The 288358-nt window shown below is 33.7% G+C and overlaps 4 protein-coding genes and 2 long non-coding RNA genes across 15 annotated transcripts; 3 read left to right on the top strand and 3 right to left on the bottom strand.

The window, feature by feature from the left end:
- Positions 1–28726: 28726 nt before the first annotated feature.
- On the bottom strand, positions 28727–29492 carry LOC127838523 (uncharacterized). The gene is made up of 2 exons (XR_008029842.1): positions 29383–29492; positions 28727–28909 (listed from the first exon to the last, which is right to left on the bottom strand). It is a non-coding gene; the product is annotated as an uncharacterized LOC127838523 (long non-coding RNA).
- Positions 29493–37676: 8184 nt separating this feature from the next.
- LOC127840022 (neuropeptide FF receptor 2-like) lies at positions 37677–39479 on the top strand. The gene is made up of 3 exons (XM_052368410.1): positions 37677–37775; positions 38221–39161; positions 39475–39479. Exons 1-3 carry the CDS (start codon positions 37708–37710, stop codon positions 39477–39479), a joined length of 1014 nt encoding a protein of 337 aa, XP_052224370.1. The 5' UTR covers positions 37677–37707.
- A 45247-nt stretch (positions 39480–84726) lies between these two features.
- LOC127838514 (D(1A) dopamine receptor-like) lies at positions 84727–174363 on the top strand. Of its 10 annotated transcripts, none has more exons than XM_052366302.1 (4): positions 84735–85012; positions 104803–104905; positions 105728–106008; positions 172445–174363. In XM_052366302.1, the coding sequence occupies exons 2-4, from the start codon at positions 104832–104834 to the stop codon at positions 173380–173382; spliced, it is 1293 nt and encodes a 430-aa protein (XP_052222262.1). In that variant the 5' UTR covers positions 84735–85012; positions 104803–104831; the 3' UTR covers positions 173383–174363. The 10 variants fall into 10 exon arrangements, with proteins under 10 accessions (XP_052222266.1, XP_052222265.1, XP_052222262.1 ...); XM_052366313.1 differs by lacking the exon at positions 172445–174363 and adding an exon at positions 106246–107936 and having other exon boundaries at positions 84746–85012; positions 105728–105891; XM_052366306.1 differs by lacking the exons at positions 104803–104905; positions 105728–106008 and adding an exon at positions 171241–171343 and having other exon boundaries at positions 84727–85012; positions 172164–174363.
- Positions 121771–225796, bottom strand: LOC127838521 (uncharacterized). The gene is made up of 3 exons (XR_008029840.1): positions 225450–225796; positions 181112–181213; positions 121771–123130 (listed from the first exon to the last, which is right to left on the bottom strand). It is a non-coding gene; the product is annotated as an uncharacterized LOC127838521 (long non-coding RNA).
- On the top strand, positions 220830–230134 carry LOC127838513 (D(1A) dopamine receptor-like). The gene is made up of 3 exons (XM_052366301.1): positions 220830–221140; positions 227815–227917; positions 228760–230134. Exons 2-3 carry the CDS (start codon positions 227844–227846, stop codon positions 229976–229978), a joined length of 1293 nt encoding a protein of 430 aa, XP_052222261.1. The 5' UTR covers positions 220830–221140; positions 227815–227843; the 3' UTR covers positions 229979–230134.
- A 48483-nt stretch (positions 230135–278617) lies between these two features.
- On the bottom strand, positions 278618–280810 carry LOC127838512 (alpha-2A adrenergic receptor-like). Its single transcript, XM_052366300.1, has one exon. The coding sequence runs from the start codon at positions 280595–280597 to the stop codon at positions 279290–279292; it is 1308 nt and encodes a 435-aa protein (XP_052222260.1). The 5' UTR covers positions 280598–280810; the 3' UTR covers positions 278618–279289.
- Between the last annotated feature and the right edge of the window lie 7548 nt (positions 280811–288358).

Genomic DNA, 288358 nt, shown 5'->3' with positions numbered 1-288358 from the left:
CGTTAAAATACATGTACAAAATAAAGAACATTTGCACGCTTTTAAAACTAACAGTATGGCATGAATTAATTAAAACCACATACTGCTCTTTTTGCTAAATATATTTTTAGTTTTAAATTGCTTTTCTGACAAACAATTATATAATTTATAGAACGTGTGCACGTTCTTATTTTTTGTCGATAACATTTTTTAACTGCAAGTTGGTGCAAATTCTAAACATGCAAAATATGGTACCCGCGTATATAGCTGTCTCGAGTATGTTTTAAGTTACGACATCGTGCAATTTAGTAATAAATTATGCACACCAGAGCTATAATGGATGATTTATATGACAGTTGTGCCGGATTTCAATTGCTTTAACAGATTGTGTATCTGTTGCAGTCGTATTACAAAAGCTATGATAAACCGCTCATGTCTTTTTTTTCAACCCGTATTTGTACATACAAAGTTGACGTCAGCGAAACAATTAATTGCCAAACCTAATGTAGTTACGCCTTTCAACGCCTACAGATAAGGGGACAGCAAAACATAACGTTTTGATATTAAAATGCAAAAATAACATTTATTAGGGTGTACACAACTGGACATGAATTTGCAAAAGATTATGGAGAACAACAATACAATAATAATATGAAGTTAAATACAATAGATGCGTATAAGGATATGAATTTTAATGATCATAGTGAAAATCAAAGCGATTTCCATACTCATTATGACGTTATGTTTGTAAAGAAATGTGAATGATGTTTTTAAAATAGTTCACAAGTGTTTAATATTAGGATTATATCGTAATAAATATGTGTTTGTTCTGAGACGTACGATCTTTGCTTTGACAGTCTTTAGGGCGGTCTGTTTTGTCTGCAGTGTTTATATGAGATCATACAGACTAATCGTTACGCTAATATATTTATTACGGCGTTGTAAGCGTACATCTATATTTCAGTAAACAGACATACAATTACGTATTAGATATACTTCACGAAAAATGTAAATTAAATGTATTCAAATAAACGCTAGCGAAACATGTTTGTATTACCTAAATTAAATCGTTATCTTTTCAAAATGCATCATTTTTCCGACCCAATATCAATACACCAAGGAGTGAAACAAGGTGATACCAGTTTATCGCTGGTCTTGATGATGTTCGTTAATGACATGTTGGAGAACATAAATACAGATTTAGATGGTTTATTCACTGTAGAATAGGTGAAATTATTTCTTATTGTGTATGCGGATGACCAAATTGTATTAGAAACGTCACCAAATTCACTACAACACATGTTAACAGACATAAAAGCATACTGTAATGCATCGAAATTGAAAATAAATACCGCTAAAACAAAAGTGTTAATTTTCGAAAAAGGTTCACATTACACAAACATCGATATCTTTCTGTATGGCAAAAAAAATAGAAGCCGTTACTTCCTTTAAATATCTGGTGGTATACTTATTTAAAGACGGTAACTTTATCAAAACGCAAAAATGCATAGCAGACCATGCGTCAAAATCAATGCACCGACTTTTCACAGTGCTCAACATGTATGAATTCAGCACAAAAAGCAAACTCAAACTCGTTGATATGTTAGTAGCATCAATTTTGAATAACTCGTCTGAAATATGGGGTACTACACTGGCGAAAGATATCACACGAACGTTTTAAGGAAAATATTGTGTGTTAATAAATCAACCAATCTTAGCGCGTTGTATGGAGAATTAGGAAGCATACCCTTTAATAAAATACGAAAAATAAACATTATTAAATACTGATTCAAACTACTATCATCAAATGAGAGTAGCTTGATCAAAATCACATACAATATGCTAAATTACGATACGGACAACGGACAATGGACATACATACAACAAGCAAAACTGGGCATACCATGTAAAATCCAATCTCGACACTATCGGTATGTCTGAATTATTGATAAACCAAAACATACCCGAATCTCAATTTATACAATGCAAACAACGAATATTAAACAATTATACTCAAACAAGGCATGGCGAAATCAACAGCTGTATCCGTCTTTCTACGTACTGTTTATTCAAACGTAGTTTATCGTTAGAAAGGTATTTGGATACAATTAATGAACCAAAATATAAAATTGCCCTTAGCAGATTCCGTATTTCATCGCATAGCCTAGAAATAGAAAGGGGGCGATACAATAATATTGAAAAAAGAAAACAGTATGTTCAAATTATGTAATATGAATACTGTTGAAACTGAGAACCAGTTCTTACTAGTTTGCCCCATATAAACGCACATAAGAAGAAAACTTTTAAAGTCACAGTACTGCAGATGGAACATCAATTTCGAAGTTTCAAAGACTGATGTCCAGTGGAAATAAAACTATACTTATTAGTCTAGCAAAGTTCATAGACGAAGCTGCAAACTGACAGCATCTTCTAGATACGTAATTAATCTTTTCGAACGTAGCAACCCTTTAACAGTATTACATCTTTTATTTCACGCACAACTTCTTTAACTCACATTCAATTTCTCATTCCTTATAAATTTAAATAGCATTACAAACCATGCTTATTTGTTTCTACTCAAATTGTTGTTTCATTTTGCATTTTTCTTAATGACAAAGTTATTAATTATTTATGATAGTTATATCAACTTTCAGAAATTGTATTTTTATAATAACTATAACCATCATTCTCGTATTGAAATAATTTAATTTTTAATTATTTCTTTAACTTGTTGCTGGAGAGTAACATAACTTTCAGTGAATGAATATTGTACTTCTTAACATTACATTGTTGTCAATTATGAATACTTTTTTTCAAACGCATATATTTTTGCACTAACACCATAAGTTCAATTTAACATCTAATCCACATCTGCCATTACTTGTATATCTATAATGTATATGTGTAGGCTAAGAACTTGTATAAGCTTTATTGAATAAATAAATGTTGTTGTTGTTTTTGTTGGTGTTGTAAAAAAAATCCATTTGTAAGATTATTTGATATATAAAACGCGTGTATAATTATTTAAAATCAGTTTAATCATTATTTAAAATCAAAAGCAGTTGTACTTTTTTAACTTTTCAAACAATGTAACAGTGCAAATGAATGGTAAGTAGCAAACTTCTTATTTATTACATCACATTTCGGCTTTTATAAAACTAACCTTTTGGCTCTTGTAAAATATTTTAGGAAGCTTTGCCATAATCTACCTCCATCTGATTAGATAGATTCTAATTACTCTCGAATTATAAATGGGATAAATACGCTGTACAAAAGATGACACTCAGTTGTATAAAAGATGACAATCCGCTGTACAAAAGATGTTATTAGTTATAAATTACCATATTCACACATTGCCCTCGTGCGGGATTATAACCACTTATTTAAATCCGTATTAAAGGTTATGTCAAATTTGCAGATACTGGTATTCACCCGGATGCACTGGTAATTATCGTACAATGACAATGATCCAAATGGACACGATTAGATGTGAACTTACTACGTTATTTACGTAAGTATTTGCTTGTTATAAGGATACGTATCTCCATGTCTGTTTGCTTTACCCTGTTAATTATTTATATCAACATAGGTAATACAAAAATGCTGAGAGCAGTAAACAAGGCCACTGATTTTCTATTTTAAACACTGTTCGACAGTCTCCGATATTCGTACTAACAGTAACACTATCAAAGACTATCATAACATTTAAGTGATATTATTGGCGTGGTTAATTTTTATTAGGTACACTATTACCTTAGGTAAGTGAATTTTCAAATTTAGTTGACACTATTTTTCATTAAATCAGTTCGTTTGAAATGTTTGATATACTATTACAAAAAGTTTAATCATTCTAATATCGAACATAATTTATATTGTTTGCTCTTTCCCCTCCCATTAGACGTGATTTAATGTATCAATCATCAAGATATCGTGTATATTTCGAGGGCTGAACAGAAAACTGTCGTATCTCCACCTTTATTTAATATGAGTTACGACAGTCTTCCGTTCACCCCTCGATTTATCTTTAACGGTATTTTTAAGCGGGCAAAAACCGGTTTTCAATAAAAATTGCAGTCCTTTCTCCCGCTTCCTCATTGGAAACTACTCAACATTAATTTGTGCGTTAAACTTTTTTGTTTTATTTACATTAAAGTGAAAAATTATATAGAGCGATTAGTGGACATTACTAAATGTATGCAGTTTTAAAAATCCTACGAAATAAAACTGTTTTAATAAAACTTAATCAAACGACCCTTAAGATAATATACATTTCAGAATGTATAACTGTATTGATTAATTCATTTTCGTATTGCAATTTTGTTTATTTTGAAGTTCGATTATTTCATTAAAGGAAGGACAGCACACGAACGACGAGCACAACGACCCCAAAGGAGTAATTAAGAGGTAATCGTGATTTCATCAGTTTACAGTGTATTCCTAAGGGACTTACTGCCCGTGGTTTGCTCCAGTCATGAGCTATTTTCAATGATTATTAATGATAGAGTCTGACTTCTTACACACGTGAATATCTCAAATATAAGAAGTCACACAACATACGAGAAAGTAGGACAGAGCTTTTCGGCTTTTGATGTAATGGAAGTTAATAATTGTAGTATTCGTTAAAAAAATGATAACTATGTATTCGCCGTTCCAAAAATAAAAAGCACAAGCACGTTTTCGTTAGTATAAGTTAGGATTGATATAGGTACGAGCAAAAAACATTAATTGTACTTTTCTGTTTATGTCATTGTATTCCTAACCATATGTAAATATATTATTTACAGAATAATTGATTGTAAAAATTAATAAATACACAATACTTAATTTGATATTAAGTACATGTACATATTGAATTGATTGACACCAACTTGAACAAAATTATTTTGAGCATATATGTAGTGAGTCGACATGGAATATGCATTTTTTTCTAAGAAGTGTTTTATTATACGTCTCTCGAAACCAGTTGTTTAGGCGTTTTTCGGCAAAGAATCTTCATTAACAAGCAGTAGGACGTGCATGCTTAATTGTCAAACATACATTATTTGATCAGAAGCATTTTACGACATCCAAACACCATATCAAGATTTTAATTAAAACGCTGCAATTAAATCAAGTGTGCATTTTTAAAAACTGTTAAAAATACTCGTAGAAGCCAGAAAAAGCATTCCTAGATCCGATGGACATGTTATTAATACATTGTATTATTAATTGAAACATACAATATTTACTGGAATGTTCCAAAATGTGTATCGCACGAAATGAAATATAAGCTACATACGTTATACACCTGTCAGTGCTTCTTCAACCATTCCGTTTATATGTCTGAGATTTTGATGAACGATATTCGTTCCACATCTGTTTCCCGCGTGTTTTTGTTCTGATTGTTAAAATATTTTAATAACATAAAAAGAGCGTTAATATCTTTGTGTACCAAAATGTCGACGGTACTTTATGAACTTGTACCTGCTAAATGAAAATAATTGTCAGAGAAACAGTTATGCATGAATCAAAACCGAATTAATAACAAACAATAAAAAACAAATAATTAAATATTATAACTCAAATGTGGTATGTCATGGCTCCGTATTTGCACATATACAAACAACACAAACACACACTATTGTTACACATACCACAAAAACACATTTCAGTGCAATCCTATTATTTGATAAAGTTCAATGCGTTTAGTTGGTGTATTTGGCTATGTTTTTGTCTCTTACATGTCCAATTAAAATTCTTTCTCCATATTTTATGTAAACAATTATTTGGAGGCTGTACTTTTAAATGTTTCGTGCATTTGTTCTCGATTAAATTAAACTTATTCAACTCAAACAAGTCCTAATTACATGGGTTAGACATTCCAGAACTCGTATAACTACGCAGGCAGTCAGAGTTATTTATATGTTTAGACAGAACTATTGGCCATTTTATCTTTCCTATATATATAATGGAGTTATATGGGAGTCGGAATATGAATACGGAGTTGATCTCTTAACAGGTTTTATTTCACCCGTTCCCATACATGTGATGCATATCGTAATGTTACTTAAAGGTGTTAAATACTCGGGATGTATTTTATCCATGCGATTTCTTGTTCTGTTTTCATGAACGTCTTTGAGTCAATTGTATTATATCTGATATGTATTGGGGTAAGTTAATTTACACTTACAGGTGTCAATATTATTTTATTTGAAAGGTCTTCGGGTAAGTTAATTTACACATAAACTTACACAGTTTCTGGAGCAAGTAGTACAATAAACGTCTGTGAATATCATTATAGTTATCTACATGTAATACAGTGTATATTGCTCTGAAATAAACAAAACCCAAAGGCTGTTAATAAATCAATTATCTATTAGACTTATTTACCTAGCTACTTTGGATGTTCATAACACATGTGATTAATAACTTCCAGTATTCCAACGGATATTTTAATTGAGCGGTTCTGTACAATTGTTGCGTATCAGTCATATTCGAGGCTAAAAAAACTGGCTAAGAGAGACGAGGCCTCGGGTTTTATTTATCCCCGTATAATCATAAACACTATAGCATTTATTACTAATATATCAATGTGAAACATATTGTGAAAATTAGTAAAGAAAAAAGCTGTTTTCACTGGATATATCACACAGTTTAGTTTACTGTTTCATCGTTACACTGGTATACGCTATGTATCAAATTATAATATTAAACATTGGTATATACTTATTTATATCATAAATTTTTTAATTATTTGGTTCTTTGCTATATTTTACATTGACTGCACTCAAAGACAGCGTTAAGGCAAGAAAGAAAATTCATTTTAATGTGAGTAATTGGATTTTGTCTTGCTAGAAAAGAACCGAGTTACAAATATTTCCATCAAAGGTGAAATGTTTCCCTTATGAACCTAGGCTTGAGGATGATGTACGTAGAAGTCAGTTATTATTTTCCTCTTATTCCAAGGACGTTGTTATAAGCTCAGCAAACTGAAGGACTGGTCGATTTCCACGACAGGTATTCAAAGTCACTGCAACTTCTTACATAAAAGTTCTGGTACTTGAGATCTTTGGTTTCGTTGAAAACCTGATAATAATTGTCATTTTTATGAAGTGTCCCGCATATAAAAGAAACAGTTGTAAAGAATGATTCTGACGCCGGCTGTGGTAGACCAGGCTACTTGCATGATGCTAATTCCTGTGAAGATGGTAAAAACATGTGTTCTATATGTTTACAAATCCCCTGTACTATGAAATAAAATGCTCCGTAAATGTCGTTGATGCATCTTCGTTGGCTCTTATGCAGATATACAGGTTTTGGATCAGAAGGTTTGACTTTAAGAAATAGTAAAATTTGCACGCGACTGGTATGTTCCTATGAGTCGAACTTATAGTTTCATCCGAGTGATTTATGCATTGTCAATTGTATCCCTTATTCTTCCGATACCTTTAGTCTCGAGATACCGTTACGTCACATATATTACAAGAATAACAGCGCGTGCGAAATTTTCATTGTCCGAAAACTACGCCATTTTTGTTGGACCTCGTATTTCTAAGAAAATACAGAAAAAAGATGCGTCATAAGCAGGTATATTGCTAAAAATCATCATATTTATGCTAAATTATAACAAACAATGTGTAAATCATTACCCTTTGACCCAAATTTACTTAAAAATCCGAGTAAGAATAATGTTTGTCGTTTGTTACAAAGAAGGGAAGTAACTCACAAATCAGGTCAGTATTTGTAGGCGCTTAAAAGTATAGGTCATGTCAAGAAGTTAACGCTAAACCATGTTTACTTATGTGCATAAAATTAATTAAAATCCAATTAAAAAAATTAAACCTTTTAGTCCAGCTAGGTTGCTGAATTATCACTGAAATCCGTTTCCTAAATGAGGTGTTGTCAAATCATTTCCGGGTATTACCGGCACATAGTGCAGATCTATGTAAAATAATATTTACGTGTTATGTCTGAGCCACGAATGGCAATTTAAGTAAAATAGTTTCACATTATTTCAACTGAATTGTGCGCTAGAAAAAACTGTTGAGTCCGTGCAATTAAGCGAACCAGATTGTTGAGTTTATGAGCAGATAAGTATACAATGTAACTTCATTTAGACGGGATCGAACATTGAAGCTATTGATCGAAAGTTCTGCAAACACCGTAAGAGCTTCACATGAAACACATTTAAGAATATAGGTATAATTAAATTTGCCTTTTAGCCCGTCCCCAAAAAGTGCAATGCTGGAAAACGAAAATACAATCCAGAAAGCCTGCTTCTTGCTTACAAGGCAGTTAAAGAAAATGGTATAAAAATTAAAACTGCTGCGCGCAATTTCGGAGTTCCAACTCAAACATTGAGGGATCGCGCTTAGGGTCTTATCTTTTTTATATTGTTATGAAAGCGAATTTATGTAAGAAGTATTTAAAACTAAACAAGTAGATTTGATTCAATGTTTTATATGTAACATTACTAGTAGGTACATTGATGACATACTTAATTTAGATAATCCATTATTTGAATAATATATTCACAAAATCTATCCAAACGAACTAGTCTTAAATAGATCGTCTCAATCCAATACAGACGCTGCGTATTTATACTTACATCTAACTATTAATAATAATATGGTTAAAACTCGTTTATACGACAAACGGGACGACTTAAACTTTGAAATTGTGAATTTTCCGTTACTAGATGGCAACATCCCTAAAGGTCCTTCCTATGGTATTTACATTTCGCAGTTTGTACGTTATGCCAGAGCATTTTCATATATTAAAGATTTTAATGATCGTAATCTTATATTAACAAAGAAATTGCTAAAACAAGGCTTTTTATATCATAACCTAAGGAGTAAATTCGCCAGATTTCACTCAAAGTATGGTGATTTAATTTCAAAATATAATGTTTCTTTAAAATGGCATTTAAATAATGGAATGTCCCATCCATCATTTTATGGAGATGTTTTGAAGCGTGTCCACAAATTAGAATATGTTAAAGAAGATGTTCATATTAAACTTTTCAATTTAATTAACTCGTGTTTATCAAAAGGATATGATGCTGATGTACTTAAAAACACGTGCTTGATGGTTTTTGATTCACTATATCTTTCTTCTCTTAAAATTTGGAATCACTTATGGTATTATGTGTATGGGCATTTTTCACATTTGAGCATAATTGTGTCTTTGTGTCATTTGAACAAATCTGCATGAAAACTACATTTAGACTCACATCTTACATCAAATCATTTCTGTCGTCAGTTGTCAAAACACCTTTATACTATATGATTCCAATAATGTCGCTTAATGGAATTACCATTTTTATACATTTTATTCTTAATATTTAATTACCTAAACTTGTTTTATTAGTAGTTCAATTTTGCAGTACCGCCCATTAATATTTTTATTTTTACTTTACATCACTGCCCCTGGGTTTTGTTCGCGTCATTGTGGCTTCGCTTGCCAATCCTGTCATAACTATTTCACATTGATATTGTGACGTCATACGACCAACTTTCCAAGTTGTAATTTACATGCATAGGTCATTGGGTTTATAATTTTATTTTTATTTTCTCTGCGACAGGCGTTTCTTGTTTGATTTTTTTTTTAGCAGTACATAAACAACCAAGCAATGTAATATGGAACTTTTACACCCATTATTGATGCTTCTTCCTGTATTTGTGCGATGATGATCTAAAATATAAACTTCATGTTGCTATATTTTTTAATCTTTTTCTATAATGAAGGAATGTAGTTGACACTTATTCATAGTTTCATTCCATCGTTCCTCAAAAAGTTGTAACTCTGTTGCTCTGGTATCTTCAAAACCATTGAGTAATTAAATGGTAATTAAATTGAATGCGTTTAAATTCCCTTTTATTATTGTTTAATTTGAGTTACAATGCTATGAGGTTAAGTTTTATTTACACTTAAATGTATTTTGAATATTGCTGGACCAAGTGTCAGGTTGAGCGCTCCAAAGCAGATTTAACCCCCCAATGCTTTGCATTGACCGTTCCAAGGCGATGACCCCAGCTATATTATTATTTGTGATTATGTTGTTTTGTATTGTGCTGTATTGTGCTGTTTTGTACTGTTTGGGCAATCGGTCACTTGTCTTAAATAAAGGACCTACTAATTGTTTATAATACTAATTCAATACTACTCCAGCAGCTGGCGTTTCACTTCTTTATATTGTAAACACAGAGAATCCGAATGAACGATGGAGAGCTATTACCCAAGAAGAAGAAGAAACCCTAATTGAGCGCATCACAACGTTGTCCCGGTTAGTGTATGGTATAACGAATGCCAAACTTAAACAGCTGGCCGGCGAATTGCTTCACGAACTTGGAAGAAAACCGGACAACACACCAATGAGCAACACCCGGCTATACGGATTCAGAAAAAGGTGGGAAGAAAAAATAGTCTCATTAAAGCCGCGAGCATAAGACACCAACCACGCAAAGTCAACAACCCCAGAAGCATTAAAACAGTATTTAAAGAAGTTAGAAATTTCCCTTCTGAAACAATCTCCTTGACAAGCCACATCTTATATTAAACATTGACGAAACTGGAATTCAGCCTGAACACAGAGCACCAAATGTTATTGCCTCTAGTCGGCAGCCAACCACAGGCCATAACATCTCCCAGATCCACAACAACAACCGTTATCGCGTTCGCTAATGCCTCAGGAAACTCACTCCGACCCTATTTTGTTTTCAAAGGCAAAAGGTTTAATCCGGAGTTGATGAAAGGTACGTCTCCGGGGGCCAGGGGGGTCATGTCAGACTCCGGATGGTCTAACGGTGACGTATTTCTGGAGTACCTAAAGACGCACTTCCCTGAACACGTCTCTGCCCGTGGACCGCAGCAGTCAGTTCTTGTCATCTACGACGACCACGCACCTCACGTAAACCAAGAGCTGATTGATTGGGAAAGCAAAAATCGGTTGGTTTTGTTTGTGCAACCACCCCACACATCTCATGTGCTTCAACATTGGATGTTGGTATCCTTGGGTCTTTTAAATCATATTACTACAATGAATGCGCGTCTTTCATGAATGCTTACATGGGGCAGAAAATAACTCGTTTTCACATGGCAAAGTTAGCATGTAAGGGATACCTGAAGGCAATGACGCCGCTCAATATCCAGTCGGCATTCAGGAAAACCGGAATACATCCTCTGTCAAGCAACGAAATATCTGCAGAAAAGCTGATTACTTGTGAGGGATTCCGCGAAGCAAGTCCTGTTCGCAAAGTAGCGGTACTGAAGGGCGGGAAATATGCGGTGCTCGCATTTCCTAATTCAAAAAAATAAAACGACATAGCTTCATCAAATAAATGCAGCATTTGCCACACCGAAATGAAATGCCCTTCGTGCAACAATACAAAACCACGGACGCACAAACCAAAATCAGTAGGAAAAGAAATTACGACGACTCGTATAAAAATGAGCTCGCAACATACACTACCCAGAGAAAGGAGCTCAACGATATCAGCAATATAACGCCCAGCAGTCCACTACTATCCACGAGTGGTCTTCATATAAATCGACCCGATGTTGCCATGGAGACGGACACCGATGATGATGAGCTGGACGACACAGTACCATGCTGCGTTTGCAAGCAGGTTACACCTGCAAACTTAAGTTTCCATCCACATTTGAAGCTCGTCAAGTGGGCACAGTGTGATAAATGCGACAGCTGGGTGCATCTAGCTTTCTGCACAACCGTTCGTGTCGTCAGACGTCAGTTGAAGTTCATGTGCCCAAAATGCGAAGACTAACAAACAAATCAGATTTTTTTTCAAAGTAAAGGTTTATTTATGGTTTAAATCTCCTTATCATATATGTTACTGTTAGTGTTTGAAACCGTTTTGCATTATACATAATAGGTTAACGAAATTTGCAAGTTACATACGTTGATTACATTTGAGTTTGGATTAACTTTTACGAGCCAACCCGTAGCGAGTGAGACATTGTTTGTGACGTCAGCATTTGGCCAATGAAAAGAACGGTATCGGGAGAAGCGCTTGCTGTACGCAGATCGTCACGGTCGAGTACGTTCAGGTAGAGGTCACATATTATAACGTTGATATTTGATGTTATTTTGGTTTTTTAATTAAAGTTGAATGTTTTTCCCATATTTTTTTGCGCTTTAATAACTTGTGAGTTGAAACTATAGCTCACAGCATCCCTTGTAACGTCTAAGAGGAACGGTATCTAAAGAACAGAGCATATGTGATAAACGGTCTCTCACAATAACATACTTATACCATACGTGGGTATAAATCTGTTTTTAATCAGTCGGACACCTGAATGAACCTTAAGCTAATTTCTGAAATTCACTTTATAAACACCTGTAGTCGCCATGTATTCATCTTCAATGTTAATTATCTAATTTTCTTATGTAAAGAACATTTCACACAATTATGGAAACGTTCACAACTCAGACAGAACGTTGTTCATTTGCCACCTTTCTATGCGCATGAAATTTTTGAACTTGGGGTCCGTGTTCAGGTTTCGAAATCTGCGACCGTGATTCAAAAAAATCTCATAACTACTGTGTCCCTTCAGATATTGCTTTCATATTTGGTATGCATGTGTTTCTGTCTAACACGTTTTCATGCGCATACAAAAATTTACCCCTGTAAAGTTAACCTTGAACTTAAGGTCAGCGTTCAGGTTTTGAAATCTGAGACCGCGATTCGAAAAAGGCACATGACTACTGTGTCCCTTTATATATTGCTTTCATATTTGGTATGCATGTGTATCTGGACAACACCTTTCTATGGGCGTACATGTTTGACCCCAGTGACCTTGACCTTGAACTTGAGGTCAGCGTTCAGGTTTCGAAATATGCGACCGTGATTAGAAAAAGACTCATACCTACTTTTCAGATATTGATTTCCCATTTGGTACACATGTGTAGCAAGACAATTCTTTTCAATGCGCATGAAATTTTTGAACTTGGGGTCCGCCTTCAGGTTTCGAAATCTGCGACCGAGATTTTAAAAAAGCTCATAACGTCTGTGTCCCTTCAGATACTGCTTTCATATTTGATACGCATGTGTATCTGGACAATACCATCCCATTTGCATACAATGTTTGACCCCTGTGACCTTGACCTTGAACTTGAGGTCAGCGTTCAGGTTTCGAAATATGCGAACGTGATTAGAAAAAGACTCATACCTACTTTTCAGATATTGATTTCCCATTTGGTACACATGTGTAGCAAGACTAATTCCTTTCGATGCGCATGAAATTTTTGAACTTTGGGTCCGCCTTCAGGTTTCGAAATCTGCGACCGAGATTAAAAAAAAGCTCATAACGTCTGTGTCCCTTCAGATATTGCTTTCATATTTGATACGCATGTGTATCTGGACAAAACCATCCCATTTGCATAAAATGTTTGACCCCTGTGACCTTAACCTTGAACTTGAGGTCAACGTTCAGGTTTCGAAATATGCGACCGTGATTAGAAAAAGACTCATACCTACTTTTCAGATATTGATTTCCCATTTAGTACACATGTGTAGCAAGACAATTCCTTTCAATGCGCATGAAATTTTTGAACTTGGGGTCCGCCTTCAGGTTTCGAAATCTGCGACCGAAATTCAAAAAAAGCTCATAACGTCTGTGTCCCTTCAGATATTGCTTTCATATTTGACACGCATGTGTATCTGGACAATACCATCCCATTTGCATACAATGTTTGACCCCTGTGACCTTGACCTTGCACTTAGGTAATGCGATTAGATTTTGATCCTCCTACAATATTAGCACTAGAACCTTGAAACTAACACACCTCGTAGCTATGAGCATATGTGCGACAGTGCACTGTTTGGAATTTTGATAGACCTCTGGGTCAAAAGTTATGAGAGTTGGATGGGGCTTGGTCAGAGATTGTCACTAATTTTTTAGGTTATTTTACAATAACTTCTTCATGTCTATACCGATTTACTTCAAATTGATACTGAACATCTCTTATGACAATATGGTCAATCGCAACTATGCATGGCCCCATTACAAACCCTGGGGCGCCCCTGGGTCAAACATGCGGCGTGGGGATACGCGTCGGCCTCTGCCGCACCATTTCTAGTTATTGTTTATTTTTAGTATTGAACACCTATTCTACCAATAATACTCGTATGTTTATATTTATAAATAGACCCCTGTTGTTTGTGCTTGCACTTCTAGTTAAACACTATGGCATTAATTCTTTCTTTATTTTGCTATTTGTAGACTTTAACATAACAAAGACGGATCTATATTTGTAATGGTTCATTTTCGACAAAATTGTAAATTTCGATAGTTAACTTAAACATCACTTAGGGATTATTATCAGTTGATTATTATCATTGAAATAGCAAGAGTGAACTTCTCATGATATATTAGTGAAATGGGAAGTATAAACTTGCCACCAAACAACACTAAACGCGGGTTTGCTTATTTAACAAAGATGTTTTGAAGATATTTCAAATCCGTTTTTTATAAATCTAGGAGCAAACAAGACCGAACAGTGTAAGTTGAGACTGAGAGGTAAACAGTGCGTATCAGTTACTCGCCATGTGAACCCAAACCCAGTTTTAAATGGAGCCTACAACTCTGCGTTCATAACTACTTTTATTTCGGATACTTGAACTGTTGATGTGGGAACTTTATATGCTATACTTGGAGTACCGAATTTCTAAAACGGATTACGCCGTTACATTCAAAAAGTACGATGGATTGGCAGTTTATTTGTGATACAGTAACAAATTGATACATACGCCTTCAGAAATAATTGCAGCGCCAACCTTGACTATGGCGTGGAATGCTATTTATTTTGTATTTTTTTAGAATTAATTTCTGCGTATCAAGTTGTATTCGAAATGTACGTTTAATAACGATCGTATTCAAATATTTAAACGTGTATACATATTGACAAGCACATTTGATTTAAATGGAATTGCATGGGACTTATTGTTGATATTCTCTCTCTTAATAGATTTTTTTTTCAGGTTTCAAGAACGCAAATATTCTTGAGAGAAAATTCATTTTTTTCGGTATTAAGGCTTATTTCGTATGCTCTAACTTTTTTTACAGTCGTTAAATGCCTAACTTAAGCTCGATTTTTCAATGTCGATTCGAGTACAACTTAGATATACCCCGGATACTTTTAAATATACATAATTGTACCCCGTGTACGGAAAATATCCTAAAACGTACGCGGCTAATTATGTTACAATCATTAGACTTTTTCAATGGAAAAGAGTCAGTTATACGATGTTATCAGATAAATATGAAGTTGTTGAATGATCCGCTTCATTTAATTTATGTTTTTGTTGCGATTAAATACACAATACTGTTAACTAGGTTTTGTGTCTTTTACTTATATTGACCGTAATTGTGTATACATTGTACGTTAACCACACATCAAACTACACTTCAACACCGTTATTTCGAAGTAGTCGGGACCGTTAAAAAAACTTCGGATTAACGATAATTCGAAATAAACATTTGACAGAAGACTTCTTTGATTCTGTAAAAATAAAACGTTGTGGAATTCGCATGGTTCGGTTTCACGCTACTATTAATAATTGTTTTACTAACAAACGTAAACAAGTCAGATAGCAATAGATTTCTACCTGTAATAAACGGAGGAATAAAACGATTCGTTTTTTCTCTAATTTCATAACATAAACAATATAATGAATAGCACAAATTATCAGAACATATAAAATATAACGAATAGCACATCATACATGTAAATACATATGAATACATTTTCGGAAATGAATTAACATTTTTTTTAAATATGAACACCGGCGTTAGAAGCACTAAACTGGATGCGTTGAACATATTTCTCCAATTTGTCAAGGACATTGAAAAACTCACGTCCGCCCGTGTTTTGCTCGCAGAACTGCCTTACGTCTTTGATGCCTGTGCTTACACATTGATTTGATATCATCTTAATTCTTGTTAAGAATGCAAAATTGCATAAATAGTAATTATCGGCTTGTGAAGATATTAAAAGATTAACACGCTACCCGCAGACGACAAATGTGTAATAATCGGCTTTTGACGCGCTACAAAGGTGTAAAATTACGCGTTTTGCAGTTTTGACTTCGGATTAAAGATTGATAATTAGGTGTGATTTATAGTGTTGGGACCGACAGAATCACTTCGAATTAACGATTTCTTCGGTTTAACGAAGTTCGGATTAACAATGAAATTTTACATTAAACAAAGAAGAACCATAATGGAAAATACTTCGAAATAACGGTGACTTAGGTTTATCGGTGTTCGAAATACATTGTAACGATGTTGAAGTATATGTTAATATATTGTGATGTTTATGGTGTTTCATTATTCCGTTATTAGATGTTTGTTCTATATACGTTTCCATAATAACCTGTTTGATATATTAAGGATGATGGTGGAGCACGATGGTGGATAACGAACTTTCTCCCATGGATAGTCGTATTTCCGACAATTCCTACAATAACTCATCGGTTTTAATGGAGTCACTCGACGACCTTAGCAGCCGATACGCGGATGCTGCGTTCCCGTTGACATTGTAAAATATGAAGTCACCACACTGATCCGACATTTATTTTTCTAACCGTTCAAACAAGCGGTTGCACTTTACTGTAAAAATACAGATTTGTTTAAAAAGATCATGATACCTATAGAAAACTCTTACGAATGAGCGTGCTTTCCACTTTATCCCATTAAAATGATGAAATATTTAAAAAAAAGAGATCCTTAAAAATATTAACTGGGTCGCGCTTTATTCTCCCAACGCAGATCCGAAAAAGTCACGTGGTATAGGCACCGTGCTATAGTTACCATATATACTTGAGTGTTGAAATTGGTTGTTTGTTTGTTGTTGCTATTTGCATTATTTCATCTATATGAAACAAGATAATGGTCGCTTATAATTATAACGTTTTAATGTTTATTTAGATTTCAATGGCTTGAAGGAACCTCTATGTACTATTTTGCATGTAAGTACAAATAGATTCTTAGACTAAATTATAAGTTGAGAACAACGACTTAATTTAAAAGCTGACTGCATATTGGTATGTCTTAACAATTTTTTTTAAACTCATGGCGCTGTAAAAACCAAATTGTATAACTTCATTCACCTTACCAAATCCTCATATCATAAAACATCTGTATGACGAGTTGATCAGGGGCATAGAGAAAAGAGAGAAAACAACAAATTAAGGTTGGAAGTTCTTGGGCTGGCATAAGCAAAGGTGTTCCACAAGGGTCCATTCTAGGGCCTCTTCTTTTCAACGTGTTTATAAACGACATTTTCTTCTTTATTCATAAAAGCTCACTATATAATTATGCTGATGACAACACATTATCTTTTCATTCACCAGATTTTAATAAAGTTATTTAAGTTCTACAAAATGAAAGAAACATCCTTATCAACTGGTCCAGGATTAATAAAATGCAAGCAAATCCAGATAAATATTTCAGGCCATAGCAGTAGGCAACAAACCTTTAATTAAAAAACCCACCTTAAAAACTTGGGACAGCAGCAAAACATGTGATGAAACAGTAAAACTTCTTCGTGTTGATATTGATTATAAACTTAATTTTGAAAGTCATATTGGGAATATTTGTAAAAAAGCTGGTAGGCAATTAAATATCCTTAAAAGAATAGGTAAACATCTAAATAAGCTAAATAAATTGACATTTTTTTCATACTTTTATACTATCAAATTTCAATTTTTGCCCAATGGCCTGGCATTTCTGTTCTAAAAACAATACGACAAGAGATGTGTTCGTCAGAAACACAATGCCCCCTACTGCGCCGCTTTGAAATAAAAAAAAATATTTATCATTTGGCAGGTATAGAAATCATCTCCCTTTAAAGCTTATTACTTCCCTTGGATTTTGTCCAATCAAACCGCGGGGGAGGGGGTCTGTAGACAGTCAAAAATGACCAAGTCAGACATCACCGACAACCAAGGCTTGTGGCTTATCAAAGAAATCATTGCCAGAGTTCATCATGTATCTATGAACATAAGTCCACAGGTATGTAATGAACCCTACTATTCACAAATTCGTACAGGACAGAAATGAAAATTATATTATTAAAAAAAACTTTGACAAATCAATCATTTGAGTTATAAATAATCAAAATAAAAAATCTTAACAGTTACCTCGAAAAGAAATTAAAATTTTGGTAAGGAAATATATAATCTGAGATATATAATTATATAAATTACTTCCCTTGAAAATAATTGTCTCTAACAAATGTCTATTTTAGTAGCAAATAGTTATAAGCCGCTACCGTGAATTTAGATTCACAGGTAACCTTAAAGTACCTAAGATACTTGTATCTTATGGAAGGGAATATCCGCCAGTCCATGCATAATGTTAAATGACATTCTCATTTTAACTACTAGCATATGCTTTCTTATACATGGCAGTTGCATTTCTTTTTCATTTTGCCTTGTTACATTTGCGATGCAAACACTTCATCTCATTGTCACATGTTGATAAGTTTATAATTACTTCATATACATCTTTACTTCGTGTGTGTTATTGGCAACTGCAGTAAAACTTTTGGAATTTGTATAAATGCTTATTCTAACGGCCTTCTTTGTTTAACTGTGTGCATTTGGCTATGTTGCTACTGAATTTAACAAGCTGATAATATCTTTGTGGATCTATATTACTTCTTAAGTCGATTGCTAGTGCGTCTCTGATTTAGAATTAGTCTTCGGTTTTGCATACACCGCCATTATAAATAGTTCACAATGCGGAAATGGAAACCAGTACTAAAAAATTTAATTCTAGCGCAAATTGCAGCGTAAATTACTATTGCCGGGAGATCACTCTAAGCATCAAAATCTCCGGTATCAACCGTGATACATCCACTATCTCTGGAATCCTCCGTAAAAAAGCGGTGATAAGGTAAAACACTTAACCGTCTACATAATGCCTATTGTTTTGCTTGGAGGTCATAACATACTTAAAAGTTTCCCTTTATAATAACAACTTTAAGCGAAAATAAATGCAGCATTTTGCACATAGAGAACCACATAACCATACCTTTTCTTAAAGGCCATTCTAAGCGGAATCGATTTATGTAATAAAAAAGATATGCCATGTTCAAACGAAGACATTAACTTCTTGATTTCTACGAAGATTCACTTCCAATTGATACTGAATATCTCTTATGACAATACGGTCAATCTCAACTATGTATGTCCCCCATTACCAACGCTGGGGTGCCCCCTGGGTCAAACATGCGGCGTGGGGATACGCGTCGGCCTCTGCCGCGCCATTTCTAGTTGTTGTTGAATTCAATATGAATTGCTATGAATGGAATAGTGAGAATTGCCTGTGCTTCTTTAGTATGGTATTGTTTATCATAAATACCAGTTTAATTTATCATCTATTGTGAATAGCTTTTACATGAAATGCCAATTGTGTTGTTGTTTTTGAAAGATAATTGCATCTTGTTGTAAATAATGAATAAATCTTTTTTATTTGAACAATTATGAGATTTTCAATAAATAGCAAACCACTATTTTGTCATTGGAAATATTTCTTAATTTAACAGGCATTGCTTTAACATTTGAGTCTGGCTCTGGAAAAATTGGACCCAATGCATGTGCTCAAAATTTTGTCTCAGATCAGCCTGTACCGTCAGCACAGGCTTATCAGGGACACCACTTTCCGGCAGAGACTTTTTTATCGAAAAATTCCATTTAGAGAAAATTTCATCACTGATTTGCCCTGATTAACACTTGACACACATGCATTAAGACCCATTTTCCCAGACCGAGGCTCAATTATGTTGTTGTTGTGTGTCTTGTAATGACTGTGGTTGAAACCATCCATCATGAAATAGCGTGTCAAAATAATCTAAATACTGAATAACATTTTTTTACAATTTTATTAGAAAATATATGTATTACATGGCATACTGGTTAAATAAATATTGGGATGAAACACACAATACATAAACATCATCTGAAATCAAAATGATCTCTCCGGTCCTGTTGTTGGTGTATCCCACACATACTGCTTATGACTAGACGTATGTAACTTTACCATGATCATACAATTGTTTTCAAAACAATCCATAAACTGGTGCAATATAAGTTAAAAACCTACATATACATGTGAGATTGCACTACTGTCTGGTTATATGTAAATGCCTGGATGCACAATAAATAAACTGATTGTTACCTGTCAGTTTGTTTGCCAAACTCTTTTTACACATGTTAACTTCTTTAATGTAAAAAAATAATATATGGAAAACATTTTTGGTAGCAAATTATATTGTTGCTAGTGTTCACCTTTTACTTATAAAAGACAAAGAATAAGTGCGGAAAATCACATAACCTCATTAAATGCTAGACTTCAGAGCCCTGTCTTAACAAAGATCTTATGACACTTTTTGGTTATGACTGAATATTCAGCTTACAATAAATAGGAATTTAGAATCTGTATGATCCTAAAATAAAGGGGATGTGAATAATAAAAGGTAATAAATACAATTGACCCTTGCTCTGGGAAAATGGGGTTTAATGCATGTTCCTTAAGTGTCGCGCATATTAACTTGTACGGTCCGCACCGGCTAATCAAGGAAGACACTTTCTGGTTTTATGAGATTTTTCGTTGAATGAAAGTATTTGAAAAAAAAATCCAGTCTAGGCCGAAAGTGTTGTCTGGGACGATACTTCACACACATGCATAAAGCCTTTTTTTTTCTAAATCTTAATAAAATACCACTTCAGATATTGGATACAGAGCAGCCAAATTCTTAGCAATAAAACACAAAGCACACTCTATTATCATTATCAGAACATTTAGACTGGTCTCTGAAGGTTTTTCTTGAGCTGCTTGTAGCTCCAGTTAATCTGATTCACCTCTGTATTGGTGTCTCTCCCGGGTCTTATCTAGCTCCTTCAACAGGTGGTCATTAGTTGTAACCAGGGACCTGCATTTATAATAGGGGAGTGAATGCAAAACATGTGTATTGTTTAGGTTGAAATCATTTAATATTTAGCTTTACTTATGCAAGAACTTATGCCTTATTAAGAAACATGAAGTATATGCAATTCTATAACTGATAACTTATTATAGTTATTGGCCTTGGATTTAAGGGTAAAAACATTTTAATTCTATGACTGATACCGTCAGAGTTACCGGTATAACCTTTGCAGTTTGAATCTGACTCAACTCGATACACATGTTTATTTGTATACAGTACTTGTAAGTGCCGTGTTGTGGAATCTGATTTTCTATATTGCAGCAACGAACGGGTACACTTGAGAATTAATTTTTTTAATTCGAAATTGTTTAAAATATCCTAAACTATGGAACTCAAACCATAAACCTTTTTAGAGTCAACTGCTAAAAGCATTTTTCCCTCATCATTTATTATGTAGGGGGGTTCCAGAAAAAAATGAAAGTAGAGGAAGGTCTTGTAAACAATAATTAGGAAGTATTCAATAATAAATGGCTTCTTTAAGTTTACACAGTAGAATAAGATGTATATGCATGAATATTATGAAACAATATACATCTTTACATTAAAAAGGAATTAGTGTGGTATAAACTGTAGTTCCAAAATATCTAGCGCAGGCCAGGGCCTCTTTAGTGATGCCTACCTTATTAAACCTGGGTATAATAGTCCAGTGCTGGCACTGCCACAGTTCCTGTACTTGCTTGTCCGTGCCTCCTTCTTTAATGTCGGGTGCAAAAATTGCCTTTGCAGCACTAGTGCTACTGACAGAGGTTACTGATGCAGATGCTGGTATTGTGTACTCCTGTCACTTGTGTTGACATTCAACAATTCTGCTGCCTGCCTTAAAAGAGCAGCTGCTCTTTGCTGTTAGCTCATATCTGAAAATGTATTCATGTGCATTATTTTGTATTTATAAAAACAAGTAACCATTATGTAGAGTAATGATAGATTCGAGAGATAATAACTGTTACGTAGTCAGATATAACACTTGCTGATCTAAATTTCTACACTTTTTTCACAGAAATATGATCTTATCTGCTTTGATCATCTAAGTACTATCTTTATGGGTAATCTTCACTATTATCCTAAATGTACTAACAACTTTATGTGTTTGTTTGTATGGTGTTGATGCCCGTGTATTTAACTTACATTAATGCAAAGATTCACTTAATTATGCTTACTGGGTTTCACCAGTACTAGACTAGGGCTCTGCAGTCTCGCTAGAGGAAACTCCTATGAAAAAAAATCAACACCGCATGTGAGAATCGAACCCAGGGCCCCTGAATTACAAACCGTAAACATTAACTGAGTCACTGAGCTACACATTTTAGATGCAAAGAAAAACAAGATCGATCTGCCATTTAAGTGTATAAAAGAAATTTTTTCATTAAATGTGTCTGTTTGAAGACACCTGTTAGGTAACTGTTCAACCCGTACTGTGGTCAACTCAAACCCATTTTGGTCAATTTTGGTCAACTTATACCAGTTATTTGGTCAACTGGTACCTATCCAAAGTAATCGCTTACCCAATATTCAGAAATAGGTGTAAGAATGTCAACATATATTGATAATAGTAAAAAACAGTATGAGAAACATACTCATTTTAAATGAAAAAGAGAAACCATTTAATTCAAAAATACATAATTATTTTTGTTCGTTACTGAGGTAACTGTGCATACTTATTTTCTCACTTTGCTTTCCATTTTAATTAGCTCTATATATGAATTTCCATGCCGTATTGGGGATAAACTAGTAAAAAACAATTAAAATGAATAATTTGAATAATATACAATTTTACCAACCTAGGTGCGATTTGATTAGATAAAGACAGTGTTACGAAGATATGCGATGAAAATAGTATGAAATAAATAGTTAAATTCAAACAAGCCAACAGTTAGACGTTTTAATCATCGTAACCCACCTTAGTTACAATGATACTATATGGGACGTTTGACGAGTGATTAAAAACAATAGTACGTCCATTAACTTCAAATAGACCTTAATCACAAACCAAATGACAACTCAACTTTCGAAATGGGAATAATTTGTAATCGTATGCAATTAATCTAATAAAACAGTACAATAAACAAGTACACTTTACCTGAATAAAAACAGTGGAAAATACGTTCGAAACGACGCGGTAGAGTAATTCATCTTGTAGATATATAATACAACACCGTTATAAATATTAACCTTTTACGAAAACTACCGAAAACTACTAAAAACTCTGGTTCTCCGTCGTGTATAAATTCAGTATTACTAATGCACTCGTCTTAATGCATTCGGCATTCGGCTTACTGCATGTGAGCTGCTGCCTTGTGCGTATACATTTCGCTTAGTAGAACTTACAATCAATATGCCATTTTCTACTATTACTAAGTATTGAAATGATAATAGTTCAGCAACAAGAAGATAGCCACATGAACATTTTTACAGAAATAATGCATTTGTCATTTACTCGCAAGAATACGTGATTAACATACATCGAGAAAACATTAAAAAGAAGTATGCAAGCAATATTTCTCTAACTGATAGAAACAAGCATAAAGACGCAGGGAAGACGCAGTTATTTTGTAACAAATAAAATGAAGCAAAATGCAATTGTCATATAGCAGTATGCAATTGTCATTTAGCAATATGTAATTGTCATTTGGCAACATGAATGGACTGGCGGATATTCCCTTCCATATGTATGCCCTTCACCTTTCACCACTCAAAATGTGCAGCTCCATGAGATACACATGCATGCCAAATATCAAGTTGCTATAGATCTTCAATATTGAAAAACTTTATCCATTTACAGCTTATTACTTTCCTTGGATTTGTATTTTTGACCTTAGACTTTGATGGATGACCTTGACCTTTTACCACGATGTGTTTGTCAGAAACACAATGCCGCCTACTGCGCCGCTTTGATTTATTTAACAAAAATATATAATTTGGCAGGTCAGATAATTATGTCCATTTAAAGCTTATTACTTCCCTTCGATTTGTTTTTTCGACCCCGTAACCTAGTTTTTGACCCAGCATGACCCATATTCGAACTTGACCTAGATATTGTCTAGATACAACTTCTGACCATTTTGGTAAAGATCGGATGAAAACTATTTGAATTAGAGAGCGGACACGAAAAGTGTGACAGACTGACAGACGGACAGTGCGAAAACTGTATACCCTCTTTTCTTCGAAAGGGGGCATAAAAATGGAAAGACTGCAAGAAAGGGCATTTAGATTTGTTTACATTGATTTTTCTTCATCTAACCATGATTTGGCACAAAACGTTAAAATTCCATCTCTTTACATTAGAAGAATGCGTACTATTTCTATTGAAACCTACAAAATTCTAAACGGACTTGCGCCTGTGGTTCTTACTAACTTAGTTGTTAAAAGAAATTCATCAATACACTGCAGAAATTCAAATATTTTACATGTTCTTAGAGTAAAAACATCAGCCTATGGTAGGCAGTCATTCAGGTATGCTTCCCCTGTGTTGTGGAATTCCCTCTAAGAAAAATTTAGATCTAACATACATTATAACCAATTCAAAAACGTTATTCAGTCATGGGATGGAAATGTTTGTAAATGTTATTCTTGTTCCTGGGACAGGGCCACAGCAAAGGTACAGCATACAGCAAAATGTGTTTTGTGCTCTTCCTTTCATGCTTTTTGTGCTTATTGTGTTTTGTTTGGTGCTTTTTGCGCTTTTTGAACTTTTTTGTACTTTTGTAATGCATGCCAACATTACCTTGCCGAGCTCTATTGTTTAAATATTTTGTACTGCTTGTTGCTTGTGCTGAAATGCATATATGTTTGTGTTTTTTGTATGTGTCAATGTGTATACATGTTTGCATAAATGTGTATGTATAGAGCTACTTGCATGATGCCAGTCAATGAAACAATTTTATTACTATTTTGTTTGTTATGTAATCTGTTTACCTAAATTCTAGTACTATCCTAAGCTTGCTTTGCTTGTCAGTTTTATTTGCTTGATGGCAGTCCATGAACATTCTTCATAATGATTGTGTTTGTCATGTAATCTGTGTTATACCTTGAATCTATAACTACCTTTTGTTTGCTGTGTAAGTTTTATATGTGCTTATGTGTACATACAACCTTGTATGGTTTGGAAGCTGCTGACCAGTTCACTTCAAATCTGATCCGATCTGACACTTCGCTTTTACCAACTTTCTTAGCGGTCCCACATTGTGTGTTTCTTTTCTTCTTAGTTTTTAAGCTCGCAAATTTTTATGAAGGTTTTTAGATCTACGTATAGATCCAGATCAGCGGCTTCCTGCACAACATTTTTTCATAATATACAAATTAGTAGAATGTAATACTATGAATTTTTTAAGTTTCCGCATGAAAATCATATATATTAACTTAAATTAATGTTGCTATATTTTAGTCTATATGTAGCTGTTGTGTATTTGTTACATTTATACACATGTTTATATAGTCGATTCAAAAGCCTTAATGGCTTATGTTGTCTATTTATGTCTTGCCGACTAAAAATAAATCTTATCTTATCTATCTTATCTAAAGAAAGAACATCAACCCTTTGCTGCCTATGGGAACTTGAATGGACGAACTTTTCATCGGCATTCGGCTGATATTTTCGGTCTCGATGAGTTGTTAATCTGTCATCAGAGCAATTAGTTGACATACATGATACAAAGCAGCCAGGCATACATACGTATTTAGTGCATGCAAGATTGGAATTGAAAGTTTGCTGACTTTCACTGAAAGAACATATTTTTAGATTGTGTCATTGTGTGACTAATATATTTTGAGTGACAGTGCTCGATAAAAACGAATTAACAAAATCGATGATGACATTATATTAAATGTAAATGTAATATTGAACAATAAATTATATGTGCGCAGATTTAGTAGAGCACATTGTGTTAACACCTATTACCTTGATTTATATTTAATTATATAAATATAAATAAATTTCCAGGAGTACAGAACCTAAATGAGCAAGCAACTCGAACCTGAATTATTTTGTTTCTTGTTTTGAAATGCTACCATAATAATATAACTCATAATAACGTCAGTGGAAGAGTTTGATATTGTACATATATTGGTTTATTTAATATTGAAGGTCGCTGTTTTCTTTGATTAGAAGGATTAGTCGTGCCAAAAAGTTTGCATATATGTTCAATACGTATCTTAGTACTTTTTCAACCTAGCGTTCGAAGTACTTTCATGATGTTTGCTTCAAGCAAGACGAAATCACGGAGAGTAATCGATTACCGACCAATACAATTACGTAGAGTATTTTATAAAGTGATATGCGTTGGTTATAGTAAAATGATTAATTAAATACGTGTGCACATATGATTGACTTACAGACATTCAACCCACATTGTACATTAAATAGCAAGGCAGCATATAAGATTTCATATATTTTTTCTCTACAAGCCTTCTATAACAAATAGTTTTTCCCTAAAAACTATTTATCATTTAGTTATTGACATTGTTATCACAACTTTCCTTAATTATTAAGTTGTGGGGCATTGAAAATTTTAAGTTTTCTCATCCAAATATCGTGAAATAAAGTCATTACATACAGTCATTGTCAATTGTTGTTTGTAACTATAAATTGTCTATTGACAAATGGATGATCAAGATGTTTTCTTCTCGGCACCCTTGTATTCGGTAATTTAAATGTGCTTGACTCTCTTGTCCTTTAGTATATTGCATAATCCAGACTTTATCCATAAAGTTGTAACAATAGCTTTCATACAAATGCTTCAAAAATTGAATACTTAAACATCAATTTAGTTTGGTCATGATCTGCAAAAGCGTAAACGTAAGTCTTTCAATTGTTATTAACCGTATTTAACTTACGCCATACGCACACGTCGTATTAGAAAGTAAGCCAAATAAACAAAACGATAAATTGCCTTTGTGGCGCAACTCGTAACCACAACACAATAACTTAGAGCTACGACATAATAATACCATTCAGAACAAAGTATTTTATAAAGTTAATTCAAATTTAATTCTGTTAAAATAAACTATGTGATGCTTTTGAATTTCAATAAAAAGTTTCCAAATAATGTATTTTCAAAATCCTAAACGACAATTGTCAGTTTCAATTTAATGAAGTAAGCAATAAGTCTAATTAAACAAAACACACAACATACTTTGAGGGGTAAAGGGAGCTTTATTCTACAAACTTACTAACAAATTCAAACTAATCAGGGCTCGACATAAACTTTTTAAGCCACTTTTCCGGTAGGACAAGTAGACCAAAATTTCACTTGTCCTGACCAAAAAGCAACTTGTCCTGACCATTATATCTTATTCTGCTATAAAGTACTTTGCAAAATAATGAAATAATACAAAATGCTCAAATAATGAAGACTTTATAGGATTGACAAATAAATCCATATCAATTAAAATTAACAATAAAACATTGTAACTTAAATAAAATTTGAATGGAAACAAATGTGTTTTATCAAATAACTACACAGAACATTATACAACTCAATGCCATAATCAACTTAAAGTTTAGCCCTCATCAGAACTTTCAGCATTGACCAGTACACTTTCGTCATTGAACTTGGGCGTAACGCCTCTGTCCCCCATGAAACCAAAGGGACAGTGCTCGCTCACAGTTGTAATTGGAGACAAGTGGACCACTTATAGGCACTGCCATGAGGCAATCTATTATTTTGGGATCTAGTGTGGCTCTACAATCTTATTTGATTCTTGCCATCGTAGAGAACCCACGTTCACAAATAGCACTAGATGTTGGAATGCATAAAACAGTTTCGACCAACATTCGCACATTCTTGAATTTGTTTTCAAGTTGTTGTGTTTTGAACACTTTTTCATAAATTGTCTCATTGGCAAGATGCCTATGTTTTCTCGTGTATACCTTCAGTGCTGGCCACTTTTGTTCTTTTAGCTGTTTAGTGTTACAACCAAGCCTTTAAAGAGTTGCTTTGAATTATTCACACAGGTGACTCACTTCAGTCTCTCCATATGTTGACAGTTCATCTTCTGTGACAGGGAGGTTTGAAATGAAGAATACCTGCATGGATCGGAATGTGGCTGAAGAATCTAGGTCACTAAGTCTGTTACTGATATGGTCAATGACAACACTTAACAGGGAATTCTTCTTGGATGAAAGTTGGTCAGCAGTTAGCTGGCAGGGACTGAGATTAACTCCTTCAAATGTGTGCCCCTCTCCACAGGCATCTAAAACATCTGCAGGTGGGTTCCAGGTCGTTGTTGTAACGCCACAAGCCGAAGTGATGTCGTCTCAACTGCTTGCAATGCATCTGGCAGGCTGCAGCTATCCTTCTGAAATTCAAGTTACATGTCGCTTAAAACAGCCAAAACATCACTGAGAAAAAACATGTAGTGTAATAATTTCCAACATCTCAGATGTTTGACGATGTTCTTTGCTTTTCCTTGCACATCTGTTGATTCCTTTCTGCCTTCGACTATGTCCTCAAAATGGTTGTAAAAAAACTTGTATCATTTCAATAGCACCTCAAGCGACCTACTCTAATGAGGCATCCACATAGTGCCCTCCAGGTTTGCAGGACGTAGAACTTTGTGCTCCATGGCAGCTGCAAGTTCCTGTAGCTCACGCATTGCCTTGGTAGAGTAATGATAATGTTTATGCAGCTGAATTAATACGGATTTAATATCTGCGAAAATAGCTGCATATTTATCCTTAATGTCATCAAGGACCCCTAATTCCAAACGATGGTTGGCACAATTTACTGGAATAAGTGCAGGAACTTCCTTTTTAAGCAAGGCAGTGACACTATGCTGCCTTCCGAGATTGACAATTGCACCATCGGAACCAGTGGTTATGAGCCTCTCCTTCCAACATTCCACGGATGTCATAGCGGTTTCAATTGCTTCCAGGACACCTTCAGCATGCCCATGTTTCACTGGCTGTGTGTGAACATATACACAACGTGGAACACCACCAGTTGCCTATTAAATAAAACGAAAAATATCAACAAGATCTGTTATAATTCAAACCATTGTTCTGTTTCGCCTTATTAAATATTCTTAATTCGGGTTTGTTTGCAATTTATTTAATTTGTATTCAATAAATTAATAGGTCGCGGTGGTTTAGAGGATGTGGTGACCGCCTAGCGATCGGGAGTTTGTGGGTTCGTTCCCTACTCGGGGAGCGTTCTCATTATCTCCTCCATATACACCAAGTACTGGTTCTTCCCAGGAAACAGACTCGAGAGTGTCTCAATAAGTCTAAGGCTTTCGATGCAATCGCGCTAAAATAAAAAAAATTAAACTCAACTTGAACTCTATTTAAAATCTCTGTTTCAGAAAAACATCACATTAATTACTTGCATAAGCATGTTCCTTTTTGTATAAATAAAATTCATGTTTTTAGTTTAAAAACTCTGTTAAGTTTGTTGTTGTTTTTCTCAAAGTCAACTCACTATTCTAGCGTATACAATTTCGTTTTCACAATCGGAGACATCTGTTGCGCCATCAAACAGGACGGAGAGGACTCTGGCTTGCCGGAGCTGTTGTAATGGTTCACTCATCAGGTCCTGGTATATGTATGGAAGTTATATAACACGTATGCATTACAAAAATCAAAGCGGATTAGTTCTTTTGTCGATTAAAAAGAAGAAATCAAGAAAGCAGCGTCTGTTAAAACTATATCGCAATTGTGTAAATTGTATGAATCCTGCAAATGACAGTCCCTAACATAACAAACAAATATAAAACTCATAATAAACAAATAGATCAATCATATATGTCGTAATTGGATCACGAGCTATCGGTATTGCACTTAGATTCCGCCTTACAGATAATAACGCTGTGAGAATACTTTACATAATGAAAACAACAAAGCCGTTTTCCTGGTATCTTTTTTTTGAAGTGCCAATTAGTAAAATGTACTGATTTGTTTCAGACGAATATCGTTTACCAAGGAATAATTTGCGATGAAAGCAATGTAAAATTGACACGAGGAAATTGATTTTTTTTGTTGTTGTATTGATGATAAACACTAGCATTTCAAAAATACGGAATAAATAAAATACTTTTTAAAACAATATTTCTGCAACTGTATATTTTCACACGAGACCCGAACACAAACTCGGTACATTAACATGTAATGAATATATATTGTCCCACACAAAAGAAAACAATTTGTATCGTGTTAAATCAATGTTACCTGACCACATCTTTCGTTGAACGTTTGGCTAATGCTATAATGAACATTGATTGTTTATGTGTTAACATTATGCGTTAACATTATTTTTCGAAATATAGTACGAAATATTCGTTGATTTTGAGTGTGAATGAGCTTTTAAACGTTTATTTCTCAGTTTCTTTTATAATTGATTAGATATCCATTTTAATTCCTTTAAAGTAACAATACACTCAAGTCGAATATGTTTTGAACATTCTACATAAGTTAACAAATATTTATTTAAAAAAACAACAACAGAGAAACAACTTCATTCTTTTCAAAATCATAAAACCATACGTCAACCAAATTCTTATATCATTTCCTTGACATATTATTAATTTTGAAACTATGTACTATGTTTATATGGAAATGTACTGAGTGTATTCGCTTATAAAATTGTGTTTCTTAAAGTCCATACACACTCAAAATCAAAGAATTTGGAAAGTATGTACAATTTTCTGAGATCAGTCTTTAATCTAGATCGCCTCGTCGAGGGCAACAAAGATACTATATTTGCCACCGTAATGATAAATATTCATTACAGATACGAAGTCACCATTTATAGATTAAGATTGGGGCGTAAATAAAACGATTAAAAAGATCTAAGTACAATTTTAGTGTATATGTTGTTTATGGCTTATAAAGGAGAACGTACTATCTTTATGATCAAACGAAGGCCAATTGTTTCTACCGTAATATTTATTACTAACATACCTTGCAAATATGATAATCAAGTTCTTTATTTACGTGTACTTTCTTTCTTTATTAAATGAACATAATTCTTTCGAACTTATTTATATAGCGACGAATAAAGACAAATTAACATTCGAGGCTAAGCAATCCAATATGTGAGCCCGTATTTTTTATTTATCTTATTGTTGTTGTTTTTTTCCAAAGATTTGGCAGCATATTTACCACATATTATAAACATTCATTCACACGTCTTCAACTATTTAGACTATAAGTTAATACTTAAGTCTTAATTAGTTCATGTGTTTAAACTGTCTGAATATAAGAATAAACGAAACGAATTTTTTATTCTGAACAGCTTTGGCTCAATATACATAGCATCGGTGTATAGTATTAACAAATACACTATTTAAAGGCACATAGATTAATAATTATGTTTAAAAAGAGCACTTAGAATTCCCATGAAATTCATGGTTGTAAATAAATTCAAAACGACCAATATGGTCTACTACAAGTATTTTTATGTTTTTTTGGAAACAATATTTTGTATTGAAATGCAATCTAATACATTATTCTAAAATAGATAATAATAAAATTCGCGTGCGCGAAAATGTCCAAATCACGATCAGCATAAATCAGAAATATACTTAAAGTTTAACGCCGCTGTCGTTGCCGATGTGAAGATGGCATTACATATATGTATACGGTCTTCATCGGTAACTTAAACTTAAACTGTATTTACATTCACATAAAAACACTTCAGTCATGTAACTCGGTTCAAGTGACAACCCCATTTTCTCAACTATGACTCTAAATGTAATTAAGTAACACGAACTTAAGAGGTTGTATTCTGAAAACATAGACAAGATTTTGTTTCAAGAATAATTCAAAGTTATATTTTTTCTAAATATCTTTTAAACATAAAGAACAGTAGTTTACGTGTGTATTCGATGAAAACACAAACATTAACGTCATTCGATATGAAACTTATTTTGACGTAACGTTGTAACTCTGACGTTTATGACGATAAGTCTGAAGATCATTCGTCTTTTTAAAATATGAGTTAACTTCTATACGGAGATAGAAAAGAAAACAAAATAATTACAGTATCACATTCTATTAAGCAATTCACTTTAAACCAGTTACGTTCTCGCTCTTTTGTGCGGGATTGGCTGTTTCTCATAACAGAGAATATTGCTGCGCGTGGCATTGCGTACAATATATTGAGTCAGCGCTCATCCCGCACAACAAAGACGAGAGTTTGATATCCCGATACGTTTTATGTTTGTTATTCGTATCATTATATTTCGAGGAGCATCTGTACAAGCTTTGAACCAGGGATCAATGAGGAGTAGTGAACAGTTTTGCATGAACCAAATGGACCTTTGAAGTAAGTTATATTAATTTGCAGCAATTTTGGACAATACTCTGGTAAAACAATAAAGAATATATCAATTATTTTATTAATGTTCCATTTTGTTGTGAAGAACATTAATTGGTACATGTCAATTAAAATGGTTCAGGTATGCAATTATTCAAGATATGCAGTTATAAATCGTGAACTTGAAATTAGTATCATTAGTTGATTAAATGGTAAAGATAAGCATTGTTCTGGTACGTGCTATGATCATTAGAGAGCTTAAAGCTTTTCGATTATGAAACTGTTTCGTTTTATTTTTGTCAATCGTCTGTTTTAGCTTATTTTAGTGTGTTCAAACGGTGTTTGTTTGTGACACGTTTTTAGTAATGTTCAAGTAATGTCATGATGCTGACTTTCAGAATATCTATTTCAGATTATAGGTAACAATTTAAATGCTTTTATTCATGTATTATATTTAGATAAGGTCTTGAAATTATTTAATCAAGGGTTTTAACAATTCCAAATAGATAATAAATAATTGTTCCCTGAAAAAATACAGATGATTTGAGAAATTTGCCTAACGATAGAGTTAAGGTGAAAAAAGGTCCGTTTGCTTATTTAGAGGTTAATACCTCGTTGCTTGAGGGCGATTATTCACTCCAGGGCCGATTATCACTTCTGGCCCTCAAGAAACGATGGTATTAACGTCTTTAATACTTTATCCCCGTTAACTATAGCTTTCCGTACTTACTTTCCGTAATTTTCATTCAATTGATCACGCATTTTATGACGTGTCTAATGTGACGTAATTTCTGTGACGAAACACAGTATTAGAAGGACTCTCTTGATTTTAGGGACAACAATTCCGCCGTGGAGGATTTCATTTTACAGTTTTATATATGTTTAAGCATCGAACGAATCCAAAACTTATTTCGGATTGTGTGTTTGTCATGCATTATTAGGAATCAATTCTGTTTAATCGCTGCGACAAGTCATTCGATTTCGTAAATCGTGTTTTTGGTGAAAATGGTTAGCATTGGATACAATCGTTTATAAAAGTGTGCTTTATATCAATATTAAATAACGGATGGAATAATAAAAAAGGACGGAATAGCACAACGCTGTTATCTTATTATTATAAACATCGGATATAAGTTGTCGAGGTAAGTGTTTCTTTAACGAAAAATTTTGCTTTTCGTCAGTTGAATCCTATTAAAGCTCAAATAGAGGCATATATCAAATACAACCTCAAATAGAGGTACCTTTTTGACGATTTTTATCTTCATAAAATAGTATTTTATTGATCGACGGTTTTGTGTTTGACTTTTTTGTGAATTCGCGATATCTTTGATAAAATAATGTTTATCGTGTAACCTTTAATAAGTTGCTTTAATAAATATTGGATTCCGTAATTACTAATCATCGACTAAATTGTTGTAACGCCTATCTGATGTCTCCTTTTTTATATACATATTTCACATTTAAAACATTCGATACTTATTGATACTGTTAAAGAAATCAATACGTACATCTCCTGATCACCTTCACCAAATTGCGTTGTGTTTTTTTTTCGAACCCTTGATTTGTGAATTGTTTACTGTGAAGAATACGCTAACATTGTAGTTGCAGTATATGTATCATGTATTTTGTGACCTGTAAACCAAATAAAGATAAGTTCTGTTCTGTTCTGTCCAGCAATAAATCATTCAAATGTGCACACGCTAAAATAAGTGTCCAAACAATTAAAGTCTAATTGTATGTTAAATATGTTTACATCATCGCCTATAGTCAATTAGCAGTAAATATAATGACGTCAGAATTATACTCATTGATAGTTTTTCGCAAGCTGCAGGCACTTGTTCGGTTTTGAGGTCGACTTCAGGTAAAGACCATTACACGCGCAAACAAGGACAGTCGGAAAATGAAAACAAACACGGACCTGTTAAATGTATGTCCGTCGCCGAAAGCAAATCCGACGTTACTACAGCTAGTGGAGATATGAAAAGTGACAAAACACTTCTTTCTAATATACGGCCTCACCAGCTAGACCACTTCCATTAGAGTGCCATTAAAATTCACTTCGTTGGAAAATCTTTTCCATCAATTCTTATTTTGATAATTGAACAAATCATTGAAATATTTATTTCCAAGATCTTGCTGTTCATTACGTAAGTCAAATTCTCTTCATCACGTATATAATCAACAACAGGGAGTTAAATTTCGTTCAATAAATCAATTAATGACTGTTCTTCACAATCGAGGTGAAAAAATAAGTCACAGCAAGAGAAAATATTTCCTATAAATCCGTTACACATACACTATGAATATTGTTTTTCTAACACAGGCATTAAATAAAATAATTATACTATGTTAACGTTTATAAGAGGATATGATTGTATTCAATTTCATGTCACTTCATGTGAAATGTCATCGCTATGTTGTTAAGAAGTGTATTATTACATAAAACGAAACGTTATTTTACACGTTATCATATCGCATAAACGTTATAGACACATTTTATATAAGCATGATAGTGCATGAAAACATTTAGGAAAAAAATTTACTCTGAATTTTTTCACGACGTCTCAAAGCTGACATGATTATCAAATGCATTGTTATATGAAAACATTATTTTTCAACATTTTTTAAACGCACTGTCCCTTCAATTACTTCCACAAAGAGATCCATTACAAACTGTCGTAATCAATTATCAAACAAAGCATTCGCGGAGGAACAGTGTAATCAAACTTTAAGAGCTAATACCGGTGTACCTGAAGTATCTGTTACAGGGTGTGCACGTGATTGTTAACAAATAATACGTGTTTATACACCAGTATTAAGGTCTTTGTTTTTATTATTATTTACGAAATATTTCGCAAGGACTCAAAATTATAAAAACAAATCTTATAACACATAATGTCAATCAATCGCGAATGTGTCTAATCTTTACACACATTTGAAATAAACCACATCTTTTCACACGTCGGTGGTAAATGTGTATCTTTATTAACCACGTGTACTTTACATTTTGTTTGAGATGACAACGAACACATGCCTATTAGAAATTAGAGTCATGATAAGGCAACAGACTTAATTCTTTTGGATACAAAGAGGCGGCGCCAAGTTAACAAATAGTCTAACATGACCAAAAGGTGTTGATCCATCTTAAGTAAATTATTATTGTAATCATGCCTTGATCAGTTAATATCGGCAATCTTATTGTTAATAAGTATTTATAGTTTCTGTGGTAAATTTGAGGTACGGCTATAAAATATCAACATTAATGTACATATAACACAGCGACAAGTGTGTAGTCCCGTCTAGTCGTATGTGTTGTACGTCAATTAAACACGTATTACATGGCAAAATGTTGAAATTGTTTGTGCGACTCTTGTATGTTTTTTTAACTATTAAACGTTTGGTAGAAATGGTTTGATTTTTCGAGCTATACATATTTTTATCACAACGTAATTATTTCATAGCTGACGACTTAAATTTGTATTTGTTCACCCATGTTACAGAGCCCTTTTTGCGACATAGAGCTCATTAATTATATAAAACATTTACATATTAAACATTAAAATTATAATCGTTTTTAACTAAACTGATTTATTGGAAACTCCACTTAAAGTTTCTTTTTGCTATTTCTAACACGAAATCAGGTTACATGCGGATACTTTTTTATATTGTCAAAATACAATTATTACAGATCTGTCATCTTTGTCAGACTTATTTCGTATTTATACATGGGGGTCACATCACAAAAATCGGTAGTGTTGATAAGGTATTTCTTAACCTTGTTCGGAATTATAAAAGACTGCTACTAGTAATCACGTCTGATAAGTAATTGTAACGGATAAAAGTAGATTATATATAGGTTTGTTCTATGTCTCACTTAAATACAAGACGAAACTACGAAAACAACTACTACACACATTATCATGCGGTAACAGATAGTAATATATTGAAAATGAATACTGTCAAGTGTGAATTATTACTTTAAGTGTTTATTTTTTATGTGAATTACGTGACAAATAAGCAGTTTATAGGCAAAAGCATTTACAAAAATGTTCACGTATCATGCAAATGCAATATATTATTATTTGCAGTTTTTTTTATCTCAATGCAAGAGACCATTGTTATAGATATCAGTAAAGTAATTTATAATAGGCGTGCGTTTAAAATGACAATATAAGGTTTAACTATTCTAATCTTCTAATGTTTTATACCATAAAGAGGCTTTTGCAAAAGAGCATTGTGTTAGTGTTTTTGAATACGACGATAACAATTCATATAAGTTTTAATTAGTATTTAACATTCACAACCAGTATATCAATAATACTAAGCAATGATTAAAAAAAATTAATAAGATTTAACAGGGACACGCTTTACATTGTTTGTACAATAGTCGATGAATTGACAACTCCGATGAAGTCTTTCTTAAAATTGTATTCTACTATCAAATAAGTCCATACAATATTATAATTAAAGCCACACATTTTGATATGCAATACATGCTAATCAGTATATATAGATGCAATGTTAAAAGTTTGCAATTTTTTTTTTAAATCTATAGCCTAGTAAGCAAGCAATTTATTATTTTTTTTAATTTTAAAACCAAAAGTAGAATTTCTTTACGTATACGTCCATTTCGACAACGCGATTATTTGTAAGTTTTAAAGCTCAGAAAGATGGATTTATACCTTGTAACCACCAGATATATTCTAATTGGCATAGATAAAATTAAATCTATAGCCTAGTTAGCAAGTAATTTATTATTTTTCAAACGGTTTCGCTTTTAAAACTGAAAGTAAGTTTTCTATACGTATACGTCCATTTCGACAAACTCGATTATTTTTAAGTTTTAAAGCACAAAAAGACGGATTTTTACCTTGTAACAAGCAGATATGTTTTAATTGGCATATATAAAATATTGTGTGTTATTTATACTTAAATTAATTATGCAACATACGTATTGTGGCTTTAATAAGATGAATTTAGTAACATTCGAGATCGTAAATATTAAAGTCCAATAATGAAGAATACAGCGACGACCAGACCCTTACGGGCCTGCCTTGCGATTCACAATTTAAAAGAATAAATATATATAGTATTACATGAAAAATGTCGTCATCTGGATCAATTTTATGATTTTATGAACGAATTACAATGTTTTGTTGGCTTTGACAGGTGGTTGTAACATTATATCAATACTTTTAATTAATCCAAGTCAAAACGCAAACAATCTTGACTTTCTATCATGGCCTACCGATATTATATCTACCATAAAGGCTTATTCATGCAACCTTGACGGTGTGTTCTGTTAAATCTGATACTGTTACATTTTTCATAGATAGCGATCTTGATAGTGTTCTGTTTACTTAAGCATATGTTTACTTTCGTATTTCGATATTGTCTTACTTATTTGATACTTATTCTTAACATCGAAATCGACCCGGTACAACACAGGTGGATATAGGACTGTTTAGTTCAGTCTTAAATAGTGCATTAATGTTTAATCTCAATTCCACCAAGTTATATAGAAAACTACATGTAGAGCAATTTAATCATATTTGCAAGTGAGAGATATTTGTATTATGAGGTTTTTGTTGTAATTGTATTTATATGGTGGTGGGATAATACGAATTTAATATGTTTAAAGGATCCGACAGTGGTTTGGTGTGATGCACTATTTGGTAAACTATATTATGTGTGCATTACATACGCGCAGTTTAGGCAATAGAATAGTCTTGCGCTAAGCTGTCTTTTGTATATCATTATAAAATTGTACTTAAAATGCTATCCTTAAATAATATTAGCATAATGGTGTCACCAGTCATCATGCTGTCTGATTTAATTAGCTCGGCTACGACATATCAAACACTGTGTGTTCTTGCATGTTTAAGAGTTCTACGGTTTTTATTGGCTATTATTGTATAAAATTGAAATACCTATTTAACTTAATAAAATCTTCTATCTTGTCTATGTATACAATCAAAACATAAACTGTTTTATACAATTCAGGATGACGACAATAGTGGATAACAAGCTTTCATCTCTTAACAGTCGTTCGTCCGTCGAAGCCAACTTTAACTCGTCAGTTTTTGTGGAGTCACTTGACGATCTAAATAGTCGATACGCAGATGCCTTGCTTCCGTTGACTATAACATTTGGAGTATTTACGTTTACTGGTTTCTTTGGAAACCTGCTGATATTAGTTGTTTTCTCATTAAGTCGGGAGTACAGAGGAAACAATTTCAAAGCGTTTGTTTTGACGTTGGCTGTTATAGATCTAATTACGTGTGTGACTCTTATACCGGCGGAGATGGTTAAACAAAGAAACTACTTTGCATTCGAACACGTGGTTCCATGCAAACTAAAGTGCTTCTTCAATGTGTTTGGAGCCTCGTCTTCATGTAATGCATTGCTCGTGATTTCAGTGGATCGTTACAGAAAGGTGGTTCAGCCATTCAAGAAACAACTTACGCCTAAATTAGCTGTGAAACTTCTAATTGGAGTTGCAATAGTATTCCCCTTGTTTCTGGCCATTCCCAGTGCAGTAATGTGCGGAATTAACACCACGACGATGGTGAATACGTACGGAACTAACACCACAATCAATATATGTCAAACGGAAGAACTATTTGAAACATCAGTATGGCGAAATATTTACAAATCGATTTTATTAATAATGCTTGGAGGCATATCATTGTCTTATTTAATATTATACGCATTCGTTATGCGCGCTGCTGCCAAACATACTAAAGCCACATCGTTGCAACGCAATAATTCCACATGGAATATTTCACCGTGCTCTGTGGCGTACGATACGAACACTATTGAAAATAAACCGTGTGCAAGTGAAATTAATCGAAAAGAACATTCGGGTAAACGGGGTTTTCAAAATGGGGACCACATTCGAGAATTACTTGACAATAATTGTGTTCATCAGTTAAAAGTTCATAGTATCAAAAGCACTACGCCTATGTTGCAGAGACACGGTTTTCCAACAAAGACATTACTATGGTTTATATTAACGATTGTATTTATAGGCACGTACTTAACGCATATTATTCTATCATTTGGTGTGTCCAAAATTGTAACAATGACGCCAGGTGCTTTTGTGTCATTTTCATTTTTCTACAGAGTATATTTTATTAACCATATAATAAATCCATTTGTGTATGCTATATTTGTAGAGAGGTTTCGCGCATCTTGTAAAAATATATGTCTATTCTCAAAGGCATAATTAATTAATCACTATGATGTTTATTTTAGGGTAAAACGAAAAACTGTGTGTTCATATGTGTTTGTTACAACTGTTTGTCATCTTTATTTACAAATGGAATGGTTTAACACAACTGTAATGATTATAACTCTTACATATATACCAGTTATTTGTGTTTGGATCTCGTCCCTGCTACTGTATTAAACACACATCCTTACTTTTGTTAAAATCAACAACACACTCCAAACTAATTTGAATACAGTTGCAAGGTTCAAATGTACCACTAAGTTTCTTAATATTACTAATAAGGAATAGCATCTGACTCAAAATACAGACATTTCTGGTTACTGGCGTATTGCATTTGTCATATTTTAAACACCAGTTACTTCCATTTGTCTGATTCGAATTATATAATGTTTGAATATCAACAGACATATACAACAAATCCATTAAAACTGTTATTTCCCTTTGGTGTATCCTGGATATTCCTATCTCCATTCTTTTATCATGCAATTATTGTTGCATTTTCAAATTGAATAAATAATTATTATCGCTTAAAAGGTATTGTTAATATAACTAGGGTCCATAACGTTTGATATCCGTTTTGAAAATGTTCAATTTTGATCCTTACATAGGGTTTTTATGTAACGTTGTGCTTTATGCATTTCTTTGACATTTCTACAAAAAAGTCTTCAAATTAATAAAATAATATTCGCTCTTGAAATTTTTACAAAAATGCTTTGATTATCAAGCTGTAAAAAATAAGAGTGTCAATACATATCCAAATCGTATCGTGTATTTAATTATGAAAATAGTATTTCTTAATGTTCAGCCTGTCTTTTTAACGTGTTTGAGGAAATTATCTCGGTTGGCGGTGTCGATCATTTTTGGCTTCTAAATTTGATACATGATTATCAATTTCACAAGACTCACTGGTGCCTCTCAAATGCACGATATTGCCACCTTATCTACCCATTAATTGCATACGATATGTTTTAACATGTTTATTATAGAGTTATACACTTGCTGTTCCAAATGTGTTTTTCACTATTATATAATTATGAAAAGAAACAAAGAAGAACTTTCAGCTGCGACAGCAATATACATCGTTCATTATCTACCGCGTTATTTTAATTTAAAAAACATAGGCACAATATGAGCGGTAATAGAAACGTAGTGGATGATCCATTGTGGTTTAAGAATCAACAAACAGTCTCAAGAATTATTTACCATTTTTTTAATGAAATAAATTCAACCACTTGTCATCGCACATATGATCAATAATCGAATTGTCCATATTTCAACATGTAAACATGCTGACAGATTTGGTTTAAAGCGGGTATATACGATTTTGTCAAATATTTATGAATTTATATAAAATGTGTAAAAAACTAATTATATATATATTTCAATATAAATTAAAATAAAAGTTAAGAAGAACATATGTCGAAAAATGCGAAATAAGCCAGATATTTAATTCTCAAATTGAAAACGGCTGTACAGCCGAATTCGCCAGCATGTATATCATACATGTACAATGTGAATCTAAACTTAGTTTAACGGTTTATTTGAATTTCTGCAACGAATTCTATTCATACGACACACGAACACTTAACTCCAATCCTAATACAAAGACGAATGCTTCGGTTATTGTAGGAAAATATGTTAGTCACAATCGGCTCGGGCCGCTAATTTGTCTTTGCTGCATTTTATGAAATTCGGCTTTAATGTATACTTTTTCTTGTCTATTTGTGTAATTGTAACAAATTTTACCAATATATTACAATTAAACACATATAAAAAATCGTATATACCCGCTTTAAACATTTATCAACCGTGTCGTAAAAAATATCAAAATAAATAGCATCGATATTCCTGACAAGAAGTATTCATATTTTAGTACATGAACGGTTCTTTGAAATCATTTGTATTACTTTTCCATATGATGTTACGTTTCAAATAAAATGTTGTCTACTGTCACAGTTTTAACTTACACCACGCTTCATCCACATTTTACAATACAATTAACGTATTCCAGACAATAATACATGTTTGTGTGTAAACTTTTGGGGGTTTATATCACCAAATATGGTAATTGACAAAAGCACTCATATTAAGTATACCCTAGCAATGTACTCATGCGTGCACATTATTTAGATTAAATGAGTTGGATCTTAATATCCTATTATGCGCATTCGGAACATTTCTGTCAAGTACAGATACACTTGTGGTGTGATAGTTACAAGACGACAGCTTTTATGGACCAGATAATAGGTCAAGTGATTATGTGAAATGAATTATACTTATAGGCATTAGGATTACATTAGTATATGACTAACGTGCTGCTAATTAGGTTTATACACGACCGACGAGATTTCGATCACTGATTTCTATTTCATAATACTTTTAAAGTAAGATGTCATTACACCTTAGTCTAGTCAAAACAAATCAAAATATATTTGGATTGCTGCTGGAGAATAACCCAGATTTTAAGGTTTCTATATCTGTAAGACGACAGTTTGAGTGTGGTGATGTTTAGCAAAAGGCGACGGTCGACACCGATTGTGACTGCAAGTAGACGTGTTAATTCGGCACTTCAACACATATGGTATGGAAGGAAAAGACCGCCAATATTATTTATCACCAGAAATGTTGCACGTGTTGAGTATTCAGCTGATAAATTCCATGTTGCAATTATAGATTATACATGCATTCCGAATAATTCCGTTCAAATAAACAAGGTTTGATATTTCATGCTTTAAATTTCAACAATGTTAATTTTTAAGGTGAAAACATCTCAAATGTGTATCTTGTACATTGTCCAATTAAAACTGCTCCATGAATAAAAAAATTATTGTTAAAATTTAAAATCTACATTTATTGTATTTTTAAATCGCATAAACAACGCTGAAAACTGCTAAAGTATACGAATTTCCAACAGTAACTTCAACGAACTTCCTATTTCCACTGTGAGCATGTAAACACGTCTAGATTGGTCAGCGCGTATCTTTACATCTTGCTATGGCACGCCTGAACCACAAAAAAGAGAAAAACTAAGTTTAAGTAACTTAAACTTAGTTTTTCACTACTTAAACTCAATTTAAGTAACTTAATTCGAATTAACGCTACTAAATGCATTAAGTAGTTAAGAAGAGTTATTTTCTATTTATGTGAGAAAAATGAATTAAGCAGAGAAAAACTTAGTTTAACTCGTTAAGTGCGCCCGAACAACAAAAATTGATTTTAATTACCGTTAAGTTACTTAAATTGCATTTAACGCTGCTTAAAATTAATTTAAGTGCTTTCGCATCGTTAATTGTATTTAATTATTACTTATATGGCACGCCTGAACCACAAAAAAGAGAAAAACTAAGTTTAAGTAACTTAAACTTAGTTTTTCACTACTTAAACTCAATTTAAGTAACTTAATTCGAATTAACGCTACTAAATGCATTAAGTAGTTAAGAAGAGTTATTTTCTATTTATGTGAGAAAAATGAATTAAGCAGAGAAAAACTTAGTTTAACTCGTTAAGTGCGCCCGAACAACAAAAATTGATTTTAATTACCGTTAAGTTACTTAAATTGCATTTAACGCTGCTTAAAATTAATTTAAGTTCTTTCGCATCGTTAATTGTATTTAATTATTACTTAAGTAATAAAATTTTTACTTAAGTTGAATTATTAATTATCGTTAAGTCAAAACTCGCGTCCGAAAATAAGCATATGAAACAAGCGTTTTGATTGGTTGTCAGGTTTGTTAATAAATTCAGGCCCGAGGTCGGAAGAAAAAGATTGCCATGTGGTACGAGCAAAAAATACAGATATTATAAATTTGGATTAGAATCTTAAGTCAGCTAAAATTTGTTTTAGTCTGGAATAACATTCAAAACACCCTTTCATCATCAAATTTTGCTGACAGTCAGTAACTATGCAATAAACATCAAAAACGATCCGCCCGTCTATATATTTCCGGGTCATATCGCATTTACCTGTAGTAATAACTTGTCTTGTATACGAGTAGTCATACCAGCTTGTATGTAGAAACTGGGACTATATTATATGTCCCAGGTAGAAATTAAAGATTATATCGTGTCACCGAATCCAACTTAATTATATTCTATACATGTAAATTTTGGCTTTGATTTTAGTATTTAAATGGAAAAAAAACAGTCTCCAGTATCTCAGTATTGGCAGTGAACTTATAAGTAAACAATCCCAAAAAGTACACATATCAGAAATTACCCAGGTGATATTTTAAGTCTGAGTGCACTATTGTCTTTTAAAATAATTTTAAATGTAAAAAAAGAAAAAAATGTACTGTTAACATATTATTTAGAAACATATCTAACTTAAGTGTTCTGATTTTTCCCCTTTAGAAATAAATAGTTTAGACAGAGACATATATTCAGTATATATTCCCAGTTTAGATATTAATTAAAAGAACTAATGTATGCATTTGTTAAATGTCATTCGTTCTTCCGAAATATTATCCCATATTGTTTGATGAGATTCAAAATAAACCTAATTAAGAATTTAATTGTTGTTTTAGTGCAGCAGTTAACAATTTATATTTTTTTATGAGTGTGTAAATATTGCAATGGTAACAAACGAATCCATAATACAGTATTAAAAATGTCATGAGGATCAGTGATTGCTCGTTAATTGTCTTTCATATCCTGTATTTGTTATTTCAGTTCCCTTTTTAAAAACAACCAACATTTTGTTGTTGTTTTAACAGTATTGGTAATTGTCTAGTTAATTGAAGGGTACCCCTTGATTACACATGGGTTGTTTTCTTAAAAAGAAGGCCATATGACATTCCACAAGCTAAGTCATAGTATGGCTTCATCTTTTTCTTATAAATAAACCACCACTCAATTGCTTGATCATAATTATCCTGAATTCAAGATGTCAGTTGGTAAGTAGCAATTTTATTTTTTGGGTGTTTTAGTTTTGTCAAAATTTAGTCAATAACATCACTTAAGCCATAACGCTTCGATAAAATGATTAAACAGATATATATTATGTTAGTATGCAAGTGGAAAGATATTATATGGGATCAGTTACATAGAGACCACACTCCATCCAAGAGAAAAACAGGGAATTTCAAAAAATAGTGGTCTCCACAAGTCATCCAACAAGTCCTTGTGTGAAAAAAACAGCTAAAAGATGCTGTAATATGGTTATGGGTTAACACTGCTTGTAATTTTCCTGCATGAGAGCTTTTGATAATCATAGTCACATGTTGTTGTTTTTTTTTGTAATGGAATCCTAAAGGAATCCTTTGAATGAAAATAGAATCTTGATCAAAATTGCTTTTATACAGTGAGTTTCATGACCTTTAATAGTTGCCAACAATGTTGAAGAAACTTATTCAAATATTAATGACTTTGAAGTTTCTGACAATCCCTTTAATGAAATAAAATAAATTTAAATAGAAAATTCATATTCGTATTAAAAAAAATAAAAACATTTATGCAAAGACAGTGTTTTAACACCCTCGACTACCATCATATGGTATCAGACTCAATTTATAAATGAATTAGTGAAGAATAAACATGATCAATGATAGTTCCATAAAACTTAAGTCAGGAGTAAAGGTAGGAGAAAATTTTTGAGAAGTTTAAGACCCGGGAAATAGCTTAATTTCATATAAATGATCACACATTGGAAGGTATAAGAATATTCCAGGGGGGGGGACCAATTCAGGAAATTTTGCACATTTTGATAAATTGATGTTAAAATCAAGTTAATACTTGATAGCAAACAAAACTTGAATTTAGGACTAAATCATTTTTTGGAAACGACAATATTGCATCCTTACTTGAGTCAATTTAAAGGTTTCTACAACTCAAATGTATTTTATCTCCAGGATCTCAACTTTTGACAGCAATTTTTTATTTGATTTTTATAGCAATTTATGTTGGAACTGTGATAGGTCCATGCAAGTCCAAAATTTTACAAATATCACAATATTGTAAAATATGTCTTTTATGCTGTACAAGCTGTATGTATTTTTGTACTTCCTTGACCTGTATGGATGTTACTTTGCACTTTTATCTATTAAAGAAAAAACTGGGGAAGGGGGGGGGGAGGGAATAGTTAGATGTTCATGTAAAATTTCTGCCTTGCATATTCTCTCAACGTTTTCAGTGAATATTCCTATTTCAAAAACAACTAAGTTTATACAAGAGAAAATATACCTGTGTTGATTTATGCATTTTGCTTTGAATTTGCCCCTCCATGAAAAATAATTTTGGTATAGGCCTAAAATAAAATTAAGTTTGTTTGCCCTCCTCCGACCTACCCACCAAAATTGCCCCCCTACTCATAAAATTTTATTGCAAAGTTCTTATACAAATTTTATTTCTTTGATTTTTTTCATGTTTTAAACAGTTTTCTTTCAAATTAAAATTAAAAATTGAGACTTTAAAAAAAATATAATAATAAACCTACCTACCTACTCAACTAAAACCTGGTGAGTAGGGGAAGGACAAACAAGGATATTTTTAAGACTGGCCATATATATGTGTCTTTTTTGACAATAAGAATTATAAAATAAACACACAAGTTTCTTGTGAGAATTTAAAAACAGAAAATTTGATGTGAATAAAAACTTAAGATCAGTCCCAGCCAAACTCAATTTATTTTTACTGGACAGGAGGTCCTGTAATATCAAAACTTTTACAGGACCTTAAAAAATTGTACTGGACGGTCCTTTATTTATGTTTTGCATCAGAAAATATTATACTGGTCAGGAGGTCCTGTAAGTGTGGTCACCTTACTGGACCTCCAATTTTTTTACCAGTCATGTCCTGAGGTCCTGTGAGTTTGGCTGGGACTGTAAGATATGCATTGCGGTTTAGATCTATTTAAAACAATTTGCCTAACATTTTTTTAAACCTTTATCTGGAATTTGGGAATGAATTTAATTTAATCCAGGAAATCGGGAAAGGACTCAAAGGAGCAAAATAATAGGTACAGGATTTCGGGATGGGACTCCCTCCTTACCCCCTTTATGCATGACAGGCCAAAAAGTTTGTTATATTTAGCATTCTACTCACCATAACGATCAACTGAATGACTGCTGTGTTGAGCATGTTGAGTCAAATCAGGGAGACTATCTCTGACTAACACTACTGACTGGATGGTGCTCTTCAGTAAATCATCTGGGACGGTGTGGTCATTCTCAAGTCTCTGCAAGTTTGTAAGAAGACTGGCGATCTGGGTGCGAGCTGCAGAAACGTCAAGGTTGCCGTTCTGTTTGCCTCTCTGTACATCTCTGAGTGTTATTGAAACTCTTTCAAGAACACTGTCAGCTGTAGGTAAATGCGTGCGTTGTAACCGATCCATTGCAAAATTGTAAATGGCGGTAGAAGAATATCCTTTCCTGTTTACGTTTGTTACGACGTTTCTGATTGGCTTAGGTCTTCCGGATCATTAACTGACCAATCAAAACAATTCGACTTTACAACTTGAGTAAAATTCCTTACTAAAGTTGAATTCGTGTAACTAAAAACATATTTTAAGTAGAAAAACCTATTTTAACGCAACTTAATTGAAAATAGTACAATTGATAGAGAAAATCCTTGTTAAGTTGAATTAATTCAACTTAAGTAAGAAAATTACCATTAAGCACCGTTAATGCATTTTCGGTGTTTTAATTAGCGTTAACGCCGCGGGAACCACAAAAACTACTTAAATTCATTTTAAGCAGCGTTAATTCGAATTAAGTAACTTAAATTGAATTTAAGTAGAGAAAAACCTAGTTTAAGTAACTTAAACTTAGTTTTTCTCATTTTTGTGGTTCAGGCGTGCCATATACTTAAGTAATAAAATTTTTACTTAAGTTGAATTATTAATTATCGTTAAGTCAAAACTCGCGTCCGAAAATAAGCATATGAAACAAGCGTTTTGATTGGTTGTCAGGTTTGTTAATAAATTCAGGCCCGAGGTCGGAAGAAAAAGATTGCCATGTGGTACGAGCAAAAAATACAGATATTATAAATTTGGATTAGAATCTTAAGTCAGCTAAAATTTGTTTTAGTCTGGAATAACATTCAAAACACCCTTTCATCATCAAATTTTGCTGACAGTCAGTAACTATGCAATAAACATCAAAAACGATCCGCCCGTCTATATATTTCCGGGTCATATCGCATTTACCTGTAGTAATAACTTGTCGTGTATTTGCGCGATGATTATCTGAGATATTAACTCTATGATTCTACATTCTCAAATCTTTTCTATAAAGAAGGAATGTAGTTGACAATTGTTAATAGTTTTATTTGATCGTTCGTCAAAAAGTTGTAATTCTGTTACTCTTGTATCTGCAATGCAATTGAGTAATTAAATAGTAATTAAATTGAATGCGTTTTAATTCCCTTTTATTATTGTTTAATTTGAGTTACAATGCTATGACGTTAAATTTTATTTACACTTAAATGTATTATGAATATTGCTGGGCCAAGTGTGAGGTTGAGCGCTCTATAACCAGGTTTAAACCCCCAGTGCTTTGCATTGACCGTTCCAAGGCGGTGACCCCAGCTTTATTCATATTTTGTGTTTATGTTGGTTTGTGTTGTGCTGTATTGTGCTGTTATGTACTGTTTGGGCAGTCGGTCACTTGCCTTAAATAAAGGACCAACTAATTGTTTTTAATGAAAATTCAATACTGCTCCAGCAGCTGGAGTTTCACTTCTTTATATTGTATACGAGTCATTCTCAAGTCTCTGCAAGTTTGTAAGAAGACTGGCGATCTGGGTGCGAGCTGCAGAAACGTCAAGGTTGCCGTTCTGTTTGCCTCTCTGTACATCTCTGAGTGTTATTGAAACTCTTTCAAGAACACTGTCAGCTGTAGGTAAATGCGTGCGTTGTAACCGATCCATTGCAAAATTGTAAATGGCGGTAGAAGAATATCCTTTCCTGTTTACGTTTGTTACGACGTTTCTGATTGGCTTAGGTCTTCCGGATCATTAACTGACCAATCAAAACAATTCGACTTTACAACTTAAGTAAAATTCCTTACTAAAGTTGAATTCGTGTAACTAAAAACATATTTTAAGTAGAAAAACCTATTTTAACGCAACTTAATTGAAAATAGTACAATTGATAGAGAAAATCCTTGTTAAGTTGAATTAATTCAACTTAAGTAAGAAAATTACCATTAAGCACCGTTAATGCATTTTCGGTGTTTTAATTAGCGTTAACGCCGCGGGAACCACAAAAACTACTTAAATTCATTTTAAGCAGCGTTAATTCGAATTAAGTAACTTAAATTGAATTTAAGTAGAGAAAAACCTAGTTTAAGTAACTTAAACTTAGTTTTTCTCATTTTTGTGGTTCAGGCGTGCCATACATATAAAAAATTGAATGACTTAAATAATTCTGGTTTTAAATGGTTTGCTTGTTGCACAGATAATTAGCAAAAGCATATATATTAAATTAAACTTTGTCAGAAAATATATGATTGTGATATAGATGGACATGTGTAAACAAACATATAGAGAATATGAGTAAGCACCTCATAACAAATATGCTGAGCAGCCTCACGAACTAAACTTTGGAAGGAAAGGCACGGTATTTTCAAGCTTGCTTATCACACCATATAAAATCATGTCCAGCAAAAGATGTTTTCTAGGCTACGCATCTCCTCGGAGTACTTTGACATGTTTATGACAGTTATCAGATTCTTTTAGTCATTCGATTTTCTACACTGTGGTTTGCAAGAGAAGGCCGGTCTGATATATTGAATCTTAAATTTTTAAGGTGTAGAAGCAGTTTGCACTCATTCCATGGCCGATATGGCCTCCAATATTTTAAAATAGACAGTTATCTTATATAAATAAAACATATTTATTATAGTGTAGACTACTCTAGTTTTCAGTGTTCGACACCAATGGGAGTCCGGTAGTCCGAGCCTACCGAGTCCGACTCCTTGTTTTGGGGTCAAGGTTGTCCGTCGGACGTCAATATCATCTTTAATTATATAACAAATTCCTTCGTTTACTTATTCGATTCGCAAAATCAGAATGTCTGCACAAACAGACTTGTACTCAGAATAGTCATAGACCACTGTCCATAACAACTTTTAGTTGCATTTGTCACATTTAAATTGTAATAATTTAATATTCAGCCTCTACATACCGCAGAAGAAAGTTTTTAATACTAAGTCATGATTTCACACTTCAACCACTGCTTGAGAGCTGATAGAGTTCTTCTTGTAGACAGCTGGTCTATTGAGAGTGAGAAGTGTTCAATCAAACCTAAGTGATGTCGGAAGCATATAGAAAACAAGAACAATACCATCATTTAGACAATGCACTTAAATAAGTACTTTCCTTCTTTCCTATGATAACCCCTGTCTGTTCAACAAGTTTATTGTCAGATGATGCATTGTGTATACTTATAATTGTATTATTATGATAAACATACTTTGTCAATTGTATTGTATATGCAAGCAAAAAAAATAAATTCCATTTTAAAAGTTTTAATCAAACGACTTGGAACGCAAAGGACCCTAGTCGATTAACGAAATCATTGAATAAAAACCCTGTTCACAGTGCTCTGTCATAGCTTACACACATGTACCTAAAAAGAGTCCTTATTAGATCAAATGAGCAATATAAAGAAGTGAAACTCCAGCTGCTGGAGCAGTATTGAATTCTCATTAAAAACAATTAGTTGGTCCTTTATTTGAGGCAAGTGACCGATTGCCCAAACAGTACAAAACAGCACAATACAGCACAATACAAACCAACATAAACACAAAATATGAATAAAGCTAGGGTCACCGCCTTGGAACGGTCAATGCAAAGCATTGGGGGTTTAAACCGGTTATAGAGCGCTCAACCTCACACTTGGCCCAGCAATATTCATAATACATTTAAGTGTAAATAAAATTTAACGTCATAGCATTGTAACTCAAATCAAACAATAATAAAAGGGAATTAAAACGCATTCAATTTAATTACAATTTAGTTACAATAATATTGAAGATACCAGAGCAACAGAGTTACAACTTTTTGACGAACGATAAAATGAAACTACAAACAAGTGTCAACTACATTCCTTCTTTATAGAAAAAGATTTAAGAATATAGCGTCATTAAGTTAATATTTCAGATAATCATCGCGCAAATACAGGAAGAAGCAGCAATAATGGGTGTAAAAATTCCATATTACATTGCTTGGTTGTTTATGTGACTGCTAAAAATTAAATTAATAATAATTAAATAAAAAAAGAAACGCCTATCAGAGAGAAAATATAAATAAAATTGAACGTTATAAACCCAATGACCTATACTTGTAGCTTACAACCGGAATGTTGATCGTATGACGTCAAAAAATCCATGTACCCAGGAACAGAGAAAGAGTTATGACGTAACTGACAAGCGAAGACACAATGACGTGAACAAAATCCAGGGGCAGTACTGTAAAGTAATAATAAAACTATAAATGGGGGGCTACTGCAAAATTGTACTACTAATAAAACAAGTTTTGTTGATTAAATATTAAGAATCAAATATATTAAAAAAACTTGCTTACAGTGAGCTTTTGTGATTACATTTTGCCGATTATTAATCATCGTTCCTTCATTGTCTGTCGTCAAAATGACAAAAAATCTGTCTCAATAAAAAAACAAATGTTTTGCCAAATCATAATGAAACTATTTAAACAATTGTACTAATGATATTTCAACTGATTTTGTAATTGCTTCTGACCGTTTCAAAAGACGACTTAAGGTGAAAGTAGTTTAGGGAGGGATTATATAGAAGTCATTCTTGTTTATCGTTCGGTTCGTCCGAAGCTTTCAAAAGTTTTCTGAACTAATCCCCTTGATTATCCAGATTGTATATTGTGCCAACCATCCCGGAGTTTTACAATTTCTTTACATAATGTGTTACTATGTTTCCGTAATGTTGATTACATTTCAAATGATAATTGTAAAACCATGTCATGTGTTTTCGTTTATAATAAAACGAATAAAACGAATCAATGATGCCGATCTTGTGCACATAACACGAGGTATAGTAGATCTCAAATGGAACTCTTTTGTTTGATGAAAATGAGATTTCTGCAAACAATCGGATTGTTTTGGTATATTTTTTATAATCCGACGTTCGTAGTAGGTCCAAGAATACGTATTTCAGTAGGAGTGAATCAAAGACAAAAAAAGAAAACCTGCCATGATGTCTGGTTTCCAAATAATGTGTAATGATAAGCCTTTAAATCAGATTTAATGTGACGGTAGTGAAATTATCAGCCCCATTCAGGATAGTGTTAATCACTCTTTTACAAGAGAAATTGTTATCATAGAAACGTTCCAATTAAATTAATGCAGACATATTCAAGAAAATCTCGCAACGACAAAATTCGTTTATATGCCATAGCTTTGCTATTTCAGTGATTTAAAAACGTTTAAACGGAGATTAATCTAATTCGGAATATATTCAATTCCAATTTAACCATGTGGGTCATATTTAATATGATGTAAAATAAATACGAGAAATTTACCGTTTAATACCAAAAAGAGAATTTTAAATACTAAATGTGACCTAACAAATATGTAACATGATACATGATTTCAAATTACCTTCAAAACGTTTGCTAGATTTGAAAAAATAAATATGCAATTTTTGTTCAATGTCAAATATGAAGTCAATTAAATTACCCTATTTAAAAGAAATTTGACAAAATACTTTATCAGGAAAAGAACTGTCAAGGATATAAGTATGTACCCTGTTTTACACATATGTAACGCATTATTTCGTTTGGTCCGGTTTTGAATGTAGTTCCTATGTAGTACCTTTTTTACACATATTGGTAACGGTTTTTTATTTGGCATTGGTGTAATTTGTGCAATCTGAAAACAAGCGATACATATGCTTAACTTTATACATGCATCTGCGTCTATAATTTGTTTATGTTAAAACGAAAACAGTATGTACTGCATTTTGATAGAGGCACATACGAAACTTGTAGTATCAAACTCATTAAAGCAAATATAGGTTTCTGTATTGTTTGCTCGTGTCAGTTGTATTACAACAGAAAGCAAGAGAATTTGGTGAGGGGATGGTCAGTATTGCTCATTCAGTTGATAACCTTTGGCACACAGGTTAAGACGTTATTACATAGGATAGAAATATAGAAGTCATTTACTGAGCAACAAGATGAGTACACAGCACAGCAATCAATAACGTACTTTGAATAGTTGTGTCGTTGTAATTGGACTTATATTTCTACAAAGGTTTGTAAACGTCTACACAAAAAAGCAAAGCATTCAAAACCGAATTGATAATATGATTTACGAAATAAAACCTTAAGAACAAAAGATAGTAAAGCAATTTGGTCCAGTCCCATAACCTCTGCTTGTCTAACAATTAATGACATAATAAGATGGGACCAGAAGTAACTATAAAGAATATTGTCAATCAAGAATTGGATTATGGCGATTGTACATCCGGCCACTTAATTGTTTAACAGATTGCATATCAATCCTTGTTTTTCGAATGTTACGTGTGGTGTTGTATTCGTTTAGAATAAAAAAATATTTTTCTGCATCGTCGACTATCGAGTGAAATCTGGAAATCTTGTGTCACGTCAAATGCAGATTTATCCCGCTGCAACGATATAGCTTTAATCAATGTTGCTTCGACTCGCATTAAACAGGTATGAAATAGTATGTAGAGAAGTATTATAATGAATGTCCATTTGTAAACAAGGGGGCAGTTTGTAAAACATGCATGCCCCCCATATGGGCTGTCAGTTGTAGTGGAAGCCATTGTGTGAATAGTTTTTTTTTGTCACTGTGACCTTGACCTTTGACCTAGTGACCTGAAAATAAATGGGGGTCATCTGCCAATCATCAATGCACCTATGAAGTTTCATGATCCTAGGCGTAAGCATTCTTGAGTTATCAACCGGAAACCATTTTACTATTTCGAGTCACTGTGACCTTGACCTGGAACTAGTGACCTGAAAATCAATAGGGGTCATCTGCCAGTGATGGTCAATGTTCCTATGATGTTTCATGATCATATGCCTAAGCATTCTTGAGTTATCGTCCGGAAACCATTTTACTATTTCGAGTCACTGTGACCTTGACCTTTGTTATAGTGACCTGAAAATCGACATGGATCATCTGCCAGTCATGATCAATGTACCTATGAAGTTGCATGATCCTAGGCCTAAGCATTCTTGAGTTATCATCCGGAAATCATTTTACTATATCGAGTTACTGTGACCTCGACCTTTGACGTAGTGACCTGAAAATCAATAGGGGTCATCTGCTAGTGATGATCAATGTACCTATGTAGTTTCATGATCCTAGGCCTAATCGTTCTTGAGTTATCTTCCGGAAACAATCTGGTGGACGGACCGACGGTCCGACGGACCGACATGTGCAAAACAATATATACCCCTCTTCTCCCAAGGGGGGCATAATAATAACATTTTTTATAGTTGTGTTTCCGTCCCCATTTGAGAAATACACGCAACCTTCTACAAAACACTTTGATATAATTTCTACTGTACGCACTGGTTAATTAAAATTAAAGTAGCATCAGAAATTAACTAAGAAACGAAAAGAATATTAAGATTGCACATGTAATAGGTATGGAACACAAAGCGTCTGCGTACCGGCTATATAGGTAATCTAAGGTCGTTTTGGTTCAGGTTGATAAATCATCCGTAAGGGAAATGTATGCATTTAGTATATGCATCTCTTTTAAATTGATTGTTGATTACCTGTCAGTAGTCGCCATGTCATAAAATTAATAGCATCTATGAAATAGTATCGACATAACAGTTATTACTTTGTTTATCTTATTATTACTGTAAATGTGCATTGTTCGTTCTACACGCGTATTTAATTTTGCTCTGTCACATACGAAATCATATTCATTATGGGTTTATCACAAAAAGTTGTGAAAAGCGATGTCATTTTAATTAAATAACATTCGATTTATCATATGTATTCAAGCAACATTGTATAATACAATTCCTTTCAAACTGTAAGCAGAGTCTTAGGTAACCCTTCGACACTTTGATATCTAATTCGCAAGTCAACCATTACATACACTAAATGCATACATATATAGAATGTATATACATGTGTTAATACATACATGAAGATTGTGTTTGCATATGCGTTGACCAATGGACCTACTCTTTGTTCCTTGACTCGAATCTCCAGTTCAATAATGGTTAATATAGTTATTGGTTACATTTCCAATAGCGGTTATGCAACTCTAAAATGCCGATAGACAACTTGTGATTTGTAAAGACAAAGAACTTGTTTAGTGATTAAATACACTAATTAAAGGAAAGCAGCACACTTCAAAACTGCATATTTAAAAATTAACAGTGCGATGTAATTCACCCTTTCGTTTCAATGGCTTAGTTCTCCATATGCCTTGGTTATATACGCTGCACACTGGATCCGCGTTCTAGTCTGATAGTAAACGTGGTCACAGAATGAAGCCGTCGTGGAAATACGAGAAGTATTTTGGGAATGTAAACATAACCTTTCAAATACATGTACCAAATAAAGAACACATGCCCGCTTCTATAACTACAGTATGGCATGAATGATTTAAACCGCAAACCGTTCTTTCTGCTAGATATATATTTTATTTTAAATTGCTTTTCTGATGAAAAATTCTATACTTTATAGCACGTGTGAACGTTCTTTTGTTATGTCGAAAACATTCTTTTATAACTGCAAGTTGGTGTGCATTCTAAATATGCACAATATGGAACCTGCGTATATAGCTTTCTCGAGTACGTTTTAAGTTACGACATCGTGCAAATTAGTAATAAATTCTGAACGCAAGAGCTATTATGGATGTTTATATAACATAAGTTCGAGATTGTCAGTGCAGTATTTAAGCTGAATTTTAATTGCTTTATCAGATATGACTTTCTGATTCAGTCTTGTAATAAAAGCTATGATTAAGCGTTTGTTTACCGTTCATGCCTCTTTTTTCAATCCGCCGTTGTACGTAAACAGTTGACGACAGAGAAACAATTAATTGTCGAACGTTATATATGTTTAATACTTCAATGCCTTCAGATAAGAGGACAGCAAAACAGCACGCATTGCTATTTAAATGCAAAAGTTGCGTTCATTAGGGTGTACAAAATTTAACACGAGTTTGCAAAAGAATGATGAAGATAAGCAATACAATGATATTATGAAATTAAATACAATAGATATTTATAAGGATATTATTTTTAATGATCAGTGTGCAATTCAAAGCTAGTTCTATACTCAGCATAAATAATCAAAATCATTTTAATCATTATTTAACACCAACATCAGTTGTTCAAATTTAACTTTTCAAGCAAAAGATTAACTTTAACTTACTTCCTATTTGAGATCATATTTCGGCTTATATATAACTAATATGTATGATTCTGTAAAATACTTTGAGAATCGTTTCCTTAATCTTCTTCCATGTGATCAGATAGATTATCATTACTGTCGGATTATAAATGGGATTACAATTGCTGTACACTCCGCTGCTATTCGTGATAAATTACCACATGCACGCATTGACCCGGTGCGGGATTATAACCACTTAGTTAAATCATATTCAAGGTTATGTCAAATTTGCAGATACTGGTATTCATCCGATGCACTGGTTATTATCCTACAATGAGAATGATCAAAATGACAATATTCAAATGTGAACTCAATACGATATTTACGTGACTTAATTAAACATGTGGCAACAATCCGATATTTAAATCATTCATGTGCTCATTTAATAATTGTGCGTACATATCTCAAATTTTACTTTATAGTCAAAATATAAACGTGCAGCTAAAAATTATGAACGGTGCTATAAATATAAAGAAGTGAAACTCCAGCTGCTGGAGCAGTATTTAATTCGTATTATATACAATTAGTTGGTCCTTTATTTAAGGCAAGTGACCAATTGCCTAAACAGTACAAAACAGCACAAAACAGCACAATACAACACAATACAAAACAACATAAACACATATAAGAATAAAGCTGGGGTCACCGTCTTGGAATTGTCAATGCAAAGCGTTGGGGGTTTAAACCGGTGTTAGAGCGCTCAACCTCACACTTGGCCCAGAAATATTCATGATACATCTAAGTGTAAATAAAATTTAACCTCATAGCATTGTAACTCAAAAAGTCAAACATAACACGTCAAATGCAGTAGGGCGATAAAGATATCATCGATGTTAGTGATATGAACTTTCCCGCAAGGTGCCGCTTTATATCAAGTGACGCGTAGTCATTACTTGTTATAAGGATTACTGTCTCCATGTCTGTTTGCTATACCCTGTTAATGATTCGTATATAATTAGCGAATGCTGAAGACAGGTTACCGAAATTCCTACTAACACTATACAAAACTATGATGAAATTAATGTGATATTATATGCATGGTTTAAAAAAATCGAGGTACACTTATACTTTAAGCAAGTGTATTTTGAAATTTCATGGACACTATTTTTCATTACATCCGTTCGTTTGAAATAGTTGATATCTTATTATAAACGGGTTTTTCATTCTAAGATCTACATCTACATCGTACGTCGCTGCCGTCAAACTTGACAATTATGCGACGGGTGGTGAAGAGATAAAGTAAGAATGGGAAAATAGTACAGTGAGAAGAGTTTGATAGTTAAAAGTCAGAAGGACAGTACAGATGCGTCCCCAGCTACGTTTCATCCCTCTACCTCATGCCTCTCCGGCTACGGTGGCCGCGGAGAGGATTGAACCTCAACCGGCACAGCCATGAGGTGTCATTGGGGTTTACTTTGTAGCTGGCGCTGACGACTTGATTAGAAACTTAAGTTTGCTAGTCCCTGCTTGAAGGATACCAAGTCAGGGGATTCTGCAACAGCGGCTGGTAGGCTGTTCCAGGTCGGTATAATACCGGGGAAAAAGCTATGCCTGTAGTAGGATGTCGATGTGGATATAGGCAGGAACTTGATGTCATGGCTTGATCGGGTTCTGCTTGAGCCTGGGGAGAGGTATTTTGCTGCTGGGATGTCTATGAGATTGTTTGATATCTTGTAGATCATCGTCAGCTGGGCCTTTGTCCTCCGTGACTCCAGGGTTTCCCATTGCAGGTGATCAAGCATGGATGTGACGCTGCTAGTGTTATGGTAGCGGTTCGTCACATACCTGGCTGCCCTTCTCTGGACCATCTCCAGATCGTGAATCTGGTCCTTCTGGTATGGGTTCCAGACCGTGCTGCAGTATTCCAGGTGTGGGCGGACGAGTGAAAAGTAGGCAGCACTTTTTACGTTCTCGTTGCCAATCCTTAGATTTCTGCGGAGGAATCCCAGCGTGCTGTTTCCTTTCCGTGTTACGTTCTGGATGTGAGGTTTCCAGGACATGTCTTTCGTCAGTTCCACTCCGAGGTACTTTGACGTCTCTTCACTGGCGAGTATATGGCCTTTGAGGGTGTAGTTGTGCAGTAATGGGGATCGTTTTCTGTGGACTCGCAGGATGCTGCACTTCTCTGGGTGGAATGACATTCCCCAGAGTTTCCCATTGCCACAACCGATGGAGGTCTTCCTGCAGATGGTCGCAGTCGCTATCTGAGTCTATTTGTCTGTAGACCACGCAGTCATCCGCAAAGAGTCTTGTCTTGGATGAAACTCTAAGGGGGAGGTCGTTTATAAATACCAGGAAGAGGATCGGTCCAAGCACACTCCCCTGAGGCACTCCGCTGACTACTGGGGCAGGGTCTGAGGTAGCACCATCTACAACAACTCGCTGCGTTCTGTCGGTCAGGAAGGCTTTAATCCATTCCAATGTCTGGCCGCGTATACCGTAGTGGTGCAGCTTTGTCAGCAGACGCTTGTGGGGGACCTTGTCGAACGCCTTACTGAAGTCCAGGATGGCTAGGTCGTGTTGTTTACCTTTGTCTAAGGACTTCAGTAGTTCATCTGACAAGGTTAGGAGTTGTGTTTCGCAGCTCCGTCGCCTTCTGAAACCATGTTGGCAGTCGGTTAGGATGTTGTTACTGTCCAGGTGTCCCATGACGTTGCTGACAATGATGTGCTCTAGCATCTTGCAGCATATACAAGTGAGAGATACAGGGCGGTAGTTGCTCGCTTTATACCTGTCCCCCTTCTTGAATATGGCTGAAACTGTTGCTGTCTTCCATATATCTGGAATTGAGCCTGTTGTTAGGCATTTCTGGTATATGTAGCCCAGGTACGGTGCACATTCATTTGCCAGTTCCTTGAGGACCCTTGCTGGAAGCATGTCTGGGCCGGTTGCCTTTTGGGGGTTTAGCTTCTGTAGTAGCTTCAGCACTCCATGGGATGTGATTTCGATATTTGGCATGGTTGGTGCTGGTTCCCCGTCTGGCGTAGGGTTTGTGTCACTCCCCGTGTCGTGGGTGAATACTGACTGGTATTGTTGGTTCAGGATGTTCGCCTTGTCTTGTGGGTCACTATGGAGTCTGCCATTTTCTTTCAAGGGGGCCACCCCGGAGTTGTCCTTCCTAACAGACTTGATAAAGTTCCAGAACCTTTTCTGTTTTGGTTGCTGGGCTTGGTCTGGGTCCCCGACTTCAATCAGGTCTTCGACGTAGTGCCAGTAAGCCTGCCTCTCAAGTCGTTGGGTGGTGGCTTTGGCCTGTCGGTAGCGATGTCTGTCTTTCGGTCGCCCTGTTTCCTTTTGGCGGTTGAAGAGTTTATTCCTCCTTCTATGGTGGGCCTTGATTTCTTTGGTTATCCAAGGTTTATTCACCTTATTCCCGGACAGCATTTTGGATGGAATGTGCTGGTTCATCAGCTGTATGAGGAGCTGTTCAAATGTGGACCATGTATCGTTAACTGACATGTCCTTGGTCTTCTCCAGGAATACGGTGTGTTGTGCTGTCAGCTTAGCACCCATAGACTGGTAGTCTGCTTTCCTATATTGGTAGACCTTGCGTGGCGGTTTCTTCACTTTCCTAGGTCGTAGGCTGGAATCCACAAAGATGGCTTCATGGTCACCTAATCCAGGAATAGTCTCACACTTGTTGATGAGAGTACTGTTGTTAGTAAAGAAAAGGTCAAGCAGGCTACTAGTGTCCTTGGTGATACGTGTAGGTGACTGCACTACTTGGTCAAGGGATGCGTCCTTTATAATTGATAGGAGCTGTCTGCACTGTGTGGCATGAGTGGCTTGAGGTGTCGGGCATTCATTCTTCCAGTCAATGTCGGGTAGGTTAAAATCCCCTCCCAGCCATAGGTGGGCGTTTCTCGGGATTTTAGTGAGGCAGGCGTTGAGCTGTTCCAGATAGTCCGGGTCAGTGGAGGAAGGCGGTTTGTAGCAAGAGCCAATGTAGAGGTCCTGTGCACCTTGTATTTGGACCTTGGTCCAAACTGCCTCTGCGTTTTCTGACTTCAGCTCTTCTGGTTCGTCACTCTTGTATCTTTCTGAAACCAGAATGAATACTCCTCCTCCCCGGGTGTCGCTGCTCCGATCTCTCCGGTAGGCATTGAAGTTGGCTGGGAACACCTCTGCTGATCTCACGGAGTCATCTAGCCATGATTCGGTGCCGATGACTATGTCAGCCTGTGTAGCCTCTATCATATTCTGTAGGATTGCCTTCTTGCCTGGGCTTTTGATGGACTGGCAATTCACGACCAGAGTCCTTAGTCCAGTGTCAACCCTGGTAGTAGAGGGGCATTCACTTGCACTTTGCTGGCGTCGATGGGGTGACGATGTAGCATTTGGTTGGCTGAAGCTAATTTCGCTATCTGTACCAGTGATGTTGCTAAGGGCGGAGTAGCTATTGGTGGAGTCAAACAGCGTTGTGTCGAATATACCTGTTGAGAAGTTTGGCACTCCACACTGTACGCATTCCCATGTTATGTTGGGCAGTGCCTTGAAGACCGCGTCCGGCATCCCCATGCACTCTTGATGGTACCACACTTCGCATGAGTCGCAGCAGACGCAGGGTGTTGTCCATTTGCATGCTTTATTGCATACAGCGCAGGGGAACTTGATCTGTCTAGGGCCAGGGTTTGGTTCTATAGACTCTGCTAATAAGAGGACGCATAAGTAAAGAAGGACCTGCTTATCTCGGCAAATTGGGCCTAGAGCCTTGCTCCTAGTACTTCTCATTGTTACTATAAATTGGGACGAGAGCGACAGGGAGCCTAATCTTGGACGGCAGTAACCTGTAACTGAGTGTGGGATACCCCATTTGGACATCGTATCATTATGTGGCAAAACAGGGAATAGCCTGGTGATAATAAACACTGATGTCAGGACTGAGAAAGATATTTGATGGTCAAACATCGTTAAATCTTACCACCGAAATTCATAGCCGGGAGAAAACCGGAAGTAAACAAATCAGTTTCAAAACGAGGTTGTATAAAGAGGGTCGTTCAAGAAGTCTTTGAACATAATTTATATTGTTTGCTCTCTTCTTCTCTTTCAGACGTGAATGCAATGTATCAGTTAACACGAGATCGTGTATATTTATCTTGAGCGTTATTTTTAAGTGGGCGAATTTAAGTGCACATAATTTAAATAGACCACATACCGAAAATGCCCATCTGGATTCACCAATTTCAGAGTCGGAAATATATCAGGCAATGTTCAAACAAAATAATGGCATTTCAGCTGAAATAATTAAAACAGCAAATAATTCTATTAAACCGTACCTCATAACTATTTTCAATAACATTTTTCATATTGCACAATATCCTGAGAGCTGGGGAATAGGTTACACCACACCAATATTTAAAGGCGGAGACTCGAGCGATGCAAAATTTATCGCGGAAAAACATTAAATAATATCTTATCAAAGATATATTCTCAGATTCTTTGAAACAGACTGACCAAATGTGATGAAAATAAAATCATATCTGACTGCCAATTTGGTTACCAAAAAGGAAAGAGCACAGACGACTGTATCTTTATATTGAACAGTATAGTCAACAAAGTCTTAAACTCAGGTCAAAAATTATTTTGCATTTTTATTGATTATGCTTAATTTTATGACAGTATAAATCGTTCATTACTGTGGCAAAAGCTAATTAACGCACACATAAGCTCTATCATGGTTTCTGCACTCAAAGCTATATATTCCTCAGTAAAATCAGCCGTCAGGCTAAACAATAACATATCCGAATACATCAATTCATACTCTGGTGTTAAACAAGGCGATCCGTGCTCGAGCATTACATGCTATTCATAATATTCGTCAATGACATTATTGAAATTATTAATTCTAATATTGAAGGGATCATTTCGATCAACGATATAAAATTCTTTTTATTATCTCAGGCCGATGATCAATCCCTATTTTCGACTTCAACCCAACTAATGTTAAATGACATTGAAAACTATTGTAATAGATATAAATTGAAAATCAATAACAGCACAACAAAAGTTGTCATTTTCGAAAAAAGTAACCGATAAACAAATTTAAACTTTACTATATATGGTGAAATATTAGAAATCGTCACATCATTCAAATACTTAGGTGAAACATTATTTAAAAACGGAAGATGGTATAAAACGATAAAATCAATAGCAGAACACGGTAATAGAGCGCTTCATCGACTGTTATCTGTTGTAAACCAATATGAGTTCTCAACTTAAGAAAAATTAAATCATTTCGATAAATTGTGTCTTGTTCTGAGAAAACTTGGCTTAATTCATGTTCGTAAAGTGTCGTCCCAGATTAGCATGTGCAGTTCACACTTTCCGCCTAAACTTTATTTTCGGTAAGGAGGGACTTCTTTGAAACTAAAAATACCATTAAAGCGGAAAGTGTCGTCCCTGATTAGCCTGTGCGTACTGCACAGGCTAATCTGGGACGACACTTTACGCACATGAATTAAGCCCAGTTTTCTCAGAACATGACTCAATTAGTGACCACGAGTCTTCACTATTCTGCTTAAATCTGGGGACAAGATTCTGGAAAAGAATTAGAGATATCCTTATTCATACAGAGTTCTTAAGAAAAGTTTTATGTGTCAAGAAATAAACAAATTTATCAGCACTGTATGGCTAATTAGGACGATACCCCTTATCTGTCATTCGAAAATTACATATATTTAAATATTGATTTAAAATAATCTCATGTGCAAATGATAGCTTTATAATAATAGCATATACATTACTGTTTAATGTGTTTAATGACGCAAATCAAAACAGAACGTACAACAAAAGAAATTGGGCTTATCAAATGAAATCAATACTAAAGCAGCTAGGTTTAAGTTATGTTTGAACTGAACAAGAAACCCTGACAAAAAATATGAACAGACATACACTTGCAATCTAAATAAACAACGTTTATTTGATCATTACAAACAGCACTGGTACAGTAAAGTTCAATAATTCGTCAAGACTAAATACATATATTGTCGTTTCAAGAATACGTTTAATACAGAACAATATCTTGACATAATTATAACGAAAAAAATTAGATAGCACTAACTCAATTTCGCCTATCATCACACAGATTAGAAATAGAGCGAGGTCGAAAACACAAAATTGCTCGGGATAACAGAAAATGTAAATTTTGTAATCTTAATGTCGTAGAAAGTGAAAACCATTCCTTATTTATATGCCCAATATACAAAGATATCAGAAACACATATTTGAAGTCATATTATCAAGCATGACCAAAATTAAATACATTCGATATTTGAATGAGAATCCAAAATAAAAAAAAAGAAATAATTAATCTTTCGAAATATATATAGATAGCAAATTGTTTAAGGAACAATTTTGACACAAATTAATTCATCCAAAGTATAGTATTTATCTCAGAATTAGATCTTTAACGGTGTAGTCTTTATCTCATTATTTTTATTTGCAATTGTCGTTATCAATTTTAAATAGAATTATCATATGTTTTAAATCAGTCAAATCTGTGTTATTCTTTATCTCATTATGTATATAAGAAACTGTTATTATTGATGTTTAACTTAAAGAAATATATAATATGTTACGAATCAGTCAAATCTCTGTTAACTTTTACCATTACTTAATTTTCATAATTACTATCATCCATGTCACCACACTTGTGTATTTTTGCAATAGGCTAAGAAGCATTTGTAATTCTTAAAAGCTCATAAATGTTGTTGTTGTTGTTGTTGATAACCAGTTTTCAATTAAAATAACAATCCATTCTTCCGCTTCCTTAGTGGAAACTTCTTAAAATTAATTTGTGCGCTAAACTTTGAGGTATATATATATATATATATTAAACAAACTGACACATTATAGAATGTGATTAGTAGACATTAGTACATTTATTTGGTTTAAAAAAAAATCCTAGTATATAGCACTGTTTGTAACATAACTTAATCAAATGACCCTGAAGGCAATATACATTTCAAAATTGTATAAATGCACTTTATTAATTCGTTTTCTTATGACACGTGCGTGCTATTTTGGAGAACGAGTATTTCATTTACAGGCATGGAAGCACACGTCGACGAGCACAACGATCCCCAAAGAGTTATTTAAAATTCATCATAATTTCATCAGATTACAGTGTTTTCCCAAACGACTCATTGCCCATGGTTTGCTGCAGTCATTATCGATTTACGATGATTATTAAATATAGATTCTGACTAATTACAAACATGATTATCTTACCTGTTAGAAGTCACGAAGCATTTCGAAAATATAGGACAGACCTTTTACGGCATTTGATGTAATGGGATTTAATAAGTGTAGTATTCGTTAAAAAAGATAACTGCGTATTCGCCATTTCCAAAATAAATAGCACAACACGTTAGTATAATTAAGGATTGATATAGGAACGACTCAAGAACATGGATTTATTGACACACATTTGAATAACATTTTGACGAGCGTATCTAAAGTGAGTCGGAATGGAATATGCATAATTTTGTAAATTATAGTTTTATTTCTAAGAAGTGCTTTATTTTAAATCGCTCCGGACAAATATAGTCATAAAGTAGCAGTAGGTTATACATGCTTAATTGTCAAACATACAACATTAAATCAATAGTGTTTTACGACATCCAAACAAAACATCAAGCACTAAATTAAAACGCCGCAATTAAATCAAGTGTGTATTTTTAAAAACTGTTCCATATACTCGTATAAGCCCCACAAAGCATTTCTCGATCCGATGGACTGGTTATTAATTTATATCATAAATTTAAACGTGGAATACTTATTGGACAGTTCCCAAAGGTTTATCGCACGTAATGATATATAAGCAACATATTTTATACACCTGTCAGTGTTTTTCAACTCGTTCAGTTTATATACATGAGATTTTGATTTACGATATTCGCTCCACATCTGTTCCCCGCGTGTCTGTGTTCTGATTGTTAAACTGTTTGATAACATTAAAATAACGTTAATAAGATTGTGTACCAAAATATCGACTGTGCTTTAAGAACACGTTCCTGCTAAATAAAAATAATTGTTAGTGAAACAATTATGAATTCCGAACCGAATGTAATAGAAACAATAAAAACCGAATAATTAAAGATTATTACTAAAATGTGGTATACCATGGGTCCGTATTTGCACATATGTAGACAAAGCATACACATACTCTCTTGTAACACAAACAGACCACAAAAGCACATTTCAGTGCAATCTGATTAGTTGACGAAGTTCAATGCGTTTAGCTGGTGTAATTGACTATGTATCTGTCTCTGACATGTCCAATTGAAATTCTTTCTCCATGTGTTATGCAAACAATTATTTCGAGGCTGTCCTTTTTAAAGTTTCGTGCATTTGTTTTCGGTTAAGTTAAACTTATTCAACTCAAACAAGTCCTAATTGCATGGCAGAAACATGCCAGAAGTCGCATAACCACGCAGGCTTAAGAGTTATGTATATGTTTTGAGAGTATTATTGGCCATTTTATGCAAGGGTCTTTTCCTTTCCTTATATTCCACTTTATATTATCGACAATGATAATATAGTTGTATATAATGGAGTTACATGGGAGTCGGAATATGAATTTTGAGTTGATCTCTTATCGAGTTTTATTACGCCCGTTCCCATACATGTGATGCATATCGTAATGTTACTTAAAGGTGTTAAATACTCGGAGTGTATTTTATCCATATGATTTCTTGTTCCTACGAGCGCCTTAAATTTGTGTACATAGGATAATATCTTACAGGTATTGGGGTTAGTTAACTTACACGTACTGTTTCCAGAGCAAGAATTACGATTCACGTTTGTGAATATCGTTATAGTATTATAATACAGTGTATATTGCTCTGACATAATCAAACCCCGGAGGCTGTTAATACAACAATATTTTTATTAGAATGATTTACAGAGCTACTTTGAATGCTCATTTCACATCTTATAAATTACTTCCAATATTCCAACACATATTTTAATTAAAGCGGGTATATACGATCTTGTAAAATATTTATTTATTAATATACAATGTGTAAAAACTTATTATACATATATTTCAATATAAACTAAAATAAAAGTTAAGAAGAACATGTGTCGAAAAATGCTAAATAAGCCAGATATTAAATTCTGAAATCGAAAAAGGCTGTACAGCCGAATTCGCCAGCATGTATATCATGCATGTACGATGTGAATCTAAATTTAGTTTAACGGTTCATTTGAAATTCCTGCAGCGATATCGATTCATACGACACACGAACACTTACTAAAAAGACGAATGCATCGGTTATTGTAGGAAAATAATTACGAATTATCTTCGTCACAATCGGCTCGGGGCGCTAATTTGTATTTGCTGTATTTTATAAAATTCGTCTTAAATGTATCATTTTTCTTGCATATTGTGTGTTATTATAACATATTTGTATCAATATTTTACAATTCAGCACATATAAAAATCGTATATACCCGCTTTAAGCGGTTCTGTATAATTGATGAATTTCAATCATATTCGAGACTAAAAAACTGGCTTAGAGAGACCAGTCCTCGTGTTTTATTCATCCTCGTATAATCATAAACAAATATAGCATTAATTAAAAAAATATAAATGTAAAACATATTGTGAAAATTAATTAAGAAAAAAACCTGTTTCACTGACATATATCGCACAGTTTAGTTTAGTGTTTCGTGTAAACACTGGTTATACGCTAAGTATCAAATTATAATATTAAACATTAGTATTTTCTTATTTGTATGATCAAATCCGCCGTCGCCCTTCGTGCCACGTTACCGGCATATTTTTACCGTATATGACGCGCGTGTTTCTACTCTATTTCGTATGAGACGGTAGAGTTTAAACGAACATTGCCGATCATTTCCGAGTCGAATTCACGAAATTGGATATTATTATATGATTATAAAACGGGATCATGTGTTTATATACATATATAGTTTTTGAAATAGGTTCAAACTATATAAGGTGCTTAAAATAACAATGGCAGTATACTTTTAGGGTGTTTTTTTCTAAAACACACTAACCGCTCACGTCACACAACGCCATAAAGCTACGCGAACGCTGGCAGTCTTTTGCGGACTTGTCATTGTAATCAATAATTAAAAGTGAATAATTCAAATAACAAATCGAATTTAACATGCCTGTTTTATAAGGGATTGTTTTACAACGTTAAGTAAGCACACAGAGATATGTTTGGACTCCACTGCAATGCTCTCATTTGGCTAGCCTATCGGCTATCCCAGTGTGTAATCACCTAAATATACAATAGTATTCTACACAACCCATTTGAAACCTGATGTCAATTTGACGTTTTTAAATTATGCTTGAAGTAAATGATTAGTTATGCTTATGGCAAATGATCTTTCAAATGAACTACGTATGGATGTTCACCTGGCTAAAAACAATCCAGCAGCGGAATGAATCTGGTGCTAATTTTTGCAATGCTTTCAATATATATGCGTCATTAAATCAACATTAAGGTCAATTAAGTCATTTTCTTCTTGGAACAAATCATTTTGTGGTGCAAACGTACAAACCTTAACCTCACAGAAACCATTATGTAAGCAAATATATCAAACTTCTATATTAAATTCTTGTGTTCATAAGTAGTATGTGTGTGTTCATTAGTAGTGTTTCGTGGTAACACTTGGCTAAAATCGTGGATTTACAATTTATCTCGTTATATTGTTTGTCAAATTACATTCATTTAAAATGAGTAACTAAGTAAACTCAAAAATATCAATATGCATCAACGAAATCTTACTTTAACGTGATACGTTAGAGATACAAGACGTTATTTACAAATAAGTTCTAAAATGTGTAAGAACTGACCAATATGCCACAATTCTCTGATTCTTAATCTTTTATAAACGTTACGGCATTGCATCCCAAAACAATGGTTAAAAATTGATTGGTAATAATTGATAAAGGCGCAATGCGTATTCCGCTGCAACGACATAGCTTAAATCAATGATGAGCCTGCATGTCCATTTGTAAATAATTATCCAAAGTGATTCGTAAATCGTTCTTCGCATGTATATATAGTTGTTTTCCCACCACCATTTGGGCTATAACAGCAAAAGTCTACATAAACACTTTTAATTAAAATTGAATAATTCAAATCCTTTCAAAGTGTAAGCAGAGACTTTAGTAACAATAAGACAACTTTGATATTTGAAGGGAAAACATACATACACTATATGCATACATATTGTAATAAATCTATGTTTCGGACACTTAAAAATAATTTATTTTTTATTGGTGTCCGAAAATTTGCAGACAAAAATTATTCAGAAACTACAGACGTCCAAAAATTAAGTGACAAAAAAGGTTTCCGACCAATATGATTATTTTGAAATAAATGCAATAAATCAAAATACCTTAATTCCCTTGTGATTTACTCTGATTTTTCTGCTTAAAGAAAACAATCAAATTCACAGCCTCGCTAACTCTTGCGTGGAATGATATAGAACACAAAAGTAAAAACAGAAAACATTCTGCTTTTTTAATCAGGGTGCATATTCATGTGACTGTGTGGGGTTTCTAATAAAACATTAATGGAAGTAAACAGGACAGTGAGTGGTAAATGTTTTTTCAAATAACTTTTTAAAACATTTTTTCGTAAGAATTCCAACTAGTGCATAAAATACAGATTTTTATGCTGCTTATGGCAATGTAAAATACATCAGAATTCCTGTATTAAATAAGCCTGTGTTTATGTTCAAAGGGGGGTATCTACTGCATTCAAGTCACACGGTAATGCTTCACGCAACTTGAAATTTTGTCACCAATTTCGGACGTATTCGATGATGTATTCTTATACCTTAAGATATCGGCACAAACTGCATGAAAATCTGTCTGTTACAAAGTAAAGTTACTTGCAAATGTATTTCAATAACTTGATAAAATTGCAAAAATAAAGTTCTTAACGGCGTGGTTACATTCTGTCCCGCCCGTGTGTAAACCCGGTAAACCTCGTTGATTCTGCACCCTGTCATAGGACGACACTGTTTCAAATACTGTCGGGTGAATCCAGTATTTTCTACTGGTATACATGGTTATTTATCCAATTACCGGATGGTATGGTCCATTGCTATCAGGCATGCATGCATCTGCCATGTTTTATGACTTTAATCCGGTTGTAAAAATCCAGGATCGAACTGTCACGAGATATTCGAAAACATGGGCGAAATCTGTACAATAGCGGGGTAAAATATACTGTCCGAAAATTAAGAGACATTAATTATGGACGAAAACCCATATATCCGAAAATTAAGAGTCACGAAAAATAATTGTATTTGCTAAAACGAGGGTGTCCGAAAATTTTGAGTATCCGAAAACTTAGAGTAATAACGGTATATAGATTGTGTGTGCAGGATTTAGTACATCCGTGAAGATATTTTGGAATCTGCGTTGACTCTGTATAACTTGACTCGAATCAGCAGTTGTATGATTTTATATGGTTATTGATTATATTTCCATCATTGGTTTTATAACTCTTCAATGCCGATAACAGATATGATATTTGTAAAGCAAGACAAATAACGTGTTAAATTATTTAATACCCTTATTTAAGAAAGCGAAACCACACTTTACAACTTCATATTTAAAATAAACACTGGATGTGATGCAATTCATCCTTTCGAATCAATGGTTTAGTTCTTCATATTCCTATGTTGTATAAGCTTCACAAAAATCAGTGTTCGTGTTTGCTAGTAAACGTTGTCACACAATTAAACTGTGGATAAACTTTATTGAGCGTAGTATCTTGGAAATGTGAACAAAGCATTCATGTATCCGTACCAAGTTACGGGCACGTGCATGCTTCTAAAACAGTAGTATGGCATGCATTAATAAAAACGCTAACCGTTCTTAGCATTAGACATATATTTTATTTAAAATAGTTTTTGACGAACAATTCTGTAATTTAAAACAATTCAATTCAATTCAATGTTTTATTTAAGTCACATCCATCTCATGTACATAGCACGTGTGTACGTTCTTATGTTTTGTCCATTATTTGATAACTTCAAGTAGGTGTTCATTCTGAACATGCAAAATATGGTACCCGCGTACATAGCTGTCTCGAGTACGTTTTAAGTTACGATATGGTGCAATTAAGTAATATGTTATGCACGCCAAAGCAATTATGGACGATTATATAACATATGGGCCAGATTACCAAGGCGGCTGTTGCCTGATTTGCTATAAATCTGTCAGATGTGAATATCGTTTTCATTATTGTTATAAAAGCTATGATAAAGCGTATGTTTACCGTTCATGTCTCTTTTTTCAACCAACAGTTGTTCATAAACAGTTGACGTCAGAGAAACAATTAATTGCCTATCCTTCTGTGTGTTTAGTAATTCAACGCCTACAGATAACGGGAAAGCAAAACATCACGCATTGTTATTCAAATGCAAAAACAATCTTAATTAGAATGTTTAAAATTGGACATGATTTTGCAAAAGAATGAGAAAGGGCAACAATAAAATAATAATATTAGGTTAAATACAATAGATGCTTATAAGAATAAGATTTTTAATGATCAATTTTGCAAATCAAAGCTATTTCTGTACTCATTGACGACGTAATGTTTTTGTATACAATTTTTTTTCAATAGTTCGCGTGTCTTTAATATTAGCATTGTATCGTAAGAACTATTTATTTGTTCTGAGATGTACGATCTTTGCTTGGGCAGTCTTAAGGAAGGTCTGTTTTGTCTGCAGTGTTTATAAGAGATCATACAGACTAATCGTTACGCTAATATATTTATTACGGCGTTTTGCCAAAACGCATCATACATACAATAACTGATATTTACGTCCTAAACATATGATGTGTAACGTTAAACGGAGAAACACGGTGATAAGCGTTCATCTATATTTCAACAAATATACAATTACGTATAAGATATACTTTACGAATAATCTTAATTAAATGTATTCCAATGAACGCTAGCAAACCAATTTTTTACCTTCAATTAAATAATTATCTTTTTCAAAATGCAACATGTGTTTATACAATTAATTTTGTGAGATTATGGAGTATATAAAAGCTAAAATAACTATTTAAAAATCATTGTAATTTGTATTTAAGACTAACAGTAGCTGTTCAATTTTACTGATTGTACAATGTATCAAATTAACAGTGCAAATAAATGTTTTGTAGCATAACTAGATTAATGGAATTTGACAATGCATACTTTTACTAACTTTCGATTTTTAGATCAAAGTTTGGCTTATATACAACTCACCTGTATGCTCTTTGTAAAATACTTTAAGAAGCTTTGCCTTAATCGTCTTCCATCTGATCAGATAAATTCTCATTACTCTCGGATTTTAAATAGGATTACGCTGTACAAAACATGACATTCAACTTTTATTAGTTATAAAGTACCACATACACCATGTGCGGGATTATAAACACTTGTTATGTCGAATTTGCAGATACTGGTAATCAACAGATGCACTGTTAATTATCTTCCAATTAGAATCGTAAAAATGGACACGTTTTAAATAGGAGCACAATACGTTGTTTACGTAAGTATTAATTTTGTGCTCTGGAAAATATATTTTCTTGAGTTTATACAACATGTGGAAACAGTCCGATATTTAAACCACCCATGTGCTCATTCAACAATTTTGCGTTCATATCTTAAGTTGCACTTTTTAGTTACAAATATAGACGTGCGTCTATAAATTATGAACGGTGCTATAAAGTCAAACACAACACGTCAAACGCAGTAGGGCGATACCGATATCATAGATTTGAGTGTCATGCATTTTCCCGCAAGGTCCCGCTTTATATCAAGTGACGCGTAGCTTTTGCTTGTTATAAGAGTTCGTATCTCCATGTCTGTTTGCTTTACCCAGTTAATGATTCGTATATGAACACAGGTAATAAACTAATGCTTAGAGCAGAAAACAAGGACAACGATTTTCAATTTAAAAAACAAGTTTGAAAGGCTGCCGACATTCGTACAAATACTATCAACGACTATCGTGACATTTAAGTGATTTTATTGGCGTGGTTGAAAAACATAGGTACACTTATACTTAAGGCAAGTGTCTTTTCAAATTTCGTTTACACTATTTGTCATTAATTAAATCCGTTTGTGTGAAATGGTTGCTATCTTATTACAAAGAGTTTAATCATTCTAAGATCGACCATTTCTGGTATAGACATCGTTTGGAGGCATAGTAACTCCATTCTTTATAAACATGTCGTAACCAGCAAACATTATATATTGGACCCATAAGGGCCCCATCTGGGCGTCTATATGGGTCCCAACTGGGCACCCCATATGGGGCCCACGCGGGATTTGCAACCGGGAAAAATGAGGGACCCATGTGGGCTTGCTATATGGGTAAAATATGGGCCCTATATGGGTTCCTTAACTGCCATCTGGGTATAATATGGGCCCTATATGGGTCCCTTGTCTGACATCTGGGTATTATATGGACCCTATATGGGTCCCTTAACTGACATCTAAGTATAATATGGGCCCTATATGGTCCCTTGTCTGTCATTAGAGTATTATATGTGCCCGATATGGGTCCCGTGACTGACATCAGGGTATAATATTGGCCCCATATGGGTCAACTTGTCTGACATCTGGGTATTATATAGGCCCTATATGGGACCCTCGCACGACATCTGGTTGGTAAATGGGCCATATATGACATCCGGTCAATAACCAGGTTCAATATGGGTGTCTACAAAGGACATATTGGTCTCCATTGTTATCCCAACCTAAGAATGAAAATAATGTTGAAATGATAGGGAGTCTATTTAGATACAACAAAAATAATAATTTGTTATGACATTTAATTAGTGAAAAAACATGAACATAACAAATGGTTACAAGCAAATCTGTCAAAGGTGTGATTCAAACATCACAACTATAAGTCACTGCAGCATTTTGTGCACACGGTCTTTGCATATACACTTACAGGTGTATTTACACCACTTACAGTAAGAATGAAGACTTTTTATCAAACATATGTCATAAATTACAATGCAACAAACACAATGGTAATCATACATGCAGACATTACACACTTAAAGATACACAGGGATTTTGACGTATATACATGTATGTTTTAAAAACGCTCACACAAATGAAATTGTTCGAAGCCTTAAATGTACATGTATTTAATTGAGTATATCATGAGATGACTTACTACTAACAGTTCAATTAGATAAATACGATGACCAACTTTGAGGATCAGTGTATAGACAAAGGTTGCCATCTTATATGATAGAATCAAGACTTTTAAATCTAAATTTGCACACAAAAATGTTACAAGTGTTTCCTATATCAGTCTAAACGAAATATTCGAAAAAGTGTGCAAACAATAAAGCCCATAACAGCTATTTATCACTTAAAAATCAAACATTTTTTTTATTTTATGATTAACTAGACATTAAACAAAGTTTATGTAAGATTTTCTATGGTAATCTAGTTTATTTTACCTACATTTAAATTCGCCTTAGATATTGTTATACTATTATTCTGATTACTTTTGCTGCCTTAAAGATATGTGAACTACGCATGTAGCCCACAGAGTCCACTGGAGCTAATGTGTTGAGTCAGTGTCGCATAGGTTAGCTGCAACAATTCCTGTGCACTATATGAACACGCAACAGTTCGGTGGTAGGTTGTAGCGATCAAAACATTTCAAGCGCCGCACCACGCCGTCCATCCGAATGCGCCCCAGTTGTACACAAACTCATGTTGAACCCATATCGATTGCTTGTGAGGATGGTGCCGGCAGCGGCACGCTGAGCATTCTATTACTTGGAATTACCCGAAAAGACTAGGATGATAATCTAAGCATGTAGTCCACTGAGTACATTCGAGAAAATGTGCTGAGTCATTGTCGCTTAAGTAGCGGTAAAAGTTCTGTGCACTATATGAGCACGCTACAGTTCGTTGGTCAGTTGAAGCCACTCAATACATTCCAAGTGCCGCGCCACGCTGTCCGTCGGAATGCGCCCCAGTTCGACAGGACCTAATGTTGGACCCATCTCGATCGGTTGTGAGGACGTTGCCTGGCCCCGGCACAGATATGCGCTTGGAAGTCGGTCATGGGATTTTAGAAGCCCGCCAGGGGCCGGTGTACCTTTACTGGAAATAAAGAACTTTTCGGCAGAATCATATAACAAAAACATTTAAGAAAATGTCATCTCTCTAGCGACAAAGCACATTTAATCTTAAACAAACAAACTCTCTCTCTCTCGAACAAAATCAATATCTACGTCATCATCAATATCACTGTCACTATCTGACAAGTAAGGAGGGTTTTCCGAAAAAGAATCTTCATCAACAGAAGACTGAGAGTCTTGCACTGAAAGGTATTGATGATAGTGATCATCTTGAAGAAAATGTGAAGAACTTTCATTGTCAACTGAAAGCTGTGTTTCTTCACGTTGGTCTGTACAGTCTGTTAATTCGGACAAATAAGAATACAACTCTCCCATTTTTTTTACATAAGTGTGAGGCATCGAATGACTACCTTGGTAGATTGCAGATATATGACCTTCGACATTAGAAAGACCTTTTCTGTACGAATACCAATAAGCAGAAATTTCTGACTTGAATATAAAATTATATCGCGAAAATGTGTGACATATACATTTCAACGCTCTTACAACTGCAAATACAATAGAACAGATCTTTAGATATTTATTTTTCTAAAAAAGAGACATGGTGCCAGAAATTCCTTAGAAAACATATATGTAAATTCGTTCATAAAGCTTACTTTTTTTTCGCAATTTCACTGCCAATTTTCTCCAACAGACATCCAACTTCCAAGAACCGTTAGAAAGAGCGCCCAGACAGAACTTTCGCGCGCAAACATGTTTTTTTTAATAAACTTGTGTGTTTTTAAATGTCGATTTCATTATATAATATTATTATAACAAACCTCTTTTAATGCAATCGAGGCGCCAAAAAAGCTATTTATAATGTTTTTTAAAGACAATCCATCTTTCATTTAGCACATGCTCAAGTACGTCCCTTACAGTACTGTAACGTGTAATATGGGTCCCAAATGGGCACCATATAGACAAACCCATATACATTTGGGTAGTTTAATTGGACATATAAAGTACATGGGTCCCATATGGGTACTGTATGGGCAAACCCATATGGGCTTGCCCGGATTTAGCCCATATGGGACCCATATACGCATGTTTGCTGGGTAATGCATCCGCTGCATAGAAAAGAATAATTATCATTATTTGGTTGAATATATCGTAGGCGTTCGTTGTGGTCACCTATAATTTACGATGTAATAGTGTAAACTAGCACTGAAGATATAACATTATGCGAACAGTAGGTAGTCAATGGATTGTCGATTTAATAATAACTGCGCCTTTCATATCTAAGGAAAGAATAAACATGCATATCAAAATTGAATATCAATAAAAAATATATCCAAAGTAGGCATTGTTACAGTGTCGAGCAAATATACTTAGTTTATAATTTGCAAACTAGTTCCAGATTCGCCTAATTTTTGGTGGCTTGTACAAACGCGTTACTATCACTGTTGCTTAGTAGAGTGGATTTTGTGATGCCTATCGGCAGAAATGATTAAAAACGTTGAACAAACACCATCTATAAATGATACAGATATGTTGTCAGTTTTCAGTTTAAGTCTGTTTCTACAGGGTCTTGGTAACAGTTTAAAAAATGACATATTGCAAACTTTTGTCACAGAATCATAACCAAATATGTAAACATTATATTAAAATCAAGCCAAATCACATATCTGTGATCACAATGCCATAAACGTTCTAACTGTTGAAGTAATATTAGCGTATGAATAAAATGTTGTCCAAGTTAAATATACTGGAAGATTTTTATGTACAATATTAGCGCTTCTTCAATGTAGTTTTGTGTACCACTGTATATATGTTTACGTTCTACTGTTCGCTCTCCTCTGACCTGTTTGACGTGTCGAAATTAATCAGTAAACAAGATATAGTGTTTGTGCTTAAAGTTATTTGTAAGTGGGTGATTATCTGATTTCTAGTACAATATCTGTCCTTTCGCTCGCTTCCTTAGTGGAAACTACTCAAGTCACGCATTAAACATTATTGCATTACTAACATGAAACGGGAAATATAAATAATGTGTTTAGTTGACATAAATATAATATAAATATAGCAATATATGTAGGTGGTTTTAAAATATGTGTCATAATCAATAGCACTGTTTGTTATATTATTTTATAATGTATACACTATACATTAATCCGTTTACCCTTACAGGTATATTCATTTTAAAATTGTATAAATGTATTTATTAATTCGTTGTCTTATGACATGTGTGTGTTATTTTTGAGTACGCGTATTACATTTACAGGCAGGGAACACACGAAGACGAGCACACCGACCCCGAAGGAGTTAATTAGAGGTCATCATAATTTCATCAGGTTACAGTGTTTTCCCAAATGACTTATTGCCCGTAGTTTGCTTCAGCCATGAGCTTTTTACAATAATTATTATTGATGTTAGAAGTCACACAATGCGAACATGTAGGACAGCTTTATCGGCATTTGATGCAATGGGATTTAATATTGCAACATTCGTTAACAAAGGATAACTGTGTATTTGCCGTTCCCAAAATAAATAGAACAACACGATCTCGTTAGTGTTAGTAAGGACTGATAAAAGAAAGTGTCAAGAACATGAATTGTATTTTGTGTTTATGACATTGCTATTCAAAACCATATGTGTCAGTATTCGTTATAGAATAATTGATAGAGAACATAAAAAAACACAACACTAAATGTGATATTAATTACATGTACTTAATTCATTTATTGACACAAATTTTGGCGCGCGTTTCTGTAGTGAGTCGACATGGAATATGCATGCTTTTCTAAGGAGTATTTTATTATAAGTCTCTCGGAAAAAAATATAAAGGCGTTTTTCGGCCAAGTATCTTCATTAAGAAACAGTAAGACATGCATGCTTAGTTGTCCAACAAACAACATTTAATCAGTAGCATTTACGACATCCAAACAACAAATCAAGCCCTAAATTAAAACGCCGCAATTTAATCAAGTGCGTATTGTTTGGACTGTTTAATATACTCTTTAAGCCCGAAAAGCATCCCTCGATCCGATGAACTGGTTATTTATTATTAATTTTATTGTGGAATATTTACTGGAAAGTTCCAAAATGTTTATCACACGCAATGAAATGTAAGCTACATACGTTATACACATGTGAGTGTTTCTATCTGAGCTTTTAATTAAAGATATTCGTTCCACTCCTGTTCCCCGCATGTTTTTTGTTCTGATTGCTAACATGTTTGATAACATTAAAATAACGTTAATAAGATTGTGTACCATAATTTCGACTGTACTATACGAACACGTACCTGCTAAATGAAAATAATTGTAAGAGAAAAAATCATGCATAAATTAAAACCGAATTTATAACGAACAATCACAAACGAATAATTAAAGATTATGACTCAAATGTGGGACGCAAAGGGTGGGTATTTGCACATATATAAACAAAACATTCAAACACTCTCGTGTGACACAAACAAACCACAAAAACCCATTTAAGTGCAGTCTTATTATTTGAAGAAGTTCAATGCGTTTAATTTGTGAATTTTGCTATTTTTCTGTCTCATGCATGTCCATTTGAAAAACTGTTTATGTAAACAATGATTTGGGGGCTGTGCTTTTAAAAGTTTCATGTGTTTATTCACGATACAATTGAACATATTCAATTCAAACAAGTCCTTATTACATTTGAGAAAAATGCCAGAAGTCGTATAACCACGCAGGCGTCAGTTATTTTGTATGTCTGGCAAGTATTATTGGCCATTTTATGCAATGCTTTTGTCCTTATATTTTACTGTATATTATCGACAATAACAATAAAGCTGTATATAATGAAGTCATATGGGAGTCTAAATATGATTAAGGAGTTGATCTCTTAACGGGTTTTATTTCGCCCGTTCCCATACCCGTGACGCATATCGTAATGTTACTTAAAGGAGATAAATACACAGAGTGTATTTTATCCGTGCGATTTCTTGTTCTTCCGAACACATTTGTGTTAAAAGGGTAATATCTGACAGGTATTGGGGTAAGTTAATTTACACTTTTGTTGTGCAATTAGTACAATAAACCTCTGGGAAAAATGTTACACTTATCTTATACAGTGTATATTTCTGTGACATTATCAACACCCAGAGGCTGTTAATACATCATTCTTTACAGAGCGAATTTGGATGCTCATTACACATGTGATTTATTACTTCCAATAATCCTACATATATTTTTAAGCGCTTCTATACAAATGATGCATATGAATCATATTTGAGGCGAAAACACTGGCTTACAGTGGCGAGTCCTCGTGTTTTATTTATCCTCGTATAATAATACACAATATAGCGTTTATTACAAATATATTAATGTAAAACATATAGTGAAAATTAATAAAGAAAAATAGCTGGCATATAGCTCACAGTTTGGTTTGGTGTATGGGGAAAACACTGGGTATACGCGATGTATCAAATTATAAAATTATAATAAGTATATACTTATTTATAAAATCAAATCCGCCAACGCCCTTCGTGCCACTTGACCAGAATATCGTTACCGTATAAGACGCGCGTAATTCTACTTTATTTCGTATAGGACGGTAGTGTTTAAACGAACATTGCCGATCATTTCTTAGTCAAATTCACGCAATTGGATATAATGTATGTGATTATAAAACGGTATCATTTGTTTATATACATAAATAGTTTTTAATACTTCCAAACTATATAAGGTGCTTACAATAACCTTACGCGTATACTTCCAGGGCGTTTTTTCTAAAACATATTAACCGCTAACGTCACACAACGCCATAAAACTAAGCGAACGCTTGCACTCTTTCGCGGACTTTACATTGTAATTAATAATTAAAAGTGAATAATAACAAATCGAATTTAACATGTCTGTTTTAAAAGGATTATTTTACAAGGTTAAGTAAGCACATAGAGAAATGTTTGGACTCCACTGCAATACTTTCATTTGGCAAGCCTATCGGCTCTTCAAGTATGATATGTCAGCTGTGTACAGACTCATAGATACAACTCCAATACTCTCATTTGGCTAGCCTACCGGCTATTCCAGTGTGATATATCAGTTGTGTTCTCGCATGAATATAACATCGTATTCTACAAAACGCATTTGAAGACGTTTCTAAATGATAATTGAAGTAAGCGATTAGTTATGCTTATGACAAATGATCTTTCAAATGCACTGCGCGTGGGTGTTCATCTGGTTCAAATCATATTAACAGCGGAATGAATACGGTGCTAATTTTTGCAACGCTTCTAAAATATTCAGTGGGCGTAATTTAATCATCTTTAAGGTCTATTGAGTCATTTTCTTTTTGGAACAAATCAGTATGTGGCGCAAACGTACAAAACTTAACTCTAACAGAAACCTTATTTAAAAGAAATATATCAAACTGCTTTATTGGATGCCGGTGTTCATAAGTAGTGTTTCGGATTAAAACTTGGCTAAAATCGTGGATTTACAATTCATTTCGTTATATTGTTTGTATAATTACTTTCAGCTAACTTAAGTAACTAACTTAAACTCATAAATATCAATTGCATTAACGAAATCTACATTCTACGTGATTCTTGTGACATACAAGACGTTATTTACAAACAAGTGCAAAAATTTATAAATATTGGCCAATATGTTACAATTCACTGCTTCTTCTGCTTTTATTAACGTTTCCTCATTGCGCCTTTATAAAAACAATGGTAGAATTGATAAATACGCTGATTTTAAAACGTTAATAAAAGGAGTAGAACAAGATAATTGATTATTATTTAATATCTATTAGGATACTTATACTGTGCCAATATGTTACTTATTAAACATATATCGGATCTTCTTTAATCATAGTTAATACTCGCCAAAAATCAAGCTGCTTTGATAAAACTCGAAAGTAGAGACAAAGAAGCCTACCTTTATATACCGCAGATTTAAATGGCTGCATAGCAAACATGTAATATATAAAATATCATGCTTGTTTCAAGTCCTTCTGTAAGACCACCTGTCTATGGTAATCATTGTTCAAGTTATTTTATTTGACGTTAAGCCAAGGTGTGTATCGATTGTAAATTTAATAAAATGTTTCCGTTTTGCATTATCTATATGAGAAACAGAAACACCGCATTGATAGAGTACTGGTCATAAATAACAACATTGACATGTCACAGAATAATAGAACATTAAAGGTTAAAATCTTGATTTATAGGTGCGTGTGCGACCAAAAAATCGATCGTCAAAATAGTAGAATGTCAACACAACTTACGAACGTTTTCATTAACCATTAACTGTGCTTTGTTTTATTCAATAATTGTATGGCGCATTAAATATTAATTTTAACAGGTATAAATAGTACAAAGTAAAACACATATATAGGAATACCGATACTGCAGAGCTATAATAAGAAGTATTATTATTGTGTGGCAGCCTGGTAGTTAAGGCAAATAATAAATGGTACGGGGCATACTTAAACACATACAATTGATAGAAATTATATATCTCAGACCAATACTTTTTGGGTTTAACTGTTCATCACTGAATATTATTCTGATCTGCAGTCTGATTATCGATCCATTCTCATCGCTACAGGAACCATGCGCTGTGGGGTTTAATTATTATATGAACTACTTAAACAATCCGCAGTTAGTTCCTCAAAGTGTTTGTAATGCATATATGATATGTTTAGATGCATGTACTATGTCAATATGTATTAAAGTTCAGTGTAAGACCTATTATTTGCCGGTATTTAACTACTTCTGAAGTCGGAATATGATTTTGGATTTGATCTCTTTAATGGTATTATTTCGCTATTTCCCATACATGTGACGCATATCGTAATGTTAGTTGAAGGTGGTAAATACTCGGAGTGTATTTTATCCATGCGATTAATTGTTCCTACGAACGCCTTGATGGCAAAAGGATTATGTCTGACAGGTATTGGGGTTTTACCGTCCATGATTTTAACGAATTTAGTGATCACGCCCCGTTACATTTTTCATTATTATGTAACAATGTCTCAGCTGAGTACAAGTCTCACACTGATGTCAAGTATAAATGGGACGATGTGTTACGAGGTCAATTTCGCTCAGGTATTATTTCTATGTTACCTGTATTCAATTCTATTGTACAGCATGTAGATTATTCAAGTAGAACGGCAATCAATGATGTTTTGAATAGATTTACTGAAACCATTCGCAGTGTTGCGGACCCGTTATTTAGTAAAACATACGTTTATAACACTAACCCTAGTTTTAATGTAAATAGCTGTATTAAGAATGCAGACTGGTTTGATAACGAGTGCGATACTGCACGAAATGTGTACCACGACGCTCTTAGTATTTTTAACTCAAGTAAAACTGATATAAATAGAGAACTTTTATGTACCTGTAAGAGGATTTATAAGGACTTAATTCGAAAGAAGAAAGCATGTTGTTATAGGCAAAAAATGATTGAGATTGAAAATTTAAGAAAACACAAACCAAGGGACTTTTGGCGTTTTTTCAAATCTAAAAATAGAGTTATTAAAAATAAAATATCTTTAGAAGAATTTACAAAGTTTTTTGAAAACCTAAGTAGTAATATATCAGATGTTTGTAATATTGAAGCAGAGGATTTCTGCTTAAATAATGATTTTAACTTAGAAAATTCTTCATTTCCTGAACTTGACTTGCCTATATCTGTTGAGGAAGTTCGTAATGCGATTAAACATTTAAAACGTAATAAATCATCGGGTAGTGATTGTATGTTGAATGAATATTTTCTTGAATGTAGTGATATTTTATCTGCCCATTTATGCGATGTGTTTAACGGTATTTTTGTATCGGGCTTTTTCCCAGATAAATGGACAGAAGGGGTTATAATCCCTTTGCATAAAAAAGGTTCAGTTAATGATGTAAATAACTATAGAGGGATTACCTTAGTTAACTGTTTCTCAAAATTATTTACCACGATTTTAAATAAACGCATTGAAACTTTTTGCAATGAAAACACTATTATTTCGGATGCGCAGTTCGGATTTAGATTAGGTTATTCAACTGTTGATGCTATTTTTATTCTGATGTCAATTGTTCAAAATTATTTGAATGAAAATAAACGTTTGTATGTTATTTACGTCGATATGTTAAAATGTTTTGATAGTATTTACCGCAATGCATTATGGTTAAAAATGTTTAAGTCTGGTATGCAAGGTAAATTGCTTAGAATAGTGAAGGATATGTATGCGAATGTTAAGTCACGTGTTAAATCATGTTCATCTTATTCAGATTATTTTAGCTATGCGGTTGGACTGAGGCAAGGGGAGGTAATGTCGCCGATCTTGTTTTCTTTATTTGTCGAAGATCTTGAACTTTACTTACAAGATAGCATTAACTCTGGTTTGAGTATAGATGATATTGTGTTGATTTTATTACTTTTTGCCGATAACATGGCTATTTTAGGCAAGTCACCTGCTGAGGTCCAATCACATTTAGATAAATTGTATGTATACTGCAATGCTTGGGGGCTAAATGTTAACACTGCAAAAACTAAAATAATGGTTTTTCGGAAAAGAGGGGGATTAAAAGAAAATGAAAAATGGTCATACAATGGTAATTATATCGAAGTTGTTGATAACTTTAACTATTTAGGCACGGTGTTGAATTATACTGGAAGTTTTAAATTAAACCAAGAACATTTGGTTGGTAAAGCCCTTAAAGCATTGAATACATTATTGTTTAAATGCAATGAATTTGACATAAAACAGAAAATATTTTGCCAGTTATTTGACTCTTTTGTGGGTTCTATGTTAAATTATGCCTCAGAAGTGTGGGGTTTCACAAAGTCAGATGATATAGAACGTATACATTTAAAATTTTGCAAACGCTTGCTGCAGGTGAAAATAAATACATGTAATGTTGCTGTTTATGGAGAATTAGGTAGATATCCATTGTATATAAACAGATTTGTTAAAATTATTAAATATTGGTTTAAAATTTTGAGAAATGAAAATATCATAATGCAAAATGTGTACAAACAAGCCTTGAACGATTGTAATAAAGGTTATACGAACTGGGTCTCAAATGTCAAGAGCATGTTAAATAATTTTGGATTTGGTTATGTATTTGAAAATCCAAACATTGTTCAAGTTAATAGTTTTATTAGCGAGTTTAAATGTAGACTTGTTGACAATTTTAAACAAGAGTGGTACGGTAAAATGAATAATAGTACTGTATTAGATATGTATAAAGTTTTTAAAGCTGTTTGGAATATGAAACATATTTAGACTTACTTCCTAGACGTCTGCGATTATTTTTTGTAAGACTAAGAGTCTCTGCACATCCTTTGAGAATTCAAACTGGCAGATACGCCCAAAATAACATACCACGTAATGAACGTTATTGTTTATGTTGCAATGACTTGGATTTAGAAGATGAGTACCATTTTATTTGTATATGCCGCTGTTATTCTGATTTAAGGAAAAAATTTATAAGCCGTATTTATTATGAAAACCCATCTGTATATAAATTCCACAAGTTATTACTTTCATGTGACAAATCAGTAATTTACAATGTATGTAAATATATAAAAGAAGCGCTTGTTATAAGAAATACGATTCTGAATAAAACTGTTCCATAAGTTTTATTACCGCTTTAATAGTTGATTTGTTTTTGTATTCCTAAATGTATATTTATGTTATGTAATGTTTATTTGTTATACCTAGTTACGTGACAGAAAATAATATGTAAACTTAAGTATGAAGACGATGTACTTGTGTATAAGTCTGAATAAACTGTCTGTCTGTCTGTCTGTCTGGTAATTTAATTAACACTTACAGGTGCTATTATTATATTTTAAAGGTGTTCGTGTAAGTAATATATATGTGTATTGTTATTGTCAATCAATCAATATTGCGTGTTTAGAGCATTTTTTTTGTGTGTACTTATCTGCTCTGCATAAGCATTTCATAACGACATGTCACTATGTTATGTCATATAGAGATACTTTGACATATGTACATAAGAATTGTGTTTTGTCGAAATTTTCTGTTCTTTAACCCACTCCGACATAGACAGATAGTTCCAATAATATTCGTTTCTTATACCGTAAATGTTATGAAAATACTAAACACAACAAAACACAAACAATTTATGTCAGAGCATCTTAATGTGTATACAAATCTCAAATTATTTATCTAGTTTGACTCACATACTATTTTAATTAGTTGGAACTGAAAAAAATATGTCTAGACAAACAACAATATCGTTTTCATAGTTATGTACAATCATAAGCTATGCCATTAACTTGACGGTGGCAAAACGGCTGCATGTGATCAAATTACGAAACACAGAGGTGTGTTTTATTTGTTTATTAAAATCTCCACCAAAGAAACCAAGTACTTGCTCTACTCAGGTCAAATGAAACCTTTTATAGTCGAAAAGCATCGATTCTCCAGAGAAAATCAGTACTTAATTGGAAGAAAAAGAAGATTGGTGACTGATGCGTTTGTATACAATGTTTATCTAAAAGGGCATAACATGTTTTAACCATAAAACGTATTTAAAAGTTAATGAAGCATTTAAATACAACAAAATGACAATAACAATTATAAATATTTGTTCCTGTTTGCATATAATTACGAAAATAGAAGAACCCAAAAACTACAGCTGAATAAATGTGAACAATACTTGTACAATGAAATACCCATGACAATAACATACAAACGAAGAAGAGTTACAACCCTTTAAGTCGCTAAATTCTACTAAAACCCCTTTAAAACTACAATTATCAATACTCGCGCATAACCCAAAAGTGTATTTATCGAGGTCATCGAATCCCTAAACGTTTTAAAAGCGTCTTATCTGAAGTGACTCGCCGTTGAAACGAGAGAAAACCCAGGCTATTGAGCCATTTCAACACACGCTTTACAACCCACTACACACTTGTTGAGAGCAGATTGTGGTTAATTAAAGTGGTTACCATTGTGAATTAGTTTGATATTTAAATTTTTATTATATTTTGCTTTAAAGTACATTAAGACGTGGAGTTCATACAACCGTGTTTATGTGTTAAAGTATTAAATAAGTTGATCTGGGTGTTCTTGAAGGAAAAACTGTTAAACACGTGGAAGAGAGGTATGAATTTCACAATTATGTTTGATATTATTATTCAAGTGAATGTTTATTTTGTATACGTGTGCTGCAGATGCAATTAAACAAATCCGTGTTCTTAATATTCGAGGTAACAAACTGTAACGAATTTTGTATTTTGACCGTGATTTTAAATCCGCATGGTAAGATGCATGTTGGGATTGTTTGTAAATTGCTTCTTTCGTTTTCAATGCTATATTTAGTTTGATTAACTACAAACTGACAATAACATGGATATCATTTTGATTATTGCTTCAAATAAGTATATCAACGGAAAGATAATAACGAACAATTGAAAGACAAACACAAATAAGTGATCAGCAGCTAATGATGTATTTGATATAACGCAAAACAGACAATGTCATTTTATGAGTCAAATATTATGTTGTATAGTAAGTACTTTGAACATTATTTATATTTTTTAGAATTTTCCCAGTGTTATTCACATTAACCTTTTACTTGAATGTTTCACTATTTAACTATCACTATTATTAATACATAATGTAAAAATTTAATGTACTGAATAAAACTAAATATTGTGTTTTATATTATTAACAACTAAATGTATCCGAAATGGATAACATTACCTGTCAAATTATATTGCATATGCGGTAGCGCTTATTTTATTTTGAATAACAATCTATCAGTGAATAGAAGTAACTTGCTCCCTTCCATCTATGTGTACGGTGGTCATTCGAATGGTAGCTATTCTACAATATTGAAATTTCAACAAATATGTAATCATCAAATCCAGCTGTTGAACAGATAAACGCAGGCCTCTTTCCGTCCGTTAGGAAATTGGGTCGATAAGAATGTGTGACGTATAGTTTGGCCCCGAAACCATTTAAAAACAACAAAGTGTCAAGGCGTATGTGGAAAGCAAACCTTACAGAGTCCGACAAACACTTTATAATGGAAAATATGTAAATTGATGATATACTAAACATTAATCCTGAAACATTATAAGAAGAGAAATTATTTCATTCATCACATCAAAATGACTGAACAGAGTAGTTTATTCAGACTTAAGCACATAAAGCCCGTTGTCATTTACATGCATATACCATAACAACATGCGTTTGAAGCAAATGCAAAACAATGCATAATTACGAACACAAATCAATTTACATAAATAATAAATAAGTTTCGTAAGAAGGTTAATACGTAATGACAACATAATGTCAGGCGTAGTTTAATAATTAAAACATTTTTTTAAAACTATTTAACAGTAAACTTGATAAATACCGGCTTGATTGACATGCATATATATCAGGTAAATTACATGTTTTTGGCAGTTGAAACGTATCCAGAATTAATTTATTTCATTTACTCAACTTAATATTTTCTCGAGAAACATATATTTGGGGAAAAAACGCCCAAACAAAGCCTGGTTTGAATGTACGTGTATCATCGAAACATAAGATCGCATTCGTTGTGTTGTTTAATTGTTTTGTTGTTGTTTTTTTTGTCATAAATCACTGACGTCTCTTTCATCTCGGTGGGATTTCTTTCTGATATGAAGATTTAATTACGTCTTTTATTCGTTCATTCATGTGATCGGATTATTTTAAGTGTGCTCTAGGTGTTAAATAAGGCATTTAATCCGATACTGATATGCACAGATTATTTCTATGACAAACACTTATACATCCGTAATACGGATTAAACTACTCTTGCAAATTAAAACTTACCACTGCCAACGGTCAACCTGAATCAAAACATGCAATCGTTGTTAAAACCGTTGTTATTAAAAGGGTTTATTACAGAGTGTTTAAGGAGAATTGATGGGACTATCCGTATATGTTTTCTCAGTTCTCAATTTGAATGAGGGAATCGTTTTAAATAAGATAACAAACGTATTAAATATATCGGATGTAATGCAAAAACGTTTTCGCTTAAAAGTATAACACAATCGCAGAGATTGGTGGATCTATTCATGAAATGTTAAACTGACTTCATTAAAATTTAACAAGGCGAAACAAATTGTACTTATTTGCCATCTGTGTTAATCTGAGTTCGCAAACATCCCTATCACGTTGAAGAGATAGCAACCGCGGTCAGTGTGCATGTTGTCAGAACGCGTTATTTACAACCGTACATGACCATGCAAAAAAGTAAAGCAAACAAACATGGAGAGACCTTAACGTGAACGCAGTGTCAAATTAGATAGCAAGAGGCCACAGTGACGCTGTATTACACTGGTGACAATCATATCTCTTGAATTCTGTTGACATGCTCTCGATACTATTTTATGAATCATTATTTGTGGCATGTTTTTTACACTTTTGTACGATACATTATTTAAGATGTACGTTTACGGGGATAACATATATGACATTTGCAACTTTAGAATGAATGAATGCGTTTTGTCCAACACATACAACACATCGCTTTCTTGTTCGAGATTTTATGGATTTCCTCGTGATTGCTCAACACCATAAGGGATATAAATGTATTACTTATATTGCTAACATGACAGGCAAAGCCGAGTATGTCAAACTTTCACAACTACAATGCAAACCACAATTGGTCATTTGTTATATGGTGTATTAAATCCGAGATTAAAAACAACTCCAATTTTATCAGATAATAGCGTATGTTTGTACCGCTTGAATTAAGTATTGTGTTACATTATAAAGGCGATTTGAATTATAAAAATGATCTTCTACAAATAGAAAATAATATAAATCACAAAAGCCGTAACGCTTTTCCAAACTTTCAGCTGTTTTAAACTGATATATTATTGGGTAGATATAAGAGATTAATATATATTTAAGTCGTGCTCTGAAACGAGGCATTATAATAACGATTAGATATTTATGTAATTATTTGATCTTATAGATAATATCCAAAATAAAAGTGTTTTTACATTCTGCATTTAAATAAGTAAGAAGAATTTAAATAAAAAATACACTCACTATCTACAACGTTATTGGAATATTGTAAATTGTATTCATTCAATAAATATATTTCCAATTGGTATGGTAGGTCACGTTAGAATAAAAGAGAAACGTTACATTGAAATACTTTTATCCTATCCAGATAATAATCGGTAGTATACCAACGATCGTATAAACGTAAGCGTTATACTATCGCTTTTTTAGATCACACTCGGATTTTCCCAAAGAAGTGAGAATCTGTTTTCGATGTTTGATATTTATTAATGGAAAGGGGGAAGATATAATAGGATAAATAGAATATTATGTGAGTTTTTGATAAAGATCAAGTTTATCATGCGAGTCATAGAACTATGGTAGCGCGAGGCTTGATAAACTTGATCTTTATCAAAAACTCACAAAAACTCACATAATATTCCCTATTTATTTTTTATTATATATAGAATATAGAAAATATTAAAAATTATAATATGTTTATCAGGATTTAAATGATTTTAAATATTATAAATGAGCAACAAGTGTCATGGCCGCAGTGATGTAGTGGATCTGGTGTCCGCCTACCGACCTGGTAACGAGTTCGATCCCCAATAAGGGAGTTTTCTTTAGATTTCCCCCAAAGACACCAAGTACTGGTTCTAGGCCCAGGAAACGGAGAGCGTTTATATAAGCCTACGGCTTTCGATGAAATCGAAGTCAAACAAATAGGTTTAAACTGACAAGTGTTACATTACATATGAAGATTGACATAGCAACGTCGAGCTTAATATTTCGCCCGCCATATGCCATCCATGATCAGTGTGTTAAATCTATTTACACATAGGTATATTTGGCAGTACTGAATCCTATATTAATAAAGATCTTACGACAAATATTTCATGCACTGATTTATGATAAAGTAAGAGTAAATACATTTATAATAATGTTTTCTTAAAATAAAGAACACGTGGAGATTTCAAAGGAAATCAAGAAGTTTTAAATAATATACGTAATGCAGAAAACATTGCATAGGTGGTTGCTTAATACTTTAATTACTTTAAGATCAAAAATACGTAGTAACTTATGTATGTCATACTTTGTTTTGAATCAGACTCGTCCCGGGATCATCATGCGCGGCCAGCACGAGCTAATCTGTTACGTGCAGTCAAACACGTTTACACAATATGTCTCATGTAAATGTAGATTGTTTATGTATTAAATCAGCAAGTGATATCTAATGAGATACTCTATCAATAATCCCTCTTCAATGAACTCATCTGTCGATTTATTATGTCTAGATTTAGCGTGCAGTATTATCCAGTGTAAGTCAAATTATCCATATAAAACTATTACCGTGATATAGAAACGAACACATATTAATATCAATTTCTTTATACAAAATATCGCAAAACGCAAAGCTTATATTTTCTATCATCTCGTTTACATCGTAAACAGTACAATGCCACATTTTAATGCGGAAACTTCAATTAGATGTGCAAGTAATATAATACTATAACTTATTGTATTTGTACATTTGCAAAAACCTATCTAATATTTATTTTAAAATCATACTGAACGTTTGTTGGCGTTTCAAAGATGACATTGTTTAAGTAATGTGTACCTTATTGATCTTGTCTGATTCCAATGAATCGAAATAAATGTTTTTTTATTAAGGGCTAGACGGTTGGCAATTAATTGATTTTCTGACGTCCGTGCGCTGGGTTGAACGACAAAGTACATAATCTTGGTATCCGCAATGAAAGGCAACAGGTCATATGTATCACAGTTCTTATCAAATGAATGAAACAGACTGACATATGATAACACACTTGCTCAAACGCCTTCATTAGCTGATACCAAATGTTACGTAGTTGCTTTAAACGTCATTGGCATGCATTATTTATTACTTTAGTCACTGATATTATTATTTAAAACGCACTCGAGACAGTTAAAGTTTTGATTTATTTCACAAGTTCCAAAAGGTCAAAAGACCCATGAGGACAACATATTTACAAGCAATAAATGGCAAGACAGAGCATAAAAAGTATATGATAATAACCATATAGGTGGAGATGGTGCAAAGAGATAAAACGAAAACGTTTCAATATATGAGAGCAAGATGACAAAGTGTAGATATAAACATAAACGCAATCAAAGCGCTGAAGGCACTAAAGTTCTTCGCTATTTCATAATCTTAGACGCAAATCAGTTTTCAAAATTATGTTATAGCTTTTTGTATCGCAAGTTAAAATTAACACAACCCATTCGAATTTATAAAGAGTGTGTCTTAAAGCACAGGTCGAGATGTGTGTGCACTGTTTATCCTCATGTTTATGTTATAGAGATAACTTAGACAAAATAGCACCGATATGTCACTTTGTTCGCGATTGGAAGCTGCACTGGCAACCATCTTTAGAATTTTGGTTGCCGTGCTAAAGAATAACAAGCCTATATTCATGTACATGTTGTGTTATATGTATCTAATACTTAATTTATTTTCTTTAAATTATTGAGCAACAATTTTGCCAACATGACAGACTTTAAATGCATCATGTCTTGTTGTGAGCCGGAATTGAATCATTTTCTAGGCCTAATTGCTCCACAGTCGCCAATTTGTATTCTATATTTAATTTGATCGAGTTGGTCAAGCTTTGAAAAAGCTGGTTGCCCTGCTTTTTAGCCCTACTGTTACCAACTTTTGAAATTGAGTTTCCTTTACTTCAATCTACTGGCCCCAGGCTAACAGACAACCACTAAACCTGTTAGTTATTCATGATGTAAGATCTGACAGTGTATTGAACTCATTCAATTTGCAAGTCTGAAGACATTAAAGGGACCTTTTCACGTTTTGGGTAAATTGGTAAAATTAAACGATTTAATAATTTGGAGAGTTCTGTTGTTGTCGTTAAAAAAACATACTACGAGGATTGCTTATTTAAAGTATAAAATAAAACTCTGATTTTATTAGCACGGATGGTCGAGTGGTCTAAACGATAGACTTATATCCCAGGGGTCAGTGGTTCGAGCCCAGTTGAGGGTAACTTCTTTGTTTCTTTAATTTAATTCTTGTTTTTAATGGAGCTTTTAAGATCCAATGTTTACATTTATCAATATTAAGCATTTAATGACAAACTGTGAAAAGGTCCCTTTTAGATGTTTACTAACAAATGCCACAACGTAAAATTTTAGAACTCATTGGTTGTTTATTTGATTTAAATGTGATTTGCCATGTTAGCGAGGTTACTTTGAAGGTATTATCACTTTTATCCTTTTTTTCAAATCATTAATAGAAAAGATAATATAAGCTTCATTTTGAAAAAAAGGGCTTAATGCATATGCATTAATTGTCATCCTTGATTAGCTTGTGTGCATTGCACAGGAAAATCAGTGTGCACACGCTAATCAGCGACACCACTTATTGGACATGCATTAAGCCCCGTTTTCCCTGAAAGCAGCCAATATATACAGATTTTAATGACAAACATGAAATTGGCCAATGTCGTCTTTCAAGCTGTTAAATACTATTGATTATATACACACACTGCTGTCTGCAGTGTACAAGTGGAGTATAAAATATAAAAAGGCAGATGTGGTTATCGTTCCTAGCGAAGTTAAAAGCAGACTGACTTGCAACGCAAACACATAACCTTAGTTCTTCGAAAGCGAAGAACTAAACAGTTGAGATCTTTTTCAACAAACTCATTAAACAGATAAGCATTTGCTTAAAGTGTACTCGTAGTTATGTGATTGGATTGGGCATGTTATTGATAGTTTGTTTTCGCAAGTTTCAAAGGGTCAACAACCCATGAGGACAACATGTTTACAAGCAAAAACTACAAGACATCGCATACAAAGTATATGATAATAAACATATATGGGAGATAGTGCAAAAGACGTTTTAATATATGAACAAAGGATGACAAAAAATATATATAAACTTATAAGTAGAAAGTGGAGATATTTTACAACAAACTTATTTAACAGATTAGCATGTGTTAAGAGTGTACCCGTTGTATGTGATTGAGCATGTTATTGATATAAGCCCTGTTTTCTCAACTCAAAAGAATAGAATATATAAGTGCCAAACTTTTAAAGTACTTTTCTGTTTGTTGTTTGAAGTAATTGTATGAACGTATGCATACTTGATCTGGTGCGAAAGAAACGTTGGTATATATTTATCTCTTAAATCTTTATATAAATCGCATTCCATCATAAAATGTTATTCATCTTCAAGTTTAACACAAAAAGAGCTTGTTCTATTTTCAACTGGTGTAACTACTGGTTTACTCCATCGGCCAGATTCAATATGTAATCTAAGTGATGACACACGTAATTTTGTTATACAAATGCGAATTGTTTTTTATTTTAAAAAGGTTAATATATTCTTGGAATTCAAAACATTTAATGTGATTATAAAATAGGGCCCTACTGGAGTCACTTAATCGGCTTGACCAGTTTTGCACAAACGTGTCCTTAAGAGGCTGATTGACTGTCGACAAGAAAAGTTTAACATTTCCGACGCCCTGCATTATACAGACATCCTAATGTCGCATGGAACACAATAGCGTTTAACTTGTGAGCACCAAATTGTCTTGTTTTTGGTTATTTTCAAAGTTGTTTTTCAGCAAATTGTAAACTTTTATGGCAAATTTGTTTCATTGCATTGCAATAGTTTTATCCAGTATTTGAGTATGTTAAAATGTCTAATATTCTGCAAGGAAACCCTCCCCAGCTCACTTTATACAAAATCATTATGCGTGCTTCTCTTCACGCATAGAGCATTTTTTTTAAATTGTAAATGTATACGTTCAATAGCTTGGCCTTTGTTAAATCCCCAGACTTCGCTACCATAGTTTAAAATAGGAACAATAGGTTTTTCAAATAAGTCTACACTGTGTTTGACAATCACATCTGTAAATTTGTATAGATATTTATTAATTTCAAATAAAGCTTCAAGTGCTTGACCTGAAAGGGTGTTTTGTGCTTCATTGAGAAACCGGTTGTAAAAACTATGCCTCAGTTATATACGCCGACAGCAAAAGTTTGCACTTTTAGATTGAGTTTCTTTGTCCAGCTATCTTAAAGCGATATTATACGATTGTTAACACAGAATAGGCAAGAAAAATTATACATTGAAGACGAATATCATACAATGCAGCAAATACAAATAAGCGCCCCGAGCCGATTGTGACGAAGATATTTTGTACATATTTTCCAACAATAACCGAAGCATTCGTCTTTTAAGTTAGTGTTCGTGTGTCGTAGACATATGTATCGTTGCAGGAATTTAAAATGAACTGTTAAACTATATTTAGATTCACATCGTACATGCATGATATAAATGCTGTCGAATTCGACAGTACAGACATTTTCGATTTCAGAATTAAATATCTGGCTTATTTCGCATTGTTCATCTTAACTTTCATTTAAATTTATATTGAAATATATGTTTAAAAAGTTTTTTTACACGTTTTATATAAATTAATATATATTTGACAAAATCGTATAATCTCGCTTTAAATCTTTATCTACAAACTATATTATGGTTTGCATATGATTTTAATTGAATAAAATGGTGTCTCTTCAATGGACGTTTGATTAGGATTAATATCTTAATTGTTTTCCACGTTTGTTCAATTTAGTCGGATTTTAGAAATAAGTTCTTACTATGAAATTAATATTTCATATTTCCTTTGTGTTCCCATATTGTCGCATTTAATAAATACCCCATCGTACTGAAAGATTGCAAAATGCAAATTATTGTTAACAATTTCAAAATGTCTTTCAACGTGCGTTTTGCGAACACGGAAACGTGTAATTTCACTTTGACGAAATAGGTTATGAATTGTAAAAATGTGTGTTTTCTATTTTCGTTGTGAAGATCTCAATTTCTATCTGACAATGTGTATTATCTTCATAATTTCGCGTCGCATAATGTTACAGCCATACAAGCTCTTTTGACGATCTTTATGGGTAAATAAAGTGTCATGGAGAGGAGGGAGACCCTGTGCAACCCAGATACCACAAGATCATAAGTATATGTATAACAAAAATGATGATGTATAAACCTTTTCAAGTGATACTTGAATTAAATGAATGTGTTTGCATATGACAAATTATCTCTTACATTCTCTGTGCGTGCGGGTTCATCTGATATGATGACGAGTTTTTTTAACGCTTTTAATATACATCGGATACATCGCGATATTTTGTCATTGCATCGAGTGTTAAAACGTGAACAACGTGTCTTAACTGAGATTGGGCCATCCTTTAACTTAAAGATATCTTACACTCGCAAAATTATGACCTTTGATATTACTTTGTGGTAAAGACACAGAAAGATCAATCCTCTATATAACTGCTGATTTAAAGTTCGGTATAGCACTCGTATTATCCTTCGGAAGATAATACTTGTTTGCATAACCTTACTTAACAAAATGGTGCTGCCTCTCCTATCATTGAGAGCATTCAAACCATTACAGCTGTAAGACGAGCTGCGTATGGTACGCATAATTAAAGTGTGTTTATTTTACGTTAATCCCTGACGTATATTAATTGTAAACGAAACTATGTTTCCGATATGCATTCAAATGAATTCATTGCTCATATCTATAAGAATCAAATACACCACGTAGATTAACTAAACGACATTTATTACAACGTCTGGAATCTATCAGAATCAAATAACATTTAATGCATTTTCCTTGATTCATAGGGATTGGTGTGCCGATTTAATCCATCTTAACCAGAGTAGAATATCTATAAAACAGAGTAGCGTTTTCACAGGTTGTGCATTGTTTAATTCAAAACCTTAATGGTGTCTTATTGAGGAAAGTTATAGTACAGTGAGTTATACTAAAAGATCACATAAATTTATAGGAATAACGATAATGCAGAGTCATTGTTGTTTATTATAAAATATGATATTATATCTATGTATCGGATGTGGCGTTGCTAATATCGGTAATCCATCACAAAGTGTTTATACACACATGCATGCTTGCCCAAATTGCAAAAATAGGCACGCGTGGAGTTGGATTATATACTCCTTAATTGTCAAATGAGACATTAAATAATACATGTCTTACACCAATATGCATTCTGGTATTCCGAGCAAACTTGCTTCCGGTAAGCTTATACACATGTAATAAAGTTTATTCGATCGAGCTATTTTGTGTAATTATGTCATTAATATAGTATTACAAGTGTCAACATCTTTAATGATAATTTATTATGCATGGAATACTTAGACACATTGTTTTTAAATTAATTTCCACCTGATATTAACATGTTATAACTAATACTTTAGAGGAAAACGCGTCTTCAGAATTCACGTTAAAAAGTACAATCAGTCAATAACATTAATACATGAAACAAAAATAATGCAATTTGTTGACTAGTGTCGTTATGCAGACTTTTTTCTAAAACAATTGATCTGTATTTCTTTACTATATTTTAAGCAAGAGTCGATACCCGTGCCTTTTTCATTTACAACGCAGTATTATAATTAGTAAATCACAGTTCAATAGATGAGGCAAACGATCTGGCATTTTTCATCGCATGTTATATACCTGCTTACATCATTTTAGATTATCATAATTGTATGTTAGGAGTCAGAGCCTATCATTAATAATCACATTAAATGATTCGTGACAACCACGGGCAGTAAGTCCTTTGGGAAAGCATTGAAATATGATGAAATTAGTATGACTACTTAGAACATTCGATTGGTTTGCTGTCTTCAGATGTATGCTTACTTAATTATATGAATGCAATACATGTACACCCACAAAACTCATGATTTTATATGTGTGATATCCTAGTAATAGGAATTACTAAATTCAGTTATATTTATTGATGAATCATTGGTATAAATGTACATTACATGCAGTGTTATTGATTGGGTGTCATACTATATAACAACACAAATGATTCAATGCCTACCTGTCATAATATCACAAGTATCCGTGTTATACACTTAATAGAAATACACTCATGATTGTCTTACAACTTTATGATGAGAATTTGCTACTTAGATATGGGTAAATTGCACTCCCATTAAAATTACAATGTCTCTTGGTAGCATCGATATTATAAATGTGTTTAACAAGATAGTTAAGAGGTAACTAAGCTATGATAACTAATATGACTTTCGGCAGCTGCAATACATTAAATAGGTACATAGTCTTAAATTCAGAAAACAAATATTTGCTCATGTTGACAAGCACTGAAGTTAAGCAACGAAAACAATGCGGCTCAGTGTTCAACATTATGAGTGTCACCTTAACTTCCGGCAATGTCAAAGTTGAAATAGTATTACTATTCTAACCCATAAGATACTGTTACAGCAATGAGTGTAATTGATTTTCAATCGAGAATGAGTGCTATATATGCTTGTTTCCTATTATCAGCTATGCCAAAGCATTGCAAACCGGCATTCAACTGTGAAACAATTTGCTGATAATTTGACATATTTACCTAATTAGTATGTTGTACCGAACTTTTCTTGAATTTGACCCATTCCGACATACCATATATTTTCAATTATATCCGTTTGTATGCCGGAAAAGTGTCAAAACAATACTAAATGCGCAAACACAAACCAACTCCGTCAAAATATATAATTTTCTGCTGAGTTTATGTCAGAGTAGCTTAACGCGTGTGTCGATCAAAACGTATAATTTGCCATTCAAGATACATTTAGTTTGCCACACAAAATATATAACTGGAATTTAATATGTTAGAACGGGGAGAAAATAATTTCTAGACACAACAAACTAGTTTTAATTGTTGTGTACTATTATACATCTGCGTCATTATTTATTCAGCGGGATAACGACAATTTTGTGATCATATTACGGAACATAGGAAAATAAGCTTTTTTATTATGTTAGGGACTATGTGAGACTCCTTCAATGTTCACTAGTGCAATACATGTTATGTTTAAAGGATGACCCATCTTCATTTTACTTTGTTCTTTTTGAATCGTCAATAACACCATGAATTCTGATCAGACACACGTTGCATATCTAAAGGTATTAAATTGCTTCAACGTTTGTAATATTTAATTGTTTATTTAGAGACGAATGCATAAACAATTTTGTTTCAATTACTCCGTCTTTTTCTTTATGGAACGCACTGTAACAGTGTCATTGGTAACTGATGCGATTCTATGCAGTCTTTCATCTAAAAAGGCACATTATTGTCTCCCAATAAAATGTGTTTTATAGTTTAAAAAACATACAGATGCTTTTAAAGTGTGAGTGAGCTAATGCAATAATGTTGTATATGAGTGTATTGATATACACTATAAGTCAAATCAAACGAGCATGGATACGTTAGTACACAAAAAAGACGATAGCGCAAGAGCATTTCAAAACATTTTTTTTCTCCATATTAGTTTTATAAGCGAAGTAACCAAGTAATATAGCTTAATAAACGTGCGCACTCAACATGAGAAGGGAAAGTTTAAATCTCGTGCGTTGCTAATTACTTCGCAAATCGATCAAGGTTCATGCTCAACCCAAATAGCTTATTCGGGTTATCGAGTGTCAGTCCGTAACGTTATACACACTTCTTATCTCAAGTGACTCGTCATTGAAACGAGTAGCGAACCATTGAATCATTTCCACGCCAGCTTTACATCTCAATAAACACTCTGGGAGCAAATGTTGGTTAATTAACATGGTTACCGCAGTGAAATATGTTGATGTTTTGATTTTCTTCAATGAACTTGAGCTAAACATCTTCAAGTTTGAATAATGATGCGAAATACATACAGGCGTGTGTTCGTGTAAACGTATAAAATCGGTCTGGTTGTAATGAAAGGGAATATTGTTCAAGACTCGGAGGAGAGATATGAATATAACAATGCAAAACAGACAATCTAATATCATACTATATTTGTCAACTCTCAAGATGTATGACGTGTACCTTATGCATATTGAATATTCCCCAACGGACACTGTTACCATTAACTTTAAAGTTTTAATCATTATTCGTGAAATTAATTAATAATTATTCGTTTTTAGCCATAAGCGAGTGTTAACAATATAATTGTGAATTATAATAATTGTTTGCTTTTCGATACATTAACAAATGTTAGTAAACTTTCGTACTACAGTATTTCTTTCTTATTAAATAGACGTTTATGTGTACATGTATTTGAGACTGGAATAATTTAAATGGATTAAGTTTGTTTACTTTGTTACCACGATCTGAATGGCGCTTTCTGTGTACATGAATATGTTGAATATAGCGACACTACAAGGGAATAGTTTATAAAACTTCTAAATTTCGTGACTCTAATAAAACACGGAAATTTCCAGAATGAGTCATTAATCATTTTCTGTTAAGACTATGTATAAATATGGAGCTGTAATGTTTATAACTAATTAAAATATTATCAATCGAGTCTGGGTAATCAGAATATATCTGGATGCATTACCTTTCAAACAGTTTTACGCATGCGCGCATTTTATTTTAAATTTAAATGAATAGAAGCAATTTGCCCCCTCTATCTAGGTGAACACTGTTCATTTTCATTCAGTATGCTAGAATATATTCATTTCGAAACGTATTTAATCTTCAACTCCCCCTGTTGAACAGATAATGCATCTCTGTTTCATTCCGTAAAGAGATTGGGTTGGAATTGATTTCATTGGCAGGATCCTAGTTTGTGTCTGACCGCAAACCATTTAAAACAACAGCACTAATTAATTGCATCATATCATGACTTCATATTTACTCGAGATAGCTCTATTATCGGCGCCATTCGCATGCTTTCTCATCCCGATTGAACGAGACGTAACGTCAACACATTAGATCGATCACGTTTGTTGTGTTTGTATAACTATTATGACATAAATCACTGACGTCTTTTTCATCTCGGTTAGATTTATTACTGATATGAATGTTTAATTGCGTGTTGTATTAGTTCAATCGAATGATCGGATCATTTGAAGTGCTCTATGTTAATTACGCGTTGCTTCGGATATAGATTTGTAAAGATTGTTTGCATAACAAATACGTATAGGCCTATAAAACGTATTAAACTTGTGAACTAAGCTCTAACGGACGGTCAAACGGTAAACTGTATACAATCTATAAACATATACCAGTAATTTAAACAAGAAATATCTTTTTTTTAACGGCGTTGATTGTGGTTGTGGTTGATGAAAGATATATAATGCGTTATATCAATGAGACAGCAAATGCCTTTTTCTGCGCAGTTCTTAGCAGCATTACATGCAAATCAATTACGTTGCGCAAGATTTCGTGGCTTATTTCGCGTTATTAGATATTATTGACCATATATCTATTGATATAGAACATAAATACAACAGAAGAATGAACATTAAATGAAAATATGCGATTCAATGGCCACGCAATACGAACAGAGATGTAGTGGTATTTCGGACATAGTTATTTGATTCGATTGTTAACAGTATCGTCAAATATCGCGCTCATGCTTAAAGGGGCCTTTTCACGTTTTGGTAAATTGACAAAATTAAAAAAAAATTTCAGATTCATAAATTTTCGTTTTAGTTATGATATTTGTATGGAAACAGTTATACTGAAAATTTACCATGCGCTACAATTGTCATTATGTGCATCTTTTGACGATATAAACATGAAAATTATAAAGCGTTGCAACGCGAAACGATTGAATAATTTGGAGAGTTCTGTTGTTGTCGTTATTTTTTGCGAACTTACGAGGATTGCTTATATCAAATATAAAATACACTTATCATGATATGAGTATGGATGACCGAGTTGTCTAATTGGGTAGACTTTTACTCCAGGACTCCAGGGTTCAGTGATTCGAGCCCTGTTGAGGGTTACTTTTTTCTAAATTGTATTCTTGATTATTTACTGGAGCTTTTTAAATAAAATGTTTACATTTATCAATATTAAGCATTTAATTACAAACTTCAATACATGCCAACATCTGTGAAAAGGCCCCTTTAATAAATTGATCGCTATGGTGGAACAATTCTTATATAATTAATCAAAACTAGTACTTATCATGGAGTTATTGAAACACATCTTGTATTGAGGTACCATAATTGAATATCTGCAATTAAAATATTTCTGGTCATGTTCACCGGGTTAACGCAATAGAGTTTATATAAGGAGTATTGTACTGACCGCGAACTGAACTTTATACCTTGAGAGATGGAATGCAATGCATTAAAGTGAGGTCACGATTCCACTGCTGGAACGACGGTTAATTTGTTTAAAGCTGTACACTTTTACATGTGTTTTCGGCGTAGTTGTTTAACGTCACTTTTGACCTTAGATGACCTTCATCATGATAGATCCGAAATGAATAAACACGGATTGTTCATTGGCTAATAATACAAAAATCACCGTAAACATTGGTAGTCTGGTTCCCAGACTAAAACATTGGATGCATATCATTTGAACTGAAAATGAAATATGAATATATTGTAAATTACAATAAATTAAAAACTGTCATGATACAAACCATCCTCTAAACAATACATCGAAACGTTTCTCCTTAGTTTACGAAGCCGTATAGCATTAATCACATGTCTGTATAAATAAAAGAATCTATTTTTCTCTATAAAACAATCCGTAGCGGCCACACTAAACACTACAAAAACAGGCTAGTTGGCACTTTACCGGTACGCAGTTGTTTACCACTATCGACAAAGCGGGGGTTTGGGGTGGTAGCCCGCGATACTAAGGAAATATATAGGTGTTGGAAATATATCTGTTTTGATTTATTATAATCCATATTTGCGTTTATTAGTGTAAATATGTTTCTTTGTACTTTGTTTCGTTCATTTTTTATATAAAGTTCTGTTTTTCTGCAAAACAATCATATCACCATGATGCTTGCAATATTGAGTCTTTTATGTTTACATTCTACTAACATCTGTACACATTATAACAGATTATCTTTTATTTCATTCCAACATTATGTTCATAGTTTTTCAATGGCGAATATGTTTTCTTTTCCTATTGAAACTAATGTATTACTCGTTCAATTATGAAAACCTAGTCATTACAATACTTATTGACAATAAAACATACAATTTCACCTCTTCTTGTTCTTCATTTTTATTTGTGAATACATTAAAATATGTGATCTTATTATCACTCAATACCTCCATTAAAAAACATGGTCGCTTCATTCCATCTCCTTTTACTGGTCGCAAACATTACAACATCAGCGCCGTATATCTTTTTAATAATATTTTTTGTTTACGGTGTTTCGAAAACAAATAAACATATTTTGGTAAAAAACGAATATCAGAATAGGGAACAACAATATTTATATGATCTAAAATATACGTGATCACAGAATGCAATACGGTAGTGATAACTAAATATGAGAACACAGCCTTTAAGTACAAACGCTTTGGCGCTGACAATCTTCTAAATGTAAAGGGGCACACACAAACTGTTTAGATGTCGTGAGTTGAGTATGAAACTGTTCTATCTCCCAAGCCTTTTTATAAGAGATAAAGTAAATTAATTCTGGCCACGCATTTAACATCGTTACAAAGACGCGGTCGTGTTGCCGATGTTCTGGGGAATTATGCTCAAATCAGCCAATGGAATAAATGAAGTGTATTCATTCGGATCTAGCCGCGGGAAATTGAATTTGAAATGTATTGGACACTTACAAATGTCAGGTAAGGTGAACAGCTGGCTTAGAGAGCTACGCCGTAAAAATCTTTTGAAAAGGGTTTATAACGGAGAGATTTAAATATCCTTATCTGCTTTCTCTGTTCAAAATTGTAATTGTACACACATTTGTAATGAACGGATGTACTTGGAACAGGAAACAGTTTTCGCTAAAATGTATTTTACAATCGTAAAGATTGGTGAATTTATTCATGTAATAAATAACTGATTTCTTAAAAGTTTACAACGCGACGCAAATTTCACTTAAATGCCATCTCTATAAATCTAAATACTCAACCTTTCAAATCGCGTTGAAGAGATAACAATCTCCTGATGTAAGCATTTGCTATTCATAACCGTGCATCTATGACCATAAAAGTGATTAGAGCAAACAGATATGGAGTTCTGAATGTAATCATTGTGTACACACCGGTCTTACTCTCCTGTGTACTAAGGCGAAAGGAATTGTGGGTACCACTTCTTTTACGAGTGAAAAGTGAAAGCGAAAGTAGGTCAGGTAATCGTGCTTTTGATAATCGCTATCAGTTTTAATAGAGATTCAAAATCACATTTAAATATAATTAAATAGCATTTCTTTAAACAACATTTCTTTAAACAACATTCCGTTTTATACACACAATAAAAAACATTTTTATTTCGTTATTAACATTGTCATACATACGCAGAACTACTTTGGCGGAAGCTTACAGTGATATTATGGGCATTTTTCACTGTCGAATTGAGCTGAAAAGAATTAGCAGGTCACAAGAATTAGTTAAAATATTGCAACTGACCAATTATCTACAACTCATCTTGCTACCAGCTGTTTATAAAAAAATATATATTATTTTCGATATTTTACATGACTCACCCAGTCCTCTAAGCCGAAATGATCCGTAAAACAAAATTGTGTATGTGTGTCGTATGAACGAATCTGCATGAAAACTACATTTAGACTCACATCGTACATCGAATCATTTCTGTCGTCAGATGTCAGAACGAAAGTACGTTCGATATTCAAATGGATTATTTTTCTCTTTCCGGGATATTGTTTTAGTATGTTGATGCTGCATTAACAAATATAAGTGTATATGAAGTGAAAACACCAAAAATAAACAACGGTTGTGATAGACACCTATATACTGTTAGATGCCCATAATATCACTTAAATTCCTACAACCAGGCGAATGTGATTCGTCTTAGTATAGAGGTGACAATAACGTAGTGACGTCACCATCTATGTACAGAATTGAATGAAATCAAATTGTTCCCCGTTAGATAAACGAGATCAGAATGACGCTGTATTTCACTGTTAACAATGGTATCGCTTGCATTCCGTTTACATGCTCTCGGCACTATGGTTTGAAGGCGTAATTTAATATGTACTTTTAAGGATTTCGACACAATCATAATTTGGACTTTATGATTAATGTGTGCGTTTATATGAATATAATAGCGGATTCATCGACGATAAGATGGTATCTGTGTGATTTGTTTATTTTCAACTAATATGAAAAATCGCTTTCTTTTTCGTGATTTTACTTTCGTTCTCATGCAAGCAAGTAGGAACATAACAATAATATTGCTTATATTTCGCCCAGAGCGGTGCATTTTTAACCGCAAACTATGACAGCAATAATGACAATCACGATTGGTCATCTGATACAGTGTATAGAGTCCGAATATAACAGCAAACCCAGTAATTACAATCTTAACGCAGATAAAAGATCTGTTGACGTAGGTAATGCTTTAAGCAAGTCGTGTAGTACACTATAAGGACGATTTGTTATTTATATTTTGCGGGAAAATATTCTTCTAAGAATGGAAATGAATTAAGATTATTAATACATGACACATTCTGTACAGCCTGTTTTCATAATTAAATATGATTTTACCATTACATTAATGGGTGCATAACACGCGGATTAAACGTGTGTGTCAAATTGTTGAAAATTGTAAACGAACAACAGTTTATACGATTTTATGTAATTATGTTATTATCTTATGCAAGCAACTGTATATGCAAAACTAATTTTATTCACGATTGGCATTTGAGCAATGAATAGGAATTGTATTAATAAAGATACGCTTAATATCTGCGAATTTCTTTGAATATACTAAAGTATATTCTATCGATAAATGTGCCTATTGGTGTCTATGTATGAAACTATTACTGTGAAATTGAAGCGAACATAAATTGACATCAATAACTGCATAAACCCAAAAGCTATGCTCATACATATCATTATAATTGTTAACCATGTTTTGCCACCATTTGACTAGAATGGTTACACCTACGAAAGCGTATTTTAAATAATTTCTCGTATACTGTATTGTCCAACATAATTGTGTATTCGTACATGTTTGTTACAAAACAATAACGCATTCCTATATTTGCACAAACCTATCCAGTATATGACACCATACTGAACGTAAATAGGCGTTTCAATGATAACATGGTTATAGCCGGTGTGACGTTCTGGTCTTATCCCCATTTCTCAAATTAATATTTATTGTTTGAAAGGTTGAAAGGTTTATGATACGTTGTTTTGCTGACGTCTACGCTTAGGTTTGCATGGGGAAAAAAAGAACATACACCCGCTGTAAAAGGCAAATAAGCAAATTTATAATAGCTCTTATTAAACAATTTAACAGCCTGTCATATGATAAAGCAATTGTAACACCGCCTTCATAACCTGGCACTAAATGTTACGTAATTGCCCTACGTCATTGGCATGCATAATTTATTAATTTAGTAAACGATATTATTATTGAAAACGCACTTGAGACAGTTATATATGCCGACAGCGCTATTGGCATTTTCGCTCCAGGTGAAAAATTACTTGATCTACTAAACATATAATGGTCAACATGTGGTTTAAATTGATAAACATGTTTTCTCTAAAAGCACTTTTAACATGCATATATAGCTTTACATATCTTTATTGTTTTCCCTTTTCAATGTTCATTCCATTTAGTCGGATTATTTTTTTTTAAGTTCCGTTTGTGAAAAAAATATATTCATGTTGTGCTCTCCTATTTTCTGAATATCACATTTTAATCTACGACAGTATCTTGCATAGTATTTCTAACACCTACAACATGCCATTTATCGTGCAGTGTATTGGTTGTATGCATATTGCGAACTAATTAATCTGATATGTGTTATTTACCTTTTATTAACATGGTTGGTAGGAAATAATGTTTAATCTAGTACAAATCTTGCGTTGTTTCGTGTTCCAGTTACAATATCTACTGGATGGTAAACCTGCATGTGTGAATACAGCTGTAGAGGAGAGAAGAGAGTTCCTGTTCAACCCAGATACCACAAGATATCTGCATCTATGTAAAACAAGTTTAATCATGTGCATATAATTACTAAAATATATCACTTGAGTAGTAATATTTAAGGGACACTTAAAGATTATCACAGCACCTGCTCACGCATCAATATTTACATCCACACTGAATACATATTTTAAAATAGTTTCATTTATGTGACATTTTTAATGCAACATACAACTTGTATGGCTTTACTAACTTTATTAGTTTTCAGTCATTTGTGACAAAAATAAATTGTACGCAGCTACGATCGATACCCATATATTTATAAGGAAGCTTACACTATTTAGATATTTGTTGATTTAAGTGTAAGATCGTTTAACCATTTCTTGCGTTGTCACATTAATCATCGTGTTACAAGCGTAGCCATAAATAAACATCTATGTTTTATATTACCACAAATAAAATAATAATCAAATCTGACACATAGAACAACCGATTTTCTTGTTGAACGAAGAATATAGTAAATAACTTAAGCGTCATATGTAATTGTTAATTTTACGTCATCAATATGACGGTACCTGTTTACATAGAATACGCTCACTGCTGTTGTGGGCAATAAGTTCCTTAGTTTCTGCGTCGTTTAATTATAAATGTATTATTATACAACTTAATTGTTTGTTTCATATTGCTTTACAACTCGAATTTTAGATAAATGAAGAAGTAATTCAAATAGTATCATTAAAGAATATTCGTAAAATTGTCCAAACATGGAACTAAACAATGTTAAGTGATCCGTTTTTAGTGTACTGGTATTCTACACTGATTCAAAGCACATAATGAAAAAGATGTCGGTTTGATGTAATGATGCAAAAACTACTTACAGGTCTTCGACAATGGGGGCCTACAACACCCTGACGGATGATGGATCAAACTTTACAAACAGTTCAGTAAATGTAGAATCCTTAGAGGATCTCAACAAACGTTATGCAGACGATCTTCTTCCTCTGACTATTACATTTGGAGTGTTTACACTATTTGGTTTTCTTGGTAATCTCCTGATACTAATTGTATTTTCATTAAGCCGTGAGTACAGAAGGAATAATTTCAAAGTGTTTGTACTGACGTTGGCTGTTATAGATCTTATAACATGTATGACCCTCATACCTGCTGAGATGGTCAAACAAAGAAACTTTTTTGAATTCGAAAATGCATTACAGTGCAAATTTAAGTGCTTCTTTAATGTATTCGGAGCCTCGTCTTCATGTCTGGCATTGCTCGTTATTTCTTTGGATCGCTTTCGAAAGGTGGTGCAGCCATTTAAGAAACAACTGACCCCTAAATTGGCTGTGAAAGTTCTAATTGGAGTTGCAATAGTATTCCCAATATGTCTTGCAATTCCAGGTACTATCATGTGTGGTATTAACACGACGACGATGGTGAATAAATACGGAACGAACACAACTATACATTTATGTGAAACAGAAGAAAAATTTGAGGCGTCAGTGTGGAGAAATATTTACAAATGGATATTCATAATATTACTAGGTGGAATCTCTCTGGCATATATAATCATGTATACATTTGTTATGCGAGCTGCAGCAAAACAGATTAAAGCTATTTCGTTGCAGCGCAATAACTCTTCATTTGATTTTGTACAAACTTCCAGTATCTTTGATACTAACATGATAGTACATGAACCAACTAACGACCTTTCTATCAGAAAGGTAAACAAAAACATGCGTGACATCCAAAATGCGGCCAATGGCAAACACTCTGTGACGCGGTGCAGTTGCCAAAGTCATAAACGTCATACGCCAATGCTACAACGACATGGTTTTCCAACAAAGACAATAATTTGGTTCATATTGACTATTGTCTTTATAGTGACGTACTTCACGCATATTATTTTGTCTTTAAGAGTTGGAAAAATAGTGACAATGGAACCCGGACAATTCGCTTCATTCTCTTTTTTCTTCAGGATTTATTTTGTTAATCACATGATTAATCCGCTTGTGTATGCTATATTTGTGAAGAGGTTTAGAGAATCTTGTAGAAATATTGGTCCACTTGTAATGGAAAAACTATCACAATTTCTTTGCTGATTGTGTTATCGACAAGCTAAACGTGTTGTAAAGTTATTCCACCCAAGAATATGTAATCAATTCTAAGCTTGATGACCACATGTCCTCAAATGAATAAAATGGACGCGGAGTAAATTTACCGGTTTTCTTGTATCGGATAACTTTTACAATATTATTATTCACACGTTCAAACGCGTTGTCAACTTTCTTTACGTTTATGCTGGCTTTTCATGAGGTACGAAAACTCGTTATACTGTTCTAACCTGCTGGTTTAATGTGCAATTAACGTGTATATTTTTTAGCAAGTTTAAGTTTGAGTTGCAAGTAATATCTCAATTATTCCGTAAATCAACTGCAACTTGTTAGGAGGCCCTTATGTATTACAGTCACTTGTCTACCACATGTCAATTGCTTTGTTTTGCAGCGAATGATTATTTTTCCACTCGATTAGTCAATTGTAAAGATCTTGTTTCCGCTGATGTGTTTGGCAATATGACAATATTTTACAGTATTATAATGTAAAAGTAAATTTGCGTGTTTTTAAAATGTTAAAGCTATACAATTGATTGATACTGATCACAAATAAAAACAAAATCGCTACAACGATATTTAATTTTTGAGTGTTCTATTACATTTAAAGTTTTAGATTACAATAGACACCATCATCAAATCTTCGTTAACAAAACACATGCCCTTACACTTATATATTGCTTTAATGTACATTGTACTTAACAAAAGTACATCATTAAGACATTTGAAGGATTATTTTTCGAAAATAATTGCACTGGTATATTTTTAATAAAATGTTTGTTACTTACTAAGTAAGATTACTTTTGCAAAATGATCATTATGGTATATTTAAATTATATTAATAATAGTATATCATTTTATATGTATCAATGTAATGTAACGAAGCCATTGGTTGTTACCTTGTATAAGTTGTTATAGAGTTCTGTCTCTGTCAGTAGTGGAAAGGCGATTGTACACTTGCAATAAATATCGGCAAACCTACTTCAAATGTTTCTTCTACACTTAAATTGCACACACTTGTTATAACCGCAATTCAATGTGTCAGTATGCTGCAATATCGAGGGTCCATATCCGCTATTGGATACTCTGAGGAGGAGGCTGGTCTGTTTAGTTGAACGTGTTTTTGGATTTTCGTCCAAATGATCGAATAAATAATACGGTAGACCTATCGAAAACGTTGAATATTAACAAAGGAATTAAGTCAGTACGCGTTTTGAAATCAATTATTCTGAGCATGCACAAAAATACTATATAATAATATACTGCCATAACATTTCAAAGGTGGCATGTTCGTTAGATATTATTTGGCAAACAAATTAAGCAAGCAGCATGTGAAACGATTTAACAAGGTTTTTAAGCATTTATATAACTTTAAGTATGATATGGACACATTGATATAGCATTAATTCCATTCGATTACTTGTCATGTATGGTGATACATTTATAACTAAAACGTTTATACGGTCATTTATTGTCATATCTGAATTTGAAACAACAAAGTAATTACATATAAAGATATATTAAATATTGAACGTTATGCGTTATTAAAGCTGTCTAACTCAACACATAAGTATCATGATATTTATAACCTTTTAAATGTAACAGATAAGAAGCAATACAATATTAAGCAAAATTATAATAAAGACGTCTGTTAAGAATATATTACTTGCATGTTTAGTCATCTAACGCTCATTAATGTAATATGTGAACACTTGTTTCAGTAATTCAGTATGAAATAGGACTTATTGTTCTAAAGGAACGCTGCATTTATTTACAACTAAAACATAACTTCAAACGAAAAAAGTTTACCACACCAACTTTCGCAACAGTCACAATTAATGTCGGTTAACGTTTAGGGTTTCAATTATCATTACCTACTCGTTATGATTCACAGATACGCAACGTTTGCTGAACCATCGGCTTCCATTAGAGGAAAATAATGACAGTTTTCGATAGCTCTTAGTTAAATCACTCGCGTGCAATCAATTATTAGTAAACATTCTAACATTCAACACTTTAGGCGATGTGTTCTCGTTAGGTAAATTTTAATTGAGAAACCTAAGTAATCATCAAGAAAAGATGTGTTACCACTGTATTTATATCAAAAGTTTCGTAATATGCCGCACATAATGGTTATAATAATTGTAAGCGGAAAAGAACTGAAAATGCAAGTCCGCTAATTTAGGCGACTGCTTTTAATCTTACCTTTGTTCGCCCTTCGCGTGTGATCAAACGAAATCACAAGTAAAGATAGACAAGATAATGAGAATTCGGAAACACATAATTATGTAGGAATAATAAAACTCCACACAAATAATCGGGAGAAAACCATCCACTAGTCAATAGCATTAATAATAAGAAGCACTTGAGTTTGCAATGGACAACATCGCTAAATTCACAGTGCTTCCGTTTTCATATTGATGATAGTGACTCAGATGAAGTGTGTACTGATAGTGACTCAGATGAAGTGTGTACTGTCACAAAAAAAGAGAAAAACTGCATTGGCAATGTTGTTCAAACAACTGATGAATTCGTTTTTATTCATATATGATTTAAAAGATATTTCATCGAAAATCCTGCATAAATGCACATCATATAGTTTCTGTTTTCTAAGTAACACATATCTACATGGCTTATAATTATTGTAAACGAAATTGAAGTGGTCTGATTGTTTGGTAAATCATATTGTATGAACCCATCTCGGGTTACCGCAGGTCGAATGACATCGCCGATAATATGCTGCATTTTACGTTTGTTGCCCAGTAGCCTCAAGGGTACACAGTTAGATAATTCAATAGCAAAATAGTAAATTTAAAATGCATTTGATAAAAAAAGAAATCATTTATAACTGGAAGGACCAATTATACGAACGACTTGATGAATGATTTTAGTTTCACTAATTGCCATATTACTATCCAATTATACAATTCAAACATCAGTATAATTTGATCACAATTTGGGTATTATTAATGACTACCCATTCTAATGTTTAAGTGCGTGAACATTTCAATCTGAGTATTGTTTTCGGTGCTATATTTTTACGTATAGTTGCTATGTTAGTTTCTACAATTTGGACGATTTTTACAAATAACGAAACACAACTGCACCAAGTACATGCTGCTATTAGATTTCTTAAGCTTCAATAAATTTGATATATAACTATTTATGTTTTTCGATGTGCTGTATTTGTTTTTCATCCTTAGGTATGTATTGTCGTTTAAGCTATTTGTCCTTTAATATTTATAAACGTCAGAGATTTAAGTCAACTAGAACCACTTGCATAATGATCACCATACTTTACACCTGTAATGGCTTTTTCCCCATGTGAGATGCGACGACAATAAAATGTCGTTTAGTCTGGAGAGGTAAATACCATCCTTTTAACGATTAAATTATCGGCCTTATAGAGAAGTAGGCACACTATCTACTTACGAGTTATATAAAAATGCATAGTTTTGTGGGAAAAACAGTAAATACAGTTACCAACGTGTGTTCAGCTACATTCACTACTGACATTTGTGAACAATCGTACGCAATGACGAAGTATATATGGAATATCACGTTAGTCAATTGTTCCAAGAATCAGTCAAGTGGCTTGTGTGATGACGTATTACACGAGAGGCGGAGCCTCGAGTGTTATACGAAATAGCACAAGCCATGAGTTTGTTTCAAACTCTTGAAACAATTGACTAGCGTAATATTCCTTTCATTATATTCAACAAATAACGAAAACAGTTAACAATTGTATTTTGTGCTTAAATAAAATTGATAAAACAATGACTAAAACGGTACGCCATAGTTTATTTAAGACGCGTACGAATACAGTCTATGTAAATTAACGTGTACAAATTTAAACCGGGAAAACACAGATTTTTTCGGCAAGCATCGCCGTTATATTATTCTAAGCCTAGCCTTGTATATTACAAAACGATGGGACAGTAACCTGTTATTCTCTATTTATAAAATATGGGTTTCCTATTTTCGGTGCGCGTTATCACAGGTGGTTAGCGTGTGGCTATGATATTAATTAGTGAAAACATCATTTTGAATGATAAATAATCATAATATATCGAAAAATTAAATTTTATGGAAAAAAAAATTCACTATCAAATATGTATATAACAAGGTATGCGACTCAAAATCACCCCAAAACGGGGTGCATCGCTTTGAACAGCCATATCTTCATCAATTGTGCAGCGATTTTTACGATCTTGGTCTTATTCAACGCAGAAATGAAATTCCTTTCTGGAAATGTATATGTCTTGCACTATTTTTACAAATGCTGGGTCAACTTTTAAGAAATAACACGATACACAACTCGCGTGACCCAGTTGACAATGATCATGCAGTCTTTAAGACTGAAATCTTCACGGAGTAAAGGGCATCTTCCCTACAAAGTTCATGTACCTCGATACCATAATTCAATAAAACGTATGAAAAAACATTATTACCGTTCTTGTCGTTACATTATGCATCAAGACTATGCATCAAGTCCAGCGCCGTTTGAAACCTTTGTTTACATACATTTCAACTAACTGACATTTTAAACACACGAGTGATTTCATTGGTCCAATGCGGAGGTGTGTCTTAACAACTGGAGATTTCATTCATAAAGACTGCATGATCATTGTCAACTGGGTCATGCGAGTTGTGTATCGTGTTATTTCTTAAAAGTTGACCCAGCATTTGTATAAATATTGCAAGATATATACATTTCAAGAAAGGAAATTCATTTCTGCGTTGAATAAGACCGAGATCGTGAAAATCGCTGCTCAATTAATGAAGATATGGCTGTTCAAAGCGATGCACCCCGTTTTGGGGTGATTTTGAGTTGCATTCATTGTTATATAAATATTTGATAGTGATTTTTTTTCAGAAAAGTTAATTTTTCGTTATAATATGATTATTTATCATTCAAAATGATGTTTTCACTAATAAATATCATAGCAACACGCTAACCACCTGTGTGCGTTATGTGACGTCATTAAATGGGTCGAAGAAAGTAGTCCGGCTAGTACGGTAATACGGAATCGGAAATCAGCGAGTAGCATAATACGGGATTATTTCAACGATTGATACAACCTGTATTTTGTTAAAAGCATTAAGCAGGTATATAATAAAGTCGCATATCTCACGCGTATTACTTGTTATGTGGATTTAAATGCCCATTATAAAATGATATGGATGATTGCGATTTAATCCTGTCGTTTTTTATATACGTTATACAGCACATAGGTCAAAGAATGAAAACACAACTTCATTACCCAGCGATTACGTGTTCAAATCTTAAAGCGTATGTTGTCACGTCGGAAAATTTCTTATTAAAAACACAGATTAGATTTGTTTGATAAACTTATATCACCTATTCTTTATTACGGCAGTGAAGTTTGGGGTTTTGTCAAGGGCGATGTTATAGAACGTATTCATATGCAATTTTGTGAAAGTCTGCTGGGTGATAAAAGAAGTACTCAAAACGATTTTATATACGGCAAACTTGGGCGTCTCAACTGTCAAACAAGAAGATATTATAACATTATAAAATATTGGGTTAAACAAGTACATATTAATAGTAATAAATTCAATAAAAAAAAGTTTACCTTGCATTGTTGAGTGACTGCGAAAGATACCCTAATAAAAAAAGTTGGTGTACACTACTACGTTATTAGCTAAGCACACTTGGCTTTTACGATGCCTGGTATTTCCAGGATGTCGGTCACGATATTGTATTTCTTGGAGCCATTAAACAACGACTTACAGATAGTTTTATCCAAAATTGGAACGGACGATTTGGTAAACTCTAGTAGAGCTTTTTTTATAGGAATATAGCATCTTTTCAAATTCAGCCATATTTAGTATTATGTAATATTAAAACGTATAGATTTAGTCTTTCTAGATTACGAGTATCCTCTCATAGATTGAGAATAGAAAGTGGCAGATGGTCTAAGCCCAACCCTATACCTGTAAAGGAGCAAAGGACACGTACTGTTTGTACTCATCTAGAATCCGAATATCATTTTGTGATTGAATGCAACTTATATACAGATTTAAGATGTAAATATATACCTTCATATTACAGAAACAGATCAAATATGCAAAAACGTATTGGATTAATGTCTTCCGATAGTGAATCTGTGTTAAGAAAACTAAGTGCTTTTGTCCATGCCGCTTTGTTAGTTAGATCAACGAACATATATGCGCCCATTTGATGTATTTTTTTACCCATTAACTAGCTGAAATATGTAAACTGCTGCTGTGTTTAGTTTTTATATGTGAATGAAATCCTGTAAAATGCGTATTTTGTGTGAGTTCTTGTTTACGCCTTCTTAGTTTTGTTGAGTAAAGGTTTGTTAGAAATAATGCAGTATGTAATAATAAGTAGGATTACTTCTCTTAAATTGAAAGTATTTCATTTATGTATTCTGCCGAGTATTTGCTTGAGCTGTATAATCAGTATGTTTTGTGAGTTTTTGTTTTACTCTCTTTATGTTTTGTTTGAAGAGTAAATGCACGTCAAAATTAATGCAATATGTATTGATACGTATAAGTATGAGTAATCCTTTTAAATATTATTCTTACGGTTAATATGTATTTCCTAATGTAAATTATTTATTAGCACTAATTATGTAAGTATTATTTAAAAAGTTGTGTACTCGCTTACTCATAATTTCATGGGATTGTTATAATAATTTGTATATGTCTATTACTATAGTTATAATATTGCTTTTTTTTAAATGTGTCCACATGGGCCATTGGCCTTCTAGAAATGCTGTAAATAGAATCTGAATCTATTAAATGTAGACAAAATAATTAAGTAACACTTTGATTAAAACCAGTGTTCTTATTGTACAAAATTTGTATAAGAAAGCAGCTTAGATTGCCTGTTAATTAGTTATTATAACATAACCTGCCAAATGAAAAAAGATGTTTCTAAATATTGAGTGTAAAACATTTCCAAGAAGAAAGGACTTAATTAATACACCTTGAGACAGATGTTAACCTTAGTTATAGCGGCTATGTTCTATCCTCAAAAATACAAAGTACTGGTTTTTCCAAGGTAAGTATTCGTTAGTGTTTCAATAAGAATTTCGCGTTCGATGCAATCGAACTAAAATAAATAGATGTTTAGTTAGTTTAATGTTATATAATTATAATTCTGGACGGTTTCAGCATAATTCATAACGTATGTATTTACTTTTAGTTTAAAGTGATATTATGGGCATTTTTCACAATGGGCACAAAGAATTAACAGGTCAAAAGTGTTAGTTAACATATGGTTACTGACCAATTATCTGCAACTCATCTTGCTACCAGTTGTTTATTTAAAATATATTTTATATACGATATTTTACATGACTCACCCAGTCCTCTAAGCCGAAATGATCCGTAAAACAAAATTATGTCTTTGTGTCGTATGAACGAATCTGCACTAAAACTTAATTGAGGTTCACATCGTATATGCATGATCAGTTGTCAAACGAAAGTACGGTTGATATTCAAACTCATTATTTTTTCTTTCCGGGATATTGTTTAAGTATATTGATATGTTGATGCTGCACCAATAAACTGTTAGATGCCAATTATATCAGTTTAAAAGAGTTTTACAACGTGTAAATACATTTCCCAATGTGTTACACATATCCTGAAGTCACGATAGGATTAACCCATTTATGCCTAGTGGACTCTTTCATCCTTCTAAATTGAATCAATTTAATTTCCAAAATTAGGGATGTCAAGTATATTTATTTCTCCATTAGTATAGTTCTCTACAAAATCTACATAAAATAAATATGCATTGATTGTGTTGGCCATAATGTTCTGCAAAATGATTGCAAAGGGACCTTATATACTGACACTTGCATACCATAGATTGAAATCTGACGCCAGCATGGCTAGAATTACAGCAGGAGTTTTACTCCAATGTTAAGGACTTTTCACTTGAACCGTAGAGAATTGAAAATGTTATTTTCAACATCAAAATAATATTAAATCCGTAAGGATTTCTTTGACATAATGCTTTCAATATTAATAGCACATTAATGTTCAATGCTATTCACTAATGATCAATAAGATACGCATAATTCGAATCCGTCACAGACAAGCCAATCGTGACTGATAATCTCATTATTACAGGTTTTTTTTAACTGTTTACTTCATCAACCTATTACTCATAATACTGTTAATGTTAACGAATGGTGCTGTATATATAAGCAATATGGATACAAATCATTCAATGTTAAACGCATATCTCCGTTTTAAAATCGGATCAATCAAAAATGGCAAAATATTTATCATATTTACTCGCTTTTTGACTCCTAGCCTTTATCTTATGTCAGCAAGACGTTTACTTATATATTTGGTCGACATATATGTTATTGTATAAACACAGGCATTTATACGCACATATATATGAGTGGTGTCTTAAGCAAAATCTTGGACAAGAAACACTGTCATCTGCTAGCATTATGATGACCTCGAACAAAAAATTGGGATTGTTTTTCTTGACTGTCTTCGTTAGGCTTACTTGCATATGCTTGGCATGCAACACAATATATAGAACAATGTGTGCAAACGAAAACGAATGAACTTACTAGTTTATGCTATTTTAAAATCTCCGTTTCTGTACGAATAATTGGTATAGCTTGACCTTACATACAGTGTTATTTATTTCATATCATATGGTAAGATTGCACAAATATGTTTATATCCACTATTTACATTATGACATTTTAATACAATTAATAAAAGTGCATTCTTCTTTCAGATTAAAACTAATATGACTTATCTATTTAATTTTACCGCGTCAAACAAAACTAAATATCAAATCTGGTTGCAGATATTTTTTTTATAAATACGTCTGTCAGGATAGAAGATAGCAAACAATTATGATAACGGGCATTAATAAATCAATCGCATGAGCGCACAGGCCTAAATAATTAATTAAAACAAACTGACTGATGTTAACATGCACTGATTTGAAAGAAACGTAAACATGATTTATTTAAAAGTCCAGTGTCTAAAATAGTGTTAACGGATTGGTGAGATTGAAAATCCTATGGTACTAATATTGTGTTGAGTTGACATTGTGTTGAAGCAGAAAAATGAAATTTTTAGTTGGATCGATAGCTATTAAGTATAAAGGCAAAAGGACTTTCCGTTTTATGTTTTTTTATTTTTTGCGTACGAACTTTATGCGCTATAATGGTATTATGTGATACATTATTTTAGGTTTTAAGATATTTGACGATGTTTGAAAAGAACATGTTACGTTTTCATGTACATATTTATATTGTCTTAGGAAATGGACGACAGAATGGGCCTCATATATCGGCTGTAGTGAGACATAGATATATAAACTGAACCAGTATAACAAAACAAGGAAAACGTTATAAATACATAAATAAATAAACAAATAAATTAATTAATGATTAATTTATAAATACTGATGATGATAATGATAAAGAGATGATGATGAAGAATAAAAGAAGAAGTATACGCCGGATTAGAAGACGAACAGAAAATGTCATGTCACACTCTAACAATCAATTGAACACTTTAGCACATCTAAACGTGTGTATTTTTAACATTACCGGGGCAAATACACTTAACATTATTACGTTTACACCTCGATTGAATGTAATTGAACATATATAGACGTTCGTGTATCAAGCTAAGTCTTAAGCGAACATGTTTACAGTAATTTGAAAGATACATATCATTATCCTTCACGATATATCAATACTTAAATGATTTAAGTCAAATATAGTACGCTTTCGTATAATGATATTATTAACCGAATGAAACATAAACAGACAGATGTATCATAGACGACATATCTGACATTTCCGGAATAAATGCTAACCTCCCGCAGGAACAGAATGTACGATGAAATGCGTATTATAGTTCGTTTTAAATGGTTTCAAATAATCTCTTACATAAAGCATAATGCATTTCGGCCGTTATTTAGTGCTGGTTGCTTCTTGGTACCAGACTATGTGGGAACTGTACATGCAATAGATTTATCCACGAAATCCATAGTGTATTGAATAATTTATCTACGTTTCCGAATGTATGTTAAATCTTATATGAACATAATATTGCATCACAAATCGATAAAGTCTGCCATTTAGTTTTTGCCATGAATAGCAGATTGCATTTTCATAATAGAAAGATTTAATCCTGATAATCAGGTTTTAATTGCATCTGTCTTCGTTCACAAGTATGACCGGATTATTGAGAAACTTTTTTGAATTCGTAAACGCATTACAGTGCAAATTTAAGTGCTTCTTTAATGTATTCGGAGCCTCGTCTTTATGTCTCGCATTGCTCGTTATTTCTGTGGATCGCTTTCGAAAGATGGTGCAGCCATTTAAGAAACAACTGACCCCTAAATTGGCGGTGAAAGTTCTCATTGGAGTTGCAATAATATTCCCGATATGCCTTGCAATTTCCGGTACTATCATGTGTGATATTAACACGACGACGATGGTGAGTAAATACGGAACGAACACAACTATACATCTATGTGAAACAGAAGAAAGATTTGACGAATCAGTATGGAGAATAATTTACACATGGATATTCATAATATTACTCGGTGGTATTTCTGTGGCATACATAATCCTGTATACATTTGTCATGCAAGCTGCAGCAAAACAGATTAAAGCTATTTCGTTGCAGCGCAATAACTCTTCATTTGATTGTACACAAACTTCCGGTATCTTTGATCCTAACATGATAGTACATGAACCAACTAACGATCTTTCTATCACAAAGGAAAACAACAGCATGCGTGACATCCAAAATGGGGTCAATGGCAAACACTCGGTGACGCGGACCAGTGGCCAAAGTCATAAACGTCATACGCCAATGCTACAACGACATGGTTTTCCAACAAAGACAATGATTTGGTTCATATTGACTATTGTGTTTATAGTGACGTACTTCACGCATATTATTTTGTCTTTAAGAGTTGGGAAAATAGTGACAATGGAACCCGGAGAAATCGCTTCATTCTCTTTTTTCTTCACGATTTATTTCGTTAATCACGTGATTAATCCGCTTGTATATGCTATATTTGTGACGAGGTTTAGAGACTCTTTTAGAAATATCGGTCCAATTATAATGGCAAAAATATCACAATTTCTTTGCTGATTGTTGTCGCGAATAGTCAAACTTGTTGTAAAATTTCACTAAAAAATATTTAATCAAAACTTGATGACCACAAGACCAATAATGAAAAATGGACGCAGAGTAAATTTACCGGTTTTCTTGTATCGGATAATGTTTACAATAAAATTATAAACAAATTTAAACGCGTTGTCAACTGTCATTACGTTCTTCCGGCTTTGCATAAGGTTCGAAACTCGAGATACTGTTATTACCTGCTGGTTTAATGTACAGTTAACGTGTTTATTTTCTAGTAAGTTTAACCTTTTACCACATAGCTACGTATTTTCACGCATTTGTAGTCCTTAAATTAAAATTTAATAAAGACCCTTCTTACTAAATTAACGTTTTAAAGGCTTCATCTCAAACCCTAAGATACTGATGAGCAGCAAACAGCATAAAACCTGAACAGACTGCGAGTAACTCACAGGCTGTTCTGGTTTTATGCTGTTTGCACATAGCCATTTTCACTTTTCATTTTTAGTGGGAAAGGGTTAAGTTTGACTTGCCAGTAATATTTCAATTATGTCGGAAATGAACTGCAACTTGTCAGGAGGCCCTTATGTATTACAGTAACATGTCTGTGTCTTACACATGTCAATTGCTTTGTTTTGCAGCGTATTAATCTTTTCCGCTTGATAACTCAATTGTGAAGGACGTGTTTCAGCTGAAGTGTTTTGCAATGTGACAATATTTTACAGTATAATAATATTTTTAGATCGGGAATATTTCCACTGAGAATAGAGACAGGAAGATACGATGGTTTACAAGTTGATAATCGAACATGTAGGTTTTGTGATCTAACGTCCGTAGAGGATGAGAAACATTTTCTACTTGTATGTGATTTATTTAACAATATCAGGACTGACGTGTTTGGTGATATTCTCTTAAATCACGACTTTATCCATCTTAACCCAGAACAAAGGTTTTGTCATATATTGAATGTATACCCCAGGAAGACTGCAAAGTTCATTGTTAAAGCATATTTGCTCAGGCAGTCCGTAATGTATCCACTGTAAATTTGAATCTGTGTCAGTGCTGTAACTCTTATTGATAAAAGTATATTAGCTTTTTGATATTACAGTATACCCAATTGTTTTATGCTGCTTTTGCTATGAATAACCGTGTGTTAATTACTATAATATTTTAAACATTGACGACATAATCAGGACCACTTGAAGCTGTATATATTTGCTGTATATATGCTATCTGGTTTCTCAGTTCCACTCGTACATCACCTGTTATGACATAGAACTGTATATATATGCTTTACGTGTAGATTGAGCTTAACAACTAAGGTGACTTATAGGTCCAATGGGCCGGCTGCTTTTTTATATGTATATATTATTGTTTATACCATACGAAATGCACATGTCACTATAATAAACTATTTACTTACTTACTTACTTAATATTAATTATTTATTTCCTCCGTCGGTTTTTCTATTTAAATAATAACACTTATATTGCTGTACTTAAGATAGGTTCACCATTAAGACATTTGAAATATTATTTTTCAAATATAATTGCAGTGGCATATGTAAACAAATTGTGTTACCGTACTACTTGAATGTACATAATTAAGACAATTGAAAGATTACTTATGCAAAATGATTGTTATGGCATATTTAAACATCAAATAATAATGTATCAATTTCAATCAATGTACTTTAACAAAGCCATTGGTTGTTACCTTGTATAAGTTTTTCCAGGGTTCTTTCTCTATCAGTATTGTATAGGTAATTGCTCACTTGCATCAGATATCAGCAAGACCACTTTTGTGTACACTAACATTGCACACACTTGTTATATCCGCAATTTGATGTGTCAATATGTTGCATATCGAGGGTCCATTTTCGCTTTTTGATACTTTGAGGAGGAGGCCGGTCGGTTAAATTGAAAGTGTGTTTGGATTTAGTCCAACTGATCGAAAACAAAATATGGAAGACCTATCGAAAACGCTGAATATTAACAAAGGAATTGAGTCATAACGCTTTATTTTATAATGTCCGGTGAAGGAGAATACTTGTGAATGAATATTTTATTTCAAAATCTTTACGTACAATAACTAACTTTATGTAATAATATAACGTTCATGTTATTTTAATATTTGCATCCATGTTTCTGAGCATTCATAGTAAATACTACATACTCATATAGTGTCATAACATTTCAATGGTGTGTTGTACAATCGATATACTTGGGGGAAAAATAAAAAATCAACATTTTGATCGATTCAACAAGGTTTTTAAGTTTGTATACAACTTTTTAGTATAATATGGACACAATTATACAAGATAAATCAGATTCGAAACCAAAAGTTATTTTTCCACTGCAAGTTAATGTATACAAATATTATACTAAACAATATTTTAACTGAACACATTATTATTTGCGTTAGAGTCATAATATGTCAAGATCGAATTTGTAACACCTAAATGTGTTTAACTCCCTACACACCTCTGTTTACCGTTCCAGCTGTGTACCTCAGTTTTATTCAGCGTTGTATACTGTTGCCGCAGTATAAATACTTCTATATTTAAGACCACGTATAAGTTGTATTAAAAAAAAATATTAAGAACGAAATATATATACATCAAGTCTACATATTTCTGATTCGTGGAATTTGAAATCAGGTATAAAAACTTTGAAATCTAAAACGGCAAACCCGCTAATAAACTTATTTCCGTCAAACACAGTTTAAATACTGAACGTGTTATAAATAATCTATAAAAAAAATATGGTTGTTTTAGGATATGTATATACGTGATCGAGATTTATACATCTTAAATATTCATAATTGTTACGCTAAATTTGCAGAAACGAAGGCTTGAAGATAAATTCGCGAACTGGTTTTTATAATCTAATACCTTATGTCTAAAAAACAAGCAAAAGAGAGCTTTTGTTGTTATAAACATGGCTTTAACAAACAGATTCATTTTCAAAAAGTTTATCAAACGCTTTATTTTATCGACGTGATTATTATTTTGGCAGCGATGATTCCGAAACATAAGCATATCATAGAGTTAAATTAGCTGTTGCCAAATATCGGCCATGTGCATGATAAAGACTTCTAATAATAATAATAACTTCTGCAGAAAACTGTTCAAGCACGTATCATTCGTAGTGTCGGTTCTTTCAAACTGAGTTATACATCCGCCATAATTTTTGAATTATTAACATTATTATATTAACTAGCAAAATGAGCTTTGTATACGCTTGACCCATTTATGCCTAGTGGACTCTCCCATCCTTCTAAATTGGATCAATTTATTTCCAAAATTAGGGATGTCTAGTATAGTTATTTTTATATTTAGTTTAAACCTATTTATTTTAGCTCGATTGCGTCGAAAGCCTTAGGCTTATATAAATGCTCTCGAGTCCGTTTCCTGGGCCTAGAACCAGTACTTGGTGTCTTTGTGGGAGATCTTAAGAACGCTCCCACGGTGGGGATCGAACCCGTGACCTCCCGGTCGCAAGGCGGACACCATATCCATTACACCACGGCGACCTTATATTTAGAATATTTTAGAAATTCCTTTAAGCAAACAGCGCAGACCCTGATGAGACGCCGCATCATGCGGCGTCTCATCTGGGCATACGCTGTTTGCCAAAGCCTTTTTTCTAGACGCTAGGCATAAATGGGTTAAAATATTGCGAACTGAGCATCATTTAGTATTTACAGGACAAACATAATGGACTAGCTGAAGAGCAGTACATTCACAAGAACTGTTTTTGCTACTGCCTACAGTTCATATTCGCCTCGAGGGGATATTTGATTATTGTTTGGCTGAAATATTTGCAAAAATGCGTTTTAAGAGAGCATGACAACATAAACATTTCATTCATGACTTTAGTATCTATAGCTCATCCTCAAATTCATCCATTCAATAAGTGAAACATACATAAACATGCAAACAGGTGAAAAACCAAACATGCAATCACATGGTTATTCATGTTTAACAAAAACATGTATACAATTTCCGAGAGTGTATTAGAACACTCGAGTTTTTTTACACAAATCGTATTGAATGTAAACTATTCTTAATTGATTACAATGGTTGTTTGCAGTAAGATGTTGAAAATGTATATTCTGGTATAAAAGTTATACTATCAAATATCTATATATTATCTCTAATTTCAAGTTCTTTAAATCAGAAAAGTGCAATTCTAATCGCTAATGATTGTCCGGTCTTATTGAATATTTTGTAAACAATGAAACGTTTAGATTCCTTTTTCGTAAACGTTAGGTAAAGTTGTATTTCCCTTTCAATTGTCGTGTAAAGGTCATATTGGTACAAAGTGCACTCGTCTTCGCTTTCATTTAGTGTTCAAAATGGACATATGTTCTTATTTATTTGAATGTAGATGATAAAAAGCATCAATTTCTAAATGTTTCTTAATACTGGTTTTTCCAATCGTTCTTCTACACATGAATGACTTGTTGTGTTTGTACCGTATTTGTTGACACTATCAGTTGTATACATTCCAGATATGAATGCACTGGGAATGGCAAGATGAAGGAGGAATACTATAGCAACTAACAAAAATATTCCACTGCCTTAGGCGTTAATTGTTGCTTAAATGGCCGCATTACCTTTTTTGTAGCGATCCACGGAAAACACTAGTAATGCTAGGCACGAGGATGATGCTCAAACACATAAACGAAGCACTTTCATATGCAAAGAACCGCGTTTTAAAATTCTTAGTAGCCCGTTTGTTTTACCTACCCTGCGGTAATAATGGTCACTCAAGTAATAAGATCTATTACAGCCAATGTCATCACAAACACGTTGAAATTATTTCTTTTGCATTCCCGGCTTAATTAGAAGACACTTAAGAATAGCAGATTGCAAAAGTAACCAAACAACGTACATACTCCAAACATAGTAGTCAACGAGAGCAAATCATCTGCATATCTGATATAAGGGTCACTGAGTGACTCCAGGTAAACTGAGGTGAGGAAACAGTTAAGAAGTCGAACGTTCGTTTTCCACACTTGCCGTCATCCTGAAGTATATACGATATAAATACAATCCAGGTAATATACTCAATTACATATTTTCACAAATGCCCAAATATCATGTATAGTGTTGCATTAATCAACAATACGTTTATTCAGTCATCTATTGTCGAATCTGAATGTATCCAAGTTATAAGAACAAAGTAATTACATATATAGCTATCTTTGATATTGCCAGGTATGTGTTATTAAAGTTGTGTAACTGAACACATAATTATCATTATAATTATACCCTTTAAAATTTTATAGATAAGAAGCAATACAATAATAAGTAAAATTATACCAAAGACGTCTATTAAGAATATAGAGAATACTAGGTTAGCGTTGAATACAAAGAAGTTTATGTTGCGAGGCTTAGAACACCGGGAGCGCGAGCCTTGGCGAGCGCTTTCGGTGTTAGAGCTGAGCAACATAAACATCTCTGTATTCAACGCTAATCCTAGTATTCTATTTATCCCTTTTGAATTTTTTTCAATGTGACATTTAACATAAATAGATCTAATAACCTTAACAATAATTTTAATTAAGTCTTAAAAGCGCTTAAAATCTAACAAATGTAACCATGCGTAGTGATATACATGTTTTTGTTCTGGTACGCAAAATAGTCTTTAAAAAAATTCACACACAAAATGTTAAACAAGTAAAACTATCACCATATGCCTCGATTCAATTTTACGCAGTATGCGAATTGTAACACATTACGACCGCGAAAAGAAGATTTTACTTTACTATAATTCATTTTATTTTCGAAAGAAAATTATCAAAATCCAATATGGCGGCGATTGCTCCTGACTAAATTATGTCGATGTCAACATACATGTACACCATCGACGCCCTAGTTCTGGCTACCATAACTTTAAATGTCGCTTTTTATGATTTTTGACTGGCGCGACTTTGTACAGGTCTGTCAATACTATATAAACTGTACGCTGAAGTTTCTTTTGCTATCGACGACCTTGACTATTTTGACGAGTAAACAGACAATTGCAGCGACTATCACTTTATTTGACTGAATATACAGGGCAATACGTTTTCCGACTTCGGACGACGAATTTAAGGACGCGCAGAACGTGTGTTTTTTATATAATGTTATGGGTATGCCGATGTGTGATCCGATGCATCAATGGCGCCCATGTTAAAATCATTTCCCCGATAACAGGGAACGACACAAGTACAAACAAAAACAAAAACACGTTAGAACTAGTATCTTACCTTTAATTATTCTGTAAAATCCATCTAATAATCCATTTAACTCAATAATTGACGATTTTGCATCTAGGGTCTTTAATAATTATTTTAGCATAGTTAAATAAAGACCCTTATGCCATCCTCTCTTTATATTCAAATGAGTTTATGAACTCAATAAACTTTCTTCTTCGTCACACGCGACGTCATGTACTCTACATTACTGCTTTTCAAATAAACCGGAGCAGTTTATCTAATATTCTAACACGGCACGTGACTTGTTTTCTATAGACAAAGAAGGAAATCAAGCGTGGGTTATTCTGCAATAACTTATGGGCGGAGCTTATACACTGAAAGCACGCGCTGTAGCTAAAAAAACATGCCGATACATTTTCCACCAGCGTAATAATCCGATATTTTATGAATGAAAGCCACGTGACGAAATACTACGCTATGAAAAGAAATGCGTAAAATTGACCCAATTTCCCACGGTGTTCGTCTGCTGCTTCGATACTAAAATGGCTGAAGTTTATTGTCACATATACAGTGTTGTTTTCTTGTAGATGTAACACTATTGCGTTAATTTAAAGTGTACAATGAAAACATGTTAGTTGGCGCAAGTTGTTGTTGTTCTTATTTAACCAAACGTGAGAAATGAAATGGGTTTTTTTCCATCCAGTTTGGCTGTTATTGAGGGCGGAGATCTGATCGACAGAACAGCCGAAAGCTATTTTTTATGGGCGGAGCTTTACATAAAATAGTATGCAACAAAAATAAGATACATTCTATAAATCTTTAGTAAAATTCGTGTTAGAATCGAAATAATTCGTGTATGTTATAGTTTGTTGTCGAATAACCCACGGCCGGAAGTTTAGATGCGTGGTTTATAATCACTCGTGCTTCGCACTCGTGATTTAATCCCTACGCATCTAAACTTCCGGCCGTGGGTTATTCGACAACAAACTATAACGTACACGAATTATTTCTTAAATAGCCGTTGGTACACTCGGTTGCATTTGCAGATTTCTGCATACAAACATAATTATGTTTAAACTTGCACAATGTTTTATTTATCTGAGGTAAATGCCCTTATTGTACAAGAAAATAATTTAATATATAAATACACACAGAATGAAAAACATTCCAGTACACAACAGATAAATGAGTAGATAATACCCGTGTACAAAATGGGACGTTCCCAATTCCAGTGTGATGCTATTTTTACCATGTCTTAAATTTTACACAGCTCTATGCCTTACGTGAATTAAATAGGGAAGCAAACATTGCAGATTATTTATGAATTGTGCGATATGTGTATGGATTGTTGTACATTCTTAAATTTTAATTTAAATTCGATCAATGAACCAAACAATATCGACCTAATTTTAGCGCTTATCGCATGACGTCATTTGAAAAGTAGTCCGTGCACGCGACAGGTATATTCCACAGTGTTGAAGACAGGCTAGTATATTCCACAACGTGTTATACCATCAATGTCGCGTTTAAAATGGGATAAATAGTATTTGCATTTTACGTCATATTCACAAAATATCAACGCTCATTACGCCAATTTGTCAAATGTGAACACTTGTTTCAGTAATACAGTATGAAAATGGCCTTATTGTTTTATTGTTGTCCTTACAACTAAAAAATCACTTCAAACGACATAAGTTAACCACACCAACCTTCGCAACAGTTCTTACTTGATGTCGGTTAACGTTTAGGGTTTCAATTATTATTACCTCCTCGTTATGAGTCGGATTTATGTTAATTCGCGTGGAATCAATTTATTAGTTATTATTCATACACGCAGCACTTTAACCGATTTGTTACCGTTAGGTGAATTTGAATTGAGAGCAAGAAGTAATCATCAAGAAAAGATGTGTTACCACTGTATTTATATCAAAAGATTCCAAATATGCCGCACATAATGGTTATAATAATTGTAAGCGGAAAAGAACTGAAATTGCATATCCATTAAGCATAGTGACAGCTAATTTAATCGACTGCTTTTAATCTTACGTCAGTACGCCCTTCGCGTGTGATCAAACGAAATCACAAGTAAATATAGACAAGATAATGAGAATTCGGAAACACTTAATTATGTAGCAATAATGAAACTTCACAAAAATACTCGGGAAAAAAAAAAAACTAGTCAATAGCATTTATAATAAGAAGCACTTGAGTTTGCAATGGACAACATCGCTATATTCACAGTGCTTCCGCTTTCATATTGATGATAGTGACTCAGATGAAGAGTGTACTGTCACAAAAGAAGAGCAAAACTGCATTGCCAATGTTGTTTAAACAACTGATAAATTCGCTTTAATTCATTTATTATTTAAAAAATATTTCATCGAAAATCCTGCATAAACGCATATCATATAGCTTCTGTTTTCTATGAAGTGACACATTTCTAAATGGCTCATAATTATGGTAAACGAAATTTATTTGTTCTGATTGTTCATATTGCATGAATTTATTGTTTGGTAAATTATATTGTATGAACCCATTTCTTGTAACCGTACGTTGAATGACATCGCCGATAATGTGCTGCATTTTACGTGTGTTGCCCAGTAGCCTCAAGTGTACACAGTTAATTCAATAGCAAAATAACAAATTTAAAATGCATTTGATAAAATGAGAAATCATGTACAACTTGTAGGGCCAATTATTCGAACGGCTTAAGGAATTATTATAAGTTTCACTACTTACCATATTACTATCTTATTATACAATTCAAACATCGGTATAATTTGATCACAATATGGGTACTATAAATGACTGCCCATTCTAATGTTTAAGCGCGTGAACATTTCAATATATTGTTTTCGATGCTATATTTTCACGTAAAGTTGCTTAGTTATTTTCTACAATGTGGATGATTTTTGCAAATAACAAAACACAACTGCAGTTGAAAGAGTTTTACAACGTGTAAATACGTTTCACTTTATGTTGCACACATGCTGAAGACACAATAGGATAAATACATTTCTTATCCTCGCGTGATAATACGTCTCAATTTATCCAATAAATAAAGAATGTTTTAATTGTTTAAGTACTTAATTGTCAACTTTGTTAAAAGTGTGTTATTAATGTATGTAGCAAACAAAGGAAGTGGCTTCAATTTGAACATTCATAGTGTGAGTTTTAGCTTATAAGCCATAAACAACACACATAATCCAAATAATTTAACCTATGGTACGATGTGTGCTAACGAAAACGAATGAACTTACGCGTTAATCTTATTTTAAGTGTCCGTATATGTAAGAATAATTGGTATCATTTTACATCGCATGTTAATTGCAAACTAAAAAAATCATCCATTTAATTACAGCGTCTAAAAATATCTTGGTTGCAGATTTTGTTTAAAGAATACGTCTAACAGGGTAGTAGAGCGCAAACAATTATGATTATGGATACAAATAAATAAATCGCATTCGCACACAGACATAAATATTTAATTACAACAAACTGATTAATGTTAACATGCAATGATTCGAAAAAAGAGTAAAAAAAATATTTATTTAAAAGTCTAGTGACTAAAATAGTGTTAACGGATTGGTGAGATTGATAATGCTATGGTTCTTATATCGTGTTGAGTTGACACAGAGTATGGTGAGATTGATAATGCTATGGTACTAATATCGTGTTGAGTTGACATTGAGTATGGTGAGATTCATAATGCTATGGTACAAATATCGTGTTGAGTTGACATTGAGTATGGTGGGATTGATAATGCTATGGTACTTATATCGTGTTGAGTTGACATTGAATATGGTGAGATTGATAATGCTATGGTACATATATCGTGTTGAGTTGACATTGAGTATGGTGAGATTGATAATGCTATGGTACTAATATCGTGCTGAGTTGACATTGAGTATGGTGAGATTGATAATGCTATGGTACTTATATCGTATTGAGTTGACATTGAATATGATGAGATTGATAATGCTATGGTACTAATATCGTTTTGAGTTGACATTGAGTATGGTGAGATTGATAATGCTATGGTACTTATATCGTGTTGAGTTGACATTGAGTATGGTGAGATTGATACTGCTATGGTACTTATATCGTGTTGAGTTGAGATTGAGTATGATGAGATTGATAATGCTATGGTACTTATATCGTGTTTAGTTGACATTGAGTATGGTGAGATTGATAATGCTATGGTACTTATATCGTGTTGAGTTGACATAGAGTATGGTGAGATTGATAATGCTATGGTACTTATATCGTGTTTAGTTGACATAGAGTATGGTGAGATTGATAATGCTATAGTACTTATATCGTGTTGAGGTGACATTAAGTATGGTGAGATTGATAATGCTATGGTACTAATATCGTGTTGAGTTGACATTGAGTATGGTGGGATTGATAATGCTATGGTACTTATATCGTGTTGAGTTGACATTGAATATTGTGAGATTGATTATGCTATGGTACTTATATCGTGTTGAGTTGACATTGAGTATGGTGAGATTGATAATGCTATGGAATTTATATCGTGTTGAGTTGACATTGAGTAAGGTGAGATTGATAATGCTATGGTACTTATATCGTGTTGAGTTGACATTGAGTATGGTGAGATTGATAATGCTATGGTACTTATATCGTGTTGAGTTGACATTGAGTATGGTGAGATTGATAATGCTATGGTACTTATATCGTGTTGAGTTGACATTGAGTATGGTGAGATTGATAATGCTATGGTACTAATATCGTGTTGAGTTGACATTGAGTATGGTGAGATTGATAATGCTATGGTACTTATATCGTGTTGAGTTGACATTGAGTATGGTGAGATTGATAATGCTATGGTACTTATATCGTGTTGAGTTGACATTGAGTATGGTGGGATTGATAATGCTATGGTACTTATATCGTGTTGAGTTGACATTGAGTATGGTGAGATTGATAATGCTATGGAACTAATATCATGTTGAGTTGACATTGAGTCTGGTGAGATTGATAATGCTATGGTACTAATATCGTGTTGAGTTGACATTGAGTATGGTGAGATTGATAATGCTATGGTACTTATATCGTGTTGAGTTGAGATTGAGTATGGTGAGATTGATAATGCTATGGTAATTATATCGTGTTGAGTTGACATTGAGTATAATGAGATTGATAATGCTATGGTACTTATATCGTGTTGAGTTGACATTGAGTATGGTGAGATTGCTAATGCTATGGTACTAATATCGTGTTGAGTCGACATTGAGTATGGTGAGATTGATAATGCTATGGTACTTATATCATGTTGAGTTGACATTGAGTATGGTGAGATTGATAATGCTATGGTACTTATATCGTGTTGAGTTGACATTGAGTATGGTGAGATTGATAATGCTATGGTACTTATATCGTGTTGAGTTGACATTGAGTATGATGAGATTGATAATGCTATGGTACTAATATCGTGTTGAGTTGACATTGAGTATGGTGAGATTGATAATGCTATGGTACTTATATCGTGTTGAGTTGACATTGAGTATGGTGTGATTGATAGTGCTATGGTACTTATATCGTGTTGAGTTGACATTGAGTAAGGTGAGATTGATAATGCTATGGTACTTATAGCGTGTTGAGTTGACATTGAGTATTACTCTAAGCTTCAAGCGGACATGTTTACAGTAATTTGAAAGAAAAATTATCATTATCTTTCCCGATATATCAATCTTAAATTATTTAAGTCAAATAACTACGCCTTCGTATAATCATAATATGATTATAGGTGCTACCTAATTTACGGGCAAAAGCTTTTTAAGTTTTTTTGATAACCATGTATTTTAAATAAATATATGGACATGATTGTGTTCAAAATATTATAATTATTGCAATAATTAAGTAATGCATCCAAAAAAATCAATCTTAAAACAAGTTACATGTTCCTAGCTTAAAGATCTAGCATCCTATTATATTTTTTTCTAGCCACAGGAATTTATAGCTGGTTCGGTGTCTGTGGTATAGTGGATGGAGTGTCTGCTAACTGGCTTAGTCACTGGGAGGTCTCTGTATTGATCCCTTAAGTGGGTAATTTATACCAAATTATGCGACTATCGACCGCTAGTCTCAATTCAACTGGACAGCTTGCTAAAGCAGTTGCATTTAGCATACAGTACACTGATTTAACATAATCAAAATCATGTGATGTGTCAAATCAATTTTGATTGACAAATTTGACAGGATTTTTTTTAATCCAATAAGTTTTAGACTGTCAAATAACACACACTACGTATTGAAAGCCATACCTGGAGCTTTCGTCTGTATATCACTGACTTCATCAGAAGAATGATTTATACTGTTGGGAAATGTTAACACCACTAATTGTCTTATTATTTATTATCAATGTATAATTATGTGTAATAGCATAACAACATACTTGTTTTGCAATTAAAATATTTAATAAATACAGGTATCTTGCATGTTTCTAATTTTCTTTCGCAAACTATTGTTGAATAGTTTAACTTTTGTCGCCACTAAAAAACTAGCCATTTTGTAGCAATTCTAAAATCACAGTCTAAACTGCATACACTTAGCTCTATAGTTACAATGTGCATGCAAATATTAGAATGCATCATGTTATATCATCCATATTTTTTTTATTTAAACATACAAATAACACATAACACAGTACATATATAAAAAGGTATGTGGTATTGTGTGGAGATACAAAACACTTAACATCATTTATTTGCACATAAAATAATAGTTACAAAATAAGTAAAACTAAAACACTGTCATCAATCTACATTTCAAGAATATTTACGTATATGAAATTACAAAGTGGTGTTATTGTATTACCTTTTACAAAATTAACATTGCTGGTTTTGTACTAGCCATAAAACATTTATCATGGATTAACAAGTAACAACCAATTTATTAATTACACAATAGAACGCAAAATCATATTAATTGCATTATGCATTTACTAAACAAGCTATTTGCTACTGTTTAGAATTACACTATATTACTAAAAATGATCACAGGTACTTAGTGCTTTTACATACTTGTGGTAAGTTTTGTATTACTCGTTTGACAATTATCGGCAGACACTTGTCGATATACAGACAAAATTTGCATGGGAACTTTCATATTTTTTCAGCATAATTGCCTTCAAATTGTTAATTTAACAACCCTTTGACATTGTTTGCACATCTGATCTTATTATACCATAGCTGATTTTTGTTTATAGATAGACATATACAGACTTTTCAAAGCTCTATAAAAGTTCACACATGTTCCATCCAAGTAAACAAACAGAACCAATAAAGATCACCACAGATAATAACTGTGTGTATAGCTTGGAAATTAGGATAGTTCAGGAATCCCTCCTTTGTTGATTTCTGTTAACCAAAACTGTCAGTTTTGCTGGATAGAATGGCTTGTATGATGCCCAGCTCTTGCCTTGGCAGAACAGCTTGTAAAAACGGAAAACCAACAAATATCTTAAAATTTGATCAATAATGCAGAAAATTTATAAATGTCTTGTTTTTTGTTGATTTCGAATCTGGAAGATTTTTTTACGTAAGATTGTGGTACGAAAATCCAACGGTATCGGATTTTGTGGTTTTAGGCCTAAACTAATTTTAGTGATATGTAACCTTTCGGGATATCGGTAAAGTGCGAGCAGACGAGGTGTAAATACGTTAAAAATTAAAGCTAAGAGACTAAAAAGTTAGATCGGAATATCATTAAATTTTGTGAATAAATGTGTTTCTGGTGGACAACAACGACAACTTACCAGAATATTGCCCATGATCACACGTAAAACTTCTTTCTGAGAGCGAATGGAAAATGCGTCACAAATTCTGACAAATAAACAGTAGGGTGTCGTTATTGAAATACCGCGAGAATACTGGAAGAATAGAGATGCCAACTATAATGTTTAAAACAAATATTTTTTTAACAAGCGTTTGTGATTTGTCAGGATAATAATAACAATAAGATATCGAAAAGATCAAAGCAAATAAATTCGACAGAAATTTGAGATTCGGCAATATATAAAAGACGGGTTATGTTCACATAAATTGTGTTTGGTAAAGACTGTCACTATATGTAGTGAACCAGTCTTCGGCTTATACCCACTGAAGAAGAGCATTCAGGGAAGATAATTAAGTGATGACTTAATTCTGGAACGGTTGCAAAGAAAAACAAATAATGCGAAAATATTTAGTGCGATTCGCTACACAATTATGATGTAATTGATATAACTTTTCCTGAGGTATGTATTTACATGTGAATTAGCATATGTTAAAGTGTTTTTGATTTGTTCAAGGTCATAAATAGCATCGCGAAAATATATGTCGCGTGGCAAATATTTTTTGAGACGTATCCATATGTGGTATTCTTATGTAATTTTATGTCTAAATTCCCATATGTATGAACGGTCAACGCCTGCTTCGCGGGCTTTTGTCCGTATTATTAACCGAATGAAACAGAAATTTATGTCTGTGTGTATGACCAGCCTGTCCATCGTTTATCCATTTTTCAATTTATTATGTCCTTCGACATTCATGCATTTATGTCGGAATACCGACGTAATATGAAAGCATTCATTTTATTGCGTACGATTTAACTAATATCTAGAATATTAAAGAACAAAATAAGTTTACAGCAAAAAGAGAGAAAACAAATTGGAAAAACGTTTTATATAAAACTGCAAAAATTTATCGTATCTGATAGAACAATATCATAAACGCCCTGATTGATTGGCATTAATACAATGCTATCGCCATTATCCTCAAGATATACTTCAGACAGATGTATAATGGACGAAATAACTGACATTTCCGGAATAAATGCTAACCTCCCGCTGGAACATAATGTACGATGAAATGCGTATTATAGTTCGTTTTAAATGGTTTAAAATGATCTGTTACATAAAGTGTAATGCATTTCGGTCTGGTGATAGTGCTGGTTGCTTCTTGTAACCAGACTATGTGAGCACTGTACATACAATAGATTTTTCCATGAAATCCATCGTGTATTGAACAATTTATCGACGCTTCAGAATGTATGTTGAAGTCTTATATGAACATAATATTGCACCACACTATGATAAGTCCGCCTTTGTGTTTTTGTCATTAATCACAGATTTCGTTTCCACAATAGATAGGTTTAATCCTGATAATCAGGTCTTAATTGCGTGTTTCTTCGTTCACAAGTATGACCGGATTATTGAGAAACAAATCTATGGTTTTATGGGTTACAGTTGGTGCACAATGTTTCTGTAATGTCTGTCTGATGATGGATAAACTCGTGTTGTACATTATAAGTAACTACAACGAATGACCACTGTTCATATAACCAGATAATGTTTAAATGTTTGCTATGCCGATGGATGCATTAAGGCTTTACGAAGAATTGATTTAACGAGCTTCGATTCGTTTGTATACCAATTTTGTTCGTTTTTAAAATGATTAAACAGTTTGTAATAACATACCAATCCTTTTAAATTGACTGATTCAATACACCTATGCAATGTCCTTTAAATTACGCGATGCACTGCCAAACGATAGGCTGTGACTTAAAAAATAAGGGTTTTAAACTATGACTATAACTTCACTTAAATTGCATTTAATAGCACTTAATTTTCAAGTTAATCAATATATAAATATGACAACTACTTTCAGGTAAACAAATTTGAATGGGAACGGTATTCAAATACTGTCAGCCTTAAATACTCTGTTAGATAATGAACAAAACGGTACATGCACATCAACACATAAACACATGTAGAGTCCGTGGATGATCTCAACAGCCAATACGCCAATGTTCTGCTCCCTCTGAAAATAACATTTGGTATGTTTACATGTATGGATTTCCTTGGTAACACTAATTATATACTCATGATGCCGAGAGTACAGAACAAACAATTTCCGAGACTTTGTGTTGACGTTGGATGTTATAGATCTTATAAGATATTTTACCCTTATATCTGCCAGTATTGTAAAACATATTTACTACTTTGAATTCCAAAACATCATACATTGAAAACTACACTTTACTACAGTGGTTCTTTAATATGTGTATTGTCTTATCCTCATGTCTGGTATGAGGAATGGAGTCAGTGACTCCATAAGTATGGCGTCCATATTAGGTTAAGAAATATGGTGGCCGGAGTGGTAAACTCCATACCCCGATGCTACATCGGCATGGTTTTTCAACCAACGCAATCATCAACGCGAATCAACGCACGTGAACATTGACTACATTCTGAACGCCAAATCTATATTCATTAAGAGTTGAGCCAATACTTAATTTGTTTCGTTCACATGTTTCATAAGAAACTATTTCCTTTATCACATGATCAACGTGTGTATTTTATTTTCTTGAAGTCGTTCAAAGATGTATTTCAAAATATTTTGCAATATTGGTCCAATTCAAAAGACACAACAATCGCAAGTACTTTTTCTTTTGAAATTACCGTCAAGCTGTTTGAATAAAGTTACTTCATTAATGAGATCAGAGTCTTCAACATCAACAATAATATATCAAATTACATTAAGAAGATTTATAGGCTTGTTTGAATTGCAGAACTGTTGCAATTCACTCTTTCGTTCGCTCATCTTGTTACCAATAAAATCTGAAATTGTACTGTTATTCGCTTGATCCGCCAGATGAAATATACCTCATACTTGTATTTGCTGATCAGATATGCATTTTGATAACTGTATTGTGCCACGTATGACGGTATACTAGATTTGATTGTTTTATTGGAATACGTGTGCTGAATCTAAGCTGGTTGTCAATAAAAAGAAGTGAAACTCCATCTGCTGGAGCAGTATTGAATTCCTATCATAAACAATTACTTGCCCCTTTATTTAAGGCAAGTGATCGATTGCCCAAACAGTACAAAACAACGCAAAACAGCACAATACAAAACAAGCTGGTTGGAACGGTCAATGGAAAGCATTGGGGGTTTAAACCGGTTTTAGAGCGCTCAATCTCACACTTGGCCCAGCAATATTCATGATACATTTTAATAGTAAATAAAATTTAACCTCATAGCATTGTAACTCAAATTAAACAATAATAAAAGGGAATTAAAACGCATTCTATTCAATTACCATTTAATTACTCAATAGTAGGGGAAAGATACCAGAGCAACAGAGTTACAACTTGTTGAGGAACGATGAAATGAAAATACCAACAAGTGTCACCTACATTCCTTCTTTATAGAAAAAGATTTAAGAATATAGCGTCATGAAGTTAATATTTCAGATCATCATTGCAGAATTATGAAAATGTTTGAAAAGGCAAAGACATATTATAAATATGTTCCAAATATTGATGAAAAGCTAAACCAACTGAATATTACGACCAGATATTACTGTAGTGACCTGTTGTGTACAGTACAATTATGTTGCGTTGCATGCAGCGTATGAGTGTACTTCCTGTAGTTTGTTATTCTTTAATGGTATGCATCCGGCAAAAATATCGCACTTACTCCTTCAACACAATTATTTATGACAATTATTTTGTAAAAAAAGTGTGTGTAGAGTAATCATTTGGCTTTCAACACTGTTAATTAAACATAATGCATGCGTAATGTGTAGTTTACTTTACAATAGCAATATTCGTCAACATGTCTGAACGTTTCCCTATTCATAACTTCAATGTTTTAGTTAACAGATTAAATAAGCAGTAGAGCCAAATTTTGGTATGCCAAGACGAGATATTTGCTATCTTTCTTACACATAGTGTCTTTTCAATTGTTGTGGCTATATCGCTAACTTGATATTTTTATATACTTAATAGATGAAACATATTTCTTTGTACAATAATAGTTTTAAACATTTTCTATTATCGTTTTAATTGATATCCGATACATACGAAACTAGTTCACTAAAGGTTTTGTGTAGTTTTCGATTCACGCGTCACGTTTTTCACTTCATGTCTTCATTTTATTTCTGCATATGAAAATTTAATTAATATCACTGTAGACGCGGGTTTACTTTCTGATTGATTCAGAATAATCCAGAAATATATATGGGATTAGTTTTAAGTTCTATAGCCTGTAAATTGGAGTAATTTCCTAATGCTTTTCATTGACAGTTGTCATAACATAACTAAAGATTAACAGAAGGGTTGCCAAATAAATTCGTGTACCGATGTGGATCGCGCTTGAGAGACTGTGGTTCAATGCATTTTTGTCATGTACATTTTTGAAAACGAATTCTTCGAGTGGCCTCTTTACAGTTAAAAAAAAGAATAGTTTGCACAATTGGTATAGTGATCCGAGAGATATAAATATATACACATATTGTAAGGACAGAACCAATATATCGATAATGAGTCATCTCTCAGAAACAAGAGCAGCTGGTAGTGAAACAAAAGAAGACACTTTAAAATGACTCTTTGTTTGTATGCATACGCATTTATTTTTTGGCGTAGCTGTCTTTATCACGATTTGACCTTTATCAACAGCCAATAAAATGTAAGGGAAGTTTTCCGTAAGGAGAACTCATGAATTAGTCCGAAGATTGCATCGTCTTATATGAGAGAAATCCTCAAAAACGTTGGACTCATACCTTTCTTGACTTTCATTTAAAATCAGTCGTTAATCAGGCCTATCTTTGAATTGGCTTTATTTCAAGCTTAGCCAATTACTTAGATGCCTCTGATAGATATATGTAGTGTTAACGTTTTGTAAAAAAAAATGTTAATGCACGGCTGAACTTTAAAGCTGTATGCAAATGTAAGTTTTGAAGCATAATGTTTTTTTTATATACCAATAAGGTAATTATAGACCAACTAACATCTATATACATTTAACTGTTTAATTAAGTACAATATGTTCACGATCCTCGTCCTCAATAACGCCTGATACGATTTCCCTACGGTTATTTTGGAAATGCTGACTTTCGTCAAGTAAATATATTATCAAACTAATGAAGTATTTGCAAAGGCGAGAAACCCCATTCATATAGTTTATCATCATATCAACTCGAATCAACTTAAGCAAGTATTTCAAATATTATGTGTTCTTCAAACAGATGGATATTTAGTTATTGAAGATGTTTGGCATTCACGGATATTTGACTTTATTCTTATGACTATTTTGAATAATTGTGTTAATATAAAATATACTATTTTGTAAACAATTTTGAAAGAAGAAACACACGATTTGTTTTATACCAAATTTTATAAAAACCTGTACCATGCACTCTTATATGATATATAAAAAATCTGAACTTCACTTTGTATTTCGCAACGTCTGTTTTACAGTGGGAATCTGTTTACGTTTTAAAGTCTATTGTTAAAAACATGTATATTCGAACTAAATCTCTAGTTCACATTTAAATTATTAAAGACTTCGAATATCATATTTGAACATATTTCTTGCTCAACTTTTGCAGAGGCAGTTATTTGTATCTGTCACTCGTACAAATATACACTCAAAATTACTTTTATAATTATTTTTAAAATGCATCATATTTCTGTAGTTCCTGTGTGTCTTCTTAATAAAGAGTTTTCGTTCGGTTCTTCATGCACTTAATCCTGCAGCCAAATTATTGTTAAAATGATCTGCTTATTACTGAAAAAGATTTGCTAAACCGATAAGGTCGCTATTTAAAATTAAGAAGAAAAATAATAATTGTATATATCTTTAAATTAATTTAATCGAATGCTAATACATTCGTGATTAATAGGAATATGCCAAAGAAAAACCCGTCCAAATATATTTATGTTTTAGCATAAACAGTCGTTGTATATGCCACTGAATTATTATAATACATATTGTTCGTTTATTACATAAATGTCCTTGGTGCTTGCATCAAATTAAATACATATCGTGTGGTTTCACATAAAGAACATCGATGCCAAAGTGCAAAGATGATATTACTAATCAATCGGTGTCTACAGTCATTAAAGCACACAATGCTGTTGCTGAAAATCTTACTAAAAAGTACCTACAGGCACAAAAAATCTCAGCCAACGAAATGTTGTGCAAAAGCAGATCTACACATTTGTATTATGGATAACTCCTTCATTATCAGTAATGTTGTTAGTGAAACGAATAGTTTATGTTGAGTCGAGAAATCTTTGTGATAACATATTTGAGAAAAAATAATTAGCCGATTGGACTTAATGCAGGTGCGTAGATAGCCGTTCCGTATTATCCTGTAGACAGGCTCAACAGGGACGGCACCTTCCGCTTATATAGAATGTTTTGTTAAATGGAATTAAGTTCAAAACGCAGTAATTCGGACAAACCTACTGGGAATCAGTGTGTTATTTGAACGACGAACCATGTGTTTACATGCTTATAATACTTTATAATAAGGTGTTACCCTATTTTACCCAAAGTTACATTACGTGGAAAAAATAATCAGTTTAATCAAGTATGTACATACATTTGTCATGGCAAATGAGTTAAATCTACCATCAGTAATACGGTGCATTAGACACTAAACTGTCATAGACTTTCGTCATGAGGATAAATAAAATAAGACACTTGCATTGAAATGACTCGTGTTGTGTATGCATACATGTACGTACTTATAATGGATTTTATGTCTTCAGATCGTTTAAATTTACACGAGTACAAACATTTTTGTGCATGCAAACAAATACCATCTCTTAAATTTACAGTATAATAAACTATAAACGGACTTTCAATTGTGTTTCCTCGTCCAGGTATTTAACATCTTTATCTACAAAATATAGGATGGTTCACATAGGGTTTAAATTGAAAAAATAATCTCTAAAAAGCGCGTTTGATTGGGATAGATATTTTTTTTGTTTTCATTTTTCAATGGTAATTCAATTTTGTCGGATTACAGAAATAAGTTCTTTCTATGAAATAAATATTTCATATTTACTTTATGTATAATTTTGCATCTTATAAATATCCATCCCATCGTACTCAAAGATTTCAAAATGCGAATTATTTTTAGCAATTGCAAAGTGTCTTAAAACGTACAGTGTAAATATTAAATGCATTCTGCGAACACGGAAAGGTGTGGTTTCCCTTTGATTAAAATGGTTATGAATTGTGAATATGTGGTTTCGATATTCGTTCTGAAGATCTTAATATATATCTGATCATGTTTAATATCTTCACACTCTCGCGTTGTTTAATGTAACAGCTATTAAAACTCTTTTGGATTGAGCTGCAAGGGTGAATAAAAGTGTAAAATAGAAATGAGAGACCCTGTTTAACCCAGATACCACAAAATCCCTGTATATGTATAAATGATTCTGCTCGCATGTGACAAATGACCTCTTACATCCACTGTGCGTGGGTGTACATCTGATATGATGCCGAGGTTTTTTTGCCACGCTTCTGATATGCATCGGTACTCCTCATTCAAAAATCGTTTCGGTCTTTTGAGTCATTTTCTCATTGAAAAAGAACGTCACTTTGCTTTGAAAAAGTGCAAAACTCAACAGTTAGAAAAACTAATTATCGGTTTATTTTACAAGTAAAATACTTTGAAAGAAGTCTTTAGACTTTAGACCTTAGAAGTCTTTAGATCTTTGCTTTACATAAAATAACTATTAGTTTACACCATAATTTGGACCTGACTATAGGTTTTAATTATATCAACTAAGTACTTAAAACTCGCAAATAACAATATCAATTCAGGAAATTTACCTTTAAGGTAATACGTGTCAGATACATCGCGATATTTCGTCATTGCATCGAGTGTTCAAATGTGTTTGTCATAAAACAAAGATTGTCCATCCTTAAAGATATTTTACACTCTCAACATTTTCACCTTTGATATTCCTTGCTAGTAAAGACACATAAAGATCCTTACTCTATATAACCGCCGAGTCAAAGTTCGGTATAGCACTCGTATTATCCTTCGGCAGATAAAAAAATTAATACTTAATTGTTTGCATAACCTTACTTAACGAAATATTCCTGCCTCTCCTACCATTGAGAGGATTCAAACCAGTTCAGCTGTTAGGCGAGCTGCTTACGGTACGTTTTATTCAAGTGTGTTTATTTTACGTAAATCCGTGACGTATATTAAATATAAACGAAACCAAGTTTCCGATATGCATTCAAATGAATTCATTGCTCATATCTATAAGAATCAAAAACACCACGTAGATTGACTAAACGACATTTATTACAAAGTCTGGAATCTATCAGAATCAAATAACATTTAATGCATTTTCCTTGATTTAGAGGGATCCGTTTGACGATTAAATCCATCGTCACCAGAGTATAAAACAGAGTAGTGAATTCAAAGCCTGTACATTGTTTTATTTAAAACATTAATGGTGTGTTATTGAGGAAATTTTTAGTATTGTGAGTCATACTGAATCTTCACATAAATATATAGGAATAACGATAATGCAGAGTCGTGATAAGGGTAAATATTCGTGTTTGCAAGTCTGTTATTTTAGGTTAATTATTTATGCTATGTTCCATACTTAAATACATAAAATCGATAGCAATTATATGGCTCCCACCAATAGTTGTGGGGTTCAATTGTATCCACCAGCACTGAATATAACTGTGATCTGCATTCTGCTTATGGATTCAATGTCAGTATTATAGGAGCAGATTGATTTTTAATGCATATATATTGTTGTTGTTTAAGCATATATGATGTTATTTTTGCTCAACGTATCGGGCCTGGCGTTGCTATTGATTGTCGGTAATACACCACTGATTGAAAGTATTTATACACATACGCATGCTTGCCCTAATTGCAACAAATAAGCACGCGGGGAGTTGGCTGATGTACTCCTTAATTGTTATATGATGCGTTAAATAATACATGTCTAAGAAAAATATGTATGCTGATATTCCGAGCCAACTGGCTTCCGGTTAGCCCATACACATGTAATAAAGTTTATTCGATCTGACTATTGTGTACAATTATGTCATTAATATAGTACTAAAAGTGTGTTGTATTACCTGTCAACATCTAAATACATTATAATGCATGGAATACATTGTTTTTAATTTAATTTCCACTTGATACTTACATTTTATTAACTCTAAAGAAAAATGCGTTTCATAATTCACGTCATAAAGTAACATCAGTCAATGGCATTAATACATGAAACAAAAATGCAATGTGTTGACTAGTGCCTTTATGAAGCCTTTTTTTCTAAAACAATTGATCTGTATTTATATACTATAGTTTAAGGAAAAGTCGATTCCCCATTTTAATTTCATTTTTAACGCAGTTTTATAATTATTAAATCATATATAAATAGATTATGCAAACGATATTGCCTATTTCATCGCATGTTATGTACCTGCTAAAATCATTTTAGATCATCGTGTATGTAAGGAGTCAGAGCCTATAATGAGTAATCACATTAAATTATTCGTGACTAATGTCCACCACGGGCAGTGAGTCCTTTGGGGAAGCACTGAAATATGATGACATTATTATGGCTACTTATAAATTCCGATTGTTTTGATGTCTTCAAATTTATGCTTACTTGAGTATATGAATGCAATACATGAACACCCACACAACTCATTGTTCTACATGTGTGATGTTCTCGTAATAGGAATTACTAAGTTCAGTTATGCAAGTGTTAACAAAATTATCAACGAATCATTGGTATAAATATACATTAAATGCAGTGTTGATTGGGTTTCATACTATATAACAACACCAATGATTCAATGCCTTCCTTTCACAATATCAAAAGTATCTGTGTTATACACTCAATAGAAATACACCCATGTTTGTCTTACACAGGCATGACGAGAAATAGCTACTTAGATATGGATAAACTGCACTCGCCTTTAAATTGCAAAGTCTCTTGGAAGAATCGATATTATAAATTTGTTAAAAACGGCCACCGGAAAAACTTTGCGAAACCGAAATTTCGCAAACTTAAGTACCCTTTTTCTTAAAGATTTGCTACTTTGAGACATAGTATGCGATAAAAGTCTTATCGTTGATTAATAATTGGTTATTTTCACTCAAAAAACGCGTTTTCTTCACTATGAAATTTATAATCAAAGTTGGGGTTTCCATGGGATTTTTGCATTTTCCCATGGGATTTTCAATTTTCCCATGGGATTTTTTCCCCCATGGGATTTTTTTTCTCCCATAATTTGCAAATGGGAGAAAAATCCCATGGGATTTTGAACATTTTAAAAAACGTGTTTTATTTGCGTTTGCAAGTATTTTAACGTTATTTAAGGACTGTATATTGGTTTTATGCCATATATATATATAAATATATAGTAATAAAAAAATCCCATTTTAAAATGGGAGAAAAAAATCCCATGGGATTTTTTTCTTATTTTGAGATATTTATTCATGAAACTTTCAGAAACATCATATTTTATGAAATGATGAACATCTACGATATTTTAATGCGTTTAGTCGTGTTTAAAAAAAGAAAGAAAAAAAATCCCATGGGATTTTTAAATCCCATGGGATTTTTTTTCCAATGGGATTTTTTAGTTTCGTAAGCCGAATAAGTTTCTTAATGCGAAAAACAACAATAAAGGAAATAATAATTATAATTTTGAATAATAAATTGAATAATATAAATAACATGAATATTTTTAAAATGAGTTACAATTAAAGGTTTATGCTAGTAGAACTTATCATTTCTTGTTCGAGCAGATGGTTGAGTCCAATCGGTGAGTATGCCAGCTTAGAACTAGTATAAATGCATCGCAGACAGACAACGCTGTCATACTGTACACACCGCTGAGTAACAATCTTTATTGCATTTCATTTTGCAACATAAAATGAACTCCGTAGTATAATTGATCTTATATATGCCCTCTGCTTTTGAAAGCATGCAACACATTAACATAACAATAAGTCCATGCCAAAAACTATGAGCAAATTCCATTTAAAGCTATATACACATTATAAAGGTCAGATGACCCGCGCCATGCGAAAATGGGTCTTATGTCATATGCGGCCAAAGTTGGTCCATCCTAGCTTGTCCAACCGCGCAGTCTGGTCAGGTTCTACGCTGACTGATATATAAAGTCAAGCCATGATTCGTGGTCTCATATCCAAACTCGGTAGCTCCTGTGCGAAACTTTCACCGGAAACGACGGCACTGAGACGGGCGCTCGAACTTTGCGGATGCGCGTTATATGTTATATATAATAGCGCGATGAGTTTTTTCTTGCCTCAAATTAGTAAGCCCAATCAGCGTTTTATTGTGTTCTTTGCTTCTACTATTAACAAGAACTTCAACCGATACGAACATGAATTTTATTTTAAGATGTTTATTTAATGCTCGGAAAACTCATTGTATATTTAGACTACTACTTATAAAACAAAGTCGGGTTTTCAACATCTATTTTCGGCATATAAATTGTTATTCCAAACCAGATTTTACGCACTTTACTGTACAAAATACCGTTAGGGCCACCGTGGTTACTCATTAAAATCCAGAGGGCGAGAATGCGAGACCGCGAAAGTACGATGACGACAGTGCGACAATACGATGGCGACAATGCGTTCGTACGATTGCGAAAACGCGCTAGTACGATGATGACAATGCGACAGTGCGACAATACAATGGCGGCAGTGCGATAGTACGGGGGCGACAATGCGATAGTCATATCGTACTGTCGCCGTGGTCTCATCGCAATGTCGCCATCGTTCTATCGCATTGTCGCCATCGTATTGTCGCACTGTCGCCATCGCATTTTCGAATTGCCGCCATCATACTATCGCGTTATCGCATTGGCACAATCGTACTATCGCACTGTCGGCTATCGCCATCGTATTGTCGCACTGTCGTCATCGTATTTTCGCAATGTCGTCATCGTATTATCGCACTATCGAACTGTAGTATTGTCGCCATCGTACGATCTCACTGTCGCCATCGTATTGTCGCACTGTCGTCATCGCACTGTCTGATTGTCGTCATCGTATTATCGCGTTCTCGCATTGTCGCCATCGTACTATCGCATTGTCGCCATCGTATTGTCACCCTGTCATCATCGTATTGTCACATTGTCGCCATCGTACTATCGCGTTCTCGCGTTCTCGCCCTCTGGATTTTAATGTGTAACCACGATGGCACTAACGGTATTCCGTAATACTGCTAAAGCACAGTATGATTAGGTCACTCCCAATGCTCAAATCTCTATGTCTATTTTAGTAACAACACATGTCTATGGAAGGATATTTAGGTAAAAGTTACATCATTCGTGGTGAATATTTACATTATGACTGATGCTTATTCTAATTTACTTTATGACAATTCCAACATGCTTGTTGTCTATTCGTTTATACTTGATGATTGCTGCAACATTACATCATTCATGATGAATATTTACATTATGCGTGATGTTTATTCTAACATGCTTCATGACAGTTCCAACATGCTTGTTCTCTATCGGTTATACTTGATGATTGTTTCAACATGCTTGGTGACTATCCAATGTTTGTGTGTTCATTATTCCTGAAACCAGTCATAATCGGTTTTGCCACTAAGCGTCATTAACAACGGCAGTTAGCAACAGGCAGTAAGCAGAATGCAAGTTACTAAATTATGACAACAGGTGGCGCGCGTTTATTTTCCGTATGTTGAATAAATTACTTTTCGGAAAAAAAAGCGAAAACATCCGAATCATTTTGACTAGTAAACTGAATAAGCTGAATTCGTTCCCTTCGTTATATAATCTCCATTAAACTAAATACGTTCATTATTGCCATGAAGACCAGTAGGTTTACACAATGAATTGACTGCCGTGAATGTTTTTGATATTTGTAAGATGCAATTGGCACTCAAGAAATTATACATGTATTTTATTCAGGACATAACGGGGCTGATGTGTTGGAATTGTGGCCCTTCCCTAGTCCAAATAGTTACAGTAGACGTAATCTACCGATGTGCATTGCATATCGACCTCATATTTATAAAGTAGCCCAAACCCCCATTGCCACAGACCTGTGCGTGAAACTTTCAGATTTCTCTAGTCTGTTTACCATGCTATAATTACAATTTCTATAAACACATATTTATCATTTTATGACTATATAATGTCTGTGGTATAAAGAGAAACCTGAAAGTTACAAGTACTCGTGTCTAGTACTGTACAACTATTGTACTCCTCGTTAAGAAAACAACTACTTCATCTACATGTATTAAAATATCATAAAACATAATTTTCAATCAAGTTGGAAAAAATCAATAAATAAATGTCATATAAACAGGTTTGTCATGAACGTTGACGTCGCTCTTGGTTACCAGAAAAATTCCCACGCACGGATTTCAACCGTCATTGTTTACAATCAATTAAGTGCATACGTACTTGAATTTGTATAGTGTTTTTTAAAAGTGTCCAGCTACAGGTGGTTAGCGTGTGTCTATAATACTAATTTGTGAAAACATATTTTGGAATGATAAGTAATCATATTATAACGAAAAATCAACTTTTCTTAAAAAAATAAGTTAAATATATATTCAACAAGGTATCCAACTCGAAATCATCTGAAAACGGGATGCATCGTTTTAAACAGCCATTACTTCATCAATTTTGCAGCGATTTTCACGATCTTGGTCTTATTCAACGCAGAAATAAATTTCCTTTCTGGAAATGTATATGTCTTGCAATATTTTTACAAATACTGGGTCAACTTTTAAGAAATAACACGATACACAACTCGCGTGACCCAGCTGTGATCGATCAGACAGTATTCATGACTGAAATCTTCACGGGGAAAAGGGCATTTTCCCTGCAAAGTTCACGAACCTCGATACCATAATTCAATAAAACGTATGAAAAAAAACATTCTTACCGTGCTTGCCGTAGCATTATGCATCAAAACTAACTGTCCAGCGCATTTTCAAACCTTTGTTTACATACATTTCAACCAACTGACATTTTAAACACAAGAGTGATTTCATTGCTCCAATGCGGAGTTGTGTCTTTACAACTGGAGATTTCATTCATAAATACGGTCTGATCGATCACAACTGGGTCAAGCGAATTATGTATAGCTTTATTTCTTAAAATTTGACCCAGCATGTGTAGAAATATAACAATATATATACATTTCCTAAAAGGAAATTCATTTTTGCGTTGAATAAGACCGGGTCATGAAAATCGCTGAAAAATTAATTTAGTAATGGCTGCTCAAAACGATGCACCCCGTTTTCGGATGATTTCGAGTTGGATACCTTGTTATATATAAAACGATAGTGATTTTTTTTTATAGAAAATTTGATTTTTCGTTTTAATATGATTATTTATCATTCAAAAAGATGTTTTCACTAATTATTATCATAGCCACACGCTAACCACCTGTGTGTCCAGCACGTGTGCCGGGAGAACAGGGCTTAATGTATTTTTTGTTAAACTCTATAATATTTATATCCAATCTGTATAAAAAAATGTCGGTGAACATTATTCCGGTGTTAATTTTTGAAAATATTGAGGCATTCGTTAATAATGGATCTAAAACGGATAATTAATCCGCAAAAAAAAACACCGGGCATATTGCATATTAGATCGGACACATGAAATTATTTCGAAAGAAAGCAATAAGAGTTTCAATTCTACATGAGTAAGTCTCGCTGTGCACGATTACGCTCTTACTGCTCGTATATGTTTGACTCTTGGCAAATACCTAGTATTTTATTTTGCTTAATCTAAATTGTGTCATGCATCTATATGTACTTAAAGCAGCATGACCAACAGCTCTTTCATATGTGAAAGAGATTGACACGAAATACCTACCCATCTATAATAAAGTTTATATGTGCACTTCAATATTATAGTTTTATAGCATTTTATGTGTTGCAATATAAAAGTACTCTAGTAAATTTGAAATTATTTAATCGATTTCCTCTCAACATACATGCAAAGTTCCAGATAACTTTTTCAGCAAAATCTTGGTTTACACTTTATAATAATCCAGCCTTAAAGTCTATTATTAATTCTTTTTTTTCAGGTAAATATAATTTTTGGCACATCCGCATTAAGGTTTATAGTCTAAGAAGAGCTCATGACAATTGCCGGGTTACAGCAGACTTTTTGCGATAAAAGGACCAGATAATGGAAAACGTTCGGCTTTTCGACTGTTGTAAAGATGGTCTGTTATTCATAATAACGTTAAAGTGCTGTTGATTTCATAATTGTAATGAGGGCCTAGACGAGTGGGAACTCATTGATAAAATGTTTACATTATATGCATTGATATTGAGTTTTACGCAAGATCACACATTTTGAATTCTTATTTTATTTTTCCAATGTGTAACCGTACGCACAGAATTTAAGTCTACTTTTTTACTAAATTTAATTCAATTTTTTACGACTTTAAGCGTCTTATCTGGAGCTCTGCATACATGCATTAGTAGCATATATTGAAATATATCCATAGACTTTCTTTGGTTATTGAAGGTAAATTACTGTACAAAAATTATGTTTAGTCATTAACCAAAAAAAAGTTAAGTCTACAAACACGCGGTTAATTTCGGTTCAGTAGCAAATATCTTACAAAGGTGCGCAACTTCTCCTATAACATAAAATTTCCGTTATACGCCGTAAATTTCCGTAGTCCTCCGTAGCATTTCGGAATGACTGTCAATTGACATCATTGTATCATGCATGATAGTATGTTGCTTTGTGCTTGGGTGAAACTCACATCTTACCATCGCGTTAATTTATTAAACGCATTAATATTTGATTCCATTATGCACTGCGCCTATTGCACAAGTCTCTCTGCACAAACCAACATACACATATGCAGCATGCAATTAACGAACAAGAATGTTGCATCTGTACACATGCATGATACCATTAAGCAGAATGTAAATAGACATTGGACATCAGGCAAGATGTAAGTGTCATCAAGCATGAAAAGGTGTCTACATACTAATTGAAAGTACCATCAAGAATCATGACACAGTCACAAAGAAGGATGTAATTTTTACCTAAATACCCTTCCATATTTGTCGACACTGTGTGTTTGCTTAATTTCACTGAAGAACGTCTACTGGTAAATCTTACAAAAAAGTGATAAATAAGACTGAGTAGCAATTTTTTCGGCGTTGCTGTTTAACGTCAAATTTGGCCTTTCAACGAACTTCTTAAAAGCCCATTGAATTTTAATGAAGAAGTTTCCCGCTTGTAGGTCCGAATGAATTAAATCAAATTTTGCAATTGGCAATTTGATAGAAATCCCCATAAAACATTGCACATAGCTTTCTGAAATAAACAGGCCACATTGAACGCATTCACGATATCCAACAGCTCTCTTTGCAAAGACCTATCTAGTGTTTCTTGGCCGTGTAAGATCTATAATTAGAACATCGTCACCTAAACATCTACTAATAGAAGAGCATATTTTGGGGAAACAAATTCAATAAGAGTATAAAACGTCCACGATCAATAATGTGTAGTTTGTTAAAGATATCACGGAAGTAAAAACATAGCACTTTAAAGAGACCACAATCTGGTACATTTGGTCAATTGTTGCGTCCGTGGCGGACAATACATTTTTAAAAAGAAAGCGTACAAAAAAGCAAACACAAAGTTCTTCGTAAGCTTGTTTTAATCTTAAAAACACATAATCGACAGTCATTCCAGTCAAATACAATACTAACAGTCAGCACTCTAGAGATCAAAATTGCGGATATAAATATTTAATTCAGGGATATCAAGTGTATCAAGTTCGAATTTCGGAAAAAATAGCCGGTAGTCTGGGCCATTAGGTCCCTTACAGGGATAAAAGGTAAATCCCCGCCCGAGCCGTAGCTAATTGATTTATTGTAGTCTTTCTAGTTGCTATTTCTGGTGAGTACAATGCGGAATATTACGGATATTTGCAACATGTCGAAGATTTTCGGAAAGTAGCGAAGAGGTTTTCGTCAGTTAATATTCATGTCCGTGCCGGCCGCTAACTTATCAGAATCAATAAAAAAGAACCAGGAAAAATCGGTACCGATCGCAAATTTTCGGAATTCCGATAAAGCTTCAACATTATTTGTTCTCAAATGATCGCGTACTCGAACGAATCTGTCCCTACGCCTGCAACTCCCTTTAAATCTCATCGGACGTACAAAATCTATCCTTGACGACTCAAATCATATTTCCTGAATAGTTTGGCCTATTGACGTCCCTGTAATTATAACAATGGTCTTTTGGATAAACAACGCTAAGTTGTTGCAATATAATAACCGTTTAAAATAGTTACCGGTTTTCATTTAATAAAATGATTAAGTCATATTCGAGATTTCAGCGATTGCCAATATTTTGCTTTTGTTTCTCATAAGCATATGGTGCTTGGTATCTGCTATTGACTCCTGTGTAGATTGCAAATATTACATAACCCTTACAGCGGCCGAGCGCAGATATCTGCACTTGGCCGCTAAAAAGAAAAATCTTTGCGCATTAATTTAATTCAAATCTCATTATCATAATCAAAATCATCATCATCGTCGTCGTCGTCACTACTACCACCACCACCATCATCATCTTGATCATCATCATCTTCTTCTTCTTCTTCTTCTTCTTCCTCCTCCTCCTCATCATCATCATTAACAACAACAGCAACACCAACTTAACATCATCATCAAACAACAATAAACATCGGTAGCATACAATGTGCTTCATCAACCATACATAATTATATGCGTTAAAACACCATAATAGAACAGCATGAATGAAGCTGTCTATTTCTCTTTTATATTTCCTATACCAATATTTTTTTCGTTAATTGAAGGACTAGTTGAAATCTTCTATAAAAGCCCCCCCCCCCAAATAAAAAAAAAATAAAAAAAATAATAATAACCCTAGCAAACAACAATAAACATAGGTTAGTTAGTATATACTGTGCTTTAGCAACCATGCATAATGAATGTTTATGACTTCGGACCGTTGTGATCAAATTTAAAAAAGCAAGATGGTATGTATGCGGCACACAACACATAGATTATTATAGTTTTATACCTTAAACGTAGTTCATCAAAATAAAGATAAGTTATTATCTATGTTATACTTAAATTAGGTTTATAACGTATGCATATTTGTCTAAAACTTGTGAAATGTGATTCGTAAGCCGACGACAACATTATCATTCGGACCCTTCTCCCCACCTAACAATCGAGATTAAACACCTGTGGAGATCCCGATCTTATCAATGAATAAACCGGTTCAATGATGTCAAGTCAAATAAAACATACTATTACTATCCAAATAAATATCTATCAAAAAATGTAAATTGATATACCTACTTAACTAAAACTAAACTTAAACGATAAGCAAGAAAAATATATAAAGAAGAAGCAGGCAAAGTAGACAAATTAATTGTAACATATGTTTTCTCAGTCTCCCACTGTTGAAAAATATAAATAGTAGTTATCGCCACCCCAAAAGGGATCTTTATCACACGTTTGGCTCAACTAATATATAATTGTGACAGGACAAACTGTCAACAAATACCTTGTTAATGTTTTATACATAACTCCAATCAAAGGTTAACTTCCAAGGAAACTGCGGCATGTTAAAACTGTTGATTATGACAAAATGTTGTTTAGTACAAATCAGTACAATAGCGTCTGTTATGTGGCCTATACTAATCCAGTTAAATAAAACTTTAATCGCAGAAAAGTTTAGATTGTTTACACCTTAAAGAAAATATATATAACAGTTTTTTTTCTGTTTTAACAAAATGATACATTTAAAAATAAATTATGAAGCATCGCTAGCAATAGTAGAAAGAGAAGTAGAAGGAGAATTATTATCATTAGTAGCAGTAGCAGCAGCAGCAGCAGTAGCAGCAGCAGCAGCAGCAGTAGCAGTAGCAGTAGCAGAATCAGTAGCAGTAGCAGTAGCAATAGCACTAGCAGTAGCAGTAGCAGTAGCAGTAGCAGTAGAAGTAGCAGTAGAAGTAGCAGTAGCAGTAGCCGTATCAGTAGCCGTATCAGTAGCAGTAACAGTAGCAGTAGCAACAGCAGCAGAAGCAGCAGCAGCAGCAGCAGCAGTAGCAGTAGCACTATCAGTAGCAACAGCAGCAGCGGCAGTGGCAGTGGCAGTAGCAGTAGCAGTAGCAGTAGCACTAGCAGTAGCAGCAGCAGCAGCAGCACTGGCAGCGGCAGTGGCAGCGGCAGTGGCAGTGGCAGCGGCAGCGGCAGTGGCAGTGGCAGCGGCAGTGGCAGCGGCAGCGGCAGCAGTAGCAGTAAGAGTAGCCGAAGCAGTAGCAGTAGCGGCTTTTTGCTTTTTTGTTTTAGAAGTGTTTGTCGTATAAGAAGAACGCAAGGAAGACAAATTAATTGTAACATGTGTTATCTTAGTCTCCGTTGTTGTAGTATTTGTTGTATGTACACAGCCATTTTTCAGTCACCTGAGAGACATGTTTTTATAAAAAATTTAATTGTGGACCAATACATCGTGTATTAATATCAGTGTACCCACTGGGACACCACATTGGGCGAGGATTAACAGATAAACTAGGCCTTCAATTAATTATGCGCCTAGAGGCAAACAATACTATAACTTACTGATAATTTTAGGATTGGGATGTGTTTGCATCTTATTTGAAATTAGCTAGCTTTATTCAAAAACTAATTATAGCCTCAATATTATCACAAGAACATCATCACATATTCCTTGTGCAATATATAATCATATCACCATCACAATATGCCAGAGCGTTAGTATTTATTGTGCATACATATCCTACAGCAACGTTTACACAACTTATAACAAACCAACCACTCAAGCTTTAATTAAGATTGATTTCAATTTATATTTTGAAATACATTAAAGATCACTGTCAATTAATTAAAAAATAGCTTGATGCTTCGTACTCAGCGATTTAAATAAAAGAAACGTTGCGTACACATTAATTGGGGTTAATAAAAAAAGTCTGCAATTAAAATAATCAAATTTAAATAATACTAGATTTAGTTTCAAATTGTCGCTCAAAAAATGTATCAGTTATATCAGTTACTAGGGAATCGATTTGTTTAATCTCCGCAATCCAATAATAATTATGGTGTTTGTATGACAAATTAATAGCTATTCGTCATTGAATGTATGATACTCATAAAAATATTGAAACAATAACCACAACAACAACAACATATGTGATTATGTATATATCTTCTTCAGATACTCTGTGTCATACTTTCAAAATTATCCTCATAAGATTCATAATAATAAAATAAACACTATTGCAATCTTAGTAAAAACCAACTTAGCCGTTATGCTAATGATTTTATGTTCAGTATGCGTGTACATTTCAATATTATATAACAACAAGTGTTCACAAATACCTATGTTTAATAAATATTAAAAACATGAGAACCAATGAAGGTATTGCATTTTAATAGACTAGTTTTACCGTGTGTGTACATTCATATAAAATCTTTTGAAAATCACACTTGAGATAATGTCTTTAGGTTTTGCTATTTCTAATCGATTTAAACACCATAAAACCACCGTATTTTCTCTTGCATTCTAAATTTTCTTACATTTCCCTTTTAAGCCAAAATATTTATGTTTTCATGATTCTAAATTTTCGGACATACGGATTTTCGTACAGTCAGTTAAACAGCGCTATTTTATCAGATTTTGGCCCTGTTTTTGCTTATCTGATGACCCTTCGGTCATGCATTTTTACAACCGGATTAAAATAAAACAGAATCATGCCTAAGGGCAATCGACCATTACATTTGCGTACTTGGGTAAATTACCTTGTAAACCTCTAATAAGCAATGGTTCCTTCCAACAGCGTTTGAAATGATATCGTATTAAGAAAGCCAAACGTTTATTGTTTATACTTTTAATATATTATTTCAGTTGATTGTAAAGCTGTTAAGTTGTATTTTTAAAGTAAAGAACGAAGGGAACAACACAATAAAATTATGTACACTGATGTATTATTTCTACTTCAATTAAATAATTGACAAGCAAACATAACACACTTGTCTCTAAATATTTTTCGTATTTAAATTTTCCAACACGAAAAACAATATCTTTATGTGAACGGAAACTTATAATTATTACGGTATATAGTAAAAGCAGAGTTGTCTGAACCATAAGTAAAATAAAAAATAAAAAAAAAGACACAGCTTATTTTTCCCTCAAGTGTTAATGATAATATGGATAAACAATTAAAAATACATAAAGTCAATTGTGTTGATTACTCGTTATTGAAATATTGCAATGCCAATTATAAGACATCTGATTAAAAACAAAATGTATGGTGGAATACCTAATCTGGAAATACAAACTAATGATACTATTAATGCAACAACAACAATCATATCTTTTCAAGCGCAATCAGAAAACTGCTACAGCTTTGTATTAACAAACATAAATATGTTTGTGCTTATAGATTTAGATAAACTTCAAATCTTTAAGCGTGCTATGAATTGAATATAATTTATATTTAAAAGTTTTGCTACTCTGTTGATAACTAGCAACAGCAAAAAGGAAGATACCAGTTTTTATCATCTAATTTTATTTATATTTCATTGTTTATTTGTTTATGATCACAAGGATTGTTTGGATAACAGAGTGTGTCTAGATATACCGGTACCCTTAAAAATATTTTTATGAATTGCAATGAAGCGTAGAAATTAAACAGGCCCTAATACAGACACCATTTTTATCGGAATGCGATTATAGTTTCAATAGCAACTCGTAACGCTTTTTGGATTGAATGTGTAATGAATACTTTTAGCGACAAATTGACTTGGTCAAATACTGCATCTTAAACGGATAAATAAAATTGAAACCATTTATTTTCAATATTATCAACATTCTTATTTAGTTATTAATACATTAAGCAGCAAACTCTATTAATCAAAAAGATTTGATATAACATCCGAATTCACTGCAAAAATGAGCTGAGCGATAGGTTTTACGGTTGTTGAAATTGTTCATGATGAGAATGACGATGACGACGATGATGACGATGACGACGACGAGGAGGAGAACAACGACGATAACAATGACGATGATGATGATGATGATGACATTGATGATGATGATCACGACGATGACGACCATAACGATGTTGTTAGTGATAGTGACGATAATGCTGCTGCTGTTGCTGATGACGATGCTGCTGCTGATGATGCGGTGGAGGCGGAGGAGCAGGACGAGGACGAGGGCGACGACGACGACGACGATGATGATGATGATGATGATGATGATGATGATGACGATGACGATGATGATGACGATGATGATGACGATGATGATGATGATGATGATGATGATGATGATGATGATGATGATGATGATGATGATGATGATGATGATGATGATGATGATGATGATGATGATGATGATGATAATGATGAGATGATGATAATGATGAGATGATGATTATGTTGATGATGATGATGATGATAACGATGAAAACGATGATGTTGATGAAAATAACGATACTGTAAGTAGTAAATTAACTCATTAATTGTTATTATAATACACAAGCACATGCTAATGGATCTGTATCCGCAAGGCGGTCAAATGAAAACTCACTTGGTATAAATATGAAAAATTGAATCAAAATATCATAATGCGGAGTGTTAAAATGTGTTCAAATCTAGCGAAATTGTTGCAGTACTTTTCTACCGAAACCAATGCTCAGCCCAGTTATTTTAAAAATAATTTCAAAATACCACGATACACGTCAATTGGCTAACAAATACATTTGTAAGTTTTACCTCACTCAAAAACAGTATTTATTGAAGACAGGGCGTCAACAATGTCCGAGTTTCTTCAACGTAGCTTAAGTACCTAAAGTACCTTTCCGTTTGATTTATCGCAGGATCCTGGGTCCGCACCCACAGTCTTTTAAAGTGTCTGCATTAAAAAAGATAATAATTGTTGTTTGTAATAATCTTTGACAGCTCATAAAAACATGTAAATCCTCAATTCGTAGAGTTTCAGTATGATTTCATTTATTTAAAAAATAAAGACGGTTAACATATTTTATACACACATATGTTAGTAGCTATACGCCATATAACATAGGACATAATGTATATTATAAATCAAAGCGCTGAAGGCACTGAAGTTGTTCGCTGTTGACGTCCTTGATTAGCTTGTTCGCATTGCATATGCTTATCATTATGCACAGGCTAAGCTTATTTGACGTGCATTAAGCCTCGTTTTCCATGAAAGCAGCCAATATGTGCATATTTTAATGATAAACACTAGATTAGCCAATGGCGTTTACAAGCTGGTATATACATTCACTGCTAGAGCAGAATCATTTGTCGTCTGCTGCAGACAGGCAGTGGTAATCGTTCCTAGCAGAGTGAGTTGTGGTTCTTGCCGTACTTAAGTCTTCTAAGCACCTACTGATTTGAATTTATTACCCATTCTCTTGAAACGCCGACTAATAAAGTGCGATAAACCGCCTTTAAGCACTTGGCACATTAACAAATAAGAACATTCCACACCTAACCGAGAACCGACGTCTTTAATCGCGAAACTATTACCAGAAATTGAATACCGCCAGAAACAACAATGAGCTCACTTCGATTAAATATAAATACACTATATTCATTGCGTCCTAAGCAATTAAACATATCAACCGAAAATACCAGCGAATACAGTATTATATATGACATCGGTCTTATATATCGCCTCAGACATGCGAGAGCGCCACGATGAGTGAAGAGTGTGTGTATGAGAGTTTGTTTACAGGTCTTACTGGCCTCTTCACGAGATTTGTGTAGCCCGACCTGAATGATGATTGAAATGGATGTAGTAACAGTTATATGAACACGATATATCCGTACCAATATCCATGTGAGCACATACTTATAATAATTAATTTGTTAATCGTCATTAGCTTGAAAATAAACGTAAATAGATACAACAAAGACCAATTCGGAGACTTTAAAAATTTTAAATTACCTCCCCTGCAATAGAAAATATATATGGAGACTCGCATTCTATGGAATATCAAAATCTCAATATATCTTTCTCCGAATTTTTTTTCTGGTAAAAATCATCTTAAATTTAGCTGTATATTCGTATGTAATTAATTAAACAAGAGTTATAAAAAGGCATCGCAAAAAATATCGCGTTTAACTTGAATAAGTTACCTCCCATAATCCTATCGGAATATCAAAAATACGTATATAAACAAAACGCGTTCCTTGCATAAGTGATAATAAAGCGCGTGCCCGTGCCACTCGTCCTCCAAATACTTACTAAATATAGTACAACGTATCTACAATCATTGCGACTAACTCAAACCTCAGTAAATAAGTAACCAGGATAAATATACGTTTAGGTAATTAAGATATAAAACATACATATAAAAATCTACATGTTCCCTGTCTGCCGAACCCGATCCATGGACTATAGCCACAAGAGGTTCCTATGTACCTATGTAGCCGGATTGCGCCCTCAGAGCGCCCAACACCGACACAGATCACGCTACTCTCCGGTCAAACACAATACTACATAGGACTGCTGCCTTTGTCACCATATTATCAGAATCATCAACGTGCAAAATGGAAACTTTCAAATGTCCTTTCACTTCATACATAAGCCATTGCCGATCTTCAATGATCGCTTATTTCCGAGAGATGCATTTTATTTTTTTCAAACTTCGAATTTCGATATATGTTTAACTTATTCATTTAGATTACATTATTTTCACTATAAATATTGACTTTGATCAAATTATCATCTGAAAAATACGATTTCGCGATTTCTTCAAAAATCGAGCGAGTCTTTTTACCTGTTTACTTATATATATCTAATTTAAGGTTACACAGATGAGAAGTTGTCGTGGCCGAGTGGGTAAGGCGATGAATAAGAAATCTTTTGGGATTTTCCCGCGCAGGTTCGATTACTGCCGACATCGCATACTTTTTGCGACGCGTTTTATTTCTTTTCTAACGTAATTTGATTTAATATAGCACATAAGCTATGTTTATTGTTAAATATGTTGAAAATTGTATGCACATCCTTCAATTTTAAAATTAAAACAACGTTATGGCTAAATTGATTAATTTACTGCTGAAAATACGAATGATGCATGTTGCATTTTTATTTTTATTTCAAAAAGTAAACGGTAAATCTGTCTATTGTTTGGTATTTTTGCTGTATATAGTGTTTCTATAAAAACTAAGTTTAAAATATAACTTAAATGATACTATTTTGAATTTTATGACACTTTGTTTTTAACCGACCCAATTTTTACTTGGCTGAAATCACTTACATTTCATGGCGCTATTCCATAGATTAACATTTGTAAAAAATAAATGTCTGTAAAAGAATACTTATTTCATCTTGTTTAAACTTTAAACACCTTTACTGCATCTGTACACACCAACTGCATGCCCATATTTGGAAATTTGAATGAATTATGGAACTTTAATTTACCCCAGGGGTGAAAATAAACTGGACAAAAGCCGAGCGTGAGGGTGGTTTTGAAAAAATCGGTTTATTTTTTTTTAAGCATGGAAAGCCTACCTACAAATTTGCATGTAGTTTAGTGAAATGATGCTGATTAGGAAAATAATTAATTAAATTATATTTGGATATGTGCCCATTAGAGGTGCGCAAGCTTAAAAAGGTAGAATTACCGAAATTCCCGTTCTTACACGTTGTAGCATGGATCGGGTATTGAACACGATACACGTGTGTATTTGCACCCTACTGTAGTCCCGGCGGGGTTATCAACTGCACCAATACACCGGTAAGCAACCAGGGGAATATCATATGAAAAAAGAACTATCATGCATGTTTGATTTGTTAAAGTGTGTCACAAAATTTCCCTAACTGCCGATGTCGGCTATAATTTCGGTATAAACATGCAAAGAAATTAACATATATATAATGCTACTGCCGATATGTTATTGGACATTTTGTATGTCAAATGTTCATTATTTGTATTAAAATTAAGACGATTGTATTGAACACGATACACGTGTGTATTAGCACCCTACTGTAGTCCCGGCGGGGTTATCAACTGCACCAATACACCGGTAAGCAACCAGGGGAATATCATATGAAAAAAGAACTATCATGCATGTTTGATGTGTTAAAGTGTGTCACAAATTTCCCTAACTGCCGATGTCGGCTATAATTTCGGTATAAACATGCAAAGAAAATAACATATATATAATGCTATTGCCGGTATGTTATTGGACATTTTGTATGTCAAATGTTCATTATTTGTATTAAAATTAAGACGATGCTTATTTGCCAGAAAGCGTTTATTTCAAATTCAAAACAAGCAATAATCATACATAATACCAAAATATAAAACTAACAAAATGACAACACTCTCGCTTAACGCAACGTTCAGAAGCACGCGCACTTAACAAAATTATTGCAACTAATGCAATTTGTAATTAATATGTGACTACTTGCAATACAACCAGTATCATGCGAAAATTGATCTTATTTAATTGTGGTTCCCTCTTTGAATTTATGTTGCCTGTCGACTTTTAGAATAATGTGTCAGTAAGAAATGTATTGCTTGCTCTACAACCAGCATCATGCGAAAATGGATCTTATTTAATTGTAAATCCCTCTTTGAACTTAAGTTGTCAGTCGACTTTTAGAATAATGTGTCAGTAATAAATGTTTTTCTTCAGTTTCACATGTTTTTTTTAAAAGAAAATTTAGTGAAAGATGCAAATGTGTCTTATTTTTTTTCTTTGTCTTCAATGTATCTTATTTATTTGTGACTGCGTGCTTATTTTTTTTCAAGAAATGAAAGATGCAAATGTGTCTTATTTTAATTTTATCAATGTCTTAAATGTGGCTTATTTATATAAGATAAAATGATATACTGCCAGTGTCATGCAAAAAAGGATCTAATTTCTTAATATCCACATTCACGCTTTGTTCTTTATTAGCACCGTCTTTAATTAGGCTATCTCTATTTAAAGTACAGATTACTGTGAACTTAATAATTGTGCAACGGTGATGTTGATCCATTATCGTTGTTAATTTAAAATGTAGACAACAAGTTAGCAATTAATGAAATCAGTTATTTTGGAAGTAAATCTAATTTTTTCTGTACAGTAGCCAGGTGGATGTGTATTGAGCGGATAAGATAGGCATCACCACAACAAGTTTCTAATACACAGTATAGACTTCCCCTATTATTGTATTTGTTATTTACCTGATTGGAATAAATAAAGTGTTAAAGATCATTTCATGTGAAAAGCAGGATTTCTGACATAATTTCAATCGTTTTGCTTTTATACACAATTTCATGGAACAATGAATATATTGGCGCGATGGAACACAATTTATAAATCAAGCTGACAGTATAGTATCAGTTTTTAATTATGTGTAATTTAATTCGCATCTCTCCCTTAACTCGTTCAATGACACGTGAACTTATATCAATTATAAAACATCACGTGCATCATTAATTTTTTTTTTTCAATTATGAAAACATATTATATGTTCTACATGGTTTTGTTTAGTTTTTTTTCTCAACCAGAGAGACATTATAAAACATTGTTATATATAAAGCGCTTTACTTTTCTACATTACATAAAGATATATCGATTTTTTTTTAAGTGTACGTGCTTGACATATTTATAAAAAGGCAGTGTTTATGTTTGTAATAAAATCGAAAATTGACATTTAATTTGATGCAATCCACATTGTTTAGCGGCCAAGCGCAGTATTCCGCTCTCGGCGGCCGATGGTGTATTGCAATATATACAATGAAAAGCTGGGTTTCTGACATAATTTCAATCGTTTAAGAGGCAACATATGCTGATTTATGCTTTGATTAAACATTGATAACTAAATTGCAAAAGTGTATAGCATATTGTAAATAAGGTAGTACGATATCATTTGTTTCATCAGATTTGTTTGGAAAATACTTTCTGAAGACTTATTATTACTATGTCATGTTATATTTACATATACTTTTGTGTAACCAATGTTTTAAATGTACATTTTACCTTTTTTACATTCGTTTACACATTTTTCACATTAATAAACTATTTAATAATGGAAAAAATATTCTGATAAGAGTGTTTAAATGATTAACACTAATATGATTGTGTACAAATCAACATTAATGCAAAGCCAAAACCCAAACATAATGACATATAGACCCTTTAAGGCGTAATATGGGGGATTGGCGTAAACATGGGTGATTTCGGCTCTGGGCGTACGAATGTAGCAGTACCGAAATCCCCGCTAATTATTTTCCAAAAGAAGTAACCGAATGGGAGATAATACATGTCACTGGTTGCTAATGAAAAAAAAACACTATAATAATTTTGTTGACACTTGAAGGTTTGTACAGCAGGATTTCGGTACCGGCGCGCGTTTAAGTTCTAGTGTAGAATTACCGAAATCCCCACTGAGAGGCAACTTAATGCTGTCAAGAGTGCTTAATAATTAAAATTAATATCATTTTTTTTGCACCTTAACATTCATGTGAAGTCAAAAACCATTCATACCGATGACCTATTGACCCTTTAATGCGTAAATATGGGGATTTCGGTACTAGGCGGGCGAATGTAGAATTACCGAAATCCCCTTTTCATCATCGCACATTAGTGTAACATAAATTTTAACACAAAATATGTAGGGAAACTCATATGATTCGCGTAATGTGAAAATAATTATTATGCTATAATTCGACCACGAAACTTGACGTGACTTAATACCGGACATTATGGAATGGAGCTACGCTGGCCGTATTTGACATAAGACCCATTTTCGCATATTTTCTTATCAATGCTTATATGAATTTGATTTCTATAATCTAATGCGTATTCGACACGGAATTATTGTCAAGGTTTTTCATTTTGTCAATATTGATCATAGCAGGGGACATTGCTGACATCAATATGGATACTGTTTTCATTTTCTGTCGAGAAATGATATGACTTATTATCAAGATTATTTTATAGTACGGTAGCGTTCTCTACACAAGTGAGATTTATTTGTACTGGTAAATTGCTCTTATACTCACCATTCGGACTCGACGATCGGCTCGAATAAACATGTTAGTCGCTTAAAAGTACAAATTCATCATATTGAGCACGATTATTATTATTATTATTATTATTATTATTATTATTATTATTATTATTATTATTATTATATAGCTTTTAGAAACTTATACCTTAAAAAAATCCCATTGGAAAAAAATCCCATGGGATAAAAAAATCCCATGGGACAAAAAAATCCCATGGGATTTTTTTAATTTTTTTTTTAAACACGATTTAACGCGTTGAAATCGCGAGAAATGCTCATCATTTGTTCAAAGGTAGTGTTTCTGAAGGTTACATGAATAAATCTCTAAAAATCAGAAAAAAATCCCATGGGATTTTTTTTCCCATAAAAAAATGGGATTTTTTTTCTATCAAAGTAAATTGAACGAAAATAAGCACAAATGCTTTAACAATGCTTAAAATCGATAACTAAGCACAAACGAACGTGTTTTATGTTTTTGAAAACCCCATGGGATTTTTTCTCCCATAAAAAAAGCTGGAGAAAAATCCCATGGGAGAAACCAAAATTCCCATGGGAGAATGAAAAATCCCATGGGAAAATACAAAAATCCCATGGGAACCCCAACTTTGCAAATAAAGTTCATAGTGAAGAAAACGCATTTAACAAGCAAAAATAACCAATTATTAATCACAAGTTAGACTTTTATCTTATACTTTATCACAAATTAGCAGACCTTCAAGAACAAGAGTACTTAAGTTTGCGAAATTTCGGTTTCGCAAAGTTCAGAAAATAAATATATGTGCACATGTTGACAGGCACTGAAGTTAAGCAAAGAAAACAGCATGCGCCTCAGTGTTCAACATTATTATTGTCATATTAACTTTCCGCAATGTGAGCGTTGAAATAATATAGCTTCACTAACCCATACGATAATTTTACAGAGTGTAATTGTTTTTCAATCGATACTGAGTGTTTATAGAATTGCGTTTATATATGCTTGTTTCAATTATCTACTCTTCCAAAGCATTGCAACCCGGCATTCAATTTTGAAACAATTTGCTGATAATTTGACATATTTACCTAATTAGTATGTTATTAGTATTAGTATATCGAACCTTTCTTGTTTTTGACCCATTCCGACATACCGTACATTTTCAATTATAGCCGTTTAACATACCAGAATAGTGTCAAAACAATACTAAATACAAAAACACAAACCAACTCCGTCAAAATATAAAATTCTCTGCTGAGTTTATGTCACAGTAGCTTAACGCGGGTGTCCATCTAATAGTATACTTTGGCATTCGAGATACATTTAGTTTACCAAACAAAACATATAACTTTAATGAGTTGGTACTGAGAGAAAATGATTTCTAGAAACACAGCAAAATAGTTTTCATTGTTATATACAATAGTACCTCTGCGTCATTATTTGTACTGCTGCATTACGGCAGTATTGGGATCATATTACGGAACACAGGAGTGTCTTTTTTATGCTATAGCTTGTCCTTTGTGGAACTCCTGCAATTTACACTACTGCAATACATGTTTAAAAGGAGACACCAGTTTGATTTTACTTTGTTCTGTTTGAATCGTCAATAACACCAAGAATTCTGATCATGCACACGTTGGACATCTAGAGGTATTTAAATGCTGAAATGTTTATAATATGTTAGCGTTAATTTAGAGACGAACACATAAACAATTTTGTTTTAATGACAAACCTTTTTTTCTGTTTGGAAGGCACTGTAACAGTGGCATTGGTAACTGATGCGATTCTATGCAATCTTTCATCTAAAAAGACAAAACATTTTCTCCCAATAAAATGTAGTTTATAGTTTAAAACACATACATATGCTTTCACAGTGTGAGTGACCTAATGCAATTATGTTCCATATGAGTGCATTGATAATCGCTATAAGTCAAATCAAACGAGCATCGATACGTTATTTAAGACAGGCCAACAGCATTTCAAAACATTTTTTTCATTTGCAAATAAGTTCGATAACAGAAGTAACCAAGTACTATATATTCATAAATGTTCACAACAAACGTATCATAAAATATAATTGACAATTGCGTAACTACGATGGAAAATTAAAAACTCGTGCGTTTCTAATTTCTACTCCAAACCCTTAAGGTTCACGCTCAACCCAAATGGTTTATTCGGGTCATCGAGTCCATAACGTTATACACTTCTTATCTGAAGTGACTCGTCGTTGAACCGAGTAGCGAACCATTGAAACATTTCTACACCAGCTTTATATCTCAATAAACACTCTGATGGCAAATGTTGGTTAATTAACATGGTTACCGCAGTGAAATATGTTGATGTTTTGTTTTTCTTCAATGAATTTGAGCTAAGCTTCTTCAAGTTTGAATAATGATAGTAGTACGAATTTTGTACTCTGCTTGTACAAGTATAAAATCGGTCTGGTTGTAATACAAGGGAATATTGTTCAAGACTAGTAAGAGAGGTATGAATATAACAATTATTTGTAATATTTTCATAATAAAGTGGAATATTTATATAGTTCAATGCATATTTTAGCGTGGTTTATAATTCCAACAGTAGCATGCATGGTTGAATTGATGTTCCTTCTTTCGTTTCCACTGCTATATTTATTTTGATTGACTGTAAAATTGACTATGGTATGGATATTATTTTGGGTATTGTACCAAACATTTACCAAATATATATCAGAGGAAAGTTGATGACGCATAACTGACAAAATCAAATGCAAAACACACAAGTCAATATCATACTATATTAAACAACTCTCATGTAATTTTATGACGCGTTACTTATGCATATTGAATAATCCCCATCGGGACACTGTAACCATTAACTTCAACCAATTTATCCCTAGCGTCTAGAAAAAAGGCCTTGGAAAACAGCGTAGACCCAGGTGCGACGCCGCATGATGCGGCGTCTCATCAGGATCTGCGCGGTTTGCTTAAAGGAATTTCTGTAGGAAATATTGTACATATAGAAATAAATATACTAGACATCCCTAATTTTGGAAATATATTGATCCAATTTAGAAGGATGGAAGAGTCCACTTGGCATAAATGGGTTAAAGTTGTGTTAATTGGTCGTGAAATTAATTAATAATTATTCGTTTTTAACCATAAGCGAGTGTTAACAATATGAGCCTTGTTCTGAGAAAACTGGGCTTAATGCATGTACGTAAAGTGTCATCCCAGATTAGCCTGTGCAGTCCGCACAGGCTAATCAGGGACGACACTTTCCGCATAAACTAGATTTTTGGTAAGGAGGAACTTCCTTGAAACTTAAAATACCATTAGAGCGGAAATTGTCGTCACTGATTAGCCTGTGCGGACTGCACAGGCTGATCTGGGACGACACTTTACGCAAATGCATTAAGCCCAGTTTTCTCAGAACGCGGCTCATTTTGTGAATTATAAACATTTTTAGTAAACCTTCGTAGTACAGTATTTCTTTCTTTTTAAATAGACGTTCAATTGTATATGTATTTGAGACTGGAATAATTAAAATGGACCATCGGTTAACCACCATCTGGATGGCGCTTTGTGTTTGCACTTATATGTTAAATATAGAGACACTACAAGGGAATATAGTTTATAAAACTTCAAAATTTCGTAATTCTAATAAAACACAGATATGACTTAAATTTATATTTAACCATTTCGTGTACAGAATAATTATAAATATGTATGAAGCTGTATTGTTAATAACTAACTATAAAATATTATCAATTAGGTCTGGGTAATTAAAATGTATATGGATACATTACCTTTCAAATTGTATTACGCATGCGCGCATTTTACTTTTATTTTAAATGAATAGAAGCAATTTGCTCCCTCAGTGTAGGTGAACACTGTTCATTTTAATTCAGCTATGCTAGAATATATTCATTTCGAAACGTAATTTATCTTCAACTCCACCTGTTGAACAGATAAATGCAGCTCTGTTTCATTCCGTTAGGAGATTGTGTAGAAATGGATTTCATTGGCAGGATCCTAGTTTGTGTCTGACCCAAACCATTTAAAAAAACAGCACTAATTAATTGCATCATATCATGACTTCATATTTACTCGAGATAGCTCTATTATCGGCGCAATTCGCATGCTTTCTCATCCCGATTGAACGAGATGTATGTTTAAGTATGATTTGAATTTAGACGTAGCGTCAACACATTAGATCGTTCGCGTTTGTTGTGTTTGTATAACTATTATGACATAAATCACTGACGTCTTTTTCATCTCGGTTAGATTTATTACTGATATGAATGTTCAATTGCGTGTTTTTTTCGTTCATTCGTATGATCGGATCAATTGAAGTGCTCTGTGTGTTTAATACGCGTTGCTTCGGATATAGATTTGTAAAGATTGTTTGCATAACACATACGTATAGGTCCATAAAACGCATTACACTTGTGAACTAAGTTCTAACTGAGGGTCAAACGGTAAACTGTATACAATCTATAAACATATACCAGTAATTAAAACCAGAAATATCTTCTTTTTTTAATATACGGCGTTGATTGTGGTTGTGGTTTATGAAAGATAATGAGTTATATCAATGAGACAGCAAATGCCGTTTTCTGCGCAGTTCTTAGCAGCATCACATGCAAATCAATAACGTTGCGCCAGATTTCGTGGTTTATTTCGCATTATTAGATATTATTGACCATATATCTATTGATATAGAACAGAAATACACAAGAATAATTGAAAATATACGAGTCAATGGCCACACACGAATCAACCGTACATATTTGAAATATTAATACGCGCGTTCTTCAAACAGACATGTAGTGGTTTTTCGGAAATAGTTATTTGATTTGATTGTTAACAGTATCGTAAATCATCGCGCTCACGCTTAAAAGGGCCTTTTCACGTTTTGGTTAATTGACAAAATTAAAAAAATCTTTCAGATTCGCAGATTTTCGTTTTAGTGATGATATTTGTTAGGAAACAGTTATACTGAACATTTACCATGCTCTACAATAGTCATTATGTGTATCTGTTGACGATATAAACCTGAAAATTATAAAGCGTTGCAACGCGAAACGATTGAATAATTTGGAGAGTTCTGTTGTTGTCGTTATATTTTGTGAAACTACGAGGATTGCTTATATCAAGTATAAAATACACTAATCATGATATGAGTATGGATGACCGAGTGGTCTAATTGGGTAGACTTCTACTCCAGGACTTCAGGGGTCAGTGGTTCGAGCCCTGTTGAGGATTACTTTTTTTCTAAATCGTATTTTTGATTTTGTACTGGAGCTTTTTAGATAAAATGTTTACATTTATCAATATTAAGCATTTAATTACAAACGTCAATACATGCCAACATCTGTGAAAAGGCCCCTATAATAAATTGATCGCTATGGTGGAACAATTCTTATTTAATTAATCAAAACTAGTACTTATCATGGAATTATTGAAACAAATCTTGTATTGAGGTACCATAATTGTATCGCCTAATATCTGCAATTAAAATATTTCTGGTCATGTTCACCGCGTTAACGCGATAGAGTTTAATAATGAGTATTGTACTGACCGCGAACTGAACTTTATACCTTGCGAGATGGAATGCAATGCATTAAAGTGAGGTCACGATTCCGCTGCTGGAACGACGGTAATTTGTTTAAAGCTTTACACTTGTACATGTTTTTTTCGGCGTAGCTGTTTAACGTCACTTTTGACCTTAGATGACCTTCATCATGATAGATCCGAAAAGAATAAACACGAATTGTTCATTGGATTATAATACAAAAATCACCGTAAACATTGGTAGTCTGGTTCCCAGACTAAATCATTGAATGCATATCATTTGAACTGAAAATGAAATACGAATATATTGTAAATTACAATAAATTAAAATCTGTCATGATACAAAACATCCTCTAAACATTACATCGAAACGTTTCTCCTTAGTTTACGAAGCAGTATAGCATTAATCACATGTCTGTACAATTAAAAGAATCTATTTTTCTCTTTAAAATAATCCGTAGCGGCCACACTAAACACTACACAAACAGGCTAGATTGCACTTCACCGGTACGCAGTTGTTTACCACTATCGACAAAGCGGGGGTTTAGGGTGGTAGCCCGCGACACTAAGGAAATATATAGGTGTTGAAAATATATCTGTTTTGATTTATTTTAATCCATATTTGCGTTTATTAGTGTAAATATGTTTCTTTGTACTTTGTTTCGTTCATTTTTTATATTAAGTTCTGTTTTTTCTGCAAAACAATCATATGATGCTTGCAATATTGAATTTTTTATGTTTACATTCTACTAACATCTGTACACATTATAACACATTATCTTTTATTTCATTCAAACATTATGTTTATAGTTTGTCAGTGGCGAATATGTTTTCTTTTCCCATTGAAACAAATGTATTACTCGTTCAATTATGAAAACCTAGTCATTACAATACTTATTGACAATAAAACATACAATTTCACCTCTTCTTGCTCTTCATTTTTATTTGTTAATACATTTAAGTATGTTATCTTATTATCACTCAATACCTTCATTTAAATACATGGTTGCTTCATTCCATCTCCTTTTACTGGTCGCAAACATTACAACATCAACGCCGTATATCTTTTTAAAGATATTTCTTGTTTTCGGTGTTTCGAAAACAAATAAACATATTTTGGTAAAAACGAATATCAGGATAGGAAACAACAATATTTATATGATCTAAAATACGTGATCACAGAATGCAATACGGTAGTGATAACTAAATATGAGAACACAGCCTTTTAAGTACAAACGCTTTGGCGCTGACAATCTTCTAAATGGAAAGGGGCACACACAAACTGTATAGATGTCGTGAGTTGAGTATGAAACTGTTTTATCTCCCAAGCCTTTTTATAAGAGATAAAGTAAATTAATTCTGGCCACGCACTTAACATCGTTACAAAGACGCGGTCGTGTTGCCGTTGTTCTTGGGAATTATGCTCAAATCAGCCAATGGAATAAATGAAGTGTATTCATTCGGATCTAGCCGCGGGAAATTGTATTTGAAATGTATTGGACACTTACAAATGTCAGGTAAGGTGAACAGCTGGCTAAGAGAGCTACGCCGTAAAAGTCTTTTGAAAAGGGTTTATAACGGAGAGATTTAAATATCCTTATTTGCTGTCTATGTTCAAAATTGTAATAAGATAACACACATTTTAAATGAACGGATGTACTGGGAAAAGGAAACAGTTTTCGCTAAAATGTATTGTACAATCGTAAATATTGGTGAATTTATTCATGTAATAAATAACTGATTTCTTAAAAGTTTACAACACGACGCAAATTTCACCTAAATGACATCTCTATAAATCTAAATACTCAACCTCTCAAATCGCGTTGAAGAGATAACCATCTCCTGATGTCAGCATTTGCTATTCATTACCGTGCATCTATGACCATGAAAGTGATAAGAGCAAACAGATATGGAGCTCTGAATGTAATCATTGTGTACACACCAGTCTTACTGTCCTGTGTACTAACGCGAAAGGAATTGTGAGTACCACTTCTTTTACGAGCGAAAGGTGAAAGCGAAAGTAGGTCAGGTAATCGTGCTTTTGATAATCGCTATCAGTCTTAATAGAGATTCAAAATCACATTTAAACATAATTAAATAGCATTTCTTTAAACAACATTTCTTTAAACAACATGTCGTTTTATAAACACAATAAAAAACATTTTTCTTTCGTTATTAACATTTTCATTCATACGCAGAACTACTTTGACGGAAGCTTTAAGTGATATTATGGGCATTTTTCACTGTCGAATTGAACTGAAAAGAATTAACAGGTCATAAGAATTAGTTTAAATGTTGCAACTGACCAATTATCTTAAACTCATTTTGCTACTAGCTGTTTATAAAAAATATATATTATTTTCGATATTTTACATGACTCACCCAGTCCTCTAAGCCGAAATGATCCGTAAAACAAAATTGTGTATTTGTGTCGTATGAACGAATCTGCATGAAAACTACATTTAGACTCACATCGTACATCGAATCATTTCTGTCGTCAGATGTCAGAACGAAAGTACGTTCGATATTCAAAAGGATTATTTTTCTCTTTCCGGGATATTGTTTTAGTATGTTGATGCTGCATTAACAAATATAAGTGTATATGAAGTGACACACCAAAAATAAACAACGGTTGTGATAGACACCTATATACTGTTAGATGCCCATAATATCACTTTAATTCCTACAACCAGGGGAATGTGATTCGTCTTAGTATAGAGGTGACATTAACGTAGTGACATCACCATCTATGTAAAGAATGGAATGAAATCAAATTGTTTCCCGTTAGATAAACGAGATCAGAATGACGCTGTATTTCACTGTTAACAATGGTATCGCTTGCATTCCGTTTACATGCTCTCGGCACTATGGTTTGAAGGCGTAATTTAATATGTACTTTTAAGGATTTCGACACAATCATAATTTGGACTTTATGATTAATGTGTGCGTTTATATGAATATAATAGCGGATGCATCGACGATAAGATGGTATCTGTGTGATTTGTTTATTTTCAACTAATATGAAAAATCGCTTTCTTTTTCGTGATTTTACTTTCGTTCTCATGCAAGCAAGTAGGATCATAACAATAATATTGCTTATATTTCGCCCAGAGCGGTGCAATTTTAACCATAAACTATGACAGCAATAATGACAATCACGATTGGTCATCTGATACAGTGTATAGAGTCCGAATATAACAGCAAACCCAGTAATTACAATCTTAACGCAGATAAAAGATCTGTTGTCGTAGGTAATGCTTTGAGCAAGTCGTGTAGGACGATTTGTTATATATGTTTTGCGGGAAAATATTCTTCTAAGAATGGAAATGAATTAAGATTATTAATAAATGACACATTCTGTACAACCTGTTTTCATACTTAAATATGATTTTACCATTACATTAATGGATGCATAACACGCGGATTAAATATGTGTGTCAAATTGTATGAAAATTGTAAAAGAATAATAGTTTATACGATTTTATGCAATTATGTAATTATCTTATGCAAGCAACTGTATATGCAAAACTAATTTTATACACGATTGGCATTTGAGCAATTAATAGGAATTGTATTAATAAAGATACGCTTAATATCTGCGAATTTCTTTGAATATACTAAAGTATATTCTATCGATAAATGTGCCTATTGGTGCTATTACTATGAAATTGAAGCGAACATATATTGACTTAAATTACTACATAAACCCAATCGCTATGCTCATACATATCATTATAATTGTTAACCATTTTTTGCCACCATTTGACTAGAATGGTTACACCTACGAAAGCGTATTTTAATAAATAATTTCTCGTATAATGTATTGTCTAACAAAATTATGTATTCGTACATGTTTGTAACAATGGTTATTAACAAAACAATAACGCATTCATATATATGCAGAAACCTATCCAGTAAATGACATCATACTGAACGTAAATAGGCGTTTCAATGATAAAATGGTTATAGCCGGTGTGAAGTTCTGGTCTTATCTTATCCCCATTTCTCAAATTAATATTTATTGTTTGAAAGGCTGAAAGGTTTATGATAGGTTGTTTTGCTGACGTCTACGCTTAGGTTTGTATAGGAAAAAAAGAATGTACACCCGCTGTGAAAGGCAAATAAGCAAATTTATTTTAGCTCTTATTGAATAATTTAACAGCCTGTCATATGATAAAGCAATTGTAACATCGCCTTCATAACCTGGCACTAAATGTTACGTAATTGCCGTTTAGTCGGATTATTTTTAAACAAAAGTTGCGTTTGTGAACAAAATATATTCATGTTGTGCTCTCCTATTTTCTGAATATCACAGTTTAATCTACGACAGTATCTTGCATAGTATTTCTAACAACTACAACATGTCATTTATCGTGCAGTGTATTGGTTGTATGCATATTGCGAACTAATTAATCTGATATGTGTTATTTACCTTTTTATTACTATTGTTGATAGGAAATAATGTTTAATCTAGTACAAATCTTGCGTTGTTTCGTGTTCCAGTTACAATCTCTGCTGGATGGTAAACCTGCATGTGTGAATACAGCTGTAGAGGAGAGAAGAGAGTTCCTGTTCAACCCAGATACCACAAGATATCTGCATATATGTAAAACAAGTTTAATCATGTGCATATAATTACTAAAATATATCACATGAGTAGTTATATTAAAGGGAAACTTAAAGATTATCACATCACCTGCTCACGCATCAATATTTATATCCACACTGAATACATATTTTAAAATAGTTTCATTTATGTGACATTTTTAATGCCACATACAACTTCTTAGGCTTTAATAAACATTATTTTTCAGTCCTTTGTGACAAAAATAAATTGTACACAGCTACGATCGATACCCATATATTTATAAGGAAGCTTACACTATTTAGATATTTGTTGATTTAAGTGTAAGATCGTTTAACCATTTCTTGCGTGGTCACATTACTCATCGTGTCACTAGCGTAGCCATTAATAAACATCTATGTTTTATATTACCACAAATAAAATAATAATCAAATCTGACACATAGATCAACCGATTTTCTTGTTGAACGAAGAATATAGTAAATAACTTAAGCGTCATATGTAATTGTTAATTTTACGTCATTAATATGGCGGTACCTGTTTACATAGAATACGCTCACTGCTGTTGTGGGCAATAAGTTCCTTAGTTTCTGCGTCGTTTAATTATAAATGTATTATTATACAACTTAATTGTTTGTTTCATATTGCTTTACAACTCGAATTTTAGAGTAATGAAGAAGTAATTCAAATAGTATCATTGAAGAATAATCGTAAAATTGTCCAAACATGGAACTAAACAATGTTAAGTGATCAGTTTTTAGTGTACTTGTATTCTACACTGATTCAAAGCATATATTTAAAGTGTTGTCGGTTTGATTTAATGATGTGAGCACTACTTACAGGTCTTCGACAATGTGGGTCTACAAAACCCTGTCGGATGACGGATCAAACTTTACAAACAGTTCAGCAAATGTAGAATCCTTAGAGGATCTCAACAAACGTTATGCAAACGCTCTTCTTCCTCTGACTATTACATTTGGAGTGTTTACACTATTTGGTTTTCTTGGTAATCTCGTGATACTAATTGTATTTTCATTAAGCCGTGAGTACAGAAGGAATAATTTCAAAGTGTTTGTACTGACGTTGACTGTTATAGATCTTATAACCTGTATGACCCTCATACCTGCGGAGATTGTCAAACAAAGAAACTTTTTTGAATTCGAAAACGCATTACAGTGCAAATTTAAGTGCTTCTTTAATGTATTCGGAGCCTCGTCTTCATGTCTGGCATTACTCGTTATTTCTGTGGATCGCTTTCGAAAGGTGGTGCAGCCATTTAAGAAACAACTGACCCCTAAATTGGCGGTGAAAGTTCTAATTGGAGTTGCAATAGTATTTCCGATATGTCTTGCAATTCCAGGTACTATCATGTGTGGTATTAACACAAAGACGATTGTGAATAAATACGGAACGAACACAACTATTCATCTATGTGAAACAGAAGAAAGGTTTGAGGCATCAGTATGGAGAAGTATTTACAAATGGATATTCATATTATCACTCGGTGGTATCTCTCTGGCATACATAATCCTGTATACATTTGTTATGCAAGCTGCAGCAAAACAGATCAAAGCTATTTCATTGCAGCGGAACAACTCTTCATTTGATTGTGCAAGAACTTCCGGTATCTTTGATCCGAACAATGAGAGTATAGAACCAACTAACGACCTATCTATGAGAAAGGAAAACAACAGCATAAGTGACATCCAAAATGGGGTCAATGGCAAACACTATGTGACGCAGTGCAGTGGACGAAGTCATAAACGTCATACGCCAATGCTACAACGACATGGTTTTCCAACAAAGACAATAATTTGGTTCATATTGACTATTGTCTTTATAGTGACGTACTTAACGCATATTATTTTGTCATTAAGAGTGGGGAAAATAGTTAGAATGGAACCCGAAGAATTTGCTTCATTCTCTTTTTTCTTCAGGATTTATTTTGTTAATCATATGATTAATCCGCTTGTGTATGCTATATTTGTGAAGAGGTTTAGAGAATCTTGTAGAAATATTGGTCCACTTGTAATGGAAAAACTATCACAACTTCTTTGCTGATTGTGTTTTCGACAAGGTAAACGTGTTGTAAAGTTATTTCACCCAATAATATGTAATCAATTCTGAGCTTGATGACTACAAGTCCTCAAATGAATCAATTTGACGCGGAGTAAATTTACCGGTTTTCTTGTATCGGATAACTTTTACAATAAAATTATGTACGACACGTTTAAACGCGTTGTCAACTTTCTTTACGTTTTTGCTGGCTTTTCATGAGGTAAGAAAATTCGTTATGCTGTTCTAACCTTCTTGCTTAATGTACAATTAACGTGTATATTTTCTAGCAAGTTTAAGTTTGAGTTTCCCGTAATATCTCAATTATTTCGGAAATCAACTGCAACTTATTAGGAGGCCCTTATGTATTACAGTCACTTGACTGTGTCTACCACATGTTAATTGCTTTGTTTTGCAGCGTATGATTATTTTTCCACTCGATTAGTCAATTGTGAAGATTTTGTTTCCGCTGAAGTGTTTTGCAATATGAAAATATTTTACAGTATTATAACGTAAGTTGGTGTGTTGAAATGTTAAAGCTATACAATTGATTGATACTGATCACAAACAAAACCAAAATCGCTACAACCAAATTAAATTTTTGAGTTTTCAATTACATTTAAAGTTTTAGATTACAATATACACCATCAGCAAATCTTCGTTAACATAAAACATGCACTTAAACTTATATATTGCTTTAATGTACATTGTACTTAACAAAGGTACTTTATTAAGACATTTAAAGGATTATTTTTCGAAAATAATTGCACTGGTATAATTTTTTTTTAATGTTTTAACTTACTAATTAAAGATTACTTTTGCAAATTGATTGTTATGGCATATTGAAATAATAATAATAATTTTATATTTATCAAGATAATGTAACGAAGCCATTGGTTGTTACCTTGTATACGTTGTAATAGAGTTCTGTCTCTATCAGTAGTGGATAGGATATTGTACACTTGCAATAAATATCGGCAAAACCACTTCATATGTTTCTTTTACAATAAAATTGCACACACTTGTGATAACAACAAAGTAATTACATATAAAGATATATTTAAGGTTCATGTAGAGGCTTCATTTTGAAAAATGTGGGACCCCTAGCATTGAACTCAAATTTGACTAAAGGAAGTGTGCCACATTGATAATGTATACATATATGCTTTAATGGATGTTTTTACTTCAAACTGCTACCAATTTTGTACATCAACGTATCATAACATCCACAAAATCAATCAAAATACACAGCGATTTTAACACTAAAATATACATTATTTTCAAAAATCTGAATCATGTTTATTCCACGTATTTCGGCGGAAAATTATATAACTAGTGAATAATATCGACATTGACGAGGGCAAGTTACGCTTAAATAGTAAAAAAAGTTTGCATATCTAGAAATATCAAAACTCGAACACATGTCATTTCATCACCATGGGGGCAGCCATTTTTAAATTAATAAAATAGAAAGAAACATGCTAAAAACTCACTCATCGCCTAATTGACATTCCAAACGGTTGACGATGACAAATGCATTGGATTGTAATCTTTCCGTTGATATTTGCAAACTGCACGATCAGACCTCATAAACACTCAAAAGAATAACTATGTAAGAAGCATTTCACCAATGTTTACAATCGTTGTCGAATCACATGTACTTTATTATTGCGCATAAAATAGTACGCTTACAGACTGACAGAAAGATCGATACGTTACAATTCAATTCATCACGGTATACTATTCTATTGATAATATATAATAATACATCGCTTTAACAATCTAAAAGTAGAAATAATTCTTTTAAACGGAACGAAAGTGAAAACAACGGAAGTTGGATGGATATTCTGTGAGATGCACTTCGGCTGCAGAAAAACAATACAAATTAACTAAAAAAGACGTGTGGGGGACAATTTTCAGCTGGAAAATATTTGAAATAGGGTAAGTGATGATATCCCTACGTGGTCATTTCTGCTATTTAGTGCGATCTCTTGCTGATTAATGTTAATAGTTGTTTTACTAGTTGCCACCCAACTGTCAAAATAAGTATGTGTTATCTCAAGTATGTGTATACACATACCCGGTTTTCTCACCACTGCACGTGGTTTCGACCGATTTGTTTTGCACGTTTTTCTACGGATCACAGCGATGGCCACGCTTTCAAATGGGTAGAAGTAATCGAAATATAAAATCAATCGTTTTGCCAATTTCTTTATATTCCTTTACAATTTTATATGTCGTCTGCAATCTATTTCAATTTGAGATGGTTTAAAATTTGCAATTTGGTTAAAAGGTAAATAACAAAATTGTTAAGCCTTTGAAATAGTATTGTGACTCTTATTATCCACCATACCTGGATTTTTAAAAAGTAGTTACGTTTTAGCTATTTTTAGAACTATGTTTAGGATATTTATCCAAAAAAAGGCAGTTGAATAAAAACTCATTTGTTGTTTTATGACAATAATTTTATGTGAAATGTTGCTAACTTGACCTTGTATATGCATATAGCTTTGTATTTATTCAACTTAAGGTAGTGCATATCCTTCCTAACTTTAGATTGAGATTTTTTAAATAAGTGTAAAAAAGTATTGGTTTTAAACCAAAATATGCATAAAGCACACAAATATTGAATGTCAAAAATGTGTTTATGTTATTCTATCCGTCTTTAGCTTTAAAATGATATATAGTTTGACCATATTGTACCACATTCAATGAAGAAACATCTAAGCGAAGTTTTAATGAATTTTATCCCCCCCATGAACCTTAATATTGAATGTTAAGCGTTATTAAAGCTGTCTGACTCAACACATAATTATCATTATACCCTTTAAAATTGAATAGATATGAAGCAATACAATATTAAGCAAAATTGAACCAACGACGTCTGTTAAGAATATATTACTTGCATTTTACGTCATATTCACAAAATATGAACGCTCATTAATGTAATATGTGAACAAGAGTTTCAGTAATTCAGTATGAAATAGGCCTTATTGTTCTAAAGGAACGCTTCATTTCCTTACAACTAATACATAACTTAGAAAAGGAAAAAAGTTTACCACACCAACATTCGCAACAGTCACAATTAATGTGGGTTAACGTTTAGGGTTTCAATTATCATTACCTCTTCGTTATGAGTCACAGATACGCAACGTTTGCTGAACCATAGGCTTCCCTTAGAGGAAAATAATGAGTTTTCGACAGCTCTTAGTGAAATCATTCGCGTGAAATCAATTATTAGTAAACATTTTTCCATTCAACACTTTAACCGATGTGTACCCGTTATGTGAATTTGAATTGAGAGCCAGATGTTATCATCAAGAAAAGATGTGTTACCACACTATTTATATCAAACGTTTCGTAATATGCCGCACATAATGGTTATAGAAATTGTGAGTGGAACAAAACTGATGTTGCAAATCCGCTAATTTAGGCGACTGCTTTTAATCTAACGTCTGTATTCCCTTCGCGTGTGATCAAACGAAATCACAAGTAAAGATAGACTAGATAAAGAGAATTCGGAAACACTTAATTATGTAGAAATAATGAAACTCCACAAAAATAATCGGGAGAAAAACATCCACTAGTCAATAGAATTGATTGATAATCAGAAGCACTTGAGTTTGCAATGGACAACATCGCTATATTCACAAAGCTTCCGCTTTCATATTGATGAAAGTGACTCAGATGAAGTGTGTACTGTCACAAAAGAAGAGCAAAACTGCATTGCCAATGTTGTTTAAACAACTGATAAATTCGCTTTAATTCATTTATTATTTAAAAAATATTTCATCGAAAATCCTGCATAAACGCATATCATAAAGCTTCTGTTTTCTATGAAGTAACACATATCTACATGGCTTATAATTATGGTAAACGAAATTTATTTGTTCTGATTGTTTGGTAAATCATATTTTATTAAGTTATTGTTCGGGTTACCGTAGGTTGAATGACATCGCCGATAATATGCTGCATTTTACGTGTGTTGCCCAGTAGCCTCAAGGGTACACAGTTTGATAATTCAATAGCAAAATAGTAAATTTAAAATGCATTTAATAAAATGATAAATCATTTATAACTTAAAAGGCCAATTATACGAACGGCTTAAGGAATTATTATAGTATCACTAATTACCATATTACTATACAATTATACAATTCAAACATCAGTATAATTTGATCATACTATGGTTAGTTTTAATGACTGCACATTCTAATGTTTAAGCGCGTGAACATTTCAATGTATTGTTTTCGATTTTATATTTTTACGTATAGATGCTAAGTTACAATGTGGACGATTTTTACATACAACAAAACACAACTGTAGTTCGATTCGTTTTACAACGTGTAAATACGTTTCACTTTATGTTGCACACATGCTGATGACACAATAGGATAAATACTTTTCTTATCCTCGCTTGATAAATACCTCTCAATTTATCCAATAAATAAAGAATGTTTTAATTGTTTAAGCACTTGATTGTCAAATTTGTTAAAAGCGTATTATTAATGTATGTAGCAAACAAAGGAAGTGGCTTCAATTTGAACATTGATATTGTGAGTTTTAGCTTATTAGCCATAAGCAACACACATAAGCTAAATAATTTAGTCCTAAGTTTAGATTGCTCAAGTTACAAAAGACGCTCGTAATGCAGACGGAGAGTTCAGGTTTGTAACGATTATATCTTATAATTGATAGAAATAACACTACTCATTAATGTATTCGCTGGAAAAACTCCTTTACATAAACGCCACAAATACGGAAAATTGCAGAACAAAACCGGTTAAAAATCAACTCCATTAGTATATTTCCCTACCAAAAATCTGCATAAAATGCATATGTATTTCTTTTTTGTCCATAATGTACTGCGAACTGATACCAGAGGGACCTTGTATACTGAAGCACTTGCCTAAAATAAATTGATATCTCACGCCTATGTGGCTAGACTTACAGCAGAAGTTCTCCCCAAATGTTAAGGGCTTGCTTCAGTTGAACCGTGTACAATTGAACAAAAGCAATAAGCATAGCCCTCTCCACCCCGAAATAACTTTGAAAAATAATATTGCAGAAATTGTTAAAATGGGACATACATCAGTCAAATATACAAACATCATATTTGAATTAGTCAGAAATATGTTTCAAGTTAAAATATGATTTGTGTGCTATATGAAGCGTGTGTATAATATAGGGTCAAAAGATAAACACATATAGCCGAATGTGTACAAAATCGACCACACGGTACACCACTGAAGTGTTTTAACATTAATAATTAGTTTCGTTCGTGTTTTTATATAAATAATGCAAATGTATTTCACATAAATTAATATTTTAGTGTTAAGTTATTTTCAAAATCAATACATTATTCAAGTCTTTAAGGATCTCTTTGACATACTGCTTTAACTATAAATAGCACATTAAAGTTCAATGCTCTTCATTTATGATCGATAGGATACGCATCCTCTGAAACTGTCACAGACAAGACTATCATGACTGACTCATAAAAAAGGTTTTTGTTAACTGTTTGCTTCATTAATCGATTACTCATACTACTGCTATTGTAAACGTATTGTGCTGTGTATATTAGCAACTTGGATACGCATCGTTCATTATTAAAGGAATAAATTCATTATAAAATTGAATCACATCAAAATGGCAAAACATTTGTCATATTTTCTCGCTTTTTGAATGTTAGCCTATATCTTAAGTAAGCAGTCTGTTTACATATATATTCGTTCAGCATATGTGTATTGATTTATAGACACGCATATATATATGAGTTGTGACTTAGGCAAAAACTTTTAAATTAGTCACTTGACGAAACACTTCCATCTGCTTAGATAATGATGACCTCTAAAAACTCCCTTTGGTATTTTTGCTTATCTGTCTTCAGAATGCTTACTTGCTTATTAGTGAAATGCAACATAGCCTATGGTACGATTTGTGCTAACGAAAACGAATGAACTTACGCGTTTATGTTATTTAAAGTGTATGTATATGTAAGAGTAATTGGTATAATTTTAAATCGCATGTTAATTGCAAACTAGAATGACTCATCCATTTAATCACAGCGTCTAAAAAATATCTTTGTTGCAGATTTTGTTTTATGAATACGTCTAATAGGGTAGTGGAGTGCAAACAATTATGATTATGGATACAAATAAATAAATCGCATTCGCACACAGACATAAATAATTAATTAAAACAAACAGATTAATGTTATCATGCAATGATTCGAAAACAAAGTAAAAAAATAACATTTATTTAAAAGTATTATGACTAAAATAGTGTTAACGGATTGGTGAGAATGATAATGCTATGGTACTAATATCGTGTTAACGGATTGGTGAGATTGATAATGCTATGGTACTAATATCGTGTTAACGGATTGGTGAGATTGATAATGCTATGGTACTAATATCGTGTTAACGGATTGGTGAGATTGATAATGCTATGGTACTAATATCTTGTTGAGTTGACATTGAGTATTACTCTATGCTTCATGCGAACATGTTTGCAGTAATTTGAAAGAAAAAATATCATTATCTCTCCCGATATACCAATATTTAAATTATTTAAGTCAAATATAGTACGCCTTCGTACAATCATATTATTAACCGGGTGAAACAGAAATTTATGTCTGTGTGTATGTTTATCCATTTTTCAGTTTATTATGTCCTTCGACATTTATGCATTTATTTCGGAATACCGTCGTAATATGAAAGCATTCATTTGATTGCGTACGATTAAACTAATATCTAGAATATTAAAGAACAAAATAAGTTTACAGCAAAAGTAGAGAAAACAAATTGGAAGAACGTTTTATATAAAACTACAAAAAAATCTTATCTGATAGAACAATAGCATAAACGCCCTGATTGATTGGCATTAATACAATGCTTTCGCCATTATCATCAAGATATACTTCAGACATATGTATAATGGACGAAATAACTGACATTTCCGGAATAGATGCTAACCTCCCGCTGGAACATAATGTACGATGAAATGCGTATTATAGTTCGTTTTAAATGGTTTAAAATGATCTTTTACATAAAGTGTAATGCATTTCGGTCTGGTGTTAGTGCTGGTTGCTTCTTGCAACCAGACTATGTGAGCACTGTACATACAATAGATTTATCCATGAAATCCGTCGTGTATTGAAAAATTTATCGACGCTTCAGAATGTAGGTTGAAGTCTTCTATAAACATAATATTGCACCACAATATGATAAGTCCGCCCTTGTGTTTTTGTCATATATCACAGATTTCATTTCCACAATAGATAGATTTAATCCTGATAATCAGGTTTTAATTGCGTCTGTCTTCATTCACCTGTATGACCGGATTATTGAGAAACAAATCTATGGTTTTATGGGTTACAGTTGGTGCACAATGTTACTGTTATATCTGTCTGATGATAGATAAACTCGTATTGTACATTATAAGTAACAACAACGATCTACCACCATATATATATCCAGATAATGTTTTAATGTTTGCTATTCCAATGGATGCATTAAGGCTTTACGAAGAATTGATATAACGAGCCTCGATTCGTTTGTATACCGATTTTGTTCGTTTTAAAAATGATTAAACAGTTTGTAATCACATACCAATCCTTTTAAATTGACTGATTCAATACATCTATGCAATGTCCTCTAAATTACACGATGCACTGCCAAACGATAGGCTGTGACTTAAATAATAAAGCATTTAAACTATGACTATAACTTACTCTGTTTGATAATGAATACAACGGTACATGCACATCAAAACATCAACACATGTAGATTCCGTGGATGATCTCAACAGCCGATATGCCAATGCTCTGCTCCCTCTGAAAATAACATTTGGTGTGTTTACATGTATGGGTTTCCTTGGTAACACTAAGTACATACTCATGATGCCGAGAGTACCAAAGATACAATTTCTAAGAATTTGTGTTGACGTTGGATGTTATAGATCTTATAAGATTAATTACCCTTATATCTGTCGGTATTGTCAGACAAATTCACTACTTTGAATTCTAAAACATCATACATTGCAAACTACACTAAAGTGGTTCTTTAATATGTGTATTGTCTCATCCTCAGGTCTGGTATGGACAATGGAGTCAGTGACTCGATAAGTATGGCGTCCATATTAAGTTAAGAAATATGGTGGCCGGAGTGGTAAACTCCATACCCCGATGCTACATCGGCATGGGTTTTCAGCCAACTCAATCATCCGTTGAACATTGACTTCATACTGAACGCCAAACCTTTATGCATTTAGAGTTGAGCCAATACTTAATTTGTTTTGTTCACATGTTTCATAAGAAACTATTTCCTTTATCACGTGATCAACGTGTGTATTATTTTTTCTCGAAGTCGTTCAAAGATATATTTCAAAATATTTTGCAATATTGGTCCAATTATAAAGACAAAACAATCGCAAGTACTTTTCCTTTTGAAATCACCGTCAAGCTGTTTGAATAAAGTTCCTACTTTAATGAGATCAGCGTCTTCAACATCAACAATGATATATCAAATTACATAAAGAAGATTTATAGGCTTGTTTGAATTCCAGAACTGTTGCAATTCACTCTCTCGTTCGCTCATTATGTTATCAATTAAAATCTGAAAGTGTACTGTTATTCGCTTGATTCGCCTGATGGAATATACCTTACACTTGTATTTGCTGATAAGATTTTGCATTTTGATAATTGTATTGCACCGAATATAAGACGTATGATGGTATACTAGATTTGATTGTTTTATTGGAATACGTGTCCTGAATCTAATTGGTTGTCAAGAATAATGTAAAATGTTTGAAAAGACAGAGACATATTATAAACATTTTCTTGTATTGATGAAACGCTAAACGAACTGAATATTACGACCAGATATTGTTGTAGTGACTTGTTGTGTACAGTACTATTATGTTGCGTTGCAGGCAGCATATGAGTGTACTTTCTGTGGATTGTTATTCTTTAATGGTATGCATCCGGCAATAATATCGCACTTACTCCTTCAACCAAATTATTTATGACCAATATTTTGTTAAACAAGTGTTTGTAGAGTAATTATTTGGCTTTCAACAGTGTTAATTTAACATAATGAATGCGTATTTTGTAGCTTACTTTACAATGGCAATATTCGTCAACATGTCTGAACGTATCCCTATTCATAACTTCAATGTTTAGTTTACATATTAAACAAATTGTGTTATGTCAACGCACGATATTTTTCTATCTTTCCTATACCATATATCTTTCTTATGATTCAATTTTCTGTAGCTACATCGCCAACTTTATATTTTTATATATTTTATAGATGAAACATATTTCTTTGTAAAATATTAATTTGAAACATATTCTCTTATCGTTTTAATTGATTTCCGATACATACGACAGTAGAACACTAAAAGTGCGTGTGTAGTTTTCGATACACGTGTCACGTTTTGCACTGTCTGTCTTCATTTTATTAATGCATATGTACATTTAATTAAGATCACTGTAGACGCGAGTTTACTTTCTGATTAATTCAGACTAATCCAGAAATATATATGGGATTAGTTTTAGTTTCTATAGCCTGCAAATTGGAGTTATTCCAAAATGCTTTTCCTTGACAGTTGTCAGAACACAATTAAAGATTAACATATTTGCAAAAGTGTTGCCAAATAAATTCGTGTACCGATGTGGATCGCGCTTGAGAGACTATGGTTCAATGCAATTTTGTCATGTGCATTTTTGAAAACGAATTCTTCGAGTGGCCTCTTTACAGTTAAAAAAAGAATAGTTTGCACAATTGGTATAGTGATCTGGGAGTTGTAAATATATACAAATATTGTAAGGACAGAACCTATATATCGATAATGAGTCATCCCTAAAAAACAAGAGCAGCTGAGAATAAAACAAAACACTTGCTTTAACATGACTCGAGGTTTGTATGCATACGTATTTATTTTTTGGCGTAGCTTTCTATATCACGTTTTGACCTTTATACACAGCCAATAAAATGATGGGGAAGTTTTCTTTACAACCCTTGGCCTCATATCTTTCTTGAATTGCATTTAAAATCAGTTGTTTATCAGGCTTATCTTTTGAATTGGCTTTATTTCAAGCTAAGCCAATTGCTCCTAAGCATATGATTGATATATGTATTATTTAACGTTTTCCCATCAAATTGCAGATTATTGTTATAGACACCGAATCTCTTTTTTGAACATCTTTCTTTCTTTACTTTTGCGGAGGCAGTTCTTTGTATCACTCGTACAAATATACAATCAAAAATACATTTCATATCTTTTTTGTTGCACTTTATGTCTGTCGTCTTAATAAAGATTTTTCGTTCGGTTCTTTATGCACTTAATCCTGCAGCCAAATTATTGTTAAAATAAAAAAAAATTAGTGAGAAAGATTTCCTAAACCGATGAGGTCGCTATTTAAAATCAAGAAAAACAAATTACTTGTATATATCTTTAAACTAATTTAATCGAATGCTAATACATTCGTGATTAATAGGAATATGCCAAAGAAAACCTTGTCCAGATCTATTTATGTTTTATCATAAACAGTTGTAATACATGCCACTGAATTATTATAATACATATTGTTCGTTTATTACATAAGTGTCCTCAATGCGTGTATCAAATTAAATACATATCGTGTGGTTTCTCATAAAGAACATCGATGCCGAAGTGCAAAGATGATATTTCAAATCAATCTGTGTCTACAGTCATTAAGCACACAATGCTATTGCTGAAAACATTACTAAAAAGAACCTATATGCACAAAAATCTCAGCAAACGAAATGTTGTGTAAAGTCGGTCTAAACATGCGTATTCTGGCTAACTCATTTATAATCAGCAATGATGTTAGTGAAACAAATAGTTTAGGTTGAGTCGAGAAATCTTTGTGATGACATATTTGAGAAAATATAATAAGCCGATTGGACTTAATGCAGGTGCGTAGATAGCCGTTCCGTATTATCCCGTAGACAGGCTAAACAGGGACGGCACTTTCCGCTTATATAGAATGTTTTGTTTAACGGAATTAAGTTCAAAACGCAGTAATTCGGGCAAACCTACTGGCAATCAGTGTGTCATTTGTACGAAGAACCATGTGTTTACATGCTCATAATACTTTATAATAAGGTGTTACCCTATTTTCCCCTAAGTTACATTACGTTGAACAAAAATAATCAGTTTAATCAAGTATGTACATACATTTGTCATGGCAAATGAATTAACTCTACCATCAGTAATACGGTGCATTAGACACGAAACTGTTTTAGACTTTTGTCATGAGGATAAATAAAATAAAACACTTGCTTTGAAATGACTCGTGTTTTGTATGCATACGTACTTATGGATTTCATGTCTTCAGATCGTTTAAATTTACACGACTACAAACATTATTGTGCATTCAAACAAATACCAATCTCTTAAATTTACAATATAATAAACTATAAACGCATGTGTAAATACGAAATAAGAAAAATATATAGATTAAAAGATTTTCGTACAAAACTGACTTGATACAATCGTTATTTATGTAAGGAGCTCCGTTAATTAGTGTATAGATAAATAACTTCATGTAGAAGTATTATGGGCAACATTTATAACGCGCGAGATCGGATGATACGTTCTAAGGATAATGATTGTCCGTATGATCGTTATGAGTATAATCATGACATTGGCGAATTTATCGGATACTAAGACATTAAATCTGATTAAGCTAGACCTATCAAGTTACATTTCTTTAGAGAATTACATATATAAGGCTATACTTTCTTAATAAGTCAACATACTATACAGTAACGTATACACTTGTTCTGGTTTTATCTTGTTTATGTATTGACAGGAACAAAAATTGAGTTCACTACTAAATCACTCAAATTTAATGAAGCTAGAGACTGTAATAAAACATTTTACTGAGGTGGATTACATTCCTTTAGAATTAAACTGAAGGGTACGAAAGTCAAAACACGTAAAAAGAATAAATTACCCTTTAAGAAAAGGTATGTTTATGCGGTCTCTTTGTACAAAAGGGTGCATTTAAGATCCTTCAAGATGTTGCTTTTAACATTAATTCACATAGGGATTGGAATAAGTGTATCGTTACATATCCTTTAATTTGAAAAAGGTATGCAGGAATCTTGTTGAATTAAATCTTATTAGTCTTAAACTTTTTCAACCGCTAAGTTGCAATTTAATAACACAATTATAAACCAATTACAAGAAAGCTGTGGCAGCATCCTTTGTTGCATCCAATATAACATTGACCTTTTTCTTTAACAATACCCTCTGTTGTAATAATAAATGATCGCAAGTATGACGTTAACAGATAAATAAGAAATACTAAAATGTTGCAAGTAAATTGCAGCCACAAAATGCGAAAACTTACTCAATGATTATACTAAATATTGTAAATTATCCCATACATGTGGTTCTAAAATTTTATTGTTAACCATGTACGTCGATATGTTTAATATATATATATATATATATATATATATATATATATATATATATATATATATATATATATATATATATATATATATATATATATATATATATATATATATATATATATATATTAAAACAAAAAAATAAATAAACTCGATGTTGCCTACGCTGTTTGCTAAAGTGAACGAAGCCGAAAAACAAAAAAATAAATAAACTCGATGTTGCCTACGCTGTTTGCTAAAGTGAACGAAGCCGAAAAGCAATCAATCAAAAATAAAGATTTGCTTTTGCCTTACTAAACTGTATGCTATGCCTGTAATCATCGATATCCGATCATTAGTGTGCTAAACTATTAAAGTAAGTAGCAATATGCTTATCATACACCCACACTGAAAACCTAATGCGTATGTTACAAAGTATCACTTGACCAATTTTGTGTGCATGTGCTCTTTCGTCATGTCACTATTTGACCTAAAGTTATTGTGTCCGTTGAATATAAATATATCCTTCTTAACTGGCATGTTATTAAAGGATTTACATATATTAACTTATTTAGATCACACTTATGTTTGCACCGGTCCCAGCTATGGTTGGAGTCAATGAATTACTATTCACTTTATACTAATAATTGTTGCGCAAATTGTGCCTCTGGAACACGTTTAAGCAAAAGCCACGATACAATTTGCTTTATAGTATTTGAACTGGACTTTAACCCATTTATGCCTAGCGTCTAGAAAATAGGCCTTGGTAAACACCGTAGATCCAAATGAGGCGGCGTCTCATCTGGGTCTGCGCTGTTTGCTTAAAGGATTTCTGTAAGAAATATTCTAAATATAGAAATAAATATACTAGAAATCCCTAATTTTGGAAATAAATTGATCCACTTTTGAAGGATGGGACAGTCCACTAGGCATAAATGGGTTAAGTTTGCAACACTAATTGGTCGAGGAAGATCACTGACATTATGAGGCATTAGGGCTAAGTGACTTTTCTACCCATAATAAATTGTAAATAATCCCTCTACAAATCTACCAAAGGAAACGAACCATGACATTTTATGGAGGCAGAACATCACAATTTTGGTCATACGTAAGAAATACCATGTTTTATTAGCAAAACATTTATAATAAAAAAAACATTTAAAAACAAACAAATGGTTGTAAAAAGCGTTTCCACATAAATAAACTAAATGCTTTGTACATAAAAAATGAGAACTGTTGTCGTGCATAGAACTTTATTGAAAAAGTGTCGATTTCATGCTTTCTGCAAAGGACAGTTAATGCAAAACAATTGCATACAAAATACTCCTGTGTTCCCAAATGTGATTTCGAACCTACCAGTACTGAACCCTGATACAAATGAATATTCCTGTGCAATTGATATAGAAACCCTTAGACATATAATTTTATCAAAAGAATTGTGACAAATGAAACGATCAATTAACTAAAACGGAAAACTGTATAACTTTAATTATTTAATTTCAAAACCAACACACTGTCAAACAAAACATAATTTTCATTTTTGATTATCAGTCAATATGGCGTTATAAATATTAAAATATTTATTATTAGTAATTGAGTCGTTTTCTGAGAAAACTGGGCATTATGCATGTACGAACAGTGTCGTCCCAGATTAGCATGTGCAGTCCACACAGGCTAATCAGGGACTACACTTTCCGCTTGTATGACCTTTTTTTTTCAAATGAAGTCTCTTCTTAGCAAAAATCCAATTAAGGCGGAACGTGTCGTCCCTGATTAGCCTGTGTGGACTGCACATTCTAATCTGGAACGACACTGTTCGCACATGCATTATGTCCAGTTTTCTCAGAACGCGACTCAATTAAACAAGAATGAAGCACCTTTAAATAAACACCATGATCTCACATCTTGACATAAAATTAACATCATCAACAATAACAACTAAATTAAAATGGTTTAAAAAGCGATTTCAGAACGAAAACACTTTCCTGATGAACATTTTTGTTGAAAAAAAAACAAAACAAGTGAACGGATCAAAGTAAATGTTTTGGGTAGCAAACAAATGATGTAATTTTATTATCCCGACAGGATTTATTCCAACTTTATTTTTAGCATGGATATTTTTTGCTAGAAGCATTTCTTCTGTCAAATATTCACATATTAAAACGTTTGTTTATGTTTTGAATGCAAACTCGTTCGCACAAGTGTGTTCAATTAATGATAAACATTAAATAATGCACACTATTTAAACATGCGGCACATATGTGAAAACATTCTTATGCAAGAGTCCCTAAACCTTTTGACGAAAATTCCATACACAATAGGATTTATAATGTGGTTAACAAGGTATATTCTGTAAAAGAAAGTAAATATGACGAACTCATATGGCATCATCTGTTCAATTTTGGCAACTTGCAATGATAAAATACAATGAGTAACATATGTTATGATGAAGAATATAGTTAAAATAAGCCATATTAATGTTTTTCTTGGTATGAGACGCGTTTTTCGAAGTGAGGGAGCACTACGTTTACTACTTTGCTTAGAAGACAACCTTCGCCTAAATGCTCCGAAACAAAACTTCGCCTTTCCCCTCCGCGGGGCAGCACAAATCACGTGACTGTCAAATTCACTTAGTCGCCTATACGCTACAAAGATCAGACAACTGTACAGTATCAAATATGCGAATGAAATGCCACTGAGGATTGTCGTTAAGGACCACTTGTAAATAATCCGCCATACAGACTTTTCAAAACTTTTCTCGGTTTCACACAGGTAAATCGTTGTGTTTGTACCAAAGCTGTTGACTTTTGCCGTTGTGCGAATACCGCACATTAAAGTACCGGGAATTGAGAGAAGAATCGGCAACAAAAATGCGACGCAAAGTAGGATAAACATCGACATTTTTGGAGTCATTTGTTTTTTAAACGGTAGCACAATCTTTCGAAAACGGTCCACGGATATGAAAAGTAATGCCAGGCAATATGAGCTTGCTCCAAACACATTAAAGAAACACTTAAGTTTGCAAGTAGCCACATGACCGAATTCAAAGTACTTGTGTTGCTTGACCGTTTCGGCAGGTATGAGAGTTAAACATATTATTAAATCAATATACGCTAACGTCAAGGCGAACACTTTGAAGTTATTTCGATGATATTCTGGACTCAAAGAAAACACTAGTATTACTAGTAGGTTGCCCATGATTCCAACAACAGTAAAACATCCGAATGTTATCGTCAAAGGTAGCAGAGCGTCTGCATACCGTGCATTGAGGTCCTCAAGCGATTCAACAGACTCGAGGTGTCCAGTGCTGTTGACCCTTGTAACGTTTTCCGTAATAGTGTGCTCCATTTTCAGTCCCTTAAATATTTTACAACTTCTTAAGCATTTCCAGGCACATTTTGAAGACCAGTATGTTGTTCTTATTATAAATAAGTTAATTTGTTTCAAGTAACAATATCTCTTTGCATTAACATAGAATGTTATCTTTTGTAGTCAGAGCATTTCTTATCGATTGTTTAAAATTAACACTTATGCGTAATTAATAAGTATCGCGTTGTATCGCGTTCTTTCGTTTCGCCATTATTGTTGCTATTTTCTGGTGTTGATACCTAACTGATTCACACACAATAATCTCTGCATTACTCCATACACGTTTCAATAAAGTGTTTGGCGAAATGACCGGTGCATCTAAGAGATATTATCATTTAATCCGTCAGTTGTTGCCATGTACGTTGTCAGTGCCAAATTGCAAATTGTTTGAGGCATAAATTTACCTGTCATATACACCTGATAAATTAGTACAAATAATTGATCAACAATCAAATTTACCGCGCTCTGTGAAAAGGGGGTTTAATGCAATTGCGCAAAGTGTCACCCCAGATAAGCCTGGACAGTTCGCACAGGCTAATCAGAGACGACACTTTCCGCATAAACAAGATTTTTGCTAAGAGGAGACTTACTGTAAACGAAAAATATCATAAAAGCGGAAAGTGTCGTCCCTGATTAGCCTGTGTGGTCTGCACAGGCTAATTTTGGACGATACTTTACGCACAAACATTAAACCCCTTTTGTACAGAGCAAGGCTCAAATGCAATATAGAACAAATAGGAAGCACACTGGTTCAGTCTCGTTAGCCTGTAATTAACACTTGTCAAATAGTCATCCCAGAGAGAGAACTGATTCTACTTTCTTATAATTAAAGTACAATTTATTTCTTATTTAGATTTCGTTTTTTTAGATGTATTTCCTGCAATGCCAATCGGAGTTTTAATTTGTAACGGATTATTGTTGATTTTGTCCTCTTTTTTAACGTAAGACATTCATCAGACATAAAGCTGTTTCGTTTGCATGTACACATTATATGCTGAGCCTCATTTTAATTTAGCGAAATTATCAATGCCCGTTTAAATCCTCACACTATTGCAAGTAATTGTGTGAAAAATGCTTTCGAGTTAATGTTAATAAAAATATTCATCTGATTATAAATTAGGTATGTTAAACATAATAATCACAACATTTAAACCTTTTGAAAGTTATTTTTCTCTTTGTAAGACTGAATATGTACATACCCAATTTATGTGATAAAAGTATCATTTGACAAATACCAACAAATTGATTAACATTATTCGTTTTACACTAAATGAAATAAACTGATAAAATACAGTCATTATACACTAATACTTAGTTTGAATACGTTCAAGACATATAGGATAAGGCGCGAGTTGTCATATCATACCTTATTTTATCAAACGAGTTCAGGAATTGTATAAGTAAGCGAGCCTTTGGCGAGCTTACTAACATATTTCCTGGACGAGTTTAATAAAATATGGTATAATATGACAACGAGTGTCAGATCTTTTTTATCACATGCTTTTAAATGAGAAAATTAAATAAATATTTACGCAAAAATAATGATAAATCCCGAATGTTGTTTACATTTCGTGACGTCATTTGACGTTTCAACGTCATTTAAGCAAAATAACCAAAATGCGATTGGTCAATAAACGAAAACTAAGCCAATTAAAACGCTTAAAATATTGTATTACACATGTGTAATAAAAAAAAAATATGTAATGGTTGTATTAGCGGAAAACTACAACGGGCGAGGCATGGTATGGTATTGCGCAAGGGGGGGGGGGGGTTAGAGGGTTAGGGTTGGGGTTTGGGTTAGTGTTAGGGGTCGGGTTAGGGTTTGGGTAAGCCTAAACCCAACCCTAACCCTAACCCGACCCCTAACCCTAACCCTTACCCTAACCCTTTTTGGGGGTTATCACCCCTGACCATGCCTCGCCCGTTGTAGTTTTCCGCCTCCCTTGTATTACATGGGAAACAGGGTATATCATGTGATAAAAGTATTTACCAACGTTATCGCTTTTTCTATTTATTTTCATGACAGGATCAGTAAGCATATTCAGTCTCAAATATAAATATGATAATATTTCGCGGATATAATATGAACTATGTGTTCAGTAAACGGGCAATAAATATGTAAGTGAGAGCTTGCTTTCATTTTGAATACGGAATAGCAATAAACGGCTCGCTATAATAACCTCATTCAAAGTTAGAACAAAATAACCAGACCAGCAGGTCCTATGTCATAAATGAATGAAACATACTGGTTCCTTGAAGCCCGCAGTTCGCATTAACGATTTAAACATGATTTATTGCAATCAGCAGTGAATGTAACAAACTGCATGTCAATGCAATAATAACTTCACAAATCACTTTTATTTCTAATTCAGTGATGTGTTGAATATCTTAGTATCGGTGACAGTGCTGAATCTGCCAATGCCCTACAGCTTTTATGACTAAAACTTGACGTTAATGCAGATTGTAATTCGTATTTCTTGTTAGATCTTTTCAAATGTTATTTATAGTAAAAAATATCCAATAAAGTTAGACATAATTCATTGTTTTATTATCCTAATCTATCAAATGTTTATGAGCGCTTAAGGTTTTTTGTTTTACTGCAAGCGCTTGGCAAAATACAAAACATATACAAAGGAATGTGTTATGGAGGATTCTAGCGTGCTTGATTTAGTCATGCGTGCGTGTGTAATTTGATTAGACTTAATCATGTTTAGAATGGACAGGCGAGTGGTATGCTTACTGTAGTTTTTGCATAAAATGACAGATATGGTGAAATTTGACATACGTGTACCCTAAAAAAGCGCACAAAAGTTACATTATTAATGTTGGGAAAACGCCTAATAAAACAGTAATTAAACAACCACCAAACTGGTTACTACGGAAACGTATATGGTACATCCCAATAATATGGTAATGCCTTATTAGTTTATATCGACTTACTGTAAAATAATATGATTTGTCGTGATAGTGTTGTAGGTTTTTCCCCATTAATTTTACTCGCCATAACGATATTAAGTTAAAGTCGCGACGTAAATGTTTTTGGCTTTTCCGGAAAAATATTTGGTCGACATGATTTATGTCGAGTAATCAACAATTTTTGGCGTCATTCTCTTGTGAAAATGAATTGCCATCATAGTTTTAATCGACACGATGAGTTATTTTTTACGCCATGACACCTTTTTCATGTCATGCCATCATAGAATGTTGACATCATCACAGCATCAGGGTGTACCATACACACTTCCATAGGTTACAACTGTTAATATCTTACCCTAAAAAAAGAGGCGAACATAATCATTTCAGGATTTCTTATCCGTCGAGTCTTTAACTTAATGTCGTTTTGGCGAGTAGAATTAAGTGGGAAAAAAGCTACAAAATTATGTTGACATACCATGTTATTTCACATTAAGTCGATATAAATCAATCCGGCATGACTATATTATTGGGGTGTACCATATACGCTTTACGTATTTTTCCCACTTAATTTTACTTGCCAAAACGACATTCAGTTAAAGTCTCGACGTAAATGTTTCCGGCTTTTCCCGAAAAGAATATTTGGTCGACATTATCTATGTCGACAAATCAACATAATTTTTGGCGTCAAGCTCTTGTGAAAAGGACTTGTCATCATAGTTTGAGTCGACACGATGAGTTATTTTTTTTACGCCATGACATCTTTTTCATTTCATGCCGTCATAGAATGTTGACTCCTGTACAATTAATATATAAACCCTTATACAAGATACAAACTCATATATTAATGGTTTAAAAATATTGATTTATGAGTAGTGAGTCTCCGCGGAATGTGCATATTATCCTAATAAATGTACATCTCTCGGAGTAAATTAGGTATTGTATCGGTCAAATCTTCGCTTGTCTTTTAATCAAACGTTGAGTAGGACCTTCCTCTATCCAAGCGTACTGGGCTTATCTGTTCAAGGAGGTAAGGGGGAGGTAAATAAGTTTTGTAATGTAAAAACTACTTATATCACAGGTGCAGCTGATTTGACCAGAGTACCAAACATCGGTGGTCTAGATATGAACTCAGATGGAATGTAGTAATTTACAAGGCTAATAAAACCTTCATACTTTCGGACATATAGACAGACTCTTGCAGCCACAGCAGCTTTTTTGCATAACAAAATTTAGGGTCAACTTTTGCTTCACATGTAAACTATTTTTTCGAATTCCTGTTTACTTACTATTAGTGATTAGTGTATAAGCGACAGCCAAGCGCAACACCAAGCATTATATTATTTTATGTATATACCACTACAAAAAGCGTGGGCTTTTACTACGCACAAGGAAAGATAATTTGAATATTAAGAACATTTTGGTTGTCAAATATTCGTCATTAGGTTCAACATCCGTTATCGGGCATTTAAATGCACGATGTGTGAATACATCCAACCAACCATTCGGCCATATGTGAGCATATACTAGGAGAAGTATTATATACTTAAAGGCTCATAAAAGGTGACGATCCGTAATTATTACCGATTTTTTAAATATGTTTGGCATATTTTATTTATAAAGGTTATCATCATACTATATATAAAACTGTAAAAAAGAGCAATACAACTTGTTTTGTGCTCAAAATACAGTGTCCTCCAAGTCAATTGTGTTTACAAATAATCAGTTTATTTACATCGCTGTTTACTCAAGCGCTCCGTTGACTGAGGTCACCAAAATATATCGTTGATTTTGAACTTTTTCCGGTATCACTCACAAAGTAGGTCTCTTTTAAATGGTTAAAACGTTTGTATTGATATAATAAGTTACTTTCTGTTGGTAAAAAGTTGTTTACAATAGAATTTGAATTGAATTTTATTTCGGCTATTTTTAGCATACGTCTCCACTTTGAGGCTTCACACAACGTTAGTTGCAAAATTGTAAACATTTCTTCCAGTTATGAAACGGGTATATATTCCATAATGGTTGACAACGTTGCACGTAAGCTGTGTTATTATCATTTTTTATGCAAGAGTTACTGCAATCCGGCATAAATTAGACCAGTTAATATGCATACTAATTGGATTTGTCTCCTTGTATGAGCCTATGTATGATAGGCAATCCACGTAGTGTCACAACGTACAACAATAACAACAGAACTCTTCAAATTATTCAGACAATCGTTATGCATATAATGGATATTTTTATAAGAGTTGTTAATGTTCAGCATAACTGTTTCTTCGCAAATATAACTGCAACGAAAATTTACGAATGTGATTAAAAATCAATTTTGTCAATTTACAAAAACGTAAACACGCCCCTTGAAGATAAAGATTAATGTCTGTTATAATTGCTCACGCAAACATGTTTGTAAGGACTCAATAGGTAATTCATCTGGTAATAATGCTTACTGATCTTTGATCTTGCCGATTCGATTCTGGTATATGTTATTACAAGACGCGTAGCAACATTATTAATCGCGTTTGAGCTCATCTGAGTTGTTTCGCTTCAAAAGCTTTTTTTTATAGCAAATCTTTTTTCCGCATACTTATATTCATAATTTCTTTAAAAGCAAATTCAGCAGACTATCGTCTTACAAAGAGAAAATGACTTTCAAAAGGTTTAATTGGTGTAATTATTAGATTAAACATACCTAGTTTATAACCAGATTAATTACTTTATTAACATTAACTCGACAGCAATTTTCACACAATTACTTGCAATAGTGTGAGGATTCATACGGGCATTGATGATTTCGCTAAATTGAAATGAGGCTCAGCATATTATTTGTACATGCAAACGAAACAGCTTTTATGTTAAAGAATGAGGAAAAATTCAACAATAATCAATTACAACCTGAAACTCCAGTTGGCATAGCAGGAAATACATCGAAAAACCAAAATCTAAATAAGTTTATAAGAAATAAATTGTACTGAAATAATAAGAAGTTGAATCGGGTCTCTCTCAAGTATGAATATTGGACAAGTGATAACTACAGGCTGACGAGACCGAACCAGTGTGCTTCCTATACCCTTCGTCCTAATTGGCACTGACAACGTCCATGGAAGCAGTGGGCTTAGTATCTCTTAGATGCACAGGTAATTTCGCCAAACACTTTATTAACACGTGTATGAGGTAATGCAGATAATGTTGTGTGTGAATCAGTAAAGTATCAAGACAAGAAAATAGCCACAATAATGGCGAAACGAAACAAAATATTACAACGCGACACTCATTAATTACGCATATGTGGTAAGTGTTAACAATTGATAAGGAATGCTTTGGTTTCAAAAAATAACATTCACTCTTTATGCAATGGTTATACGAAAGTAATATTGCAAAGCGATACATATAAATGGAGCATATGTGTTACTTATTAACCATTGATAAGAAATTGGTACTTTCAACTAAATCGACTTAATAACAATAAACAGAACATTATGGTCGCCAAAATGTGATTGGGAATGGATATGTGAACTATTTAAGAAACTGAAAATGGATTCAATTACTACGGAAAACGTTTCAAGCGTCAACAGCAGTGGACGCATCGAGTCTGTTGAATCGCTTGAGGACCTCGATGGGCGGTATGCAGACGCTCTGCTACCGTTGACGATTGCATTTGGATGTTTTACTGTTGTTGGAATAATAGGCAACCTACTAGTAATACTAGTGTTTTCGTTGAGTCCAGAATATCGTCGAAATAACTTCAAAGTGTTCGCCTTGACGTTGGCGTATATTGACTTAATTACATGTTTAACTCTCATACCTGCCGAAACGGTCAAACAACAAAAGTACTTTGAATTCGGTCAGGTGGCTACTTGCAAACTTAAGTGTTTCTTTAACGTGTTTGGAGCAAGCTCACATTGTCTGGCATTGCTTGTCATATCTGTGGACCGTTTTCTAAAGGTTGTGCTACCGTTTAAAACACAAATGACTCCAAAAAAGTCAATATGGATCCTACTTTTCGTGGCATTTTTGCTGCCGATTCTTCTCTCCATTCCCGGTACTTTAATGTGCGGTATTCGCACAACGGCAAAAGTCAACATCTATGGTACAAACACCACGATTTACCTGTGTGAACCGAGGAAGATTTAGACACGTCTGTATGGCGGATAATTTACAAGTGGTCCTTAACGACGATCCTCAGTGGCATTTCATGCGCATATTTGATACTGTAAAGTTGTCTGATATTTGTAACGTATAGGCAACAAAGTAAAAATGACAGTCACGTGATCTGTGCTGTCCCACGGAGGGGAAAGACGAAGTTTTGTTTTGGAGCATTTAGGCGTAGGTTGTCTACGGCGCAAAATAGCATTCAAAGTGTTATCCCACTTCACAGAACGCGCGTCATACCGAGAAAAACATTTATATAGTTTATTTTAACTGTATTCTTCATCATAACATATGTTACTCATAGTATTTTATCATTGCAAGTTGCCAAAATTGATCAGATGACGTTATATGAATTCGTCATATTTTCCTTCTTTTACAGAATATATCTCGTTAACCACATGGTAAATCCTATTGTGTATGGAATTTTCGTCAAAAGGTTTAAGGACTCTTGTATAAGAATGTGCACACATATATGCCGTATGTTTAAATAGTATGCATTATTTAATTTTTATCGTTAATTGTACACATTTGTGCGAACGAGATTGCATTCGAAACATAAATAAAGTTTTAATATGTGAATTTTTGACAGAAGAAATGCTTCTAGCAAAAACTATCCATGCTAAAACTGAAGTTGAAATAAATCCTGTGTGGATAATAAATAACATAATTTGTTTGCTACCAAATACATGAACTTTGATCCGTTCAATTGATTTGTTTTATTCAACAAAAATTGTTCATTTCCGGTGTATGTTCGTTTTTCGAAAGTGTTTACGCTCTGAAATCGCCTCTAAAACGGTTTAAATTTAGTTGTTATTATTGATGATGTTCATTTTATGTCAAGATGGGTGATCATGTTGGTATGTTTTAAAGGTGTTCATTCGTGTTGAATTACTAATAATAAATATTTCAGTCGCGTTCTGAGAAAACTGGGCATAATGCATGTGCGCAAAGTGTCGACCCAAATTAGCCTGTGCAGTCCGCACAGGCTAATAAGGGACACACTTTCCGCTTACATTGGATTTTTGCTAAGAAAAGACTAATTAACCAAAAAATGTCATAAAAGCGAAAAGTGTCGTCCCTGATCAGCCTGTGCGGACTACACAGGCTAATCTGGGACGACACTTTGCGCACATGCATTATGCCCAGTTTTCTCAGCACACGACTCATTTTAATATTTATAACGTCATATTGACTTAAAATAAAAAATGTAAATGATGTTTTGTTTGACAGTGTGTTGGTTTTGAAATTAAATAATAAAAGTTATTAAGTTTTCCGCTTTTAAAGTTAATTGATCGTTTCCTTTGTCACAATTCTTTTGATTAAATTAGATGTCTGCTCTATACTTTCAAATATTAAAATTGTAATACGGAACATACCTAACTAATGTAATAAAAACATCTTTTGACAAATGCCAACAAATTGATATACATTATGTGTTTGGCACTAAATAACAAAACTAATAAAATAAAGCCATTATACAAGGTTAGAAACTAATACTAGGTTTGACTACGTTCAATACAAGTATCTAGCAATGTTATCGCTTTATCTACTTATTTTCATAACAGGATCAGTAAGCATATTCAGTCTAAAGTATAAAGATTATATATTTCGCGGATATAATGTGAAATATTTGTTCAGTAAAGCGCCAATCAATATGTTAGTGAGTGCTTGCTCACATTGTTAATACGGAATAAAAATAAAAGACCCGCAATATGACCTAATTCAATGTTGGAACAAAATAACCTGACTCGCAAGTAAACAATTCCTATGTCATGCATAAAGCATTACGGTGCCTCGAAGCCGGCATTTCGCATTAACAAATAAACCATAATTTATTTCGATTTGCAGTGAATTTAACAAACTACATGCCAATGCAAATAACTTCACTTCACTTTTACTCTAATTGAGAGAGAATTTAATATCGTAGTATCGGTGAAAATGCTTAATATGTCTATACCATACACCTGTTATGACCACAGGAGGGAAGCCCATAGTATTATTAATTTTGTTTTCCATGTATATGCTATAATAGAAACAAGGAGTGCAACTTTATTTGCCGAAAAACTACACCATCTTTACTGTAAACTATGTAACTCGAATAATTTTTAGCGAATCAACTACACACCGGTTGTTTTCGAAAGCTAATAAAATATTTTATCAGGAAAAATTAATATCAGTACCATTGATCCAGCAGTATTTCGATACCAGCCCTCGGAAGTTGACACTCACGGAAAACATTTTGGTCGGACACCGTAGTGTCCAATAAAGCTTCATTTTCCGATCGTTTCAAACAGTAGAAACACAAAGATTACCTAAATATTCGTCATTTAAACGGTTATTTCCCGTTCAATAAACATTAATGAATCGATAACAATACATTCTATAGTCATTCGCACATCATTAAAAGTGTTTTTCACTCCGATGTGTAGGTAAACAAGCAAGAGGTTTAATTTGGGAAGGAAGTGTGGGAATCCTCGATAAAGCAATGTGTTCGCATGCGTTCTATTTATTGGTTTGACGGAATTTTCCGAGGATCTCCGTAAAAAAGTGAGTGAGAAATTGATGAAAACCGACCAATCGTATTTTGTTTTTACAAAATCTCTGACGTCATTAAAGGGTTTCCCAGAGTCAAAATAGAATTTTTCTGTATAGATTTTGTACTCGCGGATCGAAAGACGCAATAAAATGGTGTTTACCAATCTTTTTCGATAACAATGGGTATTGTAACCGATTGAAAAATGTTTAATGTGCATACAGGTGCTGTTTATCTGCCGTTTAATAACTTGGTTATTGAGTTTTAGCTTTTTTAAGTGCTAGACATGGAAAATCTCTTTGTGGACACTACGGTGTCCGACCAAACACGATTATGTAAATGGGTCAACAATTGAGGGCTGGTATCGAAATACTGCTAGATCAATGGTACTGATGTTAATTTTACCTGAAAAATTATTTTATTAGCTTACGAAAACAACCGGTGTGTAGTTGATTTGTTAAAAATTGTTCGAGTTACATGGTTTACAGTAAAGATGGTGTAGTTTTTCGGCGAATGAAGTTGCACTCCTTGTTTCTAATATAGCATATATATGAAAAAAAAGAAATAAATAATACTATGGGCTTTCCTCCTGTGGTTATGACTAAAACTTGACGTTAATGCGGAATGTAATTCTTATTTCTTGTTTGTTCATTTCGAACGTTGTTAATAGGAAAAACAAATCCAATAAAGTTCGACATCATTCATTGTTTCATTATCTTAATATATCGCATGTTTATTAGCGCTTCAAGTTTTTGTTTAACTGCAAACGTTTGGATGAATACATTAAGTATACAAAGGAATTTATTAATGGGGGGCAAGCATGCTTGAGTGATTGCCATCGTGTGTGTTAATTAAAATAACTCATGTTTCGACTGGTCAAACATGTGGCATACGTGTACCCTAAACAAAGTTTATAACCGTACAACACAGCTAACATCATCATAAACATACATACCGATCGTGTTCACAAAAGAAGCTATTTTAATTTATAATCATAACACTAAATATTCAGTGCCCATTGAATTCGCTTGCTATGTTTCAAACCGACATTTTGAATTGTCAATAAAACCGTCAGGGGAGCTGATTTTTTATCTTTTGAGCAGATCTCTTGAAAGCATCTTTATTTCTCGTGTATTATTAATGCTGTATCTTCTATATTACCTTTTAGAGGTACCAAAAGAATGAACTTTAATAATTATTTTGTCATTTGATTGCGCAAATTTTATACGAAATTTATATGCAATTCTTGAATGGAAAAGGCCGTGCCTTAGGTTCAAAAACTTTGTACTTTGCCCTTATTTTTCATGCATGATTGATAGCAGAAACAACATTTTGGCATACGGTGTGTGTCGTTTCTTAGTAAATGACAAACACTGGGCCAGAGTATTGTATTTAGGGTTCATTATTGGTAATATAATAAACATTGACTATGTTTAGCAGTGCGTTTTAACGAATAAAGAAAACATGCATTTTTATTCTACGCTTTTACTCGTTTCGATTTTATCGGAAATGAATTGAATTCGCTCGCTCTAAATTGTGTTGGACAAACGCCGTTTGACTTACTAATTGAGTAATACGTCATCAAATATGCACATCTATATAAATCGTCCCCAGTGATTTAATTAGCGGTAATACACGGAAAATAATATTTCCCAGACTAGAATGGGGATTGCACTCGGGTCGATCGCAAGAAAGATTTCATTCAAAACACACCGCATCGGTCATGTGGCCCAGGATTTTACTTCCTACAGATATACAGATCTGGAAATATTAAGTTGGAAACGGATATTTCAACATCTGCGTAAAGGTTATCAGTAAAAACTTCAGTATAAATCAGACGAGTTATTCTAGTTACCTTCAGCTATTCTTATACTACTTAGGGTATAAATGCACGTAACACAAAACGGTAATTAAGTCATAAGACTGGTGTCACCGTCTTGAAACGGTCAATGTTAGTCATTCGTGGACGTGCTAATAATTATATTTCAAGGTATGATCACTGTGTACGGAAAAATGAAATTCACCACGTAGTTGCCTCCCTCCCGTAATCCACCATGTAGTTGCCTCCCTTTCACCTTTCTATACACATCTTTGCCACGAGTTGCAATATTGTTTCTTGTGGAAATAAAGACAAATTTAAAGATAATTTACTACAACCAAAACCGGGCAACGCTTGAACGCAGACATCACATATTGTTGTATCTTAATTCGACAATCGTTATCACCAAATGGATGCATGCTTTAAAGCGCCCAATTATTACTTTATAAATATGTACGCGTGTTCGTACAGTTTAGTTGACGCAACAAAATCTCATTATATTGGCGGCTCAATAACGATGACATATCTGGTGATGGAATATACAGATAGCAACCATTTAATTATATACAGATTTATGACAAAAGGTAAACAAAAAAGGTCAATTTATATATGCTTCTACGCCGATTTGTCAAATACCTCGTGTGTGTCTTTCACATACTTAACGCCCAAAGCATATTTATGTATTTGTAATTTTTGAGTACAAGAAGACCCCGATATCTGCATATTTGTAAGAGAGCGCAAAGTTGCAATCAATATGTTGTTGAATTTTTCGTTTGTAAACGTTTGTAAATCTGGTATTCAGTGACTGCTTAATGTTTTGCTGCATTTTTCATTAATTATTTGTCCATACAATTCAATAATTGCGAAACTAAGAAGAGCATACTGTAAACCCTTTCCCAAGGGACAAATAAGAGAATGCGAAATATAAGACGCTCAATGTGTGTTGATTGATATTCATGAATACATGACAATACACAGAAAGGAATATCAATCTGTCCAGTGGCTTCAATAATAGAGTAACATTCGTCAAAACGGGCACACACTGCATGCCTTATGTGCTATAGACGATGATGGTAATATTTCGAAAGTTCGATATAATATTATATTGTATATTTTGGTTTTTCTAACACATTTTAAGTGAATGGAATTGATTTATTTGTAACAGAAATGGTGGCATTTAGTTTTGCCTAAAGAACAGAACATGTTCACAAATGGATGACTATAAAACTAAAACAATTCATTGTTGCATTGTAATGTTAATCGATTTGTTTAGGAGTACTGTATTGACGTTGTTTTTTCTCCTGAAGGTGGATATCTCTGTGTGGATTTACTCCTAAAATGGGAGGACGTCGTAAAGCCATTTAAATATTTAAAACATGAAATTAAAACTATTTTATAACAATTCCCCCTATTGGATTCTTATTTTTTTCTATGCTAAACAATCGTTGAAAAACAATTCAAAACCATATTAAAAGCATTTCCCTAAAGGTAACATGAATGCGTGATTCGTGTAACACGCTAAATCTGGACACATTTATACTGATGCACAAACGACAATGCACAAATGGAAATATAACTATGTCCATTAGTTGCAATTAGCAACTTAATGGCGAACGATTTTCGTAATAGCAGATGCACGAAAAATAATTTGTTCGCGGATCATTATAAAACAACTATCGAATGTAAGGCCGCTAAAAATGGCGTAATAACGCCAAACTAAAAGGCGTACGAACGCTACAAATGCGTAATAACGCTAAATAAGGCTTACTAACGCTAAAAAAAGGCGTAATAACGCCAATTTCAAAGGCGTACAAACGCTAAAAAACGGCGTAATAACGCCAAACTTAAAGGCGTACAAACGCTAAAAAGGCGTAATAACGCTTACAAAATGCGTACAAATGCTAAAAAGGGCGTATTAACGCCATTTTCAAAGGCCTACACACGCTAAAAAGGCGTAATAACGCCGTTTGTACTATATAAAGAGATGGCTTCTTTGAAGACATTCAAACCAAAGCGTTATAAGTACATTTCAGTTTATTGGATTTGAAAAGACATTTTCAGTCTTTCTGGAAATCGTCCCTGAAAGCAAGAATAGGCAACCGACATTCGTACGGAATCCTCTTATTGTAATCCCCTATGAAAGTATTGGTGTTATACGGAATACTCGATAGTGTAACAATGTTGTTATTGTAACCATCCACACCGAAAGGCGACAGTACGATGTCGATTACACGTCAGAGTGATGATGATGAACCGATAGTACGATCATAAAACAAATTCATATTTTTTCTTTCAATATTTTTTAATTCTTCTCTATTTTTTCCCGTTACGTTTTGCTTCTAGTGTCCTTTGTTAGCTCCTAATTTTCGCTTTCGCATTAGGCGCTAATTCCAGAGAAAACATAATTCATTAGGTCATATTGTATGCATTGACTTTTAGGAAGTACCTATTCTTTCGATTTTGTATGTAGGCGCTTTCAAAGGAGGCACACCCATTCAAATTACTTAACACGCAACACTATTTATAGTAAATGATAATGTTTTAAATGATTCAATCATAGACTTTCGACAATGAACACTTAAATTAAATATATAACTTGTTGCAATGAGTATTAAAGTGATACACAAATGTGGTCACATTGTGTAGCGGATATTTTCCCGTCGACTGAGTAAAACACCTCGTTGAATAAAGTGGATGTAAAGCTGCTTCTTATTACAGGTAATTATCGCGTGAATCGATGCTGTTCACTGAGCACGTAAAAGAACCATGAGATCTATTCGAAAAGAGCTATGGTATCGCAACCGGATTCATTGTATCTCAATACTGTCTCTTCTGCTTGCTGTCTCTTCAGCAAAAACCAAAGGACCCCATTGGAAATAAGTGCTTGCACTTTCATGGGTAATCCGTGACTGAAAGGTCAAACGAAAACATACATACAACGCTATGATTGTGATAATTGTATTGTATTGTACGCTTGAATGTTGTATTGTTGTATGTCTTAGCCATAATTAAATTCAAATAGATTGTGAATGGTCAGAGGCAAATATGCCGATTCGCCAATATGATGAAATGATGAAATATGTATTTCAACAGCAGATGATATCTAATTAGATACATTATCAATAATCCAGCTTCAATGAGCGCATATGTTGATTTATTATATCTAGATTGAGCGTGCAATAATATCTGGTGTAAGTCAAATATTACGTTTTAAAATATTGCCATGAAATAATAAGGAACATATATTTACATCAATTTCTACATGCAAAATATCGCAATACTCAGATATGTAACCAGTATGATCGTTCATCATGTTTCGCCGCTACCTTATTTGAACTGCTTTAAATTATATTTTAATAAGCTTATATTTTCTAATATCTCGTATACTTCGTAGACAGTACAATACCACATTGTAATGCGGAAACTTCAATAAGAAGTGTAATTAAGTTAACACTATTGTATAATTATATTACAAAATTTGACATCATACTGAACTTTTGTTTGCGTTTCAAAGTTGACATGGTTCAAGTCATGTGTTATTGTTTGGTCTTGCCTGATCCCAATAAATCGAACATGTGATTGGATTAAGGGCTAGACGGTTGGCAATAAGTTGATTTGCGGACGTCTGTGCGCATGGTTGTATAAAAAGTACATAATCTTGTTTTCCGCAATTTAAGGCAACAAGTCATATGTATCAAATGAATGAAATAGCCTGACATGATAAAACACTTGTACAAACGCCTTCATAAGCTGGCATCAAATGTTACGAAGTTGCTCTAAACGTCATTGGCATGCATAATTTATTACTTTATTCACTGATATTATTATTTAAAACGCACTCGAAACAGTTATAACAGCGAAGTTTGCACTTTCATATTGTGTTTCTTAGTCCAGCTATATGACATCTATATCTACAAAAGATATGATGTTTAACATAGGGTTTAAATTGAAAAAATGTTGTCTCTAAAAGGACGTTTGAAAGGAATATATTTTTTTTCATTTTTCCATGTTCATTCAATTTAATCGGATTTTATAAATAAGTTATTTCTATGAAATAAATATTTCATATTTACTTTGTGTTCCCATATTTTTGCATTTTATAAATATTCATCCCATCGTACTAAAAGATTGCACAATTGAAAATATTCTTTAAAATTTCAAAGTGTCTTTAAACGTGCAGTGTATATATTAAGTGGATTTTACGAACACAAAACGTGTAATTTCCCTTTGACAAAAAAATGTTAATAATTGTAAATGTGTGGTTTTGATTTGTGTTCTGAAGATCTTAATTGCAATCTAATAATGTATTATATCTTCATAATCTCGCATTGTTTAAAGTAACAGCTAAACAAACTTTTTGGCTTGATCTTTATGGGTAAATAAAAGTGTCAGGGAGAGATGAGAGACCTTGTTCAACCCAGGTACAACAAGATCCCTAAGTATATGTATAACAAAAATGATGATTTATATACCTTTTGAAGTGATATTTGAATTAAATGATTGTGTTTGCATATGGCAAATGATCTCTTACATTCTCTGTGCGTGCATGTTCATCTGATATGATGACGAGTTTTTTTAACGCTTCTAATATACATCGGTACTCCACATTAAAGCATCGTTAAGGTCTTTCGAGTCATTATTTTATTGAAAAGGAACATCACTTTCTTTTGGAAAACGTACAAAACACAACAGCTAGAGAAACTAATTATCGGTTTATTTTACAAGTAAAATACTTTGAAAAAAGTCTGTACAGTTTAGACCTTAGAAGTCTTTAGATCATTTCTTTACATAAAATAACTTTAAGTTCACACCCTAATTTAGACCTGGCTATAGGTTTATATTTTATATCAACTAAATACTTACAACTCGCAAATAACAATATACATTCAGGAAATTTTCCTTTAAGGTAATACGTGTCGGATACATCGCGATATTTCGTCATTGCATCAAGTGTTATTACGCGAACAACGTGTCATAAAACAAAGATTGGACCATTCTTAAAGATATCTTACACTCGCAAAATTATGACCTTTAATATTACTTGATAGAAAAGACACATAAATATCCTTCGTCTATTAAACCGCTGAGTCAAAGTTCGGTATAGCACTCGTATTATCCTTTGGAAGATAATGCTTGTTTGCATAACCTTACTTAACGAAATTTCCCCTGCCTCTCCTTCCATCGAGAAGATTTAAACAAGTACAGCTATTAGACGAGCTGCGTACGATACACATTATTCAAGTGTGTTTATTTTACATAAATCCCTGACGTATATAAATTGTAAACCAAACAATGTTTCCGATATGCATTCAAATGAATTCATTTCTCATATGTATAAGAATCTAATACACCACGTAGATTTACTAAACGACATTTATTTCAACGTCGGGAATCTATCAGAATCAAATAACATTTAATGCATTTTCCTTGATTTATAGAGATCAGTGTGACGATTAAATCCATCGTCAGAAGAGTAGAATATCTATTAAACAGTAGCGTTTTCAAAGGCTGTGAATTGTTTTATTCAAAGCCTCAATGGTGTGTTATTGAGGAAAGTTAAAGTTAAAGTCACATAAATATATAGGAATAACGATAATGCAGAGTCATGATAAGGGTATATATTCGTGTTTGCAAGTTTGTTATTTAAGGTCAATGACTTATGCTATGGTCCATACTTAAGCACATTCAATGGATATTAAGTATATGGCTCCAGCCAATAGTTTCGGGGTTCAATTGTATCCCCCAGCACTCAATATCAATGTGATCTGCATTCTGCTTAAGGATCAAAATGTCAGTATTATAGGAGCAGAAATATTGTTAATGCATATATGTTATAATTGTTGTTTTAATCATATATTATATTACTTCAAAGTATCTGGTGTGGTGTTCTTATGTCGGTAATACACCACTACTAAAATAAAGTGAATATACACATTTTGATGCTTTCCTAAGTTGCAAAAATAGGCACGCATGAAGTTGGTTTATATAATCCTTATTTGTCAAATGAGACGTTCAATAGTACATGTCTGAGAACAATATTCATTCTGGTATTCCGAAACAACGTGCTTCTGGTAAGCTCTTACACATGTAATAAAGTTAATTCGATGAAGCTATTTTGTATAATTATGTCATTAATATAGTATTTAAAGTGTGTTGTATTAACTGTCAACATCTTAAGAAATGATTATACATGGAATACTTAGACACATTGTTTTTAATTTAATTTCCACCTGAAATTTATCTGTTATAACTAATACTCTATAGGAAAACGCGTCTTTCAGAATTCACGTCATAAAGTACTATCAGTCAATGGCATTAATACATGAAACAATCATAATGCAATTTGTTGACTAGTGCCTTAATGTAGCCTTTTTTTATAAAACAATTGATCTGTATTTTAAACAAGAGTCGATACCCGTTCTTTTTTCATTGTTAACGCAGTATTATAATTATTAAATCACAGTTCAATAGATGAGGCAAACGATCTGGCCTATTTCATCGCATGTTATGTGCCTTCTTACAACATTTACGATCATCAGGTATGTAAGGAGTCAGAGCCTATCCTTATTAATCACATTAAATGATTCGTGACTTATGCCAACTAATAAATAATACGCGGATGCATGGAATAGATACTCCGTGTCCGTATACGGAACGCGGACACGGAACGCGGACGCGGAGCGCGGACACGGATGCATGGAAACCCGACATTAGGCCGTTATTCCATGCATCCGTGTCCGCGCTCTGCGTCCGCGTTCCGTGTCCGCGTTCCGCAAACGGAAACGGAGTATCTATTTCATGCATCCACTTATTATTTTAGCCTTTCCGTTTAAAAAGCTCATTCCGAACGTGGTGGTACTATACTTAGATGATCGAGAAATCGAGTTTTCAAACAGGTACATCTTCCTTATTACCTAGTAACCAGAGGAAAACGGTTGATAATCGCTGAAACCGCTTCCGACTGGCCTTATGATAGGCTTCATCCAATTAAAAACAAGTAAGTAATAAGGAAGATGTACCTGTTTGAAAACTCGATTTCTCGATCGAATCGAGGCATCGGCGGCCATTTTTTCTCAATTCTGACAACGTGATTTCCCGCACTCGGGTTTTTCCCAAAAAAAAGAGATTCTGTTTTCGATATTGGATATTTATTAATGGAAAGGCGGATGAAATAATAGGATAAATAGAATATTATGTGAGTTTTTAGATAAATAAAGTGTATAATGCGAGGCTAAGAACCATGGTAGCGCGAGGCTTGATAAACTTGATTTTATCAAAAACTCACATAATATTCTCTATTTATTTTTGATTATATATAGTATAAAGGAAATATTTAAAATTATAATAGGTTCATAAGGATTTAAATGATTTTTAGTATTCTAAATGAGCAACAAGTGTTACATTACATATGAAGATTGACATACCAACGTTCAGCTTAATGTTTTGTCCATCATATGCCATCCATGATCAGTCTGTTTTATCTCTTTCCACATAGGTATATTTGGCAGTACCTAATCCCATTTTAATAAAGATCTTACGAAAAATAGTTCATGCACTGATTAATGATAAAGTAAGAATAAAAATACATGTACAACAATATTTTCTTAAATAAAGGACAGGTGAAGATTTTAGAGGAAATAAAGATGTTTTAAATAATATACGTTTATATGCAGAAAACATTGCATAGGTTGTTGCTTACAAGTTTAATTACTTCAAGTTCAAAAATACGTAGTAACTTGTGTCGTTCATACTTTGTTTTGAATCAGACTCGATCCGGGATCATCATGCGCGGCCAGCACGAGCTAATCTGTTACGTGAAGTCAAACACGTTTACACAACATGTCTCATGTTAATGTAGACTGTTTATGTATTACATCAGCAGGTGATATCTAATGAGATACACTATCAATAATATCTCTTCAATGAGCTCATCTGTCGATTAATTATGTCTAGATTTAGCGTGCAATATTATCTGGCGTAAGTCAATCCATATAAAACTATTACCGTGAAGTAGAAACGAATATATATTTACATCAATTCCTTCATACAAAATATCGCAAAACGCAATGCTCAAACTTCCTAACATCTCGTATATATCGTTAACATAACAGACCCACATTTTAATGCGGACACTTCAATAAGAAAAGTAATTAATATAATACTACTACTTATTGTATTACTATATTTGCAAAAGCCTATCTAATATTTGAAATCATGCTGACCGTTTATTGGCGTTTCAAAGATGACATGGTTAAAGTCATGTGTACTTTTTGGTCTTGTCTGATTCAAATGAATCAAAATAAATGTTATGGTATTAAGGGCTAGACGGTTGGCAATTAATTGATTTTCTGACGTCCGTGCGCAGGGTTTAACGAAACAGTGCATTATCTTGGTATCCGCAATGAAAGGCACCAGGCCATATGTATCACAGTTCTTATAAAATGAATGAAACAGACTGACATTTGATAACACACTTGTACAAACGCCTTCATTAGCTGGTACTACATGTTATGTAGTTGCTCTAAACGTCATTGGCATGCATGATTTATTATTTTGGTTACTGACATTATTATTTCAAACGCACTATAGACAGTTATAAACGCGGACGGCAAAGTTTGCACTTTATGATTGTGTTTTTTTGTCAAGCTATCTTAAATCATTATCTACAACATGTATTATGGTTCGCATATTGTTTTAATTGAACAAAATGTTGTCTCTAAAAAGGACGTTTGGTTGGGATAGATATCTAAATTGGTTTCGTCTTTTCAATATTCATGTAATTGAGTCGGATTTTAAGAAGTATGTTCTTTCTATGAAATAAATATTTTATGTTTACGTTGTGTACCAATATGTCACGTAATCGTTCATAGTTCATGGACGACACATAGTTACTAATATGTTCATTACTCTTAAATTACTGGTGTGTAGCCTATCATTCAATATCTCGTCATGCGCGTATTGCCATGATGGCGAGATTTGCATCAACTACCATTTTACCGTGTCACGCATGGGACAAGTCCGTCCCTCTCTATTTATGTTAATTTCTCTGCATAATGTGGGATAAAATATTCAACAACACATATAACAGTTTCTAATCCAGTTTAATGTCTGACATAACTAATATGTTCAGTTGTACAAATGCGTTGTGATTGCTACATGATTGTGTCTTTTTCCATCTGTTCACCTCTAGATCTAAATGTTAACTCACTATTTCCCTCTCACATTTGCCCCGTGAAACTCAGTTATGAATCCCATTGGTCAGTGTTCTATGCGTGCTTGTTGCTGGTTGGCTAGATTACTAGAGATACTGAATCAATGAAGCCCTGGGAACGGGATAAACAAACCACCCAAATATTTACAAGCTTTATCTGTATAAACACTTTTGCTTGACCAATACAAACATACCCGGCCTTGTGTCAACTATACTATTCTTTAATCTCTCCCTCATCGATAAGCTTATTTGTACATATGTGCACTTTGTGACTGTCAAGTTTCAATAAAGTAATCCAAAAATATTCCACCTACAAATTCCTACCATAACGTGACACATATTTATATACCAAGGTACAACAAGGTCCCTAAGTATATGCATAACAGAAATGATGATTTTAAAACCTTTTTGAAGTGATAGTTGAATTAAATGATTGTTTATGCATATGACAAATTAACTCTTACATCAATTGCGTGGTTGTTCATTTGATATGATGCCGAGTGTGTGTGTTTTTTTTTTCAACGCTCTAATATACATCGGTACTCCACATTAAATCATCGGTTAGGTCTTTTTGGTTACTTTCTCCTTGAAAAAGAACATCACTACGTTTTCAAAACGTACAAAATTCAACAGTTTGAGAAACCAATTATCGGTTTATTTTAAAAGTAAAATACTTTAAAAGAAGTTAGATCTTTGCTTTACATAAAGTAACTTTCAGTTCACACGCTAATTTGGATCTGACTATAGGAGTATAACAACTAAATACTTAAAACTCGCAAATAACAATATAAATTCAGGATATTTACCTTTAATGTAATACTTGTCGGATACATCTCGATATTTCGTCATTGCATCGTGTGTTATAACGTGAACAACCTGTCATAACTGAGATTGGACCATCCTTAAAGATATCTTACACTCGCAAAGGTATGACTCTTTGATACTACTTCGTGGTAAAGACACAGAAAGACCCATCCTTTTTATAACTGCTGATCTAAAGTTCGGTAAAGCACTCGTATTATCGTTCAAAAGATAATACTTATTTGCATAACATTACTTAACGAAATGGTTCTTCCTCTCCTATCATTGAGAGGATTCAAACCATTTCAGCTGTTAGACGAGCTGCGCACGGTACGCATTACTCAAGTGTGTTTATTTTGCATAAATCCCTGACGTATATTAATTGTAAAATAACCATGTATCCGATATGCATTCAAATGAATTCATTGCTCATATCTAAAAGAATCAAATACACCACGTAGATAAACTAAACGACATTTATTACAACGTCTCGAATCTATCAGAATCAAATATTATTTAATGCATTTTCCTTGATTTATAGGGATCGGTGTGACGATTAAATCCATCGACAGAAGAGTAGAATATCTATAAATCAGAGGAGCGTGTTCACAGGCTGTGCATTGTTTTATTCACAACCCTAATGGTGTGTAATTGAGTAAAGTTAATATAGTATACTATAGTGAGTTATAGTGAAAGTTCACATAAATATATAGGAATAACGATAATGCAGAGTCGTAATAAGGGTAAATATTCGTGTTTGCAAGTCTATGGCTTCCACCAATAGTTGTGGGGTTCAATTGTACCCCACAGCACTGACTATTACTGTGATTTGCATTCTACTTATGGATCAAATGTCAGTATTATAGGAGCAGAAAGATTTTTAATGCATACATGTAATTGTTGTTTTTTATAATATATGATATTATATCAAAGTATCAGATGTGGCGTTGCTAATATACGTAATACATCACTTATAGAAAGTGTTTATACATACATGCATGCATGCCCGAATTGATTGCAAAAATAGGCACGCGTGGAGTTGGTTTATATACTCCTTAATTGTCAAATGAGACATTAAATAATACATGTCTTAGAACAATATGCATTCTGGTATTCCGAGCAAACGTGCTTCCGGTAAGCTCATACACATGTAATAAAGTTTGTTCGATCGAGCTATTTTGTGTAATTATGTCATTATCATAGTATTAAAAGTGTGTTGTATTAACTGTCAACATTTTTAATAATAAATTATTATGCATGGAATACTTAGACACATTGTTTTTACTATAATTTCCACCTGAAATTTCATGTTGTAACAAATACTCTAGAAGAAAACGCGTCTTCAAAATTCACGTCATAAAGAACCATCAGTCAATAACATTAATACATGAAACAAAAATAATGCAATTTGTTGACTAGTGTCGTTATGTAACCTTTTTTTTCTAGAACAATTGATCTGTATTTCTATACTATATTTTAAGCAAGAGTCGATAGCCGTGCTTTTTTTCTTTTTCAGCGCAGTTTTATAATACTTAAATCACAGTTCAATAGATGAGGCAAACGATCTGGCCTATTTTATCGCATGTTATGTGCCTGCTTACATCATTTTAGATCATCATAATTGTTTGTAAGGAGTCAGAGCCTATCATTAATAATCACATTAAATGATTCGTGACTAATGCCAACCACGGGAAGTAAGTCCTTTGTGAAAGCATTGAAATATTATGAAATTGTTATGACTTCTTAGAACCTCTGATTGGTTTGCTGTCTTCAGATTTACGCTTACTTAATTATATGAATGCAATACATGTACAACCACAAAACTCATGATCCTATATGTGCGATATACTAGTAACAGGAATTACTAAATTCAGGTATACCAAATTTATTGATGAATCATTGGTATTAATGTACATTACATGCAGTGTTATTGATTGGGTGTCACGCTATATATCAACACCCATGATTCAATGCCTACCGGTCACAATATCAAAAGTATCCGTGTTATACACTCAATAGAAATACACCCATGTTTGTGTTAACTTGCATAATGATAATTTGCTACTTAGATATGGGTTTACTGCACTACCATTTAAATTGCGATGTCTCTGGGAAGCATCGATATCATAAATGTGTTTAACAGGATAGTTAAGAGGTAACTAAGCTATGATAACTAATATGACTTTCGGCAACTGCAAAACATTAAATGGGTACATAGTCTTAAATTCAGAAAATAAAATTATTTGCTCATGTTGACAAGCACTGAAGTTAAGCAACAAACGGCTCAGTATTCAACATTATTATTGTCACCTTTACTTCCGGCAATGCCAACGTTGAAATAGTTTTACTATTCTAACGCATAAGATACTCTTACAGTAATGTGTGTAATTGATTTTAAATCGATACTGAGTGCTGTATATGCTTGTTTCTCATTATCTGCTATGCCAAAGCATTTCATACCGGCATTCAACTGTGAAACAATTTGCTGATAATTTGACATATTTACCTAATTAGTATGTTGTATCGAACGTTTCTTGTATTTGATCCATTCCGACATACTTTATATTTTCAATTATTTCCGGGATTTTTTATGCCGGAATAGTGTCAAAAAAATACTAAATAAACAAACACAAACCAACTCCATAAAAATGTATAATTCTCTGCTGAGTTTATGTCAGAGTAGCTAAACGCGTGTCTCCATCTAAAAGTATACTTTGCCATTCGAGATACATTTAGTTTGCCAGTCTTTCATCTAAAAAGGCACAATATTTTCTCCAAATAAAATGTGTTTTATAGTTTTAAAAACATACAGATGCTTCACCAGTGTGAGTGAGTTAATGCGATAATTTTGCATGAGTGTATTGATATGAGTGTATTGATGTATACTATAAGTCAAATCAAACGAGCATTGATACGTTAGTACACATCAAATACTATAGTGCAACAGCATTTCAAAACATTTGTTTTTCTCTCCAAAATAGTTTGATAAGCAAAGTAATCAAGTACTATAGCTTAATAAACGTGCACACTCAACAGGGCAGTTAAAATCTCGTGCGTTGCTAGTTACTTCGCAAATTTATCGCTCAACCCAAAGAGTTTATTCGGGTCATCGAGTGTGTCAAAGAAATAGGGTTGTCTTTTTGTGTGTTTAAATTTTAATATAGTTAATTAGAATAGCAAGTATAAATGTTACTATAAACCGGCTGCGGGATACACATCCAAGAGTACTGAAAGCCCTGAAATCATAAATCATACGGTCAAATCTAATGGGAAATTTAGGGTCAGTTCTGGGGTATGGGGATACTTTTGTTTATTCAAGGAAGCCTGGTTAGTGTATGGGAGAGTTCGAGAGTTTTCTGTGTGTTTCTGAGTCAGTTTAATTTGGGCTTAAGACCAGAGCGTTTGTTGTTTAGAAGGAGGTGCCATCAGAATTTCTGATCGTCGGCCACATTGTGGAGGCATCTAGAGTGTTGTGTATATAGAAGGATAAGAGAAAAATCTAAATGGGGTATGTTATTTAACAATAATCTTTCTCGTCCAACATATGCATTATTGTAGTAATCATTCTGTATTGTTTTGTTTTTCTTGTAAAACTTGTAGTGCTTGATGTTACGGAAATATTATGTTATTGCAATGTGATTTTGATAACTAGATAAATGTGGTATAATTGAAAGCTGTTATAAGGGATTAATCATAAGCATAATGATATGAATGGATATTCTTATATCCTTGTAGATCCCATTTTTTTGGTGTAAGAATAACGATGAAGAAAGTTGGTGGATAATGGGATAGAAGATAGAAGTTTAATAAGACGTATGATGCATACTAGAACTAGTTGAATATTGACCATCAGTTTCATAAAGACAACTACAAATAAATTATACAGAGAAACACACTGACAGGAAGGACGAATTCATATCATAATAAACCTCAAAAAGTGTAGCAGTGATGTGTACTGTGTAGTTCCATCGGGTATTTATGACGTACACAGCGGAGCACAGCAAGAACTTTTGTTTTTAACATTTGACATTCTATCATCATGGATAATCTAAACTGAAATTTTTTATTTGTTTTTAAATGTGCATGATTTTAGAATAGAAATTAAAGCATGAAAATTAAATAGATAAATAGATAAATAAACTTTGTAATCCTCTTTGCAGTATTGTGATTTGCATAGACCCCAAAAGTTCAAGTCCTTTCCTTCTATCTGAAGGACATTGGTGGACTTTTGTTTACATTCAAAGTTTATAGTTAGTTCGCCCAACTATACTATCAAAAATCTTTGACAAAACTGGTAGTACGGGTGGAGTTATGCTATTCAATTATCACAGAGAAATACTGCAGTGAGGAAATAAAAGCTTGTCTGTAAATTCAAGAGAAATTTTATCTCTGTGTGCTGTGCTGTTAATACCTTGGTTGTTATCTGTAAGGGGAATTGCTACAGGTCAGTGAGAGATCACAGGCACTGGTCAGGTCAGGCAAAGGGGAGAAACTGTTAAAAGGGGCAAGCAGGTTATTATAAGAGTTAACTTTCTTGTTAAATCCCTTATTCATTGGGTTTGATTTTCACCATGTCTGATTTGGAAAATCTTTTTCAAATGGGTGAAAAGTCTGGTTTGTCCGGGGAAACTTTGCTCTCCTTTATAAGAGAAAGAGAGGAGGCAGAAAGGAAAGAAAGAGCTTATGAGCGTGAAGAGAGAAATAGAGAGAGAGAATTTAAGAAATTAGAAATGGAGAGAGAAATTGAGATGGAAAGATTACGTAGTGGGTCACAGAGAGGTGATAGTCGTACTACTAGTGAGAGTGGTACTAAGGCTAAGTTGCCAAAGTTACCCAATTTTGATGACAAGCGTGATAGCATGGATGCATATCTCAAAAGATTTGAGCGATTTGCAGAGAGTGCTGGATGAAAGAAGGAATGTTGGGGTGCAAATTTGAGTGCACTGTTGCCGGGGCGTGCCCTGGATGTGTATTCGAGACTCACAGTTGCTGAGGCTAATGATTATCAGAAACTGAAGGATGCCCTGCTAAAAAGGTTCAATCTGAACGAAGATGGTTTCAGGGAAAAGTTTCGTAGTAGTAAATGTGAATCAGGGGAGACAGCGTCTCAATTTGTAATTCGATTGGGAGATTACTTAACCAATTGGATGTGCCAGGCTTGGTCTGACGAAATCTAATAGGGTTTGAGAGATTTGATTTTACGTGAGCAATACTTGAATGGGTGCTCAAAGGGACTGCAAGTGTTCTTAAAGGAGCGTAAGTTTGCTTCAGTAACAGAAATGGCCGATTGTGCAGATCGCTATATTGAGGCCCATGAGGGCAATGGCAAAACGGGGAATGAATCTAGAGATGGTGTGAAAGGTAAGGCTTGCTTTGTTTGCAATGGACCACATTTACGTAGAGACTGCCCGAGGATAAATGGTCGGAACACCATGGGCACAAACAACCACAGGAGTGGTAACCTATCAGGCCAATATTCAGGTAATGGTTTCAAAAGCTGGGAACCAGCAAGAGGTGGAAGAAGACCTGAAGACAAGTATGACCGAAAGGTAAGTTAATCTAGTTTGCCGGCTTGTGGCCTATCCCAAGGAAAGGTAAGTCTGTCAGGTGGTCACCAATTACCTGTCATGTCGGCAGCGTGAGATGGACCTATTCGGGAAAATATGCCGGAGTGCATAGGATGGGTCAACGGAAAACAGATTCGTGTCTTGAGGGATACTGGATGTTCATCAGTGGTGGTAAAGAGATCTCTTGTACCAAACCACAGTTTTACTGAGAAAGTTCAGAATTGTGTCTTACTTGATGGAACAGTGAGACAATTCCCCACGGCAAAAGTGTTTGTGGTAAAAACCTTATTATACAGGTAAGGTTATTGCCATGTGTGTTGAAAGTCCAGTATACGACTTGATATTGGGGAATATTGACGGAATCAGAGATATTGCAATTGGAGAATATGCGACAATATCAGAAGAGAAGAAAGTGGATGAAACGGTAAACGAACAGGCAGCAGTAGTCACAAGAGCTCAGGCTTCAAAAGAAAAGGTAAGCAAAATCAAACCGCTAAAGGTGCCAACACAGATCAAGGGGATGAATCCACAGATGTTTCAAGAAGCACAGAAAAGTGACCCAACTCTTCAAGCTGCCCGGGAGCAAGCAATGTCGGAAAAGGTAAAGCAGTGTGGCAAACTGAATACTTCTCGGTATTATGAACGCAATGGATTCTTGTACCGTGAATTTACGTCTCCAAAACATAACAAGGGAGAACCTGTTTGTCAGCTTGTTGTCCCTAAGGAATTTCGAGATGAAATCATGAAGATAGCTCATGAGAGTTTATTAGGAGGACATCTAGGAATGCAGTGAACATTGGATAAAGTACTGTCACAATTTCATTGGTCTGGGGTAATGTCAGATGTGAAACGTTTCTGTACCTCCTGTGATACCTGTCAGAGGATGACATCAAAAGGAAAAGTTTCCAAGGTTCCGTTGGGAGAAATGCCATTAATAGATACACCATTTAAACGCGTGGCTGTTAATATGATTGGACCTATTACACCAGTTAGTGACAGAGGAAACCGGTACATATTAACGGTGGTGGACTACGCTACAAGATATCCGGAGGCGATGGCATTGAAGAACATTGAGACAGAAACCGTTGTAGAGGCATTAGTAGACATTTTCACTCGAGTTGGAATTCCACAAGAAATGCTAAGTGACATGGGAGCACAATTTACAATTGGACTCATGAAGGAGATAAGCAGGCTGTTGTCAATGAAACAGTTAGTGACTACACCATACCATCCCCAGTGTAACGGGTTAGTGGAAAGAATGAATGGCACGCTGAAGTCAATGATAAAGCGTATGTGTACAGAGCGACCCAAGGACTGGGACAGGTACATTTCGCCAGCCTTGTTCGCATACAGAGAAGCCCCACAGGCAAGCACAGGGTTTTCTCCATTTGAACTGCTCTACGGGAGAACTGTAAGAGGACCAATGCAAATATTAAGAGAGATGTTGACACAGGAAACCCTTAGTGAAGAGGTAAAAACTGTTTATGAATACGTTTTGGACCTAACGGAAAGGTTAGCAGAAACAATGCAATTTGCACAAGAAGAACTGAAGAAATCTGCTGGAAAATACAAGAAACACTTCGATAAGAAAGCGAGGCAAAGAACATTTTCAGTAGGAGAGCGAGCTCTAGTTCTGTTGCCAACAAACCGAAACAAAATGCTCATGCAGTGGCAAGGGCCATATGAAATTGTAGAGAAAGTTGGTGAATCAGACTACCGACTTGACGTCAATGGTCACGTGAAGACATACCATGCCAATATGTTGAAGAAATATGTGGAGAGAATTGGCAATGAGGCTGAATCTGATCAGGCTGGATTACTGATAAATATCGCAGCGGCCATTATTGAAGACGACAAGGTACCAAGTGGTGAGAAGGACTGTTTAAGTGAGTATGGTCGATTTAATGAAGAGATACAATGTCCTATAATAGAATAATCAGAATCAGTTGAAGATGTCAAACTTGGTGAAAACCTAGATGCCAAACAATGCGAATCTTTGCAAGCATTACTTCAAGACTTCCAAGACGTGTTAACTGACATTCCTGGGAAAACCAATTTGGTAGAACACCATATTTAAACAATAACAGATGATCCAATTCGCTCAAGGCCATATTCTGTTCCACATGCTGTGAAGGAGACCATAAACAAAGAAGTTCAGGAGATGTTACGAATGGGTGTCATTGAACCATCAGATTCACCATATGGATCACCAGTCGTTATAGTGAAGAAACCAGATGGCACTAATAGATTTTGTGTGGACTTTCGCCAGTTAAATCAAGTCACAGTCTTTGATGCTGAGCCAATGCCATGTCAGGATGACATTTTTGCACGCTTATCCCACTGTCGTTACTTTTCGAGAATTGATTTGTCAAAGGGATACTGGCAGATTCCAGTTTCCGAGGAAAGCAAAAAGCATACTAGCTTTGCAACTGACACCGGGCTATGGCAGTTTCGAAGAATGCCATTTGGACTGGCATGCGCACCCGCTGTCTTCAGCAGAATGATGAGAATGTTGCTGAAAGACCTTAGTGGAGTGGATAACTTTTTAGACGATATGTTCCTGTTCACCGAGACATGGGAGGAGCATCTTACGTTGATTGCAAAAGTCTTAGGGCGCCTTCGAAATGCTGGACTGACGGCAAAGCCTAGCAAGTGCATGTTGGCTTGTGAGAGACTTGATATCTTAGGACACCAAGTAGGACACGGAAAAGTGGAAACAACCCACAGAAGGTTACAGCAATAGCTAAAGCCGAAAGACCACGAACCAAGACTGAACTTCGATCCTTCTTAGGGCTGGTAGGTTATTATCGTAAGTTCATACCAAACTTTGCCGCTGTGGCTGTACCACTTACCGACCTCACCAAGAAAGGTAAACCCAATACCTTGGTTTGGGAATCACCTCATGAAAGGGCATTCAAGGAATTGAAGGAACGAGGGACGATGTCACCAATTCTCCGAATAGCAGATTTTGGTAAGCCATTTATTCTACGTACAGACGCCTCTAATGTAGGTTTAGGGGCAGTACTTCTGCAAGAACATGAGGATGGTAAGTTTCCGGTAGCATATGCAAGTCGTAAATTGCTGCAAAGGGAAAGAAATTATTCGGTGGTTGAGAAAGAATGCCTTGCAGTTGTGTGGGGAGTACAGAAAATCCACACATACTTAATATGGTAAGAAGTTTCTGTTAGAAACATACCACATGCCACTGGTCTATCTGAACAAGGCAAAGGATTCTAATGGCAGAATCATGCGTTGGGCTCTTGTCTTGCAGGCTTACCGGTTCACTGTTGTTGCTATAAAGGGAACTCAAAATGTCGGGGCTGATTATCTCAGTCGAAAATCTGGGACATGAATCATGAACCTTGTCTTGACACAAATCCAAAAGGTTGAGACAGAAATTGGGAATATCATCTTAAGTAGGGGGGTGTGTCAAAGAAATAGGGTTGTCTTTTTTTGTGTGTAAATGTTAATATAGTTAATTAGAATAGCAAGTATAAATGTTACTATAAACCGGCTGCGGGATACACATCCAAGAGTACTGAAAGCCCTGAAATCATAAATCATACGGTCAAATCTAATGGGAAATTTAGAGTCAGTTCTGGGGTATGGGGATACTTTTGTTTATTAAAGGAAGCCTGGATAGTGTATGGGAGAGTTCGAGAGTTTTCTGTGTGTTTCTGAGTCAGTTGAATTTGGGCTTAAGACCAGAGCGTTTGTTGTTTGGAAAGAGGTGCCATCAGAATTTCTGATCGTCGGCCACATTGTGGAGGCACCTAGAGTGTTGTGTATATAGAAGGATAAGAGAAAAATCTAAATGGGGTATGTTATTTAACAATAATCTTTCTCGTCCAACATATGCATTACTGTAGTAATCATTCTGTATTGTTTTGTTTTTCTTGTAAAACTTGTAGTGCTTGATGTTACGGAAATATTATGTTATTGCAATGTGATTTTGATAACTAGATAAATGTGGTATAATTGAAAGCTGTTATAAGGGATTAATCATAAGCATAATGATCTGAATGGATATTCTTATATCCTTGTAGATCCCATTTTTGTTGGTGTAAGAATAACGACGAAGAAAGTTGGTGGATAATGGGATAGAAGATAGAAGTTTAATAAGTCGTATGATGCATACTAGAACTAGTTGAATAGTGACCATCAGTTTCATAAAGACAACTATAAATAAATTATACAGAGAAACACACTGACAGGAAGGACGAATTCATATCATAGTAAACCTCAAAAAGTGTAGCAGTGATGTGTACTGTGTAGTTCCATCGCCAAACTGGAAAGAACTGGACCTGAGAACTGAATATATTTATGACGTACACAGCGGAGCACAGCAAGAACTTTTGTTTTTAACATTTGACATTCTATCATCATGGATAATCTAAACTGAAATTTTTTATTTGTTTTTAAATGTGCATGATTTTAGAATAGAAATTAAAACATGAAAATTAAATAGATAAATAGATAAATAAACTTTGTAATCCTCTTTGCAGTATTGTGATTTGCATAGACCCCAAAAGTTCAAGTCCTTTCCTTCTATCTGAGGGACATTGGTGGACTTTTGTTTACATTCAAAGTTTATAGTTAGTTCGCCCAACTATACTATCAAACATCTTTGACAGAGTGTCAATCCGTAACGTTATACACACGTCTTATCTGAAGTGGTTTGTCGTTGAAACGAGTAGCGAACCATTGAAACGTTTCCACATTAGCTTTACATCTCAATAAACACTCTGGAAGCAAATGTTGGTTAATTAACATGGTTAACGCAGTGAAATATGTTGATGTTTTGTTTTTCTTCAATGAATTTTAGCTAAGCTTCTTCAAGTTTGGATATGATATTATTGACGAATTTTGAAGTAGGCGAAATACATACAAGCGTGTGTTCGTGTAAAAGTAAAAAATCGGTCTGGTTGTAATTAAAGGGAATATTCTTCAAGACTTGGAAAAGAGGTATGAATATAGCAATTATTTGTAATATTGTCATAAAGGGGATTATTTTTATAGTTCAATGTATATTTAAGCGTGGTTATTAATTCCAACGGTAGCATGCATGGTTGAATTTATGTTGCTCCTTTCGTTTGCACTGCTATATTTATTTTGATTTACTGTAAAATTGACAACGGTATGGATATTATTTTGGGTATTGTATTAAACATTTACCAAACATATATCGAGGAAAGTTGATGACGCGTTACTGGCAAAATCAATTGATTAACAGTTGTTTATCTTAATTATTTTAATGCAAAACAGACAATTCAATGTCATACTATCAACTCTCATGATGTATGACGTGTACATTGGGAAACTGTTACCATTAACTTTAAAGTTATTATGTTCGTGAAATTATTTAATAAATATTCGTGTTTAGCCATAATCGATTATTAACAATATTAGTCACGTCCTGAGGAAACTGGGCATAATGCATGTGCGTAAATTGTTCCCAGATTAACCTGTGTAGTTCGCACAGGCTAATCAGGCACTACACTTTCCACCTAAAATTGATTTTCGGAAAGGAGGGACTTTATTGAAACTAAAAATACCATAATTAAAGCGGAAAGTGTCGTCCCTTATTAGGTCCGCACATGCATTAAGCCCAGTTTTCTCAGAACGCGGCTCATATTGTGAATTATAATTATTGTTTGCTTTTCGATACAGTAACACGTGGTATTTAAACTTCGTGCTACACTACAGTTTATCTTTCTTATTGAATCGAAGTTTATATGTATATGTATTTGAGAATGGAATAATTGACCAGTCGCCAAACGCTTATTCCATTACTCCGACAGTCTTTGTTTTTCGGACCATGTGTCCGCAATGAACGAAATCTGATTGATTATTACATGAGTTTGATTGACAGCTGGCGAATTGTCAATTAGAATGAACAAAGCTTGCAAACAAATCGGTATATCTGGATGACGCTTTGTTTTTTTTTATATGTATTCACTCGTGTTAAATATAGCGACACTACAAGGGAATATACTTTATAGAACTTCATTCAACACAGATATGACCAAATTAATATTAACCATTTCGTGTACAGAATGAGTATTAATATGGAGTTTTATTTTAATAACTATTAAAATTATAAATTATTGTCAATTGAATGGATACATTGCCTTTGAAATTGTATTACGCATGCGCGCATTTTATTTTAAATAACAATGAATAGAAGCAAATTGCTCCCTCGATCTAGTTGTACACTGTTCATTTTCATGTAAGCTATGTTAGCATATTTTCATTGCAAAACGTATTTAATCTTCAACTCCACCTGTTGAACAGATAAATGCAGCTCACTTTCATTCCGTTAGGAGATTGGGTTGAAATGGATCTCATTGGTATAATCCTTGTTTGTGTTTGACCGCAAACAATAGAAAAAAAACAATACAGTGTTATGGCGTAAGTGGAAAGCAAATATACGGACTCAACAGAGCACGTTAAAATAAACATATGTCCATATATATATATATAAGCTTGATATTGCTTGCATCATCTAGACTCTGTATGACTTAATTCCTTTACAAAACAGGACACTATACAAAACATATAGCATACACAGAAATAATGATAAAAGACCAAAGCAAAGTGTGGGGGCTTAAACAAGATTAAAAACAACTATACCGACTTGATTCACTGGTACCAATGTGACGTTATCGACATGTGTGCAGTTGAAATACATCCAGTACTTAATAATTGCATTATATCATGACATCATATTTACTCGAGATAGCTCTATAATCGGCGAAATTCGGATGTTTTCTCATCCCGCTGGAACGAGATGTATGTTTAAGCCGGATTTGAATTTAGACGTAGCGAAAACACATTAAATCGTTCGCGTTTGTCGTTTTTGTATAACTATTATGACATAAATCACTGACGTCTTTTTCATCTCGGTAAGATTTATTACTGATATAAAGATTTAATTGCGTGCTTTATTCATTCATTCGTGTGATCGGATTATTTGAAGTGTGCTCTATGTGTTAAAGACGCATTTCTTCGAACATAGATTTGTAAATATTATTGGCATAACAAATAGGTATAGCCCTATAAAACGCATTACACTTGTGAATTTAATTCTAACTGACGGTCAAACGGTAAACTGTATACAATCTATAAACATATAATAGTAATTAAAACAAGAAAAATCTTCTTTTTTTAAAAGATATACGGCGTTGATTGTGGTTGTGGTTGATGAAAGATCATGAGTTATATAAATGAGACAGCAAATGCCTTTTTCTGCGCAGTTTTTAGCAGCATCACATGCAAATCAATTACGTTGCGCCAAATTTCGTGGCTTATTTCGCATTATTAGATATTATTGACCAGATATCTATAGATATAGAACAGAAATACAACATAAGAATGGAAATAAAATGAAAATATACGAGTCAATGGCCACACACGAATCAACCGTACGTATTTGAAATTTTAATACGCGCTTTCTTCGAAAAGACATGTCGTGGTTTTTCGGACATAGTTATTTGATTCAATTAATAACAGTATCGTGAATCATCGCGCTCGTGCTTGAAGGGGCCTTTTCACGCTTTGGTTAATTGAAAAATTAAAAAATCTTTCAGATTCGCAAATCTTTGTTTTAGTTATGATATTTGTGAGGAAACAGTTATACTGAACATTTACCATGCTCTACAATTGCCATTATGTGCATCTTTTGACGATATAAACCTGTAAATTATAAAGCGTTGCAACGCGAAAGATTGAATAATTTGAAGAGTTATGTTGGTGTCGTTATATTGTGTGAAACTACGAGGATTGCTTATATCAAGTAAAAAAATACACTTAGCATGATATGAGTATGGATGACCGAGTGGTCCAATTGGGCAGACTTTTACTCCAGGACTCCAGGGGTCAGTGGTTCGAGCCCTGTTGAGATGTTTTTTTCTTTTTTAAATTGTATTCTTGATTTTTTATTGGAGCTTTTTAGATAAAATGTTTACATTTATCAATATAAAGCATTTAATTACAAACTTTAATACATGCCAAAATCTGTGACAAGGCCCCTTTAATAAATTGGTCGCAATGTTGGAATAATTCTTATTAAATTAATCAAAACTAGTAATTATCATGGAATTATTGAAACAAAACTTTAATTGAGGTACTATAATGGTATCGCCTAATATCTGCAATTAAAATATTTCTAGTCATGTTCACCGGGTTAACGCGATAGAGTTTATATAATGAGTATTGTAATGACCGCAAACTGAACTTTATACCTCGCGAGATGGAATGCAATGCATTAAAGTGAGGTCACGATTTCACTTCTGGAACGACCACAGGTGGAAGCAACGTACCATGGATAGTATATATATTTATTTATTTTTAGTTTAGGAGCCCAATATATTCAAATAAATATATAAAATCATGTTTAATGAGAAAAAAAATTGACAAAGAGCCAAGAAGAAAAAATCCCCACCCTCTGATATTGGAATCATAACAAGGTCATTTACTTGAATTAATCATAGACCTGTCTTCGCGGGCCGCAAAAATGTCAAAAATAGCTTTAATCAAAAACATCCCTTGTTCCTCTAATGGGAAATCGGACAACCTTTCAAAAAAAGTTCACTTCAAAGAAATCTGTCCAGCCGTTTACTCACAGTCGGCCGATAACCAAGCAATATTTCGAGCACGTTTGTCCACCCGAATAAATCTTCGACAAACTTTCAAACAACATATTTTTCCCCTTAATCGATAGCTCGCGTCCTTTTCCTTTAAAATAACGAGGTCGGTCACATAGTGCATGCATATGCAACTACTTGCGACCATGCAAGTGATAAGAGCAAACAGACATGGAGATATGAATGTAATCATTGTGTACACACCGGTCTTACTGTCCTGTGTACTTACGCGAAAGGAATTGTGGGAACCACTTCTTTTAAGAGTGAAAAATGAAAGCAAAGTAGGTCAGGCAATCGTGCTTTTGATAATCGCTATCAGTCTTAATAGAGATTCAAAATCACATTTAAACATAATTAAATAGCATTTCTTTAAACAACATTTCTTTAAACAACATTTCGTTTTAAACACACAATAAAAAAATTCTTTCGTTATTAACATTTTCATCAATACGCAGAACTACTTTGACGGAAGCTTAAAGCTTATGGGCATTTTTCACTGTCGAATTGAGCTGATAAGAATTAACAGGTCAAAAGAATAAGTTAAAATGTGGTAACTGACCAATTGTCTACAATTCATCTTGTTGTTTATAAAAAAATATATATTATTTTCGATAGTGTACATGACTCACCCAGTCCTCTAAGCCAAAATGATCCGTAAAACAAAATTGTGTCTTTATCCTATGAACGAATCTGCATGAACACTACATTTAGACTCGCATCGTACATCGAATCATTTCTGTCGTCAGTTGTCAAAACGAAAGTACGGTTGAAATTCAAATGGATTATTTTTCTCTTTCCGGGATATTGTTTTAGAATGTTGATGCTGCATTAACAAATATAAGTGTATATGAAGTGAAAACACCACAACGGTTGCGATAGACACATATATACTGTAAGATGCCCATAATATCACTTTAATTCCTAAAACCAGGGGAATGTGATTTGTCTTAGTATAGACGTGACAATTATGTAGTGACGTCACCATCTTAGTACAGAATGGAATGTAATCAAATTGCGCCCCGTTAGATAAACGAGACCAAAATCACGTTGTATTTCACTGGTAACAATGGTATCACTAGCATTCCGTGTACATGCTCTCGACACTATGATTTGATGCATAATTTAAGATGTACTTTTAAGGGTTTTAACATAATCATAATTTGGATGATTAATATGAATATAATAGCGGATGCGTCAACGATAAGATGGTCTACGTGTGATTTGAGTTCGTTGAATTCATTTATTTCTAACAAATATGACAAATCGCTTTCTTTTTCGGGATTTTGCTTTCGTTCTCATGCAAAATCGACACGAGTAGGAATATATCAATAATATTGCTTATATTCCACCCAGAGCGGTGCATTTTAAACCATAAACTGTGACAGCAATAATGGCAATCACGATTGGTCGTCTGTACTACAGTGCAAACAATCCGAATATAACAACAAACTCAATTATTACAATCTTAACGCTGATAAAAGATCTGTTGTCGTAGGTAATGCTTTAAGCAAGTCGTGTAGTACACTATAAGGACGATTTTTATATATAATTTGCGAAAAAATAATCTTGGAATGGAAATGAATTGAGATTCTTACTAATTAACACTTTCTGTAGAGCCTGTTTTCATAATTAAATATGATTTTACCATTATATAATTGGGGAAATAACAGTGGATTAAAATTGTGTGTCAAATTGTACAAAAATTGTAAACGAAGAATAGTTTATACGATTTTATGTAATTATTTTATGCAAGAGACTTTAGATGCAAAATAAATGTTATGCACAATTGGCATTTCAGCAAGAAATATGAATGGTATTAATGAAGATACGCTTAATATCTGCGAGTTTATTTGAATATACCTAAATATATTATTTCGATAAATATGTCTATGTATGAAACTATTACTATAAAATTGAAGCGAAGATATCTTGACATCCATTACTACATAAAACTTATCGCTATGCTGATACATATCAATATAATTGTTAACCATTTTTGCCACCATTTGACTAGAATGGTTACACATACGAAAGTGTATTTTATTAACTAATTTCTCGCATACTGTATGATCCAACATATGTATTCGGACACGTTTATAACAATGGCCATCAACATGATAATAACGCATTCCTATATTTGCAGAAACCTATCTAATTTATGACATCATACTGAACGTAAATAGGCGTTTCGATGATAAAATGGTTTAGCCGGTGTGATGTGCGGTCTTAGCTTATTCCCATTTCTCAAATTAATATTAACTGTTTGAAAGGTTGAAAGGTTTATGATAGGTTGTTTTGCTGACGTCTACGCTTAGGTTTGTATGGGGAAAAAGAACATACACCCGCAGTGAAAGGCAAATAAGCAAATTTATTACAGCTCTTATCAAATAAATTAAACAGCCTGTCATATGATAAAGCAATTGTAACACCGCCTTCATAACCTGGCACTAAATGTTACGTAATTGCGCTACGTCATTGGCATGCATAATTTATTAATTTAGTAAACGATATTATTATTGAAAACGCACTTGAGACAGTTATATATGCCGACAGCGCTGTTTGGCAGTTTCGCTCCAGGTGTTAAATAACTTGATCTTCTAAATATATTATGGTTAACATGTGGTGTAAATTGATAAACATATTTTCTCTAAAAGCACTTTAAACATGCATAATAGCTTTACATATCTTTATTGTTTTCGCTTTTCAATGTTCATTCCATTTAGTCGGATTATTTCCAAAAAAAAAGTTCCGTTTGTGAATTTTTTTTTATTCATGTTGTGCTCTCATATTTTCTAAATATATTACATTTTAATCTACGACTGTATGTTGCATAGTATTTCTAACAACAACAACATGTCATTTATCGTGCAGTATATTGATTGTATGCATATTGCGAACTAATTAATCTGATATGTGGTATTTACCTTTGATGAATATTGTTGATAGGAAATCATGTTTAATCTAGTACAAATCTCGCGTTGTTTCATGTTCCTGTTACAATCTCTGCTGGATGGTAAACCTACATGTGTGAATACAGCTGTAGAGGAGAGAAGAGAGGTCCTGTTCAACCCAGATACCACAAGATCTCTGCATATATGTATAACAATTTTAATCTTGTACATATAATTACTAAAATATATCACACGAGTAGTTATTCTTTAAGGGAAACTTAAGGATTAACATGGCACCTGCTCACACATCAATACATTTATTTCCATCCATACTGAATACATATTTTATAATAGTTTCATTTATGTGTCATTTTTAATGCCACATACAATTTGTATGGCTTCATAAAACTTAGTTTTCAGTCATTTGTGACAAAACAATGTACAAAGCTACAGACGTGCAAAATATACATACCCATATATTTAAAACGAAGCGTAAACAATTAAGATATTTGTTGATTCTCGTGTAAGATTGTATAATCATTTATTGAGAGGTCACATTAAGTATCGTTTCACTTGTGGCGTAGCAACACATAAACGTATATATATTTTATGTAACCACAAATGATAATCAAATCTGACAAATAGATCAACACATTTTCTTGAGTTTGCTATTGAACTAAGAAAAAAGTAAATGCCTTGAGCGTCATATGTTATTTTTAATTTTACGTTATAAATTTTTTACTACATGTTTTTAAATAAACGCTAACTTCTGTTGTTAGAAATAATTTCTTTGGTTTTTGCGTGTTTTACTAAAACAAATATTATTATATAATATTATTGTTTGGTTTATATTGCATTACAAAACGAAGTTTACAGAAACGAACCAGTAATTCAAATATTATTAAAGAATATTTTTTTAATAGTCCACACACATTGGAACTAAGCAAACGTTAAGTGATCAGATTTAGTCTACAGATATTCTAAGCTCGTTCATCGCGCATAATGTAAATGATATCAGTTGGTGTAATGATGTGAAAACTACTTACAGGTTTTCGACAATGTGGGCCTACAACACCCTGTCGGATGATGGATTAAACTTTACAATCAGTTCAGCAAATGTAGAATCCTTAGAGGATCTCAACAAACGTTATGCAGACGCTCTTCTTCCTCTGACTATTACATTTGGAGTGTTTACACTATTTGGTTTTCTTGGTAATCTCCTGATACTTATTGTATTTTCATTAAGCCGTGAGTACAGGAGGAATAATTTCAAAGTGTTTGTACTGACGTTGGCTGTTATAGATCTTATAACCTGTATGACTCTCATGCCTGCGGAGATGGTCAAACAAAGAAACTTTTTTGAATTCGAAAACGCATTACAGTGCAAATTTAAGTGCTTCTTTAATGTATTCGGAGCCTCGTCTTCATGTCTGGCATTGCTCGTTATTTCTGTGGATCGCTTTCGAAAGGTGGTTCAGCCATTTAAGAAACAACTGACCCCTAAATTGGCGGTGAAAGTTCTAATTGGAGTTGCAATAGTATTTCCGATATGTCTTGCAATTCCCGGTACTGTCATGTGTGGCATTAACACGACGACGATGGTGAATAAATACGGAACGAACACAACTATACATCTATGTGAAACAGAAGAAAGATTTGAGGCATCAGTGTGGAGAAATATTTACAAATGGATATTCATAATATTACTCGGTGGTATCTCAATGGCATACATAATCCTGTATACATTTGTTATGCGAGCTGCAGCAAAACAGATCAAAGCTATTTCGTTGCAGCGCAATAACTCTTCATTTGATTGTATACAAACTTCCGGTATCTTTGATCCTAACATGGTAATACATGAACCAACTAACGATCTTTCTATCAGAAAGGAAAACAACAGCATGCATGACATCCAAAATGGGGTCAATGGCAAACACTCTGTGACGCGGAGCAGTGGCCAAAGTCATAAACGCCATACGCCAATGCTACAACGACATGGTTTTCCAACAAAGACAATGATTTGGTTCATATTGACTATTGTCTTTATAGTGACGTACTTAACGCATATTATTTTGTCTTTAAGAGTTGGGAGAATAGTAACAATGGAACCTGGAGAATTCGCTTCATTCTCTTTTTTCTTCAGGATTTATTTCGTTAATCACATGATTAATCCGCTGGTATATGCTATATTTGTGACGAGGTTTAGAGACTCATGTAGAAATATTGGTCCAATTATTATGGAAAAACTATCACAACTTCTTTGCTGATTGTTGTCGCGAATTGCTAAACCTGTTAAAGTAATTTCACTTAAACATATTTAATCAAAGCTTGATGACCACAAGACCTATAATAAAAAATGGTCGCAGAAAAAATTTACCGGTTTTCTTGTATCAGATAATATTTACAATAAAATTATAAACAAATGTAAACGCGTTGTCAATTGTCTTAACGTTTATCCGGCTTTGCATAAGGTTCGAAACTCGAGATACTGTTTTTACCTGCTGGTTTAATGTGCAATTAACGTGTTTATTTTCTAGCAAGTTTAACCTTTTACCACATAGCTACCTATTTTCACGCATTTGTAGTCCGTTATAATATAAAATTTAAATAAAGACCTGTCTTACTAAATTAAAGTGTTAACGGCTTCATTTCCAACCCTAAGATACTGACGATCAGCAAACAGCATAAAACCTGAACAGACTGCGAGTAACTCGCAGGCTGTTCTGGTTTTATGTTTTTTGCACATAGCCATTTTCACTTTTCATTTCTAGTGGGAGAGGGTGAAGTTTGAGTTGCCAGTATTATCTCAATTATTTCGGAAATAAACTGCAACTTGTTAGGAGGCCCTTATGTATTACAGTTACATGTCTGTGTCTTACAAATGTCAATTGCTTTGTTTTGCAGCGTATTAATCATTTCCCGCTCGATTAGTCAATTGTGAAGGACGTGTTTCCGCTGAAGTGTTTTGCAATGTGACTATATTTTACAGTATAATAATGTTAACGTAAGTGTGAGTGTTTTCAAAATGTAAAAGCTATAAAATTGATTGATACTGATCACAAATAAAAACAAAATCGCTACAACGGAATTTAATTTTTGAGTGTTCTATTACATTAAAAGTTTTAGATTACATAAGACACCATCATCAAATCTTATTTTACGACAAACATGCACTTACACTTATATATTGCTTTAATGTACTTAACAAAGGTACATCATTAAGACACTTTAGGGATTATTTTTCGAAAATAAGTGCACTGGTATATGTTAAATAAAATGTTTTAACTTACTAATTTTATATTACTTGTGCAAAATGAGTGTAATGGCATATTTAAATAAATAATAATAATAATAATATATCATGTTATTTTTATCAAGGTAATGTAACAAAGTCATTGGTTGTTACCTTGTATTAGTTGTTATAGAGTTCTGTTTCTATCAGTAGTGGGTAGGCTATTGTGCACTTGCAATCAATATCGGCAAAACCCCTTCAAATGTTTATCCACACTAAAATTGCATACACTTGTTATATCCGCAATTCAATGTGGAAGTATGTTGCAATATCGAGGGTCCATATCCGCTATCGTCCAAATGATCGAATAAATAATACGGTAGACCTATCGAAAATGATGAATATTAATAAAGGAATTAAGTCATTACGCGTAATTTCATTATATCCGATTGCGAAGTTGAGAATACTGATGAATGATCATTTCAGTTTAAAATCTTCACGTACAGTTACTAACTTCATGTAATAATATAATGTGATTTTAAAATTTGAAATCAATTATAATGAGCATACACAAAATTACTAGATAATAATATACTGTCATAACATTTCAACGGTGTTATGTTCGTTAGATATAATTTGGCAAAATTAAACAAGCAACATGTTAAACGATTGAACAAGGTTTTCAAGCATTTATATAACTTTCAGTATGATATGGACATATTGATATAGCATTAATCCGATTCGATTACTTGTCATGTATGGTGATGCATTTAATACTATTACGTTTATATAGTCATTTATTTTTAATCTGAATGTATCCATGTTAAAACAACAAAGTAATTACATTTAAAGATATATTTAATATAGAATGTAATGCGTTATTAAAGCTGTCTAACTCAACACATAATTATCATGATAATTATACCCTTTAAAATTTAATAGATAAGAAGCAATACAATAGTAATTAAAACTAAACAAAGACGTCTATTAAAAATATATTATTTGCATTTTACGTCATATTCACAAATTATCAACGCTCATTACGCCAATTTGTAAAATGTGAACAATTGTTTCAGTAATACAGTATGACATTAGCCTTATTGCTTTATTGTTGTCCTTACAACAAAAACATTACTTCAAACAAAAACGTTTACCACACCAACATTTGCAACAGCCACAATTAATGTCGGTTAACGTTTAGGGTTTAAATTATTATTACCTCATCGTTATGAGCCACAGATACGCAACGTTTACTGAACCATAGGCTTTCCTTAGAGGTAAATATTGACAGTTTTCGATTGCTCTTTGTTAAATAAAAAATTTCTGTTAATTCGTCTGGAATCAATTATTAGTTATCATTCTTACACGCAGCACTTTAACCGATGTGTTCCCTTTGGGTGAACTTTAATAAAAAATACAGAAGCAATCATCATAATTACAGTAGATGTGTTACCACTGGTTACCACTGTCTTTTTCAAAAGTTTCAAAATATGCCGGACAAAATGGTTATACGAATTGTAAGCGGAAAAGAACTGAAATTGCAAATCCATTAAGCAAAGTGACCGCTAATTTAATCGACTGCTTTTAATCTAACGTCTGTACGCCCTTCGCGTGTGATCAAACGAAATCACAAGTTAATATAGACAAGAAAATGAGAATTTGGAAACACTTAAGTATGTAGGAATAATGAAACTCCACATAAATAATGGGGAAAAAACATCCACTAGTCAATAGCATTTATAATAAGAAGCACTTGAGTTTGCAATGGACAACATCGCCATATTCACAGTTCTTCCGTTTTCATATTGATGAAAGTGACTCACATGAAGAGTGTACTGTCACAAAAGAAGAGCAAAACTGCATTGCCAATGTTGTTTAAACAACTGACAAATTCGCATTAATTCATTTATGATTTACAAAATATTTCATCGAAAATCCTGCATAAACGCATATCATGTAGTTTCTGTTTTCTATGAAGTAACACATATCTACATGTCTTATAATTATTAATTATGGTAAACGAAATTGATTTGTTCTGATTGTTTGGTAAATCATCTTGTATTAAGTTATTGTTTGGTAAATCATATTGTATGAACCCATTTCTGGTAACCGTACGTTGAATGACATCGCCGATAATGTGCGGCATTTTACGTGTGTTGCCAAGTAGCCTCAAGGGTGCACAGTTAGATAATTCAATAGCAAAATAGCAAATTTAAAATGCATTTGATAAAATGAGAAATCATTTATAACTGGAATGGCCAATTATAAGAACGGCTTAAGGAATTATTATAAGTTTCACTAATTACCATATTACTATCCAATTATACAATTCAAACATCAGTATAATTTGATCACAATATGGGTATTATTAATGACTGCCCATTCTAATGTTTAAGTGCGTGAACATTTCAATCTGAGTATTGTTTTCGATGCTATATTTTTACGTATAGTTGCTAAGATATTTTCTACAATATGAACGATTTTTACAAATAACGAAACACAACTGCAGCAATTACATGTTGCTGTTAGATTGCTTAAGCTTCAATAAATTTGATATATAACTATTTATGTTTTCCGATGTGATGTGTTTGTTTTTCATCCTTAGGTATGTATTGTCATTTAAGCTATTTGTCCTGTAATATTTATAAACGTCGAAGATTTAAGTCAACTAGAACCACTTGCATAATGATCACCATACTTTACACCTGAAATGGCTTGTTTCCCCATGTGAGATGCGACGACAATAAAATGTCGTTTAGTCTAAGGAGGTAAATACCATCCTTTAAACGATTCACTTATTGGCATGATGGTACACGTAGTGTTATTCGGCCTTATAGAGAAATAGGCAAACTATCTACTTTCGAGTTATATAAAAGTTGCATAGTTTTGTGGGAAAAACAGTAAATACAGTTACCAACGTGTGTTTAGCTACAGTCACTACTGACATTTGTGAACAATCGTACGCAATGACGAAGTATATACGGAATATTACGTTAGTCAAATGTTCCAGGAATTTGTATCAGTCGAGTGGCTTGTGTAACGTATCACACGAGAGGCGGAGCCTCGAGTGTGATGCGAAATAGCACAAGCCACGAGTTTGTTTCAAACTCTTGGAACAATTGACTAGCGTAATATTCATTTTATTATATACAACAACTAACGAAAACAGTAATAATTGTATTTTTTTGCTTAAACAAAATTTACAAAACAATGAGTAAAACGGTACGCCATAGTTTATTTAAGACGCGTATGAATACAGTCTATGTAAAATAACGTGTAAAAATATGAACCGGAAAAATATAGTTTTTTTCGGCAAGCCTCGCCGTTATATTATTCTAAGCCTCGCCTGATATATTACAAAGCGAAGGTACAGTAACCTGTTATTTTTCTATTTATAAAATATGGGTTTCCTATTTTCGGTGCGAGTTATGTGACGTCATTAAATGGGTCGAAGAAAGTAGTCCGGCTAGTATGGTAATACGGAATCGGAAATCAGCGAGTAGCATACTCCGAGATTTATTTCAACGATTGATACAACCTGTATTTTGCTAAAAGCATTAAGCAGGTATATAATAAAGTCGCATATCTCACGCGTATTACTTGTAATGTGGATTTAAATGCCCATAAAATCATAAAATGATATGGATGATTGCTGTTTAATCCTGTCGTTTTTATATACGTTATACAGCACATAGGTCAAAGAATGAAAACACAACTTCATTATCCAGCGATTACGCAGTCAAATCTTAAAGCGTATGTTGGCACGTCGGAAAATTTCTTATTAAACGTAGACAAAATAATTAAGTAACACTTTGATTAAAACCAGTGTTCTTTTTGTACAGAATTTGTATATGAAAGCAGCTTAGAGTGCCTATTAATAAATTATTATAACATAACCTGACAAATTAAAAAAAAAAGCTGTTTCTAAATATTGAGTGTAAAAAATTTCCAAGAAGAAAAGACTTTATACACCTTGAGACAGATGTTAACCTAAATTATAGCGGCTATGTTCTATCCTCAAAGATACAAAGTACGGGTTCTTCCAAGGTAAGTATTCGATAGTGTTTCAACAAGAATTTCGCGTTCGATTCAATCGAACTAAAGTAAATAGATGTTAAGTTAGTTTAATGTTATATAATTATAATTCTGGCCGGTTTCAGCATAATTCATAACTTATGTTTTTACTTTTAGTTTAAAAGAGTTTTACAACGTGTAAATACATTTTCTCAATGTGTTGCACATATGCTGAAGATGAGATTAACCCATTTATGCCTAGTGGACTCTTCCATCCTTCTAAATTGGATCAATTTAATTTCCAAAATTAGGGATGTCAAGTATATTTATTTCTATATTCACCGCATCATGCGGCGTCTCATCAGGGTCTACGCTGTTTGATATTATTTATTATTTGATACATTATTTAAGGTTTTAAGATATTTGACAATGTTTGAAAAGAACATGTTCCGTTTTCATGCACATATTTATATTGTCTTAGGAAATGGACGACAATGGGCATATTATATTGGCTATTGTGAGATATAGATATATAAACTTAACAATTATTACAGAAAATTAAAAAGTTATAAATACATAAATAAATAAACACATAAATTAATTAATTAATAAATACTGATGATTATAATGGTAAAGAGATGATCATAAAGAAAAAGAAGAAGAAGTATACGACGGATTAGAAGACGAACAGAAAATGTTATGTCACACTATAACAATCAATCTAATACTTAAGCGCATCCAACGTTTGTATTTCGAACATTACCGGGGGCAAATACGCTTTACGTTTACACCTCGATTGAATGTAATTGAACATACATATACTACTGTTTATCAATCTAAGCCTTACGCGAACATGTTTACAGTAATTTGAAAGATACATATCATTATCTTTCCCGATATATCAATATTTAAATTATTTAAGCCAAATATAGTACGCCTTCGTATAATCATATTATTAACCGAATAAAACATAAATGTATGTCTGTGTGTATGACCAGTCTGTACATCGTTTATCCATGTTTCAGTTAATTATGTCCTTTGACAGTCATGCATTTATGTCGGAATACAGTCGTAATAGGAAAGCATTCATTTGATTGCGTATGATTGAATTAATATTTTAATCTTAAGGAATACAATAAGAGAAAAGCAAAAAAGAGAGAAAACAAATTAGAAGAACGTTTAACATAACACTACAAAAACAGCCCATCTTATCTGTTAGGACAATATCACAAACACCTTGATAAATTGGCATATATGTTATGCTATTGCCATTATCATCAAGATATACTTCAGACAGATGTGTCATGGACGACATAACTGACATTTCCGCAATAAATGCTTACCTCCCGCTGGAACATAATGTACGATGAAATGCGTATTATAGTTCGTTTTAAATGGTTTCAAATAATCTCTTACATAAAGCGTAACTTACTGTGTATGAATAGATATATTCGCGGGAAATTAAAATGCACATGAACACAGCAACACATGTAAAGTCCGTGAATGATCTCAACAGCCGATACGCAAATGCTCTGCGCCCTCTGAAAATAAGATTTGGTGTGTTTACATGTATGGGTTTCCTTGGTAAAACTAATTTTATACTCATGATGCCAAGAGAACAAAGGATACAAGTTTCCAAGAATGTGTGTTGATGTTGGTTGTTAAAGATCGTATAATATAAATTACCCTTATATCTGCCGGTATGGTCAAACAAATTCACTACTTTGAAATCGAAAACATCATACATTGAAAACTACTCTTTACTATAGTGGTTCTTTAATATGTGTATTGTCTAACCCTCATGTCTGGTATGGGGAATGGTGACAGTGACTCCATAAGTAAGGCGTCCATATTAAGTAAAGAAATATGGTGGCCGGAGTGGTAAACTCCATACCCCGATGCTACATCGGCATGTTTTTTTCAACCAACGCAATCATCTGGTGAGCATTGCCTACATACTGAACGCCAAATCTTAATTCAGTTAGAGTTGAGCCAATACTTAATTTGTTTTGTTCACATGTTTCAGAAGAAACTATTTCCTTTATCACATGATCAACGTGTGTATTATATTTTCTTGAAGTCGTTCAAAGATATATTTCAAAATATTTTGAAATATTGGTCCAAGTCTAAAGACAAAACAATCGCAGGTACTTTTCCTTTTGAAATCACCGTAAAGCTGTTTGAATAAAGTTACTTCATTAATGAGATCAGAGTCTTCAACATAAACAATGATATATCAAATAACATGAAGAAGATTTATAGTCTTGTTTAAATTGCAGAACTGTTGCAATTCACTCTCTCGTTCGCACATCATTTTACTTATTAAAATCTGAAATTGTACTGTTATTCGCTTGATTCGCCTGATGAAATATACCTGACACTTGTATTTGCTTATAAGATTATGCATTTTGATAATTGTATTGTGCCGCATATAAGACGTATGAGGGTATACTAGATTTGATTGTTTTATTGGAATACGTGTCCTGATTCTAACTGGTTGTCAAGAATTATGCGAAATGTTTGAAAAGACAGATATTATAAATATGTTCCTTATATTGATAAAAAGCTAAACCAACTGAATATTGCGACCAGATATTACTGTAGTGACCTGTTGTGTACAGTACAATTATGTTGCGTTGCATGCAGCGTATGGGTGTACTTCCTGTAGTTTGTTATTCTTTAATGGTATGCATCCGGCAATAATATCGCACTTACTCTTTCAACACAATTATTTATGACAATTATTTTGTTAAAATAAGTGTGTGTAGAGTAATTATTTGGCTTTCAACACTGTTTATTTAACATAATGAATGCGTATTTTGTAGCTTTCTTTTCAATGGCAATATTCGTCAACATATCTGAACGTATCCTTATTCATAACTTCAATGTTTAGTTTACATATTAAACAAATTTTGTTATGTCAACGCACGATATTTTTCTATCTTTTCTATACCATATATCTTTCTTTTGATTTCAATTTTCTGTAGCTACATCGCTAACTTTATATGTTTATATATTTTATAGATGAAACATATATATCTTTGTACAATATTAATTTGAAACCTATTCTCTTATCGTTTTAATTGATTTCCGATACATACGAAAGTAGAACAATAAAAGTGCGTGTGTAGTTTTCGATACACGCGTCACGTTTTGCATCTTCATATTATTTATGCATGTGTACATTTAATTTAGATCACTGTAGACGCGAGTTTACTTTCTGATTAATTCAGACTAATCCAGAAATATATATGGGATTAGTTTGAGTTTCTATAGCCTGCAAATTGGAGTAATTCCAAAATGCTTTTCCTTGACAGTTGTCAGAACACAATTAAAGATTAACATACTTGCAGAAGGGTTGCCAAATAAATTCGTGTACCGATGTGGATCGCGCTTAAGAGACTATGGTTCAATGCACTTTTGTCATGTACATTTTTGAAAACGAATTCTTCGAGTGGCGCCTTTACAGTTAAAAAAGGAATAGTTTGCACAATTGGTATAGTGATCTGAGAGTTATAAATATATACAAATATTGTAAGGACAGAACCTATATATCGATAATGAGTCATCCCTCACAAACAAGAGCAGCTGATAATGAAACAAGACACTTGCTTTAACATGACTCGAGGTGTGTATGCAAACGTATTTATTTTTTGGCGTAGCTGTCTATATCACGTTTTGACCTTTATACACAGCCAATAAAATGTTGGGGAAGTTTTCTTGACAAACCTTGAACTCATATCTTTCTTGAATTGCATTTAAAATCAGTTGTTAATCAGGCTTATCTTTTGAATTGGCTTTATTTCAGCTAAGCCATTGCTCCTAAGCATATGATTGATACATGTATTATTTAAAGTTTTCCCATCAAATTGCAGATTATTGTTATAGACACCGCATCTCTTTTTTGAACATCTTTCTTGCTTAACTTTTGCGAAGGCAGTTCTTTGCATCACTCGTACAAATATACAATCAAAAATACATTTCATATCTTTTTTGTTGCACTATATGCCTGTCGTCTTAATAAAGAGTTTTCGTTCGGTTCTTTATGCACTTAATCCTGCAGCTAAATTATTGTTAAAATAATCTTTTTTTTAGTGATAAAGATTTGCTAAACCGATGAGGTCGCTATTTAAAATCAAGAAGAACATATTACTTGTATATATCTTTAAATTAATTTAATCGAATGCTAATACATTCGTGATTAATAGGAATATGCCAAAGAAACCCCGTCCAAATCTATTTATGTTTTATCATAAACAGTTGTAGTACATGCCACTGAATTATAATAATACATATTGTTCGTTTATTTCATAAATTTCCTCAATGCTTTTATCAAATTAAATACATATCGTGTGGTTTCTCATAAAGAACATCGATGCCAAAGTGCAAATATGATTTAACTAACATACATGCCATACGTCCCGGATTGTCCGGGACAGTCCCGGAAATGAAGAACTTGTCCCGCTGTCCCGGAAATCTGTCAAATGTCCCGGAATTTACAAAATCCATTTATACATGTACCTTATCTTAGGCTTAACTGCACCTCGAATCTGTGTATATCTGCAGCGTCTCCATGACAATGCCTACCCGAATAGGCAGACTACGCTACGTGTCAAAATCGATCAATTAACAGGGGGGTCCTGTTAACATATCGATTGTCTCACGTTCGCGGTCAAACCGAAAAGGCGGCATTGTTTAATGTGGTTGTTAATTGACTTTAATCTACTTCGTCATTATTTCCCGCTGCGTAAGGGCAAAGGATAGTTGTTCACACATCTGAAGTCCAACATCGCTGAGTAAAAAATTAAAAGCAGTTTATGTTATTTTATTATATAAATGTTATAAATGAATAAAGGCGTATCGTAAAGATAATCTAATCAATCTATGTCTACAATCATTTAAGCACACAATGCTATTGCTGAAAACATTACTAAAAAGTACCTATATGCACAAAAATCTCAGCAAACGAAATGTTGTGTAAAGCAGGTCGATACATGCGTATTCTGGCTAACTCCTTTATAATCAGCAATGTTGTTAGTGAAAAAATAGTTTATGTTGAGTCGAGAAATCTTTGTGATAACATATTTGAGAAAAATAATAAGCCGATTGGACTTAATGCAGGTGCGTAGATAGCCGTTCCGTATTATCCTGTAGACAGGCTCAACAGGGACGGCACCTTCCGCTCAAATAGAATGTTTTGTTTAACGGAATTAAGTTCAAAACGCAGTAATTCGAGCAAACCTACTGGCAATCAGTGTGTAATTTGTACGAAGAACCATGTGTTTACATGCTTATAATACTTTACAATAAGGTGTTACCCTATTTTCCCCTAAGTTACATTACGAGGAACAAAAATAATCAGTTTAATCAAGTATGTACATACATTTGTCATGGCAAATGAATTAACTCTACTATCAGTAATGCGGTGCATTAGACACGAAACTGTCTTAGACTTTCGTCACGAGGATAATAAAATAAAACAGTTGCTTTGAAATGACTCGTGTTTTGTATGCATACGTACTTATGGATTTCATGTCTTCAGATCGTTTACATTTACACGACTACAAATATTATTGTGCATGCAAACAAATACCAATCTCTTAGATTTACAATATAATAAACTATAAACGCATGTGTAAATACGAAATCAGAAAAATATATAGATTAAAAGATTTTCGTACAAAACTGACTAGATACAATCGTTATTTATGTTAGGAGCTCCGTTAATTAGTGTATAGATAAATAACTTCATGTAGAAGAATTATGGGCCACATTTATAACGCGCGAGATCGGATGATACGTTCTAATGATAACGATTGTCCGTATGATTGTAATGAGTATAATCTTGACATTAGCGAATTTATCGGATACTAAGACATTAAATCTGATTAAGCTAGACCTATCAAGTTACATTTCTTTAGAGAATTTACATATACAAGGCTATACTTTCTTAATACGTCAACATACTATACAGTAACGTATACACTTGTTCTGGTTTTATCTTTTTTATGTATTGATAGGAACAAAAATTTAGTTCACTACTAAATCACTCAAATTTAATGAAGTTAGAGACTGTAGTAAAACATTTTACTGATGTGGATCACATTCCTTTAGAATTAGACTGAATGGTACGATGGTCAAAACACATGAAAAGAATAAATGACCCTTTAAGAAAAGGTATGTTTATGCGGTCTCTTGTGCAAAAGGGTGCATTTACGATCCTTAAAGATGTTGCTTTTTACATTAATTCACATAGGGATTGGAATAAGTGTATCTTGACATATTTTTTCATTTGAAAAAGGTATGCATGAATCCTGTTCAATTAGATCTTTAGTCTTGAAACTATTTAACCGCTAGGTTGAAATTCAATAAGACAATAATAAACCAACTAAAAGAAAGTGTAGGCAGCATCCTTTGTTACATCCAATATAACATTGACCTTTTTCTTTAACAATACCCAGTGTTGTACTAATAAATGATCGCAGCCAAGTATGACGTAAACAGATAAATAAGAAATACTAAAATGTTGCATGTAAATTGCAGCCAAAAATGCGAATGCATACTCAATGATTATAGTAAAAATTGAAAATTATCCCATACGGGTGGTTCTGAAATTTTATATATATAAACAAAAAATGAATAGACTCGATGTTGCCCACGCTGTTTGCTAAAGTGAAAGCCTTTAACCATCGATGTCCGGTCATTAGTGTACTTAACTATAAAAGTAAGTAGCAATTTGCTTATCATAAGTATTATACCCATAATTAAAACCAAAATGCGTATATTACAAAGTAACTCTTGACCAATTTTGTGTGCATGTGCTCTTTCGTCATGTCACTATTAGACCTAAAGTTATTGTTTCCGTTGAATATAAAAATATCCTTCATAACTGGCATGTTATTAAAGGATTTACATATATCAACTAATTTAGATCACACTTATGTTTGCACCGGTCCCAGCTATGGTTGGAGTCACTGAATTACTATTCACTTTATACTAATAATTGTATGATTGTAAACGTTTGAGCAAAAGCCACGATACAATTTGCTACATAGTATTTTAAGTGGACTTTAAGTTTGCAACACTACTTGATCGAGGAAGATCACTGACATTATGAGGCATTTGGGCTAAGTGACTTTTTCTACCCATAATAAATTGTAAATAATCCCTCTACAAATCTACGAATGGAAACCAACCCTGACGTTATATGGAGGCAGGAAATCACAATTTTGGTCATAAGTAAGAAATACCATGTTGTATAAGCATGACATTTATATAAAAAAATAAGATTTCTGAAAAACAAATGGTTCCAAAACGCGTTTTCACATAAAATTAACTAAATGCTTTGTACATGAAAAAGGAAAAACTGTTGTCGTGCATTGAAATGTATTGCAAAAGTGTCGATTTGATGCTTTCTGCAAAGGACAGTTAATACAAGAACAATTACATACAAAATAGCCTACTCCTGTGTTCCCAAATGTGATTTCGAACCTACCAGTACTGAACCCTGATACAAATGAACATTCCTGTGCAATTAATATAGAAACCCTTAGACATCTAATTTAATCGAAAGAATTGTGACAAAGGAAATGATCAATTAACTAAAACGGAATACTTTATAACTTTTATTATTAAATTTCAAAACCAACACCCCGTCAAACAAAACATCCTTTACATGTGTGATTATCAGTCTATAAGGCGTTATAAATATTAAAATATTTATTATAAGTAATTGAGTCGTGTTCTGAGAAAACTGGGCATAATGCATGTGCGTACAGTGTCGTTCCAGATTAGCCTGTGCATTCCACACAGGCTAGTCAGGGACTACACTTTCCGCTTTTATGACATTTTTTGTTAAAATGAAGTCTCTTCTTAGCAAAAATCCAATTTAGACAGAAAGAGTCGTCCCTGATTGGCCTGTGCGGACTGCACAGGTTAATCTGGGAAGACACTGTACGCACATGCATTATGCCCAGTGTTCAGTAAACGGACAATAAATATGTGAGTGAGAGCTTGCTTTCATTTTGAATACGGAATAACAATAAACGGCTCGCTATAATAACCTCATTCAATATAAGAACAAAATAACCAGACCAGCAAGTTCTTATCATAAATATAGGATCTGGCACGAGTTGTCATATCATACCATATTTTATTAAACGAGTTCAGGAATTTTGTTAGTAAGCGAGCCTTTGGCGAGCTTACTAACGAATTTCCTGGACGAGTTTAATAAAATATGGTATGATATGACAACGAGTGTCAGATCTTTTTTATCATATGCTTTTGAATGAGCACATTGAATAAATATTTACACAAAAATAATGATAAATCCCGAATGGTGTTTACATTTCGTGACGTCATTTGACGTTGCAACGTCATTTAAGCAAAATAACAAAATGCGATTGGTCAATAAACGAAAACTAAGCCAATGAAAACGCTTAACAATATTGTATTACACATTTGTAATATAAAAACAAATATGTAATGGTTGTATTACATGGGAAACAGGGCATAGCATGTGATAAAAGTATTTAGCAATGATATCGCTTTCTCTATTTATTTCGATGACAGAATCATTCAGCATATTCAGTCTCAAATATAAAGATGATAATATTTCGCGGATATAATGTGAACTATGTGTTCAGTAAACGGGCAATTAATATGTTAGTGAGAGCTTGCTTTCATTTTGAATACGGAATAACAATAAACGGCTCGCTATAATAACCTCATACAAAGTTAGAACAAAATAACCAGACCAGCAGGTCCTATGTCATAAATGAAACATACTGCTTCCTTGAAGCCCGCAGTTCGCATTAACAAATTAAACATTAATTTCAATTTGCAGTGAACGTAGCCAACTGCATGTCAATGCAATAATACCTTCACAAATCACGTTTACACTAATTCGGGGATGTGATTATTATCGTCGTATTGGTGACAATGCTTAATCTGCCAACGCAGATTTTATGATTAAAACTTGACGTTAATGCAGATTGTAATTCGTATTTCTTGTTAGATCTTTTCAAATGTTGTTTATAGAAAAAAAAAACCAATAAAGTTAGACATAATTCTTTGTTTTATTATCCTAATCTATCAAATGTATATGAGCGCTTAAGGCTTTTTGATTTACTGCAAGCGCTTGGCAAAATACAAAGAAATATATATACAAAGGAATTTGTTAAGGAGGATGCTAGCGTGCTTGATTGAGTCATGCGTGCGTGTGTGTATTGATAAGACTTAACCATGTTTAGACTGGACAGGCGAGTGGTATGCTTACTGTAGTTTTTGCATAAACTGACAGATATGGTGCGATTTGTCATACGTGTACCCTAAAAAGCGCAAAAAAGGTACATTGTTAATGTTGGGAAAACGCCTAATAAAACAGTAATTAAACAACCACCAAACTTGTTACAACTGTTAATTTCTTACCCTAAAAAAGAGGCGAACATTATCATTTCAGGATTTCCAATCCGTCGAGACTTTAACTTAATGTCGTTTTGGCGAGTAAAACTAAGTGGGAAAAAGCTACAAAATTATGTCGACATACCATGTTATTTCACAGTAAGTCGATATAAATCAATCCGGCATGACCATATTATTGGGGTGTACCATATACGCTTCCGTATTTTTCCACTTAATTTTACTCGCCAAAACGACATCAAGTTAAAGTCTCGACGTAAATGTTTCCGGCTTTTCCCGAAAAAATATTTGGTCGACATGATATTAGTCGACAAATCAAAATAATTTTTGGCGTCATGCTCTTGTGAAAATGACTTGTCATGATAGTTTTAGTCGACACGATGAGTTATTTTTTACGCCATGACATCTTTTTCATATCATGCCGTCATAGAATGTTGACTCCTGTGCAATTTATATACAAATCCTTATGCAAGATACAAACTCATATATTAATGGTTTAAAAATAATGATTTATGAGTAGTGAGTCGTCGCGAAATGAGCATTTTATCCTAATAAATGTACGTCTTTCGAAGTAAATTAGGTATTGTAACGGTCAAATCTTCGCTTGTCTTTTAATCAAACGTTTTGTAGAACCTTCCGCTATCCAAGCGTACTGGGCTTATCTGTTTAAATGGAGGAAGTGAGGGGGGTAAATAAGTTATGTAATGTAAATACTACTTCTATCACAGGTGCAGCTGATTTGACCAGCGTACCAGACATCGGTGGTCTAGATATGAACTCAGATGGAATGTAGTAATTTACAAGGCTAATAAAACCTGCAGTTTTTCGGACAGATAAACAGACTCTCTCGAGGCAACAGCAGCTTTTTTACATAACGTAATATTTAGGGTCAAATTTTGCTTCACATGTAAACTTTTTTTTTTTTGAATTCCTGTATACTTACTATTAGTGATTAGTGTATAAGCGACAGCCAAGCGCAACACCAAGCATTGTATTATTTAATGTATATACCACTACAAAAATGCGGGGGCTCTTACTACTCATAATGAAAGATAATTTGAATATTAAGAACATTGTGGTTGTCAAATAATCGTCATCAGCGTCAACATATGTTATCGGGCATTTAAATGCACGATGTGTGCATACATCCAACCAACCATTCGGCCATACGTGAACATATACTAGGTGAAGTATTTTATACTTAAAGGCTCATAAAAGGTGACGATCCGTAATTATATGAAATAAATATATATATGCTTTTGTACATTACCATATAAAAAAGAACAATACAACTTGTTTATGCTCAAAATACAGTGTCCTCCAAGTCAATTGTGTTTACAAACAATCAGTTTATTTACATCGCTGTTTACTCAAGCGCTCCGTTGACTGAGGTCACCAAAATATATCGTGGTTTTTGAACGTTTTCCGGTTTCACTCACGAAGTAGGTCTCTTTTAAATGGTTAAAACGTTTGTATTGATATAATAAGCTACTTTCTGCTGGTAAAAAGTTGTTTAAAATAGAATTTGAATTGATTTTTTTTTCGGCTTTTTTTAGCATACGTCTCCGCTTTGAGGCCACACACCACGTTAGTTGCACAATTGTAAACATTTCTTCCAATTATGAAACGGGTATATATTCTATACTTGCTGACAACGTTGCACGTAAGCTGTGTTATTATCATTTTTAATGCAAAAGTTACTGAAATCCGGCATAAATTAGACCAGTGAATGTAGTGTATTGTAACCCTATAGCTACCAGGGTTGCGTCCCTTGTATTGTTGTTGTTGTGAATAAAATGGTGAACCTTAAATGGTGTTAATTAAATTGATCTATGTATTGACATATATCGGCTTCGAGCCTGACAATCACTACATATATTGGCGACGAAAATAAAAATAAGACATTAAGTGAGAACATTGCAGAATGGCAACATCCACTTTGAACGATATCGGGGGTATTTCGACCTTTGAAATCGGGGAAAGATCAAAACTTGGAACGCGCTGGACTAACTGGTTGAGAAGCTTCGAGCTTTATGCGGACGGAAGGGCCGTTAAAGATGCGAAACAAAGAAACGCACTGTTATTACACTGTGCCGGGATGGAGGTGCAGGATATTTTCTTTACATTGACGATTCCGGACCCTGGGAAAGGACAAGACGATTACACAGTCACGAAAAAACATCTCGATAACTACTTAAACCTAAGGTAAACGTTACGTACGAACGATCTCAATTCCGCAATTTAACACAACATCAGAATGAGACTATGGACCAGTTTGTGACAAGACTGAAACAAAAGGCAGTCCATTGTAATTTCACGGACATTAATGAAAACCTTAACGATCAAATTATCGAAAAATGCAAGTCTGCAAGATTAAGAAGAAAGTTACTAGAAAAAGATAGTCTAACACTTGAAAATGTCAGTCAAACGGCCAGAGTACTCGAACAGTCAGAAGCACAGGCAGTTGTGTTGGAAGGGGGCCAGTTGAAAATGTAAACAAAGTGGGATCAAGGTTTACAAGAAAACCACAGGCGCATGTGTCAAAATTTAAAAACTCTTCAGACAAAAGCAAAAGCCAGACATGTTACGCATGTGGTTATGAAGGACATATCCGAACTGATCCAAAATGCCCAGCGAAAGGCAAGAAATGCCGAAAACGCAAGAAAAAAAATCATTTTGAAAAATGTTGCAAATCAAATCCAAAAAAGGAGAACTTTAAGAGGAAAGAAGAGTAAGAACAGTTGATGCCGAGAGTGATTCTGATGAATATGCATTTAATGTCATGTGACAAAATGGCGACCACGATGTACATGTGAAAATAGGGGGTGTCGATTTGCCAGTTATCATTGATTCTGGGGCAACCGTGAATATTGTCACAAGAGAAACACGGGAACACTTGAAAAGACACAAGGTAAATTGTGAATCTAAGTTGTCGACGAAGAAATTGTATGCATATGGACATGATAAACCACTTACAGTCGCTGGTAGTTTTTCCACAGATGTTTCAGTGTCGGTAGGAAATGAAAACAAAACCGTAGAAGCAGAATATTCCTTGTTGTAGAAGCAAAAGGTCAAACATTGTTAGGAAAAAAGACTGCGGTTAAACTTGGTCTGTTACATATCGGTATTGTCAACAATATAGAAAGCGCTGACGAAAAGCAACAACTGAAACAGAATTTCTTAACTGTTTGACGGGATAGGCAAGTTGAAGGACTTTCAATTACACATTCCAATCGACAATGAAATTTCTTCGGTAGTACAACCGTTGAGACGTGTGCTGTACAGTTTACAAGAAAAGCTTGAGAAGAAACTTGACGAGTTAGAAAGTATTGACATTATCGAAAAAGTGAACACTACGAGTAAGTGTGTTAATCCGATCGTGCCGAAGGGTGAAGATATCAGATTGTGCGTTGACATGAGAAAGGCAAATGAAGCAGTAAAGCGTGAAAGATACCCGATTCCGACGACTGAAGAGGTGTTACAAGATTTGAACCAGTCGACCGTGTTTTCGAAACTTGACATTAAGATGGCGTATAATCAGTTAGAGATATATGAAGAATCGCGTGAAATCACAACGTTCATGACGCACAAGGGCATGTATCGCTACAAAAGATTTGATTGACTTGCAGGGTGTGAACAATATATCGACGACATCATTGTTCAAGGCAGAAATGATGAAGAACATGACGCTAGGTTAGACGCGCTGCTGTTCCGCTTGCAAGAAAAGGGGTTGACACTGAATCTCGAAAAATGTCAGTTCCGTATGCCGCACGTTAACTTCATGGGTGTGATACTTTCAGAACATGGAATCGGCATGGAGCAGACGAAGATACAATCAGTTGCGGACTTTCGAGAACCGAAAACAATCTTAGAAGTGAAAAGTTTCCTCGGTTTGGTGAATTTCAGTGGGAGATTTATTCCAAACTTAGCTTCCGAGTCCGAACCATTGCGAAAACTGACCAGAAAAGATGTTCCATTTGTATGGGGGCATGAGCAAGACGTGTGTTTCAACAAACTGAAAAGTCATCTAGCAAATGCAAAGAATTTGGGATACTTTGACAAGCGAGAACGAATTCGAAACCGTGTGCAAGAGTAGAACGATGGATGATGCGAATGCAACCGTACACGTACACAGTGAAACACATTCCTGGACACTCGAACATTGCTGACGCGTTATCACGACTAGTGCCAGAGCATGCGTGCTTGAAAAAAAACGTGTTTTTGAACACTTTGGAGTATGTGAAATTTGTCGCGACTGAATCGACGCCAGTTGCGATGTCTACTCAAACAATTGAACGCGAATCCAAGAATGGTACAGAGTTGCGTGAGATACACACTGTGTTAAAATCTGGTTTGTGGAATAAACTGACAAACAAGAGTTATCTACCGATCAAAGATGAACTAGGTGCCGTAGGATATTTGATCCTGAGGGGAACCAGAATAGTCGTGCTCACTTCATTGAGGGAAGGAATCCTGAGCTTGGGACATGAAGGTCATCCAGATATTGTTCTGATGAAGCAGAGAATGAGAAGCAAATTATGGTGGAAGAGAATGGACAAAGATATAGAAAGGTTTTGCAGATCCTGTTATGGATGGTTGCAACCAGAACTGTACAAAACCTGAACCGATGAAGCGACGTGAACTTCCAAGTCGACCATGGGAACATTTAAGTGTCGATTTCCTGGGACCACTTCCATCTGGAGAAAGTTTGCTAGTCATCGTTGATTTCTATTCTCGATGGATCGACGTATTTGTGCTTAGAACCACTACATCCGAGAAAGTCATAAACTGTCTTCAAAGTTTGTTCTGTGTTCATGGTATTCCGCTATCTCTGCAAACGGATAATGCGCAAAACAGTCAAGAAATGAACGACTACCTGTCATTGTTGAACATTGAACACAGAAACACTACACCGTATTGGCCTCAGGCGAATGGTGAGGTCGAAATTCAGAATAAGACGATTCTGAAAAGGTTGCGAATCGCACGTGCAGAGAAGAAGGACATGAAATCCGAACTCGAGACGTATTTCCTGATGTACAAGTCCACGCCTCATGCTTCAACTGGGATTTCGCCTGCCGAGATGCTCTTCAGGCGGAAGATTCGTACGAAGATGCCAGACATCGCAGAACATCGTACTTTATTTTAGACGATGAAGAACGAGACCGCGACAGCGAACAAAGAGGCAAAGGCAAGATATATGGTGACAACAAGAGAAACGCGAAAGAGTGTGCGATCCAGAAAGGTGATCTAGTATTAGTAAAGCAAAAGAAATCTGATAAGCTATCTACTATGTGCAATCCAAATCCAATGTCAGTGGTAAATAGGCGAGGCAATAGTGTCATAATAATCTAGAGAAGGTGTGAGGTACTCGCGAAATGTATCACATGAGAAAAAGTTTAATATAGGTGAGAAAAATCAGAATAAATCAGTATCTGACAATGAAATGTGTTAAAAGCAGTGTGCGAAAAGATCAGTCAGAAAATCAAGATGTGCTTGAAAATGTGTTCATGAGTGAGAAAAATGTCAGTCAGAGTGAGAAAAGTGTCATAAATGAGCAGAGTGCTATGTTAAAAGCAAGTATAAGTTCTGAAAATGAGAAACAAGTAGAATCAAACGTGGCAGAAAGACAGAAAGACATAACCTAGAGCATCGCCGATAAAATCGCCTGCAAAGATGAACTTGAGGCCAACTCGAGAAATAAAAACTCCACAAAGATTCTCAGATTTTGTTATGTGCAAGAAATAGGGTATACTGTTGATTTGTTTTTAAAATTGAAAATGTTCATTATTAGTATTGGGGTGATTTAAGATCATATTTGAGTTTAGATAATTAAGCTATACATGTTAAAAGAGTACATGATTTTGTTTATTGTTAGGTACAGTTAAAATGTTAAAGATACATGATTAATCATATTTTGATTAATGTTAAAGAGTAAATGATTTTGTTATTGTAAGGTACAGTTTAAATGTTAAAGATACATGATTAATCACATGTTGGTTAATGTTAAGACTGTTTACGAAAAAAAAAAGGTTCTAAATGATTGTTAAGATTTGAACGCCCTGTAATGGAATGGTGGTATTACTAGGTGAAAGTTAAGATTGTATGTTGTAATCAAAATAATATCTTTTCAATTTGATAGGGGGAGTGATTGTAGTGTATTGTAACCTTATAGCTACCAAGGGCTGCGTCCCTTGTATTGTTGTTGTTGTGAATAAAATGGTGAACCTTAAATGGTGTTAATTAAATTGATCTATGTATTGACATATATCGGCTTCGAGCCTTACCATCACTACAGCTTATATGCATAATAATTGGATTTGTCTCCTTGTATGAGCCTATGTTTGATAGGCAATCCTCATAGTGTCACAACGTTCAACAATAACAACAGAACTCTCCAAATTATTGATACATTCATTATGCATATAATGGATATTTTTATGAGAATCGTTAATGTTCATCATAACTGTTTCTTCGCACATCTAACTGCAACGAAAATTTACGAATGTGAAAAAAAACAATTTTGTCAATTTACACAAACGTAAACACGTCCCTTTAAGATAAAGATTAATGTCTGTTATTATTGCTAACGCGAACATGTTTGTAAGGACTCGATAAGTAATTCATCTGATAATAAGGCTTACTGATCTATGATCTTGCCGATTCGATTCTGTTATATGTTATTACAATATAAAGAAGTGAAACTCCAGCTGCTGGAGCAGTATTGAATTTTCATTAAAACAATTACGAGGCGCGTAGCAGCACTATTGATCACGATTAAGCTCATCTGAATTGTTTCCCTTTATAAGCTTTTTTTATAGCAAATATTTTTTTCCGCATATTTATATTCATAATTTCTTTAAAAGCAAGTTCAGGAGACTATCGTCTTACAAAGAAAATATAACTTTCAAACGGTTTAATTGGTGTAATTAGTAGGTTAAACATACCTAGTTTATAACCAGATTAATAACTTAATTAACATAAACTCGAAAGCAATTTGCACATAATTACTTGCAATAGTGTGAGGATTCATACGGGCATTTATAATTTCGCTAAATTAAAATGAGGCTCAGCATTTTATTTGTACATGCAAACGAAACAGCTACATGTCTGATGAATGTCTTATGTTAAAGAATGAGGGAAAATTCAACAATAATCCATTACAAGCTGAAACTCCGGTTGGCATAGCAGGAAATACATCTAAAAACCTAAACCTAAATAAGTTCATAAGAAATAACTTGTACTTGAATGATAAAAAAGTAGAATCAGTTCTCTCTCTGGGATGACTTTTGGACAAGTGATAACTACAGGCTGACGAGAACGAACCAGTGCGCTTCCTATTTTGCATTTGATTGTTCACCAACCCTTCGTCCTTATTGGCACTGACAACGTACATGGAAGCAGCGGGCGGAATAAATGATAGTATCTCTTAGATGCACCGGTCATTTCGCCAAACACTTTATTGACAATGTGTATGGGGTAATGCAGAGAGGGTTGTGTGTGAATCAGTAAAGTATCAAGACAAGATAATAGCCACAATAATGGCGAAACGAAACAAATATTACAACGCGATACTCATTAATTACGCATATGTGGTAATTATTAACAATGGTTAAGGAATGCTTTGGTTACAAAAAATAACATTCACTCTTTATGCAATCGTTATACGAAAAAAATATTGCAAAGCGATACACATAACATTCAATGTTAATGCAAAGAGAAATTGGTACTTTAAACTAAATCGACTTAATTGTAATAAACAGAACATAATGGTCTTCAAAATGTGATTGTGATTGATTATGAATTGGCGAACTATTTAAGAAACTGAAAATGGATTCAATTACTACGGAAAACGTTTCAAGCGTCAACAGCAGTGGACACCTCGAGTCTGTTGAATCGCTTGAGGACCTGAGTGCAAGGTATGCAGACGCTCTGCTACCGTTGACGATTGCATTTGGATGCTTTACTGTTGATGGAATCATAGGCAACCTACTAGTATCACTAGTGTTTTCGTTGAGTCCAGAATATCGTCGAAATAACTTCAAAGTGTTCGCCTTGACGTTGGCGTTTATTGACTTAATAACATGTTTAACTATCATACCTGCCGAAACGGTCAAACAACAGAAGTACTTTGAATTCGGTCATGTGGCTACTTGCAAACTTAAGTGTTTCTTTAACGTGTTTGGAGCAAGCTCTTATTGCCTGGCGTTACTTGTCATATCTGTGGACCGTTTTCGAAAGGTTGTGCTACCGTTTAAAACACAAATGACTCCAAAAATGTCGTTGTGGATCCTACTTTTCGTTGCATTTTTGTTGCCGATTCTTCTCTCAATTCCCGGTACTTTAATGTGCGGCATTCGCACAACGGCAAAGGTCAACAGCTATGGTACAAACACCACGATTTACCTGTGTGAAACCGAGAAACGTTTTGAAAAGTCTGTGTTGCGGATTATTTATTAAGTGGTCCTTAACATCGATCCTCAGTGCCATTTCATGCGCATATTTGATACTGTATAGTTGTCTGATCTTTGTAGCGTATAGGCAACTAAGTAAAATTGACAGTCACGTGGTTTGTGCTGCCCCACGGAGGGGAAAGACGAAGTTTTGTTTTGGAGCATTTAGGCGTAGGTTGTCTTCGGCGAAAAATGGCATACAAAGTGTTACCCCACTTCTCAGAACCCGCGTCATACCGAGAAAAACATTAATATGGTTTATTTTAACTATATTCTTCATCATAACATATGTAACTCATAGTATTTTATCATTGCAAGTTGCCAAAATTGAACAGATGACGCCATATGAATTCGTCATGTTTTCCTTCTTTTACAGAATATATCTCGTTAACCACATGGTAAATCCTATTGTGTATGGAATTTTCGTCAAAAGGTTAAGGGACTCTTCTATAAAAATGTGCACACATATGTGCCGTATGTTTAAATAGTATGCATTATTTAATTTTTATCGTTAATTGTACAATCTTTTGCGAACGAGATTGCATTCGAAAAATAAACAAAGTTTTAATATGTGATTTTTTGACAGAAGAAATGCTTCTAGCAAAAACTATCCATGCTAACAATTAAGTTGAAATAAATCCTGTGTGGATAATAAATAACATCATTTGTTTGCTACCAAATACATGAACTTTGATCCGTTCATTTTTTTCGTTATATTCGACAAAAATTGTTCATTTCCGGTGTATGTTCGTTTTTCATCAGGAAAGTGTTTTCGCTCTGAAATCGCTTTTAAAAAGATTTTAATTTAGTTATTATTCGTAATGATGTTTATTCGTTGACAAGATGTGTGATCATGGTGGTTTGTTTTAAAGGTGCTTTATTCGTGTTTAATTACAAATAATAAATAATTTAGTCGCGTTCTGAGACAACTGGGCATAATGCATGTGCGTATAGTGTCGTCCCAGATTAGCCTGTGCAGTGCGAACAGACTAATCAGGGACGACACTTTCCGCCTAAATTGGATTTTTTCTAAGAAGAGACTTCATTTTAAAATCACTTTCACGCTCACCAATACATACGGCTACTGTATTATGCTATATAAAAACATTCGACAACAAGTAGTACCATACGATGGTTAATTACAACTGGAAGACCCTAAAAACAAGTAACACTGATGTAAAAACGTAATATTACAAGCATTCGGCAAGTTTTAAACATCTTAATATCTAAATATCGTTCCACGATGTAATCTACTTTCGCTTTCGAGTCAGGATCGGATTCATTCGGGTTGCGTTCATTTGCATAATTTATACAAGCCATTTTCGCATTCGCTAAGTTCCAGTTACCCAGAATTCATTTTGATTTCACAGAATGATTATTCATGAGAGCTACGTCATGCTTCCGACGCTTACCGTATCCAATCTCGTGTTCGCCCGTAAATGTTCGGATATTTCACGGGAGATATAAATGGAATTATTTGTGGCCACAAACAAATAAAAACAAGCACAAGCATTTTGTATCTCGTTAAATCAATGTTACCAGACAACATCTAACGTTGAAATTTTGCATTTTTGTTAAAAGGAACATTGATTTTTTTATGGGTTAGCTTTATTTAACGAAATATTCGATGTTTTTAGCGTGATTGTTACTTTAACGATAAATGTCATGCGGACTGCACAGGGTAATCTGGGAAGACACTTGAAGTACATGCATTATGCCCAATTTTCTCAGAACACGACTCATTTAAATATGTATAACGCCATATAGACTGATAATCAAAAATATGAATGATGTTTTGTGTTTGACAGGGTGTTGGTTTTGAAATTAAATTAAAAAAATATAAAGTTTTCTTTTTAGTTAATTGATCGTTTCTGTTGTCACAAATTAGATGTCTTATCTATACTTTTCAATATTAAAACTGAATATGGAACAAACCTTACTTTTGTAATAAAAGTATCATTTGACAAATACCAACAAATTGATGAACATTATTCGTTTAACACTTAAATGAAATAAACTAAAACAATAAAGTCATTATTCAAGGTTAGAAACTAATACTAGGTTTGACAACATTCAATACAATTATTTAGCAATGATATCGCTTTTTCTATTTATTTTCATGACAGGATCAGTAAGCATATTCAGTCTCAAATATAAATATGATAATATTTCGCGGATATAATATGAACTATGTGTTCAGTAAACGGGCAATAAATATGTTAGTGAGAGCTTGCTTTCATTTTAAATACGGAATAGCAATAACGGCTCGCTATAATAACCTCATTAAAAGTTAGAACAAAATAACCAGACCCGCAGGTCCTATGTCATAAATGAATGAAACATACTGGTTCCTTGAAGCCCGCAGTTCGCATTAACGAATTAAACACGCTTTATTTCAATTTGCAGTGAATGTAACAAACTGCATGTCAATGCAATAATACCTTCACAAATCACGTTCACTCTAATTCAGTGATGTGTTTAATATCTTAGTATCGGTGACAGTGATCTGCCAATGCCCTACAGCTTTTATGACCAAAACTTGACGTTAATGCAGATTGTAATTCTTATGTCTTGTTTGATCTTTTCAAATGTTGTTTATAGAAAAAATATCCAATGAAGTTAGACATAATTCGTTGTTGTATTATCCTTATCTATCAAATGTTTATGAGCGCTTAAGACTGTTTAATTAACTACAAGCGCTTGCCAAAATACCAACAAAATATACAAAGAAATTTGTTAGGGAGGATGCTAGCGTGCTTGATTGAGTCAAGCGTGCGTGTGTGTATTGATTAGACTAAACCATGGTAGACTGGTCAGGCAAATGGTATGGCTACTGTAGTCAATGTATTAAATGACAGATATGGTGCGATTTGATATACGTGTACCCTAAAAAGGCACACCAAAGTTGCATTGGTAATGTTGGGAGAACGCCTAATAAAACAGTAATTAAACAACAACCAAACTGGTAACAACTGTTAATTTCTCACCCTAAAAATGAGGCGAACATTATCATACCAGGATTTCTTGACCTATTCTTGTGAATTTCTGTGTAATTTTCTTTAATCAATTGCCCTTTGTTATTATTGTCGTCACTGTTGTTTCTTATCAAATATTTTTCTCTTTGGTCAATCGTGTTATGCCTTTGCTTCGAAATCCCGTAACAACATGTTGTTGCGGCCATCATTATCAAAATAACTTATTTGTAGAATACTTGTATAAACTCTATCTGCTTGTGTTTGTTGTCGTTAGATCTTTTTTTTTACTTTAAATGCCAACAAACGTTTTACCTAGCATTTTACCTAGCCTTATAATTTATATATCATGACTTGGTTTTTTGATGTGTTGCATCTCACGAGTTTATTTCCGACTTTGTATTTTACGAACCCGTATACATCCTCTCATAGCAACAAAACCATGAAATATATCATGTATAATATACTTTCGTACGATGAAAAACAAACTTGCTAGTCACAAACGCAACAAAATGGTGTCCATACATTTTTCACTGATAAATATCCTGATATTTATCTTTGCGAAAATACACCTGTTATCATGACGGCATTATGATGTGTACATAAATTACGTCCTTCTTATGTAAGGCTTTTCAAGACGTTGAATGTCGAAGGGACTTCACATATTGATCTACGGATCTCCTATATTGTAGCTTTGATTTGATTGTAGAGATGTCAAATTAATATTTAAATTATACAAAGGTATATAATAATACTATCTATACAATGAGCAGTGTGAAATATGCGTTGATTTAAATTCAAACTACAACGTGTAAATGATGAAGCATATTCTCGTCAAACGACCACGGTTATAGATTTGAGGTTTTGTTCTTGAAAACATTATAATACGAGCCTGAAACAATTTTAAAAATATTAACTAGAGCTTAAATTTGCTCGTTAATGCAATGTCATTAAACAAGTCTGGTAAGTTTTTAAGTAAACATTATTAAAGATCACTTATTTAAACTGACCTAAGAAAGTTAAATTGTTAAATGGGGTGAACCAATGGGGAAGACATTATTCCGAGTTATTTATTTGATAAATTATATCTTAATTAAAATGACACAATCAACAGATCAATTTCAACGTTTCCCTTCCATCACAATGTGACCATATCAAATCCATTTAAAAAAAATCAAACTTCATTATCAACCAGGACAATTATTCTGATTACCGTCAGCTATGTTTATACTATATAGGACATACATGTAAGTTACACAAATCGGTGACTAAATAATAATGTTGTCATTGCCTTGAAACGGTCAATATAAGCCATTCGTGAACGTGCTAATAATAATATTTAAAACATGATCACTGTATATGGAACACTTAAATCTCACTTAGTTGCCTCCCTTTTTGTAATCCGCCACGCAGTTGCCTCCCTTTCACCTTTCTGTACACATCTTTGCCAGGAGTTGCAATCTTGTCTTGCAGAAATACATGCCCAGTTTAAGATGATAAAATACAACCTAATAGCCCCGTCACATCGGAATGGCGTCCTTACGGCGACTTTAGACTGTGTTTCTGGAAATTTCTTATTGTCGTAATAAGGACGCCAATAACGTTTTCGGTAAAAATGCTGTTTTTCGCCTTCCCGTCACACCAGCGTCCTGGTTTATGGCGTTCTGCGTATTTTTGTTCCCGGATTGATATAATTTATATAGTTTGTATCTTGCTTGGAAATGCGGTGGTGAAGCCTTATCAGCAGCTCGTCAAATATTTTTGGTGGAATGAACCTGGGTCCTCTTGTTTTAACTCAGGTATAAGACGATTGAAGTGTCCAAGCTGATCCCTCCGAATATCTCCTAACCATGGACTAACCCAGCATCGCATTCACCTGGCCTACTTCTCACTACGCCTAATACCACCTGCTGTTGGTCAAGTATCTGTTGCTGCTAAAGATTTAGAATGTGTTGTTCAATAGGTAAATTAATCATTTTCTCATAAAGGCGCCGAGAAACATAATGAAGAAAATAAAGAAAAAAATCCTTTATATAGGCGCAATAAGGTCGCCATACGGTCGCCTTGCAGTCAATGATCATTTTCTGTGGGTTTGAGCGGCGACCACACGACGTCCGTGGCGTCCTTACAACGACCCCTCCACGTCCCTACTACGACTTTTGCGTCTCTACGACGTCCTTAACAGAACGCCGTAAAAACGCCGGACTTCGGCGACCGCTTTGAACATGTTCAAAGTGGTCGCCGTGGGCTCGCGTCCTGAGCAATTTTCGGCATTCTCACTGCGTTCTCTTGCGTCTTTACTTCGTTCCTCCGGCGACTATGGCGTCTTCACTGCGACCTGGGTCGCCGTAAGGACGCAGTAGGGACGCCAGTCCGGTGTGACGGGGGTATAAACGAGCAACGATAAAGCGCAGACAAAAATATTGTTGTATCTTAATTCGACAATCGTGATCACCAAATGGATTCATGATTTTATAGCGTCCATGATAACTTCATTAATATGTGCGCTTTTTCGTACAAGCACATATCGCATTATGTATTTGACAATATCAATTTAAAATCTCGTTATATTAGCAGCTCAATAACAATGACATATCTTGTGATGAAATACACAGAGAGCAGCCATTTAATTATATACATATTTATGACAAAAGGTAAACAAAAGCGTTCAATTTATATATGCTTCTACGCAGATTTGTCATATTACTCGTGTGAGTCTTCACATGCTTAATGTCCAAAGCATATTTATTTATTTATAATTTTCGAGTACAAGAAGACCCCGAGAGAGCGCAAAGTTGCAATCAATACGTTGTGACTTGTTCGTTTGTAAACGTTTGTAAATCTAGTATTCAGTGACGGCTTAATGTTTTGCTGCATTTTACATTAGTTATTTGCCCCATACAATTCAATAATTGCGAAAATAAGAAGAGGATATTGTTAGCCCTTTCCCAAGGGACAAATAAGAGAATGCGAAATATAAGACGCTCAATGTGTGTTGATTGATATTCATGAATACATTACAATACACAGAAAGGAATATCAATCTGTCCAGTGGCTTCAATAATATAGTAACATTCGTCAAAACGGGCACACACTGCATGCCTTATGTGCTATAGACGATGAAGGTAATATTTCGGAAGTTCAATTAAATATTATATTGTTTATTTTGTTTTTACTAACACATTTTAATTGAATGCAATTGATTTATTTGAAACAGAAATGGTTGCATTTAGTTTGGCCTAAATACAGAACAGGTTCACAAATGGATGACTATACAACTAAAACAATTTATTGTTTCAATGTAATGTTAATCAATTTGTTTAGAAGTACTGTATTGACATTATTTTCCCTCCTTGAGGTGGTATCTGTTTGTGGATTTACTCCTTAAAAGGGATGACGTCGTAAAGCCAATTAAATATTTAAACCATATAATTCAAACTATTTTACAAACATTCCCCCTATTGGATTCTTAACATTTTCTAAGCTAATCAAGTTGAAAAACAATTCAAAACCCATATCAAAAGCATTTCCCTAAAGGTCACATGAATGCGTGAGTCGCTTTACATGCTTAATCTGCAAACATTTATACTGATTCACAAACGACAATGCACAGATGAAAATATAACACTGTCCATTAGTTGCCATTAGCAACTTAATGACGAACACTATTCGTAATAGCAGATGCACTCTATATTATTTGTTTGCGGAGCATTTTACAACAACAATGGATATTAAGGCCGCTTCAAGGTAGTACTTTATCACAACTTTAGTCATTCGTAGCTGGATAAATCAAAGTACTATTGAATTTTTTTGTTCTATGTTAAATTTTTTTATATAGTGTGATGTTGTGTTGTGGTATGTTGTGTTCAGGCGCGTTACGTTACGTTACGTTACGTTACGTTGCGTTGCGTTGCGTTGTGTTGTGTTGTGTTATTTTGTGTTGTGTTGTGTTGTGTTATATTATGCTATGCTATGCTATGTTATGTTGTCCTGAAATAAAAATGTTTTGCATTGTTTATCTTTTAAGGCTTTAAAGGTGTGAAATAACTTTTCAAATTTTTAAAAATGGTTTGCCGACCTAACTACTTTTTGGCGATGTAAGTTTATTACAAATACCTTATATGTGCGCCTACGGTATTCTTTTAATACAGATGGAGACGATTGCTTCATTGGCGCATGTGCTATCTTTGTACTTATGGGGTCCAATTTTCTGTTGGGCCGGTATAATGTTACAAAATAATTTGAACATAAGGACATATTTACGATTTCCATTTCGGTTGATGAATTAGTCTATCACGATTTTCCTGAGAGACGCATCCATCATTATATCTAATATAATTGTTATTACTATCCCGTATCACGTTATGTGGGTTGGTTTATCAAATACAGAGTTGCCATTGTTGAAACATACTGTAAACACATAACAATAGTAGTTTCCAATAATCGTTTATTGTTATTTATTGCCGTTTTGGCCAGTTTTTCAGTCATATTACTGCCATAGACACATGTCATGGGAAAGATTGTTTACCAGTAATTACTGCACGTACGTATTTCAGTTCCTGATATGCCTTCCTTTCATCAGTCCTGTGGCAAGAATGAGCATTACATGTATATATATAAATTACTTGCGAGTTTTGTGGGCGGGCCGAGTTCTGTGGATTTGATTCCCATCGCTCTATAAGCTGACTGTCTTTACCGCACAAAATGGATATTGTTGAAAATTCAATTAAAATATAAATATTCTGTGAATTTTAGCATGAAAAGCAAACAATGCACGTTTTCATACCAGAGTATTTTAATTAATAAGAATCAGCATTGTGTACCTCATGATGCAACTGATATTCTTTAGGGCAATACTACAGCTGTTTAACCCATTTATGCATAGCGTCTAGAAAAAAGGGCATTGGCAAACAGCGTAGACCCAGATGAGACCGCCATATGATGCGGCATCTCATCAGGGGCTCCGCTGTTTGCTTAAAGGAATTTCTGTAAGGAATGTTCAAAATATAGAAATAAATATACCAGACATCCCTAATTTTGGAAATAAATTTATCCAATTTAGAAGGATGAGAGAATCCACTAGGCATAAATGGGTTAAATGCATGGTGCGTTATGAATATTCCATTATGTATGATATGGGTTCTGCGCTCATTTGATACCCCTTGATTATCTTGATAAAGTGCTGGTTCATCACAGGACGGGCACTCGATAATTGTTCAATAATTGTATTTATTTATTTTTATTTTTTATTCATTAATGAATGTATTTATCCATGTATTTTTATATATTAAAAAGATAAACGTTCACCTTGTCAAACACCTATCATGAATTCATAGTAATCACTCAATACGTGACCATTTTTAACTAACGATTGTATTGCGTGATACTTCACAGCCGTTAATCACGCGCGCAACCTCTTCTTTGAGATTCATTAATCAATGAGCCAATGCAACTTCCGAGGTGGCGCTCAGGCCCGGATGTTTTGAAAATTCATGGATAATTTTACAGGGTGATTAGTTTTTACATGTTGTTTTTTTTTCAATATATTTCGCATTATTTTTAAAATCGGACCATGTAGTGCGATTCAGCAAAGATAAGTTCATCCAAAAATGTACAGATACATACATTCTTAACCCATTTAAAAACGTGCGAATCTTTATAAGTGGTGGAGTTTAAAAAAGCATTTCGATGAGTTTTTCCTGTGTGAAGAGCAAATTTCCACCCAATTAAATCGCTAACGGCATCAAACGATTGCGTACAGCATACATTAAATGCTGCATGCACAAAAATAGTGGCTTCTTGCCGACGAAGAAGATAATTTTGCATTTTTCCAAAAGAGATGGAGCCAATGCTAAGGAGATCGCGCTAATGATAGAAGGTGGTGCCAATCCAGGATGTATCAATTAACAGTCGTATCACATTGACATTATCACATGACGTACATTTGAAAGATAATGTCAATTGTCATATTTAATTTTTTTCTTTGTTTGAAAACTGTTCAAACAAGGCTCAAGCTTGTATAATAAGCCCAAAAAGCATTCACCGAAACGATAAACAGTTTATAAACACAATTATTTATCCTTGTTATTCTGTTTTCGCAAAAGCTCAGTTTATATCTCCAAACTACTGATCAATCATGTAGTTCTGCATAGGTTTTCTGTTAGTGAAATCATGGAGATCAAAATAGTTTTCTTAACTATGCCTTATGTATTAAACAGTGTACCTTCTAAACGTGACGACTTGTACATCAATGCACACGGAACTTAATAAAATCAAATAGTTTAATGGCTATAGTGTGACATGGATCCCCGGCATGGATCGTTAAAGGCATTACTAAACTTTTGCAGTAATGGACCTTGGGTTTCACTGCCTTTCGTTAAAAATTATAACATATACGCCCAATTCGAAGAAAATACATCAATAAGCCTTTGAAAATGAAATGTGTATAGCATGTTTTTTGTGGCGGATACGCAAAAGAGAAGGATGTTTTATCATTATTTCTTCTAGCTTGTCCACATTCATTGACAGTCTTTATTGGTCATAAGAGATTCGTATCCATGACAAATAAAAACCGATTTAAAATCCATTTGTCATTTCCCCTTTTGTTTACAGAATATGTCGCTTATCATGTTATCAATCCTATTGTAAAGGACAAAAAAACATTATATATAAAAGTTCATTGATTGTACTTCAAGGGTCGGTGAGAAAAAAATGCATCCTATCTACAATTGCAATCTGACTGGTGGTAGATACCGGTAATACATATGATCGGTCGATCCAGCTTACTTCCTATTTGTTTACTATAGCAATTCATTGTGGTCAATCATCTGTCTTAATTGAGTCTGACCGGTACACAATTTACATGGAAACGGTGGGTGGAAAACATTATAGGATCAGGCTGATACACCGGCAATAGCGCTATAAACTTAAGTGAAACATGAATGTGGCGATAAAAAGATGTTGTATGAAAGGTAGTTAAGAATCTGCAACAAATTCAAAATACTAAAATCGTAATACAAATATGTTATTCTAACGTAAAGGACGAAGTGTGTAACTTGGTAGTGAATCACCTTGTAACAGGACATTACATTTGTCTTAACAAATATGATTAATAATGCCTTCGAGAGTTTTATACGTCTAAACGTTTGCGAGGATAATACAAAATTCGTTTATTTAAGAATTTTGACCTAAAGACTTCATATAATTTGTTTTGACAGTAGCGTATATTTACATGGTTACTTGTATTCCTGCCGAGTAAGCCAAACAATTGGTGTACTTCTATTTCGGTCACGTTGTTCCATGTACACGTCGGTGTTTGTTTAATTTTTCTTAGAACACAACGACAATGGACAGTAGGTACGGTAAACTTTTACAATTATACTTTGTGGTCATTGTCATCAAACGTCTATGAAATTTCGCGTGCAAATTTGATTTGATACAGTTGTCCGATCCTCGTAACATATAGAAAACAAAATGAGACGACAAAGCCAAAGAAAGGATATTTCGGTTTGCTTTTACTATGTCAATTGCTACTTGAAACCCAAGATACATACACCCAAAACTCAGTTATCGTTAAGGCTATTAATTAATATTAATACGAATATTCGTATAAACAGCCAACGTTCAGCACAACTGATAGTTATATGACATATTTCGATCCGCGGATTTGAAAGACCATGTTGCGTTATGGATCATTTAGCCGCAGACAGTCGTATAAGCTTTACCAGAATTCACAAAACGCGTGTTATACCAAGGACAACTTGCATTTTTGTTTATTTTCACTACACACTACATTCGTTTAATGACACATGTCATACCTTGTGTTTTATCATTTGACGTCGACATAATTGAGCAGATAAAGACAGATGACTTTTTCCTTTGTTTACAGAATATGTCGTATATCATATTATCAATCCTATTGTGTAAGGCATTTTACGTAAAAATGTTTAGGGCTGTGTGCAAAAGAATGTGCAAACATACGAACCTTATCCTTAAAAAATACATGAAAGTATGTATTGATTATTGTAAAACCAGCAGCGTAAATCTTAAAAGCAGTTTAAACATGTTTGTAATTTGAGAAATGCGTCGGAAACAAACGAAGCATTCCGTTCTCAAAAAAGGAAATTGCAAAAATATAATTGATGGTTGTTAAAATCAAAGAAATTGTTCCATTATATTAGTTTATTTAATGTACGAAAGTTAAATATATTTTAATCGAGGATTGTTTGATACCGGTGTATGTTTTGTTGTCAATAAAAATCCGGTTGTGCTCTGAAATTTCTGCGATTCAGGAATGCAAATCAAAACGCTTTCTGTTTCTGGTTTGATCTCTTTGAATGTTGAAACAAGAAACAATTAATTCGACCGTGATCGTTTGCTTTATCATCTTAATATACCACATGTTTATGCGCGCTCCAGGTTTTTGTTTACTAAAACAGTTTGTGATATATACAGTTTACAAAAACATAAGCGTATATTTATAAAACTAAATCATGTTTAGACTTGATATGCTATTAGTAATTCAAGTGTTTAAACAAATGACCCGTTCAGGTACGAGCGGGATATACTTGTAAAAATATTTGTAGTATGAAATGATACAGTACACGGTTAATGTTATTGTGCTGCTTAATTTCTTTAATTAGCAACGCTTCACAAATATATGATCCTTGCAATGTGAGATTTTACTTAACAAAATCAGAATTAAAATATGAAAACTTGTAGCCTGTGTATTTACTCAACAGACGAGAAATATTATTGTTGTCATACAAGATCTACTTATTTATAAAATGTTATATCCGTCTAGAAAAAATGTGTTCAATACTATTTATTGTTTTGAAACATTCAAAGGCATTACCGTTGGAATCTTGATTTTTTTTATTTCTAACAAATTACACATTAGATGGATAAAGACTTCAAGAAGAAAATAACACATCAGTAGAATTGAGCACCATTTCTTCGTGCGGAAAATATTTAGCGAACGAAAACGTAGCGCAATGGTTATGTTTCAGCATTAATAGCATTTTGTTTTTCTTTGAATAGACAATATTACCAATGCGATTCTTTAGCATTAAAATAAGTGTTGAACGATTTCTTTCGTTGAAATGTATTAGTTATTTGTTTGGCCTTCTTATCTAGAAAACATATATGAATTGCATTTGCTCCCCTGAATATGTGACCTGTTTTGAAATGTGGATTGTATTCCACGAATGGAGTATCGTGTTCTAGAAATTAAAATAATGACTTGAATGAAAAAAAGTTTTTTGAACATGTCCCTTCTAGATTCTTAAGCTTGATTTAACTAAATACTACGAATAATTTGAAATCCATTTAAGGTATTTTCCCAAAGGTATCATTAACGCAACCGTTGAACAGTCATATAAAACTCTTAATCTGGATAAATTGATATTAATGCACCAATTCAAAGGTGAAAATATAACACCGTCCATTAGCATGCACTTAGCTCATGAATAGGTGATTCGATGGTTTCGTTACAACGGATGCACAATATGTGCTTTATTTTCTGCACCCTGTGAAGACATTAGTCATGGGAAGTATTTTAAGGAAATTAACTCATTAAGAAACCACTTTCCTGAAATTTTGTTGTAAGTTCGTGGTAATCTATAAAAAGATTACCGCACTTTTAAGCAGTTTCAATATTTAATATATCTCGCTCATATAAAAGTGAGTCATCGTATGGACATCGCTGCACAAAGTACTTAACCTTGCTTCCGAAAAAACGGTTAAACCCATGTATGCCTAGTGGACTCTCCCATCCTTCTAAATTGGATCAATTTATTTCCAAAATTAGGAATTTCTAGTTTATTTATTTCTGTATTTAGAATATTTCTAACAGAATTCCTTTAAGTAAACAGCGCAGACCCTGATGAGACGCCGCATGATCGCTGTTTGCCAAGGTATTTTTTTTCTACACGCTTGGCATAAATGGATTAAATATTATCGGAAATACAATTCAACAAATATATATTGTATGTGTGAACAGTATTGACAAATCTGATTTGTATCTATGTAGTTTTGATTATCTAACCAATAAATACCATTATATGTGTCTTGTTCTGACAAAACTGGGCTTAATGCTTGTGCGTAAAGTGCCGTCCCAGATTAGCCTGTGCAGTCCGCACAGGCTAATCAGGGACGACACTTTCCGCTTAAACTTGATCTTCGGTAAGAAGGGACTTCCTTCAAACTAAAAATGCCATAAAAGCGGAAAGTGTCGTCCCTGATAAGCCTGTGCGGACTGCACAGCCTAATCTGGGACGGCACTTTACGCACAAGCATTAAGCCCAGTTTTCTCAGAACAAGACACATATGTATGCATTGCTATTGATTTTACTAAGACTGCTCGGTTATATCGAGTTATTTAATTTGTTAATCATAATATGAAATGTTATTACACTGGATTGTTCGTTAATTTCGTTCATCGTGACCCCCAGTTACAGTTAAGATTTTGTAGCATATAATATGTTTATTGACAAGAGATATTTCCTAATTAAACCAAAGTATGTTTTCATTTAGAGAGCCAATATTTTACATTTGCAATTCTAAGAGAAGAGCCTCACAGATAATAGACTATTCCAGTAAAATGGTCGATCATATCGAAAGCCAATCAGCTGGCGCTACAACGGTCATATAAAACCAATGGAGCACGCCACTAGTGTCCAAAGCGGATAGTTGTGGCTGGTATGAGTACTACTACAGGTTTTATTCTGTGATAGTTCAGGCAAATACGTATTTTCTTATATTAAACCAAGCTTAAATGAGCAGCAGCAAATACAAAAGTAGCTTGCTTTAATGGAATTTACGAGAAATACAACAGTTGTCCAGGTGGAATCGCTGGACGATTTAAACAACCGGTATGCTGAAGCCTTGTTTCCGCTTACTATTACTTTCGGTTTATTCACTGTATTTGGATTTCTGGGAAACTTATTAATTTTGTTAGTATTTTCAATGAGTCGCGAATACAAACGGAATAATTTCAAGGTGTTCGTTTTGACACTGGCAGCCATTGATATTATAACGTGTGTTACGCTCATACCGGCTGAGATAGTAAAGCAACAACACTATTTTGCCTTCGAGGACGAGGTCCCGTGCAAGATCAAATGTTTCTTCAATATTTTCGGCGCCTCTTCGTCCTGTTTGGCCTTGCTAGTGATATCCGTGGATCGATATCGCAAGGTATGTCAGCCTTTCAAGAAGCAGATGAACCCTAAACTAGCCGTACGAATTTTACTAGTTTTTGCTTTTGCGTTTCCGATCCTTCTGGCGATTCCGGGGACCATTATGTGTGGAATAAACACCAAGACGATGACAAATAAGTATGAAACTAATACAACCATCCATTTTTGTGAGACAGAGGAAAGGTTTGAAAAATCCATATGGAGAATAATATATAAATGGATTTTTGTGATTTTGCTATGTGGAATCTCATTGACGTATCTTGTTTTGTACGCTTGCGTAATGATAGAAGCCAGCAAACAAATAAAAGCAATTTCCAATCAGCTGTACAACTGCTCTTTTGAACTAGCTAACAGCTCTGGGGTATTCGAATCTAAAGCTTTTGTTTCAAAACCAATCACTGACGAGGACATTGACGCATGCCACGCTGCAAGAATCCGATTTACAGAGCCTGAATTAAGTGACGTAAAAGAATTGGCTGACGACATAGATATTTCGGAAATTAGTCCCACATTAAATACACGAAAAATTAGTACTAATTCCAATATAAAAGCTAATACCGAGGCTGATTGCTGTTTTGGAAAACAGATGAAGAAACCAGTAATGCAACGAAACACTAAACGATCAATCCCTATGCTGCAGAGAAAGGGATTTCCAACCAAGACCATTATTTGGTTCATATTAACATTAGTGTTTATCCTCACGTACTTAACGTACATCGTTTTATCTTTGCGCGTTGGGACAATAGTTTCCATGGCACCAGAAAAATTTGCAACATTCACATTTTTCTTTCGAATCTATTTCTTTAACCACATGATTAACCCAATTGTGTACGCTATTTTTGTGAAAAGATTTCGACACTCCTCTTACAATATATGTTCCACGATAAAAACAAAAATGCTAAATGCAATCGTAATGATGCGTTGATTGATGGATCTGTCAATAAGAAAAGGAGTTACGGACTGCAAGATTCGTTTTTAATATATGTTATTGTGTTTATGTCATTTATGCTATCATTTCAGTATGAAGTATTTCAGTATTTTCTAAACAAAATATATCTTTACTTGTAATGCAAGCACATTTTTAGAAGAGCTTGCATTGTATTCAATCCGCATATGCTAATCTAGGAAGAAACTTTCCGCCTAGACTGGGTTGTCGTTTAGAAGAGACATTAATAATAACAAAACATATACGCGAACAGTTTCGTCCCCGGTTAGCATGTACGGACTGAACAGGCTCGTCTGGGACGTCACGTTACGCACATGCATTAATTATTTTTCAATTGCTGGGCTAAATTATATTTGGCATAAGTTTATTCCAGATCTTGAGCTATTTTATAATGTTGGAAAAGGTACCATTACATGGGTTTAAATTTTGTAAAAAATGTGCATTTTTGCTACCCACCAAATATTGATATGCCTGAACAATGTTATGTTGAAAGCTACATTACAAAATTTTACAAAAATTGTACAAAACTAATCGATTGGTTTATACTTATAAATGCGCTGTCGAGATTTAATTTACCTATGCTCTCCTTTTAAATAATTTTTCTTTGTCATTTTGTGAACAGTATGCTGTAAGCATATGAACCGGATTGTAAACAGTTGTACATGCAGATCGTTGTTTTCCGAGATTCACGCTCACTTGTTTGCTGTGTCATTAATTTATTAACAAGGATTCGCTGTTTTGGAACGATAAGAACTGTCCAAGGCTGTTAAACAAGATCATTTATTCAATAATATGTAGCAAACGCTGTCCATTTTATTTTTATTTTCTTTGTTTGTTTTTATACTTTTGCAATTCGTTTCAGTTATCAGAATACATTTTATTTTAATGTTCAATTAAATACCAGGTCCGAATGGGAAATGTGGATCAAATTTGCGAAGCATATTTTGTATTGGTGGGCAAGCGGATAGGCAAAAACAAAGTTATAACTCACAAAATAGAAACAAATGATTGTTTTCGTATACGTATCTCAGCATTGACATAAAATCAATGCACGTTATCATACCATCATTTTGGAAGTAAAGTGAAGTCATATGTGGTATTTTTATTAGTTAGCTAAAACATATACAGCCCGTTTTTAATTGCGTGTTTTTAATTGCGTTGTGCTCTTTAAATAGTGTATGACATGTACACATTGTTCTTTGCGATATACTCTTATTTTGTAAATCCTTTCTTTTTCTTATTTCTTTCATAAGTACTGGTTCTTCAAGAAAAGTAGAGGAAGGTATCTCAATTAGCCTTAGACTTTCGATTTAATTCAACTTTATTAACTGGGTTTATACTAATAATTTTAATTTATTTTCCTGCATATACGCGGCTGTAAGTAAGGAACCTATACAAACACATCAAGTATATTTTCTCCATCCAAACTAAATGCTAAAGTCATTAAACACAAACGTTTCCTATTTTGAGTTGCAATGACCTTCACCTCAATCTGTCTCGCTCAAATGCTATCGCATGCTAGGACTGAACGTGCGCCACCTGCATATAAAATTTCATATCAATGCCCCCATTCAAACTCACGTTTATGAGCGGTAGCAATATGTATATTAAAGTAATATTAACCTTTACCTGAATCTGATTCACCCCAAAACAATGCCAAGCTGAGTATGCAGGAAAGCTACCTCCGCACAAACATTGAATGAAATATCTTTTCTATCAATTTTGAAGTTACTGTGCAGAGACTGTTTTTAGCAATATTGATCTTGACTTTGACCCGACTAGCCCCAAATACAATTTCAAGCAAGCTCTTTATAGTAAATCCCTTTTATCTAAAGTTTCAACAAGACTGCCTATTAAATCTTAAGGAAATTTAATTATTGGAAACCATGTACATGGTTTAGATTCAGAAAACTTAATTAAGCTCTCAATGTTGGCACAATTAAGGGCCATAATTCGGACGTACTTTACGAAATTTGGTTGGTTATCGAATTCAAACGAGACTGTGTTTACATATACATTATGTTACTTTGGCAATGTTTTATAACGGGGAATGATCCAAAAGGAGTTCAAGCCGTCGGGCTGATTAACACTCTTTCCCGCGATAATGTGCCCACAAACAGTAAGACCACGTTTCATGATATGACGATGTGAACTGTTTGATGTTAAGAGTGGACGTTGTTCTACTGAGCGCAACCCATACAACGCCTTTCGTAACCCATTTATGCCTAGTGGACTCTCTCATCCCTCTAAATTGGATCAATTTATTCCCAAAATGAGGGATGTCTAGTATATTTATTTCTATATTAAGAATATTTCTTACAAAAATTCCTTTAAGCAAACAGCGCAGACCCTGATGAGACGCCGCATCATGCGGCGTCTCATCTGGGTCTCCGCTGTTTGCCAAGGCCTTTTTTCTAGACGTTAGGCATAAATGGGTTAAACGGGCGAATACAAATACAAACTTTAGGTGCATATTTTTACATTTCAAACTTTGACCAGCAATTACATTCCCGTAGCCAGGGGGGTGCGTTGGGTGCGTTCGCACCCAATGTTTTTGACGAGTAAAAAAAATATTTGAACTATAAGATGCACCAAACTTTATTCGATGCAAAAACGATTATTTATCTTTTCCCGGAATCAAGTGCGTCTTCGTATTTAAGCGTTACAATAATGTTGAATTCAATATGCTGGGAAGAGCGAACATTTTAGATTATTATTAACGGAATGTTATGCCAGCTTCCGAAAATGACGGAAATCAAAAGACACCAGTCGACTTTTGCCGAAGACTGGTTAATAATTTTGCATTATACCACGATTTATAACAATTAACCATTGTACACATCATTTTGGACAGACTGCGTTGTCTTTTTGTTATATCCCCGTACAACCATTTTCGGATCACCTGAAGGGTTTTCAGACAAAAAATATCAGCTATGCTCAAGACAGGATAATTTGTTGTTGTTGTATGGCAAGAAAACAAATCATTTCTACAAAGCATGTAGCTTTTTCTGTAGTTTACCAACATCTTATGGCATCTGTTCTGCTCCACATACAGAACTGCCCACAATGTTTTAATTTTGTCAATTGACACTAGGAAATATTCCATACTCTGAAACTGTTGTTATAATGACTTTAAAGCGTTATACCATACATGTATATGATCAGGTGGATGGTAAAGTTTAATTTTCATTAACTGTGATGGATCGTGAACATACGGGAAAATAAGTCCATATTTTTGCTTCAACGCCCTGTTATACATTTATAAGGGCTTTGAGGCGATACGACAAGTGCTAGCAGTTTGTGATTAAAGGGTCTTTATGAAGCATTATTTTTTGTGTTCTGAAATTCGTTTGGAAACTGATAACTAATTTGTTACAAATAATTTCAAAAATAAAATAAACCAGTTATAACATTTTTATTTCTGTTTAGTATTGATGCAGATTAGAGAAGACCCAGTTTTGTTAATCAGTGTTTGTTGTACAAAACGCTATTAGCACGTTTAGAGCAATGCTAGGCCTCGGGTACTATCCATAGTAGCAGACAAACAGTTGTTTTGAAAAAAAGTCAAATTTGTCCGTTTAATTTGCTTGATTTAGAAATGGTAGGATTTTTTAATGGCAAAATACACCAATCTCATCAAGATTCCAAAAAATAATGATATTGTATACCGTTCTTATTGTTGATTTTATATTCTATCAATGTGTTGTTGCATATGTAAACAAAGTGTGTGCGCGCATTCTAGATTCGGGTATAAAATAATGTATTTCTGTGACTGATCAGAAATGCTGGTTATTGAGTAATGGCAGGGGGGGAATACATGTATGTTATATCATATTCATGTCGATCAGTCACTGAGTGTAGTCAATAAATGGGAATTTTCATATAAAAATGCTCTATAACTTCAGTCTCTGAATTCAGATATAAAGCCACCAAAATGCAGGATTATACTTTTCATTTTCAAAATTGTCTAGAGGGGGACCTCAAAACCCTTGATTGCAGGCGGGGACACCCCCCCCCCCCCCCCCCCCACACACACACACACCTACCGCCACGCCACTTCGTTCCTCAATAACAATCGTTGATGGGAAAATTCGCAATCCCCCTTTTCAAAACTCTGGCTACGGGTCTGAATTAACTGTGAAATTTTGGAATGATTTAATATTACCAAAAGATAAATTCGTGCCATATTCTGCTTACATGTTTTGTTCAAGGTATGTAACCAATTGCTTAAATACTCGAACGGCACAACTCAAGGTCATAGACTTACAGAGTTTATAGTTCAATAAACGGCTTATGATATAAAATCACAGGTTTATGACGTTAGATCATGTCTAAAACTATATTAAAATATAACGTTTAATCCAGTTGCTCGAAATCAACATGTAACAATATTTTTACAGAATCACTTCGTTCAAAAGCCGGTGCTCTTGGATTTTAAATGAGACCCGAATGGTTTGAAAACATGACTGTTTGCAATCGGATTTGGTTGTATAAAGCAAATAAAAACACGAAGCGCGCGTGAACGACACAATTAACAACGTAATGATCCTTAAATACTCGTTTGAAGATTGTTTGAGTTGTTTATGTTGAAGGCACTAGCTGTTATCAGTTGGCTAAGATTGTAACCTATGATTGTTCAGGATAGGCCTACAGTTAATACAGCTAACAGAACAGAACAGAACAACTCTTTATTTTAACAGAAGGACAGAAATCAAAATTTATATACTCTGTCCTTTGATTGTCATTCAGGAGTGACAGTTTCAATTTACATATTGACACAAGTCATGGTTTGTTTATAGCAATCACTTTCACAATTAGAAGACAAACGTAGGATCGTGTTAATATTGTATACAGGTGATAGCATTGACAATGTATGCACTTTGGACAATGTTTGGCGAAAATCTATCATTTATTATGCACAAATACGGTTTGTTATTACCCGCTGTCCGCTCGCCTACGTTTATATCGAAATATGAATAAAAATATTGTTATTCCTCTCACACGATCCATTTTTTAGTAGAACAACAGATTAAGTATCGTGATTAGAGACAGGTCTAGATAGTTTTAAAGGGATCTTTTCACGCTTTGGTAAATTGACAAAATTGAAAAAAGTTGTTTCAGATTCGCAAATTTTCGTTTTAGTTATGATATTTGTGAGGAAACAGTAATACTGAACATTTACCATGGTCTAATATAGCCATTATATGCATCTTTTGACGATTTTAAAACCTAAAAATTATAAAGCGTTGCAACGCGAAACGATTGAATAATTTGGAGAGTTCTGTTTTTGTCGTTAAATTTTGTGAAACTACGAAGATTGCTTATATAACGTATAAAATACGTAAAGTAAGTGTACTCGGCGGAATAGCTCAGTAGGCTAAAGCGTTTTTACTTCAGGACTCTGGCAGGATTCCAGGGGTCACTGGTTCGAAACCTGGTCCGGGCAATGTTCTTTTCCTTTTTTAAATTTTATTCTTGATTTTTTACTGGAGCTTTTACGATCCAATGTTTACATTTATCGATATAAAGCATTTAATGAATAAGTTAAAAAATGCCAAAATCTGTGAAAAGGCACCTTTAATACAACATTAATTGAATAAGTAAATTATTACAGGAAACACGGATGCGGTTACCATGCAAGAATAGTCAGATGTCTGATAATGGCAGATTTTTAGGAATATAATTGCTAACAGCATTAAAACAGCGTCTAAATTGTTGTAAAGATCGCATATGGAGAATCAGTTTTACCTTAAAGAAATTGCGATTATTCCATTCAACGTAGCTTGTTGCCACCGTTGTATTGCATATTTTGACTAAAATGAACTCATACTAGACTAACTGATTTATTTTGTGCGTTGTTTATTGGGTCGTATTGATTCTGTGGTGATTGATCTTTTTGCATTTAGAAAAACAAAATGTAAGAAATGCTGTCATCTTACTTAAACGGCATTGAATGTCTTTTCTGCTGTTGTCGTGCAACTACGATTTGATTTTGTCAATACATTTAAATAAATTCTCTCGCAACACGGTTGAATCGGCTTCATGTGAAAAACAAACATTCAACAATTTTATAATTTATGTTCATAGCACTAAATATTCAGTGCCCATTAAATTCACTTAATATATTTCAAACCGACATTTTGAATTGTCAATAAACCCGTCAGGGGAGCTGATTTTTTATCTTTTGAGCAGATCTCTTGAAAGCATCTTTATTTCTCGTGTATTATTATAGCTATATTTTCTATATTACCTTTTAGAGGTACCAAAAGAATGAACTTTAATAATTATTTTGTTATTCAACGTTGTGATTGTGCAAATTTTATACGAAATTAATATAAAATTCTTGAATGGAAAAGGTCATGCCTTAGGTTTAAAAACTTTGTACTCTGCCCTTATTTTTCATTCATGATTGATAGTAGAAACAACATATTGGCATAAGTTGTGTGTCGTGTCTTAGTTAATGACAAACATTGGGCCAGATTATTGTATTTAGGGTTCATTATTGAAAATATATATTAAGCTTTGACTATTTTTTGAAGTTCGTTTAACCCATTTATGCCTAGCGTCAAGAAAAAAGACTTTTGCAAACAGCAAAGACCCATATGAGACGCCGCATAATGCGGCGTCTCATCAGGGTTTGCGCTGTTTGCTTAAAGGAATTTTTGTTAGAAATATTCTTAATATAGAAATAAACTAGACATATCTTATTTTGGAAATATATTGATCTAATTTAGAAGGTTGGGAGAGTCCACTTGGCATAAATGGGTTAAACGAATAAAGAAAACGTGCATTTTTATTCTACGCTTTTTACTCGCCTTCGATTATGTCGGAAATAAATTGATTTTCGCTCGCTCTTAAAGGGATCTTTTCACGCTTTGGTAAATTGACAAAATTGAAAAAAGTTGTTTCAGATTCGCAAATTTTCGTTTTCGTTATGATATTTGTAAGGAAACAGTAATACTGAACATTTACCATGGTCTAATATAGCCATTATATGCATCTTTTGACGATTTTAAAACCTAAAAATTATAAAGCGTTGCAACGCGAAACGATTGAATAATTTTGAGAGTTCTGTTTTTGTCGTTAAATTTTGTGAAACTACGAAGATTGCTTATGTAAGGTATAAAATACGTTTAGTATATGTATACGGCGGAATAGCTCAGTAGGTTAAAGCGTTTTTACTTCAGGACTCTGGCAGGACTCCAGGTGTCACTGGTTCGAAACCTGGTCCGGGCAATGTTCTTTTCCTTTTTTAAATTTTATTCTTGATTTTTTACTGGAGCTTTTACGATCCAATGTTTTACATTTATCGATATAAAGCATTTAATGAATAAGTTAAAAAATGCCAAAATCTGTGAAAAGGCCCCTTTAATTGTGCTGGACAAACGCCGTTTGACTTACTAATTGATTAATAAGTCATCAAATATGCTACATCTATATAAATCGTCGTCGCCAATGATTTAATTAGCGGTAATACACGGAAAATAATATTTCCCATACTAGAATGGGGATTGCTCTCGGATCGATCGCAAGAAAGATTTCATTCAAAACACACCGCATCGGCCATGTAGCACAGGATTTTACATCCTACAGATATACAGATCTAGAAATATTAACCCATTTATGCCTAGCGTCTAGAAAAAATGACTTGGCAAACAGCGTAGACCCATGATGCGGCGTCTCATCTGGGTCTACGCTGTTTGCTTAAAGGAATTTCTGTAAGAATATAGAAATAAATACACCTGACATCCCTAGTTTTGGAAATAAATTGATCCAATTTAGAAGGATGGGAGAGTCCACTAGGAATAATGGGTTAAGTTGGAAACGGATATTTCAACTTCTGCGTAAAGTTTATCAAGTACACAATCAATCATGTACATTAAATAACAAATATTTCCGAGAAAGACACTATATATATGATATAGTTATTTCGTGACTTTGTCTGCGGTAATACATCCTATGGTAGTCATAACATGGAAGAGTTGATTGGTTTACAGTCCACGAGGGATTTGCAATAAGATATTTGCAATATCATTTCCCAGACTGGAATGGGGATTGCTCACGAGTCGGTCGCAAGATATAATTCATTCAAAACACACCGCATCTGCCATGTTGTACAGGATTTTACTTCCTACACATATACAGATCTAGAAATAATAAGTTGAAAACTGATATTTCAACTTCTGCGTGAACTTTATCAAGTAAAAATCAATCATTTACATTTATTAACAAATATTTCCGAGAAAAATACGTTAAATATGATTTTTACATGTGATTCAACAGGATAGTTATTTCCAGACTTTGTCTGCGCAAGCGGTAATACATCCCATGACAGTCATTACATAGAGGAGTCAATCGGTTTACAGTCCACGAGGGATTTGCAAAATGGAAACATCGCAAATCAGTTTTAAAAGCCCGTACTATAACCTGAGTTGGTTTATTTTATTAACTTGAAACGCATTTAGTTTACGAGACCATGTATATCATACCATCAGTTAAGTGCACACAATCGGCCGCACATTGATAAATAAGCTTCGCTCTGTGAAAAGGGGGTTTAATGCAAATGCGTAAAGTGTCGTCCTAGATAAGCCTGTGCAGTCCGCACAAGCTAATCAGGAACGACATATTCCGCCTTAACTTGATTTTTGCTAAGAAAAGACTTTCTTGAAAAGAAAAACATCATAAAAGCGAAAGTGTCGTAACTGATAAGCCTGTGTTGACGACACATTACGCACAGGCATTAAACCCCCTTTTCTCATAACACGGTCCATGTCTTAGCTCTGGTAGTAATTTGGTAGTAAATCTGATCCATATTATTGTCAGTTTGTGTCATAGTTGTGCAGTATTATACCATTCATAAATAGGGGCCATGCAAATTTTCTCTTTTCATGTATGCCAGAGTATGTTTACATATCAATATGGTTTCGACCGTTTTAACTATGCAGAGGTGTTCTTTTTTACTTCATTTTCCACAATTGATATCTTTAATTGCATATTAGCCGCGCTCTGTTAAAAGGGGGTTTACTGCATGTGCGTAAAGTGTCGTCCCAGATTAGCCTGTGCAGTCCGCACATGCTAATCAGGGACGACACTTTCCGCAAAAACTGGATGTTTGCTAAGAAAAGAATTTATTTAAACATATAATATCATAAAAGCGGAAAGTGTCATCCCTGATAAGCCTGTGTGGACTGCACAGGCTAATCTGGGACGATACTTACCGCACATGCATTAAATCCCTTATTTTCATAGAAGACGGCCCATATCTAAGCTCTGGTAATAATTTGGTATTAAACCATTATACTGTCTTTTTTTTATCATATTTATGTAATATTATACCATTCATATATAGGGGCTCAGCATTTCTTTGTTTCATGTATGCAAGAGTATTTTTAAATATCAATATGGTTTCGACCGTTTTAACAATGTACAAGTGTTTTGTTTTTACATCATTTTCCACAATTGATATCTTTAATTGCATATTAGCCGCGCTCTGTCAAAAGGGGGTTTAATGCATGTGCGTAAAGTGTCGTCCCAGATTAGCCTGTGCAGTCCGCACATGCTAATTAGGGACGACACTTTCCGCAAAAACTGGATTTTGGGAATTTCTTTAAACAGAAAATATCATAAAAGCGGAAAGTGTCGTCCCTGATTAGCCTGTGCGGACTGCATAGGCTAATCTGGGACGACACTTTACGCACATGCATATATTGTATCCAGGTTTAGATCAAAACCATACCTAATTTATAAAATATTTTTGATTTTCATGTTATTTTTTTATTTCATTGCACGGGGACACATCTGAATGTTGCAATTAGCATTTCGTAGAAGAATTATAGCATATTTTTGCACACATGAGGAAATCGGACAACTATGCTGTTGTCGGTATTTTCCAGCCATTCATAAATACAAGTTAAAAGATGAACTTTACCCGATCATCATGTACTAACAATCCGGATGTATGTATCAATGATCACCATCTGTCCACAAGTGTTTTGAACAGATGAGTGTTTGTTATTGAGGTTTAACCAAGCTAGATTTTGAAACAACGATTCGTTGTTTTGCACAATGACATTGTTCTTCATTATGTTAGTTATTATACATAGCTGTCTTCGATTGGCTGAATAAATATAACATTGATTAGTATTGACTAATTATCCTAGCCGCGTTCAGTGGTGTTAATATGTTAAATGACAAAAATTGACGAATCTTAAATATCAGTCAAACACTACTTGGATACTTACTTCAAAAACAAGACAACGAGATATTTTGAATGAATAGCAACAATATGAGCCATGTTCTGAGAAAACTGGGCTTAATGCATGTGCGTAAAGTGTCATCCCATATTAGCCTGTGCAATCCACACAGGCTAATCATGGACGACACTTTCTGCATAAACTTGATTTTCTGTAAGGATGGACTTCCTTGAAACTAAAAATACCATAAAAGCGGAAAGAGTCGTCCCTGATTAGCCTGTGCGCACTGAACAGGCTAATCTGTGACGACACTTTACGCACATGCATTATGCCCCGTTTTCTCAGAACGCGGCTCATATAAACAAAACTCTCGTGCATTTATCGTCATAGTTTAACAATTACGCAGAAAGTGCTGTTTTTACTTTACAACTGCCTATTTTCGGCAGTTTTCTATTAAATTGGTTATAACATTCCAAACAAAAAAATATAATAATGTTTAATACCCATACAAAATGTATTAGCGTCGACATTACAAACCGAGTCGATGCGCAACAAGTATTTTTGTCGTCACGTTATATGCATAAATGAATGTTGGCATTAAGAAAATATATGTCATTAACGAGGAATTTGTCCCTTTTGGCTCCCCTTTTTGCCTCTTTGTGGGGTCACAACAGGCGTGTTGAATATCCATTGACGTTTCATGGATGTTAGTACATTTAGTCCATAACAAATGCATTCACTATGCGTACAAAACACTTCTTAATATAACTAGAGTAAACGTTTACCATGGAAACAGGACATTAACTTAACAAGGTCGGTAAAGAAAACTTCAGGATTTCTACGCTGCTCTAATTTAGCCGAAGCCTAAATTAAAATTTGATATTTCCTATTCTTATTTTTTGATAATTATTTTAAAACCAATTGCATCAAAATCGATTATAAAAACGCACAAAGACGCAGACGCAAGACAATTAAATATTCCTGAAAGTAGCTATAGTAAAACAAACATACATTTCGTAATGAGTATTAAGTATAAAGAAACAATATTTACGAGTGTATACAACAGAAACAAACACGCACGTCCATATAATTGGGGATATACCTTGGTTTATATACAAAAAGAGTGTACATAAATAACATGTGTAACTTTTTTGGATTACATAATGCACTGCCGCAGTTTATTGTACATGGTCGGTAAGATATTTTTACACGATGTACGAAACCGTTTGACAAAAATTGCATACACAATCGGGTTTATCATATGGTTGAAGAAATATATTCTGAAGAAGAAAGAAAAAGAGGAAAATTCTCGAGGTGTCATGAAGACTATCTTGTCGACTTTCAGTGCCAATATAATGTGTGCTAAATACGTTATGATAAACACGATTGTTAAGATGAACCATATGAGAGTCTTCGTCGGAAATTCCCGCCTTTTCACCAATTGCGTTTGACTCCTTATGCTTCTTAAACTGATTTGCTTTGACAACTTCTTTTTTGGCAAATCAGCCAATCTAAGTAAACCATTTGAGGAATGTTTAACATTTTTATTTCTGCTTTCTGCAACTGTGCCACTCGTCTCCGTCTCTTCCTCGTTGTCACCGCCTTCACCTCCGTTTGATGACATTAGTCCATCGGTTTCTGGCGACATTTTTAATATTTGGCTCCCATTCATTGGCTCGTGAACGATCGCGTTTGGTTCGTAGATACCGGAACTGAATGTTACGTCGAAGGAACTCTGACGCTGTCTTGCGATAGCTCTAATCTGCTTCGTTGCCTCGATCATGACAAAGGTGTAAAGTACAATATATGCCAGCGAAATTCCACAGAGCAACATAACAAACACCCACTTGTAGATCGCCCTCCAAACGGTTTTCTCAAATCGTTCCTCTGTCTCACACAACTGAATGGTTGTGGTAGTTCCATATTTATTCCTCATCTCCGTAGTTTTAATTCCGCACATAATGGTCCCCGGAATTGCCAAAAGTATAGGAAACAAAAAAGCAACTCCAAGTAAAATTCGTACGGCAAGCTCCGGGTTCATCTGCTTCTTGAAAGGCTGACAGACCTTGCGGTATCGATCCACGGATATAACTAGCAATGCCAGGCAGGACGACGAGGCGCCGAAGACATTGAAGAAACATTTGATCTTGCACGGGACCTCGTCTCCGAAGGAAAAATAGTGCTGCTGTTTGACAATCTCAGCAGGTATAAGCGTGACACATGTGATAATGTCAATAACGCCTAACGTAAGTACAAACACTTTGAAGTTATTCCGCTTGTAGTCTCTACTGAGAGAGAACACGACGAGAATCAGCAGGTTTCCTAGGAAACCAAATAGTGTGAACAACCCGAATGTCACTGACAATGGTGTCAGTGCTTGTGCATACCGAGCATTTAAATCCTCCAGAGTTTCCGTTAAATTCAGCGTTAATGTTATTGCTTCTGATACGTTGTTTTGGTTCATCTTGATGTGGTTGCGATTTTTATTATTATTTGTTGACAGTTTAGTTTTCAACCGATCAACTTTTAACTAATAGAGTATCACATCACACAAATACAGAAGCTAATGACATCAATGCTTCTACATCTTTAGCATTTGAATACAACAAGTTTTATGAATAACCCAAATAATATTTATCAATACTTAGAACGAACTTTGTCAAAGCTCTTGATATCACGGATGTCTATCTTATTGAACTCGCTCTGTGGGGGGGGGGGGGGGGGGCTGTCAAGCTTACAGTTTCTATTTCCAATCATTTCCAAATATAGTGTGGGCGCTCAAAATAAACTTCCTGATAAAAGTATTTCCGGATGTTTTAACTTGAGTGGATCATTCACATAAGTATCTTATCATAGTTTCCTCAAGTTCCCCAAACGTCATGGTGTAGTGGCTTTTTCATCTTTTCAAAATAGGGCACATAGTCTCTGTATTGTTAGTAAAGGAAATATATATATATATTTAAGGAAATACAATATACAATATATAATCTATATACATATTTAATATATATATATATATATATATATATATATATATATATATATATATATATATATATATATATATATATATATATATATATATTTCCTTAAAAACAAATCTCTCGTTAACAACTTCCTTTTCATCATTCAAAAAATTTATGAGTGGGTTGCGCTTGTATTCGGCGCTTTAGTAACAATAAAACGAATGTTGCACCGAACACTTATCATACATACAAGCAATTCCTAGGAATAGCAAACACCGTGTGGGACTTTTAACCCTTTCAGTGCGGGAACCGAATTTTGAAGGCCTTTGCAAACAGTTTGGATCCAGATGAGACGCCACAGCACGTGGCGTCTCATCTGGATCCAAACTGTTTGCTATTCTGATAGTATTCTTTGAAAAAAAATCGAAGAAAATGCTAATTTTAGAAATTCAGCAGACGACATTTTAGCAGACGACAAATTTCCCAGCATGCAAAGGGTTAAGACATCTTGTTGCAGTGGTACAATAATCATAAGCAGCACCGTGTTAACATTCGAGGTCCGTGAAGGTTTAAATTTATGGTTGAATGAAAGTGACTGTGAAAAATAAATTATAATACTGTTTCCTTGTATATAAGCTCCGCATTTTAAACTATGTTTTCATTCAACAGTCTTTCAGTGTCCAGCCTATTGCCATTACCTTTTTTATCATTTCTGTATTTCAGTGTTTTGCTTTTTTGTTGCGTTTGTTATTTATAGATTAAGCATGATGGATTAGTGAGGCAAAGGACCTCTTCCTTAATGTTGTCATCCACACTATGAAGTGTAAGTCTGGTTTAAAGGGACTAGTTCACAGTTTTTTGGTTGTTTTCGTATTTAAAACTGCGATATTTTGCAATTTTGTTTACATCTTCAAGTGTTGAAATGTACACAGTAATTAAAACCCTATGTAGGAAATGCACGTGTTTGTTTACGTATCGATAAAAAGCGTAACAAACGCTTTATAATGTTCAAGACCTATATTGATGAATATCAATCAACGATTATAATATTTTACAACATTTTATTTACTCAGTTAAAACTCCCGATTTTAGTGTACACAATGAATAAATGACTACTAAGTAAATACTTTCATATACAATTGTGCAATATTTATGTTTTATACCCGAGTCAATTCTATCGACTTAAGTCGTCTTTGTATAGAAACTCTGCATTATTGTCCTTGTTGTTTTCACAAGCGTGGTTTTGAAAGTATACAATTGTTTAGTTTAAACATATTTATTTCAAACGATGCACATGTGTTTTCATAGAATTACAACAATCTTAATAATACGTACATGTTCGAATAGGATAGGAACCAAAGACACGGTCTTATAGAGTTTTTCTCCCGGAATTGTTTGAACATGTGCCCCAGTGATAACCAGATTTCCAACAAACAGTTTGTTCGCTTATATATGGGCCGTGCAATGTGAAAAGGGGGTTTAATGCATGTGCGTAAAGTGTCGTCCCAGATAAGCCTGTGCAGTCCAGAAAGGCTAATCAGGGACGACTTTTTCTGCTTTTATGGTAGTTTTCGATTACAGAAAGTCTCTTTTTAGCAATATTCCAGTTAAGGCGGAAAGTGTCCGGACTAATCAGGGACGACACTTTACGCACATGCATTAAACCTCCTATTCACAGAGTACAACCCATATTATCAATTAACTGTTTTCGCGACGAGTGCTCCACGTTATCAAGGTGGAAAAATATCCATTGCGAGTTTCGACACCATTAGTCTGGCATCATTATGAAATAATGCGGGTCAACTTGTTCTGTTTTGTATTGATATGTGTTATTCCGTCAGACCTGTGACAATAGCGACTAATGACCGCAATACCCACTCTTTTCACAAGGAAATCCAACTCTTTATTGAGTGTCAGCATGAAACAATACTTGTCTGCACGGAATAAAAAAACGTGAAGCCGTGCAACCATATACAAAGGATCATTTAAATTAATTCCAAGAAAAAACTGGCGTTTATTGATTGAAACTGTGTATTGCTGAATCCCATATTCAATCATATTTGAATACGGGAACATCAATATGACCCTGGGGTAAACAATAAAGCATAAACCTTAGTTTAAGCAGTTATGTTATGTGTTAGTGCTTTTCCCCATTTGATCATTTGCGGTTGTACGAGTGACGGGTATTGTTTGTTACCTTTAAGATTGAAACGGTATGATACTGATACTGATATTTTGATGCGACATACTATTGATGCGAAGGTGCCAATGAAAGAGAATCGAGTATTGATGTCTACGTTTCTTATTTACTAAAACCTTACATAATCATTAGACTTAAAGGTACATGTTTTATGTTAAAAAATAATAGTTTAGTATATCAAAATTTAGCAAAAACTTGTTTCAAAGCAAAATAAAATATTTTAATTTAAAAATGTAAACTTAAAGTGATATTACGGGCATCTAATAGTTTATAGGTGTCTATCGCAAACGTTGTTTATATTTGGTGTTTCACTTCATATACTCTAATATTTGTTAATGCAGAATCAACATACTAAAACAATATCCCGGAAAGAAAAAATATATGCATTTGAATATCAACCGTACTTTCGTTTGACAACTGATTACACATGTACAAGGTGAACCTAAATTTAGTTTTAGTGCAGATTCGTTTATACGACACAAAACACAATTTTGTTTTACGGATCATTTCGGCTTACAGGACTGTGTGAGTCACGTAAAATATCGAATATAAAATATATTTTTATAAACAACTGGTAGCAAGATGAGTTGCAGATAATTGGTCAGTAACCACATTTTAACTTACTATTTTGACCTGTAAATTCTTTTCTGCTAAGTTCAACAGTGAAAAATGCCCATAATACCACTTTAAAGGTAAATCAGTCTCATTGTGTTTCGAATAGCTAATAGTATATGCACATTAAGGTTAAGGAATATTCCAAGAAAAGTGTGGTATTTATTCTAACATTATTCTAAGATCTACCATAAAAATGTATGTTAAATTAGTCAATCAGCATTTATACGCAGAAACATCATTTTTTTTATAACTGCCTTCCCTACGTCAATAATAAGAGCAATAGTTCATTAGAATAATAGGCAATGTTACAGAATTACTTACTAAATAAGGCTCTCTGGTTAGCGCAGTGGTTGGTACACGAGCTTCTCGCCTAGGTGACCCGGGTTCGATCAACGATCGCGAGTTGCCAAACCGTCACTTTAACTTTAAACAAATGAGGGTGTACTTTTTGCATTGTATTGTTTCCCCATTGCGTTCATACGACACGACGAATAACATCATGCTTGGCAGATTGGTAGAGTCTGATTCTATTCTCCTCCGACAATGAATTTTTTTTCGAATGAGTCGGCTAATATTTCCCATAAAACTAGTACGTAATGACTTCAATTCATATGTTCATATTTATGAAATAATTACTTTTCAGATATCTACAATATATCAATTTTAACTTAAATACCAATCCCTCGTCTGTCTATCATCTCTTGTTTTAATCTGGTTTTGAATGGATCCTTTTGGAATTAATTATAATATGCGGACAGTAGCTACAGCGTTTGCTTGTTTTTCACTGTAATGAGGTTTTTTTTCTCATGCGATAAAGGTTTTTTCTTTATATCATTTTGCCTCGCTAAATGCTGTTGATTTTCATTGTCGGAGGAGAATAGAATCGACTCTACCAATCTGCCAAGCATGATGTTATTCGTCGTGTCGTATGAACGCAATGGGGGAACAATACAATGCAAAAAGTACACCCTCGTTTGTTTAAAGTTAGAGTGCGCAGTCTGGTCAGGAGCTACCGCGTCTGCTGATGAGACCCCTTAACCTTGAGCGACTTTAAAGCAGACAGCGTATCTCCTGACCAGACAGCGTATCTCCTGACCAGACAGCGTATCTCCTGACCAGACAGCGCAAATGCGCAAGCTGTTCTTGAGCTACTCTGGTCGCATTCGGCATAAGGCACATTTTCGCATGATGCGGCTCATATTATCTTCCTCATTAAATGTATTACCCTGACATCATTATGCGGGTCTAATTATTATTTCGAATTGTCATTGCCATGCGGTCAGACAGATAAATGTCGAATATGCAGACCGAATGACCCATTTTTATGTTGAAACTCAACATTCAAAAATCGTTTCAAAATTAAATTAAGAAATCATCCGTATCGCCAGAGTATCTAACCATTGGTTAGATCGAAACATAACATCTACTCCACTCACGGCACGCTAGCATATTACAACCACCAATACGGTAGTCTTATTTCACTGGAACTAGAAAGTAACAAAAATTGTAAATAATCATGTGTTTTAACAAAGTTTGTTTACAAAAGAAGTCGATGTCAATAAATGTTCAGAATGTGTAAGACGCTGATTATTATTAGAACTGAAATAGAAAGCGACGTAGATCTAACGGTATCTAACAATTCCAGTTATACATATATTAGTGATGTGTTTACGCTTACAGTCGAACAATATTGGACGTTTTATTTCAATACATATATTGTTTGCAATATAAAAATATCGCCCCATATACATGTACATCAAATATTAATGACTGAACATTGACGCTATAAAATGCACAACAGTTACTGTGAACTGAAAATGTCCTGGTATATCACGCATTCGGTCTGTCAACGCTCAATGTTCTGACGTTTTATTTCATTTCAAGAATATCGTTTAAAAGAAAAAGCAATATCACCCCATATCATTCGAGTATTAATGACTGAACATTGACAATATAAAATGCACAACAGTTACTGTGAACTGACAAATTTAGCCACGTGTGATTTCCTGATATATCATGCATTCAGTCTCTCAACGCTCAATGTGCGATGATGGAAAACTCTATGGGAAACAATAAACCTATCACATGTGAATGGGAAATCAACAAAACTGTGCTAAGTGTATACAACATTTCAAATGTGTAACCTTGTCTTGCACCGAACCATCGATATGAGAATAACTATATTCATTTTTATCAACGACGACTAGATCTTCAGTCGAAAAGATGGATGCAAATCCACCGCGAGATTGTAGAAGCACGATCCATATATCATAGAACGAAGTCTCTTGAGCGAGAGTTCTGGAAATATCAAACCGAGTTATTAACTTCAGATTTTAGCACCAAACAAAGATCTAAATGTCTATATATAACCAGTAAAAAATCACATGTTAATGAAACTATTTTATTCCGTGTATTTCACCAATGGCTGCCAGATTGTTGCAAATTATATTCATGCGATATCAAACGGGATAAATGTACATATATATTTGCCTTAATTGTATTTTATTACTGGCTTCAAAGCCATTGTCGTCCAATTATGTATCCATTTTTTCAATGGTGAAAATTATACGCGTATTTGAAAGCTGTCCATGCTCTCTATGACAAAATAAGCAACCGTTAATCGAATATAAATGTATTATCAAAACAAAGTTCGTGTTTGTTTTGTTGTTGCTTTTGCGTGTTTTATATATACAAATATTTTATCAGTTGTTTCGTGATGGATAAAATAATAAATGTTTATCTGCCTCGTTTTTAGATAAATACAACTCATGAAATAGGAATTGTTTTTCATTGTACATGTTGAGAGAAGGTGGCGTAATCTTATCTTGATAATCTAGTATACCCATGTGCAGCCATTTAGCGTCACGTGCATACCAATGACCTCTTTAAATCCAAACACGTTAGGTCACTGTCGGCTCGGGTACTACTTAAATGTTACCAGGGTACTCTTAAGTATAGGTTTTCTTAAATGAACCCCTTGTATGGAAAATATACTAAAACGTACCCGGGAATTCTTACGCTAAACTGGTCGTTATCGTCTTTTTTTTCTTCAAATAAATTATATTCATATGTTTGTCTATATTCTGTAAAATTACCTCTATTTTATCGAAACTTCTACTCAAAAAAGCATATCGAGGCAGGTTTTGTTCTATTAGAAATGTGTTTTGTATTCCATAGCGCGTTTTGCGACATCGGATTTTGGGCAGAAATTAAACTCGGGTACAGTCTAAATTTGCCAGGTACGTGTCAGTATATTTTCCGTACCCAGGGTACATTTTAATACTTAAATTACCGACAATTACCAATCAAGCCAAACTGGGGACATAATCTTGCATTGAGAAAATGCGTTATTGCCTCTATTACCGATATTTATTCAATACCCATTATCTTGGTAAAATTGATTGTCCGCAATTGCTTTTATACATTTGTATCTTAAATTTAGACTTTGTTTAATAGAATTTGATAAAGAAACAAATCCGTTTATGCAATACAAACAACATCGCCGGATTTTAAAAACCGCAGTTCAGTTCAAGATTCGTAGATTTTTCATGATACATTAAAATCATACTGAAAGAAAGAGAATTATATAAAATAAATATAAATGAAACAAAATACAATTTAAAGAAAATGCTTCTTTGTACTTTTTAGTAAAACACTCTTACTTGGCCTGAAAATCTTACACTAACAAATATCTCCGCACGTATATCAGTTAAAATCACAAAATTAATTCCCCGCTGTAGATTGTGTGATACCATTAAATTATAATTAAATTATTATTTTATCTATATACTTATCAAAGCTGTCATAAATATCGAAAATTTTACAAATGTTTCGCTAGTTTTCAATTATACTGTGAGAAGTCATAAAATCATGTTTATTCGAATCAATCGGGCGTACAAGTGTGATAACGCCAGATAACAGAGGGACACGAGATAGCACGAGATCTTCAGCAGCCCTGCATTGATGTTTAAAATATGTTTTATTGTTCTTTGATTAAGGTCCATGGGAGGGATATAATTCATGAAAACTTTGATTTGGTTTTTCTTCATTCAATGTGGTACAATATGGTCAAACTATATATCATTTTAAAGGTAAAGACGGATAGAATAACATAAACACATTTTTGACATTCAATTTTGTTTTTGCTTTATTCATATTTTTTTTAACCAATACATTTGTACACTAATTTACAAAATCTCAATCTAAAGTTAGGAAGGATATGCACTACCGTAAGTTGAATAAATACAAAGCTATATACATATACAAGGTCAAGTTAGCAACATTTCACAGAAAATTATTGTCAGAAAACAACAAATGAGTTATTATTCAACGGCATTTTTTTGGATAATTTTCCTAAACAAAGTTCTTAAAATAACTAAACTGAACTACTTTTTAAAAATCCAGGTATGGTGGATAATAAGAGTCACCATTCTACATGTATTTC

Source organism: Dreissena polymorpha, chromosome 7, assembly GCF_020536995.1.
Source record: "Dreissena polymorpha isolate Duluth1 chromosome 7, UMN_Dpol_1.0, whole genome shotgun sequence".
Lineage (NCBI taxonomy): Eukaryota > Metazoa > Mollusca > Bivalvia > Myida > Dreissenidae > Dreissena > Dreissena polymorpha.
This window is presented reverse-complemented; position numbering and strand designations above follow the sequence as displayed.

Bases quoted from the DNA above. Each gene is read 5' to 3' on its own strand.
- LOC127840022 (XM_052368410.1), top strand. From the start codon at position 37,708: ATGTTTAATCTCAATTCCACCAAGTTATATAGAAAACTACATGTAGAG. The intron at 37,776-38,220 runs GTGAGAGATATT...TATACAATTCAG, and splicing joins CAATTTAATCATATTTGCAA to GATGACGACAATAGTGGATA.
- LOC127838514 (XM_052366306.1), top strand. From the start codon at position 171,270: ATGTGTGAATACAGCTGTAGAGGAGAGAAGAGAGTTCCTGTTCAACCC. The intron at 171,344-172,163 runs GTAAAACAAGTT...CACTACTTACAG, and splicing joins CACAAGATATCTGCATATAT to GTCTTCGACAATGTGGGTCT.
- LOC127838513 (XM_052366301.1), top strand. From the start codon at position 227,844: ATGTGTGAATACAGCTGTAGAGGAGAGAAGAGAGGTCCTGTTCAACCC. The intron at 227,918-228,759 runs GTATAACAATTT...AACTACTTACAG, and splicing joins CACAAGATCTCTGCATATAT to GTTTTCGACAATGTGGGCCT.
- LOC127838512 (XM_052366300.1), bottom strand. From the start codon at position 280,597: ATGAACCAAAACAACGTATCAGAAGCAATAACATTAACGCTGAATTTA.